Here is a 288,358-nt window from a genome sequence, read left to right as displayed (position 1 = left end):
GCAATACTCACCAGGTCAGAAAGTTTCGTCATCTTCTAAAATCATACCATTACGCACAGAGTCGGAGAAACTGTCCCCACGCTACATTGGTGCCTTTACCAGTGAACGCATCATCAATCCCTTAGCAGTGAAGCTTAAACTGCCCACCTCCATGAGAGTCCACCCGTCAGTTAAAGCCAGTTTCTTCCAGCACTCTGTGCCCTCCGTCGGACTTCCCTCCACCTACCCGGGTCATTGACGACCAACCCGCCTACACTGTACTGGCTACTAGATGTGCGCCGCCGGGGATGGGACTTTCAATACCTGATGGATTGGGAGGGTTACAGCCTGGGGGAGCGTTCCTGGGTTCCACGCTCTCACATCCTCGACCCATGATTGGTAAGGGACTTTTGACAATCCCGGAAGGTCGCCAGGAGGCTACCGTTAAGGTGGGGGGGGGGTACTGTCATGGTTAGCCACCCTGCCGTGTTGTTCCTGCAGTTTCCCTCTCCCTGTGTGTCTTGTATGTGCTCCAGCTTCCCGGGCTCCCACCTGCTGCTGATCACTGGCGCACCTCTCATCAATTATCATCAGTCTCCACAGCTCCTCATCTCCAGTGCCAGATCGTCTCTGTATACCTGTACGAGCTTACGTAAAGGCCCCTTGCTCCACACAGTCAAGTACTATAGTAGCTCTGTCTTGTAATCTCGTGTTTGGTAATACCATGGAATCATTTGCCGCAGACATCCCTCTCGCCAGTGATCACAGCCACGATTTCTGCTAACCTGTTCACCCGTCTTGTTCCTGCCCTGCCAGCTACCAATGGTCTCTCTGCTCTGCCGGCTATCCAGTGGACTGCTCTGCTAGCTAACCAGCGGTATCTCTGCACTACCAGATAGCAGCGGTTCCCCTGCTCTGCCGGTCAACCAGTGAACTTCCTGCTCTGCTAGCTAACCAGTGGACTGCCAGCTCTGGTAGCGAACCAGCGGTCTCCTGGCTTGGCCAGTTTACTAGCAGTCTCCCAGCTGGTCAGCGTCATCATGAGGCGCAGTGGACGGCTCTGTTTTCCCCCTCCATCAAGAAAAAACTATATTCTTGCACTTACTATGAATAAATACTGACTTTTCAACACACTCCTTGTGTTCTGCATTTGTGGGTTCTGACTCGTACATTACGACAAACAGGTGTTGTGAAGGTGTCACTTTGCACTCTGGTGTAATTGTGACAGCATTTCTCACTATTTTCTGAATTTTTACAAACCTAACAATCAATTGATTAATTGAGAAAACAATCATAAATCATTATAAAAATAATCATTAGTTGCAGCCCTATATAAAATGGTTGGAACAACCAATCGGTAAAAAGCTGCTTACAAGTTATTAAATGTGAATAAGCAATACAAATCTAATGATATAATTTATAATAGGGGCCATTCTTTTACTTTTGATACTTTTACTGAAGTAACTTTTTCTATGCAGGACTTTTACTTATAACGGATTAGTACTTTTACGCTAAGTAAAGGATCTAAATACTTCCTCCACAACTGATTCTCTTGATGTTTTACCTATCCTTTTCCACACTGACATGTTAACAGATAAATGACACCTTTTGTGTCACATGAAAACACTCCTCTCACTTATATGTGGACAGCTGAACCAAGTTGTGTTGTTACATTGTGTGTAACTGATTGTGAAGATTTCTGTTTTGTTGGGACATATTCAGAATGTACCAACTTGCCCCCAACATTTCTCTCCTGAATATTAATCTCGATTTTTCTTTGTACACTCACATAAATATGGTGTGGAAGTATAAATGTGAAAACATTGTAGCATAAACCCTCAATCCTATGACAGTCGACAGTGATTCAACAAATAAACGTAACAAAACAAAGTATCAATGCTTTTGAATGTTTTTAATCCTTTCAGAAGCAAACTGGGAAACAAAATTGGTTCAGCCTCACTATTAGGTTTAGTTTTGTGTTTGGGGACTTTACGGTTAAAGAGGTCAAAACTCCAGCAACACTTGTAGTATAAAGAACAGCTGTTGATCAACTCATCATGCTACCGTGTCGCTTAAAAGAATGTCCTAATATGAAAAGTGATTACTGCTGTTGTCAAAAAAGTGGCCCACTGAAGGTTGAATAATATTGAACTGGAATAAAGCCACAGAGGCTGGTGGAGGCCAGAGAAAACACAGAGAGCATTAGAGATAAGATAAAGAGAGTGAGATTTGATCAGCCTTGTATTTTCCCATTACTTTGCTGACGTTCATTTTTCACATTAACCAAACACTGTAAATCTCACAGTACATGACTGCAAGACAGTAAACAGCAGTACACAATGTTGTAACTGTGTTTGCTTAGGGTAATTGCTTTATTATTAAAGGAAATAAATTAACATAGCAATTAATGACCCATACTATTTGGCTGTCTATGTAATTTCAGATGTAAATAGTGTAAACATCCAGAGAGGGAAGAAAAGGCAGCCAAACTAAGGACTTAGATAATTATTAAAAAATGGCACAGAACTCAAAGCATTTGATTTATAAGACTCTGTTTGATTGAAGTTTGAATTAAATTAATCAACCACATATAGAATTACAGGAAGCAATGAGCATTGCATTTTTTATTCATGTATAGCATAATCTTTTGTCCTGCAATTCCAATGTGCGTTTATACATTTCTTCATTTATTTGCTTTTTCTTGTCATTTAAATTCATTTCATTCAGCCGATGTTGCACAGGTAAAATAGGTATTACTTCATTTCTATTGTCTAAAAGACAGATGTTGTTGCTAAATTCTGCCTCTAGGTTGCAGTGTTGAATTATGATTTCAAGTTCGCCTTTGAAGTCTGTTCCTTCTTTTGAACACTATTGCATTGCAGATTATTCAAGTGTTCATTTACCTGCAAAATACTCATTCTGCAAACTGATGATCCAAGCATTAATAGGTTGAATTATCAACACTCAAAACAAGTCAATTACAGTTTTGTCTCTGCAGATGGCTTCAAAGCCATAAAACACCTTCAAAGTCAGGATTGTGGCAGATACTCATTAAAGGTGATAATCTGAATGACAAGAGAACATATTGAACCGCCACTATGATGGATTTTAGTTACGTTTTTTATGTTTTTGATTTGGCCCAGAAGTTAATTTGTGTGGACTGCATCTTTAATTGACATGAATAGTGCTTTCTCACTTAAAAAGATCACAGGGAGCTGGGTTCCCCAGACACAGATTAAGTCTAATCCTTGACTCAAAAGCATCCTCAGTCGCTGTCTGTCAATGAGAGGGAAGTCAGCGTGGTTCAACAGGATAACTGGATGTGTGAAAGACTATAGATCAAGAAGCAAAAATAACTGTTTAAAGATTGTGTAATGGAACTCCTGAGCAATTTTCTTAACTCACCTTTCAAGACAAGCCTGTTTTGGTCCAGGAAACCACATGCTTTGATTTACATTGATCCTGGTCACTTGATTGATTAGCTAGTTGGACTGTTAATTCACCAATTTGATTGTTAATTGCCTTTGTTATTGGGCGATTATGTTAAGTAGTCAGCATTTTAATTCGCCGCTGAACGTGGACAAAAGCATTTAAGTTTCATTTGCTATTTACATTAACCCTAATGTTCAGGTTACAGCTCAAAAAACATACTTAATATTGTTTAATTTCCTTGATAAGATGGTATAGTCCCTCATTCATCCAGGAGTGTTCTATCGTAGAAAAGGTTTCAGTCGTAGTCATCTGGACACTGTTTTCAGAATCAAGACGTTTCGGCTCCCATCCGGAAGTCATTCTCAATTGTGAAAAAATTGGACAAATTGGACAAAAAAAATGTCCAATTTTTTCACAATTGAGAATGACTTCCGGATGGGAGCCGAAACGTCTTGATTCTGAAAACAGTGTCCAGATGACTACGACTGAAACCTTTTCTACAATTTCCTTGATACTTCCTAATTTTATGAGAATTGTTCATGGACATGATTTTGAACTGATGACATGTTTCAGAGGTCTGCTACAGAAAATAATGCATTACTCCTGTTTGGGGTCTCAGAGACTCTGGCTGTAAAACCTGGTTAAATACAATGGATTTTCATAGTGCTCTATATCTGTGTTTTTTGTTTACAGTACTTTTTATGCACTACTACCGTCAAATCCTAACTACAGGAAGTATATTTAGATTTCTGTTATGGGAGTTTTATAACAGTTGTCAGATTTTTCCATTATTATTATTTTTACACATATAGCAATGGGGTCTGTGGGACCCTAAACAAGGAAGAAGTAAAGCCAATGTCAACAAAGCACAAGGGTTAATAATCAGTTGGATCAAGAGTGGGTGAAAAGGCCCTTGGTTTTCACATCAAGATTTTCACCAACACAGCAAAATTTATCAGGTGGCTTTTGGCAAAACATGAACAGTTTTAAGAATCCAAATGACTTATTTAAGTGCATTTTCTTATCGTATTATCTTCATATTATAGTTTCAGTTGGAGCAGATTGGAGTGGAAACACTAAAGTAGTTCTTGTACAGTCTGACTGCAGTGCTGCCGAGGAGGCAAAAAGGTGAGATTGCACCTTTCCACACCCTTACCTCTCTGTCTGTTCCAAGGACAGATGGCCAGACACACATCTCAGCCCAGACAGAATTGGGAAAGATAGGAATTCAATCACACACTACGGAGCCTGCCCCCCACCCCTCCATCCCAACCCCATTTCCCAATATCTTCTCCCCCTCCACTCCTCCCCCACTCTCCCTTATACATTTTCTCTCATTCTTTTTTTTTCATCTTTTTAAGTCGCTTCATTTCAGATGCATTCATACATTTCCAATATCTTTATGTATGAGTCTGTCTCCCTCCCTCCTCCTCTTAACCTCCTCTTGTCCCTCCCTTCCCTCCTCCCCCTATTTTCTCTCTTTCTCTCTCCCTCTGCCTTTCTCTTCCTCTCATCCTCACCACTTCCGATACCTCCCTCCTTCTTTCTTCCTCCCCCCTTCCCTATCTTCCTCCCTCCTTCCCTCCCTCCATCCTATTACTGTAATCCATCACTCTTCCATCAGCCACCATGCAAACAGGCCTCCTGGTTACCATAGCAACCACCTCCGGCCTGGCAGTGCGCAGCCCCTCTCTGATTGGCTGGCAGGGCCTAGGCAGTCTCAGTCTGTCTGGGAGATGTGGTAATTGGCTGGGAACTCATACACACACATGCACACATGCACACACACACACACACACACACACACACACACACACACACACACACACACACACACACACTACATACACATAGTACAGTATTCACACATTGACATACAGTATACACATCCTTGCACATACACACAAACACACATATAAACACACTTGTGCTTACTCTGGGCCTAAATACATATACATACACATATTCTATTGGGGACTGAGTGGAAAACACACACACACACACATACACACACACTGCATCATCCTCAGAGATATGAAAGGGAGACTGGGGTCAGAGTAATGAAGCCCATAAGAAGATGGGGGCTCTAGGCTGTGTGTGCATGTGCATTCTGTACAGTATGTGTTTGTGAAAGTGCATGTTTGTGTGCACACATGTCTGAGTGTGTGTGGCACACGGGCATTTGTGTGTGGGTTTCTGTATGCACAGGATGGCGGGGGTTGGGGGTGCTGTGCAGGATTTTGGATAAGGTTGGAGCTCTGCCAAAGGATGGATGGAGGAGTTTTTTCACAGCATATTGTTAAAAATACCTATATTCCCCCAAGGAACCAAGTGTGCACTGGTTTTTGGTTTTCTGGCTTCTGGAAGGAAGCAGGTAAGGGGAAAAATGGAATTGTTGATCAGCTTGACTTCACCCTGCTGCTGTTGCTCAGCCAGGTCTGGCCAACACAGCAGCTATGATGAATGCCTCATCTCCAGGAATACATCACAAATAGAAAAACTGTACCTGCCCTGAATAGCAAAGTGTATTCTCTTCTGCAGTGTTGTTCGAAAACAATTGCGGACAATGGGGCTCTTTTGTCCCCGATTCCCAGTTTTTCAGGCCAGCTACAGAAGCAAAACAATGCTGTCCCTTAATCTTTTGTCAATTCATAGCCAATTTGTTCCGTTTTCAAACACATGAAAAGGTTAGAATATTTTTGGAGTGCGCTGCAAAAAAGACAAGAGAGGGGTTCTGGTGAATGTGTTTTAGAAACAAAGTGTATTTAAATTGGAAATGATAATTTGTTATTCAGGGTTTAATTGCTGACTTTGAACATACTGCTTTGATAGATTGCTATCTGCATAGTGAAGCCCACAAGTATAACTGCATGTGAGGGAAGAATTGTGTGGGCTAAAAAGTCCTCCCTACCTGATAAAAAAATTATTAAACTGACTAATAGTTGGCAACAACAGACAAGCAGACAACGAGCAGACAGACAGACTGAATACTGTCCAAAAACACACAAATATTCAGTGATTTATACCGCAGGAACTAGAACAAACAAATGCACACGCACAACAACACACACACTCACATACACACACACACACACACACACACAATGACAACACGAAGGTAGAGGTCATTTTTCAATCTCATCTTTTTAATGGAAAAAAAGAGTCGAGGGAAGAGAGAAAAAACTGGGTAAATTGAGAAAGTCGGATGAATTCACAGAGAATGACTGACTGCAGTGATGACAGCAATGCGGTCACAGTCCACATTTCAAAGCACTCCCAGGTTCCAGACAGAGAAAGAGAGAGAGAGCGAGGAAAGGGCGAGGAGCGGGGTTAAAAATGTCCAAGAAGAAGATTTCATCTTCCTCTCAAGGTAAAAAATACAAATTAAAAACTCATCTTTATCCAGTGTTGTTTACAACAGACAATTACGTTGAAAAAATGTAAAGATTAAAAATAAAAAGTGCACCCGCACTCACACACATACATACTTACAATTAGTTTCTTATTTTTGGGAAATGAAAAAAAAAAAGTGCAAGCAAGATCACAGAACGACAATTTACAAGAGAGGCCTGGAGTGGCCCAGTCGCAACCCTCTGACTAAGCCGCCCCAACAGCCTAAAATGGGGTTAGATGGGGGTAATGGCATCAACTTGTTTGACCCCACCACCCCATTATCACCACCACCTTGGTTTGTCCATTTGTACAAAGGGAAGGCTCAAGTTTCATTAAATAATCACACTGACACCCTTCCAAAACCCCAACCCTCCCCAGATAGTACAATCAAAATTTGTTTGACTCCACCATGCTTCTCTTACTAAGTGCCAGGAAAGCTCCCATTACAAAGGCTTTTCAGTCACCATCGACATCATCATCATCGTCCATCCACCACACAAACATTTCCAATATATTTAATCTAACGATCATCATCAATACCCATTTCATCATCAAACTATTTCCACCCAAACACTCTTCAAATCTAGATGTTAGCTCTGATTGGTTAATGGAAATTAAAAAAACATTTGATTGGATACTACTGGTTTTGTTGGCAAATATAACACTGACTTAACACTGTAGAGTGAAACAGAATTTATCCTTATCCAAGTGCCTTGTGTGAAATGTGTACACTCAAGTACACTTTTGTTGTAATATGTACTCGACACTTGCAGTGCTGTGCCATGCAAGTGGTTCCACTGAGAAGAAAATGTCTGTAGAATAATTAGAATTCACTCTTTTGGTTCGGTTTGCTTTTCTCTGACCTTCCAGTAATCATAAGTGGTTAAACACACACATTCAGAACCACACACACACACACACACACACAGAGGCATAAACGCACTTGGAGAGCAAATGCAGCCACGCTGTGCAAAATGTGAAAAGACACAGATTACAAAACTAAACAAGGAAACAAACAGGAAATCAACATAAGTTAAAGGTTATTTCTCATCATTATTTAAAAAAACAATACTGACGATATCAAAATATGAAATCAGAAACGTTTCAGGTGTCATTCATGCATCAGTGGAGTTACATTGACTTGAGGGGTAGCACAGTATTTGCACCTAATGTCTTTCTGTATAAGATGGCAAACACAATTACAGTTCAGGTACGTTCTCACAAGCCATCTGATCTTGTGAGTTTCCTTTTAGAGACATGATGCAGCATTAAAATGAGATGTTCATTCAAACCAAAACCAAATGAATTTGACCTGTTTCATACTTTGTTATGTACACAAGAATATGAAATACTGTATGAAATGGCAAATTGTTGCCCTTAATTCAATCCCATATTTACAGCTATTGTCTCCAAGCTTAAAGCTCAAGATCACTGGATGGATGCCTTCTCTATACTAACAAACATCCTCCTAAATAAGCACTTGCACTTTAGCTGTCTTGTAATGTGCCCATTAAAGTTGCCTTGAGAAGTCCAGTTATACTGGTTGAGGATAACATAATGGGCCTTTGGGTTAAAAGAAAAAAGATTTTTCTCAAGCTCACAAAAACACATGCTGGCTGGCTAGATTAATCCCATTAAGAGCCTTAACGTTTCCGCTTGGTCTTCAAGTACTGATTTATTATAGTGGCTTCTAACGTGCAGAGTAGACTGGCAGATAGCAGAATTTTTTTAACAACTTCTCTTACCAATGTTTCACTCTCACGAAACAGGTGGCCTCATGTTTTGCAGGACACAAAGGTGACAAAAACAACTTGTTTCACTTGCCAAGAAACAGAGCTGCCAAGCTAGCAAGCTAATGTAACTTGACTTCTCTTCTACTTTAGCTTTTTGGTACCCTCACCAAGCCCAAAGATAAATAATTATTTGATTAAAGCTAATGCTTCAGTATGTTTCTTGAGTGTGCACATGTTAACGAGTGTCAAACAGAAGTAGTGCACTTAGCCATATTTTGGTGATACTATGAGTGTTTAGATCTAAATATAAAGTGAAGTAGTGGATTAAGTTACACGAGTGGTTTAATGTCTTTTAAAAGCCACAGTTCAAGGTGAAACGTGTTGAGTGTTTGATCCTAAAGGGACAAATGTTGGGTGGAGTATCGCTTTAAACTATTAACAAAGATCTTAGCGTCTCTACAAAACATAAAATCAATTACCCTCAACACAGTCAATGTGTTGTGGTGATATATATCCAAGAGTTGTTCTCCTACATGTTGTGTAGTAAAATCAGAAAGTTGTGAGAGAAGAAAGGGGAAAACACAGACACTCACATAAAAAGTATCATGCTTAGGAATAAATATAATGGAGATGTCACTATGCAGTTAATGATTTAAATGGCATTAAATGTGGTGAGAAGATCGTGACTATTTCTTTCTGGGCACAGTGACTTCCTGTAGTTACTGCCAAGAAATAGTCTGGCATAACCCCTGTAAAACCATAACTTGTCTTTTTTACACTTTAATTTTTGTATCTATTTCCCAAAATGTCAAACTATGTCTTTAACACTTGTTGGCCTTGACTTAAGACTTCAGTGCCAGGACTTGAGATATGTGACTTGCAAAACAATGAGTTTGTCCCACCTCTGTCAGAATGCCTAAAGAGGAAAACGTTGACTTTCTTTACATTCACATTACCTTCGTGCTACTTAAATCCTCTCACAGATACCACCTAGCATGGAGCTAGCTACAATTACTGTAGTGCTCATATAAACTCACACAAACAGACACACAGGCACACACAGAGTTTAAAACACACCCAGATTGGCCAAAATAGTTCATATAACAAACACATTATTGCGAATTAAGTGTGCTTTCTTTTCAATTTCAATCAAAAGTCTTTAAAAACAATTCAAAATAACAACATGCAAATGAAAAAAAAATAAAAAAGGAATCATAAAAAAGAAGTTTTTAGGCCTCTGCATGGCCAGACAAAGATCTGCATTGTCCACACATCAATCCTACATTCTTAACACACAGATAATACACACCAAGCACCAGGAGTGTTTCAGTCTCACACTGGCTTCACAGTCATTGTTTCATAGAAGGGAAGGGCGGATAAAGGTCAGGTAAAGGATTTGTGAGAGATGCTAAGCCTAAATTGTCATTTTTAAATACATTGTTTGATCAGAGATAGCTGATTAGAGAAAAATCCATCTCTCCTCTCATCCGAGGATCACATCCAAACCCTAAAACCTTCAGTGTCAATCCCAAAATGCATCATTAATTTGTGGAAACCACATGCAAGGAGAGAGGACACGGTGAGGTCAAAGATGGTCTGAGTTCCTGACCTGATGCTCATTGTTTGCCAGTGAGGGGAGTTTTCAAGAGTGTGTAGATAGAGAATCAGTCTGAATTCTGTACAGTTCAATCCCCTTTGAAACTGCACAGGGCAGCGAGCCCTGCAGACAAATAGCAGAGCAGAGTTCAACGTCTCAGCTCTGCTGTACACGGTAAAGGACAGAGGGAGTAAATGAAATTTTGGTTAGGTGTATATTTCACAGTTGGCTAACACTGAAACATACTGCTCCATGGTTATCCAGGGTCTTCCATGCCCTGTCCTCGGCCTACCACCTATCCATCTTATTAATTCTCACTCACTACTTGACTGAGTTGCAGCTGAAGATCATTAGGGCTCTTCCAAGGGCCCTTAAGAGGGCTCCTGTGGAGTAGTATGCGTCTGAAGTGCCCTTGGCAGGCTGGAGTGTGTGTCTCGCTAGCAAACTTATTGCCAGCTGATGAATTCCTCTGTTGAGACAGAGCAGGAATGGGGGGTGTTCAAGTCAAGCACATCAAGGAATGTGAGTGACACAAAAAAACGGAGGTTAGCTTGCTGCTGGACAGACGTTCAAGAATGGGTGCGGCGCTGTCGGTGCCGTGTGCTCAGTCGTGTCAAAGGTCACTGGGACGGATTGTAGCGGAAGTGGCGGCGAGAGGATCAGAGGAGGAGGGGGGAAGCTGAGGCACAGAGAGGGGTGATGGAGAGGTGGTGTGGGAGAGGATGAAGGGCCGAGAGCATGAGGCGCAGCTCCACAGATTAAGTGAGGGTGATGTAGGCTGAGGCCTTCTCTTTCAGTTGTCTCAGACACAGATGACAGCTCCAGCTCCCTGTACAACACACACACACACACACACACACACACACACACACACACACACACAGAACATCACAGATCGAAAGTTCAATCACTGCTATTGTAAAGCCTTGTGGATTAATCCCTCATTTTAGACAGAGCGTTAAGTAATACTGTAAATTAAAGCTCCATGTTAAAACACCACGCTGTGCCTGTGGTTTGCAGATGTAGGGGATTTGACAACTAGTTTGGTTTGGATTTGAGCATGGGATTTGTGACATTAATTAAACATCAACTTGAGATGGATGTTAAAATGCAACTCTCAACCTTTATACTTCAATGTGTATGTAGACCCTGCTGTATTACACCTAAAGGTGTTCTGTGAGCCTGAAACACAGCACAGTATGTATAAAAAATATATGTTTACCATCGATGGGAGAGCTCAGTCAGGTCTCTTCTTAAGAGTAAACCTAAAATAACTGACTACTGCTGAATTTCAAAAATGTTTCTTGTAAATCAAAAGCGTTTCATGTGTGGGCAGAGCATGACACTGTTAGTGAGTGTTGAACACAAGTGGCACTGCTACTGTATGTTCAGCCAAGTGACACTTTTGCCATGGAAACAGATTATCTTTTCTACTACTCATTTCCATGACAACGCCATCAAACATCCTAAGGCAGCCATCTTATGTGTAGTAATCAAATGACAGTTTAATTTGAATAGATGTACCTGCTCCATTTCTGTGATGACAGCCAACAATATCAGGACCATTCCAGCCGATAGTGTATTTAGATTAAGATGTTCCCACAAAGAGATGCAGATTCATGAGGAGTCCTGAGGTTGATGGGTTCAATTCTTGTTATTTTTTCACTACCTAAAAGTCAGCACAGGTATAGCCTGATGGTTTTGACCACAGCTTTCACTCCCTTCACTGTGATTGTCTCTCCACCTACAGTACAGACAGTTACGTAACTCTGTACAAGCAACAAAACTGTTCGCAGATGAGTTTCCTTGGGCTGTGCAGTCTGACCAAATACAAGTGTGTGAAATCAGAAGTGCTTGATATGAACACTTTTGAGAACTCCAGGTATGCAGCATCCCTTGGTTAAAATGCTTGTCTACTTCTTATTGTTATACATACCTTCTGGTGGTTCAGACATGGGAGGGCTCAGACAGTACATGTGGTAGCCTCTGTCACAATCATCACAGAACAACAGCTGGTCCTGGAACAGAGGAGAATATTCACATATGTTATTATGTGGGGACAGATTTGAGCTGAGGACGCAAGAGCATTCTTTTAATGTGTACAGTACTTGAAGATATGAATTTGTACAAATATAAATCAAGAGGTTGAGGTGTGATATACATATCCCTTGGTTATTTTTAAATTGAGAATCCAATTATCTATTTGAAACACTGTTACAAATGTGGACTTTTATTTTGGGGGGCAGTAAAAAAAATGAGAATCAACAACTTCTCTTCATAGAAATAGTTCTTTATTTTCTTAAGCCAATAAACAATAATAACCTGCACTGTGACTTTATTATCAGCACTACAGTTTTGTGTGAATACAAATACCTCCTTACTCTTCAGGAATTTAAAAAAAACTGCATTTATTCCAGGTTGACATTTATGCATCTTTAAAATTCTCTCATGAGAATTTAAATCTGTTTCATCCCAGTGAGACTAACTGAGAAACAGTATAACCCAGTGGTTAGAAACCTTCCTTCAGCCAGAGGGAAACCTTCATACACTCAAGTCTGTAAGCAAGCCAGTGAAGCTCCTGGATCTCACTGTTCAAAGAATAAATTACAAAAGACTAAATTCAAGCACTAAGTTATAATTTTTTTTCCAATATTATGTACTACAGGTATGTACAGTATGTTATGTGTGTGTGTGTGTGTGTGTGTATGTGTGTGTGCAGCCACATGTGTTTAGAGTTAACATGTAGTATAAAGTGAGATCCTACGTCGTTCTCAGAGGTGCCACACAGACTGCAGGACTTGCACTCGATGCACTGCCAGCGATAAGTCCTCACCGCAGCCGTCATGTTCACTGTGAACTGCAGACAGGATGGGTGGCCTGGGTGCACACACACACACACACACACACACACACACACACACACACACACACACACACACACACACACACACACACACACACGCCCACACAACGTTTTTGACCATCGCTTCCTGTATTTTGAGGACAGTAATCCATCATCTACTATATCTATCCATCAGTTTGTTTGCTTCATACGGGTGATTTATTTATATTTGAAGGGGAATTCAAAAATGGTGTTTTACAGAACATTATGTTACTTGAGATAGCTGAGAGAATTTTTAGACAGCATTTTTCCTGTATTTACATTAAGAATGTAGAATTTAGGTAAAAATTTTAATATTTAGCAAAAGTAAAGTAACATCATCTCAGAAAGAAATCTACCATAAGCTGATTGATTTGATCTAGAGAGAGACAAAAAATGTTGGAATTTCAACAAAAGTGGTAACAAATTCCAAAACAACAATTTTGCAGGTGTAACAGGAAAATTAATTTCCACTTCAGTCCACTTCCCTGCCATTTAAAATAGAATATATTGCTCCTCTTACCCTATTATTATGGTTTCCCTGGTAGTTGCTGTTACATGATCATGATGATAGAATTATTGTTAGGTCATCCTCATTTCCTGACCTTCATTTGTCTTCTTTGTGAGTGGTTATAAAGAAGAGGACCATACCAATGTTTTGCATGCTGTAGCCCATTCACTACAAATCACGTACATCTTTTTAGTTCTGTGTTTTTATTTTTCAGATGAAGAGAAACATGTGGGGAAAATATATATATACAGTACATGCAATCAAGTAATAAATACACAAATTCTGCACCATATACACTGCAATCTCTGCATGTATACATATAACCAGAATATACAAACACATCCCATACCAAAACAAAGGGACTTATAATGGGAAAAAAATCATACAACCATATTTAAAAAATCATACTTGAAATCTACTCTGATAAAAATTACTGTTGGCCATTTACAACCAAAACACATACTAAGGGAGACCATTCTCTCACAAACTCATCTAAGATCCTTGTGGCACATGGGACACGGTTTCAAAAGAAGAAATAGACAATGGTTTATAATATCACAATTGTAAAGTAGGTTGTTGTACAACAAGCCAGGATTGAAAGGTGTGCAGCAGACAGGATTCTGACCTTGGAAACAGTAGTTTAACAAGACATGACAAGTGTGTTTCTGCACTTCTGGCATACTGCAGAGCATGTATCATCATATATATTGCATATACTTGAAGCTACATACAATCTGTTTAATATCTTAAATTGTATTTCATGTGATTTATCTAATCTATTTGATATTCTTGGAATTATACAAAACTTTACAAAATCCTGTTCCCAACTATGTTTAAAGTGTTATCATTCATGAGAAATTGATTATATTGTATATAGAATAGCATTTTCTTCTTGGGTGTTGATGCTTTCAAAATAAGGTTTAAAAAGTGGATTTAAATTCTTGCCACGCTTACAACTCTCAAGCAGCAACAGAAGTGTGTTTGAGGAATGAGAAATTCTTCTTGCACAGAAGATTTTAGTACATTTTACATTATAGCCACTGTTTCAAAGCATGTCATATTGTTTAAGAAGTTTTAATGTGTTTTCTACCTTTCAGGCAGCCAATGGAGTTCTATTCCTTTCCACACAGGTACTCAATTTTTTAGAGAATAACTTTAAAAAAGGCAGTACATCACAGTGAAGTTCATGTACTTTTTTGTTTTGCAAGTTTTGTTACTGCTGAATGGTAATGCAGCACAGACTTTTCCAATTAACCTGCACTTATAACTCCTACAAAAAAGTAGTCATGAATTTCATTTTATGTACGGTGGCCTTTAAGGACAATAAGTCACCAAAGTAACAATTGCCAATTCAAACTTTACAGATAACTCTGCTAGTGGTAAGTGTTAAATGTCACAGGTAGAGTGAGGTGATGCTACCTTGTTAGCTAACGTTAGTGAGTTAGTATTATTAATGTTACTTAACTACTTCTGTATGTATATATTTTGGTATTTGCAGTTTTATTGGAGACCCTCCAATAACCTTTAGGATTTAACTGCTGCCTGGAAGGTGCGAAAATACCACAAAAAAACATTACAGCAAATGGCTTTTAATAAGGTTAAGTATACTGTACATGATTTGTAGTAGATGGGCTAAAACAAAAAAACACTGGTATGGTCCATCCATTTTAAGCGTAACAGGAATCGAAACTTGCGTTTATTTATATAGTAAATACGAAATCTATACTCAACAAATGAAACTTTTCAAAATTGTGCATCAACAGAGGACCGCCTTCCTCCTGCCAATCATCCCCTTCAGCGGTGCCCTACCTGAGCGTCCACAGTCCGCACAGGAGATAAGGTCTTCAGGACAGCCGGTCTTCTTTGAGCCTCCGAGGCAGAAGTCGCAATAGCCGTTGGCGATCACTGAGCCATCTGGTGCTTTCTTGGCTGGAAGAAGAAAAAGAAAAGAGAAGCAGGTAAGGAAAAGTGGGACTACAGTTTGCTCCTGCTTGGGCTCTTGGAAAAGGGGTTTGAAGAACAGAGTGTAAATTCGTAAGTCAGTGTTATGAAATGTTGCCCTAGAGTGAAGGAGCTGTATCAATCTCTAGACAGTGGAGAGGGAAAGACTGTAAAAGTCAGATCAACGGAGCGACCCTCACCAAGGTGTAACATTACTGCGAAAGAGAAAACATAGTCGACAGAGTATTTTACTGACAGAGGGTGATTTGAGATAAAATGTTGAGGTGTAAAACAAAGAAGAAGAAAGGAGATCTGTAACTCAGTCCCTGTTGCCAGACCGCGCACCATCCCAGCTGGGCTCCACGCTCTGTCTATCTCTCTCTCCTTTTCCATCTGTTTGCTTTGGTAAAAACAAGCACCAGTGCAGGCCTGCGCTGGAGCCTGGGACTCACCAAACCCCGGCTCACCCAGGAAGCGGGAGGGAGGAGACAGGGAGGCACAGAGAGGAACATCCGCTGGGAGCCCCAACGGTCTGGTAAAGATTTACAGGAGTGGAGGAGGAGGAAGAAGAGGAGGAACTGAAGAAAGACGGGAGAAGTACGAGTAAGTGTGTGTGAATAGGGTGGTTGCTGGGACAGACCTGCCGTCATGCTGAGCACGGCGAGGCAAGTGCTCCACGTGAAGCTTGTTAATGATTATTAACAAGAGAGAAATTCCCCTTGACTGCTGTGTGTGTGTGTGTGTGTGTGTGTGTGTGTGTGTGTGTGTGTGTGTGTGTGTTCCACATCTACCCCACCCCTCCACCCCCCAATCCCCCATCCTTCTGTCTGTCTGTGTGACTGTTGGTCTGTCTGCCTCCTGCCTGACTTACTGCTGTTGATTGCATAATCATTTTAATGGAAGCAATCACATAACAACTGCAGACTATTTTGCATGTGCGCTTTCTTCTCTAAGATGTAATGCACTGGACAAGTCCTTCACAATGACTCACCAGTGAATATAATAGAGTGGATTACACAGGTACACACTCAAGCACATACATATAGGCACGCACAGAAAGCCATTCATACTGCAGAAAGGTGACACTGTGTGTGTGTTTACATGAGAGACAGAGAGAGGTCATTAATCCATCCATTTCAGGGTGGAGTCTTGTTTGGCCGGAAGGGGAGGGGGTGAGTAGAGGGTGAATTTGATGGAAAAGAGGGCGAGAAGGGAAGGAGGAGTGACAGAGATTGGGTTTCTACTCCACAAGGTCTGGCTTTAATCCCCCGAGAAAATAAAATAATTAAAAAAAAACCTCTCTGATCAGGATGAGAGACACACAGACAGACAGACAGAGAACATAGGAGGGGAGGGAAATGATAAGCTGTACCTGCTACTGCAGAATTTAACAGGAGTGCGCTGAGCAAAAACCATAAACAAGAGGCTGTCATCTATACTGTGAGAATGTAACTGCATAGGACTTTACTGCTGGCCTGTGCACTTTCATATTTGGTGCAATGATGAATAACAAGGTGGAGAGACTACTGTATCAGCTATAGTTGGGGATCAACCATCAATAGAAATAATAATCAAATGTACTTAAAATATACTCATTACCAGGATTTACAAGGATTTTTAGTGCTACAGATTTATTGTACTGTTTGTAAGATAAAAACTGAACTTATTAGGTTGTCTTGACCATGGCTAAAGACACACACTGTCTAGTACCTGAAATTCACAATTTAGTATTTCATCACAGATGGCCCCATCCTCATGATTCTCAATAATCTCCTTGCCAGTGATCACATTATGAGATCTTGCTGGTGTCAGCTTTTTCAAATAATGAGAGTTTCATTTTAGAAAAAAATAAATTTACCTGCACATCATCAGGCCTGTGTGCTGGCGAGGGTTAGGCAGATATGTTTTTTCCCGTTATTAAAAATCATCAGAAAGTCAGCGTGGTCTTTCATGCCATATCGCTGAAATGATGCGGTGATGTTGAATTCTGCATAAGCACGTCAGAGGAAGAGGAAGATTGTTATTGTTATGATTATTATTATAAGTAGTAGTAGTAGTAGTAGGTAAGTAAATAGGCTTTACATGTAATTGGTCAAAATAGGCCCAGCTCCTTTGAAATAGTGCTACATTTTACTTTTATCCAAATTAATGTTTATGGTCACCATCTTAGTTTAGCTTAGTCTGAATTCATCACTTATTTACTATATAGTGCACTATTTGTATTTACTGTCTGACATTTTATTTGAGTGTCCGAAGTCTGAGGGTGAAATGTGCACTATATAGTGCCCTAAAAAAATTGCAAAGTAGAGCAAAAAAAGAATGAAAAAAATAGAATGAAAAAGTAGTGTCCATAGCATGTACACTACTTTTTCATTGTATTGTGAAAATAATTTCACAGTAATGCAATACATCACATTTGTGCAGCACGGTGGCTCAGTGGTTAGCAGTGTCACCTCACAGCAAGAAGGGGTTAGGGTTAGGGTGTGGAGTTTGCATGTTCTTCAGTCCGCTGCACAGTGGCTGCCCACTGCTCTTAATACTGAGGATGGGTCAAATGCAGAAAACGAATTTCACTATGCATTGTACTGTGTATGATTGTGTATGTGATAAACTTGATTTGATTTTAGAGATGTGAAAATTCCAGTCGTGCCACTCTACACCTTTCAGTGATGACACAAAATGATGAATAATTAGTAAGTGTCCCAAATCTAAATTTGCTGCTCACTGTAAACGAGTGTCTATTATGTAGGGAGTAGTGAGTGAGTAATTTCAGACAGCCCAAGTATAGTGTTTACGATTTACACCCTCTTAGTTTAGCTTGTTAACATGCTAACATTTGCTAATTAGCACTAAAGTACAGCTGAGGCTGATGGGATGTCACCAGTTTTGCAGGTACTTGGTCACAAACCAAAAGTATTGGACAAATGAAATTTTGACCTGATGGTGGCACTAGATGAAAAGTTGCTATAAAGTTGTTATAACTGATCCTGAAGGGGACATGAATGTCTCACCAAATGTCATGACAATCCATCCAATAGTTGTTGAGATACTTCAGTCTGGACCAAACTGGTGAACTGACTGACTGACTAACATTACCACCCCTAGAGCCACATGGCTTGCATGGTAGGAGTAGAGCATTGAACTTCGGGTTGAACTGTGTAAAGAAGTCCTGCTCCATATGAAAGGGGAACAGAATACAGTAGATAAAGTATATTTACTTTTTAAAGAACAACACAGCCAGATGTTTACTGAGTCTGGCACACGTATAAAGCTGTAGAGACATATGTGGCGTGCAGGCCTGGAGCCAATGCAAATACATTTTGTTTTCTTGTACTGGTCAAATAAATTGCTTTTCTTCACTGCTTTTACTTGGGCTCACTGCTGCTGATTGGGACTCACAATTCCTGGTTGGATAAACTAGACAGGCACACATGTGGATAGCCACACACACACACACACACACACACATTCAGGCTACATTTTATCTGTGTGTGTGTGTGTGTGTGTGTGTGTGTGTATGTGTGTGTGTGTGTGTTTGTGTGTGTGTGTATGTGTGTGCATGCTTGGAGGCCCCAGAGAGTGAATCAGCAGGTCCTGTGTGTTGGGGCTGCCCGCTGGCCTGCCTGCATGGAGGAAAAAACTCCATCAATGATTAAATGCCTGCGGCCATGTTTTAGAAGCCGCCTACAACCACAGACACACCATTCCCGGCAAAGGGAGGACGGAGGGAGGGATAGAGAGAGAGAATAAAGAGGAGTGAGCTAATGAGCAAAAATAAAAGAGATATAAGCCTGATTGAAAAAAATGAGAGATTGAAGAAAGAAAGATGGCACAGGTCAGGTGGTTCTTTTCTCTTTCTCTTCCTCCTAACCCCCTCGTTACTTTTACCTCTCCTCCTGTCCCTCCTTTCCCTCTCCGTCTCCAAATCTTTACCTGCTTCAGCCACCCTCCTCCTCTTCTTTTTTTTCTCCGTATCTCCCTCCTTTACCTGACCTACCTCCCCCTCCATCACTCTCCTCTTCCAATTACCAGGAGGAGTATGAGCAGAACCGCACACTTCACAGCTTTCAAGTGTTGGAGAGAGATCCTCCTGGGAATTATCCAGCAAGAGATGAATCCTCAAATGCTCCTCAACCCCCCACCCACCCCAACACACACCCTTCCCCATCCTTCCTCCCTCTCTGCTTATAATTTCTTTCTCCTCGTCTCATTTTCTCTCCTTTCCTCCTCCATGCTGCTCCTTCGTTACCTTGCGTTGTTATTTCGCTCTCTGAACCGCCTCTTGCCCTGTTCCTTTTTCAATTGAACTCTCTTCTCATTTCTAGAAAAATAATTGTATATTCTCACATTTCTCACTTTATTTGATTTGATTTATTTTATGTATTCAGCTATTCTTAAAAAAACATGACTAAAATGCTAAGTTTTGCTGGTCAAAATGAGAACTGATTAATCATGTGTGTAAGAAAAAACAAAAGAGAAGAAAAAAGAGGGAGAGAGCAGATAATGACACGAAATTCTTACATTTAAATGATTTTGTTTTCATGTTTAACATTTTCTACACTCCTTCAGATTATATATCATCATCACAGATTAATGAAATAATGTCAGCGACGGTTTCTGCACTGCAAAAACATATGTATTTAAATTAGACTTTTCATATTGAGACCAAAGTTGCGGTGTGGTTTTCAAAAGACAAGGAAAATCTTGGACTGCTTTGGAAATGAGTGAAATGATCCCAACCCTTTGACAGAATGATTTTATTTGAAGAATAGGTTTAGTTGAAGATTATGCAACTAATGGCGACCTGGTAAGAAGAACATTTCTTAGAATATGTAATTAAGAAAAGGAACAAGACAAAAAGAACTAGCCTATGAGATACCACAGACCCAAACAAAATTAAGAAATCGTGACCTGATGTCTGTTTCCCCATCCTGGCATTGTCCCTCATTTAGCTCCTCCAGTATCTCCCTTTCTGTCTACCTCCCAATCTCTCTACCTCCTCCTCCTCCTCTCTCTCTCTCCTTCGTCTCCCTCCCAGACCCTGGAATCAATACCACAGCCCGATTCTGGCTGGTCAATAATCTCATCCTCTGGCCGGCCGCGGTGGAAGCCTTATCAACTTAGTGCTTCCATCCAAAGGGAATTACCTCTGCCACACACACACACACACACACACACACACACACACACACACACACACACACACACACACAACACAAACAAACAAATAGGCCTACCTGTTGACTTTTCTCACTTTCTCTTCCACCACACTTTTTAAATTTTCTCGTCTTTGTCCCCACTCTTTTTTCTCATTTTTCTGGCTCTGCGCCTGCTCCTTGGCTTGAGAGCATATTAAAACATATTAAACATTTGCATGACATTTGCTTGAACTGATTAAGGTGATTTAATATGCTTCTTTAAGCTTCTATTCTATTCTGTTGCATAGATAACACATAAAGGTAAGCTCAGCCATTAACAAGTTGCCGTGGCTACCATCATCATAAAAATACAAAACTTGGTTAATCAAGGTTGAGGTTTAGATGGGAATTAACAAGCGACGGTTGAGTGTGAATGTTTTTACTTTCAGAGTGTATCTGTTCTTCACAATTACCGAAGGCAACAAACACTCCAGTACTGCAGGTGTAGACGAGAGGAAGAGGTGAGGATGAGAAGGAGGTGCAAAGGTGAAGGAATAAGAGAACAAGGAGGCGGCATGGAAGGATTTCAAGAATGGATGAAGCAAATGCAGAAGGAGAGAACGAGAGAGAAAAGATGAGGAAGCACAAAGGGGAGAGAAGGAAGGGAGGCGAAAAAAGTGGCTCCCGTTGTATCGGAGCAGCGGTGTGTGAAAACACACACTCTGCACTCCTGTCGCCTTGCTGCTTAATGAGGAGAGCCTCTCAGGAGTAAGCGCACACACACACACACACACACACAAACACAATGAGAGCACACACACACAGATGAAAACACCCACAACCACACATATACAGTAGTGTGCTTATACACACACACACACACACTCACATACACTCAAAGATTTACAACCAAGCCTTTGCATAATAACTTTTGCTGTCCAGTTTCAGTCCCATCCCCCACTTGCTCTCTTTAATGTGATGAATGAGAGTCCCTGTAACCCTCGTCCAGCCACATACACGAACACACATGCACACACATAATTACAGTCACAAAAAGTGTGCATATTTCAACAAGAAACAAAAGGATAAACAAATGGACATATAAAAAGCACATACATGTACATCCACAGACACAAAAGCCCAAATGCTCAAGGAGACAGCTTCAGGTTTTTTATGCAGACAAAGAGGCAGAGATGCAGTCAGATGGAAAGCGACAGTCACAGATGAAAAGTCACTGGCTTCCAATCTCTCTCTTTCTCTCCATCTTCCTCCTCTTACTCTCTCTCCCATCCTCTTCCTCCCTCTTCCTCTTTGCACTTTCATGCGTTCTCATTATTGCTGCTGCTCTCTCTCTCTCTCTGATTCGATCTTTTCTCTGCGCTTCATTGTGCTTCATTTTTTCAGTTCCCTTTCCTTATTTGGTCTCTCTGTCTATTTTTTTCTTCCCTCTGCTTTACTCCCAAAGAGGAAATTGGAAGTCTTTCCTGCAATCCATCTGTTGTCACACTAATGCCTGCACCAGTTCCATGCTCTGTTCTTCCTCTGTTTTCCCCCATTTCTGCTCCTTTTCCATCCCTGCACCCTCCAAACCTACCCCACCCCTCACCCTTACATACACACACACAAATACTACTTTCGCTCATGTCCAGTCAGCAGGTTGCGTAACTCCCAGTGCATTGTGGGTCTGGATGCATGCATTTGTGTGTGTGTGTATGCAATGTGAGCTTGTGTGCAGAGATGACATTGCAAAGTAAAGAGGACAGAGGCAGTTTTGGTGCATAATAAAACTTGATCTATGGATGCTTTGTAATCACACTGACCTGCAGAAACAGACTCACTCACATACTCACACACAGTCCGTCAGGCTCTGCAGTCTGCAGATACGTGCACATTTAGCGAATAGACACACATGCCAATAAATCACACACGCGCACAGACACACCAACTGCTCCATAAATCATGCATGCAAAGAAATCTCACATATACACAAACACACAGTGCCTATGCCTATGTGTGTGTATACTTTGTGCACATGCACATTCTTAAAAAAAGACACTTAGCCAGTATGGGCTTGTGTCCCTGTCAATGAAGAGTTAAAATGCAAATTATTAATCCTATTTTGTTCCAGGGAGAGAGCCGGCTCGGAACGTGACTGTGAAATCCTGTTTGAATTGTACCCAACCTTGCATGGTCCACTATACTGTGTGTCAGCCGTGCACTGTCATGTGGAAATGTCAAAAATGACCAGTCGGGTTAAAACAAAACATGAGCAAAAACGGGAGAATTTAACAAAGACAAGTGAGACAAGTGGAAATCTGCGTCCCTTCTTTTGTGGCATTTTTGCACTGAAATGGGGGGGGGGTTTGAGTTTCTGTCGGTGGTGCAGTTTTCTTTGTGTGGTCAGTCATGGTGGCTATCGCTGCTTGTGCTAACTACCAATTAGCATTTTATTCCAAACAAACCAGAATTGTAAAAGGCATAATTTTTGTGCACCAGAAGATTTCCCCCAACACTGTAGTCTGACAGAGTTTTGACTAGAATGTGGAAAAGTTTTCATGAGTTAAATCAATATTGCATTATGTCAATTCACATATGGACTTTTATATTAGAGTAGAAATAATTTATGAATGTGGCATGTATGAAACTTTTGTATTGTTGATTCTTTTTTCCTCCTCTCCTCGCTGTGTTTTACAGTAACAGTTATATTCAGTCACAGAAAGAAAATCAGACAACAAGCAGACAAATAGTAATGGATAGTGGGTGAGGGTGGATTCGGTGGGGGGTTGTTGTGGAGGTGGTGGTGGTGGTTGGGGGGGGGGGCTTATCCAAACATGGCCAAGACAACTGTGGAACCACAAAACAACCAGCCAGCAAGCCACAGCACCACATGTTAAGACAGAATACCAAATGAAGCAGACTCCAATATTACCCTGCCTTCACCACTCCAACTGTCTGGGGGAATCTATATGATGAATCATGAAGAGATTTTTTTTTATATAACTATCTGCTTCTCGCTCTGCTTCTGTCTTTGTCTGTTTTCTCTCTCTCTTCCCATTCTTTATGTTATTCTTAATGAACTCCTCTGTGCCCCCTCCGCTCCTTCTCTCCGCTCCTATACTTCAACTTCTTCCGTTCCTCTTCTTTCTTTCTGTCTCCTCTCTTCCTCCCTCTTTTTCTATTCTCTCCATACCTCTCCTCCCTCCCTTTCCTACCATCACTCTCTTTCTTACTCTCTCTCTCTCTCTTTTCAATGTACATAACAGTGTACTCTTTAGGAGGGAGCCCTGGCGGTATCTATGGCAACCGGATTGCTAGGCAACAGCCGATTCTCCCTTCCTTCCCTGCGCCGTGCAGCAGCGGCAACAATCAACCAATCAAAAGCTGAGGAGGAATACGTGAAAAGTTCAGAAGACATCCAGAAAGCACTGCATGCTCTCTATTTCTACATGCGCTATCTTAACATTGAGAAATATTACATAAATGAACATTAAATCATTCTTTGCATTGAAAGACAGGAAATTCAAATTGAAAATGTGTTATTTTACAGAATAGGCCTGAAAAATACAATTAAAAAACAAACAAAAAAACATTAGAGGGTTTTTCCTCTGAATGTGAAACACAAAGCCAGTTTCCAATTGTTGTTGTGCATGTGCACACACAGACACATTTAGTAAAGTACATATGCTCATTAACATACAATTACACCATGCACACACCACTGGAGGCCATTGGAAATACATTAAAAAGATGAGTCGTTAAACTTGCAATTTGGCAAGCTTTGGCCTTATCCATACTTCAATGTCATACTACTATGACATTACATTTGAGAGCAAAGATGATGCAAAAAATCATCAGACTTCTATTAAACATTGAGAGCATTGTTTGAAAAAGGGTGACTTGAATTTAATACAAACCAAATTACAATGCATTACTCCACATTTTCCTCAGAAATTACAGTCAGAATATGCAGGTTTGGAAAGTTTTGGTGGCAAACAGCATTAGATGCAGAGTCCTAACAGCTTACAAGACCCAGTGAACTGACAAAGTAGTCCCAGTAGAGAAACACATCTGTATCTGCCCAGTGATGCTGCTATAAATGGAAATGTAATAGTTAAAGCAATAAACACAAGAGATGGAATCTTACCACAATTCAAATCATCTTTGCTGTTATGCAGAAGAGAAGAACAGATAGATGTAGAGAGAGAAAACAGAAAACTGAGGCAGTGGTGCACATGCTGAGTGACAAGAATGGGGAGTGGCCATTTTAGGTTCTCAGTGTTGCTTTATATTGATGTTGGTTGATGAAAATTCTTCTTTCACTCCTCTGTCTGCAGACAGCAGGAAGAAAAAACCCCCAACAACAACCAACAATGGTGAGCAGGAACAAAGGGACGCTGACCTTCAAAGGGCTCAATTACATGTCACACACACACATACACACTCAAAGTTGGGCATGATTGCCCATACACCGCATTCACACACACAAACAGACACACACACCACAGGAAATGTACATGTATGTGTGTGTGTTGTGTGGATTTTTAAACACACACATGCAGGCACACTCAGAGCGTCCCTGCTGCTCGACACCGTAGGACCGTCTGTCCGTCCAGATAAAGTGGCCTCTGAATCTCAGCTCTGATTTGAGAGGGGGGATTTAATGACAACTATTCTCCCCCCTCTTCCTTCTCCCTCTCCCTTCCCCTCTGTCTCTTTCTCTGTCTTTCTCTTATTTCTCTCATTCATTCACAGTTGCTGTTCCTCTCAGTTTGTGTCCTTGCAATCTATTCATCTTATTCCTGTTATTTTACTATTTTGCTCCATTTTGCCCTCTCTTTCTCATTTACCTCTCTCTCTCTCTCTCCATTCCCACAAAACCAATTTTCATGTGGACACTGCAGGGCCGACCTCTAAAGTAAACATCCCCCTTATTCATCCACTTCTCCTCAGCCTCCTTTTCCTCTTCTTCTTCTTCTTCTGCCCCCCACCCCTCCCACCATCACATCAATGCCAAAAGAGCCCCCTCCCCACCCCATATCCAACTCTCTCTTTCTCCCTCCCTCCTTCCCTCTCCACCTCCAATCTTCTTTTTGGAGGAAAATAAGTAGAAGAGTAATAAAAAAAACAAACAAACATAGTATGTGGCGCAGTCATGAATTTTAATGGCACTGCTCATATTGAGTAAATTGTATATCAGCTGGGATCCAGATATATGGGGAGGTTTAGTAGTGATCTGGTGATGATGATCGGGGGGAGTGTAGACACAAAACAAAGAAATTAATTAAAAGAAAACCTAAAGCTGGATGATGGATGAAGCAAAACAAGAGAGAAGAGAATGGAAAATGAGAGGCAGAGAGGGATGGGAGAGGAGGGTTAAGTGAGGATGCAGAGCAAAAGGAGAAGAGGAAAGTGGTGAAAGATGGACAAAGAGAAGGAGAGGGAAGGAAAATCTTATCTCCTGGTGGAATAATCTTTCATTTATCACGCTGATAGAAAAACAGGGAGAAAGAATGGAGCTGGATAAGGTTCAGAAAAGACAGTTTCATAGTTTTTGTGATAAGTTTCAGCTCACACTTGTGTTCTGGATGCAGCATACATACTATAGTGTCTAGACAGCTTTTTGAGCCAGAATATAGCATTAATTATGCATGCAGGGTTGCTCTCATTTGGGGGAGCCATATTAATATTATTACATATGTGGCAATATACCGAAGGGTGGAGGGTGGTGTAGTCTCCTCCATGACACTCAACAAATTGGGGAAAGCTATAATGGCGCACAGACATTAATTCACGCACACTCACACATTTGAACACACTCACAGAGCCTTGCAAATGCATGTGCACTTGTGCATGTGTACATACACACCAAGCCAAAAGGCTAAGCTTCCTTTTTCATTTCAGCAGAGAAGATTGCATTTTCTGAGGTGTGTGTGTGTGTGTGTGTGTGTGTGTGTTTGTGCGATTGCTGACTGTTTGGGAGGGAGTGATGGGGGATATTAAACGATTCAAATGCTGTCTCTCTTGCTCTCCTCCACTGGAGAGACCTAAGACTGCAGCATGTCCACACACACACACACACACACACACATACAAGGGCAGTCTGTTCTGTCAGACAGGCTAATTTAAAAACACACTAGCAATTAACTGAGAGGCAGCATAGTTTCAGTGTGGACATTGTTGTAGTGCAGCATACACAGATAATGTGGATATGTGTGTTTTGTGTGTTTATCTGCGTTCTATTCTGAACAAATTGCTTGTTTTGAGACTGGGGGGAACAAAGACAGTGGATGAATAGTCTGCACTCCCTTTTCAAATGTCCATAGCTATTTCTCTTGTTTTTGTTTTTTGTTTTTCTTTTTTTGGGGGGGGGGGGTTGTTTGAATAACTGTAGCCATTTTACTGACGATTAGTGACCAAAACACAATCTCCTGCAGGATAAATGCATACCATTGTCCTTAAAAGACAAACAAAACACGCAGACAAAAGACAGCACCGAACAAAGACCACACACTGATGATGAAAACTTGCCCTGGGGGTGAAAATAAATAGCCACAAAGAAACAAAGACGTTGAGCAATTTGGTTAGTGTGGATGCTGCAGGTGACAGGAGGGAAGGCTTGAGGTCTAATTCAAACTTACATTTTTTTTTCCTTGTTGTGCACTGGCATTTATTGCTTTCTTATGGTACCCGCGATACATTTAGCAGAACCTTTGTAGCCATGCACTAAGTGCAGTCTTGGGATGCCTACAACCTGCAGTACTGTTATACATACTGTACGCTACAATTCAATGCCTTTTACTGCACCAGTGATCTTTGGATAATCATGCTCTACTGTTTAGATGCTTGTACAAACCTGTATCCATCCAGGTTTTGCACTAGACCCCTTTACAGCTTCAGGAAGTCTGCCAAAACTCAATAACTCTCATACTTACTTTCTGCAGTTCATCTTATTAAATATAAGCCAAAAGTCCCACAGGGAATGATGTGGTGTGAGGTGAAATCCACACCAATATTTAGTAAATGTCCCTGTGCCCGATTTACATCAGACATTTTTTATGATGGGCATTATAACTTGTCAAACTCAGGTATAAGTAATAACATTTACAGTGGCCACATTCCATAAAATTGTTCCATGTAGTGCCAAGACATGGTTGGTATATGGTGGGTTATTGGAGCACCCAAATGGAATGGAGCCATCATTAAAGGAGGAAGGAAAACTTTGCATATTGTACTCTTCCTTCATAAGGCAAGGGCACTCTATATGCACCTTGTGGGGGCTTTAAACCTAATTGCCAGAGAATGATAGTGGATTCTGCCAAACCCCGGATTGCATTCAATAACAATGTTTTTTTTACATTCAATGCAAATTATTTTCAAATTCTTGCTTTCTACAATAGCTGCACATGGCAACTACAGTATGTTTAAGGTTAGGGAAAGATCGTGGTAACAAATAATAAAAAGACAAACAAATATTCTGTAGGTTTGTCTCCTGCATGAAAGTCAAACATGATACACCCCAATCTCTACACTGTTACTTCTGCCTTGCTTCATAAAGGACACACTACGCCCTGCATTGGAACTGAACGTTGACACTGGACATAAATTGTGAGGTGTGGAATTGGGTGAGGCCTTCAGGATGGGATAAACTGATGGGTACGCTCCCTATGACAGTGCCTACTGTTTGTCCCCATTCATATTAGGGTACAGTGTCAGGTTAATCCTTGTTGTCACTCTCTACAGAAACTCCCATCTGCAACTGTAGCTGCATAAACACATTATTGCAAAACAAAAGAATTACACAGAATTGCATTATGCCATTACGTAATAAAGTTTAAAGTTTTCTCCATTTTCTCTCACTCATTTTTAGACTTTCAGCCAGTTCACCAAAGCCAACGTCAGACTCTTGTTTAACCCAGGTCAAGAAGCCAGGACGGATGATTCATGGTGACCCATTTCGATCGACCGCAGTCACAGTTTTAACCTGCATTCCTGTGTCAGTCTGAAAATGGAATCAATAAGGACTGAAGAACTCAGCTAAACCCAGTACTCCACAGAGAGAAATCTTATCCTTCATCCACACAAGTGCGCACTTTGGATTTGGCTCAGTCAGCACTGTAACTATCTATATTGCTGCAGGAGGAACTCCAGGACGATCAACAGTTCTTGATAATATTCTGATAGGAGTGTTGGAATGACCCTGAAACTGCTAAACCTAAACTCTAGGTTTGTTCGGTGTCTGAGGACCCAGGATCAGCAGGCCCAGCCCACCAAAACACTCCACATGAAGTAAATAATGGAAGATAATGGACAGTTGGACTACAATAAGTAAGTTTAATATTCAGACAGCAGACTCACGCTTGTGGTTGTTCTTGCGCTGGAAGGGTAGTGTGTGTCGCTCCGAGTCTTCTTCCCCCTCCTCATCTGCCAGGTGTGTGTGAGTGTAATGGTAACTCAGTCCGGGGCGGTTCTTATAGCGCTTTCCACAGACTGTAACACACACACACACACACACACACACAAACACACACACACAGTGTAAAAAAGTTGTTTTCTATATGTGTAAGTTAAGAATAAAAGAGAAGGAGAAACAGGAACAAAGAAATAGTTGTAACGCTCACTGTCACAGACGTAAGGCTTGTCTCTATCTTCAATGGCTGGTGGCTCTTGTCTCTTCCTCATGCCCCCAACACCGTAAGCCTGCAGAGACCACACACACACACACGCGCACACACACGCACACACACACTTGTGAGAACTTAGACAGCCACATGCAAAATCACACGTATATAAGATACACACAAAAAGTTTGAACTTTCACACAAGTTCTGTATGCACACACATCCACACTAAAAAGAGCGTAACAGCACGCTTGTGTGTTTAAGGGTCTCCACGCGCACACACACACATGCACACACGTTTGCATTCTAATCATCTGCTCTCACTGTAAAGCTCCACTTCCAGCAGGAGGGGGCTGATGACACCTAGCAGGGGAGCAACAGCTCCAATTAGCAACCCTGGTGTCTGCGTGTGAGTGTGTGTGTGTGTGTGATGACTTTCAGAATACATTGTTAACACTTGATTATCTTCCCATAGGATTCCCAAAACGAGTGGGGGAGAAAACCTCTCTGATCTAATCAAAGTTGTAAAAAAAATTTAAAAATTAAAGGTTGTCCCAGCATGATTTAAATCTCTGGATGCGTTTGCATTTATTCTCCATGAAGCTGTTGGTTTTTCAGATGACATTTCACTACAGACTCAGGAATACTGAGAAAGCGCAAATTGATTCCGGATGTAAAAGTGAAACTTACTATATGAAATACAATAAATCACACCTATCATAACCTCAGACCAGGGATTAGAAAAAAGTGTCATTTCTGTAGATGCAATTAATACAATTTCCCCATGAATACATTGAAATGTAAGCTTTAATTTAATGCTTAATATTCATTTGACATTAGCAACACAGGACTCTTACACAACGCTCATATGGGTTGCGCAAATGCAGCAGATTCCCTTTAAGTCTTGTACACCAGAATAACTTATGGGTTCTCATTTTATAGTGTAATCTAAATCAGAACTCCTAATGCTTTGTGTCTGACAGGCAGGACACTGAAGTTTTGCACCACAGTTTAACTCTGAGCTTGATCTGTGTCATTTTTGCAGACTTTGGCTTCCCTAGTTTCACTCTTCTACACTGACAGCCAAATAATTTATTTCGCAGCTTGTTAGTTTAGTATAAAAGTTAGTTTCAGGAAAATAGAGATGATTTATGAAATGTCATTGATGTCTTACCCGTGCTTTGGTACGGTTCTTGCGCTTCGGGACATCTTCCTCCATCTCGTCCACCTCCAGTTCATGAGGGAAATCCCCGACCAGCAGCTTCTATGAATGAGATACAGAGAGCGAGAGACAGATGGACTGTCAGACTGGTTAGTTAGTTTCCTTTTTACCTTTCCTTTTCTTCTCCTTTTCTTTCCTTTCCCCTCAACCATCTCAGCCTCCACCTGCTTTTGCCCTGTTCTGCAAGGACCAATGGGTAATCATGAAATTGCAAGTCTCCCTGCTGGTTTTGAGAGAGTTCGCATAATCCCTGTGCAGGAAACAACCTTAAGAGCAGAACCATTAACACTAAAATAGCCAAATGTGTCACCATTTCATTGCAATAAACAATTCCATTTACGACTTCCTCAATTAAAGGGGTACGCCACGCAATTTAGTAATACACTTCTATAAATTAGGGGATTCACAAAAAGTACATTTTAAAAAAAGAATCAAGCAGCAAAGATATCCTGATTTTTAGTCCCTAATATGGGTCAAGCTCAAAAAACACTGGATCCTACATTTCCCATAACGCAACTTGATAGTCTCTTTTATGAGACAGTCTACCACTGTTTTCACAGGCTGTGTAGTACTCCTCTTGACGAACAAACTCCATGTGTAAAATCGGTGGACTGCTCCTTTGAGACTAGAGGCTTTTAGCTTTTTTTGTCCTTATTGAAGGAAAACACCAGCTTTATAGTTAGAAGACATTAATCTGATTGTGATTATTGCAAAAAGAATACACATAACACAATCTCTTCTCCTGAGTTATAAACAATCTGTAAGTAAAGTGTGCACAGAGTGTTGAAATAATGCCTGCCTGGGTGAGCCTCGAGTTGGGCTGGAGTCAGGGGAAGCCCTGGATTAGAGGCCCTAAACACTAGTCTAGCTCTCAAAGGGCCACTGTGAGGGCCATTCACTCAACTGCTGATTGATTAGCTGTCCATCTGAATTCTGAATTCGAGAGCAGCTGTCTCTAGCTGGTGAAATACTCCAGCCAGAAGTTTTTGCTCAGAAGTAACTGAGTGCAACATGCTGTGTAAAGGGCAAAGAGGTGGATCGACTTCCCTCAAATGTCCTTCAAATAGTTATTCACAAGGTTGGTCTGTAAAACACGTGAGCCGAATCAATGTAAAACACGAAGGCTGGCTGTAGTGCTATCCCACACAATCACAAGCACGCACACACTCGGTGTCAGGAGGGAGTTGTCAGAGCCGCGGGAGCCTGTGTCACCGCCAAAACACACACTCCGAGAGAGACAAAGGCACAGACAGACAAAGAAACACAAACACAGAGAGTAATACAGACTGATAAAAAGAGATAGACAGCCTGACATAAGAAGAAAACAACAAGGACAAGACACAGAGAAGAACAAAGTACCGAAAGGGGAGAGAGAAAATGAGAGAGGGAAGAAAAAGAAACGAGAGTCTCACCTGACACTCGCTCATTGGCTCTTCTTCCTTGGTTTCTACCTTCTTGTCCAGGGTTTCCCCGGCGAGCAGCGACTCCAGCACAGGACCGTCTGGGATACCCCCCTCTTTCTTTAGAGAAGCCTCGTAGTCTGGAGAATAACGCAATTACAATCAGAAAACAGCGGAGATCTCACAGTCATGATGACATGCTCAGTTGAGCTGACAGAGCCCTGAGGAAACCTGGCTGGTTCATGACGGCACAAGGACTTCAGCTTCTGTAGTGTACAGACGCTGAAGTGATCATCTGCGATTTGTCTCAAATATCACATGATTGTGTACTGCTTGTGGGAAGTGTTGTCTTTACAGACGTTTTCTCTTCATGTAACCGACCTGCTGCAGAATGTCAGTAAATAAGCAAATTATGCAAATTATTGTTAATAACTATGACTATAAATAAAACTTTCTTTCAATCATGATACAAACACAGAGCTCAGTGATGACACAGCGCAGTGAACAGAGTCATGAGCGCCATAAGTGTTAAAGTTATTTCAAAGCTGGAAGAAAGTGGAAGTGGTGATATTTCCTGCTAGATACATCTTGACCCTCACTAACCAGCTGTTGGTCCAGTCATTGCACAATCATGGTGTGCAAACACATGTTGCTCAGATCAGAACTTTATTTTAAATTCCGAAAGTTTTCAAAAACACCAGATATGTCAGGCTGAATTTTGGGGACATGTTTATAAAATAATATAGCTTCAGTAATAGTTGTACAAGCTGATACAGAATATACAGCATATGTAATGCTGTCAGACGATGTGGAGTAAAGATGATTTTTCAAACTTTAAGGCTACATAAGGTGAATTAAAAGGGCAAAATAGCATGTTAAGGGGTTCAAAGTTAATGGCCAGCATCAAATTACATTTGGCAATATGCAGCCGTGGATACCAATTCTGTCAATGGTAAACATTATCAAAATTGCTCCTTAATTACCGATCTTGAACTCAATCGGTACAAGCCGTGGGTCCTCCAGGATGTTTAGCCGTCGCTTCTTGCGCCAGCAGCGAGCGGGATATGTGTACAACTGACCTGGAGCATGACCTGAAACACAGAGGAATGCACAGCTCGGTTATAGGACTTCCTACTATAACACCAAACTTGTTTGTGGTATTATTTCAGGAAATAATAATGTTCCTTAGCTCTTGGTTCACTCTTCTTCTGTTAAACAACTGTTCCACAGCAGTCAAAGTTGAGCTTTTATGGAACTTTATGTGGCGTTCTCTTCTCAACTTACACACAATGTGTCAGACTTGCAACGGCAAAAACACTTGTTCCGACAAAAAACTCTTCTTCTACATTTAACTCTTTCTTCAATTTCTCAACTATGGCAAGCAACCAGGTCACTGTTGCAGAGAATATGTCCCACAAAATTATTGCCCATTTACTGTCTTACACTACCATGATTCATACATTCAGTAGTGTATGAACAAAAATGGATGATTAGATAAATAGTCTGATGTGCTAGAATATTATCATTATGTATGTCTACATCTTTTTCATTTTGTTGTACTAATTTTGTTTTACATCATTAAACTAGACTAAGAGTCTACAGCCCCAGTGGCTCTGCAAGGCTGCATCGGGCTACATGCTAACACATTTAATTGAATGCTAACATTTGCCAATTAGTACTAATTACAACGTAGAGCCAAGGATGATGGGAATGACATTAGTTTTTCGCGAATTTTCAGATATTTTATCACCAAAGTTATTACAGTTTATCCTGAGGGGGAATGTCTGAACCAAATTTCATGGAAACCCATCCAATAGTTGTCGAGATTTTTCACTCTGAACCACAAATGTCAACAAGGAGGTGGCGCTATAGGAAGAGTTCATCCTCTGGGGACTATGAACGTCTGTACAAAATGTTATCTTAATTCATATAAAAGTTGTTGAGCTATTTCAGTCTAGCTGTGGTGTACATGGTTGTCTGTTATGGTACTGTACATGTTTCCAAACCAGAAATGTGTCATTATTAATACGTTTTTAAAAAAAATATAAATTACTCTTTGTTGGTTTTGGAAACTTTTATGGCAATGTTGTTGCTGATGAATAATCAGCTATTAAACAAATACTGAAATTAGCCAAATAGAAATAAACCTTAAATCTTAAACACATACAAAATGTGAAATGTCAATTCAATTTTCAATTGAATTCAATACTATTCTATGCAAATCAAGTTATAACTAAAAACTAACTAACAAACAAACAAACAAAAGACTGGCAGACACCAGGCAAAGCCTACAAACTCAAATTGTTAATACACTCATGCACAAGTACACACACACACACACACATTCTCTCCGGAATAGTTGGTGCCAGCGGCATATCATTGCCTAGAGGGGTGTCTGATTCACTGCCAAAATACACTGATGTTACAGAGAAAGAGAAAGCGATGAGGAAACACCCTTTGGGGAAAGTAAAAAAAAAGTTGATGTATGAAAGGTAGGAGGCCTGGAAAAGAGGAGAAGGAAATGAGGAAGAGGAGAGAGGAAGGAAAGAGAGATAGACACAAGCAGAGCAGAGGAGGAAGGAAGCCACAGGACAAGTGACTGGAGGGAATAATTTGTGTAGCACAACAGCTGGCAAACACGACCCACACAAACAAACAAAGAAGAGTGCTCTGCAGTGCTCCTCATGCTTCCGCCAGCCACTTGCCACTTTATTTTGCCCAGGTATCAAACACACAAACACACACCTCACACACAGAGAGAGACACACCTGGTCCACGGTGGTTCTTCTCCATCCAGATGTAACAGTTGCTCTGGGCCACGCCGGTCTGGGAGTCCAGGAAGGGGAGACGCATGGAGCGCTCGGCGCACAGACGGGCATTGTAGCTGCGACAGTGTTCAATGGCCTCCTTATAGAACTCCTCACCAAGACTGAGAGAAAAAAAGTGGGGAGGAGGAGGGAGAATAAAAAAAGGAGGGTGGTGTGGGGGGGTCAAAGGTGAAGTACAAGGAGGGAATACAGTCCAACATTAGCAGGGAAGCAGGATGCCAAAAGCACAGCATGCTTGTGTGTGTGTGTATGTGTGTGTGTATAGTATGTGTGTGAGTCAAAACAGGAAGGGCTTCAAGTGGAATTTTATGGACAGGTGTAGGGCAAGTTTTTATATGTGTGTGTGTGTGTGTGCGTGTATGCAATCTTCAAGCTGCGCACACTTCTGAGGGTATGTTCATGTGTGTAAGTCAAAAGGGGCAGTGTATGGATAGTCATGGGCAGTTATGGTGTGTGTGTTTGAGCGTGTGTGTGTGTGTGTGTGTGTGTGTGTGTGTGTGTGTAGGCGAGCCATGGAGATGCACAGTCCTATTAACCTGGGTCACAGCAGATGAGCTGGCAACTACACTTTGTTCAAACCACACACACTCACACACATGCAGTATGTAACACATTTTTCCCTGTGAAGACATTGTACGCGCTGTATCTTCTCACCTGTACAAGTATGAGTTTGATTACCATTCAGTGTAATATTCTTCTCTTTGTTTCTCCCTCTTTCACCCCCCCCCCTCCTCCCCCTCCTCCTCTCTCTCCCATCTCTCATCCTCCCTCTTACCTGTTCTTGATGACTGCACCTCCAGATTGCCTGTAGGGAGAAGAAGAAGAAGTAGAAGAAAAAACCAATAGATGTGTGGTGAGTCACTCCTTCACTCCACCCTACTCTCTCCCTCCCTCCCTCTCCACTTCTCATTCTTTTACAGCGTCTTTCCTTCTCTCTCACTTTTTTTCTTTTTTCTGTTTTTCTGTTGCATACTTAACTTTCACATTCTGCCCATCTCTCTACAACACTTCTTTTTTTGTTAATTTTCATCTGCCTTCGCACTTCTCTCTCTTCTCTTTGTCTCTCTCCTGTTAATCACTCCTCTCTAGTGTCTTCCTGCTGAGTGCAGACATCAAGGTCACTCTGCTATACAGACGGTAGATACAGGACACACAAAACTACAGCTACACACTCACACACACACACACACACACACAGAGAGAGAGAGAGAGAGAGAGAGAGAGAGAGAGAGAGAGAGAGCTACAGTGCTAGGCCAACAGCTACCTCCCAAAAACAATGCAGTGCAGCCGCTGGTAAACATTTGTTGGATTTGTTCTGTGCAGCCGCTAAAAGGTGTTACTGATTTATTAATTAATTTTGCAGGAACGCTCAGAGTATTGGGACTTGGCATCAACATTTGGTTGCAACTGCACAATGTACAACAATTCACAATGTATAGTTTTGTAAAAAAGCACCAGAATTGATGCAGCAGAACCAGAGAAATCATCTGTTTTATTCAACACTCCTTCCTTTTCAATACCATAGACTGTATAAAAGAAGTGGACGTAGCCACCATGATGTCACCCATTGGTTTGTGGACTACCGCTATGATGCCTTTAGTTTAGCATTTTGGCTGTCGCCATCTTGTTTTTTTTGGAGCCAGAAGTGACCATATTTGGTCGAGAGGGTGGAGCTGGGGAGGACACGCATTGCTACGCCTCTATCCTGACTGACAGGTCGCCATATGGTAGTGACTTGTAGCCACGCCCTAAAGCATACCCTGCTTTATTGTCTATTTTACTCTAAATGGGACCATAATTTACAAAATGAACATCATGCTGTATTGAAGAAGATTTGAAACTAGTGATTGAGACCATAAACTCATTAGGAAAGTGTTTACTGAGGTAATAAATCAGGTTCATTTTCTCATAGATTTCTATACAATCAGACTTCTTTTTGCAAGCAGTGGAGTCCCCTGCTGGCCATTAGAAAGAATGCAGGATTAAGGCACTTCCACGTTGGCCCGGAGGCTACGTCCACTTCTTTTATACAGTCTATGGTCAAAACCTGGGGCCTACATTAACCAAAATGCAACACGACCACCAACAGTTCAGTCAGTGATTTGGGTGTGTTATGCTAGTAGCGGCTAATGTAGTCTGGAGCAGCTAGCCTCAAGCAGAGATGATGAGGGGGCTACAGAGATCTGGGACAGGCTACAGCTTTTTTACATTTGCAGGAGTACACCTGTAAACACACTTTGATGTGTTAAATAAGTAGAGTTCCCCTTTAAATAGGCTACACCTATCCCCTGATGAAGGCCACAAGCCAAAACGCATCTGACAGTGAACTTGCTAAAACTGTTCTGCTGGAGTTTTAATCCTTTAAAAACAGGCTACATCTAAAAGAATCTGGCAAACAATGACAGAAAAGTATATGGTGTGTATCAAAACAAAGTAAAAGACTTTTTTAGCAGCTTATGCATTATTTGCCAACTTTGGTAAAGATTGGATACAATCTGTTGTTTTGCAAAAATTCAAAATTGCAAACTTATGCTGATGGATTTGGCTTGATCCAAGGAATCCAGGAGGAAAATGATCACACATTAGCACTATCTGCACCAAAATCTAATCAGTGCTTCGTGGCCCAAGGCCTAAATTTCTGCCAAATTTTACTGAAATCTGTAAAATGGTTTTTGAGATATCTGCTAATTAACAGACAAAAAGCAAACAAACTTCACGGGACTAAAAGCCAAAAGCCTCTTTGGCTGAGGTACCAATCTGACAACACACTACAACACACTGTAAAGGCACAAACAGAGCAGATAATCATCTTTGTGCAGAATAAAAGCAAAATTAAGTTTGAAAAGATGTGAATTTTTGACAAGACACTCAAACAAAAAGAGGATGTACAGTTTAATGTCCTTAAACTGGATTAAAGCTGATTTTTTCTAATGAAGAAAGATGTCAAGCAGAATCAACTGTCCTGGTAGGAAATAAGGACAAACTCAGCTCTACGGAAAGGCTCGGACATGCTTTCATCAGACCCGGCAGATGCTGGTGAGGTCTGACAGCTTGTGCGTGGCATCTTCAAAACCTCCTAAACCAGTTCTGCAACCTCGCGGGCCATCGCTGGATGTGTGACATTTAAAGGATGTGATCAGGGCATCAATATGTGGGGCATGCTGTGCTCATGTCCGTTAATGTGTCGTTGGGAATGAGCAGCTTGCCTTCTGCTGAAGAGAAGCACAGCCATCGGCTGTGTGTATGACCATTAGAGTATTAGAGTATTTCATGGCCACGTTGGAGGTGCGTCACCAGAACTTTTCCTCACCTCGTTTCACTTTGCTTTAGTGCTGTGCCGGTGTTGTTTGCAATAAACAAATGACGAATACAGCAGGAGGCTTGTCCAAAAAATAGCAGGTTACATTCACACAGCTAGTCAAGTATCGCTCACCCATTATAAGGCCCTGCGGAAAAAAGTGACACCTTAATGCTTGAATTAAATCAGAGTTTGTACCAGCAGAAATCTGGTCAAAACAGAAAGGTAACCATTCCTTTAGACACGAATATACCTACTGTTTGCATATAAACAGTCATGAAGAGGGAAAATAAACACACACTGAGGGGTGCTCAAACAGTCTCATACATTCAATAAACACAGTTCCAGAAAGCCTTACATGCTGCTTTTCTAAATATTAAGAGGAACAAGGTGAATAAAATAGTTGGTCTTCAAGGCTGCACTAGTGACCAAACTGAAATACCAGAGAGAAAGAGACTGAGTGGGAAAAAAAGAAAACATTCAAAATGTAAAACAGCTCACCCCTGAGCGCCTCATCCACCTCCTCCCTCAGCACCCCCCTCACTTCAAACCAGTTCCTTTCCATCCCTCCATCACCTCCATCCCTCTCTCCTCCGCTGCCTTCAGAGGCACTGGAATAAGTCGGTCCCCCCTCAATAATAAGTTGACAGCTGTAGAAAATGGCTTCTTTCAATTTAGGTGCTCCCAATCTCATTATATTGTGATAGGAGAGCTGCATGACTGTTTGCCTGTTTGGAGGCTCGTACATGAGACGAGCTGAGGCACTCGAAGTGGATGCTGAGAGGGAGATGCACAAAGAGAAAGTTCGGAGAAGACACTTGAAGAAAGAAAGGAAGAGGGATCGAGACGGACAGAGGAGAGAAAAACAGTAAGAAGTGACATCCGCAGAGGGAGAGGCAGAAATACAGAAAGACAGGGAGTGAAGGGGTGAGGAGAGAAAGGGAGTGAAAGTAAGACAGAGAGGATGGACAAAGAGAGAAGAGAACTCTGCAGTAACAGAGCAGGATGACCTGTGAAAAGTAGTGGCTCACTGATAACACTTCATCTTTCAGCTCTCTGTTGTTTAAAAGAGGGCTGCAGACACATTTTTCTAGACCATGAGACCCCTAATTCTGCTGCAAATAGCCATCAGAGAATATCAGATTCTCATGATAAATTCGTATAATCTCTATAATCTTCAGATCTTAGATTTGATTCAAAAACCACAATGAGGGGGTGGCAACAGTGGAAAGAGTGTGATCAGTAAACAGTCCTTAAAATGCTATCTCTCATTGTGCTGGCCATTTTGCTAAGTAAAATAGTAAACCTGAATAGCAAAGAAATAAAGCTATTCTTAATTCAGCACCCTGTTGCTCCCTCAAGGACCTGCATGTGGAACACAGAGAGCGCTTTTTAAAAAAATACTCACGATAAAATAAATATAAAGAATATGAAGTTGACTTTTACACAGGTGGGTGACAGGGTGGCTTTGATATTTGAAGCTACTGCTGACTTCATCAATAGCCAACATATAGCATTAGCTAAATGCTGGTAAATTGTACACGTGCCAGCATGGCACAGACTTAAAGGTATAGTTCAACATAGTGGGAAATTCACATATTTGCTGAGAGTTAGATGAGAAGATTGATACCACTCTCGGGAATGTACGGTAAATATAAAGCTACTGCCAGGTTAGTTTAGCTAAGCACAAAGACTCAAAATGAGGTGAAACAGCTCCCGTCAGAAAAACAGAGAGCCAGACTAGCTGTTTCCCCTTGCTTCCAGTCTTTGTGCTAAGCTAAGCCAAGCTAACAGTGTCCTGGCTGTAGCTTCATATTTACCACACAGATATCAGAGTGGTATGAATCTTCTTACCTGACTCTAAGCAAGAAAGCAAATAAGGGTTTTTCCCAAAACTATTTCTTTAACATAGACAAGGAAGACAAATTCAGCTACTACATACATGTTAACACAGAGGATTTTCCTCCATGTAGAGGGGAAACGCTCACGGCTGCACCACTCTGGCCTATGGCCACTCTGGTGCTGAAAACACAGACCAGGGAGAGGCCAAACAAACTGCCCATCATCGAACCACACAGCTGATGAAGGAAAGCCAAAAGCTGATTCTGCACCAACACAGCATGAAAACCAATTTTACAGTTCCAATCATTTTCATTTTTGTAATATTTTCAACATTTATTTCTATTTCAGGTTTATTTCAGCTATATTTTACACTAATGGATGCACACAGACTCACAAGCGCAGAGAGAAACACTAGCAGCTTTAGGAATGAACTGGTGTAGTGCCAACAAACTGGAGCTGACTACCCAAAATGTCCAGGCAGTCATGACGGAAATGACAATCACACAGGCCTGCACTGTGTAAGGACACAAAAACAACACAAAGGACACCTGTACACACGCATGCATGTGCACACACAGCAACATATGCAACCAAATGCATGCACATGAACATGAAGCATTAAGGCATAGCAAAACGGACATACACTAATATACATGCACATACACAAGAACATAATAGAGAGGTACATGCATGCTCACACAATATAGACAATATTATGAATTTCTAACCACAGATATACACACACCAAATCAAGATTAGACGAAGTAACGGAATGAGAGTGCCATGTAGTGTGTGTGTGTGTGTGTGTGTGTGTGTGTGAATCCTAAGCCCCACATTGAGCTGTCTGCCTCAGCATGCACTAAGCAAACAGCAGGGAGGGAGAGGCTTCCATGAAAACACTGAAGAAACTGGTAACACTGGGAGCACACACACACACACACACAAACACATTCATGCTCCTGACAGGCAGGAGACATACAGCCTTCCTAAAAAGCACAGCCACCCCACCAGGCCCACCCAGGGTAAGCTATTGTCTGAATCTCTGGGTGATCCCTCAAGTCCCATCCAGCAAAAGCAGTCCACTTCAGCACATACTGAGTCTCAGTCCAGTGTTGCACCCACACACACACACACACACACACACACTGCCGGCAGCATTCTCTTGTTACTGTGCAATTAACCACACCAATTAGCTGGTTCCCCAACCGATAGAGAAACAGAGGGCTCCCCCTAGAGGTGAAATCACATCATTGGAAAAGCCATTGAGAAATATGAGGAAATCATAAAAATGTGTCCACAATTACAAGAAACGTCAACGCCAACAAAGGATTTCATTTTAATGGTGGTTTCCAACTGGGTGAAATGAGGTAACTAAACTGTAAGGAAATGAAGTAGTCCACATGTAAATGGCTTCATGAGGGCTGAGGGCAGATTGGATGGGAGTGATTTGCACTTTAGATTTGCTAGCAAATGCTGCCAAGACTATGGCTGTTAGCGCTGTGTGTATGGGTTAGTTTTAAGCCTGTAAAAATACTCGAGCCTACATACTCAAGTCTGTACACCTGGTCCACACACCTGTCTCATCCACCATTGTCCATCTGTGCAGTTACTCACACAGACACACACATATATACACACACACACATTGGTGTTGCCTGGCCTAAGGAGCTTTGTGTGCGTGTGTGTGTGTGTGTGTGTGTGTGTGTGTGCGCACAGTGGAGAACTAATATCAGGCGGCCTACTACTGTACTGTTCGTCCCCTCCCCCTAACCCAGCCCTTCCATGGCTGAACTCAACAGATTAAACTATGCAATATCACCCTTACCAATTCACCCCTCCTCCTCCCTCTCCCCCCATCCTCACCACACTCAATTCAATTTCTTCTCTCTCTCTCTTGCTCGGTGAAATGATTTGTCTTTTTCTCTCTTCTCCCAATCTGTGTGTACGTGCATGTGTGTGTGAAGACATTTTCATGTTCGTCTGAAGATTGCTAGGCCGTATTTATGTATATATACATATATACACATATATATGTTATATATACATATATATGCTAGAGTACTAAAATGTATGGGGTAAGGCTGCACATGCACACATGCACATGCACATACACTGATGCAGCAGCAAGAAGAGATGTTGTCTGGAAAATATAGTTCTACAATATAAGGGGGAAACCTTAAGACACACATATTGGATTACACACACACTAATGCAGTCCAGCTCCTATGTGAGTTAAGGAAAACAGGTACAGACATACCTTTGTGTTTGTGTGTGTAGTGACAGAGTCCATGTCAGTCACAAAGACAAAGAGGCCACACACTTGGTTTGACAGTGACAGACAGACAGATGGACAGACAGGAGTGTGTGTGTCTGTGTGTGTGTGCGTGTGTGTGGTAGTGTATGTGCAGGAGCGGACGTCTGCCACACTACCAGCTGGAAAACGTCAGTTTCCTCGAGTTGCTGTCACAGCACTGCATCTGCGCATGTGTGTATGTGTGTGTGTGTGTGTGTGTGTGTGTGTGTGTGTGTGTGTGTGTGGGGGGGGGTCTGCAACTGACTGCTTGCATATTTGAACATGATGAGAGATCTGACAGACAGAAAGGCAGAGTGAGGAAGGTAGACAGAGGCAGAGCCATGCAACAGATCATGTCATTTCAGTCAGAGCTTTGTGATACCTGCTATGTATGATTTTAATGAAGAGTTGCGTTTAATTTCCTGTGTGTGTCTCCCTCGTTGTCCACTGGGTGTGGTTATCTTGGAGTCACTATAAAACTGTGAATCATGGGCCTCTCTGTGTATGTATGTGTGCATGCTTCCTGATTGTGGGTTTGCATGTTTGCGTCTTTTTGTCTACATATGCATGCACACTCACATTACTGCAAACCTATTTATGCATGCTGACTATTTGTATTTGTGTGTGCGTGTATTCCAGGTCTATGTGTGTGGGTGTATATAGCCCGTAGCTAGCTGCAGTGTGTATTGAGGGCAGTACATCAGGGTAAGGCAATCTGCCTCTGAACAGCTCCTTCAGGTGAGATTTATCACCACTGCACTTGGCCTCTTATTATGGCAATGGATTCCCAACCTCTGTATCTGGGTGTGCACGTGTGAGTGCATGTGTGAGTGCGTGTGAGTGTGTGTGTTTTCTTAGACCCCCCCCCAGTCTCAATCCTTATTAAAGTGCTGCAAAGGGAAGCAGCCATTGGTTTGTGTTGACTCCACCCTCGACAACTCCTGATAGGGATCCACTGGACACGCACAGACACTGGGAATAATGTAAATGGGGAATGACAAGAGAGAAGAAACAATGCTGAGGAGAGAGGGGAAGAGAAGAGGTCTTTTCCTCTCCTCTTCTCTTTTGGGTTTAGGTTGATAAATTCTCTCCTTCTCCCACCACACCTTTTTGCATTTGGACAACCAAACAAAACTACAAATTCCAAATTTCCTGGCTGGAAGTCACGCAAGGTCCCAAAGCAGTGGAGCTGACTGACAGTCAGTTAGGTAGCACTGGAGAAATAGGTCATAGAGCTAAAAATACTTATCTATGTCTCTCTCTTTCTCTCAGTCTCTCTCTATCCTGTCTTCTAAAAAAAAGACAAAGTAAAACAGATAGAAAGTCTAAATAAGGGGATGATGAAAGGAATAACTCTAAAAAAGAAATACCCTTAAAAACATCAGACCCCAGGCTTACTCCCATACGAATAAAGAAAAAAACAAGTGCAAGAAAGAGAATGAGAGAGTGCAACTGTGTGTGTTTCCCATTGTGTGTGTGTCCATCCACACGGGTGATACCGCACAAATGAGCGAGTGAGGGAATGAAAGGGAGAGACTGAAAGAGGCAGAAAGATCTAGAAATGGATGCTCAGGCTGTGGTTTCAACTATCACGTGGGGCTGTTTGCACACAGAGCTGGTTATTACATGGAACTCATTTAGCTCGGCTCAGTCAGGCAAGGTAGAAATGATATTATATAGGCCCTGCCACAACCGCTGCCAATACCACAGCACACTATTATCTACATCTCCCCCTCTAACAAGCACAAAGAAGTAATATCGCTGAAATATACGCCACATCAACTTCCATTTTGATAATTTTGGACACCTGCGTCTTTAAAGTCAAATTCCTACTGTTAATTTAATTGCATTTTGTTCATAAAATATATACATTTTTAAGGATTTTATCATCTACTTCATAAGGAGATCAGAAATATCAGAATGAATGCAACCATTTGAGGGTAGGATCTTAATATCTTCTTTGTAGCCAACATAACACTCTGTGATGCCACAAATGGAAAGATACTATAATTTCGTATGAACAGTGGACTATAAACACTTTCTGCCAGTAGATAGTCCAAACCTACAGTAAGTCCCTCTAAAGGAACTAAGGAAGCTATCCAACAAGATTTGAAGGGATCTGACAAAATGCACAGAGAATTTCCTTCAGTACTTTTTGCTGAATATTAAAGTGGTGACATGCCTTGATTCACAACATAAAGAACCTTGGTGGAGGGCGGGGGGTTGGGGGTTGAGGGTAAGCATCTTGGAGGGCTCAGATGGTTTGAGGCCGAAAAGAAGGAAAATGGAATAGAGAGAGCGAGCGATACAGAGAGGAAATGGCTGAACAAAAGGGAGATGGCGAAACGAGTGATGGATGGAGAAAGTGATGAAGAAGGAGGCAGGGAACGTGGGAGACGGGACAGCAGGGGTGATAGGAGGACAGAGAGGAAATAAGAAGGTGGGAGATGGAGAGGGAAGCAGAGGAGAAGGAGAAAAAGAGAGAGATTAAAAAAGTCTCTAATCCAGCAGAGAGATAGACGAAGAGAGGGCTGGTAGGGAAATGCCCAGTAGATTGGAGCTAGCTGCTCTCCTCCACTGATTTGTCTTTGCACACAAATGAGCCCTCCACTGTACTTCTGCACACACACATCAACTGTCTATCACACTGCATCTGCAAGTCCCACTCACACTTGGCTGGGCGATGGGCAACAATTGTAAATGCTTCCCACAGAATTTACATACACTAAATTAATTCTAATTTATTGCTGAGATTTAACAAAGTTTAAGGACATTTAGGGAAACAACAGGAATTGTCTCCGGCGCACAGCCAGCCACCCTATTAGGGCCAACATTGAACAAAGTTTTGCTAGTTGTTTGGCCCATTTTACTGGATAGGCCTCTAATTTGTAAGCCTCTAATAGTAAGTTTGTTTGTAGACATGCTAATTACCAGGGCAAACGCAGTGTGGTAACTGGAACGCAGTTAAACCCATACTGCGTAACGATGGCATTTATACAGTTGGTGAGATGTTAAAGGCAGCGTTGATTGCTGTGGCCTTGTGTAATAAATACATTCAGCTTTATTTCTGCACGTAGAGTCAGATGCTGTAGTGAAACAGTGTGCCAGCATCCCTGCAGGATCTGAATCTGGTGTCGACTTTGTTGCTTTGTTCTATGTCTTTTTTTCCCCTCTTTTGTCTAACTTTAAGCACTTAAAATCAATGTAAGACCACCATTGTAAACTGGGCACTAGTTCATTAATCACTGGCCCTGAGCCTGTTTTTTAACCATTTAATTTCTACTCCTTGTACTCTTTCCCTATCCTATTTTCTTCCTGCTACCACAACCTTGTCTCCCTCTGTGTCCTGGTACCACATTGGTATATATATTCCATGCAAATCTGTCAATTTAATCCCCTTGACATGGTGTCAGTGAGGGCCTCTGGGAGCAATCTGTCCACACTTTGGCTCTGCTTGGATTAGCATCCCATAGTGGAGGAAGAGGAGGAGAGGGGAGGAGAGGAAGCTCTGAGCTCAAAGGTCCCACATTAGAGCCTCCATGCAGTCCACCTGTCCATTCCTGTCCCATTGTCACATAACATTACTGGATACCAGTTTATTAGAGCATAATTAAACCTTGAAATTATTCATCTTTACATCTTTATGTAACTATTACTGAGGTGTGTGCTGCATTTGGTCAAAACACTAAAATAGCATCACAGTCAATCAGGGCTGCACACAGTTGCCCAATCAGTAGCCTACCAGTCCAGCTTCCTCTTTCCTGTGAAGTGCTCTTCAAAGCAGGCACGTACAGGGCAGTCGTTCGTGGAATTGCACGAAATGTCGCCTGTGTCTGCATCTCAGAGAGGCTGACAGACAGACAGGCAGACAGTCTATATCCCATATCCCTGCTCAGGTGCAGCATCCGATGTGCGTCCCCCCTTTTGCACGCAGGTCTATGACTTTTCTTTGTTTCAAACTGCCTAAGCTGGACCTTTTGTGTGCTCAAACACTCCTCGGTCGTATGTTTATATTGGAGCTATTGTGAGGTGTGTGTGTGTGTGTGTGGGGGGGGGTACCCCGCTGACAGACGCACATCAGCCACCTTTTTGGCCGGGAGCCCAGGCGGGCAGCAGGCGTCTGCATTCCGCTGAAACCAGTCTCAGAAAAACAAAAAAGACCCCCAAAAAACCTGCACAAAGGCGATCATTACAGGAGAAACTTAACGGGAAATCCACCCGTTTAAAGACCCATTAGTGGGAATAAATGTCCGTTAAGACGCGCGTTGAGTGTAAAACGCAAGATTGCAATTTAGATTTTATTATAGGCTCTGAAAATAAAAGCAAGTCTCGGAGTTGAAGCCGTACACCAGCGTATTTACCTCAGCCTATATATTTCCGAGAGGTCCGGCAGTAAAGGTAACGCTGCAGCCTAAAACCCGAGCAGTGTGCTTCATTCTGCCTACCTGTTTACCCCCCGTCTGTCCACACAGGTACTGTAAAGCCATCTAAGCTCCCTGCCACTCCAGCCTGGCTTTGACCGTGATCTTGGCTGGCTACACTGGCAAGGGACATACCGGGTCACCCAAATCTACCCTCAGCATTCCTCCATATCCCTGCACACACGCTGCTGTTGGCTCGGGAAATGATTATATGAATTGCATCCGAGCGCACAATAATCCCCTCATGCCAAAAACCAGAAACCCCCCGTCAGCTTCAAATAGAACTTTTCTTTAGGGCTGATTCGCATCCGCTGACATTATCTCTATCTATCTCTGCTGTATGCATTCCATGTATAGACGCGTTGGTAATCATGCTGAGAAATATTTGGGAATTTAAGGGTCTTAAATTGCACTGACAGCATGCACAAATACAAAAAGCGCAAACGCTAAGGAAATATGTTGTACTTACGATTTGAGGGGGTTCTGTACCGCTGTGGCCATTTTGATATAGTATGATAGAATGCAACACTGCAGAGCCCAGTATTGTACATGTAATGTAGCAGCTATTTCAATTTCATTCATTCTCTGGGGCTGCGGCTGGAGCGAGCAGCCAATGGGAGGCGGGAGCGCTCTGTGACAGCTTTGGGGAAGTGTAGTTTTTTACGCATGTCAACATGAGACATGCCGAGGAGGAGCGCACTACAAATACCAGCGCGGATAGCGGTTCAAGTGGACCACAGTCCCGCCTCGGACTTGTAAGGGTAAAGCCATCCCCCAGTTCCGAATTTTTTTTTTTTTTTTTAAAACGTCTACAGTTATGTCAAGGTTGGGTTGCAGGGCTGTCTGTCAGTCTGAGAATGCCAGTTTCTTATGCACTGTCGCCTTGTCTGGATGGTGATGATGAGTGTGAATCTGCACTGGCTAGTCCCAAAATTGCATCACATCATAGAAGTGGCAACTTGATGGGCACGTTTCATACTGAAGGCTGAGGATGAATGAATTTCAAAGAGAAATCATTAATAATACATTTTTAATTGCATATATGTGTAAGGACAGCAAGTGCATATGGGTAGAAATGTAGTGAGGTTTAGGCAAGGTATCACCTTACCTGTGTGTGTATTATAGGGAACAACTAGTAGACCTATAGAAGAACAATAACCAGTTATATTTTCAGAAAAGCATTACTTAATTTCCCTAAAACATACCGTCAACATATAGAGGTGGTCAACTATATAGGCTATTGTCCCTCAATAATAAGTTTATTTATCTACTTGAGGGCAAATTAAGAGACGTTGTGTCTACACATGCAGTAGTGGTGGCATGTTGATAGACCCATGGTTAATCTTATATTATCTATGCTAGGTAGCCCTGCACTGAACAGCTTTAATTATTCATTAATCAGGGGCGATGGGTTGGGAGTAGGCCTATAATTGATTCTTTCAGACATTTGTCTCTCATGGTTGAGCCCGGCGTCAGAATGGGACCCTCTCCAATCTCTTCACCCCTCCATCTTTTATTCCTTCCTTTCTTAATTTCTTCTTTAATTCCTTACCATCTGCTTCCTCTCCCTGCTTGCATACTTTCTTTCTTTCGGAAGGAAGGCAGGTCGGATGGAGCTCAGCCAGGACTGTTAGAGCAGCAATGCTGGAATTTCTTTCTCCATGTCAAGTTAGCAGCAGTGGCGCCGCTCTTAAGCCATTCAGTGACATGTGATATTTATAGATCTGTGCTAACAAATATTTAATGAACATTAGCAAGCAGCTCTAACATGGCAGCACTGCTCCAATAAAACGCTCTGCCAGTTAAATGGAAACTTTGTGATTAGGTGTGTAGGCCTATTGCTGTGATTATAAATTACTTGCTGTTTTAAAATACGCATATTTTTCAGCTCTACCTAGTGGAATATGTGGACTTGAATTTTGTTTGGTTTGCATAATTTGTCTAAACTTTTAAATCTACTACAGAATACACAGAATTTATGGGTCTGTGTCATCATCTCATCTAATTTTATGCTTTCTTATCCCCTGATTTCGGAAGTTGGTTGAATGGCAGGTCCTGTGTTATTCTGCATTTTGACCACAGGGTGGTGCTGATGTACCAGACAAGACGCTGACCAAACGCGCGCGCGCGCACACACACACACACACACTCACACACACACACACACACACACACACACACTGCGTCTTACGTCACTGCCTGCGTGCCCCGTGGCTCCTCCCGCAGCGTCAGCAGTACACGCGCTGTTGTTGTGATTGACAGACGAACAGGAGTCATGTTGAACTTTCGTTTTGCTTTTCGCCGTCACAGATATGTTGTAAGTAATTAAACAACGATGTCCGAAATACTGATGAAAGAAATGGAGAGTATATCGATCAGTTCAATGACGGCAGAGAAGCGTCCAGGCGGTGTCCCGAGCTTCCTGCTGGTGGATGAACAAGAAAACCTGCAGGTAAAGTTAGCTAACGTCAACTGAGCTAGCGGCTGCTAACATTTAGCTGCTAGGCTAAGAAGAGGAGGACAACACACGCTCTATTGAAGGCCATTAACTATCTGTTGTCACTGATGCTAACAGTTACAGTGTTGATACATGAGCCGGATTAGCTTACACAACACCGAGCTAAAGTCAGCATATTCTATATAACTCAACAAAGTGTGACAGATTTCGCTCCACGATTTGTTTTGTAACAATAAATAGCTTTTACCCGTGACATCCATCATGTTTAGCCTACAGATATGTTTCCGCTAACAAGGGCCCATGATACCTCAACGAAAAAAAAGGCATAAACTACAACTGAGAGAGGCAGAGCATTAAATGGGTTTCGCATTGGGAAAATCCCTGGTGAGTCATACAGCACAGCTGACCCGCAGGGAGGCACCCTCTCATCGGGCTGTTACAATAGTACAAAGTGGCGATAATGATTATTTTCCACATAGTCTGGGATGTATGCACAACCAAGTTTGTCCTAAGAGAACAGAAGGCTCAGCTGCATAGTGTTAATGAATACAGCCTTCATTTCAAAGATTTTTATCTGAACTGAATGTAAATATCCTCATAGATAATAGAAATATATAACCCAGTTCTTTATTTTGTTGTGTATTAAGGCTCCTTGTCATCCGAGTAGGAATTGTTCACACAAATTCAATGAGGTTTTCCTTTGATTAAATGAAGTCAGCAGGTGAGCCAATGATATCATGTTAAGACAGCCCAGCAATCCATCCTCTGTCCATAAACGCCTCTCCTCTTGGTGTTCTCCCTCCTCTCCCTCCCTCCAGGTCCGCGATGAGTCTGACTTTGTGGACAGACTTGGCTGTGGGGACGTGGCAGGAGTCAAGGTCCTCTCCATCTTTGGCAACACCGGTGATGGCAAGTCACACACCCTCAACCACATCCTATTCGGTGGTGAGAGTGTGTTCTACACCTCCAAGTCCCCCAGCTCCTGTACGGTGGGAGTGTGGGCCGCGTATGACCCCACCCTCAGCTTGGTCGCCCTGGATACTGAGGGCCTGTTGGGGGCTGCAGCCAATCAGAACCAGAGAATGCGGCTGCTGCTAAAGGTAATTTTAGGGGTCGCTGGTTGGACACAAAATGGTAAATGGTTTGTCTTCACATGACACAATGTACAGTTCACTGCAATGCAGTTGCCTGTAATAAGGCTGAAAGATTGTGGCCGTGGCTAGTGAGTTTTGTACTCACACAGTTTGATAGGTAGCTAGTAATCATTTACAGGCCCCATACATTTCTTAATAGATCGGAAATTGCATTATAGCGTCTCCAGAGCCCCTGTTTTCTGCCCAGCACAGTGTTGCTCCAGGGCCATGTGATGCCGGCAGTCTTAATTAGCTTCCTCACACAATTAACAGTATTTCTGTGTACCGTGCAGTGCCGTCACATGCTGTAGTCTTTTAAGATATTGTGTGTTCAAAATAACTAAGATGTGGCATGTCTTCTTCCTTGTCCATATATATTTGGACACGGACACAATCTTTGTTATTTTAGCTGTTTACCAAAATATTTACAAATTACAGTTATATAATGAATATATGCTTAAAGTGCAGACTCCCAGCTCTAATTTGAGGGTATTCACATCCAAATTGGAGGAGGGGTTTAGGAATTACAGCTCTTTAATATGTAGCCCCCTTTTTTTCAAGGGACCAAAAGTAATTGGACAATTGACTCAAAAGCTGTGTCATGGACTGCTTAATTTCTTCATCAATTAAGCAGGTAAAAGGTCTGGAGTTGATTCTAAGTATGGCGTTTGTATTTGGAAGCTGTTTCTGTGGATCCACAACATGCAGTCAAAGGAGCTCTCAAAGTGAGTGAAACAGGCCCTCCTTAGCCTGCAAAAACAAAAAAAAAATCCATCAGAGAGATAACGGGATAGCGGGCCTAATCAACAGTTTGGTACATTCTTAGAAAAAAAGAACGCACCGGTGAGCTCGGCAACACTAAAAGGCCTAGACGTCCACGGAAGACAACAGTGGTGGATGATAGCAGGATCCTTTCCATGGAAAAGAAAAACCCTCTCACAGCATCCAGCCAAGTGAAGAACACTCTCCAGGAGGTAGGCATATCATTACCAAGTCTACCATGAAGAGAATACTTCACAAGAGCAAATACAGAGGGTTCACCACAAGCTGCAAACCAAGACTCAAGGATAGAAAGGCCAGATTAGACTTTGCCAAAAAACATGTAAAAAAAGCCAGCCAGATCTGGAACAGCATTCTTTAGACGGATGAAACTAAGAACAAACTGTACCAGAATAATGTGAAGAAAAAAGTATGAAGAAGGCTTGGAACGGCTCGTGATCTGAAGCATACCACATCATCTGTAAAACACAGTGGAGGCAGTGTGATGGTATAACTTCCATTGGCACTGGGTCACTAGTGTTTGTTGATGATGCGACAGAAGCAGCCGGATACTGATACTGTCTGCTCGGATTCAGCCAAATTGAGGAAAGTTGATCGGACGGTACAGATGGACAATGAGCCAAAACATACTGCAAATGCAACCCAGGAGTTTTTTAAGGCAAAGAAGTGGAATGCAATGGCAGAGTCAATCACCTGATCTCAACTCGATCAAGCATGCATTTCACTTGCTGAAGCTGAAAGGCCCACAAACAAACAACAACCGAAGACAGCTGCAGTAAAGGCCTGGCAAAGCATCACAAAAGAGGAAGCCCAGCATTTGGTGATGTCTGTGGGTTCCAGATTTCAGGGTTCACTGCCTGCAAAGGATTCTCGACAAAGTAATGAAAATTTATGATTATGTTAATTTGTCCAATTACATTTGAGCTCCTGAAAATAGGGGACTGTGTATACAAATGGTTGCAATTCCTAAACATTTCATACGATATTTTTGTTCACCCCCTTGAATTAAAGTTGAAAGTCTGCACTTCAATTGCATCTCGATTGTTTCATTTCAAATCCATTGTGGTGGCGTACAGAGCCAAAATTATGAAAATTGTGTCGCTGTCCAAATATTCCCGGACCTAACTGTAGATGCTACTTCTGCCTTAACTCTCCATATCTACTCCCTTCTTTTCCAGGTATTGGCAGTGTCTGATATAGTAGTCTATCGTACACGGGCAGAGCGCCTTCACAACGACATGTTCCTGTTCCTGAGCAGCGCCTCGGGGGCCTACCTGAAGCATTTCACCCCGGAGCTCAGGGCCCTCTCCAGCCGCTGTGGTCTGGACGTGCCCCTCTCTTCTCTTGGGCCGGCAGTTATCGTCTTCCAGGAGACAACGCACACTCAGTTGCTCGGCCATGGTAGGGAGGATAATATAGTAAATGGCATGCATATACTGTGTGTGATCACAAAAACACACCTCCGTTTTACAAGCATAATTCTTTGCCTTTTTACATGATGTATTTTTTATGGGTTTTAATCTCTTGTTCTGTGGTCCCTGCTGTCCAATTAAACTTTTTTTTCTACAATCTCTTTGCTTGTAGATTCTAAGGTGGGTGGCCATGCCGACACACTGCTCCAGAAGCGTTTTCACGACCTGGGCTTGGGGACAGAGGCCTTCAGCTCGGTGCAGTATGTAGGCTCCCAGACCATCACTCCTCCCACTGACTACAACAGGCTGCTGGAGGCCGTGAGGCAGCAAGTGAAGAACACTCACACACGCTCCCCCCGCCAGCCCGGGATAGTGTTTCACGCTTTGGAAGTAAGTGATGGATCGTTACCTGTGTTAAATAGACACCAAGTAGAGTTTTAGAGAAATTTTACAGAAAGTTGTGATCTTTGTTCGATGTTAGTCTTGTGGCCTTGACTCTTATCTTGTTTTGTGTCCTACGTCTCCCCCTTCCTTTTTCTGCTTGCTTAGGCCCTAAGTGAGCGTTTCTGTGGAGAACTGTCAGACGACAAGATGACCCTATACTCATTCTTCCCAGACGAATACTTCACCTGCTCCGCTGTCTGCCTCAGCTGCAAGTAAGTCATTTTAAACATTAATGAGCAGGTACTCAGTCTCTTTTTGTCTTAGGCTTTTCTCCATCTTTGAATTGGGCCTGAAATGTATAAAATAAAATAAATAATTCAGGTCATTCAGTCAGAGATAAGGCACTTCACTCTTTTATACCTGTACAAAGTTCTCATCACTTACGTTGTTTAGTGCATACTTATTTTGTTCTCAAATTCCTTTTTTCTACTTTCTAAAGATTAAAAAAAAAATCTAATATTCTTTGGAATGAAAATAATCCTTAGATTATGTCAAGCTTTATTATAGATAACTAAGAATGTCGGGGGTGGCTGTATCACACCTCTAGTTTTATTACTGGGCTGCAAATCTTTGAGTTATCCTATGCTGGATGCTTAATTAGAGATCCCTCGTTCTCCTATTCCCCACCTCACACACTACCGCTACTACTACTGTCCATTACTCTGTTTCTCAAAGAATAGTGTCATTCATTCAGCCTTCAAGACAAAGAGACAAGTATTTTCCACAGATTTGACCACTCCTCATGGTCAGATCTCGGCATTAGCAGCTTCAGAGATCTGTACATTGATCCTTTGCATCCTTTCAGCAAATTACAGATACACTTTCCATAGTTTAACAACATTTCTTCCAATATTCCTTATAAATCCAAATTATTACTTAAAGCAAAGTATCGTTATGGCTTGAATCATGTTTGGTGGGGACCTTTAATTTCCAAATGTTTGTCTAAATGTAACTCCTTTTACTCAAAATACTTGCATTAGGGAGCATCCCTCATCTTCAGAATCTTTATACAATAGTTAAAGGCTTTTATTGCCAGATGGAAACATAAACAGAAATCTTTTTGTTGTCTTTGGCTGAATCACAGAATTGGAATTTATTCTCTTAAAGCAGAAATCTGTTGTTCTTGTGGATGTTAACTGTCTCCCCAGTGGGACACATAAAACTTGATGTCTTTTCCATATTTTTGGAAAGGAGAAATGGGAGTCCCCTACTCTTTGTGTTTCTGGGAGAAATCATAACACTGGTTGTGACAGGATTCAGTCCTGGATTAATGGACTGTACAGATCGTTCAGACAAAACCTGCCCCCATCACTGAGTCTGACGTCTGTCATGTTCTGTCTCGTCTCCAGCATTCGCTGTAAAAATGGAATGAACCATCTGAAAGACAGGGTCCCCCACATGGCAGATGGACTGTGCCAGTACGCACACCAGTATAACAACAAGGTCCTTATCTGTAAGGTAAGACTGACTCCTTACACCAGCCTCGTCAGCTAGCTCAAAATGTGATGTTGCATATGTGGTTTCAGCTCACTGGAGTTTTTTTCATGCTGTATCTCGCTCCTTTGCCCCTTTGCCCCTTTTCTAATTATTCTTTACATGCTATCTTACAAAAAATAACACAAATACAATTTTTAATATATTTTTAATATTTTTACATTTTATATATATATATATATATATATATATATGTCTGTTTTATGTCTTATGTCTCTAGAGGTGCTATGAAGGAGGCAGAGAGGTGATTGTCGTGCCCAAGACGTCCGCTTCCAGTGACAACCCATGGTTTGGACTGGCCAAGTATGCCTGGTCAGGGTAAGTAAATATACATATATATATGCACACACACACCTGTTCATTGCCTTTCATCCTTGGCAATGTTGTCAAGGATGTTGTCTCCACCTCCCTCTCAGCTATGTGTTGGAGTGTGCTAGCTGTGGTGTAATCTACCGCAGCAGACAGTACTGGATGGGAAACCAGGACCCTGAGAGCAGCGTGGTGCGATCTGAGGTCAAGCATGTCTGGGAGGGGGTGAGTACTCCACCCTTCTTCTCTTCCTCCAGTTTATAGTTTCAGTACAAAATTACTGAATACTGAAATTATCGTTGCAATGATTGATGACATTATGCATTTAGCTTGCATAACTATTTCTCCTTCCTACATGACATCATTAAATGCATTATATGCTGGACATTTCATTCTAACAAAGTTTGCAACATGCATAACATTTGCCAATAAGACAACATTAAAATGGCAACATCTTGCATGAAGGTTGGTGTGCAGAGAGCCCGCAAGTGATACATTTTAACTGTTTATCACTGCTTTAGTCGGGATTCATTGAACGTTACTGTAGTGAGTCACTGACCAACCTTTTCCGATCAATCTTATTTTCTCCATCTGTCTCTCATCCCTCTCTCCCTCACTTTACTTGTATGAAACCCTGTACACCTCTCCTTCAGTTGCATTTTTTTCATCCCTCTTCTCTCAGTCGGATACCTTTCTGACCACCCACCAGAACGCTGCCCAGAGGGTGCTGGATGGGATGAACTTCATGATCCAGTCAGTGTCGGAGTACAGCACCGGCCCCACCAAAGCTGTCACTGCCTGGCTCACTGACCAGGTGGCGCCGCCATACTGGAGACCCAACACAGAGATCACTGTGAGTTTGAAGAGCTAAAACAACAAACACTGCAGAACATTTCAGATATCAAGGATTAAAGTTGTAATGCACAGGGCCACATGTGAAAATATCTCTCCTTTTTTAACACACACAAGTTTGACATTGTGGAACAAATTATTCACTCAATGCCTGCAAGAATAATGTTACCATGTCACTCCTTCCATCATTCAATCCTCCTCTCCCCCCCTGCTCCTCAGGCCTGTCATGGCTGTCAGAAGGTGTTCGAGGAGGCGGAGAGGAAGCACCACTGCCGATCATGTGGCGAGGGTTTCTGCCATCCCTGCTCCAGCCACAGGATGCCGGTGCCAGAGAGAGGCTGGGGCAGTGGCCCTGTCAGGGTGTGTAAGGCCTGCTACCGACAGGGAGGGCCAGCTGACACTAACAGCCAGGGTAAGACACTTCCAACCAATTAGTGAACTTCAACCAGGCAGTGTGTGTTCAGTTACATAAATGTCATTTTAATAAAGAAAGAAGTATTGACAGATCATTACATTACATGGATTAATAGAGAACAAGGTCAATGAACATGAGGACCATTCGGTCCTTAAGCATTTAATTTGCTAGCATCTTTTTTTCTGCTCATTTGTAATTTCAGAACTTAACTACACCTAGATTTCCTTTCATTTATTTTATTGTAAAATGAGACGGTGTAGTCCCTCATTCGTCCAGGAGTGTTCTATCGCAGAAAAGGTTTCAGTCGTAGTCATCTGGACACTGTTTTCAGAATCAATTCTCAATTGAGAATGACTTCCGGATGGGAGCCGAAACGTCTTGATTCTGAAAACAGTATACAGATGACTACGACTGAAACCTTTTCTACGTTATTGTAAAATGTGTTCAATTAATTTCCTGTATTTAAATGCTGATTTTGTGTGTGATAGCTACTCATAAATATTGTTATTGTTGCTTTTGTGTACGGTACATCTGTGTCTTCCAGTCTCACACATATGTGCACCTCTTTTCTTTAGTGTGTAAGGTGGAGCCTCGTGGTCTAATAGCTCGCAGGGTGACGGAGGTGGCCCAGTCCACACTGGACATGGTCACCACAGCTGTGGACTACCCTCTCTGTGAGTGCAGCTGCATTTTACCATTACACAGTCTGTCAGTTCACTGCAGCTGGTTGCACATTATCTCTGGGTCAAATGGCTTTTGACCAATCAGTGTTTGTTGAACACAATTCTAATTACCAATTTTAGAGTACAAAAATGTGGTTTGGCCAGCTGAAATTGTCTTTTTCAAAATGAAACAACATTTTTATTTGTTTGTCTGTTAGATAAACTTAAATAGAAGTGAACTGCAACATTGTTGAGGGGAGAAAAATCCTGCCATCTACATGTGGCTGTGCTTCTTGTTGCTTAGGATTGAACATACCATCGACAACCGTGTTGCCACAAACCCCGAATTTGTGCTGACAACAATAAATATTTGACTCTAAATTCTGGCTAATGAGGTGGACATATCACCGGGCCACTTTGACTTGATAGCTCATCTACAAGAAACGTGTGTCATAAATAAACATCTAATGATCTAGAAGCTATCCATCCATCTGAGATATGTAATGGCTTTTTGGAGATTCATACCATAAACATTAATGAAGCTTGGGATCATGTAAAGTGGTTTACACCAGCCCCAGTGTATATATTATTATTTCACAGAATGTTCTGTTCAGATATCGATATTTATGCTCTAAGAAAAACCATATACAACCTATGCCAAAAATATTGAATTAAATATTTACTGTTCCGTCCACTCCCCTCAGGTTTTGTGAAAGATGTGGCTCGGCCAGACTACTGGGTGCCAGACCAGGACATCACCCAGTGCCACCAGTGCTCCAAGACCTTCACTTCGGCAATGTCCAAGCACCACTGCAGGGCCTGCGGACAGGGTGTGTGCGGTCCCTGCTCCACGCACATCAGGCCTGTGCCCTCCCGAGGCTGGGACCACCCAGTCAGAGTGTGTGACAGCTGCCACGCCCGCACGGATAGTCTGTGAGCTTTTTCAACCAGGAGAACTTCTCAAAGTGCACTCGGTCTTCCTCAGATGATCCACAAAAACACTGTGAATCCTGGCACTGCTGCTCCAAGAGAACAAGGAGGATTGATTAAACAGCACTAAATGGCAGAAATGGAATCGCCCTTGGTTTTGTGCAAAAAGAAGCTTAAAATGGTCACCACCTGGGCACTAGGGCTGGTGTTTATCAGTGCTGACCTAGGATTAGCTTTCCATCTCATCTATCTCATCTGCCTTCCTTGAGCAACTGATTCTGCAGCAGTTATGAGGTAAAGCTCAACATAGATCACTTTTGCTACAGCCCCACTGGACCAGTCAAACTGCTATAAAACTAACTGGACTAATGGAAAGCTGGATGTGATTTTAACAGATTTTTGAAAATGAAGACATAAAACTCCTCTCAATTCTCTTTATAACAGCGGAGCTTGTCTCTTAACTGCACTCAAGTGTAGTCTTCTTTGTTCATTAATTTGTGTTTGCACAGCCATGCTGCACGCTGCCCATTCTCAATTTGAACAATGTTAGCTCAAAATTACAGGAGAAGTAATAAAAGGGATGAACTGGGAATAGTGAGGAATTTTTAAGTTTGAGGGATTTTTGCACCCCTCTATTTTAAAGAGTATCAAGTCATCTCAACAACTTGCATTGTCTCTGCAAAGCCCTCAGAAAAATAGAGATTGTGTGAGGTGATTTTTGTTTTTATCTTCCTCACCACCTTCCTCTGAACCATCTCTCTCCCTCTGGGGTAAATTATGGACAGAGTGGAAACACAAAGCAGTTCAGACTTTTGGAGGGAAAAAAGTCACTTTTTGTGTGCTCGTCTTTCTGGGCAAAGGAGATGCAAGATGGAGAAACAAGAGCTACAGCAGTGTGTGCCTTCATGGGAATCTTGATTCCCATTTCTGTAGCCCCTAACGATTCCTCCATATGCGGAATGAGATTATCTGTGCCTAATTACAGAGCATCTAACTCTTAGTTGTATCTACAATATGGTGAAATGATAGGAAAAGAATCTGTAGCACAACACATTATAGACATTCCAATGTATGGAAATACCTGTGTACTGATGTGTATTTACCTGTCTGAGGTTATTATAAAAAGTGGGCACTCTCTTGAGCCAGTGATACTTCAGAAGGTTTTCTTAATAAAATGAATATGACTGCACTAGACTGGACCACAGAGTTGTTTTGATAAATGCAAGTTAACATGATTGAAAATTACACTTTCTGTCAAAGGGAGTTTCTCTGTGTGACGTAGTGAAGGCATTAATGCCATTTTTCTCTGTTTTTCAATTTTAAAGATGTTTTCCAGTGAAATCTAGCAATTGACAATCTCTCTTTTTTTTTTCATAAATCAGGCTCGTCCAAATAAAGAAAACAAAAAAGATTTTGTGTCTCTACAAATTTCTAAATCACTTACTGCCTTTCTCTCTTTAATCTCTCCCTAATAACCATTCATGCTTTATTTGCATGAATGGGTATTAAACATTGTTGCAAAAGTAATTAGATGACAACACAAAGACTGCGGCAATAAAAAAGAAGAACATATGTGAATTAAATTGTGATTAACCTGCTAAATAATTCAAAACGATATCTGATGGTGAGGCTGAAATCTGCAGATATTCATGTTTCTGCTTTTTCACCCAGCAGGACACAGACTTGCTCTTCACAGCATAATTAATAGAATTGTGATATTTCTTTTAGCCCATGTTGGGAAATGCACTTCTCTGATATCTTTATATTTAGAGCAGGAGAGTAAACGATTTTGCTTGTCTTCTATGTGTCCTAATCAACAATACCTCCGTTTTGCTTTTCTTTAAACTGATTAATGTCAGGGAGTAATTTAGCTAATTCTATGCAGAATTCGGTAATACTGTACTATAATAAGTTGTTTTTGTTTAATCCTTTTTTCCCAGCAGTGTCCATTTCTTTTGAGTTTTGTGGCTGTGGGTGGTAAAGATGGTGTTTGTGCTCATTCTCTAGTTTTTATATATATGCTTCATATTGGTAGTGAGTTTAACAGCTCTCTTTTCCATTTGCAGTAGCAGTAAATATATTCCTTATGTTGTTGTGAAATCAGATTGAAACGTTTTATCCAAATTGTACTTGGTGGAGTAATAAATACAGCATGTTTTCTATATATCTTCTTTCTACTGGCATGAAGGCCCTATGTGCCTTTTCAGTCCACACAAATGAGCTTGTGTTCAATCCCAGAAAAGTGTAGCTGGTGCTGTGTGTGTTTTTCTACTAACAATCAAATGCTGGCTACTTTCATGAGATCTCGATCTTTCTGTTTTGAAATACAGTTACTCCCATGTCGTCTTCATTTATTGATTTTCTCCAGTCCATTAAGTAATTCTCTCTTTGTCTCCCTAAAGACATACGTGATTGGCCTCTAGCAGATTTACCCAGAGAATCACCAATAAGTCAGCTATTTACAGTGTAGCAGGTGACAGGTACATACATATGTTTCCATATAATTTCTCTCTCTCTCTTACAATCTCCAGTTCAAGGTTATCTGAAGTTCATGGTCCCTGATGTCCAGTGCTCTAATGGATCGCTGACTAATGTGCTCATTTCCTTCACAAACCAATTATGCAAGCCTAAATTGACTTTAGTGTCAGTCACAGACTATACATGGTGTCAGTGAGGAGGCAACAGACAGAGGAGCATCTGTCTGTATATAGACTGTAGAGTCAATTTTTAAAGATACAACACAGTAAAAGTTTTTAAATGATGGACGTAACAAAATAAGCATAAAACGATGCTGTTCTGAAAATATAACCTTTTATTGGTTGTTGACTCTGAGGTGATCATCAGCTGTAGATCACAGTCAGTCTCTTTTTATTTACTTCTACAGCACATAGCTCTTCCACTGCAGAACAGCCACAATTTACAGTTACCATGCTGTAAAAACTGATTTAGTGCGACACTGTAGTTGTAGAAAGAGAACACACACACTGAAGTTAAAGGTAGTTCTGGTGTTGGTGTGGACAGGCAGGGGTTTTGACTGAGGGACTGGAGCTGCTACGGATAAGTTACATTGCGTGTGTTTGCACTGTTATTACTGTGTGTGTGTGGTCCTCCAAACCGCTGTGGAAAAACCCATCATGAAGCACTAGTTTGAACAAGACACATTCAGTCAGTGATTACAAAACCACCAGGCTCTTCCGTTTTCTCTATAGGCCTCTGTACAAAGTCTGAGTGTGGCTACTGGAACAGGTGGAAACTAGCACATGATGTGATTGTTACGTGCTTACTATCTGTCACAATCCTGACCAAGGTTTTGTCATTTTATGGTTATGACAACTCTTTCAGTCTAGAATAGAGAGATGCTGCAAGTAATTTGTTTAAAGTTTTCAATAACATCATGACCACAGAGTGAGAAGATATTGGTAATGTTCATGTTCATAGCTTTTCTTGAATACAGTCAGATATTGTAATATTTATATGAATGTACTGGAGTTGTTGTGTGTTTGGAGAGCTTGTCAATTTCCATATTATATTAAGAACATTATATACATACAGTTGATTGTTGTATTCATCATTTTGTACTATTTTCCTATAGTATACTAAGTCTACCCTTTTCACATATATTACATATATTATTTCCTTTTATGCATTAATAATACTAATAATAACTTTATTTGTATAGCACCTTTCAAGCAGAGATGCAACCCAAATTTCATTGTATTAAAAACAATGTTAAGCAGAAAACGAAAATGCCTGCAAAACTATAAACCATAAAACAATAAAACCAACAGGAAGAATTATATAAATAGCAAAAGGAAGATCTGAGAGTTCTAGTTGAAACACAAAATGATTTGCTGACATATGAAGGTGCTAGGTTATGTAAGGCTTAAAAAACAAGTAAAAGGACTTGCATATTATGATAATAGTCCAGTTTGCCAGATTCTGAGCGGCTGGTTTTATTTTTGTACTAATATTGCCATTACTTAACTTTTTGTCCAGATGTCCAGTACTGCAAGAATAGATGTCCATCATGTCAGTGGTTTATATAAACAGATTAAGTTAATAGTCCTATTTCATGGAAGACATTCTGACATGTCACATTGGGAAAAGCACAGGTGTAAGTATAAAATTAACGATGGTCAAATTCCATTTAGCTGTTTCAGTTTCAGGGTCCTGGTATTGGCAGTGTTATTAGTAACACCTGTACATTTCCTATTATGATTGACTGTTAGGCCTATCAGTGTAAATATTGCTTGCTGAGTCCTGTTTAGTTTATAAGATTAGTATGGATTATGTTGCAATGTAGTTATTGAATATTTATTGAAGTTTAGACGTGATAATTGAGATTACAGCAAAAGAAGTCACTCTTAATATTAGTTATTAGTTTAATATATTGAGCTTACTGAGCCGTACTGAGCCTCTGTGTTTATCAGGACAGTGTCCTTCAGTGTGAAACAGTATTTGTCACGCAATGTTGTGCCTTGAGTCAGTTTTTTTTTTTTTTATCAAGAGCCATTTAGCAGTCTGTAAAGGTTACTGTTACTAGTGCAAGCCTTCAGACATGCGCAGTTAAACAAAGACCTTACAAGAATCTAAGAGTATTGGCTTAACAAATCTGGTGGGATCTATTTTAGTTGTAGTAGCATAAAATAGGTTGCTGGGCCCATGTTGTGATGCCCTGTTTCTACACAGGGGGGCGCTAGATGAACAGAAATTTTGTAGCTGCACCATAGTAAATTTTACATGAGACCACCCACTGTTAACTGTCCTGGGTGAGTCCCAGCAGGGGATTTTACTATAAAGCTGCCCTATTTGGAAGTCAGAAATTTGCATCTTCTCTGCCACTAAGGTATTAATGTTTTAAGAGCCTGAAACCGCTCTTCATAACCAGAGCTGATATTACAAAGATGGTGCAGAGGAATGTATAACTAATTTTGTAATCCACAGTGGCTTATCACATGAGTCACATGTGAAGCCAGCAGAGGCGATTGGGTCTTTATATGATTACATGTACATGTATTGTTGTCACAAGTCATAATGCACCATCACCATCACATACTTAGAGGAGCCTTATATGATTACATAAGCATAAACTGTTGTATTAATACAGTATAATCAGAGCCCTAAGAACTGTAGCATGATAATAAAGATGGCATTTAAAAGAAAAACAGAAATATTAGAAGATTTAATCATATTATTGACAATCTGTCATCCATGTGATGACAAACAGTGAGTGAGCAAGTGATTAAGCTTGTGACTAAGCACTCTTACTTTTCAAGACTTGTCATTTTCATCTCTTTAAGCTCATTAGGCATAACGCAGCATACAGGAAAGCCCCCTCTGTTTCTGTGGCATAGTAAATAGAAGATTTACATCACTGCTTGGATGATTTGAGAAAAGCAAACAATGGGTGAGTGAGAGCAGACTGGCTCTGGTCCTCTCTGGCACCCAACGCTGATGAGTGACAGCTGCTGGCAGGGGGTGGTAGAAGCTGACACTGTGTGTGTGTGTGTGTGTGTGTGTGTGTGTGTGTGTGTGTGTGTGTGTGAGAGAGAGAGAGTATATGGACTGCAGTTCTGGGCAAAGATGGAAGTCTCGCCTTCTTAAGCCTTAACCAACCATCTGTAATCTTAATTAAACATAGATATGTTCAACTTTAAACCTAACTATCACCATCTCAAGTGTTATACCTAAAAATGTACGTATCTGCCGAGCCAATCGCAGTGTTTCTGCCCACAACTCTGATGGGATTCCTCATTTTACAATGGGTCTACAATGTCATACGAGACAGCAATGGTGCCAAAATGTTGGTGCAGAAATCCCAGACGGGCACAGTTGTTAGGATTCTTTGTGTGTCTGTGTGCAGATGGTGTGTATGTGTGTGTGCCTTGGCCATGGCATTTGAGTTTGCTTCAAACCCTGTGGGCCGAAATCAGAATTTTGTGATGTTTGCATATTTCTACACGCACACACACACACACACACACACACACACACAGACACAGACACAGACACACACACACACAAGCACTGCTTGCAACCCTTTCATGGAACCTTGTCATGGCCTGTTTGCTCACTACACAAGCATTCAAATGGATCACTGCTTCACTTCTTTCAAGCGTCATCCTTAAAACATTTACGTTACTGCCCCTGTCATGCTGTTGGAACCAGCTGCTGCACTAATCAATAGCAAACACATAATTAATCAGTGTAATTACTTCCTCCTAGCTTCAAAACCTGCAAGGTCACATTGTCAACACTATATCCATTCTAATTAGCAGCATTAGATCAGTGTGTGTATGCGTGTGTGACACAGAGAGAGAGTATAAGTCTTGAAAGAATTTCTGATATGTCACTCAGAATGCAGGAAATATCAGCAGATCTCAGGGTAAAAGCTTATATATATATATATACAATTCAGTGTGTGTGTGTGGGGGGTTGTACCTTTGTATGATGAAGTAGCGATAAGAAGGATAAGTGTGTGTGTGTGTGTGCGTAGCATTATCCAGTGCTGATCTGACAATCTAGACATGGCCCATTACACAAACACCATTACTGAGTCTATGCTCATACTGCTATCAGACATTGCCATCACACAGACAGACGCATACACACACACTCATACTATATGGACACACACATATCACGCACTCATCCTTCCTTTCCATCTCTATTTAATTACGTACACAGTGATGCAAAGAGTTGAAAGGGGCAGCAACCTTCGTTTTGGAGACATCCACGAAAAGCAGTGAAGAGAGAGAGAGAGCACTAATTGGAAGTGAAACAACATAGCCCACAGTAATGTTTTCCATCCACACACTCAAAGATCACTGCCTGTCTTCTAGTATTAGTTGCAATGAGTCACACCACACAAAACTCACACCCACCCTCTTGTATGATTAGCTTGAAGTAATCCGTTCTGATCATAGCGCACACACTTCAAATTTGAGCCCTGGCTGCTGTATGTGCAAAAATTAAACCTTTAATACACACAAAGAGCAGGGGACATCCTCCAACACACTCACACACACACACATTTGTCCTATGCCTTGAGAGTGCATTAGGATGACATTGTATTTTCAGCTCCTGTCATTTCTTCTGGCACTATAGGAGGCAGTTTTTGCAGACTACAGCACTTTTCAGCTGTTATAAATTAGTCTTTCACTGTGTAGCTATGGCAACCAAGCATCTCATCGCCTTTGTAGACTGTTGCAACCAACTTTACTATGCAGTACAATGCACAGTGCACAGGTAGGTGGGGGCACTGTTGTATAGGGTTGAATAGAACAGCAAGGTGTTGTGGTTTCATTTAATGCGGGGGGCTTAAGCATATTTTCTGAAACAGTTCAGAACAGCAGTTCTCAAAACATTAAGACCAATCTCCATATCATTTTATACTGAGCAGCTCAACACTTCACTCAAAACATTTAACTCGTCTGTCAAAAGTGAAAAACTTCGTCAACAAGTTCATCACTGCCACCAAAATAACATGTCAAATGTCAAAGGGATTGTGCCAGTACGACAGAAGACACTAAAAATTTCTATGTCTGTTCTCACTGAGACTTACATACAGTGACCCAATACTGTAGACAAATATCCTATACAGCAAACTGAATGTCATACAACTCATGTCATACAAACACAAGTTTAAGTAAACTTTTCACAGGTTTCTCACTTTCAATGTTCACATTTCTGCTGTCCCCTCATCAAGAAGTACATTAACTGTAATGTAAACCGGGCCAATGTCCCTCTCTGATGTCTGCCTCGTCCATGTCCAGTAACTGTGGTTAAATTAATCTGTTATCAATTCTTTTTATGACAATACCAGACTACTGAAACCTATGAAACATTTATGTTTGAAGAGCCGTGACAGATTTACGTAGTGAGCATGTTGATGAACACGTCTGAGAGTTATACAGATTGTTAGAAAAGCAGTGTAATCAATCTTGATCACAGAGGCTAATACAGTGCATCTCTGGATCAATTAAAGATATTTGTATTCTGTGTAAAAGCAACAAGAAATGCACATGCTGTTGTGAGGAAATGAACTATACAATAGATTTGAGAAATGCACACAGTGTTTTGAGAATTACAATTTTACAACTGTGCCGAAGCAAACAACAAAGACAGACATGATCAAAGAGCCTACATTAACATAAAATCATCTAATTTCATTAATATTGACTTTGATTTAACTTTCATATAAGCAGCATGATGCATTACAGTAACATGTACCAAAGGCAATGTTGAAATATGTTTCCAGCATCACTAAAAAACAAATGTCTGTCCACTGGAGTTTTATAAGCTCTGCTGATCTTCCCTCTTTGACTCCTCAGCAACACACACTCACTGGCTCTGTCCGTCAGATCAGAGGACAATGGCCGGATGAGAGTTACTGCTACCACCACTCAAGAGCTCAGTGTGTGTGTGTGTGTGTGTGTGTGCGTGCGTGCGTGTGCATCCGCTCTGTTCCTCACGGCCCTTAAGAAGAAACGAGGCCTTGTCTCGTTTCATTAGTGACCTGAGCTGCAGTCACAGCACCGCTCAGCCCGGGTGACTGCAGGACAGTGATGGTTAGACAGCAGTTACATCCAGGAGCTGGGGGGGGGGGTTACTCTGAGAGGAGAGAGACAGGGTACAGACGACGAATAAAGTGTCATACAAGTACAAGGTTATGAGATGTCAGATGTTTCAATCTGTCACCACAACCATTTCTTTGTTTTTGTCTTTGGATCTAAGTATGGTAAATGGCCACAATGTAGCCCAGCTAACAATAAACAGCAATATCTTTAAAGGAATAGTTTCGGGAAATTTGCTTATTTGCTTTCTTGAGTTAGATGAGAAGCTTGATACCTCTTTCATATCTGTCTGTTAAATATGAAGCTGGAGAGAGGAGTCATTAGCTTAGTTTGCATAGCATAAAGACTGGAAGCAGGGGCAAAAAAATCTGTTTACCAGCACTTCTTAAGGTAACTAATTAACATGTTATATCTCCTTTGTTTAATCTGTACAAAAAACAGACTTTCTCCCAATAAAACCACAGCTTGTCATTTTTACACCTCAGTTTTTGTACAGATTAAACAAACAAAATATAATGTTTTGATTAGTGATTTTTAGCAGGTGCAGTTAGGCAAATTTTTACCTTTGAACAGAGCTAGGCTAGCTGTTTCCAGTCTTTATGCAACGCTAAGCTAAAATTAATGGGACTTTAACCTTTCGAAACCAGGGATGCCCAAAATAGCTCCTCCCACTTTGCAACGCTATTGCTTTCAACCATTTAGCTATATTAAAGACATTCAGGAAGCTGTTTAACCTGCTTCAATCCAAGGGATGGAAATATGCCTATGCTTCACAGTTTTTGACTTTTGACACATTTTAGAGGTTTCCCTAAATTCACTCAGCAGCTGGATGGAAACAAGGATGAAAAGTAACGAGTCAGATCAATAACAACAAACAGCAGTTGAGATCTGGGAGGCAGAAATGAAAAGAAAATTAAGGTCAGTGTAAAGGATAGATAGATTGAAAGAATGAAACAGTCATGAAAGGAATGATGAAAAGAGAAGGATGGAAAAGACAAGAGAAAAAGAAAAAACTAAAGTAGTTGTGAAAAACTAAAAAGCCACCACTTACAAAACATGAGCAGGAGTAATATTATATTACTTTATTTATCTTTTGTACAATGTAATTACAATACAAATATGTAGGTTTAAATACAAAAATTCTGTAAATAAAGATTAAAAATAAATCCCACTGGTTTGCTTTGTTACCATCACTAAACTATGGTTTTACAATCAAGTTTATGAGGTCATTTAGTTTGCTTTAACGCGGAAAACAATTAACCTACATTTATAATTTGGAGGGCGTGCAAACAAGAGTCGAGGGCTAAAATACATTTTCAAAGAAGTAAACGCATTGATTTCATGAGTGAATCAGTCACATCTTGTAGAGAGAGGAGGGGAGAGAAAGCAATTTAGATTTGTTTGGTGGGAGAGAAATATTGATTCGTCCAAAAACAAAGGACAAAACCCCGGGAGGACCCGAAAGGGTATAAATTAGGCTAGTGGCAGCCTATCAGATGGGATCGCTGCCACAGGAAGAGACTCAATAAGCTAATTAAACTGTGGGGAGTTAATGAGCAGGAAACCAAATCAGTGGTAGTCCATATCCATACAATTCATTTGCCAAGGAACATAACAGGAGCATCTCTGGTCAGATTACAGTTTATATATAACATACAAAAACCACCTGTTCGCTACACGTCACATGGAAAAGCCCTTCTATAAAGACCATTTCTTTGTAATGTTGCATCTTCTTGAATAGACCTGAACTTTTATGACAGAAACTGCAAGTTAAAACACAGAAAGCTTTGTTGACATTATTGAAGTTTTAACTATACAGGGAGTTGCACATACTTACAAACAATCTTGTTTATGAGACTGCAATTATATAATAAGCAACTTTTTTTGTAAAATATGATCAAAAGTGTTCAGTAAGGTTCTAGGAGTTGAGGAACATGATGCTGAAATTGAAGTGGCTTGACCTTGAACCAAAAAGATGTGAAAATGGCAGACAGTGGGTTGTAGGCTATGTGATGAATGTGTCTTTGTTCTCAGTATTTTCAGACACTGTCTCTCACTCTTATCTCTTTTTTTCCTCTCCCCAGACATCCTCCATCTCATTTTTTAAAGTATAACTCCATTCTCTCCTTCAGTCTCTCACATACAGGTTATCCTTCCTTCTTTCCTCTAGAAATCTATTCTTCTGCTGTTCTGTATTTTCTCTTCCTGTTAATCTTTCAATCAAATGTCCTTAATAATAATAATGAGTGCAGTACTACTGCAACTGAGGCAGCAGTACATAGAGGTGAATACACAATCATACTGTACTTGATGAGACTATACCCTGTGTTTGAACACATTAAAGGATTTATGAATGTTGGAATGTAGTGCATCACTTTTTTTAACCAGTTGCACAGTGTTGTAGAGTGTTATTTTTTTATTTCCACTGAGTTGTTAAAGTTCCTTGGGTTTGTCTGGAGAAGATGGAGTCCACAGGACTGCTGTGCTGTATTGTCCAGAGTGTCTGTGTGCTGGATATCCTGAAGTGATTTTTCATATACCAGTAACCCTTGAAGGTAGGCTTTAGCAACACAAATGGGCTACAGAGCCAAAGTGAAGCCATATTGACTCATCTGGCCTCACCAGCAGTGGAGCATATATACGTGAGAGCTAACAGGTGGAAGAAACATGCCGCTATATACACTTACTGTCTCACATGTCGCACTACACATTGCTGTACTGTCAGCCCTGCTATTTGGTTCCTGTTACATGACTCAGTTTCCCACAGTGCTTTCCGTCTACAGCTGCCCAGTCACACCTGTTACCTGTCTGCTACCTGTAGTTTCCCTCTTCTTTACGGTTCAAGAAAGATAAATAGAGGGGATGTAAAACAACACGATCCTGAAACGCTGCTTTAAAAATTTGATTTTTAAGTATATATAACTTGTTAAAATAAAAAGGAAATACAATAAATAAAATAGTTTTGGCCATAAATCTCTACTATTAGTCAGTAAGTCCTTTTGGGTTGGTAGAGTCCAGTCTTACATCATTGGCTAGTCCTTTCAGGTATCCAAACTTTTGCTGTGCTAAGATCAGCATCAGTCTGATCATCAGTCAAAAAATCGTGTCTGCACGTCTTGCAATGTAGCCATGTCTGCTAAATTCTCCACCAAAATCTCCACCAGACAAAAAAACATCTCATGGGTTTGGAATGCATTGGAGTGGAGTCCCTTTTAAAGAAAGAAACCACTGAGCTGTGCACAATGTCCTCAAGGGGGCACATACAGTACATCCAGGGATTTGCAGCAGGTAAAGTAAAGCCAGAGTGGAGAAGTGAAAGCAGGGGAGAATGGTGGGTAATGGGTGGAATCGAAGGATTCAGTCCATCAAGTCTAGTGAGCTAGAGACCTGATTCTCCAATGGCAGCCAAGCAATCTGCCAACTTCTTCCCAAGCTCTTGTGGGAATGTAAAGAAAGCAATTGAGATCATTGACTCCTATGAAAGCTTTTAGCAAGTTGCTAGGTTGCCACAGGTCAGATGCTAGGCTGACTTTAAGGACCAGCATCCTATTCTAAGCACAGATGCTGGAATTAGCGCCCAGCTTTCTCAGGCTTTAACTCCAGGGCTAGAGCTACAGCTTTGGGAGGCCAACTCTGGTTTAAAGCTCAATCTCAAAAGTCTTTTGAAGATTGTTGGAAAATGGGTTGGCTGCTGTAGCTTGTGCCTTATTCCCAGGCTGCTGAGGCGCAGGTTTGGCCTCCAGTGCCGCCCACTTGGCCTCAAAACGATCATCGTCTTGGGAATCGCTGGCTGCCGGAGCTGTTAGCTGGCTGCCCTCTGGCGGCCAGCTGCTACTGCTGCCACCATTGCCACCACTGTTGGAGGTCCCATTCTGGAGGTCCATTATGGCACTGCTGTGCGGTGGCAGGCCATTAATGGCTGTTGATAATGGCGGAGTGGATGAGAATGGCGGTGTGGAAAACCCTCCAGTGTGCCCGACTGCACCAGGTGCTCCTGGGTAAGAATGGGGCTGCCCGACTGTTCCGAGTGCCCCTACTTTAGGTCCTCCTCCGGCCGAGCCCATGGCTACACCTACACCAGATGAGCCTGTAGCAGTGCAGAAGACATTAGCCACCATTTGCGATGGTGTGATGCCAACCACAGGCACGCTGGCATTGGGATAGGTCATACTGCTGGCCAGACCTGGCATATAGGTCTGCATGGGCACGAATGCCGGTTGGACAGGCTGGCTGGTGAACATTCCCACAGGGGCTGGAGTGGCATCGAAAGCCAAGGGGAAGGGCTGCATTGAGCTTGGAAGGGAGCCTGGGTGCCCAGGGAGGGAGGGCTGGATCATGGGGGCCCCAGACATGCTCGGACCGGACATCGTGGGAATGGACATGGAAGGTAGAGACATAGGGGGGCCTGACACTGGAGGGCCTGGTATTAGAGGAACTGATGATATTGACATGGGTGGGAGTGGCATTGGGGCCTGACCTGAGAGAGCAGAGGGGCCCGAGATGAGAGGTTTAGACATGGTGCCAAGTGACATAGGGACAGTGGACACTGGGGCAGCTGATATGGCTGCCTGACTGGACATCTGTTGACTCGACATGGAGGGTGGTCCAGGGATGGTGGGGATTGTGGGGCCTGGGGGCGGGGTTTGTTGAGCCTTGACAGCCTTGGAGACCTCCTCCAACCACCTCTCAGCCTCAGAGGGTGTGCGTCTGTGTCCACTCTGCATCTGCATCGCCACGGAAACCGGAGGAGGCGAGTGGAGTGGAGGCTCTGGTTGCACCCAGGAAGACGGGGCTAGAGGGATAAAGTTAAACATTTAGAATGAGTGTAATAATTTTCTCACCACTGAGTTCAGTTCAGAGTGTGCACTATTTAAAAAAATATATATATTACTATTGATGACTGATGCAGTCTTTCTTACCCTGCATTGGTACAGGTGGTGGAGGCAGGATAGGGGGCACAGTGCAGGTTGGAGGGCCATTTGCAGACAAAGAGGGATTGCAGAAGAGCTCGTCTGATGGCTTGGTGAAGGAGGCGTTGATCTGGCAACACAGGGCATTTATACTACTGTCTCCCTCACCTGGCAACCCCATATCCATCTCTGAGAGAAAGACAATGGAGATAAGGAAGATAATGAAAAGAAGAGGTGGAATGGGAGAAGAAGAGGATTGAGCAGAGACACAAACAAACAAAAAGAGGGAGAAAAAATATTTATTCATCTGTGCAACAGACCCAATTAGCATCAAAAGCCATAGAAACTGGAGCAGATGAAGACTTTGATGCTGGCCACTATTGCCCTAAAAAGCATCAAAAACACAAGATTCTCAAGACAAACATGGCATTGTGCTAATGAGGACCTTCTAACTAAATATAAAAAGTTTCATACTTTGTCACAAGAATATTTACAAGCCAAGCACGTGAACTACTCTATCGTATGTAGCATCATACTCTATGTACATTTCAGCCTGTTATGTCATTGCCTTCTTGTGCATTGGGACGACTCAGACAGAGGTGAATTTGGCTTAGCTTCTCCATGTTTTTAAACCAACTGTAACTGATCCGACCAGGGAGGGATTAGGCAGCGTAATGTTCCTGTCTGACTTTGGTTTGGACTACAGCTTTAAACCTCTCCTGCACAGACTGTCGATATAAATAGATATAATATCTAATTCCCTGTTCCTTGTCCCCTGGTCCCTTTGTTCACAACGAAGGCCTCAGAGACAGAGGAATTCTGTTTCTTCCTCTATTGTCCCCACCCATGCTCTACATGCACAGTTATCCAAAGCACTTGACAAAGAGGAGTTTGATGACATTTTTGAGATTGTGGTAAAGTTTTATAACACACAGAGGAATTAATGTATAGATGAGTGGGATTAAAGTGAAGTAAATTAATACATGTTTACCACAGATGGGCCCATTGAGGGTCAAACCCCAAACTTTTGTGCTGTGACTCTTCTAATACATAGTATATCTCTCTCATCTGAGTGCATTGTGTGGCTACAGGCCTTGAATTATATTGCAGGGGCAGAGGGCAGTGGAGGCATGTGTAAGGTCTCCCATTAATGATTTCTCTGTTCTTTGATCTGCAAAGACCAACCCTGTGATCCTTCTCTTTCCTTCTGCTTGTCAATGTCCCACAGAGTTCAGAAGCACTAAGCACTTCACATGTGTGTCTATATGTGTATGTGTGTGTGGCTGGTTTAAGGGCTGGCAGAAGGCTTGCTGAAGGCTAACCAAGACAGCTGATTGACCACACAAATCAATACACACATTGTTCAGAGAGTCACAAGGGAGCAGGGAGGCAGTGGAATTGGCTGCTACGGCTTAGTGCATGCATCTGTGTGTGTGTGTGTGTGTGTGTGTGATAGAGAAAGGTAGAGAGAGATAGCACTGTGCATATAGGATTCAAACTGCATCAAGTTCACCACCACTGGATATATACACTAACCATCGTGGGGGAATAAGAGACGGAAATGGAAGGAGCAAATATGCGAAATGGAGTGAGAGTGGGAGTTGAATGTTGTGGTTTAGTAGAGAGGAGAGGAGGAGTCCCCCAGTCAGATCTCTCATCTCTCCTAAAGACTATAATCAGTTCTGATCCTGTGGCACCACACCGAGTGGGTGTGTCTATGTGTGTGCATTCTTGCGTGCGTGTGCGTGTGCGTGTATACATCAACCTGTGAGGGGTAAGTCAGTTATCATTAATTGTCCTTAGTAAAAAGCCAAGAGCTTATACAGGCCCAGCCATCAGCGCTGGCACTGATAGTAATAATAACACTTCACATAGCTGCTTTTATTTCTTGGCCTACATTCAACGGAAGGCAAGCAACGGGATTAAACTAAAGAATTACACCTTGTCTGCATGAAAACACAAGTATAAATGCATCTGAGATTGGCCAAAGGTTTATTCTGTAATATGATTGCTCAGACCTCTTCAGATAGGGGTCAGTGATGCCAAACTGAAACCAAATGGAAAATGTAATAATGCTCCAATCTGCAAACAACCATGACGCAAGTAGAACGCAGAGTCCCCATGTGTGCTCTCTGTTTGCGTGTAGAGGCAGTAGTAAGGTTGACTGCTTTGAAATACCAACAAGCAATTTGGGGATTTGAGTTTGCAAAATCCTTCTAAAGAAATGTTTTTTGGGCATTTGCAAGGAAGAGATCCCATCTGATTTCACTGTGAGTAATGGAGAGGCATTTTGATACCAAGTGTAAATTAAATGTGGATCAATCACCTCTGTTAATGACCTGTTAATGAAGTTAGCATTATTCATATTTTCTTTGGACCCTCCCCTTGACTAAGAAAAAACTGCAACACATTTCCCCCAATATGTCAAAATAATATAGCAGTATTGACTTGCAACAATTGTGGCAAATGGTTGGGACCCTCTGAACCTAGTAAACAGAAGTTACTAGGATCAGAAGGTCAGCAGGTCCCTTCATCAGTCTAAATTCAAAAACTTCTCAACACACCAGGGTTCTTGGCCTGGAAATCGGTCTTGCGTTGCAGTGTGGATGGCAGGTCGTTGAGGCGGAGCGATAGCTGCCTCTTGAAAGGAGAGTTCTTCTGGCTGAGGGCCGGGAATCCCCGGAACGAGCCTTGACGCACCAGCTGCTCGATAGGCGCATGGCGGCGAGGGATGGCGTGAGGCCCGCCAGGTTCTGGCCGCTCCATGGGTGACGCTGCACCCTCGGGTGGGGAGGCAGTGCCAGGTGGTAGGGCTGGGATTGCAGAGGGCTGGTCTGGAGGAGGAATTGGGTGCATAATCATTTCTGTTCAAGACCTATTACTGCCGTACATAATCTATTGATGATCTACTGTTAAGTGCCTTCTTGCTATGACCCTCTATGAGTTTGCTCAGTATGTGCTTGACTTTTTAACATTTTAAAAAGCAACTCACATTTCCAACTGTATGAGCAGTACTTGAAAGACACATCTGAGTATGTGTGCACAAATATCCTCCTACCTTTCTTCTTGTCCTGCAGCTTGTCATCTCGCTCGCTGCTGCTGCCCTGCTGGCTGCAGGAAGAGTTGGCGCGGAAGGAGCCCTCACGCACAAATGAGGTGCGACTGGCATCAAAGGAAGCTGTCACGCCGCACTCCTTCTCCCTGCGCTGCTTCCTCTCCAGACAGGCGGCAAAGGCACAGCCAACTGCATGGCTCAGTCTCTCACCCTGGTGGAGCAAAAAACAGGGAGGTCATATCTACACTTAACCTGGATTGATCCTTTTTAGACTGACGTAAAACAGAATTAGGGCTTGCGCACTTCAACAGTCTTCATTGTTGACTGTGGTTTTTTTTTATGTTTATATGACTGTTGTTCATGACAACCAAATCAAGTTCATACATTCACATTAAATACAGCTGTCGGATTAGGGTGAAAGTATCAACCTCAAATCTCTTCTGTTGTCAAACATCAATATGAGTTCATGCTCCGTGGCACTGAATGCAACTAGTTCCAGCCTGCCTTTTGCAATTAATTCCTATCTTCCCACCACCTCTCTGACATTCTCCCTGCCTTTCTTTGCCCCTTCTCTCTTTGCAGACAGCCATGACTACTTTAGCAGAGATAGTTCAGTTTAAGATGAGCAGATAGAGACATGAGGAGTGTGGTGGAAATAGAGACAGACAGAGATGGGCAAATAACTCCACAGGCTTCTGTCTAATCCCCTTTCCTAATCCCACAGGTCTGTGCTGTGCTCTCTTCCATCCACATTAATAATCCAACTCACGATCTAAGCTGATGAAACCACCATGAGGGTGAAACCACAATGTACCATGACAGCAATGGTTTTATTGCAGTTGTCTTTAAATTACAACCTCCTCATCCCAAGGTCAGTCAAATGGAAACACCAGAGGTTAGAAATCACACTAAAACTGCTGCCTGTGTATTTAATTGCCTACCACAACTGTACTTGAGACATTGGTGCTACAGAATGGGCTGATGTGTCTAAATGATATATACAGGGCAGATTGTACTGTATGTTAATGTGGGAAGCTAATGATTCTTTTCATTATTGATTCATCAGTTTATTTCTATTAACTGGTTGCTTTGTGTATAAATCGTGAAAGAAATGTGAAAATGCTCATCACAGTTTTCCAAGGAGTCTGTCTTGTTTTATCTGACCAACAGTCTAAAACCTAAAAGTATACACTTCATAATCATCCAAAAATAAATACTACAAACATATATTACATCATACATTACGAATAAGTGAGTGCAGTGCAATCAATCAATTACCTCCATTTTACATTCAATGCTTAGACTACACAGGAACACTGAGGCCTACTGAGAACCCAAACTCCGATTTCACAGTTTGACAGACTGAGGAACAAAAGAGTTCCTGTTCAGTTGAGCCTGTGGGACTCTACATGACAAGAAAATTGGTAAGGTCTAAGACGTATCCGAGCTAAGAGACTGAAATTCTTATTTGGCACTTTGAAAACAGTTGCAAAAATGTTAAGCATAAGTGAAACAACAACTTCCGGGTTCTGTTCTGTTTCTGGACATCTGTAATAATGTAAATAACTAAAAACACAGCCTTGGAGCATAGCCTTAATCTAATGTTGTTTTTTAAGTAGTCCTGTTCTTAGTAGCCTTAAACAAACACCATTACCCATAATCCCTAGACCATCGCAGGTAAACGTCACAAGTCAAGGAACATGTCTATAATAACAGCAGGACAAAGAGGACCGAACGCTGTAAAAGTTTTGTGTTGGTGAATATTATGTTTGTGGACGAAACCAAGTTTGATGACATGAGTACCTGCTCTGCCACACTGTAGATTTTCATTGGGAGTTGTAGTTTTCTGTATGCTAACCAATTATTTGTAGTTTAACTTTGTTAAATTAAAGGTTAAATAAAGGTTTCAACTTATATTAGTGCTGTAGTGGAGGCCAATTTGTCTTGTTCCTTACATTTATTTTTTTCACAAAGACAGATAAAAAAAATGCTGAATGAGAGATTGCATTGAGTTACAGAAGCTAATGGAACAGAGGCTAGCCCGAATGTGACGTCTGGACTACGACTCTCTATATAGAGAAAATCCCGAGGGTTAGATGGAAGGTTATTTGCGCCCTCACCGAGTCTTTGAGAGCCATGAAGCAGTGGCACATCCACCGTCTGGTAGTACCGTCTCGGCAGATGTAGGAGAAGGCCTTGTCATAGTTACGATCAGGAGCGCAGAATGAAACCTTCTCAATGGTCTGGTCTACAATGAGGTCCTGAGAGAGAAATAGAGAAGAGGAGACAGAGAGGTCAGCAGAGAGAATCCGATTTGACAGCTCACACAATACAATCAAGTCAATCGAATTGTTCCAGCAGGTAGATTGCATCAAATCACATCTGACATGGTTTTGTCTTTCTAACAGCAGCTTAACTGATGACAGACAGGTTTCGATACTGAGCACACCAGCTTGTAGACTGATCCAATACTTGACACACTGCTTTCAACCTCAGTAAACCCTATGAAACCCCTCAAACCTATTTACACATCCACTAATGACAGAATAGAAAGTGACTACAGACTAATAACACTGAACCCTCTTTTCATCTGAGATGTTTCCACCACTTACCCATCATTCTATAAAAGGGTTATTCAGCCTGTCTCTGTGTCTATAGTCACTATAGAGGAAACTAAAAGGGGCCCTTCTCTTTTTCTGTGTACATTAAGGGGCCCTGGGTTTACCTCTTTGACTCACCAAAAACAGAAAGAGAAGAAAAACAAGAGGCGAGAGAGAAGAAAGGGAGAGAGGGTTCACACACTCATCCATATACTTCCTTCCTCTCCTCCAGTGTTGCCGAAAACAAAGTGAGGGAAGGATGAGGAGAGAGGAAGAGGGAGGACGAGGAGGGGAAAGGAGAAGAAAAGAAGGGGAAAGAGGTGGAAGAATAACAGTCCTTTCATTGTGGGCCAATTAGTGAATGAAGCAGGATGCTGGTACTGAGGTGAAAGGCTGAGCAGAGAGCAATGAGCTTCTTCAACACTGGCACAGTAAGTTGCCCTTTGTAACTGGAAACACATAATACTGTATGTATTGGTGTGTTTTTCAGAGATTTATGATTCTGAGATGTATTTTTGATGAAAGTACAGGAAGAAAGTGTGTGTGTTTGTGGGTAAAGGTGACATCACTGAAAGGAAGAATACTGCGGAGCAGCATGTGACTCACGGTGTCTCATATATGCAGAGAAGTCTCTCTGCCTTGAGCACAAATACAGACTTTACTGTGTCTCTAATGCGCAAACACACACATATACAGTACATTCACTGACTGTGGGAAAGCATTTGAATAATGGTTGTGTGGGTGTTATTAGGCGTGCTCGCTGATTCATAGATGGAGGCTGATCTGATGATAAAAGGTGATGAAGAGGCACTGAAAGAAAGAAGGAAGGAGGAGACTTTAAAACATTGATGAGATTTCTTGAATATAACAGACGTTAAACTTGCTTGAAGTGGAAAATGTACCAATAAATGAATTGTGCTTCTGCTGTTTTCACAGAAAGGCCCACAGTGTGGGTAAAGTCTGAGCACATGTGTCCAAGCATGTGCACTTTAAAATGCACATAGTGATTGAACAACACTTATAAGTGGACTGATGAGGAGACGATGTTTTGACGGCAAAAACAATGTGGATGACAATGGAGCTCTCTGGCACAGACGAATAAGATATATCAGGCTATGGCTACACAGGAAATACTTGTTAGTAGCATCAATGGTTTTGGGATTTGTTGATAATAAGAAAAATCAGCCTTATCCTCTAATATGTTTAGATGAGATACATCACTGAAGAAAAAGTAGGAGGGAGATTAAAGTGAAGGGAGAGAGGAGAAGTGGGACTGAGGGATTGGGAGAGGTGAGGTCATGTGTGTGGCCTCTAAACATAAGAAAAAAGGAAAGTGAGAGAAAGAGGATGCTCCACTGGGCTCGCTTCTCTCCTCTGTCGCTCTTTATTCTCCTCTGCTTTCAATAGAGCCACAGCAAGCTGCACTCACTCTGTAGGAGGCCTCCCTAGCCACCAGACACTCCTCAAGTGCGTGTGTGTGTCTGTGTTTACTCCCTCCCCCACTAAGCACCTTCAGCAAGAAACCATGAGTCACATATATTAGCTCTGAAACTGCACACACACACACACACAAACACACACACAGGCCCAAACTAGCCTGCAAGCATCAAGACATGGATGCATGGATTCTTCTGCTGTCAGACTTAAGGCGGCGTAATCATACTGGGACAGAATGAGACTTTTGTTGGTGGTCTGAGGATGGAAAATGTGTCCTAACTGAATATGAGAATATAAAAGAAAGAAGATGCTGCAAAGATGGACGTGTATTAGAGAGACGACAAGCCAAGAGCATCAGAGGGCTTGAGGAGACATCTCTGTCTTCTTTTGACCTGAAAACTCAGTTTTTTTGCTACCTAGCTGTCATCAGAGGCTAAGATTGAAGACCTATATATAATACCTGTGGGGAAGGGAAGACAGAGGGGAGGATGAAACAAGGAGACGGAGGCACCACATACAAAAAAAATGTGCTTGCTTACCTTAGTTTTGTCATCCACCACCCTGAGTCCATCAGCTGAAACCCACAATACTGCCTTGACTGTCTTTTTCCCGCTCTGGAAAGACAGATAGTAGAAGTAGTAAAGTAAATAATTTATAACTTAAGAGACTAAGTTGCACAGTAAATGTATTTCAATCATTTGCACATTCACCAGATGTTCCTTCATTCTTGCAGAGGTGCAATCAACAAGCTACTAGCATGTAAAGCCACTTTTGCTACTACTCATGGTTATGTAAAGAGATCATTACATCCTTACAGCAGATGAGGTAGTGGTGGGTTACGGGCGGAGAGGCGGGAAGAGGTAAAAACTGTGCCAGCTGGCACAAAGAATTATTTCTCCAGAGGACGGCACCAGGCAGAGCTAATAACACACTCAGCATGGGCCAGGCTAAAAATACACAGGCCAAAAAAGCAACAACTCCATGTGAGTGTAGAAGCGTGTGTGTGGTTGTGCATGTGCACATAAGTCTGCATATGAGTTTGTGAGTGTGTGTGGAAACAGAAAGCCGGATCACTGCAGGAACTGGCTTTGAAACCCACAGCGAAGCGACAAGGAGCCTCAATTTTTGCATAATCCCATTGAGAGGAAGACAGAGGGAGTGAGAATAGAGGTGAAGAAACGGAGAGTGATGGAAGGTAAAGACTGAAGAAGGAGAGGAAAGCTAAATGAGGAGGTGGAGCGGGGAATCAAAAGATAACTTTGGAAGAAAGTTTTCAGTGTGAGAAACTGCAGAGAGGCGAGAATGCTGCTAAAGAAAGATGCTAATATAGATGGAAGATGGAAAGAAATAAAGTTGATCCAGCAGGGAGAATCAAAAGAAAAAAGCAAATTAAAGGAAATGGTAGTGAGAGGAGAGGGAGACAAGAGTGAATGCATGAAACTGCCTGTGATTCAGTTAACTCTGAGATTTTCTCACGAAGTGGTGCCTTTTGTTAGATAAAGTTACATTCCTACTTGGGGAAGGTTTAGGATGAGTGTACACTGAATATAGAAAATGTGCTGCTCTGCAGTTTTGTTGGCCTATTGGATATATATACACATATATACACAAACACACACACACACATATATATAAAAATGAAAAAAAAAATCGTCCTTCACCCTCTGCGGGTGGTCTCATCCTTCAAGCTCAGGTCCTCTACCAGAGGCCTGGGAGCTTGAGGGTTCTGCGCAGTATCTTTGCTGTTCCTAGTACTGCACTTTTCTGGACTGAGATGTCTGGTGTTCTTCCAGGGATCTGCTGTAGCCACTCCTCCAGTTTGGGGGTCACTGCCCTGAGTGCTCCGATGACCACGGGCACCACTGTCACCTTCACCTGCCACGCCTTCTCCATCTCTTTTCTGAGCCCTTGGTATTTCTCTAGTTTCTCATGTTCCTTTTTCTTGATGTTGCCATCACTTGGTATTGTCACGTCAACCACAACAGCTTTCCTCTGCTGTTTGTCCACCACCACGATGTCTGGTTGGTTCGCCATTACCATTCTGTCAGTCTGTATCTGGAAGTCCCATAGGATCTTGGCTCAGTCATTCTCTACCACCTTTGGAGGTGTTTCCCACTTTGACCTCTGGGTTTCCAGTCCATACTCCGTGCAGATGTTCCTGTACACTATGCCAGCCACTTGGATATGGCGCTCTATGTATGCTTTCGCTGCCAGCATCTTACACCCTGCAGTTATGTGCTGGATTGTCTCAGGGGCCTCTTTGCACAGCCTACATCTTGGGTCTTGTCTGGGTTGGTAGATCTGGGCCTCTATTGCTCTGGTGCTCAGGGCCTGCTCCTGTGCAGCCATGATGAGTGCCTCTGTGCTGTCCTTCAGTCTGGCCCGCTCTAGCCATTGGTAGGATTTCTTGATATCAGCCACTTCAGTTATGTTCTGGTGGTACATCCCATGTAGGTGTTTGTCCTCCCATGATGGTCCCTCCTCCAGCACCTTTTCCTCTGTTCCCCATTGCCTGAGATATTCACTGAGTACGTCATCTGTTGGGGCCTTATCTTTGTATCTTTGATGTACTTGTGGATCTTGGATGTTTCATCCTGGATAGTGGCTCTCACACTCACTAGTCTACGGCCGCCTTCCTTACGGCTAGCGTACAGTCTCAGGGTGCTGGATTTAGGATGGAACCCTCCATGCATGGTGAGGAGCTTTCGTGTCTTAACGTCTGTGGTCTGTATCTCTTCCTTTGGCCACGTTATTATTCCCGCAGGGTATCTGATCACTGGCAGGGCGTAGCTATTTATTGCCTGGGCCTTGTTCTTGCCATTAAGCTGACTTCTGACTTGCCTTACTCGTTGGAGTTGGAGTTATTTGGCAATTGCTGTTTTCCTTGTTACCTCTTCGAGGCTGCCATTTGCCTGTGGTATTCCAAGGTACTTGTAACCATTCTCAATGTCTGCTATTGTTCCTTCTGAGAGTGAGACCCCTTCTGTGTGGACTACCTTCCCTCTCTTTGTCACCATTCGGCTACACTTCTCAAGCCCGAATGATATCCCAATGTCAGAGCTGTAGATCCTGGTGGTGTGGATCAATGAGTCGATGTCCCGCTCGCTCTTAGCGTATAGCTTGATGTCATCCATGTAGAGGAGGTGACTGATGGTGGCCCCATTCCTGAGTCGGTATCCATAGCCAGTCTTGTTGATTATTTGGCTGAGGGGATTCAGACCTATGCAGAACAGCCTTGGTATATGCCACATTTGATGGATACTTGTGCAAGTGGCTTGCCATTGGCCTCAAGGGTGGTTTTCTACAGCCTCATCGAGTTTGCAATGAAGTCTCTTAGAGTCCTGTTGGTCCCGTGGTCCCCTCTCCCATATACTTTTCCAGTACTGGTATGGGCATCTGGTTGTACTTCTTGGGTACTTGCTTTCTCATTGCACCTCTCTCGACCTCTTGTCAGTTGGCTCACTTCTCTCTGTGCCTCCTTGATTTTGGCCTCCAGCCTTCGTTATAGCCAAGCATCTCGAGGATCACTGCTGCTGAGGCGTATATTGGTTTCAGGAGACTTTCTGATGGTACTTCACTTAGTGGTTGTAATTGGCATTCATCCTTGCCATGATCTTATCTTTCAGGTCAGTCGCTGCCTCGTTCAGCCTGATTGCACTTGGGGCTTCGTACCCAATCTCGGCTTCGTACCCATTCTCTGGTTGGGGAGCCGCCGCTGGCTCCCCTCTGACCTGTTGTCCTGGCCCCCCCTCCCCCTCCCCCTAGCATTTGTGTTGTATCTCGTCAATCTGATAGCAGTTGCCGCTTGTGGATGTTGGAACACTGAGCTACTAGTTGCTTCGCTGTAAGCCTTGATAGTGGGTTTTGAAGTAACCATTCAACCCACATCCTTTGCATGTAACCCCTCTGACTAGGGTTACAGCCTTGTTATTGCATCTTGCTATAACAGAGCCTTGTTATCGCATCTAGTATATATATATATATATAAGTGTTTGCCCCCTTCGTGATATCTTATTTTTTTGCATGTTTCTCACACTTAAATGTTTCAGATCATCAAACAAATTTAAATATTAGTCAAAGATAACTCCAGTAAACACAAAATGCAGTTTTTAAATGAAGGTTGTTATTATTAAGGGAAAACAAAATCCAAACCTACATGGCCCTGTGTGAAAAAGTGATTGCCCCCTAAACCTAATAACTGGTTGGGCCACACTTAGCAGCAACAACTGCAATCAAGCGTTTGCGATAACTTGCAATGAGTCTTTTACAGCGCTGTGGAGGAATTGTGGCCCACTCATCTTTGCAGAATTGTTGTAATTCAGCCACATTGGAGGGTTTTCGAGCATGAACTGCCTTTTTATGGTCATGCCATAGCATCTCAAAAGGATTCAGGTCAGAGCTTTGACTAGGCCACTTCAAAGTTTTCATTTTGTTCTTCTTCAGCCATGTGTTATTTTTGACTAATATTTAAATTTGTTTGATGATCTGAAACATTTAAGTGTGAGAAACATGCAAAAAAATAAGAAATCAGGAAGGGGGCAAACACTTTTTCACACCACTGTATATTATATGTATATTATATATATTATATATATATATATATATATATATATATATATATATATATACACACACACACACACACACACACACACACACACACACACACACACACACACACACAGAAGGTCAAGTTTAATTCCAGTTACATCAAAAAAGCAAAGTCGAGCTTCTTACAGATGTGAAGACTGTGAAGAAAGTGACAAAGACTCCTGTTTTCTTCACTGCAGTGTGTGTGTGGCTTTCTGACACTGGCCAGACTGTGTCACTCTGTTCACACGCTCCCTGTCCGAATCCAGCTTCCCAGGGGGGCAAACTGTGTCTGTGTGTTTATACGTGTTTATGTTAGCCCAGATCTCCTTTTCTGCTCTCTTAGGCATAGTGAGATCAGATAGATAGAAAGACTGATGAGCAGACAGACAGACAGATGTGGAATAAGACTCACCAGGGAGGGCGATGAGGGAGATGAAAATGGTAAAAAAGAGAAAATAACAAGACAGGGGAGGTAACTGCAGAGAGTATCGAACATATGTGTGTGTGTGCTCCTTTTGTCAATACTTTGGTGCATGATCTTTGCGCAACTGGGTCTGTAATGAGCTCCAGTGAAGTTTGTAGATCCTTGGGGTTAGTATTTGTAACTGCCTCTATACAACAAAATTAACCTCCAGTACTGCAGTAGAGGAGGTGTGTGTCTGCGTTTGTGTGTGGGATACTTACAACTTTTAGCTTCTTCACTGCCTCCTCGCATACATGCATCCCTCTTGACTCCTCCACCTCAACCAACCCCAGGTACTGCAGAGAAAAGAAAGCAGAAATATTACTAGCCAAAACCAAACAGATGTTGATTGTTATGGCGTTTTTTATTTCACTGTATTTTCATGTTTTGGCAATACTCTTCAGACTGAGCTGAACTCAAAACTATGTAAAAACAAAAGAATGACACAAAGTGGCATAAAAGCAAGCAAAGCCTCATTAGTCCCCTATCAGTATATCTATAAGTGACAGGAAAGTAGCTAATAAGGACCCACACTGGATTTACAGCCGCATGTTGCTACTGATAATAAGGACAGGAGAGAGAGAGGAGGACTGTAATAATTTATAGCTTCACATCCCCTTTTATTGTCTCTCCAGTGTTCTGCTCTGTGGTGTACAGAGAGCCCAAAGGGACACAATTAAAGCTCCCCGTAGCTCTGTTCAAGTCAGAAGCCAAGTGGATAGGAAAGAGGAAGACAAGTTTTCAGCGTTTTAAGGAGAGCTCTGAGTTTAGGGGAGCTTGGTTCCTGAACTAAAACACCTATTGTAAACAATAAGTGGAAAAGTGTGGCAGATTTATGAATGAGATATATATTTTTTATGATAGAAAAATTGCCTGTTTTGAGCTTGCAGGACACAAATAGACAGTTTTCTGAGCTATGTCATCCTTAGATGTAAACAAAGTAGAAAACAGAATTAATGAGCACATGAGGAGATCAACATGAGATGTCATAAACCACACGAACGACAAAAGTATCAGGTGGAAAATGTTCAATATCCCAAGAGGGAAACATCCCTTTCAGCTCAGAGTGCATGATTAGCTATTAGCATGTAGTGATCTCGTCAGAGCTCTGGATCTTAATAAGGTGATATTTGGCAGAAACTGGTGAGGAAAAAAGACCAATTTTAAGATAAGACGGCTCACACTGTTACTGCATGCTTCTGACTGTTGAATAAATACTGAAATGTTTACCAGGCTCTATGATCAATGCTTTGTTGAGGAGTTTGACGTGAGCGACTTGGTGACAGCTAATAAAAGGTGAAGACTGATGGTTTTGGATGGAAAATTCAACATGTTGTTGCAATTATAATCTTTCAGAGAAATATGGCTGTAAATAATATGTATTAACTCCTGTACTGATACAGTTTGAGTGAAGTTTTACACTGCACAATCTAGGTTATCCCTATGTTCCCAGGGTTAGGATTAGGTTCAGAGGGGGTCAAACTTCATCCCAAGGATGTAGTTTGTTGTGCATGGGCACATGTAAAAATCAATATAAAACTCCTCTAATGATAAAAAAATCTATTTAAAAGGAATATTTTTATATATTTAAAAACAATGTAATCTTTAAAAAAGGTGCCAGTGAAGCCTTAGGGGTGGGGGAATGAAACAATGATCCCAACCTCTCATCCTCAGTATATTTTCATGTGGTCTCCCCTCCAGGCTGTGACCAGGGTCAACCTTGCATAGCTTTTTTTTTTGTTAGTTTACTTGTGAGCTACTGGTCCCATGGGATGGGAAATAGGAGATGGAGGTAGGCATAGGGATTCGGGAAATTAGGGTCAGGCACAGGGGTAGGGGTGTGGTTAGGGTTAGGTACTGTGAAGGAGTATGGTTATGGTAAGGGTAGTTGATGCGGGATAGGTTAAGAAAAGCAGGGCAAAGGGGAGCAGGAAGGATAGCCCAGGGTTAGGGGTTAAAGCCCTTTAAAAGGTCTCTTTAATGTATCATATTAAGAGGATATTAAGCTGGGGAACACAGGACCCTGGTAACATACGCTCCCCTGCAGTCATCTAATATGAGTTTTTGCACTAAGGTATCTAGCATCTAGTGTCTGGTATATTTTGATGGTAAACCACAGAATTTTCATACATGCTAATGTTACACATATATTATCCAAAATAATCTTAACTAAGCACAGACTAAGCAGACAAACAGCAGGAATTTCACTACCTGCAAGAGCTAACTTGGTTTAGTCCGGGTTTGTGTTATCACTGCTATTAGCTGCTGTTTCTCACTTGAATTTCAAATGTCATGTTAGCTTGTTATAGCTGACAGACATCTATCAACATGCAGCATCTATACTACTTTCCATATCCAGTGGAAGTGAAGGTGGTGGGTGATGTGAAAAAAAATCAATCAATCAACTAACCAATGATCTACTGAGGACACATGTACTATTTGTGTCTGTGTGCTTCATTTGGTAAACTTTCCACCTGGCCATTTTTCTCCCAAACTGTCTGCTTTTCTAAAAGTCAACTTTTCTCCCAGTATTGAGCTGGTACAGTTCAGCAGCTCTCGAAGAAGCATTAATATTGTATTACTCGTGAAAACAGAGAGAAGGCAGATATGTGAGAAAGAAAAGATGAACTGGGGAACACGGAGGAAAGAAAAGCTACAATAAAGAGGCTGAGAGGTTTTTTAATGCATCCCTCGCTGTAAAGTTCCAAGCTCCACTTCACTGCCCATCGCATCGCCAACTCTGTGGAGCATTACCATCAGGACCATTTTCCATTAGCCTTGTATTTTTATTTTGCTTCTGGTTTCTCTATTCAGCCTTTATCTCTCTTCGCCTCACTTATCTAGTTCTATATCTTTCTCGCGCTCTCATTTCATATCTTACAATGTCTCTCCATCCCCTCTGTGTGCCCTCATCCCTCACTTTGTCATTTCCTGTGGTCTCCTTAATCTATAACACCACCTCGATGTCATTCCTCCCTCTCTGTCCTCTATCTCTTACTGTCATTGTCTCTCCAGCTCTTTAACAAATCACTTCGGCACTCAGCAATTGGCATAAAGTACACACTCAGCTCAGTAAATTGGACCATTAATAATGCCTCTTATTTGCTCTTATTGCATATGAGGCATTCAGCTGAGAGCTAAGAGTCTGTGCTTTAATTACCACATGGTTTCTGGAAGGATCAATTGTTCTTCAGTCCTGCTACTATAAAAATATTTATTTGACTTGAGTATATAATTAGCAAAAATACACCAACTCTGCCATATTTGTATAACACATTCCATTTTCATGACGAGATGGACATTAAAATGCTAAATAGTTTTGTGTCATACCCAGCCCATTAAAATCTCCAAAATCAAATCAGTTTTCTGAAAAATATGCTTAATCGCTCTCTTGCCGAGAGTTAGATGAAAAAAATGTATACCACTCTCATATCTGTACACTCAATACAAAGCTACAGCCAGCAAGCAGCCAATTGGCTTAGTCTAGCATAGATACTGGTAACATGGGGAAGCAGTTAGCCTGGCTCTCCAAATGTTTTACCTTTGGACAGAGCCACACTAGCTGTTTCGCCCTGTTTCCAGTCTTTATGCTAAGCTAAGCTAATCACCTCCTGGTTCCAACTCCATAGCATGCGGACGTAAGAGTGGTATCGATCTTCTCATCTCACTTTCTGCTAGAGAGCAAACAAACAAATTTAGCAAAATGTCAAACTACTCCTTTAAGTAAAGCAAAAATAAACTAAAAGATAACATACATGTAAACTAATGTTTATCCTTTACATACATCACATCTTCTACTCAGACAATTGCTACATTGCTCTTATACAACAGTTTTGTTCAGTCATACTTATATATACTTCTTCATTATCAGAATGTTATTTATTGCCTTTTTTTATACAGACAAATCTTAAAATTATAGTGTTTATTGTGGTTATGTCAGACATATGTTGTACAGGTTGAGAATGGAACAGTTCTGTAACGGCTTTGGATACTCACCCGAACAGGGAAGTTACATTTGCCCTTACGTACAGCCTCCTCGTCAGCCTGCCACTGATGCGGTCTGCTGGCCTCTGGCACATAGGTGGGCTTCTTCCTCCTCAGGCTCTGACGAAGCTTGTTCATCTCCGGGGTCACGTGCTCCCTGGTACTGTGAACACAGGAAAGGACGTTGGTTTAGTTGTGTAGCACAGCCAGGAAGGCCACAGGTTAGCGCTGCAATTTGCTCAAGAGATTTAAAAACACAGAAAAAAATCATCACAACTGACTCCCTTTAACACACACAAAAAACAAACAATATAAACAGCATTTATTTACTCTCAATTTAACGGTAAGTCTCATTAAAAGCCAATCTGTATTTTAAAGAAATGCCACTTTAGAGGTTTGTACAGAAACTATAGTCCTGTTCCACACAGGATTATGAGTGCAGTGGGATGGATTTCATTGATTTGCTCAAGCTCATTATGCAGTAATCATCTCTAACAAGGCAGTCATAAGCGTCATAAGCACTTCCTGCCATGATGCTCCATTGATTCTCCATTCAGTGGCGGGTTGTACAAATCACACAGGTAGAACGTTAACGCTAATGAACACAAAGCATATGCCGTGTTTTCATCTCTCCAAGATACATCAAGACCGCTGAGCGAATACTGATCACCGCACACACACGGACGCACGCACACACACACACACACACACACACACACACACACACACACACGTGCATGCACTCCAATCCTTCTCTAAACACACAATCTTTTCTGCGCTGCTTAATTAGACCATTCAGCCCGCTGGCCTGTTTAGCGATGCTAATTTCCCAGCAAAATGAAACATGACGCCATCAAAACATGACCTGCTTAAAAATGATAATTAGTGTTTTCATTCCTTCACAGTCACACTCCCCACCGCCACCCAATCCAAACCAGTCTTTTTTTTTTTTTTTTTTTTGCCTCTGTTCTTTACTTGTGAGCCATTTTCTGGTCTGACAAGAGACACAGCAAGTTTCAATTCCAGTAAGAAATGTTTATCTTTGTCCCTCTCTGCTTTCATTCTTACATATCTCTTGGGTTAATCTGAGTAATAATACTTGTATTATTTTCTTACCGTCTGGTTGTCCCATGAATCGGCATCCTGGCTATAACAGGGTGTGAAAGCACACAAATATTATACTGAAGACATGTAGTGTCCATATGTAAGCAGTGATCTGTGTACTGAAGGGAAGAAATCCTCTCTCTGCTCTGCTACACACAGTTCAGGGTTTACATTCAAATATATATACACACACAGACACATCACTTCTCATAATCACTGCTATGTTACTGGTAATGGGTGCCAAAGGCTGGTGTGCCGGAAGCCTGTGCAATTAGATGTTCTTGTGCATCTCACACACACACGCACACACAGACGTGTGTGTGTAACGCAGAATATTCAAATGCAACAGCTCGAGTGTCTTTACTAATTTCTGGCATGTGAGGCATGTGTCCTCTGCCAAGCGCAGGCACACACACACACACACACACACACAAAAACACACACAAGCCCCTCTGCAGCTCGATGTGCACACATGTTGAGGCTTGTGCCAGTAATTTCTAGGCAAAGCGCCAAGTGACTGGCACCTGGCTGGCACCAGCACTGCTGCAGCAGGTGTGAACGTGTGTGTGTGTGGGGGGGGGGGGTAAACGCTAGCTGGTGAGTAATACCCCACAAGGGAGGTGGAGGCGGGAGTTACTGGGGGTTAGGGTGGGGGAAAGGAGGTGCTGCTTAGGGAATACAGGAAGCCCTGTAACAGCCCTCATATGGTTTGAGAGAGCGGGAGAGGAGGAGTGAGCAAATAGGACTGGCATCTGATGCCAAGCCACAGGGGAAAGACATAGAAATGAAATGATGTTAACTAAGGGTACTGGGACAAGTATAACTGGAAGAAGTGGAGGAATGAAGAAACGAGGTGAGAAAATGTGTGCCGTAACACACACAATTATCCTGTTGATCATCCATCAGTCATCCAGTTCTAATAAAATGGAAATGTGTGGGGGTTGGGTGGTTTGAGAGCAAAGTTAAACTGGCTAAAATACCAGAAGGATGAAAGACAGACTAACAAACCAGCGATATCGCAGAATAAGACAGAAAAATCCATTTCATGCTGACAACATACTGCAGCAGCAAAAAGAGAACCTTCCCATTCCCATCAACTTTCATGTTTTCACAAGAGAAATAGCATATTTATCTGTACTGTAGGTTGACACTGAGATTAATAGAGACTAATAAAGTAAATAATCAAGATGTATACATATGTTTTAAATTAAATCTAGAATTGGAAATACTTTGGCTGGTCAAGACAGACTTATTACATTCTTTCACTGTAAGATTAAATTTACAGGATGCCTGTTTCCATTCAAAGCTGCAGACCATCACCAACACCACAGATTCACAGGTATTTATTTAGTCATTGCAAAAAGGATAAAAGATGTTCCACATCACCTCAAACAATGGGCTTTAAAGCCTGAAGATTACATTCTCTATTGCAGATAACCAACGTTAAAGAAATTGCACATATGGAGTACTGTTCTTAGTGCCTTTGTGAAAAGCATTCATTGTGATAATGTTCCTCCATAATTACTGCCATATATTAAACACTTATACTAATGAGGTCATTCACTTTGCCAGACAGACCAGTGAGCCCATTAGCAACTCGTATTTTTAACTCCAGCGGCAATGTCAAAGTGTCAAAAGATTCTAAATATGTTAGTATATGTTATGTTAGTTACTTAGATTTTGGAGAAATGCGTATTTTATGATGCTTAACGCATGAGTGCATGTCCATCTGATGTGATGGTGTAGCCATAAATGGGCTTGAATACTTTACTCATTGTAGGTATTGTATAGCTTCAATGACATGTTGGAACAAGTGGATGTAAAAGAAAAGAAGTGCAGGAAGAAATGAGGAAGAAAAAAAAGAAATGAGGTGAGAAAAGTAGTATTGTGACACATCCAATTATCCTGTTTAACATCCACTAGTCATTCTGTTTTAACAAAATGGATATTTAAGGGGATTAAGTGGTTTGACACAAAGTTTAACAAGCCACTGACAGACAGACAACATAAAGTCCATGTGTGTATCATGGCAGGAGGACACAAGAATATGACCTAAACTTGAAAACAAGTAGTCCTTCTCTTTCTGAGCAGCACAGTATGAAATTAACAGTAATCTGGTAGTAAACACTCTTTGATGGAGAGACACATTAGGGTGGAGACATTACCCAGCATGCAACATGTAAAGGCCTTGCATAGCTGTGACCTCACCCCGCACAACAAGAACCATCTGCACGAGGAAAAAAAAGACAAGAGACAGACAGAGGGGGTGGGCAGGCAGGATGGAAAAAATCTAAATAAATCTATAAATCAATGGTCTGCTCTTGTCATAAACCCACGCAAAAACCATAAGAACTTCAGTGCAGACTACACAAACAGGAGGCCTGGTGCCAAAAAACACATAGTTGTTCATCATCCACTGTTAGAGTTAGCAGCCATCTGGAATGTATTGTTGCAGAGGACCTGGCAGGAGAGGCGACTTACAATCATATGCTGTTATGTCGTAGACTTTCAAGACCCGAGTTGGCCTCCCTTCATCACTGCTTCCTTCCCCTGTCCACCCTATTCTTCTTCTTCACTGGTGTTTATACTCCAGATCTCTTCTTTGCTCCGTTCTTGTCCGAAAGATGCAACAACGGATGCAAAAACGGGCCTGAAGCAAAATGTCTGCAGCTCTGGTGATGTGAATGTGAGGAAATGGGTTTAACAGGGATGGATTTAGCGAGAAAAGTTTGCCTACGCGTACAGACTTATAAAATGCAGGGGGAAAAATTTGAACATTTTGCTCCAGCTTGTTAAGTTGGTATTTTAACTGTTAGTAGGTTGGAGCCATTGTCATTAACAATGTGTGTGTGTGTGTGTGTGTGTGTGTGTGTGTGTGTGTGTGTGTTTTTTAATATCAGTAATATCAGTGTATTAGCTTGTATTTAAAGTGTTACAAAGTTAATATTAATGTCATATTCTGTATGTGTGCGTGTGTGTCACCCCATATTCCCTCCACATAATCTATGTCGAGACTGCATGAACTCATGTGTGTCTAGCTGTGTTTTGTGCTCGCCAGATGTGAGTCTGATTGATATCTTTGGCATGCTCCCTCTCTTTCACACACACTCATGTACGCACATATACACACACACACACACACACACACAGTGTTCCTCTCTGATCCAGATGTTCTGTGTTCAACAGCGGCTCAGAGATTTTGGCAAAACAGGACACACTCCTCCCTCACACTTCTTCTCAACCAGATGCTCACAAGGAGGGAGATGGAGGAGGAGGGGTGATTTTGCCACACATACACACTTACACATAACACAAACACACACATTGAGTCATTGCCACCTCGCATTACGAAAAGCCATATGTCTGTGAAGCTCCAGAGAGACAAGGAGGGGACGGCGAGAGGTGGAGCAAGTGTCCAAGAGAGTTTGTGTGTGTGTGTGTGTGTGTGTGTGTGTGTGTGTGTGTGTGTGTGGCAGCAGAGGATTGTCTTGGCTTAGTCATCACTGAGCTGATCACTTTACATGGACACAATATGCCTCTCTCTGTTTCCTTTTCTCTGTTCAGTTGAATTCAAGTGACTTATTGGCTGTGCAGCTGAGAAGCTGGTGTGTTCTGCCGAAGCATCCAGTGTGACTCAGAGTAAATTTAAAGTCAAAGTGGAAGAAAAAGCACCAAAAGGTCATTATTACTACAGCTACATACACTGTGCAAAGTGATTGTTTCAGGCTATAGAAAACCTACATGCTGTACACAAGCCATATGCTTTATGGCTTGTTTATTTAAACCGTTTTATACAACCATCTGACAAGCATAAAGACATTCAGCAGCAAACCCAGTGAATTATTTTTCCATTTTACAGTCTTTGTTCCAGATATTGCCATTTCTTTAATATATTAAAGACATTTGTTGTTGTGTCTGTCTCAGTGACTCACACTGATGACACGTCACTAACTCTGAGGCCATGTAACTGGATTTGTGATGTCTGCTATGGTCAGATCAGAGTTCTTCTTTCTGTAACATTCACTATTTTGGGGTAACGTCAAAAAGGTAACAACAGCATTGTTTTTGGATGTCCCAAATGATACATGATGGTACCACTTTATAATAAAGCACCATTTATAAATGCTTTATCAGTAGTTAATCAATCACTTACTAAAGATTTTATCATTTCCTTCCTCATTTCCTTTAAGGTGGAGTTCATCTGGTTCAGTTGGTATCAGTACGTCATGGCTCTGTTTTGAGGGGGCTGCAGGAAGAGCATTTGTTGCTGCTTTTGGTGGATTTCCAGAATTACTGTCTGTGACTTTCACTGTTCAAAGTTAACTTCACATTTTCAGCTTCATCAACTTTGTGATAGATTATCTTACATACTCCATCTCTTTTTGCCATGTTAGACAAAAAACAAACAAACGTGCACTCAAACACACACACACATACAAAGGTTTTCCTCCATCCATTTTACACCAAGCTATAAAATGTCACCTTTAAATTTCACATCTCTGGGCGTCAATTTGGTCTATGTGAGACAATACACAGTTATCTAGTTAATAGAATTAAATCAAAAACACATTAGACACAGGCACATCATGCTGACACACACACACACACACACAGAAAACTGACCCATTTTCTGGGCCCCGCAGACTTCAACTGACACTGAGTGACCTAGGGAGAGACACTGACTCTTACTATCATCCAAAACTATCGGCCTTTCTCTTCCTCTTTCTCTCTCTCTCTCACACACACACGGAAAGTGACAGGTGGTCTGAGTTTGTGTGTGTGATTAAAAAATAAAGGAGCGTGACGTATCGGAGATAAACCAGAACACAGCGCTTGTGTTCAGACTGAAGCCTGACCCAGGACAGGATGGCCTTATTCATTGCAGTGGTTTATGAGGCTGTATAGGAGTGTGTATAAATGTGTGTATGTGTGTGAGAGAGTGACAGATAACGACAGAGAGGGCGATACGCGCTCCTGTAAGGTCAGTCTTCCTTCCTGGAAATGACAGTGTATAAGGTTTGTATTTGACAGATAGACTGTACCACAGCACAACCACTGCTACATACACAGATGTTTTTTATATAAAACACACGCACAATTCTGTGTGGAATTAAACCAACACGTTGCTTGCGGCAGTAAGGACAGATTATTGATATCAGCATTTAGCCGTGCTGTAGATTTGAGTCAGGCTTGAGACTCAAAAATAAAAACTTGTGACTTTACTACTGTGATACTTGACTTACACAAGACTTGAGACTCGCTAAAGACTTGACTTTTGATTTGAGAGCAAAAATGTTTGCAAGGCTCGTGTTTTTACCCGCTAAAAATCCCAGAGCAATAAAAACTAAATAAGACAGTGTCAAGCAGGCCTTGCTGAATATTTAATTAATAGCATTCAGAGATCTGAAGAACTTTCATCTTCACTTGATTTGGAACTGCCCCCAAAACGCTTAAAACAACTTTGGCATTCAGTATAGAGGTTGCAGTGGTTTTTAGCCTAGCTTAGCACAAGGCTTGAGGGAAATACCGGAAGCTTAGTTCTGGACAAAATTTCAATCCTCAGAAGTGCAAAGAGTTAAAATAACAAAAAAACACAACTGATTAAAATGTGGTCTGTAACTCTGCTGCTGATCATCTGACAGCCAGACAACCAAGTCAGACTGGTTACAGAACAGACGGGCGGTGAGCTGAAATTTTCCACATCAATATCACTGCTCTAAAACAACACAATCCCACAAATCATTAAATCAATACATAATTTCCACAGAAACAGAGGAAACAAATACATAAAATCAGCAATGTACAGTCTGTACTCATGCTGTCTCACCTGAGCCCATATGAAACACCCTTAGGTGCAGTAACTATAGTGGGCAAATATAAAGAAGCAAACCCTCTCTAGCAACAGCACATACAGATCAGTTGAGAGCTGTATACAGTACAGTGTGTAGGAGGCTTATGAAGCATACTTTTGTGTAAGTGAGGAGGCAAACAGCTGTATTATATCAGTAATGGTCCTTTCCTGTCGCGATTAGAAGTGCGTACAGACTTATGTACAGTGACAGCTGAAGCAGTGCCATGTGTTTAACCATCAGCCTGGCACCCACTGTGACTATTGTTTCTTTCACACACACACACACACACACACACACACACACACACACACACACACACACACACACACACACAAACGCCTAATCTTGCTCCATAAACCAGGTCCACTCTATAAAAAGGGGTCGGTGGGTTCGTAAATCTCTCTGTCATTGAAATTCAGGACCAATCCACAATTCATAGTAGGTTTTACACAGTGCTCATACAGTTCTGATCAATACTGTTCATAACAGCATATAACACAAAATAGTCCTTGAATGGTTTTCCATACTGTAAAATGCATTATTTATTAAGTCAGTTCTGTTTGCATGCAATTCAATTTCCCAGTGTGTTTCTTATACTGTGTGTAGGGTTAATATTTTGTAAATTTAACAAAGAGAAAGCAAAGGATGTCTAGAATAGAGAGATACACTCACTGTCTAACTTCATTGTCAGCAAATATTCCACGCACACAAGCGCTAAGGAACTTATTATTATTATTTAGATTTTGATGTGAGGAAATGGGACTGCAAAGTAATTTCTCGGTACATTTGACTCAGTAAGAAGGCTGCAAACGTGACAGAAATTTGTCACAACTGAAGCACGGACACTAACAACTTGGAAGTAATGCATCGGTGACTCAAGCAAACCATAATAAACATGATGTTCTATTTACAATGCATTTCTTTCCAATTACTTCTTGATCGACAAACGAGAGCTGTTTGATTGATTTGATTAAATTTGACTTTATGAATTCTTTTCCAACTGTACTCTTCCCAATTTCTAATAACAGATTGGTAATCCTTTCTTTTACTGCCAGTTGCTTTGTCCCACACACCATGTTGGCCATATTGATTGTGTCGTCGCTTCTCATCATGCCTACAAGAAACAATAAAATTTAAATGAATTAAAAGGAAGACCAGTGTGTGTGTGTGTGGTGTGTGTCACGATGTCAACATGGTTACGTACAGACCCTCTGTGACTCTGCAGTGCAATGTGGGAATTTAGTGAATTATCACAGTAACAGGTGAATGGAGCATGTGAGAGATGTTGTCATCATGATGATGATTAGATGACTGGATGAAGAGGTGACTCAACCTGCTGATCCAGGATCAGTTCTATCACATATCAGTCATTTTGTTCTGGGAAAGATTCAGGCTATGGGCATTCTACTTAAAAATGCAGGTCATGTTTGTAGCCAGCAGGGAATGATAGATACTCTAGATCAATATTGCAAATTGTCTGGGCTGCGTGTGAAATGTCTGATCACAAGCCACAAGAGTAAGTAAGAGAAAACTTTATTCTTAGTGTGTTTAAGACAAGTTTGGAGACATCAAAACTTTGTCTCTTTTTCCTGAGAATTACTTTTCACAGTTAAAGCATAATCCAGGTTTATTCCAGGTCTTATTGTCGTAGCTTTGGTTATTAGATCATTTCTATCAGTTATGATAACATTGTAATCACCAAAGTAATTGCTGAGATCTGGGAACACAACAACATCACTACATCGGGGCAAGAAATGTGAGCAGCCCGGAGGATCAGACATGTTTACAACATGCTAACAGTTAACAGTTTAGCCAGATTGTCTAAACCACTTTGTTTGGAGGTGAAACTAAAACTGTGCACACCTGAAATATCAGTAGTATTCTCTCTTTTCAAAGTATGAACTAACTTGTAACTATGACAAGTAAGTAAGTAAGTCAACCAGGAGATTTTTGTAAATTGTGATGGATGTTAAGTTTGGCTAACCTCAGGGTTTGTTTAAAACCAGTAATGATCGTCTAAACTCTTGTGTTTCTTGTCCTGTCTGACTTCTTTTTAGAAATGTTGCTGCGTTCCCTCAGCAGATTCATTCACCAAGTTAATTGTAATCACAGCAATTAGCGGTAAAACATTGCACAGCAGTTTGTAATACCGCAGGATTTTACAACTCAGCAAAGTTATCCCAGCCACAATTATTTTATCATATGTCGCAACAATCGCAAATTAAACAGTAGAAAGACATGTGTAAACAGTGTAAAGATTACAAAGTAATCCACCAGGAATGTGCACTTGTATTTGCATTTAATTGGCCACTGCAGCATTTTGCCTGATGACGTGGCATTGCATCACGGCAAAAGTTGAGTTTTTTTGCTGGAGCCCCCTGCGTTGGCAGCCCAGCTGTGTCAAGGGACTCGCTCCATTCATGTGAATGAGAGGGCTGTGTTTTTTTCATGCAGGCCTCAAGTCGGTCTGAACCAGGCCGTAGACCCACGTTTTAAGAAACAGAAACTATCTTTTAAGTTAATTCTGCATTAAATTTAAATATAAAGCAAACGGAGAGAGGTATCAAAGTTAATACTGACACCTCAGACTCAAAAAAGCTGGGCTATAAGATAACATAACCTTTAGACAAGACAGGTAAACTAAGGAAAGTATTTGGAATGAAATGAGATGTCAACACTATGAAGATGGATAGATCCAGGAAGCAGCATGGGTTTCCAGAGCCGACTCTAGTCATGGTTTGACTATAGCTAATGGCGATTTAGTGGCACTCACACATTTAAACAGACACACAATATCATGCTCAAAGACATCATTTTCCACATTTACATATAATTCATACAGTAAACACATCATGTTCTCGCTCTTCCTGCCTCACTCGTTCAAGCCACAAATCAAGTAAGGGGACTGAGGAGGGCAGTCTGGCAAATCTGGGAGTCTGAGAAAACATACTGCAATTAAAATGATCTGCTTCCCAGTCTTTTCTTCAAATAGGATTAAGCTGGGAAACTTCAAGCGATATTGTGTTAGCTTTGCAGAGAGCGAGTGTGAAGCCTAGGAGACGCATGTGTGCTGGTGTACTCATACAGATGCACACATTCACACACACACACACACACACATTCAGACATGTATATACACATGCACTGTCACCTCAACACCAAGAGTCACATGCACACACAGCTCCCACACCTATTATCCTCTTCCTCCTGGCTTATCACGGCGAATGTTTCAATTCCCACCCACCCAAATTAAGCCTGAAGAAGATTGTCTGTGTTTGTGGGGGGGGCAACTTGTTTCCTCTCTCTTTCGTTGTAAAAAGAGGTATTCTTGTCTTCAGTGTATACATCATTGCATGCATTGCATTTGTGCACAAAAGCCTGTGCATGTATGAATGTGCTCATACCTGTGTGTATGTGCTTGCGTGTGCGTGTCTGAATGGGTTCCAAGACACAAAAGAGAGGCAGATTAACATAACAATATCCAAATCCTCCTCTGCCCTTGGAACAGCAGGCAAAGCTTTGCTTTATGTGTTTGTGATTGTGTGTGTGCCTGTATATGCATTCATATGTCTATGGCATGTGCCAGCATCTATGTTAAAGCATGTTCATGTCTGCATGGAGGCCTGCATGCCAGCGTGTGTGTGAAGGCTAATCTAAACACAGTGCAGCCAGGCGTGAAGTGGAGCAGTCTAGTCAATATGCTCTAGTATCATATTGTGTTCCCACTTTGTATTCCCTCATATCATTGTAGTACAGTGCCACAGGCCAGCTTATCATCTGTACTACGTCTCAGATATGACAGCAAAGTGTGCGGCACACTTTCATCTCTAGGGTCGGAGATGAGTCTCACAAACCAGGGACATTACAGAATAACCTGAGTTTATTCTAGGCAGGAGGCAATTCACAACAACGCTTCAAAACTCCCTATTTACCACTAACTGTCCCTTCTTAACGGACATTGTTTTAAAACTTCAAAACACATGTGCAACGCTATGGACTTCACTAGAATAAATTCAACTCAAAAGCAAAACCTTTCACATGACATCAGACACAATGCGACTTCAGTCAAATGTTCCCAAGCTGCTGCTGTTGTAATTTCTCAATGTCTTGTCAACCCCACCCTCAAGCTTGAATTTTCAGATTTTACGTCAGACTCTTGGGTTAGAGAAGAATGCCAAGTGACCTGGTGTGGCTCTCAGGCCTGCATTCATAAATGCTGAATGCTCTCACAGTCTCACAAAGCAGAATTTAACCTTGGTCTGCTTCAGGTTTTTTAAGTTCTGTGTATATTAAAAACTGCTGCATTCACATTTTGCAAGCCTAGTCTTTCCTCATCTTTTTCCTCTTCTTTTCAGCCCCATTATGCCTGTTTTTCTCATGTCTCCAACCTCTTTCAAACTCTTTCTCGTCCCATTTTGAAAGCGTTAAAATAATTCTCGCTAATGTTAGCACAAACCAGCGATATACTTGCTATTCCACAAGGCCAGGTGATGAGAGAAACCAAGTAACACAATCAGTCTTCGGTCTATTTTTACCTCTTGCTTGGAAATGCAAGGAAATTCTTATTTTCACCATAATAAATCTACATTCCTTGACTTTTTCCTCTCACACACTCTCTTCCCTCATCCCCTTTTCAAACTTAACTTTCACTTTCACACCTCTCCTCTCATCTTCTCCCTCCTGTTGAGTCTCAGTCTTGCTGTTTTTCATTTGTCCTCATTTCACTCGTCACATAGGTCTCTGCCGTCTGCAGTGTTCTCACTCTTTGCCTTGTTCTCTTTATTTTTTGCAACACACATGAGAGCTGTCCTTCTCAATTATATAATCATGAGGGCAGAGAGAGAAAAGAGAGGAAGAAAAAGAGAGGAAGTGTTGAATTTGGGTGGAAATTTAAGCAAACCAGTCCCTCCCTTCAGCATGACAAGGCTTGGAAAGACAAGGTGTATGGCAGGTGTACATGCATATGAACATACTCATATCTATACGTGCACACAAAAACAGTGTAGTGTAGGCACGCTATGCAACGCTATGCAAGAAGAAAATGTTGGCCGTTTGTATCAATTTAGCAGGTTTAATCTCTTCCATATGGGCATGGGGGCTAATGCATCTGCTAAGGCTATTAGCCGCTATGAGCCCTGTGGATACAGGCTGGACTAGACTTATTATCAGTTTGGCATTGACTGAAAACACCACCATAGCCAATAACCCAACTACAACAGTAACAACAACAACAACAACAACAAACCTCAGCTATCACTATCGCAAAAACTCCAGATCTCCTCTTGACCTCTATAGAGCTCGCAAATTTCTGTCTTGTTGAAACAGGGTCAGCTTGATGGACAGAAAAAGAGGTGAGGCTGAGAAAAATAGCCCAAGGTACTGATTGCGATGGTAACAGTCGACCCAGTTTGAAACCAAAATACTCCCAGGTGCACAATCACACACAGAAATGCAGAAAAACTGATAAATGTATGCATAGATACACATAAAGTGAATATACATACGTATGTTAGATGTCACCTGCCAGTTCCTAAACAAACACACAAACACACAGATCACACCCCCTACTCTGTACATTGACTCACCTGAGTTCGATGGCCTCCCCCATCTCGTCACAAGAACTCATCTCACACAGGAACGACAGCAGATGAGAGGAAATGCAGAGATGACAAGCTGAGAGAGAGAACTACCTCAGACTAGCGGCCACAGCAATAACAACAGCACAAGAAAAAGATGAGAGGAGGAGAGGAGCGAGAGAGCATGTGATGATATTGCGCTCAGAGTGAGGGACAGAGAGGAGAGGGAGCGCAGAGCGAGAAAGAACCACACCTCTTCTTAAGGGATTAACTTGGAGAAAAGGAGCCCTGACACATTTGCAAAGACACGCATAGTGATGCACCCAAACACAATCAAACTGCCCACGACCCATCGAGGATGAGCGTCTGGTATACAGATACACACAAACAAATACTGCACACGCACGCATGTATGCTCACAGCTGCTCTAAAAATAAAGACAAATCAATGTTTGATGCTCCAAATCCTGGAACGAAGGGAGTGGGAGGATAGAAAGAGAGAGAGTAACAGAGAGAAAGAGAAAAGGGGAGGGGTGATTAAGCGAGTCATGGCTGGTGGTGACACATTTTTCTTTGCTCCATCTGCTATGGGCGCACTGGTCAAGAGTGCACTGGGGGAGAGGGCAAGAACTGGGGCTGGATCCTGGAGACAGGCGCTGGAGCTGGAACTGGGGAACAGGGCCAGGGCTGGAGGATGTGTTTAACGTGAGGACTGGAACTCTGCCTGGTAGTATGTTTCCACAGGGGCGTTACTGGACATGAGGGAGAGTGCTGCTTCCTGGTACTGGATGCTGAAAGGCAGGCCACAAAAAATACAGCAGGCAGCATTCCCAACAGATGATTGAGTAGTGCTTTTCAAACTGATGATACCTTCAGACCACACCCAAATGACCACCTGGTTGTAAGAACGTTCCATGTTTTGGGTATTCACTGTTTTCTGTTCCAAATTCAAAGCTGGAAAACATTTGCTGGCAAAGCTGGAGAAACCTACTTCATCTAAACATTTCAGTGCAATATGTTTCGGTGCAGTGTTGAGGTGAGAAATGGCCTTGCAGTTGATGAACTGTAATTAATTTTAGGAGCTACAGTTACAGTAAATCTAGTTCAAAAGTTTGTTCACATGGTTTGGGAGTTTCAAGACGTTTGTGGGTCATGCTTGAAAAAACTTTTCCCAACAATATTAATTTATAGTATATAAATAAGTAAAAGACAGGGTTGGTGCAGTGCTTTGGCGTCTCATAAGCCTTCATAACTTTAACTCAGACTGGACTTTGTGCATCATATTTCACCATCTCACCGGTAGCCAAAGCAACAGGTTCCCACCAACCCTTGCACAGGTTTTTTTTTTTATCTGAATGACCCGTAAGACTGGGTCTCAAAAAAAAAGCAAGGACTGGATGAAAATTGGAAATGAAAGTAGGGCTTTGCATGGAGCTTTAAGAAAATTCCAATCCTGAACTTGAAGAGATGGTGAGAGAGGTTGAAAGGCGTGTTGGCAGTTGGGGGTTGGGCTGAGTGGGTTTAGGAACAAATGAAGTGGGCTAAAACTGCACCTTGTTCACACCTTGCACCAAAAAGCATCTATCTAACCACATGGGTACACAGCTACATAGAAATGCACCTTAAACGCAGTGGGAATTAAAATCTGGTCACAAGTGGCCACTCATCTGCATGCATTTGAGACAACTTCTAATGTCAGGCCAGGTGTAGCATGCAACTGGATCCAGACATTTTAACCAGTGCTTCAGGCTAGAGGAGGGCTGGGAGTGGGTAGCTAGAACTGAGGCTGAGCCTGGAGATACTGTAACTCAGTGTAGTGCTCTCTTCTCACACATTCCTAACCTTCCATGATGCAAGTTCATCCACTAAGCTGTTTACCCTGCAACACCCAGAGCCAGAGATCAACAATGGATGAGTCTGAGAGGGATCAAAACGTCCTTGTTGCGCTAGCTTTGTTTACATGTCTGTCATTGACACAGCACTCTGGGTATTTGTAGCTAACTGGCTACATTCAACACCATCTCTCTTTATGCTTATTGTCAGTTGTTTCCATTTCACAGTCTGTTGACAGAGATGACTTTAAAAGTTGACAGGCCTAACATCACTATGATTGTAATGTACTTAAATGTCCCCGTGGGGAAAACCTGCCTTAGTGTTCATTGCAGCAGACTTGCCCTAATTAGAAAAGCCATATGAATAACTATGCACCACAAATACATAATCCTATGCAGCTAATACAAAGATTTAAACCGAAATCTGATCTAATCGCAAACACATGCTAGAGACAGACAACACTTTGTGGCGTTAAGTAACATGACATGCCAACAACAACAGCACTGTGTAGTTTAGGTTTGATGAAAATCTTGAGGACAGATGGGAAACTCAGGGAAACAAGAAAGAAAAGTTAAACACAAGAGGCTTAAAGGAGACTCAAAAAGATGGCATGCTATCATGTAACACACTCACCACATTATTTTTGGACAGTTAGGTGATTTTATATTGTTGAAAGGTAAACAGCAACTGTGACATTTACGAAAACAGATAAAACCCCACACAAATGTCACTGTGGTATTAATGTTGCCAGTCTATTATTTTGTAAATCAGATGTCTGGACTGGATGTTAAAGTTAAATCAAATGTTCTGCTTTGGCCTTTATTGCTACAAAAAGATACTTTTAGTAACTAGAGTAGTGTGACCATACTTGTGTTACAGCAAGAGACACCTTCTGATGTTTCAAGTTAAAGATGATACAAAGTCGGCTTATTAGCATTAGTAGTACAGGTCCATCATTTGTTCTGTACTCTATCAACCTTTAATCTTGATCATTATTTTCTTCTGCACTCCTCTAGGAGTGAGATACACAGACAGAAAGAAGAGGAGGGTGAAAAAGAAAGGAATCTAAAAATAAGTGGAGAGGAGAAGACAAAGCCACAGAAGAAGACAAAAGAGCCAGAAATTTAAACTAATCACAGGAACGTACAGTAGATACAGTTGTATCTCTATAGTGCTGTGCTGTAGCTGTATAGCTGTCCTGTGACCGTGCTTGCGTGTCTGTGTGTGTGACTATGTGCATGCAGGCATCTGCTTGTGTATGCATATTCATCTGTGTGTGTATCTGTCTACTGGGCAGACACTGACATAAGCCTATTATAGCTGCTGTGTAGTTATTAAACATGATGATCTCACCAACCAGGTGGTAGCAGACACACTTCCTGCTCACAATAAATAATCCCTCAGGCACGTGTTTCAAGTGAGCTTTTTCACCAGTTAGAGTCAAAACAGAGAAACCTAATCAGACTGTCTGTGTGTGCAGCTGCGTGCGTGTGTGTGTGTATAATATGTTAAATCTGAGACTCTGTGGTTTTACAACCACCATGCCTCAGTGACTCCATAACAGCCTGTTATTTTAACCAACATTGTCTGAATGTAAATTAGGATTCTTCTAACACACACACACACACACACACACACACACACACACACACACACACACACACAGTCACAGAAAAACACACAACCACAATTAATGATCTGTGGGGTTGCAAATAAGCAATCTTCCAATGCGCCAGTGGCCAGCAGGGCCTTGAGCACAGACTTACATACGGTAACAAGCAATAACCTACTTACTGTACCCTTGCTGGAAACTGTAATGACACTTAAATAAATGATGTGCAGTTACTGAGTAATTCAATTTGAGGAAGTTAATTAGAGTTGATTTCCCTTAAAGTCGATGTTTTTCTTATTTCAGTATATTTTAATATACTAATCAGGCAATTCTGACCTGAAATTAGGCCAGTTTGAACAACTTCAAGAGAAAATGACATGAATCCTCAAAAAGATCTGATCCAGTAAAATTAAGTATAGAAATGTGAACAAAATCAAAGTGAAGTTAATTTCCTAGCATTGTGCTTGTCTTCCCTACTAGACACCATCAGTCTTGTTGATGCTTTTAAGTTTAGGCACTCACTGATAAAACTCCAAACTGTATATTAAACCTCAGCTGTAAGACGTGTGTTCTCATCAGGCCAAACTGAGAAGATACTGGAAGTAACAGAATAAATACTAAAGTAAATAATAAACATTTACATAACTTTGTTGTGATTTTTCAAAACATAACTATCTGTTTGCATAAGGCTCAGTCTCCAGCTGTTCATGTCCATTTTTATTTTTTTCCAAATTATATAAGTATGCTTTCACTGAACTAATATGGAAATCATACAATACAATAGAAGAGAAGAAAATTATGTTCACACGATCAATAAACAAAGTTGTGTTTTCTTGTTTTCTTTCCTGTGGAGGAAATTAAAAACCAACAACGTTCTATGACATAATTTCCTTTAATATACCACATGCTTCAGGTATGTACCCAAAACCTCAATAGTAAGTATGTGTGTGTGTCTGTGTGTGTGTGTGTGTGTGTGTCCACAAAACATGTAATGACCGGTCTGTAATTCACCAGTATCAAACAGAACAATTAAGAATGGAGGATGTGTTTAGACTTTAAACTGATGCAACAACCACATTTCAAACAAAAACCCTTTGAGGCAGTGCATCAAGCTTTAAGCACAGCATTGACCTCAGAAAGTTGTTGTAGCAAACGTGTTAGCCAACAGTACACTGAGCAACATTAGCATTCATCTAGAGTTGTGTTTTTGGCCATCTGATGAATGTCCAAAGTCCAATAGTCACTCTCCTTTGAGTCTTTTTTGGTCTCTACCAACTCATGAGGGAAATATCTGGTTCGGTGCTGTACTGGTGAAGTACAATGGGTTTATCAGAGCTTTTGTGCTGTACACAACTGCCTGCTGAAGCTGGAAACAAGGTTGATGAGAGCAGTAAATCAAAACAGTAAAGTTATGGGCCTTAAAACCAAAACGTTTAGCTGAAAAACGCTGAAATGAATACTGTCCTCGTAAAGCTGAGGAGAGCTGTGGAATCTTCTATGAGTTCCACTTTTCACACTACAGGTAGTCATAAAATGTTCATTGTATTATACTGTTAATGTTATTATAAAAATATTGATGAGTGCAGCTTTAATGTAAAAAATATGAATAAATAGTGCACCTACTAAGATGTACTCAGTCAGCTTCAAACGTTGGTTAACTGAACTCTGCAAAGAAACAGGTGTGTAATCTTAAATTGGGTTATTCTACATGCTTCGTTAGGAGATTTCAGCCACTCCAGCTCATCATCATGTTATCTCACCGCCTCAGTGACTTCTGCTAAACCAACACAAGCTATCCAATCATCTGCTGATAAGAACGCCTGATACATTTTGATTAGCCAGTCAGCTCTGCCAAAGAATCCACCAAAACCCTCTTTTGCATCCAGCCACGCTCTGTAAAAACTGCACTCAGATGGACGGGCTGCCCAGTAGCGAAGTGTGACAGCCAAATCCACTGCCTTATCCTGACAGGCTGCTCATCGATTTCTGCCTCTGGTCAATACCACTCTCTTTTTCTTCTTTCGCTCTCTCCTCTCATCCGTCTCTCCATCATAATATATCTCCATTATCCCCGATTTATCTTTCTCTACAGACCAACACAAAGCCTGTAGTTAGAGACAAAGTGTCATTGACCAACTGCAAGATGATGGAGGAGTGTTAGAGTGTGTCTTCAAGGGGCTTTAGACACACACACACACACACACACACACACACACACACACACACACATAGGCTGGGTGTTTGTCAACAGATCAAGCTTGGCACTACATTACATGATCAATAGCTTTCTGTCCTCTAGTGTGTGTGTGTGTGTGTGTGTGTGTGTGTGTGTGTGTGTGTGTGTGTGTGTGTGTGTGTGTGTGTGTGTACGTTCGTATATGGGTCAGGTGTTTAGGGCCAACTAGATGGCAGCAGCTACTTTTCAAACCTCACAGTCTAACTCAACACTTCTCTCCCTCTTCCCAATCAACATGGCATCCAAACTCCGTCACGCTACGGTACACGCGCATACTCGCGAGGACCATGTGAAAACCTCGCTGCTGCATGGCAACCGGATCCCATGGCAATCAACAGTATGGGGGTTTTTTTGTGGGCTGGGAGGGAGAGAGAAGAGTGAGAGTGAGAGAGAAGAGGAGGGGGGGGGGACAGCAACTCTGGAAAAGAACAAAAATAGAAAGAGAGAGAAAGGCAGAGGAAGTAGCAGAGCAGCATGAATACGCAAACACACACACACACATACACACATTTCTTTCACTGTGCTGAGATCAGATGAGCATGAGGAGAGAGAGACAGACAGTGACAACATTGTGGGTGAAAGGAGACCTCCCTCTGCGCGGATCACAACGAGGTCTTCCTGGTGAGGAGCAGAGAGGAGGGGGAGAGTGGCATAGAGGAATAGAAAGAAATTGGGAGAGAGACAGAGAGAAGGAAAAGTCATCCTCTCAAACATTTATGGTAACACTTTAGATTACAGCCCGCAAATTACAGCACAGGGAGTACAGGGAAAACAAATTTAGGAGGGATCTAGAAATTACTTTGTAATTACAATGAAAAGGGGGCGTTTCATTTTACAGCCTGCATACCCCGTTTTTACACTGTAATAAGGGAGCTTTTTCCCACATTTTTCAATTCTTTGTCCTCATGGTATTGTACTGTCACCAAAAGGTAACAGCTGTTAGCGCAGCTGGAATTACTCATGCATGCTACTATTCTTTATTCTGTATGTAGTCCAATACATTTCAATAAAGTTTTTGTCTGGGTGACATACATACACACACATACATGCATTCAGCTGCTTTATTGTTTATGATCTGACAATACAGTATGGCAGGGCGTTACCCGGCATTTTAAAGCATACACGCAACTACTTCATAGCTGTCGAGGAACACCCTTGTTCCTGGTTTAGCCTAATGCATTGTTCCCCACTAACAATAATACTGTACACTGTAATTAATCAATAAGTCCATATCTAAAATCTTTTTACAGTGTAATGTCTGTTATTTTTTGTAAGTATATGGTAATTTTAAAATAAATTTTACCATAAAGTTGGAACCCCCTTATTCCCTAACATCCCGTCTACCTGTATTGTACCTGCATATTTGTCCCAGTATATTACCCAGTAATTATTTTACTGATACCCTACACAGCAATTACACTGTAATTTGTGGGCTGTAATCTAAAGGGTTATCTTTTTCATATACAAAGTACACACATTGATGGATAGTGTTGATAGAAAAAATTCTACTATGCCATTAATGTCTACTATCAATGGCATGGAGGATAGGCCAAAGCACAGGTCTGTGTTGCCTGTGTGACAGCGTCCCTGCAGGCTAGTAGGAGTATAACACACTGCCATGGTAACAGGCCAGCTGCCTGTGTTCATGTTGTGTATTTGTGTGTGTGTGTTATTATCCAGGTCACTTTCTGTGACCTCTCACCTCTGACCTCCTGTCAGATATGTCCAGACAGGAAGAGGGGTTTTTTATAGTCCAGCTTGCTGACACATACATGAATGTGTGAGCTGAATGCTAAACCCATGCTGTCTTACTATGAACACCATGTAAAATCACGTCTCTTCAGATTTCTAGCTTTGATTGTCAATACAAAGCATTCATGCATATTGAATGTTTGGCCATGTAAAGCAACTAGATACAAGGCCAGAACTCTAAAATCAATAAAGCTTTCAAAGCTTTTAACATCTGCCCCATCACTCTCTGTCTGACTGCCTGTCTGACTAGCTTCTGTTTGTCTTTGGTCTGTGCGTTCCTAAACAGGAAACATTTGGAAGTTGACTAAATGTTGATATAATGGTCCTTATTTAAAATACAGATCCAGTTGAAATGACATCTGTTGCTCCTAAAGGTATAATTGTTTGCTTCAGATATCCGTTTGAATCAATTTAAAGTTGTTTCATATCGTATTCTATAATCATATTTTTAAAATGTTGCTTTTTATTTTAAACTTGGCCATCTCCTACACATTGCAGACGGTCAAAAGCTTGCTCTGCATATATGCATCTATTATCTATTATGTCTGTTTATCCATCTGTCAATCTATCTATTTGCCTGTGTGACATCAACCATCTGTCTGCATCTCCTCAAATCTGCGAATCTTGCAGCATTCCCTGTGCCACAAGGAAGCAGTCATGTACTTTTATCCCCCTACATTACAACAAAATCGTCCTTATAGCAACATCTGGTGACACAGAAACTTGCTACACAAAAAACTGTTTTTATTTACAGTATAGCACAGAGACATGAGAAGAGAATTACAGTCAGTCTGTGTTATCATTGTGGCAATAAACAATGCCAGTGGCTGGCATTACAGTGCTTTGGGAGTTTTGTTTTTTGTACAGAGGCGAGAGTGGATGACCTTCACAGTGTGGTCGTCTCTTATCGATCGGCACTAAAAGTCCTAGCTGGTCACGCAGAAACACAGGCAGAGGAAATGGGTTTAGAAATTCAGGCAGACACGCACTGTGGTGGCGCTACAGCACACTGCTCATATGGGCTTCTGAAAGCCAATACACTTACAGATACCAGAACATTTGGATCGTCATGTCTGAGAGCTGATATTTTGAGTAAACATTCAGTAATAATCTACGCATGGGTGTTCATTCGTAACATTTGGAGACAATATATGGTGAAGAGAATCTAAGCTTAAAGACCCACGGTTTGGGCTGCATCTGACTGTTGAAAGCTCTGAAGTTTTAGTGGATCTTTGATAAGTATATCTTTAAGCTTAGATTCTCGTCACCAAATAATAATTATAATTACAATATAGGCAATATTGGCCTTTGTGATACAGCACATGAAAAATATCTCAGAATTATCAATCCCCAGCTTTTGCAGTGCTGTTCTGATACTCTTTTCTGTCTGGATTTACATTTCTATTTAATAAAATTAAGAAAATGCAAAAATGGCTAACTCCTACTCTCCTACTCTCTCGCTTACTTTTACTGAAGTATTCAAGGAGAGACAAAGAAGCAGAAAAGCGATAATGGGAGAGGATTTAGGAACAAATAAAGAGGAGTGAATGAATAAAGACTAGAAGGATTGATGGAAAAATGGAAGGAATTAAATACAGAAGAACTGAAGAAGAATGAAGGGAAGGAACACACAGTGGAAAAGTAAGGAAGTGAATGGATGCAGGAATTAAAGACGGGAGGAAGGAAGGAAGGAAGAAAGAAACAAGACATCCACTGGTCAACAAGTTGGGACAGTTATCTCATATTTCAGCTCCGTGAAAACATCCCACAGTGACTTCCAGAAACTCGCCCACCCTACAGTTCTGAGAACATCAGTTAACCTCCAGAAAAAGGGAAATGGAGGGGGACTGTGAAGAAGCAGGGTAAACACTGCTGAGGCGAAGACCCTCAGGCATACTGGGTCATCCAAGGCCAGAGAGAGAGATAGAGGAAAAACAAGTGGACTGGTGTTTAGGCCTGTTGCTAGAAAAAAAGACACTCAACAATAGTCACTTTGACATAAAGAAGAGAAGAGAGGATACAGAAAATTCTTGTAGTCACTTTCTCTCCCAAGATAGTAGGTTCACTTCAACCATGTCGGCCTCTTTGACACACGCTCTCTCTTTCTCTTCACACACCCCACTTTAGAGCAGAGCAAAACCCCATCAAAAGCAAGGGGAAGCCACCTCAATAGGCATCATGCCCCTAGAAAAGCGTGGCGAGACAAAAGAGAGGGATTCTTTTAGAAACCGAGAAGTGTGTGCATGTTTGAGTGTATGTGTGCAGTTCCCCCAGTCACTACAGATTACAGACACGCACCACAGATGGCCAGCGCGTCTCGTCTTTTCACCGCCACCACCACAAGAATAATGGCCAGAGGTGGCCCCTCCTCCTCCTCCTCCACTCCCTTTCTCTTTTGACAGCACGTGTGTCCGTCAAATGGAAGCGTGTGTCTGGGACAATGGCAGCCAGACAAAGAGCCCGCCTACCCCCCACCAGGATGCTGAATAGGGGGGCACGTGGGTCTTGTCATCGAGGGAACAATAGCACTGGGGGAGAGAGAGGGTGTGGCACCCCAGCACTCACTGAAACTGAGGATGGTAAGGTGCAGCCTGGGTGGCCTGAGTTCAGATTTGAACTTGTAGGGTTTAATTATTTTAATGGAGGGTAAATAACAAGCAAAGTAGCCACAAATCATTACGTAGGACATAGGATAAAGATTTTTTTTTTTAAATCACATCAAAGGAAGACTCAGCATCAGTGTTCCCTCTGAGCTGTGTGCATTCGGTGAGACCAAACATTTATCATTAATTCACCAAATTATTACTCACTTCTTCACTTTGTCACACATGAGACAATACTTTTGTGGTTTTGCGTGTTTCAGCACATTAACCACAAATTATGTACATGTTACTACTTTTATCAGAGCATGCTATACTGTATGTTTTAAGACTGACTTCAGCCCCTCCTGACTTCCAGAGACATAAAACATGTGATATCAGTAATCCATCACAAAAAGTTGTTTAGTGACAGAGCAGATGAAACACTTAAAAACTATACATGCTTTCAAGGAATTTCCAACATCCGTGATATAAGACTCTGTTGTTGTACACCACATTTTTTAGCCATGCTATTGGCCTAGCTCTAGGGAAGGCAATGTCTGGTCTGTCTGTCACATCACTTTGGTCCAGACTGAAATATTTCAACTGTCGGATGGATTGCAGGAAACTTTGTACAGACATTCATGGTCCCCAGAGGATGAATCTTACTGACTTTAGTCATCCCTTGTCTTTCCCTGTAGTGCCACTGTGAAGTTGACATTTATGGTTTTGAGTGAAATGTCTCGCCCACTGTTAGATGGATTACCATGGATAAATTTGACATATATCCATGTTCCTCTCATGATGAATTATTATAACTTTTGTGATCCTCTGACTTTTCTAGCATCATCCCTCAGGTCAATTCTCACATTTCAAGTCTTGGCAAGTTGAGTTTCAAACCGAAATATGATCAAATGAAACTAGTGGCTTCAAGGAAAATGGTCAGCTGTGACATTAAGTATTCACAATTTGTAGTTAATAAGCGCAAAACGTGCAAAACCATCAGCGCGACTCTTTGAGCAACACTCAGGAGCATGCACACTTGTTTGTAAATGCAGGGGGGGGGGGTCAGGGTGCATAGTGGCAGGGTGCATAGTGGCAGGCAGGCAGGCTGCTGACAGGCTCTTTTGAGGCAGCAGCTGGTTGGAGTGGGGGTCTCACCAGCTGTGCCTCCGCTGACCTCTCCCCACATTTCTCCACCTCCTCTTCCTCCCCAAACTCCACTTCCCTTCCCCCCATGAACCAGAATCCTCACCCAAAAGTAGGCAGAAATACACACACACACACACACACACACACACACACACACACACACACACACACACACACACACACACACACACACACACACACACACACACACACACACACACACACGCACAAGCACACGACCATCTGTCAGTAGGAGGAGAATTGTCTCTCTGATTGCTCCATAACGGTGTTGAGACACTCTTGGTAAAACACAGCACCACGCCCCAAACCAAAGCCTTGGAGATATGGAAGTATTCTTAACCAGACAAACCACAGATTCCAACAAGCCTCCTCTGACGTTTCAAACCCAGAGAAGAGGGTTTCCTGGTATAGATCACTACGGCTCAAAGCCTGTGACTCATACACGATTGTGAGGCAATGCAGAGAAACAAAATTACCTTCAGCAGTGCTGGAAAAGGGACGAAAGCAGATTGTGTATCACATCTTCAAAAGACAGTATCACATTACCACGGTTTTAATAGTTAGGAATCAATAAACATATAGAACTTTTTGATTATATGTTGTTTTATGAATATCACTGAATACAGGTCATGTTTCAGTTGATGCCTATTATTATGTCTGTAAGAAAAAATAAACCATTTCTGCCAAATGATGTGGCATGGTTACGACGATTTAGTGTAAGAATCATCATTCGTTAAGGTGATTCTCTAAAAGACATCCTGTTACTGCAACAGTGGATCTCATATTTCACAAATCAAGCTTCTTGGAAGAGAGAGGCTGACTCATGGATCTCACCACCTCCCTGTTTGCTGCCTCCTTCATTATGATCTGCATCCAGGCTGACAGCAGATCAGCGCCGATCAGCTCTGATTTATACCAAAACAAAAGTGCCTCGCCTGATGCAGCCAGCATCACTTCAGAAGTGCTTATTCAGAGCACAACTAAATCAAGTGCATCCATATAGTAATTGATTCAAGCTCTGTTCTTGTTTTTCATTCCGTCATTTGTAGCTGGCAGGGTGAATCTGCTGTGTTGGAAGAGAACAACACGAAAAAAGAGAAAGTGGAGGAGAGAAGAGAGAGAGAAGACCAAGGCCAGAACGCTGATTGCTTTGGAGAAAGAGAAACTGAAAAGTTGTGCAAAACACTGGCAAAGTCAGGAAAGTCACTTCAGAGCTTCAGTGAATCTGTCTTGAATTTTATTTCACTGTTTTAATTAGAAACAGCTTAAAAATACTGAACCCATTTTCTATTTTGTCTTGCTTGCCTCACAGGACACCTAATTGTGTTTTGTTACACACACTGACTGGTTAACGGAATAACTACATCCACATGTTTACATCCTCAACAACACAAGCAAACAATACATCTGGGTGTAAATGAAATATGATTGGTCTATGCTATGGGCAGGGCAGATGGACTCTATTAAAGGGAAGCAGTGGTTTTCTGCTCCCAAGCAGTCAATCTATAAAAGCTTCCTCTGTCCTTCAATCTATTCTGCTACTCCAATGTTATGCATGCATGTTCTTAGAGTTCCTGAAAAGGTGGCTTGAAATTTAGTATTTCTAAGTATCTAAGTATTTCTCTGTAACATTAAATAATCATAACTAAATGCCACTACATGCTAAATATCATGTTATATAAAAAACATGCTTAGTTGTTTTTTATTAAGAGTTTAACTTGAGCTAATCTGTTTCATGAGAAGTATGGGTGTGGTTTGATCAATTCTGATCAGATTAAATGGCAACAAAAGCAAACAACCCAACACCTGTCATCACATTTTGATTCAAATGTTGCTAAATCCTGATTGCTGCATAGCAATACGTGACATCGCCTTTTTCAACCAAGCCCTGCCCACCTCAAACCAATGAGAAGAGTACAGACAAAAAAATAAGTGATATAACAAGCAAGTGATATAACCAAAACTGTTCGAACTTGGCAGAAAAAATTGTGTTTATGTAGGACAACATCCTTCACAGTAAGAAGCTGATTGAGAAAATAGGTTTCCAGGGTCTTTAAAGCTCTTGGTAAATGTCTTGCAACTGTAGCTCCTGGGCATGAGTGAGTGAGTGTGTGTGTGTGTGTGTGTGTGTGTGTGTGTGTGTGTGTGTGTGTGTGTGTGTAACTGTCACATTTATCATCACTTGTACACACATGCATCCGAAACTTATGTTGTTTAGTGTCTGCAGCACAGTGCAGACATACTGTACTGGGCACTGGCTACCTGAGCGCAATAGCATTTGCCAGTGTGTGCAACTTTTTTTGCAATCTGTTTTGTGTATGAGTCCCTTTTAAAGTCAGGAGATTTCCAGGAAGAGTTCTGTTTACTGGCAAGCAAAGTCCTCTCCTCTCCTCTCCTCTCCTCTCCCCAGTCTCTTTACCCTCAAGGGTTAGCAGTGTGAATATTAGATAGAGACAGATTGTATTAGATAACACAGACCTACATAAAGCCATGCACAGATTCACACACACAGGAAGCTTTATGACTTACAAATGCACAGACGGTCTTTAGTGTGTACTTACTTACACTTCACAAGTGCTTAATGACATAAGAATGGTACCTGTATAACAATACATTTAGCTACATAAATATTAAAAAGTTATTTTATTTGGTGATTCTTCATATACGTTTAAAATCTATAATTTTGTCATCCTGTCATACTGTAATTTTACTATGTTGGTCTATTATCTACACACGACATCTATTGCTTGTCTCTCCGTCCTGGGAGAGGGATCCTTCTTCTGTTGCTCTTCCTGAGGTTTCTTCCATTTTTTCCCTGTTAAAGGTCTTTTTTGGGGGGGGGTTTCCTCATCCGAATCGAGGGTCTAATGATAGAGGATGTCGTATACTGTACAGATTGTAAAGCCCCCTGAGGCAAATTTGTGATTTGTGATATTGAGCTATATAAATAAAACTGACTTGACTTTACTTAACTGTGTGGATTAGTTAATGTCTTAATACTGTCATGTTTTAATGTGTCTTGTCTCATGATACTAACCCTTAAATATCTTAGGAAAAGTGTTAAAAACAAAACTAATGAAATGCTTAATGCTTTGCAGTATAACACTAATTGAACACTGTTGTTTCTCATCCTTGTTTTTATGACAAGGCATATTTCTGCTTCATATCTTGTAAGACACACACATACAATAGTCTACTGATACGCATGGGAAGGGAGGATCCCACACAGCACACTGGGGGGCCAAACCAAATCTCTCCTTTACTTTGTAAAGCTGGGGCCTCAGGCAAACTCTTTTTTTGTACGTTAGGCAAGGTTTAAAAACTGTAGATGGGCGCTGAGGGATTTATGTAGAAAATTGGGAGTGAAAGAAATTAGTGTAGAGCGATGCAGAGTGCAGCATAATGGGGGATAGAAATGCATATACATAATGCATATACAGGATGGTTTCTGTATATGCATCATTGGGCCTCTGAACATCTTATCTCATTCACTAAATGAGACACGGAAGCACTCACACATGCATGCACACTTGGCTTTTCATATTAGGAGTTACATTATGATACAGGTAATGTGGGGATCAAGTGATTATGGCGTTGCCAGAGAACAAGACGTGGATCAGAAATCCTCCTTCCTATCGGCAGAAATAATGTGCAGGAGTTGTTGTGGTGCAACAGGCATCACACAACTACACAGACAGCATGCATAAACAGCCCTACACTTCACAGGCAGTGGGGGTACATGCAACCGCTCAGTGGGCTGGGGATCTGTCCATCAAAACAAGTCTCCAGGGAAAGGGAGAGGATAAGAAACCAGCATGTTACATTGTTTGCCGTCCCTGTGCTAACAATAAGCCAGTCTCAAAAATCTTTCAAAATGCATTTGTGTCAAAAGGATTGGGCCTTTTGTAGCCAAATCATCATCCCACAGATTGACAATTGACATTAACTTGCCTACAGTATATCTTCCATACAGCCTGAGACATGTACCGTGGGAGTTGGCCGCCAGGATATAAACAAAATCCATGTGAGGAAAGGAGCTGTGCAGAGTGTGTAAGGGTGTGTGGATGTGTGTGTGGATGTGTGTAAGTATGAGAAGAGCAAGAGAAAAAAACTTCAAAGCTGGTCTACAGCTGAGAAGGGGGTTAAAAGGGGTTGAGATTTTCCTCTGGCTCTTAGGAATGCGGAGCAAGAGTAATAACACATTCCCTGTGTGGAGCACAGAGAGCAACATAGGACGAATAGCATGTAAACACACACACACACAGGAACAGAGAGTCTGGTGTGTCTTGATCTGTTCACTCTGCACATATCAAGCAGCCATCTGGTGAACTGGACGATCCAGGACATGACTGAGTCAGACTTTTGTCCAGCCCTGCAGCCATTTATTTTTATTCTCCTCACAACCGCTTATCGTCTCCCCCCATCCTCCTCTCCTCTTCTTGTAACCCATACCACTCTACTGTTACCCTCATACCATCCTTTGAAAACACAGAGAAAAAGGGTGATGTCGAAGGAGGGAGGGGAGGGAGGCTTAAAGAGAATGGCAAATGCACGCTCACCTCCCCTGACATATTGACAGAGAGTGAAGTGGTGATACAGGGTGAGAGATGAAGGGAGAGAGGCTCCACTAATCACACCATAGTGTTCCTATTACATCAAATAATTTCCGTGCTGGCTGGGTGTCGCTTTGGCATCTCCACAATATTCCTCTGTGATCCGAGGCGAGAGCAGACACAGCCAGTGGGAGGACAGTCTATATACTTTCTATTGATCTCCTTGTTAAGGTTTATTAAAGCCTGAGGTGCCTGGAGCCTCATCCATTAAAATATAACTAAAAAAAAAGCACTCTGGCTTTATTCTAGATTTCATCATGCTTGTAGAGTAATTTCAGAGTGTAATCAAAGCTGTGAAAGTGATATCAGAAAGGATCATGTTGTGTGTAATGATGTAAAGTAGTTTCAGCTTTGAAATATAATAGAAAATCAATGTTACTGGATGTTTTTGGTTTCCTATCCCAAAACGGCTTGGAAGTGGTTGGGAGAAGACGCTTGTACAGACAGATTAACCTTTTCTAAAGGAGGAGTGTGATCATATGAGCTTGTACAGACAGATAAAAAGCAAACATGCCGCCAATAGAGTGCTGCAGGGATGATGTATTTCTGGAGGCCAAAAAGCTAATGGGATTTTTCCATTGGATTTTAGATTACTGCAGAAACAAAGGTTTATGATACTTATACATTTTGTTCACCAAGATAATCTTCACAAATGAACACCACTTTTATGATTTTTGAAGCGTAAATGCAATCTCCAGAATTAAAAAGCTAATGTTAGGCTGTAAACAAACTTTTGCATAACTTCAACATCACCACCACTATGCTTCTAACTTGTAATTTGATTTTGCCCACTTACCTCTTCTACAAAAGCCTTTCCTCTTAGCGTGATCTGATCTAACAAGTGGTCATGGCTGTGTCAATTGTCAGTCTCACATCCTTTTTCAAAGACGACCGAAAAAGTGTAGATAGGGGCGAGAACGGTGCATGATGACGTTTCATGTCCCTGGCAACCTCTGTAGTCTCATTAAGCCACTTATTAGCAAAAACCCATTCAAAAAACCCATTGACTTCGAGACGAGGGAACCGGAAGTGCAAAAATGCTAACTAATTTCCAGGTTTTAGGACTCATTCCTGCAACGCTCTATAAGCTGGTGTTGTTTGACTTCTCTGTGGCTCCTTAAGTATCTCTCTCTCTCTCTCTCTCTCTCGCTTTTATTAAGTTAATTTATTTAGTTGATTTGGAGTGTCACACATTGCCGATGGAGAAGCAGACCAATGACTTATTTCAGTGAAACTAGGTAATAATATTAACCTCAGAACAGCAATCTAAACAGAACAGTGTAACACTCTTATCTATCCATCAAATTTACAGCTACAGCCAGCAGCTGATTAGCTTAGCTTAGCTATCACTGGCTTCTGCTTCAAACGTATAACCGCCCGTAAAATCACACACTTCATTTTTTGTACAGATATAACATGTTAATTATAGTGAACTTTAGAGGTGCTGGTTTAATTATGAAGCTACAACCAGGAGACAGTTAGCTTAGCTGAGCAAAAAGACTATAAGCAGAAAGAAACAGCTAGCATGGCTCTGTTGACAAATCTAACGGTTTTACGCAGTTTTTAACAGAACTAGACCAATATGGGATTTTTGAGACTCATGCCGATTTTAGAGTGGACACTGGATTACCAATACAGGCTACCGGTCAATATATTGAATTTCTGAGCTGGAATTAAAATAGATGTTTTCTATGTGGATTGTGCACCGATTTTGCACAAATATGCTTATACGAAAGGTACTCAGAAGGCTGCTTTCTTAAACAAATAACTGAAATATTCTTTAATAAAGTTAAGAGTTCTTTAACATGTTAAATAATTTAATATGTATATTAACCAATTCAAACCAATACAAGAATAAATTTAATTAAATAAATAGCTAAATAAACATCAGTACTGTTCCGTATTAGTCAATTGCTGAAGTAAGTTAGCAGAAAATGCCATGGAAATACTCAAGTACAAGTACCTCTAAATTGTACTAAAGTACAGTACTAAATGTACATAGTTACATTCCACCACTGCTCTCTACTAAACCACATATTCGCTAACTTACTCTATCAAGCTATGAGATTCTTGCTACAGCTTAGTTGAGATTCTGAATTATTATTTCAATGAATTGAACTCCAATTAGAAACTCTTTTTTCTTGCTTATCAAATCATGTAGAAATCTGTAGAAATATTTTGCTGTTAATGTAACGGTCACTAACATTAACTTATGGTTCGCTGCTGCCGAATCAAGAGATAAGCAGCGCCTCTGATATAAACGTTCAGGGGAAACGTTCAACGTATCCAGTGAAAGAACAAGCTTCTGACATTATTTATTTACTTTCCAGCACTGCATCTCACCAGGCAAAAACGTGAAGTAAACACTCAACAGACTCAAACCACCACCGCATCGTCGTCTGTTGAGCTGCAGAATGATGAAGAGATGCTCTGATGCTTACCTACTGACTGACAAACTATAGCTGGCTAGCTACCTCACTAACACAGCAAACAGTTGTGATAAGCATGAGTCATGTGATGTTTGTCAGGGACAGGGTTATATTAGAGTTATATTGAAAGGGGAAAATGGTGGGTTCATTGTTTATTAACTTTCCAGCAATGTTTTCCACAAACTAGTTAGCAACTTACAGTGAACACACCGCTTTGACTCCACTACGTCTGCTCAGCTGTGTACACGGCACTCTACATGTGCTGGGCAGTGCTGAGAGTATTGTAGCCATAGCCATAGTTTTATATCGGCACATATCGGATAACATATACATCGATGCCAATATATCTGTGCCAATACAGTATCGGGAGATATTATCGGACCGATAAATCGGTCGGGCTTTAGTTTTTAAACCAAAGACATGTTAATTAGTGAGCTAGAAGTGCTAAGTGGATTTTGTTAACTTCACAGAGCCAGGCTAGCTGTTTCTCCCTATCCAGTCTTTGTCTTTATGGTTGACTGAGGACACTGTTTAACTCAGGGCATACATAATATCTAAAAAAACATAACCTTATGTTTTATCTCTTCCCTTTCCTCCATCACACACCAAGTACCAATAGGCTACTTTGTGGAAGTTAACAGTCAAGAAAGAAAAATACAATTTCATTACATTCAACAAGTAAAATAAAAGCAAAACCCGGTAGTGCTTGAGTGTCATAATGTCATGTAGCATAAAATAGCTGACAGTTCCCTCTGGTTGCTCTCAGGTCATGGTATGAGGTAATAAATTGGGCTGCAATAATTTCAGACTTGTCCAAGTTAAATAGGGGAGTTTTCGCAGGAATTCTGTTCAGGATTCAAAGTCATTCCACATTTTTGGTTTTGCTTGGAAAACATTTAACCAAGGTCTGCAGTCTGTCTGTCTCCGTCTCCACCGTGCTTTCCCATCCCTTCTTCCTAATAGTGCCTAACATAATACCTGACTGACTGGCTAGCTAGCTATACAGACCGGGAAGGCCATGGCTTGAGTGGCTGGCTGATTTACAGGTGTTCTGGGTGGCTGGCTAGCTAGCCGCAGACAAACCCTGAATCCCAACTGGGCTTTCTGGGCTTACTGGGTGGACAGGCTACTCATCTTCCTACACTGCAGACAGACAAAGGCAGGTCTGTTCCTCTGGGAGCCAGCAGGCAGCGGCTGCCACTTCCCCTGACCGGGAGAGGCAGACAGAGAGAAAGGGGGGAAGTGAGATAGATGAAGAAATTGATATTTTGAGAGGAAAGGGGGAGGACTGAGAAAGATAAAGAGCAGAACAGAAAAGACAGAGGGAGCTTTTTAACAACTGAGGGCTGAGAGGAAATTGGAAAAAAAAAACAGGGAGGATTATGAAAAATTAGTGGAGAAAAGAGCACAGTGTGGAGAAAAGGTCTGCAGGTCAGGTACGGCCTAATAGCTGTATATGGTCTAATATGGTTGTGGTGTAATGACCTACAATCAATCAAAATGTTGCTTTCTATTGCCCTTTTCACAAAGTATTTGCCTCACAGCCTCTAAGCAGTCACAACAGGAACAATTCACTCTAAATGCTAACACTATCAATAATCTCCATGGTTGTTTCTTTTTTTCATCGTGACTGTGGCATTTAACTGCAGCTCGCCTGCGAAACAAGACACCTCTCCCTCCTCCATCTTCCCTCCTTTCATCTCTCCCTCTGCTCTGTCCATCTCTCCACCACCTACAATCGCTCCTCACCTCTTTCCTTTTGGCCTCCAGCCTCATCCATCTGCCCCAGCAAATAGCTGATGATCAAGTGGGATGTCCAGGATTGTGAGGCCCATGAAGGCGGAAATTTTGTGTTGTAAACATACCCGATATCTCTGGTCAAAGTTCAAAGGAAGTCACAGGTAAATAAGCTGCAGTTAGAAAACTGGCACAAGTACTTACTACTTTTAGCCAAAAATGAAATATACAGTATACTGCATGTTTTTATACTATTTGCTGTGACCTATATATATATTGCTACTACACATTTCTGAAGTGTAACTTGTGTAAGAAATGTCAAATACTTGATGTAAACATTCTTAGAAACTTCTTAAAAGAACTGACGTTAGCTTAGCTTAGCACAAAGAAGCAGGTAGCCTGGCTCTGTCAACAACTTGCCGGTTTTACACTTTGTTTTTTGTAAGGATTAAACAAACGAGATATGACGTGTCAATCAGTGAGCTTTAGAAGTGCCGGTAGGCAGTTTTATATAATGTTTGGACAGAGCCAGGCTAACTGTTTTCCCCTGCTACCAGCTAAGCTAACTGACTGCTGGCTGTAGCTTCATATTTAGTGGACAGACATGAGAATGGTATCAATCTTCTCATTGGCAAGAAAGTGAAAAATTGTTCCCAAAGTGTCCAACTATTGCTTTAAGAGAGAGAGAAACACAGGCTGTGTGGTGAAACGTTTCTCCAAGCATTGTTTTTAAGTTTCTGAAAGGTGACATTTGGGTGATGTTTTCACTCAGCAACGACACTCATCTTCCTCTCCTTCACTCCTCTACCTTTCCATCTCTCACGTCGCTGCCTGTAGTTTTCCCTCAGTCTCACTTGCTTTCTCGTAGTCCTCCTTCTATACCTCAAACTCAACAAACCTTTCTTATCAAAGTGCTGATTTTACACAAAACATTGTCATATTCTCTTGCTGGGTTGTCGCATATTCCTGTGCATCTTTGTGATGATTTCTAATGAATGTTAGCCTCTAATGTCATAATAGGGAATTACAGTAAAGTCTGTCTGTGGTACTCAGCAGTCATTAATGGCATTTCTATCTTCTGTGGCATCACTAGAATGTTCCTATAGGGATTTACAGCATGTGTCTGAGGTACTAACTACATTGTTTATGATTGGCTTCTTTTAAATCTCTTATGGCTAATCAGTTTTTTAATCTCATACACTATGGCAGGATATTACTGTTAAATTCCTGTACTAGGCTATGGTTAGTAGTTTTTGTGTTTTTTATATTCTTCCTTCCTTCTTCCTGGCATTTAATCCTTCTCACATGTATTATGAGGATTACTACGCCTTGTTTTTCATGAGTGATCATTTCCATCTCAGTCTTCTCCTCTTCACGATCATGATGCCAACAGCTGGGAGAGTGGGCCACATTTGGCACGCAGCTGGCCCCCACAGAAAGACAGGCAGAAGGATGGGACTGAGAGGAAAGAAGGAGAAAAAAGGAGAGGAGTAGTGAAGGGCGATGGTATGATAAGAAAATCTATATGAGGCATTAAAGATTATTGAGTGCTGCAGAACTAAAGCGAGGGACGGGAAGACAAGTAGAAGGGAAAAAAAGACAAGGAAACAAGGAGGAGTGAAAGAACAGACAAATTAAATTTGGTGACACCTGCGAATCTGACAAAAAAGTAGAGTAAACACAAAGACGGCGTCCCAGTGAAGAAGAGAGTGAGGAAATATTGATGGAAAGATAGCATGAAAGGAAAAGAGGCAGAAAACGGGAGTGATAGACTGATGGAGGCAGAGAGAGGGGAAGGGAGTACAGTCATGTGGAGTCAGATGCTCCTAATCAGCTGTGTTGCTGTCAGAGCTCCTCGCCATAGCAACCATGAGTCATAGCTCTGGTAAACAGAGAGAATGTTTTATAAACCTTGCTGGCACATTTACACATTTACAAGCATACTGTAGCAGACTGGTCCACACAGAAAATAACATGTGCTGCTTACAAGAGGTATTCTTTTTATTCTATTTTATTTTATATTTTTTTTACAGGTGAATTTATTACTGAGATCAGAGTAAACTTTACAAGAGGAACCTGTCGGAGTCTGTGAACCAAAAAACAAAAGATTCCTTGTTTTTTTCTCTGGCACCTGTGATGAATTTTAGCAGGGGAGTCAATTCTCCAACAGTATGTAATATCAATGTCTCCAAAACCTACCTACATTTCCTGGGACAAAAGGAAAGTGATGACTTACGTCCAGCAATAGATTTATTTGGTCAGTGTGCTCCCCTGATATGGTTTTGTTTTTTGAAGATGTCACTTCCAAATAGATTTTCTCAATTTCTTGGCTTCATCTTTGTTCTCCATCTGTCATGGTACAGCTGTACCATTCCTAGTGTTTCTGTCTGTTTGTCCCCTGTTGGTTCCCCTTCTGTGTTTGTTTGCGTGTGTGTGTGTGTGTGTGTGTGTGCATGTGCTGCGGGGCGTGGCCTCCGGTGAACTTCCAATCAGAGACTGACACACCTGCTACTCATCTGCTGCTGCTCACCTGCTCTCCATCCACCAATCAGCACCTGGCAGTATATCTACTCGGCTCTTCTCACTACTCTTTACCCAAGTGGTGTTCTGCCTCGGCCTCCGACTTACCTCTCTGAAAGAATTGCCTTCATATTATCTGCACCCCTGACTAACTCTCTGACTCCCTGTGTTCAGGTTTGTTCCTCTCGCCAGCCTCCAAGTTACTCACCGGCTTTCCAGGAAGACCTCACTTCGCATCTTCCGCTGCTCCACCTCAGCCCGCTGTCCTCGCTCCGCCTGCCTGCTCTCACCAGTCTCTTGCCAGCCCTCTGTCTTCACCCAGTCCACTGGCTCACACTGATTACTTCCACACTCCTGGTTACTCATTGTGTTTTTACAATAAACTGAAACTACTTCAACTTCCTCTGGGCTAGTCGTGCTTTTGGGTCCAGCCCCTGTGTACCACAACACCATCACAAAGACACAAACTACATGATTACATTAAGGCCACACACTGAAACACCTGACTGATGGTCATAAAGAAATTAAAGACCATGTTTTACTGTAGTGACCGAAGACCAGCTAAGAAGTGCTAAAGGGAGCGATACAAAGTGGAATTTCAGCTGATCTAAACATCACTACAAATTACTGCATTTATAAAACTGTAATAACACACTGTTGCAATAACACATCAAAAGCACTATGCTCCTTTAATCATTTTTATTACCCAATAATACTAACTTCTTGAACAGCAGCTGAACAAAGTTGTTGCTACCATATAAGTAACGATAAGGATAGTGAACTTTGGAATACAATTTTAAATGAACTGTTAGCTCAAGGTATCAATTTACTGGGCATTAAACAGAAGCTTGACCACTACAGCCCGAACAACAAAAACATTTTTTTAAAACAGAGTTTTAAAAAAATGCGACAAAGATATATCTTCTTTATAAAAGCATAACATAAACAATCATTTTTTTAAGGATCCCATAAATAAGTGGAAAAACTCCCACACACTGTCTCGTAAAGTTCTTTAACTTTTTTTCAAGTTGACACACCTGTCATATACAGGTGTGGAGAGATATTTTATCAGTTATTTGGATCCCATAAATTTGGTTACCTCCACCGTCTCCCCTGTGTCACTCCCTCACCCTGTGTAGACTTTTCGAACAGTCTGGATCTACAGTCATGTTCCTTGACCTTTGTTTTGTCAGGCCTTGCACACCAGTGCGTAAGCAGTCACATATTTACTTGCACAGTACATGCGGATAGACACATACAGCGATACGTGTGCACCAAAAAGTGCAGACATGTATCCGTTTTCTCCGGTGACTCATTCTTTTTTCAGCTGGAGGTAACTTGTGGCTGCTTTCCCAAATAAATTGAAACCCCTCTGTCTCTCTCTTTCTGTTTCAAATACACACGTGCATACAGAGCTTGATTCCTATATGTAGCAGCAGAAGACAGCGATCAACTGTCCTCCATCCTTCACTCTGTCTCTGAGTCTCTGACTGCTTTAGACAGGCATGTATAGCTGTACAACATATACTACACAGATGCATACCATCAACCCTAAAAACGGCTTTAAGTGTTGTCACCCCGCTCCTCTACCCCCACCTCACTCACTGCCACCTTTCTCTCTCCCCCTCTCCACTCTTCACATAGCACAGTGAATAGGCCCCTCTGTGCTCTGGAAGATTTAACTTGGGTTCTGTCTGTCGCTAACACTCTCTCTCCCTTGGCATCACTCTGAAATAGTGCAGCGGAGAAGCCCGCGTCATATTAAACAGGGTTTTTTCCACGCTGTGAGACCAAAGCTCAGCTGCACACACACTGTACAGGCTTCGAATTATAACAGAAGAGTGCAGTGGAAAGTCATTGTACGTGGGCTGTAAGTACTGTAAATAACACAAGATTAGAAACTAACAATGCCAGCGTTCCTCTGATGCACTACAGAGCAGACAGGCCATCTGGGCTCATTTACCTCCACATATAGATCAAATGGAGAATCCTCATTATGCATTCGTGGTTTCTTTTAATCCAGGGGAAGTTGAAAGCATGTATACACTTTTACAAGTATATCCTGCCATACCATCACACAGCTAAACGTAATCTTACTTGGTCAAGAACTGCTATAATCTTCTATCAGACAGGAGATGGGGACTCAGTGCCTTGCTCAAGGACACTTTAATAATAGTTGTGAAGGGAGGGGCAAGCCGTACTCATTAATTTACCTACCTAAATTTTCCTAGAGGATTCATACTGGCAACCTTCATGATTGTCACACTTCCTTAAAACGAACAGTTTGACATTTTGGGAAACACACTCACTCGCTTTCTTCCCAAGACTTAGATGAGAAGATCGATACCACGATGTGTGCGTGCTAAATATGAAGCTACAGCCAGAAGGTGACTGGAAACAGGGGGAAACAGCTAGCCTGGCTCTTTCCAAAGGTAACAAAACCCACCTACCACCACCTCCACAGCTCACTAACAAAAACCAAAGTGTAAGAACAACAGGTTGTGGTTTTACCGGGGCTAATGTGCCTGTTAGAAGCAATTTTCTAGTTTTTGATACTAATATTTGTTGCTTATAACGATACATCTAATGCTACTAATATACATTTTTGAAGTGTACATTTTGTAAATAATGTCAAATATTTGAATTCGTAAAGGAATAGACGGCTGGATTATCTTATGCAAATTTTACCAGTGGAGTAATGGAGGGAAGAGATTATTAATTATTTGGTTATTTTGTCATTCTGCCATGAATCTCACACTGAGACTGTGTTAAGCCTCTCTGTAGGTAGTCAACACTTTTTTGTAGTGCGTTCACACTGCAGAGGGAGGTATGGGGTTAAAAGCATTCAGTGTTGGATGTTCATGGTAGGTGCTAGGTGTAATTTGGGACAAACCATGTGAAAACAATTGACAAGCAGCAAACAAAGCAGTTGCTAAAAGCATGGAAAAGAATGTAGATCAAATCAGACCCTGAGGGAGGGATGTGGTGTTTCAGAGGCTTTTTTTTTAGCGTTTTTTGCATTGTACGTTGTTGTTGCATCTAAGCTTCAACAGCTAAAGAGGCTGAAATAGGTCATCACCAAAAAATAAATCAAGACACAAATGAGACCAAAAATGCAACCCTCGCAACTCAAAGTGACAGTTATTAGTTGCAATGAGTGCTCCAGTCGGAGTTGTGGCTGCTGAGAAAGACCCATTTCCACTTTCCTTGTTATCTGCTGGGAAAAAAGCCACTGAAGCAAAGAAATAAACTGCTGATCGCCAGGAAAACACACACACACACACACACGCATGGTCAAACACACCGAGAAAAACACAAATCGCTGCCTTCACACACGAGGGTTCACTAAACAGGAATTCAAATCCATTGCTCCAATCATTTATCAATCCAGATCAACATAATGCACAGCAAAAAAAACACATAAAATGCACACAAACAGACACATAGACTAAACAACAGGCCTATGTCTTTGCACTGTGAGCATGCTATTAGTGTATGTAGTAATGGAACCATATGAGGAAAAGGAGTGGCTGCATTTAACTAGCCTGCAGTAATCAGATAACTCCACTCAGCACATACTGAAGGCACTTAAGCATCAGACAGCAGAGTTGGAAGTGTGTGTGTGTGTGAGAGAGAGAGAGAGAGAAAGTGAAAGGGAGGATGACATGGACATAAAAATTATAATGAAAGTACATGTTCTGTGTTGCAGGTTCTGTGCAGACTGACATGATCACATCCAATGAGGAGTTTCTGCCACAAACTAAAGACAGCGGCCAGGGAACAAATGGTTTCCAGCGTCCCTGTTGGCTAATTCCCACTTTTCGCTCTCCCTTCTGTTCGGTCCATCTCTCTCTTGTTCTTTCATATTGTCGCTCTCTCTTTATCAGTTCTCCTGTAGCCTCAATCTTTCTCTCTGCCTCTCCTAATTTCTGATACACTCTCTTTCTCTCTCCCTCTCGGCTCCCTGCTCTGTCTCTAAAGCACTTCCTCTTGCCACCACTCATCTCTTTCCATCCTTCCTCTCTTCACCATCTTTTACGTACTTCAAATCTCATTATCATATTCTATTTCTTTAATTAATCCCACCACCACCCATTCTGTAGTCAATTTAAGGGTTTTAGTTGCAGGGTTTAGTTTCATTCATTAACACCCACACATACACACATATTACAAATGCACCGTACATACAAGCATAGTACCAATTGAACACTGTAAATCTTCTAAACACTATCAGCCAACGTGCAACATAAGCCTTTTTCACACACAGTTCCCAGTAAATTATATGGGATAACCTTTCAGGCACCGCTAGTGATTTTCACTATTCACACATGCAGCTTCATTAAGGAACATTTACGCCTTTTCGCACATGCCATAGCAATGCTTGAATAGATGGGGCAAGGGACAGTCCAGCAGATGGCGGTAATGCAACACTTATAGATGCCAACCGCCATAAAAGTCACCCGAAGAAGAAGATGGGAGAAGGCCAGATGTACGTGTACACGGCGACAATGGAACTGGAACTGTTCCAGACAGATGCCTATCAATTTCACCCTCTGCACAGACTCAGAGGAGCCCTTATTCTGAATCTGTCCACTTTCCAGACATTCTTGAAAAACTGAGCTTTGTTGCAAACAAAAGAACTTGTGGTGCTTGTTTATCAAATCACCCGCGAAAGCATTGGCAAGGAAGGAAACCATAAACTAGTCACAGATTCAAATACGTCATCGGCAGTTTCTTGTGATTGGTTAGCTCGCTCCACGTTAACGCGTCTTTTGTCAGACGGACGTAACCCTTTACGTGCTTGTCCCTGCGATGTTATTGCTTTCATTCACAACAAAGCCATACAGGCATTTTCCCTGAAATGTTACTAGGTCTTGAGGTGGGAAATTGGAGGTACCTTTCCTTGAATATCGTTCCCTGTTCCTGTTCACACATGACCCCATTCAGAGATAGACTGCATGTGTGAAAGGGGTTTTAGTAGTCATCTAAGAAAATAGTGCAGTTGTATACATATTCTGTGGTTTAAATTGTAACTTTTTGTGCTTGTACACTTTCTCTTTGAAGGCCCAACAATTTAAGTTTTCAAGAAGCAGCTGATTACAAACCAGAAATCCAGTCATGAACCAATAGAGGACTTCCTCTAAACTGGACAAGCCTCTGACCTGCAGTCTAATAAAGTGTCCAGAGGTTGGTGTGACTGGCTCTGAGGAAGCAATGTGGCTGCCGGCAGTAGCAGGGCCGGGGCTGGAAGTGGAGCCGCTTGTTTAGCAGACCCACCCTGACCAGCACAAAGTGGGGCAACGCCCTCCTCCACCACCAGCCAACCAATACAGCACCCTGATTGGCCAGCTGGATGACCTTTGATCCCCGTTTTTATTGTAATCTCAGCTGCGCCAACCCTCCCCCTTGTGTGTGTGTGTGTATGTGTGTGTGTGTGTGTGTGCGTGCGTGCATGCGCGCATGTGTGTGTGGACAACAAAAGACAGCCAAGTCCTAATGCAGCAATCAAAGCAGTGGAAGAGGGGAAATGGTCTAAGGGGAAATGGTGTGTGTGTGTGTGTGTGTGTGTGTGTACTGCTGTGTGGATGGGGGTGGTGCAATTATGTTCTAGTTGTGATGAGTGAGTTGCAACAGTGATTAGCTACATCAGAACCCATTTATGTCCAGCAACCCCTTGTTTTGGACTTCAAATTCTAGCACCTGTGTCTCTCTTCTAATCCCTAGACCAAACCTTGCCTTCCTCTAGCACCACCAAACATTGGCTTCTTCTAGCCCCAGCTTTAAACCAAACATTGTCTTCCTTTAACTCCCAGACCAAACGCAGCCTTTCACATGCCTCAGCTTCAGACTAAACCTAACCTTTCTCTGGGCTATCTAACCAAGCTTTGGACCAAACCTAGCCTTCCTTTAGCCCCAGTCTCCACACCAAATCTAGCCCCTCTAGCTCTAGCTTTAGCCCTAGCCATAGCCTAAAGCTAGCCTAATGTATCTCATGGTCCTGTCCAATAACCTCTAGCCCCAACTCCAGGCAGAACCTGGCCTTCCTCTAGCCCCAACTCTAAAACCTAGCCTCATGCTCCAGACCAAATCTAGCCTTAATGTAGCTCATGCTCCTGACCAATCCTCCAGCCTTTTCTCAAACCAAATTTAGTGCTTCACTAAGACCAATCCTAGGTCAAACCTAGCCCTCCAGCCTAGCTGTCTATGCAGGTGGTCTAGGGCTTGTGGGCTGAGACACCCTGCACCTACTCTCTTAATACACCCCATCTCTCTCTCTCTCAGAGGCAGTGGGTCAGATTAGACCAGCCCCTAACAGCATGACTGTCTGTCTGAGGAATGCCATGTCATGGAACAGATGGGGGTCCACAGACAATAGAGCCGCATGCATTTACTGGGCCTATATAGGAAGACATGTGCCAAGTGTGTAACTGAGTGTGTGTGTTTTAGCTGCAGTATCTAAGTCATTTGAATGCCACAATATTTTCCTCTCATGTTCTATGACTCTCCCATTGGTGTCAGGGAACAAGAAGTTTGGGAGAGATCGCAGTAAGCTGCAGCACAACAATGAATAAGGCCTGAAGAAGTTTGAGAATGATGCAACCAAATCCAAAAGACACAATTAACACACACAGCATGATGCAATGGAGAGAGACAGAGAGAATCCTGCAGACAGGTAGAAGTGTGGTGTTACATATTCAAAACTCAGGGCGCGTGTTTCAGTGGCCATGCCATCCTGGAGAAAATACCCACAAACACGCAAACCTATGAACAACACAACAATCAACTTGACTCTTTACAGCTCAATCGATATCACATGAACTCATTCCCACGCCAATAATGACGCAATAACCTAAATTCATGCCAATAAGCGGTGTCATAGGATCATAATAAGGAGCTATATTTCAAGAGTGGGCCTATAAAGTTACAGCTTGTTTTAATTATGGCATCATTGGAATAAGATAATACTTATATTGCGACTGTGCCGGTAGTTTTGTGTAAGAGCCGATCAGAGTCCTTCTAGAATATACTTGTTTCTCTCTCGTTATGGATTAGGGATGTAAACCGCTATCAAAGGCTGGAGCTGCCACATTTCATTCATTTCACACATATGGGCCCACTGGGGAGATCCATTTCCAAAAGCGTTGCAGTTGTATCCAAACATTAACCTATAATTAGGCTACATCGTAACTCACAAATCAAGGGCTCAATATGGTTTTGAGTGGATCGTGTACTTCTTGATTGCGGATTCATTCATTATAAAGACATTACCGGGTCTCCAGATAACCCTGGAAGTGTCAGTAAACAGGGATGCCAGATTGGACGGGAATCCGGTGAACTCACCCAAGAGAACGACGGATGATCGGCTCCCCGCTCCTCCTCTGTGTAAATCCAGGACACCGGACAGAAAGATATCATACACAAGAACAATGTGCAAATTGGTAATTTCACAAAATCTTCATCCGCACTGTGAAAGCGATGTATGGAGGCGATGTGGAGCCGCAAATCAACCTGGTCGCTACACGCACGCACGCACGCACACACTCTCACACACACACACACACAAAATGAAAAAGGTTTACAACAACGATTCAAGGGAGATTTCGGTGAAATTGGTGTATCTGTGGTAATCTCGGATGCTTTGGTTGTTGACTGTGCACTTGCTGGGCTGCTTCCCCCGGCTCCACCCGCTAACCCAGCCTTCCCAGTGCGCCCATTGGCACAGACGGCCGGACATGCAAATCCACTCTCCCCATTGATGTTTTCCAGAAAAGAAAAAAAAAAAAAAAAAAAGCAGGGTTCTGTTTCAGTCGCTCCACTGCGCCACCGTGCGGCATTTCAGCTACTGGGATAATGAGTGACTCCAATCATCCCTGTGGGGAGATTCTCCTTTTGCTTGTAGAGAGTTGCAGCTGCAGGCTTCAGGTCAGGTCTTCAGGCCATTACAGTGCGCAGATACAATAATAATAAGAAATACAGGTTAAACGCACTCTATTGAATAACGCCAAGCTTAGTGGTTCAGTAGACTATTAACTCATTGTCCAGCCTTAATATCACTTTACATTTAAGGTATGAATATAATGGAGTAATATATTATTATCTGAATTGTTCATATGTTATTTATTCAGTTAACTGTTCAGTTATATTCACTGCTAAATTTTATTTCTCAACATGAAGACCACAGGCATTTCCATTTAGAGATTTTGTTTCAAAACCCTGCACAGACTGAAATGTTGAATCCATGATTTTTTTTATTTTTTGTTGTTGGTCTAAAACTAGTCAATTTTAAAGCCCCCCTCCGCTCAGAAATGTGTCTTTTTGTCACTTCACTTGGATGTTTGAGCTTCACTGTGCAGAACGAGTTTGACATTAGAAGGCTGTTTTTACATTCATCTGCTGACGAGGGAATGTTTCTCTGTGCTCACTGTCAAGTATGCAACTTACACAAGTGCGATGTGGAAACTTGAAGCCTCTAGTGCACATACACTGGGAATTGACTTTTCAGTGAAGTAGGAGGTAGCTTGTGTCCAACAGTTCAACTTTTGTAATGAAAAATATTTGCATATTCATAAATTCTGGATTTTTCAATGAGAAAGAGTAGATGGGCTTCTAAAAAAAATGAACTAGTCAATTGAACTTTTTTGTGGAAAAAACGATTAGTCACAAAATATTTTATATGTCTTAAAACTGTATATATACTATATGTCTGGCGGGGATCTTTAATCATATTGAGTCTAAAAAATATACTGGAATCTGACTTATATATTATAAATATTCAGAAAATGGTTGTTTTTGAATTGTTGCATGTAAACTACTCTCAGGTTGCCAAAAAAATAAATAAATTCCCCAAAAATCCAAATGCCATGACTTCATTGTCCACAATGGTTGTTACAGCCCAGCTGATAATTATTATAGTGATACCATATGAGCTTAAAAAGTAATAAAATGAAATAAAAATGAAAAACAAGCACAACACAGTAAGGTTACTGTAACCAGTAAACATCCCCAGGGAATCCTAATAGCTGAAGACAGAAAACTAACAGTAAAGGTCTAACATATTAGAGCCAGTTCACCCTATATGACATAAACAATAAAAGCATACTGGGCAGACAGACTGCTAACTGTTACTTAATGTTCACACTGTGGTCACCGGTAGACCTTAACTGCAACATCACATTATTGCCAGTCCAGTGTTAGCCCTAATGAAGAGTCTGAGACTGGGGCCAAAAAGAGCCAATTCTCCTCCAATAAACTGAAGCCAGCTGCTGCTTACATGCAGAGAAACGCTCCAACTTTCCGTTGTGTGAAACTACAAGAGAAGAATGTGCTTTTTCTTCTCTAAGTATGTGCTGCAGTTATTAACTGTGGCTGATTCCCAAAACTCCGAAAAATAAACTGTGATTCTGATGTAGTGTATCAGAGCCGGCCTCACTGTAGGAACAGCTCGGTCCTGTAGTGATGTAATGGCTTAATTGAAGATAAAATAGACAGCATTGCCTTGAAACAGAAATAGTTCCTGGAAAAAAATAGACCCATCAATGCCACCATTAGCTCAAGTCTTACATTTTGAGCCAAAATGACTGCTTCATGATGCTTAACGGTCGATACAAGAACAGTTTAAGTGGAGAATGGTGTCAAACGTGGCCTCCAGTCAATGACATTTCCCAAAGAGGTCTAAAACTGAAAGGGAAAGATCAGAACTGAGTGAAGGACATCTTTGGCTTAGCCTCTTCTTGACACCTGCCAGTAAAGCTCAATTTGTGATACATGTAAATCTTTCACATATTTTATTTCATAAAAAAACAAAAACAATGCACAGCACACTGCCTTGTAGGTGACAGTACACATCTCTGTCATAAAGAAGTGTTCAAACACAAAAAAGGACTGACAGTATTTCCCATTATGGAGTTTTATGTCAAATATACTTTATAATGCAAGGCCATTACTCACTGGGATTACATTAGACGGTCTTCACTAAGTCCTCTGATAATCTGCTCATCTAGGTGTGCCAATCACTACATTTAGGAGAAAGCTTTATTTGCCAACTCATCATGCAGCACACAAAGTCCTTCTTACAAAAGAGAGCACTTGGCAGCATCAGCTAAGCAATGCAGGGTTTATTATGTGTCCTTTAGGACAGAAGATACCCATTCTCTTGGAAATATGGTGGACCTTGCTGTCAGAGTGAGTAGGAGTCAGAATTAATTAATTTTAGCCAGGCAAGCACAATGGAAATATACAGTACAACTTGCCTTTTGAGAAACTGCAAACAAAGCTGGCTTAAATGTACAGCATCACTGTGTAGTGTGTTTTCTGTGACAGAGAGATGTAACCTTTTTGCCAATTTGATCAAACACACACCCTAAACACTTAAAATGAATTAAATAATCCTCTCTTCAGTTATCATACAGATTTAATAAGTAATATAACCATTTGGGCTTAAGCATATTTTTGTTATGACACAATAATCAAATTCCATGTCATAGTTATTAAGTATTTATGTTTGTCTGTATATGAGCGTGAGAGCTTAGTCAAGCCTTGATGAGTCACTGAGTGACATGTTGGGGTGGGATCGCCCACATCATTATATCCTCTCACTGATGTCAGTGAACTGTAGCACTGAAAGGAGAAAGGCATAGAAACTCAAGCACATTCATGGTCCTCATTAGAGCGTGTTGCCATAGTCAGTTACATATTGGCATGGTATAAAGTCTTAGGTTAGTCTGATCCAGTGTCTCCACTTGTAGATTCAAGACTCCATCTTTTCTGTCCCTTTACTTAGCAGCCTACTCTGAAAAGGTCCTAGGCATATTTAGGCAGTAACCTTGTCCCTGAGCGTCTAAGCACTGGCCTGTGCTGCCTGCTCCACCTGCCTTCTCTGGCTGTAGGTGTTGTACACATCCAGGAACATGTCCCTGCACGATATGCGTGCATTCAGTTTGGAGCAGATGAGGAAGGAGCCGGCCATCTTGCGGTGGAGGGAGTACGTTTCCTCGGGCGGAGGCGTGAGGCGGTGGCGTAGCATGACAGGGATGAGGCTCTGGATGCGCTGGGTGGTGCTCTGGGTGCCAAAGTCAAAGGGCTCCGCAAATGCAAAGGCTTCGCCGAGGATCATCACCGCCTCCACGTGGGCATCCTCGAAGGCCTGGTAGGGAGCATGGAGGCATTACAATGGCTACCTGTGTGCATCAACTGAACTAAGATTTCAATATAGAAGCTGATAGCTGTAAAGTAGAACAGTATACTGTATGCTTACACAACACAAACAGACTTTATGCTGCATTTTTGAGTGTGTACACTCTGAGGTAGCCTGAGGAAATGTTTACTTGAGATGTTATGACCTAAAGTGCGCATTATATCTTATGTAGCCATACTGTATATACAACTCCATGGCATGGAGCCAGTGATTGGTTTGTCCGTTCTGGGCTACTGTAGAAATGTGGAAAGGGACCCGCTGCCTCTGTAGATAATAACGGCTTATTTTAAAGGTAATGAAAACACAACGATTCTTATTTTCAGGTGATTCTACACTAATAAAAACATACTTATCAATATTATATTCCATTTCTGCCAATAGCTCTTCTTAAATGTTACACACTGGACCTTTAAGACCGGCCCCTCCCTGTGCCCCAGCTAAAAGATGCTGCCTGTGAATTGTTTTACTGATAAAGTGGAGTCAATTAGAGCCTCTATTACCCAAAATGCTACTTACTTTGATGTCCTTCACCCGCTACAAGATCATTTTAACCAGTTTTATCTTGTTAATCTGTTAACATCTGGGCCCTGTTTGCTTTCTGTTTTTAACAGTTCCTTGTCTACTGGTTGTGTCCTTGATTATTTTAAAACTGCTTGTGTGAACCCACTACTAAAAAAAACCTGGGCTGGATCCCTCCCTCCCTCAAAACTATCGACCAATTTTCAAGTTACCTTTTATATCAAAAATTTTAGAAAAAATAGTGTCCGAATAATTTCTCTCTGCACTGGAAAATAACAACATTTAAGAAAAGTTTCAATCTTTCAGAAGTATCACAGCACTGAGAGTGCCCTGCTCTGATGATGACATGTGCTCAGTCCTTGTATTCCTGGACTTTAGCGTAGCCTTTGACACAGTCGACCATGGCATCCTGTTATGCAGACTGAGGCACTGGGTGGGGATATCTGGTACAGCCTTAGAATGGTTTTCATCGTACCTGTCGAATTGGAGGTTCTACGTCTCTGCGAACAACTATGTCTCTTCATTTTCCTGTTAAGTATGGTGTCCCTCAGGTGTCGGTTTTGGGACCAATTTTCTTTTCTTTATACATGCTTCCCCTTGGGCACATTATTCATAGACATGGTGTCAGTTTTCATTTTTATGCTGATGATATGCAGATGTACCTGCCCGTTATATCCACAGAACCTGGAATGCTGAGTTCACTTCACAACTGCTTCTGTGATGTCAAAAAATGTCCCTAACCCTAACAAAACAGATCCTTGTCATTGGGTCCCAGCACATGGCAAAACAAATTCTGCCATCTGCTGGTTCCCTATTGGAACACATTAAGCACACCACAAAGATTGTGCAATCGTGTTTTTATCATCTAAGACATACACCAAAAATACAATCTCTTAACTTTTAAAAGACACAGAGACCATTTTACATGCCTTCATCACATCACGCATGTATGAATGCAACAGCCTTTTTCCTTGCCTGAACCAAAAATCTATTGATCGACTCCAGACTGTACAGAACTCAGCTGCCAGGCTTTTAACCAGAACCAAGAAACGTGATGACATAACTCCTGCTTCAGCCTCTTTACACTGGCTCCAAGTAAGTTTTAGAATACATTTTAAGATTTTACTGATTACTTTTAAAGGCACTTCATGGCCTCTCTCCCTGCTATATCTCTGACCTCTTAGTACTGTACACGCCGCCATGTACTTTGAGATCCTTGGGCAGAGGTCTTTTGTCTGTTCCACACACCCGGCTGAAAACTAAAGGGGACAGAGCGTTTGCAGTCAGGACCCCGAGGCTTTGGGACAGCCTGCCCGAGGAAATCAGGTCAGCTGAGTCAGCGATCTCTTTTAAGTCCCTTCTTAAAACATAATTTTATCAGAGAGCCTTTCCTGATTATACTTCAGTTTTAATTTTCTTTTAACTGTCTTTTACTTACTACTTTTCCTTGTTTTTTATCTGTTTTCTTCTAAAACCAGTTGGTTTTATGACGTGTGTTGTATTTTGCTGCCTTTTTGAAGCACTTTATAACATGGAGTGCTCTATAAATAAAGATTATTATTATTATTATATTATTACAGAGGTAAGAAGAGACACAAATAAATGAGACAGAGGAGAATAAACCATATCAAAAATAAATGAGCACAGCAGCAGAGACTAAAATACCTTACCTTGGCCTCGAAGCCTGTCAGGAATTTCAGGTCCTTCGATTTGGAAAGAACAGTGGCTCGATCACCCACGGAAGCTGCATGCACCACCTGAACATGCAACACACACACACACACGGACAAAATTATGATATGGATTTGGTAATCATGTTTATTTAAAGAGCTCCACTTAAAGGCACCGACAGATTGAAGTAGCTGCAAGTTGGGGAATGTGTGCACATGCATGTAATTGTGATCGTTTTTCCTCGACTGTTTAGCCGAAGACTTGAGTGCTTAATTATTCATAGAAATGTTGTTGCATAAATCATGTTGTGTGGGTCACTGGTGGATATCGTATAATTTTAGATTCATCATACTTGTATGTAGTCATCTGTGAATGATTCTGGGTAGCTTCTGCACGCTCCAAAGTCCAACAGAACAACCTACAGATAAGATGAAATTGTTATGCATCTGCTGCATATGATGATTTTTTGGAACAATTAAATATTTGGTCAACATGGCATCCCTTTCTTTCATTCAATTAATTTACAACTTCACCTTGTTGGTGTCTGAGTTATAGAAGAAGTTGGCCCAGTTTGGATCTGTCTGCATGAACCTGAACTCAAACAGCTCCCTGAGACACAACTGGAGGATGTTGAAACAGATCTGGAGACGGAAGGAGAGGAGAGGTAGGTGTTTACTGCCATGCTGTTATTATCAATGTGATGTTTTCATGCTATAGCTTTTGTTATGGTCTGGTACATAAAATCTATTTCATATATCTTATTCTATTCTGTGTAGATTTCTCATGGTACTTGGTACAGTGCACTGCCACACACTCACCACGTCCAAAGATGCTGACTTACCGTAGGTCACCCTATAAACTGCATACATCTCAACTGTAAAATGCATATTTTGACACACAGTCTAATTTTCACTGATGCTGTCCTTTTCACACTGGGTAAAATGTTGAAGTCCTGCTGTATAATTTGCCAGCAAGTAACTTGTTTCTATGGGAGTTAATGAATAATGTATCAGCTCAGTTCTGCACTTGTCACATTATGGCATATGCCATGTATGTTAAAAATAAAAGTGATATACATTATGCTTCCTTTCATCAACACGGGGTGGAATACAGAATACAGCTTTAATTGGTTCCTACAATTAGAGATCCAGACTGTGATAGGCTAGATCTTTCAGCCACATAGTATCCTATGCAGCGTTCTCACCATGGCCCTTATGTAAAATCCCATGATCTTTCTTTCACTTTCCATTAATTGATAGATTCCAGCACTTTTATTACTTGAAACTGATTTATCATTGCTGGTTTGATATAGCTTTGGTGAAGAGAAAACAAAATTGAGCATCACCACCCAATACCATAACAATATTTGATACTGTCGCCTGATCAAGAACATTCTGCTATAGTTCATTCATTCATAGTATCATTTGTAAAAACTTTTGAAATACCTCAAATGGCCATATAATTAACCAAATTCCTTGACTTTCCCTGTCTCCAGTGCACCACTCACACATTTCAATGACATTGAGGAAATTCCATGACAAATGGGATCCATGTACTTGTTGAGTCAACCCATACCTGGTTCCTGGTCTCCTGATCCAGGTCTACACAGCGGTCCAGTGGGACTCCCTGTACCAGCTCCATGGCCAGCACCTTGTGGCCTGACAGCTCATCAATAACCTCAGGGACTTGGAAAAACTCATTTCCCTCCAGCAGGGACCTGGAGGCCAGACACAAATGGTCCGAAAAAAACAACAACAAAGACAACCCATTCATGAGGAGTGCTTTGTGCATTTGCAGAATATGTAGAATATATGTGAAATCAGTTAGAAAACGAACGTGCACATAGAGATAGTGAACAATGACTAAATGACTTAATATAATGTCTGTATAAGTCAACTAAATATACTACCTAGAAATGTAGCTCTAACATTGTAATTGTGACAACAATATTAATTATATTTAATAATAATATAGTCAGTAGTATTAGTAGTAGGGGTAGAGTACCCCTACAAACTACATAAATGTATAAAAAGAAATACAAAAAATAAATCTGTAGTACAAATCCTAAAAGTACAAAGCTTTGAATCATAATCAGGACCAACATATCAAAAGAAGAGACAGATTTTTCAATAAAATCAAAGGAGAGCTATATACAGTCTCTGTGCAATATATATGCAGTAGCAAATATTTAGTGAAACGTCCATCTAATAATAGAGTAACCATCCTGAAACTTCATAGCTAACCCTGGTGTGGTTTCTATTCTGTGCAATTACATGGTATGTAACGGCTCACCGGTGGGCTTCAGTGTAGGAGGCTTTATGGTTCAATACGCCACATAAAACTTACCTGAACTTCTTGGCACACTCTGCCTCCCTCTTGTAGTCACACTCCCATGCCAGCTCCCTCTGAAGAACCTCTAAGCTGCTGTCAGCAAACAGACCTGTGGAAAAATAAACAGTGCAAAACTCAGCAGGGAAAACTAAAGAAAACATACAGACTTGGTCATCTTTAAACACAACAACATGGTTTCTGCAAATGAGCGTGAAAACAATTCTCATGGTGTATGTGAGACTGAAATGGTGTACATCATCGTATACAAAATAAAACTGTGTAATCATTGGTTATGATAAATAATTTAATGTTTTTGACTGAAACGTGTAGGATTGGGCATAATAAGGAAACAAGTAACATGATGCAGACGTCCTCATTGTCACTCAGTAACAACTGTGTCACCTAGGTTTGACCTGCAACTATAGCACCACCCCATGGTCTAAGCTGTAATAGTAAAAATGCTGGAATGAAAGAGAACAGAACAAATCAATGGGAGATGCATATATAGTCACCTCCCAGTAAAATGATGGGGGGCAGTCAAATGAGGACAACAGCAGCTGTTTCAAGATAAAAATAACTGAATTTGGATTTCTTATCCTCAATATGGTGTTTTCTAGGGGTGTAACGAGATCTTGTGCCACGAGAGACATCGGCATATTCACTGCAGCTGATATGAGGCCATTTTCTGTAGTTCATGCGTGCACAATTATAAAACATTTCAAAATGCACCTGCATTGTTTTGAAACTCAGTCAAATAAAAGGCTATTTTTCAAGTCATATATTTCATCATTGAAGTTTTCTTAAAAGTAATGTTAAAATATCGTCTCGTTCTAGTGAACCCAATATCGTGTATCGTCTCGTCTCGTCTCGTGAGCTGAGTGTATCGCCACACCCCTAGTGTTATCACCAAAGCTGCAGAATCAAAGTAACTTACACAGAGGAACAATAGTTCACGCATGTGCTTAAATTCTACGTCATAAAACTACTAAATGGTAAGACTTTGAAGACATGTGTGTCACTAAGTAATGAATGTACCTGCAACAATATGACAACTGCCAGAGCCGTTTATATTTAGTAAATATATGCCTTTGACTTAAAAAAAATTGCTGTATTTTTATAATTACTATATGTATCAGGAGTCTTGAGTGGATAAAACAAACACTAAAACAAATATTGATGTAGGTGTTACCTTCTGGCAGGACCACGCTCATTTTCAGAACTGACATCAGGTTGTTTATGTCACTGTGGATGCTCTCTGCCACTCCGGGGTACTGGGAGGAATATGGGAATAACAGACGGAATCAATGCAGACAGAGAAAGACAGAGGTTGTTCAGGGAGACAGAAACAGAGTGTGTATGAATACCTGGATCTTCATGGCAATTTCTCTACCATCTTTTAACACCCCATGATGCACCTGGCCAATGGAAGCTGCAGCAAACGGTTTGTCTTCGAAGGATGATAGCTTCTCTCGCCAGCCTGGCCCCAGTTCTTCCTCGAGAGCTTTCTACACAATCAGACCCACACAAAAAAAGTTCTTACTCTAAGGCAAGCCTTAAAAACACATATTTGGTCACACATTTGGTCAAACTCTCTTTTGTGCAACCTCATCTTGTCAGAAACACACACTGCAGCACTTTCCTTTGAGGTTTTAGAAACATTTACTGCTAATCCACTAGATGACCAAGGAGGGTCAGTTCATGCTTACATGCATCTGCCAAGTAGGCATGAAGTCTGCGCTCTGCCGGACCCTTTCAAAGATCTTCTGCAGCTGGGGGTTAATGAAGGAGTTATCTGAAGAAAAAATAATGAGAAGTTGTGAGAACAAAATATTTCACTGCCTAGAGATCCTCTGCGACTGTGAGGACATCTGAACACCATTTTGCAGTGATGCGGTTGCTAAAGTGTGTACCTTGAATGCTGAGCATCTGTCCTATCTTGAGTGCAGCCCCACGGACCTTGCACAATGTGTTGACTATTCTCTCAGCATTGGCCTCTGACAGGAGAGGAGTGTCTAACAGGGCACTCCTGTCTATAAAACAGACAGCGCGTACACAGACAGGAGAAGTATTAGCAGTGATATGAAGCACAGCATATTAGAAGTACAAAAGCATAAACAAGAGCAATTTGTCTTAGCAATTATCTTATTTTATCTTAGCTAGTGCTGCATGTCAATAAGTTAACTCCAGCCCTTACTAGCCAATTGTAGAAACAGGGGCAGTGGTGCATCATTAAACACTGTTCATTTAACACATATTAAAGCCTCTCTTGAAGTTCCTGTTAACAGCTTTGATTTAATGCCTGTCCAGTGCCTGGCAGGTGCTGACACATGAGAAACTTCTCCAGGGCCGACCAGCTGTCCGTCTGTCTGCTGGATCTGCCAAGTGTGCGCTGGATCAAACGCTATTTTACAGGATGGCAGAAAACAGGAGAGGAGAAGAGAATATTTTTACCTCCTTTTTGTTTGCCTCCAAATGACTGTTTTGCAGCTTCTGCAATGGCACCAATCCCGAGTCCTACTGCGAGTCCTGCAGCAGGGAGACGGAGACACAAGTGAGTTTAAATTTAGGCCCACTTAACAGATGCTTGAGGGAAGCGCTAATTTGACACAGCTGCTGCTGCTAGTTGAAGAGTGAAATGATATTTAATGTCTGGTATCTTTTGCAAAACATTTAAGAGTTTTTAAATTCTGACATTACTACTCATTGCTGTTGAGGAAATGCTAAAGCATTCACTTTTCTTTATAAACACGGAAGGCCCTTGGACAACAGTTGTGAATAAGAATATACTGTATATATATATTACTTGTTACTTGTATTTGAAATATATATATATATATATATATATATATATATATATATATATATATATATATATATATATATATATATATATATATACACAGTGGTGTGAAAAAGTGTTTCCCCCTTCCTGATTTCTTATTTTTTTGCATGTTTGTCACACTTAAATGTTTCAGATCAAACAAATTTAAATATTAGTCAAAGATAACACAAGTAAACACAAAATGCAGTTTTTAAATGAAGGTTGTTATTATTAAGGGAAAATAAAATCCAAACCTACATGGCCCTGTGTGAAAAAGTGATTATTAGTATTATTATTATTATTATTATTATTATTATTAAATTATGTGCTATGAAGCACTGATAATGCTGGAACATTTAAAACAAAATATACCATTTTTACAGAGCAACACTGAACAGCCCAGCTTATACTACAAAAAGTATTCATACTTTTGTTACATTTATCAGCAGAGTTATGTCATTGACCTCACCTTATGATATTTTCAATGCACTGTCAGTGTTGGTATAATAAGGTTAAAATATTGTCTTGAAGATTTGTCCCCTGATGACTGACAAAGGAAGTCTGAACATTGTACACTGTATGTGTGTAATTACTGCCCTATATGCACTGTATTTCCAGCAGACTGTAAGCTTATGTGTTTCATAAGCTAAACATTTTATTGTACACAGTCTTATTTCTCCTGCTGTGCTTGGATCCATGTGACAACCTGGAGTGGAATGAGAAGAATTCTCTATTGGACAAAAGTGTATGGACAATGTATCTTGCCAAATATGATGTGCACAAAAAGGAAAAAAGTATATTGTTCTTACCCCCAAAATTAACTAGTCTGCTGATTCTTGTGGCGGGCACCTTCCTCTCTCTGGCACGGTCACTCAGCTGAGGGAAGACATACCAGATAATAAAAACAATGAATACATTCATTTGAAATCAAAGCTGTTGATGATTATTGACATGTGTGTCAACATGTGTGTATAAGACAAAACCTGGCTTAGCTTGACCTATACTTATTTTATCTGGCCTTGATAAAAAAATGTTTTAACGAATTCTATTGGCCAGTGACAACTGATTATTTCTGAATATGCAACATTTCTTTTCCATTTATGCATATTGCTTCTACCAAAGTCATCACCGTGCCCTATCTGAACAATCACTTACATGACAAGATAAAATGTTTGAATGTAAAGTCATATAATGACCATCTCGTCATCACAGCATCTGTCTCTTAGGTACAAGCCTGCTCATCAAAATAACCCATAAAGATTAGACACTAAAAAAAATAAAATTTAAAAAAAAACTGAATAATTCGCTCTGATGGACTTCACAGGTATAAACAGCTTCATAAATAACATAATCTGCAATAACACATATTGCTTCTTTTTTTTTCATTAAATCAAAGTTAGTCTGCAGATCAAGACCTTCAACCAACCTTCTGTCTGACAGGTTTGACCAAGGCCTGCTTGGCCTCCCTGGCTTTCTTGATGTCCTCTGGTGTGAGTCTGGCCACCACCGTGTCGTGGACAGACCTGGTCTGGTAGTAGTACCGGTGGAGGCTGGGGGTCGTGTGGAGGAAGCGAGCGCTCTGTCCCGGCCAGCCCGACCCTGCAGGAGCTACCCCTGGAGGAGGAGGAACTCCTATGTTAGTGAGCGGAGAGGGCAATGTTTCAGTGAATACATGACGTGAACATGAGGGAACCATTATGTGACTCTTTTGAAGTCTTATCATATTGGCCTGTGTGTCTGGTCAGTTCATGTATGAGAAAAAAACAAACAATATGTGAAGAAAAATGTGAGACTTGACTTTTTTTGTATACGACAGAACTCTAGAGTTTTCAAGCACTTGAATATTCAAAGGCAAAATACTTACAAAAAGTTAGTACTTAAAGTGGAAATAATAAGGATACATTCACATTGTATACATGCTATCAGATTTCCATTATTCACTTTCTTTTCCAAGTCTTGAAGATGTTTTTATGACAAATCTTTTCAAAAATTGCAACACTGGAAAAGGCCTGATGACATTAAAATATTTTTATATAAAAACTCTTTAGTGCCAATTACTTAGTGTATGTCAACTCCTGTACATGTTAACATGCTGGTATTGACAATACCTGTTGGCATCTCTGCTGCAGATCCAGCTTCTGTTTGGCTTTGATCCGGAGCATCAGGGGGGAACTCTGACCCCACAGCCCATTTGGCTGCTTCATCAGGGTCCATATTCTCCCAACCCTCCGCATCCGGAAACACATCCTCCTTTACTGACTGTTGTGAGTTGGACAAGTAAATTAGCCAAATAATTACTATATGTACATATAACTTGGGCTGCATTTAACTGTTGTTTTTTCATCATCAATTAATCTATCAATTATTGTTTTAAATAATTATTTTTGTGCAGATAATGTCAAAAGCCCATCACAAGTTCCCAAAGCCCAATGTGATGGATTCAAGGTCTATGCAGGAATCCTTACCGGATTGCTGCTGCCCATAAAGGTGCCCACCAGTCCGTCCACCACATCCTGAGCAACTTTGACCCCTGCTCCCATGGAGGAGTTGCAGACCATTAATCGGAGCTGTTCTCCCTGGGTGGTGACGAGGGCAGAACCCACCTTACCTGCTCCACGCAGCACCTGCAGGACTTCTGATAGCATCACTTCATATACAGAGAGGTGGAGAGAGAGGAGGGAGTCAAGTTACATGGCGTAAGATGGTAAGAGTGACAGTGTAAAGGAAAATGATAAAAGTAGGCTACATAAAGTACCAGAAACACCCACCACACTTATTAACCCAAAAAACAAATGCTTGCAAGATAATACATCTATGAATATATGTAATGTAACGTGACAGATCAATGTAAAGACTCCTGGGACAAAAATGTATTTTGTTCTTGACCCTGCTAGATGGTTTAACCTTGGATGAGATTGGCTGCCCATGTTTCAAGACATGCTAATGTGTCATAACACGTGTCGCCACAGTGACCCGCAGTCTTGTAAATACAAATTTACAACACATTTACAGAATTAAAGATAACAAAAATTATACACTCTCGGCTACGTTAGCTAGCTCATGTATCATAGTTAGTGTTAACCATGTTGTGTAACGTCAGCATCTTGTGACTGAAGCTTGAAATCACAAGCTAACGTTAGCTATTATCCACATCCAAACATCAATATCCTACTATCCAAAAGTTTATTCTTCCACATGAAAAAAATACGTTATTGAATGACACATTCTGCTGTTAACAAATTAAGTGACTCACTTTTCCTAAAGCTGCGTTATCCAGGGTTTTCTCTGTGACTGTCCTCATCCACACTGTCTGCTTGGACAGTCTATTTTGCAACGATTCAACACCCGGAAGTTCAAATTTGACTGACTTGAACGGGCACCAACCACATTCCGACTTTTCAGAAGAAGGCGGAACTCAGAGGCCATGAAAGGAGGGATTTATTCCTTTAGCAAATAGCAGTGCCGAACACTAGATGATGGACGTGTTGAGCAGGACTGTTGGTCCAATTACAGTCAACATAAGGCGGGCCTAAAATGAAACAACGTCTAATGAGAGTTAAGGGGATGTTGTCGTTTTGGAGGATGCCTACATGCACGTGCAGCAAGGTACAGTTACCAAACAAGAGAGGAGAAGTACTGTACAGATGTTTTCTAAGCGGTAATATGCAATTACACATTTCAGCGACAATTCAGCGACAATTCAGACACTATGTTCAAAATGTTTTATCTGTTGTCTACATGTTCCTTTCAGGCCACCCTCTGCTATAAGATGTAGACTTACTAAAAAATCTGCAGCATTTGTGTATGAAAGAGAAGAAAAGGAATGCAAAGAAAAATCAAGGAAACATGTTTGTCCAGTATGTATTTTAACAATGTACCAGCTGTAATGGTCTATTGAGCAAGTGTTCAGTGGAGCCCCCATTTAAAAAGCCGGCATATACTGTAGATCTACTATGCATTACATAACACTCACTAAGTTTTGATACTTTGTATAAACTAGATTTGTTTGTCTCACAATACAATTTATGATTAAATCTTAATTTCATTTATGAATAGTTTGGCGCACACTCAGTTAATTGGTGGGGCTGTCATGCCTGCAGATCCCAATCAGGAATGCTATGCAGAAGAAACAAGTAACTTGTCAAAAAAAAAAAAATGCTGTGAAAATACTGTCGCAATGATAGACTTTTTAAATTACAGAAATTACTGTTAAACAAAAAACAGTCACTGCACAATGATAATTTAAAGTTGTCAGTAATGCACACTGAACAATAGACAATAATTAATTGTCAAATCCCAGCATATTTTATATCCTCCACTTACTGGAAGAATAGTCAGTTATTTGATACCAAATTGTAAAGTGGTCATAACTAATTATTTTTTTGATTACAACTTGCTTGGAATAATTCATTTGGACAAAAGTCAGACATTTCTAGAATGCTAACAAGATATCATCATATAATCACAATATGATTCAACTGAAAATTGATAAATAATATTTAATTATTGCCCACCCCTATAGACTGATGCTGTATATTACAGAATGGAAGTCTTTTAAGGCAAAGTACCATAAATACTTTTTTTTCTGAAAACAGAACAGAGTTTTTGTCATCATATACCAGTCCTTTGCCTCATGATTATCTGTAATAGTTCAGCCATAATTTTCTTTACCACTACGCCACTGACCCCAGAACCCCATGACTATTATGAGTCTGTTTTGCAGAGGATTTGCATGATCATCTCTATCTATCAGAGTGTGATACTATAGATTAAGCACATCTGACTATGTTTTGTTTTTTTAAAGGTAGACATTGATGGCTTCTTGTGTAATGAAATACTGTTTGCATGCGGATGGACACATGTACACACAATGCAGTAGTGTCTGGCCCTCTGCTGGACTGAGAAGGTGCTGCTCGAAGCTTTTGCTTTTCTCCAGCCTATCTGAAATGCAGACATGTGCAAAACATACTGACCACTGTGACACACATAATGTATTTCTCCACCACTACCAATCTAAAGATAGGTCTAGATTTTAATGTGTACTATATATATATATATATATATATATATATATATATATATATATATATATATATATATATATATATATATATATATATATTGTATATATATATATATTGAATATATATGTAGTGTAAAGATACTAGTGAAGAACAGCTGATGCTAAAAGATTTTTGTGTTTCATTTCCAACACACAAGCACCTACAGGTCCTGGAAGATAAGATGAAACTTTAATGATCCCTGTTGGCAAACTGGGTCATTGCAGCAAATAGAAATAGCGGAACAGAATAAAAGATATTAAGAAAGATATTAAGAAATAATGAGAGGAGGACTTACATAGTGAGAGAAAAAATGAGAGTACATGATGAAATAATGACAAAATGTTTATATTATCGGGCCAAAAATATGGAAAATATGCTATGCGAAATATTGTTGATTAAATTATATGAAGACATAAATAAGTAGTTTATGAAATAGATGGAGAATGCATACTATTAGTTTATTGTGAGTGTTAATCATAGACTGTAAATGTGCCATATAAAATGGATTTTCCCACCTGTCTTTGACACAGTGACCTTTTGATTTTACAGGCCCAGTGTAGTGAGTGTGGGGGGCAGGGGGCAGTAGAGGGAGGGAGCTGTGCAGACGCCATATATGGGCACACCACCGACTCTGCATTGCTATTGGCTGTGGGCCTTATGCAGCTGCTTGTCAACAAGATGGCCTTCCTCCTCCTGCCGTTTTGACACTGATTATTTTGGTATCCCCGAGAACATACCGTAAAAGCTTGTGTCACTTCTAAATAGATAGTAGGAGAGCGACTGCTCAGAGTCCTAACAAGGTGTACAGTCAGCTAGCCTTTGTTCAGACAACTGACAGGCACACAAGCCTGAAGCCTCGGTAGCAGCCATCACTAGACAAGGTTGATAACAGAAAGTAGCTGCTGGCTAATGTCGACGTTAGCCAGCGAGTGAGCTAGCTTAGCTACGTGGACACGGATCGTCAACTCGTGTCACCTGCATTTCACCAGACAAACTGTTTAGGTTAAAACGAAATACAGCGAGGAAACACTTGTCATCGGCAGTTTGCAAGTCAAGAAGGTTGTCCGTGGAGATTAACGCTGCTAAGGTACGTTGCAGCAAATGTAACGCTGAGGGTTTTTTTTAATCTTGTTAGCTTGCTAGCAAGCGCTGTCATGTTATTATGCAGGTAAGTTGTGCTATCCAGTTAGCAAGCTCGTTAGCTAATGACGGGTCTATTTACTACGTGCAACTATCAATTAATAAATTAGATAAAGTGTTAGAGTTACCAGAAGCGTAGTTGGTTTGGGCCTAGTTAGTGTCAATTTGTATAGACTGAAATACATACTAGGTCCTACTTGACCAATAACATTTTACTACATTAAAGCTAACTGTTTGTTAGTTGGGTAACCAGCTAGTGCTTGGTCAAAGACGTTCCATCAGACTTTCAAAGGTGATTGCTACAATTAAAAGAATAATCAGATAAATGTTGTTGCTATTATTCATGATGTTTGTGACACCACACTTGTTGGTTGTCACTGGAGAAGGCATTATTTCAGCTTTTTGTTTTGTAGGGATATGAGGTTATCTAAAACGGAACCAGGAAAAGTAATAGTTGACAGTTACAGAGACCTGCAGACCTAAGTTTTCGACCAAGAAATATTAATCACAGTAAGGCCAGTATATATTGAGTGAACTTACCATAGTATTGAGTGTTTTGATATTGCACAACTTAGTTGCTGTTAGAAGATAAGTACAAATAGATAAGCCAAGATGAACAAGTCAAGAGAGAATCTGTTTTTGGGACAGTACAATATTAAAATATCACGTTGCCATTGCTATAAACTGATCAATTTTATTGGGATGGCTATGAAGTAGCCCACTTAGAGTACAGTCTGAAATTGTTAGACAATGCATGCATCCTTTCATATGTTCAAGTAGGATAGCACACTGTGCTGCCACAGTGGCTTTTGTAGTTTCAAAGCTTGCATCAAAGTCTAATTTGAGACAGTGTTAGAGCACAAATGTGCAGATGCTCTCAGTCAGACTGCCCTGTATGGGCAGTTAGCCACTCTTCCTTGGTGTCCTGACAGAGAGGCTGATCTCTGTGTAATAATGTTCCTAAGCAGACTGCTGGAGTGATGCACTCAGCTCTATTGTTCTGTTGACAGTTTGCAGCAAAGCTGGCCCGCTGGCTGCGCTTCTGTTGCATTGTCTTCACAGGCACACATGCAGAGAGGGAGATTGAGCTAAGACTTTTTGGCATGCTTGGGTATTATCATTCGTCAGCTTTTGGCCGTCTGTCTGAAATGCTGTGAAAAAGAGTGTGGTCGAACTGGAGGATAGTAAGAGAGGGCTGAGTTGGAGTGACACTGTTTTGTGTTTATCAAGCTGACTTTTTTTGCAAGGGTAGCCTCAGACCTATGAGCTATAGGTTTAAGGGAAAACAACAAAAATGTCACAAGACTTGAAAATATTGCTCCATTCGCTAATCCAACCTGCTAAATCTTAAATTAGCATTTAATGGGGATGTTGTATACTATGTGTTCTGAACTGCACACACCTAACATAGTGAAACCATTATCCTGGTGAGAGTGCATGCCAAACTGCTTTTGATTTGTATAGGGAAATGACCCAGTCCAGCAGAAGTTCAGTTTTAATGTGATGGGACAAACCTGTCAATCTCTCACTATGCAAACAGCAGGATAGTAATTTGTGAACAGATCAGTACCTTGTTAAGATTTGTGTATATGTGTTGTGTGCAGCTGTGTAGTGAGTATTGTGTGGATTTCCACATTTTGACTGCAGCAGTAATCCACAGGCATTTGACTCTTAACAGAACAGTGAGTAATCCATTTGTGTACGTAAACATTTTTTGCAATGTTAGAAAAACTTAATCAGAATCTTCCAGACAGAGAAGGAATCATGTACTCTGTATTATTGATATAATGTATGTATGTATGTTGGTGAAATATCAAAGCTGCTGTGTCTAGTCTGGTCGTCTTAACACCACTCTTCTTTCATTTCAGACACACAAGTCTGTAGTAGAACAAATTTCACTATGCGTTGTACTGTGTCTGATTGTGTATGTGACAATAAAAATACTTGATTTGATATTGTATGATTTGACCTATTAGTATACCTTCTGTTATAATAGCTTCAGTAGCACCATCACTGCACGCCGTGGTACAGTAGCTAGTGTCATCCAGGTTTGTCATGTCCAACCTGCTGCCTACTTTTAGAACTGCATACATCTGTATGTGGAAATAGTTAAGTGTTAAGTAATACATATAGAAAATAATTAATTTGTCAGACAGCTTAACGATGCAGACCCTGGCACTATAGTGTTGCCGTGGTGTTGGTGGCTGCCACTGTACTTGGACAGGATTTGAAGGATTAGGTTGATGCAGAAAGCTTAAAACCAAACCCAAGCCTTGATTTGCAGGAACTGTTGCTTATTTTGAAGAGCAGCAGAATAATTCCATACATTTCTCAATAAACATCAACCCAAAACAAATGGATTTAATTGGCATCTAAGGCCACATTGAGCCCAAAAACAGCTTTTGGAAGATGCTCTCCAGAGTGGATAGGATCATAAAATACTGGTGTGTGTGTGTGTGTAATGTGGATGAAGAAAACAAACATCCCTGAACAGAAAAGCTTGGGTGCTGCTGTGTAGCAGTAATTTTAAGAAGGCAACATTCTGTTGGCATCAAATCTCTGTGATCACATATTTTGAATACCAAAAGTTCATTCAATCACACATTAGAAGTGGTGGTGGTTTTTTTATATATATAAAAATAAATAATCTCAACAAACAAGAAATTGTTGTTCTCCTTGGTTATCTGGTGGAGTTTATGAATCACCATCATCTCATAATAGAAATTAAAACTGTGCAATGACAACAGTTAAATTGTGTGTAAGGTTATATTTAAACACAAAATAAGTGCTAATAGAGAGCAGGAAGTGACAGAATGAAGTTTTAACCTGCTGAGACCAACGGGAGTAACCTGGCTGTGAGTGTTCCTCTCCTTGCCAAATGTTGGCTGCACTGCACAATACTGTTGTTTGCCAACCAACAGAGGAGGAAGAAAAGAGTTTTAGTCATTTTTTAAAATAGTGTTTTCAGATTTATCTGTTTTAGTGTGGACATGGCATCTCTCCCAACCATCCTGCAGTCACTAGAAAGTGAGAGCTAATAATTCTGGTCTGATAACGTGGTTCATGTTCAGTCTGTGTGTGTGTGTGTCTGTGTGTGTGTTACTTTGTACAGGAGTGCTGCAGTGGGTGGACTGTCTCCCTTCTGGCCCCTCTTATAATACTATCCAATCTGTTATGAGAGATGGATTGTATGATGCAGTGAGAGGGAGGGGAAAAGAGGAGTTGATGGAAAACATGTAGAGAATAAAAGTGGTTAAAGAGAGAGAAAGGGCAATAAAAAAAGGTTCACTAGCTTCCCCCCCCCCTCACAACAGTATAATCTGCCTGCTCTTAGCTGAGTTGTTGCTGTGTGATTATAGAGGAAGCATTTGAATTGGTTCACCACACTGTGTGGGCGGTGTTTGTTTTTTTGCACCTCTCTGAGCCATTCCATTAGTCCAAATGTACAAAGCACCACCCATTCAGTGTGTCAGACAGAGAAGCACAACATTGACCTGTTTGAAAGCCTGCGGATTGAAGGAGTCCAGTGGCTAAAATGGAAAGCAGGCTACTGTGTCGTCAAACCTCAGGGAAACAAATATATCAACCTTTTGCAAAATAAGATCTTCGCTCAACTTTGTGTTGTGCAACAATATTGTTTAAAGAGCTTTGCTTTCATTATGTGAAGCACTGTGGGATTTTCAAGTGCTGCAATACTAGCTTGTATTGTCCAGTAAAACATACCCTCTGTGAACTTATATTGGCATTATTCCTAGCTATGACAGCTGGGAATGTTTAACAGTACAAGTGTTGTGTGTGTTTGTGTATATGTGTGTGTGTATACATACATACATACATATACACACGTACATACGTATGTTATACGTATGTGACATATTGCTGTCACACCGCAAGATGTACCAGGTAATCTGTAAATTTAACACTGTCAAAGAGAAGAGGACAAGTTAATTAAAGATACGTGGAGATGCTTTTTTATGAAATTCTCACTGGAGCTGACTGCATGTCTGGATCTGTAGGGGTGAAGAGTGACACTACACAGAAAGAAAGATGGGACTTAATTGTTTATTTGTAGTGTGTTGTGAAAGTAAAAGACTTGTATCAATGCACAACAAAAAGAACATATCACTGTTCAACATCTTCTTGACAAGGCCTATTTTGCTCAATATACATATAGAGTTTAAGACATTTACATCAATACTCGTAATGGTTTAGAGTGCTCACCTTTATCACGTGATCTGTTTCATCAGGATGTTGTGCTTGTCATCATATGATCTGACACTCATGTTAACAAAAGATAACAAATTGTATAGTGCGAGAGAGAACCCAATTTATATTGAAATATTTGAAGGCTGCAGTGGCTGGCCAATCCTGGTGTATGCATCTATGTGGTTATACTTGGTATTATCAGGATGGTGGATATTAGCTGGTGAGTGAGGATGTTGTAAGTATCTCATATTATTCATACCAGCACGCTATTTTAATATAGTCAGTGGTGTGTGTTTTTTGGCTTTTTGGTATAGCAGAACTATACTACTACTACTACTAATACTGATGTGCAATGGTCTTAGCCTGTTGCAAACTAAGTTGCACTGTTTAGAGTTGTTGAAGTTGAAAGATGATATGAAAAAGAAAAGTCCTGTCCAGTTTAATCATATAATACAGTTTAAACATGTATATGTATAAAGGGCAACCTTAAAGCTCAGGACTGCCAGATGAGGGGTAACTGGGTTGAAGCTGCTGATGCAGAGGAGGACTTCAGATCAGCAGTGAGCCAAACATGTTGCTCCATTGCCGCTTGTTCCTCTCCTTAAGCATGCCGGCACGTTCCTGGCAGCCCCTACAGCTGGCATAGCTGCAGAAGCAAAGCACGCTGGGTGGACTTAAGGCTTTCCTCCCTAGTCTGTAGCATAGGCTCTTTGGCAGGGAGAAAGGGGTGAGGACAGGAAGGACAGCTACAGCAGTTTCACTACTACCCCACCCCCTTGCTAAAAATAAGTCCAGCATATGCCTGCATGCTCCTCCCTGTGTTTCCTCCTATTAAGCAAATTCTCTTTGAAGCACTGAGATGCAGGAGAGGAGCAGAGGAAGAGAGAGGAGAGTCCATTTGGTGCTTTTATGTTCCATCTTTCATCCCTTTCATCTGCAGGCCGCAGACACCAAACCTGAAATGAAATCCCTTTAATTTGATTTGGAGGCTCCAAAGCGGAGGAGATGATCTTAGTACACAGTGGCAAATGTAATTGCTAATTGAGTTTGGCCAAAGTAGGAGGCAAGCCAGTTGTGATTAGTTCAGTTAGTAGTACGATGATAGTTCTGTTCTCTCCAGTCTAGTGGCTTGGCTGCTGGTTTACAATGCGAACATCCTGTCTAAATTGTACCTCGAGGCAACTATTCAATAGAGCCTCAATTGGTCATTGATTAACTGAATTGATCCCGGCACTGACCAGCATTGTTGCTCTAGAGATATGAACTCTGTTTTCAGTAACTGAGCTGTTATATTTATGTGACTGTGCCGTTTCTCTTTTCTCTCATTCCCCCCCGCCTGTACTCCCCCTTTCCTCTTATCTCTCCCTTTCCTATTGATGCAGGTTGTATGCCCAGTGTTGCTGGTGAGCTCGGTGACAGACCGTGCCCATCAGGTTGGCACTGAGACAGGGAGCCGACAATGAGAGCTCTGGCTCTGGGTGTTTGCTGGCCAGCATAGATGCCGATATGCCCCGGTGGTCCGCATCCTGATGGACAGAGACACCTTCTCCCACATTCGTCTGTGGTGCCCACGCCCCTTTGGCACCTACTCCCAGAACAAAGCAAGGAGCCCAGGCTCAGGGGGCAGCGGTGGAGGCGGTGGTGGGACAGGGTCCCCGTCCCTCTGCAAGGCTGAACCCTCTCCAGATGCCAGAAGGACTGTGGATGGAAGTGAAAATGGGGGGATGATAGTGGGGGTGCAGGAAGAGAATGGAGAAGAGGACGATGTGGGATCAGAGAACACTCCACCTGAACCTGAGCTTGTCTCCAGCTCCCTGACACAGAGCCAGCCCCCTCCTCCCTCTTCTGCCCCTCCCTTGCCACCCTCTTCCGGGTCCCAGATGGAAGATGGCCGTGTTCTGTTAGATACCTGGTATGTCATTAAGCCAGGCAACACCAAGGAGAAGATAGCTTTCTTTGTTGCACACCAGTTCAGTGGAGCAGGCCAGCCCAGACCCAGCGCCATGAAGGTAAGGAGCTGAAATAAAACGTGCAGCAGCGATTTTAGTACGATTTGGTTGTTTTTCAACTAAACAAGAATTATTTTCATTCTCCACAGGTTAAAGGTAACTGGGCAACTGACTGCAGTAAAGCCAAAAGACGAAGACGATGCTCATCCTATGATCCTCCAACTCGCTCCCAAGCCTCAGAGCCACACCTCAGCCATGACTCCTCCCTTGCGCCTCCTAGCCCTGATGAGCCACTTTTAGGAGGGGTGAATGAGACAGACCTGCTGTCGGTGGCAGAGATGGTTGCCTTGGTTGAGCAGAGGACCGCCATGGCCCTCCAGGGAATTGTGGCTGTTCATGGGAACCAGCACCACCACCACCAGCCCCCTACTACCACTCACAGTCAGGGCCTTACCCCCCACCAGCACACCCTACTCCGGGGCACAGACCCCACTCCTGTGGTGTTTGTGTCAGACAGTTCAAATGGCCAGCCCTCCAAAGAGGCTCAGGAGTCATCATCTCCCATCCAGACAGACCAGGAGCTGGAGGAGCAGCAGGAGTCATGCAGGGTAGCCCAGGCCATCGCGCACTTTGAGTCCCAGAACCTGGAGAATCGGCTCCATCTGGGCGCTGGTCCTGCAACAGACTCTTCTAATCGAGACAGAGAAAGGGAGTGTAGGAGAGGAGGGGAGTCCGGTGTTGTTACCCCTCCTCCACCCCCCAGCCACAGTCATGGTGAGGTTAGGATAGCTTTCCGAGTGTCAAATCTGGACCCGCGTTCTCAGTTGGAGCCAGCTGGCAGGTCCCGCTGTATGTTTATGAGCTGTGGTGGTGGGGGTAACCAGGCAGCAGCCAGGGCCAAAGAGAAAATCACCTGTGACCTCTACCAGCTCGTCAGCCCCTCATCTAGAGACCCCAGTAGTCTGCTGCTTGCTGCCACAGCTGCTGCCCCCAAACCAGATGGAGATCTCCATCACCCAGACAGGCAGGCTTGTGGCAGCCCAGATCCAACACAGGAGCTTTCCTCTGGGGAGAAGAAAGCTGTGGGTGTGAGTAGGGAGAGAGTGACTGGCTTCCATGTGGAGGTGGTGGTGACAGGTGCTGTAGACCAATGTGTGTTTTATGGCAAGGACAGTACAGAGAATGTGCAGGAGGAGACAGTGTGTTTTGCTATGCCTAATGGGGGAGGGGGTGTTGGAGGTGTAGCCAGCTCCACTGACCCTTCATCAGATGATCCCCCTCCTGGACAACTCTTCTTCCTTCAGCCCCCACGGGGCCCAGAGGAGGATGTAAAAGGAACGGGCACTGGCAGTGGGTCAGGAATGTGCTCTTTAGACTGTGCCAACAACAATGGCCCTGGGGCGGGGGTGGCAGTGAGCTCAGGGGAGCGGGCACCTCGACCAGATTCTCCCAGCGTTGGGGAGGACTGTTCAGACCCTTCGCTGTGTCGCCTCTACCGCCACGTGTCCCATGACTTCCTGGAGATTCGCTTTCAGATTCAGCGCCTACTTGAACCGCGCCAGTACATGCTGCTGCTGCCCGACCACATCATGGTCAACATCTTCAGCTATCTGCCGACGCGTTCACTGGCAGCCCTCAAGTGCACCTGCCACTACTTCAAGGTGTTGATCGAGACATATGGGGTGCGGGCAGTGGATTCGCGTTGGAATGAAGACCCTCTCTACAGGGATGATCCTTGCAAGCAGTGTAAGCGGCAATATGAACGAGGGGACGTTTCCCTGTGCCGTTGGCACCCCAAACCTTACCACCATGACCTGCCTTATGGACGTTCCTACTGGATGTGCTGCCGGCGTACAGACAAGGACACACCAGGCTGCCGTGTTGGGCTCCATGATAACAATTGGGTCCAGCAGCCTGTTGATGGCTCTCAGCCCATTCGCACCAAGAGGGAGGACAGGAGGGAGGAGGCCAGGTAGAGAGGAACAAGTACAACTCACACAGACCAACTCTCATCTCCTCCTGCTTACCTCCTGCTCTCTCCCTCTCATCTCTGTCCGGAGGACGAACAGGAGAAATGAGGAGTACAAGGAGGAATTGGCACTCCAGGACTGTTTTGTATTTCTTTGCTCCAGCACCCCCTTCTCGTACTTGCCCTCAGTGGAGGGAGGTTGAGAGGTAAAGAAGGAAGAGAGGTGTGTCACTCTCCTTGCCTTTTTTGTTTTGTTTTTTTCAAGCCCTCCAGAATCCCTCTGTCTCCCCACTGGGCTCCAGAGTGGCACCTTTTTAAAAGTTTGCATACCAGGGTTGGGGTCCCCTCCTGCTGCTGTCAGTCAGCTCTCTTTCTGCCTCTTACTCATCTGGATTTCTGTCTAACTCCGTACATGGTTGTTAGGTAATTCATGTGAAAACATTGCAGTGTATTTGATTGAGATTAGCATTCATAAAGTGACGCATAGAAATGTAATGCCCTAGAGCCTGCCTACTGTTCCCAATACTTGTTCTATGTTCTGTGTTGTATCACAAACTTCCATGTTAGCTGTACAATGGTGCTTCAAGGAATGAGCTGTATTGAGTCCAACAGATGTAAAAGTTTTCAGTGGTGGAATGTTCAGCGTTGCTATAGAAATGTGATTGTATAAAGCAAACTTGATTTTCTGTTGTACAAGATTGCCATTTTTACCTGTCTTATGCCATGCGTTTCTATTTCTCTGAATGTGCTGTAACGTTGTACTATGTTGATTAGTCCCCTGATAATGCTGCTGAAATCATTGCCTGTGTCACTGATGTTAATTCTGAAATAGCCATACCATTGGTTAATGACAGGCATGGGCTCACCGTACTAGCCAGCCTCACTGGCCACTGAGACCTGTTCATGTTATTGTTTCAGAGTGGACCCTAACCTTGCTGACCAACTATAAAGAGGAGCCAACGAGTACTTTCTCGTTTAAAGAGAATAATGGGAGATGGATTGAATTGATTAAGACCAGTGGGATTGAATGGGATTAAAAAGAGAAACTTGATGTCACTTTGGAAAGGCCTGATGTCACTTTGTATGGTTTAATTGATTTTTTTTAATTTTTTTTTTTGCCGTTTTGTTTTTTGTTTGGCTGTTTTATTGGGGTGTGTGTCAGAGAATGTTTACTGTTGTATTTGCTTTTATTCTTGAGGACTGTGTTCTCCCTATATCAGTCTGTCACCCTACTCAACCTGCAAAGATGTATTTTTTTAAATACTCCATCTTTGTTTTAACCCCAGCTCTCTTCTTTTCTCCCTCCCCTCCGTCCTCCGATTCGGCAGAGGGCAGTGTTTGCCAAAGCCGTCATTCATGCTTTAAAGCGGGTGAAACCAACTACCACAGACCGCAGGCACTCTCTACACCAGCTTCCAGCCTTAAAAGCCCCCTACCTCTTACCACCCTGCAGGAAATTGAGGCGTCAGATACCTCACAGATGATCAAGAGTATTGGGAGTTGCACAGGACCCTGTAAGTGGCTAGATTTCAGATGCTCGATATTCTCCATCCAGCTCTACTGGATCCACCCATAACTCTTTGCGTGGAGTGTAAGATGAACAGTGCCTGGTGACAGCTCTGACTCTTCATTCTTGGAAAAATTTCTTCCTCCCCCCGCCCCCCCGCTGTTACACTCCCCCATCCCTGCAAGCTGACAGACTGGACGTTGTGATGAATGATGTTGAAACTCTGCATAGAGGTGTGAGGATGGTTGGGTAATCATGGGAGGACTCTGTAGGTTCCAGACATGTACAATGCTAATGGGAAATATCTGCTTAAATAAAAACAGAAGTGATGATTAAAACTGGAAATCTGAATCGCTACCTGGTTTGTGTGGTGTCTGATAAGTAAATACCAGGCGTGCAACCCATGATGGCTTTAAAGTTGTTCATTTAACAGTGATTGATTAAATCATTGGTCCTTTGCAATGACAGTAACAATGCCTATCACATCTTATCAGAGCTGAACCAACAGCAGGAAACAGCTTCTTATGGGGCAGAAAAGCAAGCAATACTTTTTTTTTAAGCTATAACCACCAAATATCTTTACTTGACTAATGACAATCTTAATATATATTTTATGCCTGATTAAATGACAAAGCACAAGTGAATACAAATCAGAAACTGCATTGACCGATGAGAACTAGAAATGCACATTAGCCTACAACATTAACTGCTATGCTAAATATATTAATTAGTGTTTGATGTACATTGCTCTTTAGTTCTCTGTAGTGTGTAGGTGGGTGTTGTAAAATGACTCCATTTCACCCTTTTCATTGATTTCTTGAGCCAAAGTTTTAAAAGAAACTTTGAAAACAAATCTTAGGGCAACTTGAGGCTTTATTGAGTTTACATTTTACCTGGCTTCCACATTCTAATTTGTTCTTCTCACACCTTTTATGTCAGTGCTGGAAGCAGGTGCAGATTGATTTGTGATTGAATCAACATGTAACCGTATACAGTAATGGCATTCTAACCTGATAAAACATTTTTAGACTGCATTATAGATTGCTCTTTAAAACTGGAGAAATACAGTGAAGGATCACAGCCTGTAATGCTCTACAGAGAAGTGAGACTGTTGGTAGTATATTTGCTGCCTATTTTGAATCTTTTTTTAATTGCAAAAAAAAAACTATGATTTGCAGTGCGGTGACACATAATTGCCAACAGATGGCAACACTGTTTTATTTCTGAGTCCTTTGGAGATAAACTGTATCATCCCAACAAAGTGATTAAAACCAATCATATCAAGATACCAACTCACATTTTAACATCCACTTTCAGCTAGAATGAATAGAGCTGTTAAGCATAGTAACCCCACATAAAAACTGCTACAGCCATCATAATGAGAGCATTAGTATTCACAGTGTTCTTCCACACCGGGTCCTCGCTGATGTCAGGCAGCTTCTCTGGTGCCTCAGGCACCTTGTGGTCCTGGGAGCCGCCGCCGCCCCCCCGACAGAACTGACCAACCAGGCGACAGATACCAGACTTTTTGTCCTCTTCAGCCACTGAGAGGAAGAGGGAGGAGTTATTACTTTCTGCGAGTGTATGTTCGTTCCATTTGTCTTGCTCTTGCTGTGACTTCCTTTCTTTCTTACCTGCATCACTGTTGTTACTCTCTCTCATCCTCTCCTCAGCCTCCCTCCGGGCTCTTCTCCCTTTCTCCATTTGCTCCCAGTCCAAATCCTTCCTCTCCTGTTTGGAATGACGCAGGCTGAACACCAGACGATGGAGCTGAAAGGAACAAGAGAGCTCAATTTCATAAAACAGAAACAGACACCATTTGTAAATTTTCTCTTAAATGCAGCTTAATCCGGTTGCAGATCAGGGTTCTCAAAATGTTTTGATGTCATGTACCCTTAATAAATAAGGTTTTGTCTTAAGGAACTTAATACAACTGAAATACGACCTGTTACACGGACATATGGGGTCTTAGGTCTTGGTGAATCAGTGCATCTGTGAGTACAGTAAGTAAGAAGTCACTTACATGTTGATCCTCTATGGGCTGGGTGCAGTAGCTGACCACCAGCACCAGCACTGACGTACAGAAGAAGAGTATGATTGCAAAGTGGAGGTAATGGATCCCACACACCAAGAAAGGGCAGTTAGAAGGGAAAATACAGCTGCCAGTACCGAACCAGAACTCAGGCAACATCCGACACAGACCCATCACCAGGCCGCCTATCAGGCCCCAGAATGCACCCTGGAGGTGAAGGCAGATGCTGATATGTCACCAGGCATTTCCATCAATGGTAATATATGATTTAATATGATAATATGTTACCATGTATGCATATGTCATCTCACCGTTTCATTGACCCTCTTAACAAACACAGCCAGGAGGAAGACTGACGCGATAGGTGGAGCCAGATAGCTTGAGACTGACTGGATGTAATCAAACAGCTGACCGCTCTGAGCCGCCTGGACAACTGGGATCCAACAGATGCTGACGGCTACGATACACAGAACCCAGACTCTAGTGAGGAGAGGAAAAATAAGAAGAAGAAAGATATGTGAAGTTGGTATCCATATCAATTCACAGTATCATACATTCATACACTTTGGAATAGCCTTGGAATTAAATGATGAACTTATTTGAAGTACATATTTAATGTTTAATTGATCAAAGTTTTTTTAACAGAAGCCCCTAATATAAACTCTTCTTTTAAAGATGGGGTATTAATCACATTACAATTAGCACTTGTATCCTGTGTTTCAGCTGAGAAATTCAGTCTACTTATCTTAATGGCATTTCATTGGCCACACTTTACCTATAAAAGATTCCGGCTATGTGATGTCTAGTCTATAATAAGGGAGGAAATGGGGAACATTATAGATACTGTGATCACCAAATGGTCCAATTTCAAAATATTTAATGGCACAAAATATTAGCTATTGGCAACTTGCATGCAAAATCCCAAAGGGGTCCCTCGCAAGGCCATTTTAGTTGAGCCCTAACCCAAACCCCAGCAGCGTAATTGCCGTCATCTGTGCATGGGGTAACATCACAGCATGATGAAAAGACTTCAAGGCATATTAGGAAGCAGTCAGGGGAATAAACTACTTACAGGTTTGTTTCTTCTCTTTTGACTTCTGTGTCCTGAGATATGCTACAATCCTTTTTTTAGGACATGATTTTTTTTGTGTGCATAGCAAATAGTTTGGGGATAATGGGTGTTTTTTTGTATCATTTGATCTTCTGATGTTCACATGGATGCTTGCCTGACAAAGACCATGTAGGTCACAGCGTTGCATTGTCACATTTTTTGGAGCTTGCAAAACTCAGTGTGTGGACTACCTCTCCTTTTCAGGAGTGAAAGCAGTCCATTTACATATGGTATGTAATAGGTTAGCACAAGAGAAAGGCAGAGTTGGAGAAAGAATTTGAATGTCTAGAAGTTTACGGTAACATTTGTTTACTATAACACCGTCCATTTACCTGCCTACAATAATGAGCTCGCGCTCAGTGGCCTGTGGTCTGATGCGAGTCCAGATGTCCATGGTGAACAGAGTGCTGCTGCTGTTAAAGATGGAGGCCAAAGAGGACATGAGAGCAGCCAACATCACAGCCAGCATCAGACCTCGCAAACCTGCACAGAGAGATGGCAGGAAGGGAGGTGGGTGGAAGAAGAAGGGGACAGAGAGAAGATCAGAGGAAGTTGGCCAAAAAGGTGGAACGAGTGGCAGGTTGGGAAGGGATGAGAAATGTAAAGTAAAACTTCTCCTCCTCTACTTTTTTTTTTTTTAAAGGTCGTCATTATTGTGTGTCCTCACCATTAGGCATGACTGACACCACCAGTTTAGGATAAGCAATGTTGGAGCAGCCCACCTCAGTCCCACACACCCTCTTACACACCTCAGGGACAACACAGCCAACCTCATCTGCAGGTGGATGGAAACACACACACAAGATACAGATTTCTTTCCAATATATAAGTCAGACATTTGCTTAATAAAAGTACAACCTTGGGCTTTATACATGATAACGCTGAGTCAACACACCTCTGACAACACTTTTACCAGTATAGTATCTACTGCAAACGTATTATATTGTAGTCTAAGATGTTGTCAACCCCCTTTAAATGGGATTTGACAGGACAAGTGTAAGCCACAGACCTGGGTAGAGGACCCTGCTGATCATGCCGGGGAACACCATGAGGAACACTGGCAGCAGTTTGAGGTAGCCACACAGGATGCAGCCGGCCTTCACATGCGTCAGACTACAAGCTGCAAGGCAGCGCTGGACTATCACCTAGAGAAATACAAGACAGGATAGATTATTTTGTGTTTGCTCTCATCTTGTGAGAAATCTTTCGGGCAGGAAATCTAGTTGAAGGTTTACAGCGTTTGGGTTTAGTTTGTGAGTAAGCGCCAAAAGGTTCCATCCATTTTGCAGTGAGGAGAAGTTGGTTTGGTAATTGTGGTTGTGCTATGTAGCCTTCATTAGAGTAAACATGTTTTAATATAAACACATAGAATAACACAGGTAATCCATCAGCGGCCAATAAAATAGCATTGCAGTATATTATTTGGATCAATATTCACATAACTGCAGAATCTGAGGAAACTAAACTAAAATAATAATAAATAACTAAAATGATGTGGTTCCAATCAAATGACTCTTGGCTGCTGTTATTCTGCTGATATGTTTCTTTACTACAGTTGTGTACGGCTGTGATGAAGGCCACATGCAGAAACACGCTGATTTTTAATAAATACACAGTTTTCCTTGTATTACACATACAGCTCGAGTCCTTTGGTGGAGTCTTCCTGATCATTCCTCCTCCTTAAGGATGGGGAAAGTTTTAGAAAGTTTTAAAGCAGGCTTACTTCAGCTGGACTAAAGTAATGAATTATTGGTTAAGTTACTTAAATTTTGTGCCTTTTTAGTCTGATTTTTAATCATTGTCACTAACTTTACTTTAAAAAAACATTTTAATACCGCACTTGGACAATCTAAAGGGTGCAGGGAAAGTATCTACAAACAAAATATGTTCTTTTTTCTTCTTCAACTTTCTTGTCCGTTTGAACTAATAAGCTAGTTATTTTAATGTGATTCAGAGGTCAAATCATCAAATGACAAGGTTAGACTGAGCGGGATATTTACCTGGTCTGTACACCAGTACCAGCCTCCCACTATCGCAATCCCAAACACCACTCCAGGCCAGGGCAGGTCCCCTGTGGTTGGGTCCCTCAGCAGGCTGAAGGCGTCCTGTCTGGGGGTGTAGCATTGAGGGGAGATGTTGTAGCGCTGGGGATCCATGGAATGGAAATTACTTGGCATAGCAGAGCCGTATCGGGCCAGCAGAGCGCTGTAGCCTCCTACTTCAGCAAAAGCTAGAAGTGAAAAGGAGAAAGAGTTCTTTGTCATTTAAAAGGTCAGTTCAGACAAATTACAGAAAGGCATATGTTCTGCTGGACCCTAGTGGTGTCTTTCCATGCATAGTTTGATGCATGGAAAGACACCACTAACACTCCATTCAACTTCCTTAAATTCGGGTAGCAGCATGGTATGGGATGGATATTCCTGTTCCTACAACATTAACGTGTAAAACAAGACTGTATCATGTCTTCTGTCCCACTCAGCTCAACAGTCCAGAGCACTGTTGTCTGATAGTGTCCTTACTGAAGATACGAGTCAGCTGCTGAGTAAGCACTGTCTTCTCAACGCATCACCAATTCACAAAAGGAGGTGGCTGTTTTCCTGTTTTCTTCCTGATGTTTTTTCCTCCTCCACTGGTTTCTCGCACGCTTTTATCTAGTCTGCCTCCTTTGTCTTTGTCGGTAATCTACGCCAGGATTAGACTGATATACAGCATATTGATATTTTATGAAACAGTCAATAAGGTTGTAGGGGGCGGTTGTTGTTGTGTCAGCTGGAGGTGGAGAGTATAGTGGCTTTGCAGTGTCAGCATACTGTACACTGCTGCAGTGAAATGAATGATTACCTCCCCTAGTTAATTGCTTTCCAGTTGTGAAGCTGCTGGGGAGGGACATAGCCACAGGCCTGGAGGGACTGACCGAAGCCAAAAACATGAACTGTGTGTAGTGTGAATGAAGATATCTATTGGAAGATTAAATATGATGCTGTACAATTTGTACTTACAGAAGCCGGTGAGGATGAATGCCCCGGTAATGATGACAACGGTCTGAACTGTGTCAGTGTACATCAGAGCGGCCAGGCCACCTGGTAAAACACACACTCACGCATCTTAAATTACACACACTAACAAAACTCTTGACATTTAAAGGGGTACTTCAGTGATTTCGTATCGCACCTCCATAAAGTTAGGGGAAGCAAGAGACAGGGTTTTTTTTTTTTTAGTCCTTAATAAGGGTCAAGCTCCAAAAACACTACATTCCTACTGACACAAATCAGTTTACTTGTAACGAGGAGTACTACCATCATGACAAGTAAACTGATCCTCGTGTAAACTTGGTGGACCAGGTTCAGTACATACATACACAAACACACACACACACACACGCATACCTGTAACAGTGTACAAGGCTGTTATTAACAGAAGGGTGATGACGGCCACGTAGATGTTCCACCCTAATGCCTGCTGGATAAACACAGCTCCTGAAAACATATCCACCTGGAGAGAGATGGGGGGGGGGGTGAATGAATGAAGAAAGAAACACATGACTGTGTGTTCTCAGACATGATGACTCACTGAGATCTTGGTGAATATGTAGAGGAACAGAGAGATAACGGAGAGGTAGAGGCTGATCCTGGTCCCTCCGAACCGCTTCTTCAGGTACTGGGGCATCGTGATCACCTAACACAGCACATTTCACACAGTGAGTATCAATATAGGAAATTACAGAGGTCAGTGCATCAGTGAATAGAAGATACACTTTTTAATGCTTGATGCAGAAGAGCATGAACTACTTACCCCAGCTGTGAGGTAGACAGGTACAAACAACCAGCCGAGCAGCAGCACGATGAACAGAGCCTGACACATTCGATAAACAACACACAGTAACGTATGACATGTTAGACCATGCCATCTTCCAGTCCACTGTGAGAGACCATAACCATGCGACACTGTGGTTTTTGGCACACAAGAGTCATTTATGCATCAATTCACTATTTTAAAATGAATGGGATTTGTGCACAATCAATTTAACTGTAGAGTTGTACAAGCTGTGAGTATATAGTGCGACGTACATTCCACTCAAACCCTCCCACAGCGATGCCACTGGCTGCCCCAGTGCCTGCCAAGCCCACAAAGTGACCACTACCAATGTTGCTGGCAAACAGAGATGCACCAACCTGAATGAAGAAAAAGAAAAAAAAAAAAAACTCACTGAAAAAAACATCAAAACTAAATCCAAATAAATGAAGACTCGCAGCTCGCAGGAGTACAGTAACATCATACAGTATGAAGACTATGACCAGAAATGCACTAAACAGAGAAATGTGCGCATAGTGAAGCATATTGACCCAACACAATCTTTATTAGTTTCAAAATCGAGCCATATATTGACCCTTTTCTGAAAGGAACCACAAGATTGTGTTGCTTATTAAGATCCAAAAGGATATAACTCGTATTTGGATGAACTTTGCCTCGACAGCCTTCCTTCCATAACCAAAGTGATGAACGTTAAAATTCTCCTGTCGCCTGAAAGTTCAAGCAGGCTGATTTTACTGAAGTAGAGCCTGACTGATACTGGCATTTTTCAGACCGACACCAATTTGAGATTTGAACTTTTTTTTTTTTTTAACATAATTTTTGATATGTTTTTCCTAAATTAGTTTTTTTAAGATGTGTACTGAGCAGGACATTTTACAGTGTAAAAATAAACTTGCCGGCGCCCTCTGGTGGACAAACTATGAAACAATGTTTCTATAAGACCTCAAACATATCTTTGGCATTTCTGTACCACAAATTCTCATTCCTGGCGAACAAATATGCTGACACTAACCAGCTATATATTTATCAGTCTAGCTCTACACTGAACTCACCGGCCACCAGGTCATTGTGCGCCCTGCCAGAAAATACCCTCCAACTGTCCCACGATTGCTCCGAAACATGGCCTAAAGCACAAACAGGACAATTCTGTTATTTTCACAAACCAAACGCAATGTTACCTGCGTCTCCTTATACATACAAGTACATGACTTACATATTTTATGATGATATACATTTTTTTATTCAGTCATTATAATGTCCTGAGTTAGCCTCAGACTAACACAGGTGCACTCACCCAAATGCCAACACTGAGAACCATGATGAAGTATCCGACAATGACGGTGATGTCTGCTGGGTTGTTGATGGTCACTTTGTCTGACGAGGGATTTGCCATTGCTCCACTTATACCTCTATACACTTGACTTAGCTTCCTATACTAGGCAACCTGCCTTTGATTTATCTGCATTTGCTTCTAATAAAGCTTAGTGCCTAAAGAAATCACCTTCATCTGCAAAAACACCTAAACGTGGACTGAATGATATGAAGGAATAGCTACGAATAGCTAAGAAGAGAAAGACCGATGCATAGGCAGTAGATTTGAAGTGGTCAGTCCAAGTCAGAACTTTGGCCAGCTGTGACAATGGGCAGATTCAGCATTTTATTAATTAGAGTAATTATTAACACCAAACCATGAAAAACAGGGTTTCAGTCATGTAGTTCCACTGGATTTTCAACATTTTACATGCAGAAATGTAGACTTGTATCTGTTGTGGACCTCTTTTATGCCCAAACTGCTACTGTGTGTGTCCCCACCGTAGAAATGTTGATCAGCCAAAGCACTTCATCAACAATTCTTGCAGTTGTGAAAAAGTCACCAGTAAAAAAAAAAATAAACACGTAAGCAAATAGTCCTTTAATCATTATAGAGCACTGCTTTCATCAAAACATCCATTTGCCTTTCAGTTCACAAACTTCATTAGATCGTACAAGTGAGGGCAGCTTCCCTCCTCTGAGTGGACACACAGTACGTGGGTGTGGACGCGTGCAAAGAGCTTGTGCTGAACAGATTTACGCCTTGGCATAGAAAACATGCATGCGCGTACACGATCACTTTTCACATGTCATACAAGCTGTAAGCACACGGGGGGAAAGAAAATCGATTCATCTGACAAGGTGAAAATAATTCAGAGCATGTTATTTAAAATGAAACCGACACTGTGACGTGACTTTTTGTAGCTCACATCTCTTAAGCAACTAAAATGACTTATTTGTTGTGTGTTTGACTAGCGAACATACGCATGAAAAGTTCAAAAACCCTACCGATTAAGGATTCTTGCTTCTTATCCTTTTAATGCATTTTGATCAGATTCATGTCATATTCAACTGGCACGAGATCTTACAATATCAGATCACCTATCCCCTTTACGATTCATAAACTGAGCCAGTCACTGTCTCTGTACAAGAGTGCAGCCCCAGGACTTGGAGATAATTATGTTCTTTTAAAATCACTGACTCACCAGAAGGAGAACACAGAGCCCCTCCATCTAACCCCGACTCCTCCCTGCTGTGTCTGCTAATGCCACTGGCAAAGAGAAAGGTACAAGAGCACAAGTGATGACAGATCAATACACCACTACTGATCAAGAACCGTATTATAGGGAGTTGGGTGACGAAAATATTGATTGATTTGATGCGTTATTGCATATAGGGGACTAAAAGTATGCAATGTATTATGCATTTAAAAAGACTTCGAGATTAGAGATCACAATGTGATAATCAAGCTACTAAGTGGCAGCTGTGTCACTGAGGACTACTCGCTAGAAATAATAATAAACTGGCTGTGGTGTTAAACTTCTGCCGTTACTGTAGCTGGGGAATTGGGGAAGTTCCACTATTCTGTTCTCAAGAATGAATTTGGCTTCAGTGGTCTGTTTTACAGTTACGTTGTGTGAAAAAGCTTCTCTTCTTCTCACCAAATTCATACTTTTTAACAGGTTTAAATTCAGACTGCCATTTATTTACTGCTTCAGTAAAGTCAAAGAAATCCACTTAGCAGGTCTTGGACCCTGTACAGAGTCACACTTTGTCTTATCTCAGTAGTAAGAGTTGAAAACAAAACAACTATTTTGCAATTACAGAAGTACATCCTGTCTCCATCCTAATTTCCTGTTTTAGGCTGATAATGTATTTACAGTATCGAAACTGTATCAATGTTGTTCACCGACCTAAAGTTACGTCTGAAAACTAATATCTGGCCTGCAGTATTGAAAACTTTGATAGATGGTGAGCGCCAAGTTCTGAGTGAATTAACTCCAAAAATAATTCCCTGCTGCATTTTGTCATTTGAAACCCTTTCTGAAAATCTTTCAGTGATTTTCTCTAATCACTAAGACATTACGCCTTCAGTTTCATGAATTAGAGTGCCTCCACAATGGCAAAATTATTAACTCCAGATTCTGTGATGGTGGGAGTTCTAAACACATTTCTAATATGATCCCCGTTTATATTTCTGCTTGGTAGTTTGCAATCTGAACACAACACTGGTAGAATTCTGCCCTTTTCAGACACAGCTGGCAGTGTTTTTCATGTACACATATCTTCTGCAGAGGTATCTGGATTTGATCAATTTGAATAAATAAGAGGGGAAAACAGAAGAAAAAAAGATCAGAGAAAACATAGTGGCTTACAGCAAAACAACATGCTTACATTTCTGGGAAAACTTTCTGACCTTTCATAAAAATCTGAATTTAAGAATTGACTTTAAAACCCACAATCACTTTCAGATCTAAACACATCTGCTCATGTTCGACAGCTCTGTGTAAACTTGTAGTCCCTGTAATCCTACAGGGAGCCCGGGCACAGCAGTCGGCGCAAAAGTTACCATTTCAAAACAACAACAAAAACCTTACATTTCAATAAATTAGGTACAGTGCTAATGTGTTCAGATAATCCATAACCTCCGTGCCATACACATTCAAATGCAGTTTTGACACGACTGCTGAATCAAGTAAAGACAACTGTTCACCTGGTTGGAAGGTTTTAGGAAAGGTGTTGGCCAGAGTGGCTGTCTGGACACAAGGACACTGTGGGCCGTCTTCACAAACATTTACCTCCTGTCTAAATACTTCAGAATGCTAGCTGACAAGGACAGTTCAAGTTTTTCTTTGCATCACACTGTCATGAACATCTACCACATCCCTTTGACGATAGAGTTTCTATACTTAAAGAACACATTGTCATATACAGTATATTGATGCTGAAGATGGTGTTCTGGCTGTCATCTTTATTTTTTTGCGTATTATCCAGCCTTGTCTGCACATTTCTCCCACTGCTATGTTCCACTTCTTTGAGGCAGGACCTTTATATGAGCATTTAAGAACACCGAACATAAGCACAGTTTCTACCAAGGAAAAAGACACTATCTGGTCTATGTTTAACACATGGGCTGCCATATTTAGGACCAGTTGGAGGGATCTGACTGCCTGTCTAGTGAGACCTTGCAAGAGTTAAATCTAGAGATGACTAGTCCCAAGACATTGGGACACATTTTTTGCTTCTATTTTACCATAGTCAGTTAAAAACCAAATAACTGATGATATAAGTAAAAACTGTCTACATGCAAGTAGTTTTATGAAAAATGTGTGTTTCCTGTGATATGTTTCTACTCAAGTCAAGTTTATTGGTATAGCCCTTAAATTGCAGTTTTTAAAAGGGCTTTGCAGGCCCACATTAGACAAGAAACAAGGTTTAGGCAAATAAAATGGAACATAACATGGTCAGAAATGTGCCGGTATCCTTGTGTCTAAACTAAACGCTGCTGAGAAATTCACAGCACTGAAATGGTTTCCAAAAGCAGCCATAAAAATATTAAACCAGCAAACAGCTGAAAATAATATTATACTTCATGAAAACAATTAAACAGGCTCTTTTCTCTCTCAAAGGACTTTACTGTTCTGACAAATAATGGATTAGGTTACATTCAGGTGCATGTTGCCTGACATTTTACCAGTTTCTGGCTCCACTTGCTCTCTGCCTGGACATTTGACTATCCCTAATAAGTTTCATAAGATCTGTTTGCATCCAGTCCATTATAGGCCTGTTCTGTGGCTGCACTCAGATAGTATAAAATGGTCTCTTCCTTGGGACTTCATCTCAACACCAACATTTGATGAGGTCAAGGAAAAGCAAATTCAAACCCATCCTGAAGCTCATCTCTGTGTCACATGAACAGCTGCCTCTACTTCAGTCATATTGCTCTCTATCAAGCTAGTCAGCGGCCTTCTTGCAGTTTTCTTTGGCTAGTCTCAGTCTGCACAGGATATGTTTCTTAGGGAACTTTAAAGTGGTACACCCAAACTGGCTCACCCCTCCAGTGTCTCCAGGGAGTTTCTCACGTCTCTGGACCCAGCTGCGCCAGCCGGGCTTCCAACAGTATACACTGTCATAGAACCGGGAGCCGTTTTCCCCACCCAGCACATAAATCCTGCGTTTCCACCTGGCCACACCCCCAGCTGCAATCCGCCGCGGCAGCCCAGGAAATACCACAGGGCTTGGGGCTCGGTCACTCCCACCACCTGCACCCCCCCGCTGCTCCGCGGTGACCATCACCCCTCCCCCAGTCACCTCCCTCTCTACTCCCGACCCCCTGCCCTCTCTGAAAAACAGTACACGCCCAGTGGCGTCTAAAGTCTCCAGATTGGTGTAGTTTCCATCCAGGAACTTAGTGGTATCCCTCATGTATCCCCCAATGGCACAGACTCCTCCACGCACTGCTACTCCTCCAGCAAGGCAGGTGGCGCCAGAGTCCAGAGCCACACGTGTCCAGCAGTCTGTTAGGGTGTGATAAATAAGCACCCCCGAGTGGACCACAGCCCGGTTCTGTTCAAGAGTGGTTCCACCCAGAAGGTAAAGCCGTCCACGTAACGCTGAGCAGGCGAAGGCGCGCAGAGGGAGCGGTAACCGAGGCCCCGGAGCCCACTGAAGTGTAGTCAGCTCCAGGGTCTCACTGGAGTCCAGCAGAGCTGAGCGGTTACTACCACCCAAGGCATAGAGTGACTCTCCACAGCCTAGAAGGCCTAGCATAGCCCGGGGCTGGACCATCGAAGGCCGCTCTATCCAGCGGTCCAACACTGCATCATATTCATGCACGGCTGCAGACACAGAGCCTGTCCGCAGGATCCCACCTGCTACAAACAGCCGGTCACCTACAGCCGTACAGCCGGGACTGACCAGTGAACCCAGCGCTGCTAACTTCTCCCACTTTCCTGTCCGAGGATCAAAACAGTCCACTGTGTAGTCTCTTGTTGCTAAATTCTCATCTTCCCGAGGTGTCAGGTCCACACAGACGATCTTTTTCTCAAACATGCCCTCTCGTGGTCTCAGAGGCCCCCCAAGGCCCTCGCCAGCTGCAGCGGGCCCCAACTCCTGGCTCAGTCTTCGGCTCTCTTCCTGGGACAGCAGCCCCGGCCGCAGGTGGTGAAGAAGCGCCGGCATGTGGGCGTATCGATCCAAGGGCTGGTGCTCTGCCCAGCGGCGTGCCGCGTCGTAAACCTCCGCTTCGGAGTCCACCCCCAGACGGTCAGAGCTCAGGAGGCTGCCTAAGGTGCCGTGGTCCAGCAGGAGGAAGTCTTTCTGCCGGGCCACACGGGGGAAGTGCTGGGCTACCAGCCGCAGGGAGGCACGCAGCAGAAGCTGGTCGTGGTGAGAGCGAGCCAGAGAGTACATCCCCAAGCAGTTATCCACTGAGAGGTGCTCAAAGAGAAACCTGGAGAGATAAGAGTAGAGAAAAACGTGGAGAGGAAAACGGAGGGAAAGAGAGACAGAGGGGGAGAAGGGAAGAGAGGAAATGAGACAAGAGGGTTTGTTAATTTAAACCTAATGTCAAAGTCAAAATATCTCCGCCTGAATGGCAAAGTCTAATGAATAAAGCTGTAAACTTGATCATCTGTCACTTTTATACAGCAGATTTACCTGGAGCACAGATCTTGAAGGGGCATGACCTGAAGCCGGTTGGCGGCCACAAACAGATCCTCAGCTGTGTCCAGAGAGAGCCCCGCCTCACCGGTGTACACAAACTGGATGACAGTCTCCATGACAGACGGCGTCACTTCCTCCAGTCGGATCTCAGTGAGGCGGGACTCAACCAGAGGGCTGGTGAACATGGCCCGAAAGTACGGGCTCACGGCTGCTAAGAGAACTCTGAGGGGAGAGAAGGATAGAAGGATGGAAGATAGAAGATAGCTGGAGGACATCTCAATTCGTACCGCATGCAGAAGACATTTCTACATTTTACAGTGCTTAGTTTTTGTCTGTACTCACAAGAATAAGTTTACTGTCAAACCAATCTATCGTTCACCTCTTTGATATCAAAGGCTGCAAACAGCTTTCTACAAGAATCATGGCAACTTCATCACAAGTCACATTTGCTTTGTATTCTGTTATAATAGGTGGTGAAATTATTATTAAATTAATCTGTAATTCAATTGGAAAAAAGTAATCAGTGGTAACTTTGATCATCGATAAATGCTTTACATAATTTCTCAAGTAAAACATTAAATATTCAGTGGTTATAGTTTAAACTTTTCTCAATTTCATATAATTGTAAATTACATACTTTTTTGACTGGTGGCAAGATAGGAATAAAATATGGATTAATAAAAAGCCATCCATAAATTGAATAAATATTTGTTAGCTGCAGCCCTGGCTGAAATGCTCTTCTTGATTTCTGAACAACATGACTGTTGTTTTTTTTTTTTTTATTCTTTATCAGCTTCTTTATATGGCAGTCATACCTGTGACACATGAACTTCTTTCCCTCAACAAGTAGAGTAACATCACACAGCTGCTGAGCATCCAGGAGCTGCTTCAATCCTAAAACACAGCAGAAAGAGGGTGGAGAAACAGAGAGGAGGGCGAGGACAGGAGGAGGAGGGATGAGTAAGAATTAGAGCAGAAGGAGCAGGGTCAGAGAAATAAAAGCAGGGAGAGAAAAAGGTTGAGTCGCACCAACTCTACAAGGGATCATTTCCAAATACCCAACAACACCCTTTCTAGCCTCGTCCTCCTTCTGTCTCACCATGTGTGATGTAGTCTCCCAACGGTGTGGTGCTGTCATCAGGGAAGTCCTCCTCCTCTGAGTCGCTGTCTGACAGAGGTTCTCCTCCTCCCCCGTTCCCATCCTGCCACGGCTGGGGACGCCAGGTGACTGTGCCCCCCCGCACAGCATTCATCTGAGGTACAATATATAAACACACACTCCAAGTTAGGCCACAGAATGTATTCACATAACAGGCTTTAACCTTTATGCATGCAAGGCCTATCTGTAACAGACAGGCCTATGTATTATAGATATAGGCCTATAAAAGATATGACCCAGACAACGCTTTTCTGTGGAAAAAAAAAAGTTGCTTTCTAGACAAAGTTCATGATACAGCTTAATTTTAGTAAATTATGTTTGCTACAGATGTGTGTATATATATGAATGAATGGTGTATGCATGTTTCCATTTTACCAGAATGATAATATATAAATGACTGGCTATAATAAATGACAAGTACAAAGCAGACAGTAGCATCAGTTTACGCACCGGCAAGATGCTACATTACCTTTGCTCTTCTTCTCGTTTCCACCGTGAAGGCTGGTTGGGTCTCACTTTAAACAGGAATTGGTGAGGCACTTTGAGGCAGGCTAACTGTATCCAAGTACCCGGTTATTACCAGAGGCTTCGAGAGGCTTCCCTTGCTCCCATTTGGGTGTCTTGGTCCTCCGGGCTTAGCTGAAAGGCTCGTCCCGGCCTGTGGAGAGGACGCGTCAGGCTACTCGCTGCTCATCCAGCCCCGAGCACAACATCAGTAACGTTACTAACTCACGGACCAAACTAGCTTACAAAGGAACAATTCTCCCGCTGTACAAAAGCTTCTCGTCGTAACACATATCAGTCCACCATGGCATTATGCACACACGTCCAGCTCGGTGGTGAGACAGTGCAGAGTGTAGTTTTTAGAGGCTACAGGGCAGAAAATTAGGACTGAGTTCAGCTTCTCTCGGCCGCACTTGTCACGTCTGAACCGGATTACCGCAACGTTAAACTTCCGCCCATATGATTGGCTGACCTTTGGCTCGTGACGATTGTTTGGAGCTGAGTCGTTTTTTATCAATGGAAATCAACATTTTAATATTTTCCGCTCCCTCTTTGACAATATGTGACAGCAGTTGCGTAAAATATCAGCTATATTTTTACAAAAACATTTAACAAAACAGCACATTCGTTTTATTTTGATTCCAGTTCCGCATTTATGCTGCATTCAAGGCACATACGACCGTTTTACAGCCGCCAATAGTGCTCGCTGGTTCCATGAGCAGCTAAAAAAGAAAAGAAGAAAGGCTACGAAATATGAATAGTCATTATTATAATATATTATTATTATTATTATATTATGCTATCATTTAAGTGATACTATTCAAGCATTAATTCAAACGCATAACTTTTGAAGTGCATGTAGAATAGCTGACCAGGAGCCTACACTAGAGCTTAGTAACAATTATTCCTATACGCCTTGAATGCAACATTGACCACAAGACAAACATGGCGACCTCCATCGGCATGATGGTAAGAGTTGGAGGCGCTGCACTGACTGTGTTTAAACCGGTAGCTAGACAATGTTCAAGGCAGAGGACAAGTGTGTTCATCCCGCATCGCTTTTCGCATGGAGCCCGGAGCAGTTTGTACGAGCATGTCCGTGAAGGTTACAGTGACAAGCCCGAGCTGGACATGAGAGCAGTGTGTGAGGAGACCGACAAAGTCATAGCAAACGTAGAGAGCAGGAAGGGTGACCTGCGAGGGGACGATGTCAGGAAAATTGTAAGTGTTTCGTTAGCTGCTAATCCAATCCTGTTTGTGACATTAAAACCGTGACAACTGTATCTTCTGTCAAAAATACGTTTCGGGAGTCGACAGCTGGCTGTTTGGCTGCTTATAAACAAAAACACCGACTGTAAAGTTACATCTACAAATATGGTATTCACTATTCAACAAAGACATTCAGATGCTGTGTTGTACCAAAGCGTTTTTATAAAATAATTTGCATACCAAAGTACTGGTTGGTGAGGAATGAGCTATGGTTGGGGTCTCATGTTTAGGACATATACAATACTAGTCTTTGAATAATAATTTGTGTCTGATATGGTTTCCCCCATAAAGTCATAAAACATGGTGACTTAGGTTTGAATACTAACTATAAGCACAAGTATTTAGAATCACAACCAACTTTATTGGTCCATCGCGTTGACACACATAAAGGCATACAGCTAAACAAAGACAACAAAGCTCAAGCAAGACAAGCAAACGTTAAAGATAAGCATTGTCATGAAGTGTGGAAAAATGTAATTTGAGGGAAACATGGAGAGCACTGAAAGTTAAGAGTTTTCTGCTGGCTTTTCAATTGATCTCACTGATTGTGTGTGTTTTCACATTGTAGGTATGTGTGTGGCAGGAGCTCCAGGCAGTGCAGACAGAAATCTCTGGGCTGGAGGAGCAGAAGAAACACATCAGTGACACAGTCAAAGCAGTAGTGGTCAGTAAAGGTTATTACAGCACTGGTCACCCGTTTTCTAATATACTGTATGTTGTTTGTGTTGATGGTTTTGAATATGTAGAACTTTTAGATGCAAAATACTTCAATCTCAAAATTAACACATCCATCCAAAATCCCCTTTTTCACTTCAGGTTTGCCTAATCATTTTCTCTAATTTGACTGTTTGTGTGGTCATAAGTTGTAAGAGTATAAAGCTACATCCATAATTGTGACATAAATCATCTTTTCCTCGCAGGCCAAGAACGACAAGAAAGCCCTCGCTAATGTAAGTTCAACTTTGGCACTTTAGAATTAAAAATTTTTAATACTTTGTTATTGAACCAGTCCATCTGGGCATTGTTACTCCCCTGTCATTGCACTGGTCAGTGGTAAATCACACTGGGGACCAGTTCTGAGACCTTGCTGTTTATCACGCAGCTTCCAGAGTACACCCAGGCTCTGCAGAAGGGTCGAGAGATCCGCAACAGACTCAATCAACTTTACCCCAAAGAGACTGAGCTGGAACGGGAACACTACGGACGAGCGCTCAGACTGCCCAACACCACACACCCTGATGTGGTGAGGACAGACGCACACTTTTGTCAAGAGCATTTGGGGAGAGATTTTCTGTGAAGTGTGTCCTTTTAAAGTAAGTGTAGTTTGAAACTTCCTAAAGTTCCTCGTTTTCCTTTTTCAGCCAGTTGGAGATGAGAGCCAGGCGAGGGTGGTGGAGCTGGTTGGACAGAAACCAGGTGATGGATGTGATCTGGAGTGTCTGATCAATAATAATCAAAAGTGCTTTACCCTTGTGTGTTTTAAAAATTACAAATCTCATAATCTGCTCGCTCTCTGCTGTAGAGTTTGACTTCAAGCCCAGAGGCCATGTGGAGCTGGGGGAGGAGTTGGGTCTCATCAGGCAGAGGTGAGGATGACTCTGATTGTTGGTTTTAAGTACTTGTTCCACTTGCTGTACTGTTTGTGCACCATTCATTTGAACCTTTTGTGGATATGATTGAAAGAAAACTGAAGAAGAGACGATGTTAGTTTTTCTGTTTAGTCAGCCTGCAGGTTGAAAAGCAAAATGCCATTGTGTATGAATATGGTAATACCATAATATTTCATATTTTGACTAATATTAAGTCTACCCTCATTGCTACGACTGGGGATCATTATACTTTGCTCCTCTGTCCTCTCCTGCAGACATCTAGCTCATGTCTCAGGCCACAGATCCTACTATCTGAGGGGAGCAGGGGCCCGACTTCAGACTGCACTCCAAAACTTTGCCCTTGACACACTGCAGCGACGGGTAAGCATGTGTCTGGAAATAGATACAAATATATAGATAAATATGTAGATATAAAGTCTGCAAAATGAATGTATATTATTATTCTGCTAACAAATAGGAGTGCTAAACCTGAGTTTTCCTTTTGACTCCTGCAGGGTTTCATTCCCATGGTTGTACCTGACATGCTGAAGGGGGCAGTATTTGTGAGTAGCAGAACTCTGTTTCTAACATACCTGATTTTGCATAGGTGTTGTCACGATAATAGAATTTAATTTAATGGAAGGTACTTAATATCTAAACATGAGATTTGAATGTAAATAAATTAAATATCAAATGATTATTGAAATTTCTGTAGTTATGACATTGGTGATTTTAATGGGTGGAAACGCCCAGACAGTTTAAAGGTGCAATGTGTAAGAATTTAAGAGATTTTAAGAGTTTTTAAAAAATAAAAAATAAAAATAACTAAAATTATCAACAGAATGTGAAGAAATAACAGTTTTGACGTTATGTCAAAGACGTCTATGTATTGTGTTGCAGAGATATCTACTGAAGATAGCATGCTAACCACCTAGCCCCAGCCCGTCCTGTCTCGTAACACCACTTAGTACCTCAAGAGGCGATATAGCTCAGATGTGCGAGCAGCGAGTTGGCTACGTTACACAAGCTCTCTTAGGTTTTTTAGTCTAATAAGTAAACAAAATAAACTCACAAAATGTCAAGAAAGGAAAAATTCTTACACCAATTTTCCTTATTAATCTGAATTCAAGTTTCTCTCTTTTACCGAACTAAGACCAGCTTAATTGCCTTTTTAACTCATGTAAAACACACTTCATTCAAACGCCACAGAAACAAAATGAAACTCACCAAAACTGTCTTGGTTAGTCTTTCTACTGTTCCAACAGTCCCCAACTCTGGTTTGGTCGAAATAAATCCTTAATTCACCTCTCCTGTCCCCGCCTGAACCCGCCGTGTCTTCGTCATCCCCCCGAATGTCAGAGTCCTGGTCGGAGCAGCTGTCAATCACCTCGCTACTGTATTTCCTGTCGTCAAACTGACCTCCGTCGGTTCCGGTCCGGCCGTGTTCACTGGGAGGCTGCTGAGCCCAGTACCGTTGCCCACTCCCCCGGCTACCGCTGTGTCCCCCCCGCCCCAGGCCTGAAAACCTCCTCCCAGCGGTCCAAAGCTCCTGTGCTGGGACCGCTAAGTTAGCTGCACAGCTAACTGAGCTAACTAGCTAACAGCAGTTAGCAGCAGTTATGACCTGATATGTGGTGCTGCCCCTTACTTTTTCAGAGTATGAATTCGACAGGTGGAGAGAAGTCCCAGTTCTTACACATTGCACCTTTTAAAGACCAGAGCATCTTTAAGCCACACAATGTCCCACTCTCCCTGACCTCTCCTCTCTTCTCTTGGTCTTTCTGTTTTGTCCACCTCCAGGAGGGTTGTGGGATGCAGCCCAACGCCCATCGCTCTCAGGTCTATTCACTGGACCCGGCCTGTTTCCCAGACCTCAACCTGGCTGGGACTGGAGAGGTCGGGGTGGCAGGTGAAACTTCATTCTTCACTAATGTTGATGGGCTGTCTTAATGTGTTGCAATCGCAATGAGGTTTTTATTTCCCTGTAACTGTAAAAGACCAATAAGTTGTTTATCATTACCAGTGAAAAGTGCAGGTGCTACACACCCTTGGTACAGACACACACACACACACACACAGGTGTTTTTACTTTTTTTCCTATTTAGAGCTTTTCTGTACAGACTGAGCTTGACTGACATCTCTCTGATCCTCCTATTGGCTTTGTTGCACCTGTTTAAGTTCACAGATTTTTATCAGCAAACTTTGTATTATTGGGGTTCAGACATGCACGTAATTGAAACGGGGGACTGGGGGACATGTCCCCCCAATGTACAAAAGAGGGAAGTTTGACCCCCCCCCGAAAAAAATTGTCATCCATTGATACAGGTTCAGGCTCATACTTTTCTGTGTTTAATTACACTCGGTCGGGTGGAGGCGGCATTCATTGTGCTAAGCGTAGTGGCGTACCACAAAAGAAGACACCATACTCACGCAAAGCTTGTGCTTGAACTAATTGGTGTATCTCGCTATCAGTCAACACATCAATAGTCCTGTTTCTTACTAGCAAGATTAGCTATCATGGTTGGTTGTAATCTGCCCTAGTGTGTTGTTATGGCATTCTAAGCAACATGTGGCCATATAGTTATTTATTGGTTCTTATGCTGTTTTAAGCCCACAGTTGCTGTCAGTTTCACCAAAATCCTCACAGATTTGACTGATTAGTGAATTACTGTTCTGTAATGAGATTTCATACTTGACTCCTGCAGAATTGTAATGAATGCATTTTGTTTCTGGGTTTTTCCAGGTGAACCTAAATTCTACATTTATATAATTTGTCATAAATCTTGAATCCAACTATTCACATCAAATGTTTCTTCAATTTTCAAACAACCCTTGCTATACTGAAAATGTGCAATGCATCAATATTTGAAGCTAATAAGAGACTTTGAGACACTTAAATGGATCAGAAATGAGAAGTGAAAGCATCCATTTTACATGGGTAATTAGTTGTGTGTCTCTCTTCACCAGGCTATTTCATGGATCACGCAGTAAACTGGAAGGACCTGCCTGTCAGGTTAGACGCACCCCTCACTCCTAGTTAGTAGTGATTGTGCTTTATTGGAGTAATTAAAGCTGACATGATCTGTCATCTCCCGCTGCAGGACAGTGTGCAGCAGCACCTGCTACAGAGCAGAGACAGACACAGGCAGAGAGACATGGGGGCTCTACAGAGTACATCACTTCAACAAGGTTACAAGGACAACAGCATTATGTTAGGCACACAGGAGTTGCTTGGATCAATATGTATACAGAAAACACACTGTCCATAAGTCCACTATTTCAAATGACGTGTACATGGCATTTAAATTGCATATGTGTATTGCAACTCTTTGTTGGCTTATAACAAGTGATTGCAAATATTTTTTTAAGATTATACTGGCTCTATAATTATGCTAATGAGCTTTGTAATTAACTGTGTGTGTGCATCTGTACAGGTAGAGATGTTTGGAGTGACAGCAGGTGAGACAGGAGAAGAGAGCGCTCAGCTGCTGGAGGAGTTTGTCTCTTTGCAGAAAGAGATGTTCTCTGCACTGGAACTACACTACAGGTTGGTACATGCACACACATACATACACACACATTTAACAATTCTCTCGCACAGTCACAATTATACATCCATTCAATTTGACATAATATTTAGAATATTTGGATGAGTTATGGCTCGATTTTTAGCTCTAAGTTGTATTTGTGTGTGTTTTTGCTCAGAGTGCTGGACATGCCGACACAGGAACTGGGTCCTCCAGCACACAGGAAGTATGACATTGAAGCATGGATGCCTGGGAGGAACAGCTATGGAGAGGTCAGTCCCATTACGTCACCTTTACCTACTTACCTTATTTCGTATAAGTCTGATGCGTAGGAAAAGACTGGCTGTCAGCTGAGATATCGGCTGACTATGACTTATGTAATGATGTTCATTTGTGATAATATATGCTGTAGGGTCAGACACAAACATGCCTTCAGTCTGAAGAGTCATTAGTGACTCCCTTCCCTTCAAAACTGTTAACATCTGTAGGGATCCCAAACATGCAAGCTAGTCCTCACAGTCCCATCTCATCATTCCTCTAAACCTTTGAAGTTAAACTCTGTCAACATTTGAAGAAAGAAAAACAGACAAAAAATGTCCTTAAATTTCTCTATATAGCTTATGTTTAACAACCTTAAGGTTTTCTAGCCAAACAATTGCCGTCCTTTGTTGAAAAGTCCAATTTTTAAGTCCTGTACTTAATGAATTATCTCCTACATTAATAATAGCGAGCAGAATGAGTAGCATGCATGGCCAGAGCGGTGTTTGAGTAAAATCTAGCAATAAGGAGGTAAATGTTTGGCTACAAAATGTTGCACAAGCAGTTGAGGGAAAAAAATAGTACTGCTTTGAAACACTTGAAAGAGGGCCTATAACATTGTTTAATAAAAAAGACGATGGTAATGATGATGATGGCACTGCAGGTGCTATGAACGTTAAACAAGTCTAATGTGGGAAAAAGATGACAGATTGAATTGTTTGTTCTACCCTTTGAGCTCCACAGAGCCAGTTAGCTGTATTTTGCTGCTGATTCTGATTGCAGTTCTTCTCTCTATCTATCTATCTATCTATCTATCTATCTATCTATCTATCTATCTATCTATCTATCTATCTATCTATCTATCTATATCTATATCTATCTATATCTATATCTATATATATATCTATATATATATATATATATATAAAATATAAGATTTCCAGTGGGTCCAACTGTACAGACTACCAAAGCAGACGCCTCAACATCCTGTATGAGAGAGAGGATGGCAGCCTACAGTTCGCCCACACAGTAAGACTGCAGATGAGGCAGCACTTCAGTACATTCCTGCGGATTTAGCCTGCAGCAGTATACCACATCCATGATGTGTTTTCTTTATTTTATTTCTTTAGGTGAATGCTACAGCATGTGCCATCCCCCGAACCATCATCGCTATCCTGGAGACTCACCAGACCAAAGTAAGACACCAACATGAGGGCGCACCTCACACATGAGGGTTCCCAAAAACCTGGAATTCTTTAATGCAGGTTTTCAGTCATTGAATTGTCCTGGAAAAGGACTAAATAGATTAAAATGTCCTGTAAAACAATGATTGTCTTGAAAAGGCTGTAATGAGAAACACAATTATGAACAGGTTGTTATATGAACCATAATAGGCATCACAATTATCACGTTATTCTTTGTCTCGTGTCCCTACAATGTCTGACAACTGCGAATGTTGCTCTGTACAAGTAAGAGGTCAAATAAAAATCTTATGTTGGGCTTGTAGTTATGTATCTATGCATATACCCAGATGACAATGACTGAAAAAAAGATGAACATCATCAGACACCATAAAAGCATGTCTGCTACTAAAACAGACCCAAATTCTTGCTTTTAATGACAAAGTTTTGATGAAAATATGTAAAAATGTGAACCTTCTTTTGAAAAATAGCTGTGTAGTTTCATCCGCCCTTTTTGTCTCTTCCAACAAAATGTTAGCTTGTCCACTATGTTAAATGTGTATTTCTCTGCATGCACCTGTGTGCAGTGTGTGGTGTTGAAGTGGCTCCCCCTTGTGATTGTTGCCAGTCAAAACAGTTTTATACAAATTGTGATGCATTTCATTAGAAATGCTGAAATGATTTAAAATTAATGCTGCATTTTCCTCTATATTGCTAAACAGTTTTACATTTTCCTGAGGCAGAGAAATTGTGCAGCAAATATCATAGTCATCATCGTGACTGAAAGCGACCTCGGTCATTCTGAAACTTAATCTGTATAGTAACAGCCCAATAATTCCCAAATGTCTTCATCTGTATGAGACGTCTATCTTGGTTGTAGAATGCCCATTAGAATATTGCAAGGAGCATAAATATGTTTTATTTTTCTCTTGAACCACGCTGAAGTGCAAAACACCTCTTCTTCCTCTTTAATATTGTAAGGAAAATTCATGTCACAATGAAAAACAGTTTTTTTTTAATCATTTAACAATTTTTTTCATTTAAATATGATACAATAAATGCATACATAAAAAGGAAATACATATAACAATGTGTATTGTATTTTACTTTATTTCTTTGTTTAATTTGTTTTTATTTAGACATTTTAAATCTTCCATAAAAATGGGCCTTAATGAACTCCAAAGATCAACTAGATGTCAGATATTATAAAGAATTTTAAAAGACTCTTAATTTTGCTATGGATTTACTGCAGCCCGATTGCTGGAAAGGTTTTTTCAACATTTTTATTTCAAGACTTTAAAATACACTTGAATTAACATTAATAAAAAATTTCTTTTGTCGCTTTCTCTCTTCCGTCCTTTCGCTCTACCTCCCCAGGAGGGAACAGTGCGTGTCCCCCGAGCCCTGCAGCCTTATTTCGGTCTAGAAGTGATCGAGAAGCCAAAGTACGCTCCACTGAAATACATCGGACCCAACCAGCACAGTCGACCACCCAGGCCTGCTCCCAAGACCAGATGACACAAATACAAATGTAGTGCTGTAAAGTCAGCCATCGTCCACAAACGCCTGAGGTGGGAGCCAGTTCACATTCAACACCACCAAGTCATTGTGTTGGATGTCTGTTTACAAGTCGTTAATAATCTCCATTGTTCTTCAAATTCAATGAAATAAAGTCTGACTTTTTGAGTTGAGTTTGTTTTGAGGAGATGGAACAGACCTTAACCTTGCAGTTTAGTGTCACTGTAAATATATTTATGTCTTATTTTGTCAAATGCCATGAAAGTGTGAATGTAAGCCTGAATGTGTGCGATCAGCTCATGAGGAGGACCATAATAAAGAAATAATTATTTCTGTCTCGTGTATTGCTTAGTGGTCTGGTTTTTTTCATGTCCAGTCCTGTTATATACATTATACATACATACATTAGCACACAAACACACTGAATGACAATGTGACCTTGAGGAAGAGGCCTGTAGATGGAGCACAGCAAAAGAAAAATCCTCCCAGAGGTGACATAATGTGTTACAGTACCAGCTGTCACAGAGGATCAATAATTGATGCAAAAGTAATTAACCAGCACCTCTGGGTGGTGTTTGCAAATAAAATGAAAGCTGTTATAATAGTATTCTCACTGGGCATATTCAGTGGGATTTGAATGGAGTGGAATTAGAGAAGTTTAATGTGTTAAATTGTTCTCTGTAGCTACTTTTGTGCCCCTCAAGCCCTCCAAATGAGATTAATATACCTGAGATACACAGATTAAACGTTGCGGATCCTCACACATTTTGTTAACATACTAAGTACAGGACGACCACCTGATATATCTGGCACCTTAACAGCGTTTGGGCTTTGATCTGGTCTTAGTCACCTGACACACACACACACGGTGCTCGGCTCCACCTCGCGCGGCGGGTGTGTGAAGAAGATCCAGCCCGTTATTTCAAGGTTATCTCCTGCAGGAACCTCACTGTTCGGATCCTATGGGAATTCTGATAACCGCAGTTTTTCTTTGGGCTGCCGTCGGAGGTAAGCATTCATCGCACTCATTAAACAGCGGCAGTGTGTGTGTTATATCGGGCGGTCAGTATGAATTGACGGCACAAAATGCGAGTTACAGCTCTAAGCAGGCTAAGCCGGAGACAAGCCTCGTCTTTCACACACTGCTGCCTCAGCTGAAGCCCTTGTTTTTCTTTTTACCGGCATGAAACCAGCCTTGTGGTATAAACAGGCGAAACTAAATTCGTTATAATAATACTTTACGGAGCAAACCGAAGGTGAATGCTATATGCCAAACAAAAGCGTTGTTACATAATTTGTTTTGCGCCCACCTTTCTGTTTCTGTCTGCTGGACTGACGATGCTGTTACTGGTTGGGATTGAGATTTTACACAGAAGCATATCTGAATATTTTCTGACCCCAGACATACCTCTTGAAAACCACAAATGCGAATTAAAGCGCGCGCGCGCGCACAGGTGAGTGGAACAGCGCACATGTGCGCGTGCTGCATGGCGAGCTGCGCCAGCTGCTGTGAAAACGCGTTAATGAGTTCAAATAAGTGTAGGCTACTGTAGGGTGTGGGGATTAGAGGGGAGTGTGCCCCCCACAGAGACGTGCGTATAGAAATAGGGTAAATATTAGTTTGCAGTGGTGTTACGCACTAACACAGGCGATAACCTACATAGAGCAGACTACAAACTGTCTGCGGGTTTAACTTCAATGGAGCTGTCGCAGTGAGTGAAGGCAGTAATTGTCAAACCCCACTAACGAGGTACAGCCATATCTAGTCTACATTTGAAAAAGATACATATCATAACAATCTTACTGTACCATTAACTGCAGCTCAATGTCAATGAAATGCCAAGAGGAGGAGTAATATCATTACTGCGCATCTCTCCGCCCTATAGGTGCATATACTCCTGACTCAGAAGTGGCTCTAGTTTTTAGTCAAGGCAACATTTTGGAGCTGAATTTTTCAAATAATTTTGTCCATTAACAAACTGCAGCCCCTTGACTTGGACAGATGCTTCTGATGTCTGAATTTCTAACATGGAGTTTGGTTGACCATGCGCTCATGGGCAGCAGGACAAGCCAATAAAACCAGAGCCAGATCACAGCTTAATTATTGGACAGTATTGTGGACAGTGTGGAAAGGACACACACACACACACACCATCACATGGACATGCAGAGCATTACAGGGACAAACTGTAGGCAGCTCACGTGTCTGTAGGGGGTTCATCAGTGGCCAAGGTATCAATTAGTCCCATTGATCCTGATCTGTACTGATCTGGCTTTGTGCTGACACAGACCACAGAGTTTAGATACAACTTACAGCTTCTACATGTGTCATGAAAGTTAAGGGAGCAAATGCGCCGGAGTTTGCAGTGTTGTGTTTCAATCTGTATCACATCTACTGTGGAGGAGTTTAATAATAATAGTTTGAGGCAATATGGGGTCCAAACGTGAGGCTGGGTTACTGTAAGTTGACTTTATCGACAAAAAGTCTCAAGAAAATGTCTAGCAAGTCAACTAAAGCAACACCAAATGTGTTTAGTTGACAACAAGAAGAAATAACCTCATCAAACCAAAAGGCTTGAAGTGAATGGCTGATTGTTTTCATTATTTAGACGCTAGTAAAACCATCAGCTTTGAAATATATTGAATGTATGATCATGAATTGCATACATTTAAAATTGCTCATTCCATTTAGCCTTTTTGTTTTGTAAATAGTAATGTTTTATTTAAGTTAGATTTACTTAATTTGGTTTGATGGTGGCAGTTTGACAGAAAACAGAAAAAAATCTTTCTAAACTGACCAAAATATTATGGGCTGACATTTAGATCCGTGACTAAATTAAGGTGCAGTAATTGAACAGCATCATATCTTGTGCCTCAGCCAGTCCTTGCACCCAATACATAACAATAAAAGAAAAGGTTGTGGGCTGCAGGCTGAACATGGATTGTGATCTATACTGACACTTCGGTCCTTGTTAGATTCAATGTATCTCTGTGAGAAAAAGCACAGATGGCGCTGCTTAGTGTGCCTTTAATGACCTACTGGCAGGTGGGGATTGGTGACTGATTTAGCCCTGGTGGGTCGCTACCTGTGAGCTAAAGCCTTTGGGAATATCTGCATCCTGTGAGAGAGGGAGATGGGGTTAAGCTTCTTTGCTGTTTCGCTTTACCAAGGTAACTGTGCTTACCTTAATGAGGGAACCGCTCCACCCACAGCCATGCTGGACTAACCATTGTTAAGTAAACAAACCAGTTCATCTGTGCTGCTCTGTATAGTCTGGTGCAGTTTTTGCTGTTGCAGAAATGCTAAATATATTGATTTGTGTTCCCATTCTCCCTCACATTCCATCTCTCTCCCTCCTTGTTTTGTGCCTCAGTGGGAAGCCGGCCAGTAACCTCACCGCTTAATGATGCAAAGGTCAGAAACAAGTCCTTTTTATCTCCTCTATCATTTAGCAAAATATATATATATATATAAATAACTCAACCAGTAATTATGTGTGTTTTTTTTGTATTGTGCCTCTAGGTTGAATGTATTATTCAGGAGACTCTGAACGAAGACGGGTCTCAACATGAGTGCGGCCCACAGCTAGCAGGTGACATCTCTAATTATCTGTTCATCACTATTCAAATAATATTATGTAGTGTTTAGAGCTGAAAGAATTATTGGCTTAGTCGACCAACAGGAAATGAATCATCAGCAACTCTGATCAATTAATCTAATAACATATTTTTACGCAAAAAAGGCCAAACGTTCACAAGATTTTCTACTTTCCTCTGTTTTATATCAACGTAACTTTGGGGTTTGGAACTGTTAGTAGGACAAAGCAACACATGTGGAGGTGAACTGTGATGGGCATTTTTCACTATTTTCTGACATTTTATAGTCTAATCGTTTGATTGATTTAACTTTCAGTTTAACGTTACATATTGAACTACTGTAGTTAATCTATCACAAGATGCTTTTCTTTTTTGCCTTATTTGCTGAACTATACCGTCATTCTAATCTGTGATGGGTGTTTTGACACATTCCTCTCGTTGTGTAAAGACTTCTGAAGAAGTCTGCATCTACAGAGTTACATTTGTAGATACTCTGTTGGTAATCTGTACTTTGTTTTTGGTGTGCTATTTTTTTGACGTGTTGTGCCTCATTACATTTGCAGAGGAACTTGATGAAGTGCAAAGACATCAGGGTCTGCTCAGGGAGCTGCAGAAGCTGGCTGGTGATGGTACGCACACATTCACATTGACACACCTTGGTGTATTTGTAACACGCTATCCACTGCTGGAAAACATAACAAGTCTGCTTTAGAGAGAGACGGAATGTCTTCACTTCATGGCACTGACTATTGCAATCTGACTGTTGCAGAGAGAGAAAGGGAGCAAGATGACGAGAGGGAGCGATATGAATACAACGGGACTGATGATGAGAGCAACTTCGAACAGAGGGATGAGGAGGCGAAGGACGAGAGAGACCTGCTCAACATTACAAAAAAGACAGAGGAAAAGAAAGAAGACGAGACAGAAGGAGATGACACCAAGGATAAGATAATGGAGGAGCCACGGATCGAAGACAGAGGGAGGGACAATGAAGAGGAGAGAGCCAAGGAGCTTGAAGAGCTGCTAGCTGAAGAGATCACCAAGAAAGGGAAGGAGGAGAAGAATGATGACGAGCTCAAAGAACTGCTGAAAGAACTGAAGAAGAAACGCTACGAGGCGGTGAAAGAGAGGGAGATCCACAAAGGCCCTGGTACAGAGCAGATGGAACAGGTGGAGGAAAAGAAGGAAAAGGGGGACAAAGAGAGGGAGGGAGAAACAGAGGAGGACTTGGTGAGGCAGAGGATGGAGGAGAGGAGGAAAAATGAGGTGGAGCTGATGGTGGAGAAGGAGAAGGTGGAGAAGGAGCTAAAGGAGCTGCTCAAAGAGGAGGACAGCAAGAGCAAGCCAGAGCAGGAGAGGGAGAGGAGGGAGAAGCAGGAGGAGCTGGAAGAACTCGAGAGGAAGATGAAACGGGTGCAGGAGCAGGAGACGCAGGGCGGGAGTAAAGAGGACGGCTTGGACGACAGGACAGTGGAGGAGGAGAGCGAGAAGAAGGAGGGCGAAGAAGAAAAGGAGCGTGGTGTCAAAACAGAGAATGAAGTCAAGAAGAGGGAGGAGGCAGCGGAGGTGAAGGAGCCGCAGCAGAAGAGAGTGATGGAGAAAGCGAGTGATGAAGCCACACAGCAGTTTGAGCGGGAGAGGTACAAGGATGAGGAAGAGGAGGACGATGAGGATGAGGATGAATACGTCAGAGAGGATGAGGAGGGGCAGGAGGAGGAAGATGACGAGGAGGGTGACGCCGAAGAAGATGAAGGGGAGGTAAGTTGGTGCAAATCATATGTGACTGTTTGTCTGTGCGTGTGCTTTATAACAAAGCCTACAAATTACAGTGTAATTATTTAGTATAGATGTGGTACTAATGAAATACTTACTGTGGACACATACCAGGACAAATATGTAAGCACAGGAAAAAAAGACGAGACAAGACAATTTATTAGTGTCTCGAACATCTCCTGTCAGTCAAGCTCCCTTATTGCAGTGTAAGTTCGAGGTATACGGGCCATAAAATAAATTATTACAGTGTTGTTACAGCGTGTGCAAGCTGTAGCGTAAAGCAATCAGTTGTTAACCCTTCTTTCACGGTAAATACTATGTAAATATTGGGTGGGCGTGCTGTAATATGTAGCATCACTGACCCCGTTATATTTACGCAGTACACTCTGTAACCACAATAAATACTATCAAACAGAAAACAAAATGTGTCCATCTCAATGTTAAAACAAATGTCAAAATGTAAATACTAAGTAGAATAAACCGCATTTGTTTGCTTGAAGATCGCTGGCTCTGTACTGAAGTTGGAATCCTACGGACAAAGCTGAATGATAATAATAGTAATAATAATAATTACTCCGAAATGTACATCCACTACAGAGTTTCATTAGCCTAGGCTCACTAGCAACAACAAAGTTAGCATCCTCATACCCAGAATTCAACACTCTTAAATTGTCCACTGTTATTGTTGAAAAGATTTCTACAGCTATTATAGATTTTACCCTTTCGGTTCATATGTACCAGGTAGTTAAAAATGTACTTACAGTGTCATTTATTTCCATGTCCCTCCCTCTACCTACCAGCCGGCACCCAGTGAGTTTCATTGGTACCCCATATGTACAAAATATTTTCACTGTTATGTGCGAGCTGTAATCTAAAGCATTGCCATGTGTTCTGTATTCTTGTGTCATATATTCTCGTTTTTTTTCTCCTACAGGAGCTGCTGGAGATTGAAGCAGAGTTGCGCAAAGTCGCTGCAGAGCTGAGTGTGCTTCGCAGAGGATAAGACACACAAGCACACGCACACAGCAGACTGACAAAACCCTTTGTTGCATTCACAGTCACACATTCAGCTCACACTTTCCATTTAACAGCCTTCAAATCCCCACAGCACTCAGAGAAATGTCTTCAGATGTGAATCTGTAAATGAACATTAGTAGAAACTGTACATACGGTTGGTTCATTTCTGCTTTTAGATTGCCTGGAAAAGGCTGTCACCATTTTCTCAATGCTCATTCGAACGCGCCTGATTGTTGAGGAAAAAAAGAGACGGATTTTTCTAGAGAATCTGAAAGATCTTTGTGTCCATCTCCACTCGAGTCCCTGTCTCAGTACCTGTAAATGCTGTTTGTAAGGTAGACAGGTGATTTCACCTTAGTTGTAAACGGCCATGGATGCAAAGCATTCAGCACTTTTATTCAAATGTTAATTTTGACTGCAGATTGCCAAGCACACAAACACCATCATCTTTGAAATCTGAGTCATGAATATTGGCAAGCAGTGCTTCTTTTCTTTGAAGGTATCATCCTTGATGGTGTGTTCTTGGTGGGAAAAACAGATTCCCTACTATAAGTAATATGTGTATTTCAATATATATTTTGTGCAATAACTGATAACTATGTGTAACCTGCTGTTCTGACTGTTAACAATATGCATTACTGATATTTCTATACAGGAGTAAGTCATTATTTATGATAAAGTAGAAACAAGGGTTGTGTTTCATTTGGCTCATGCACTGTTAAAACCAGACTGTTTGTGACGAACCAGGGTGACACGAACAAAACACAGAGGAAATTGATTAGCGCTGAAATTCTGCACGCCAACACATGTGTCAGATGTTAAAGTTTGTCTTGAGCGTGGTTAGCGTGTGGCCACAGGACGTGATGTCCTTAGAGCTTACAAGGTCTAAAAGTGTCACTTCAGGTTCTCAGCCAGCTTTGCACTCTTATCTAAACAAGCCAAGGAGGAGTCGAGGGAAGAGGGAGACACTAAAGCCATTTTGTTGATAAATGCTCAGTAGTGTTACATCAGTTTTCATGGCTGTCATGTCATTTGTGTAAATATCAGATATGGTCTGTAGGCCAAGGTCATAGGAAATATGAAGCAACACCGCCCCCAAGAGGACACTGGGTAGAAATGCACACGTGCAAGATTAACAGGGTTACCATTGGAGGCCCACTTACTGCAATAACACAATATAGACTACAGCACATGTGAATGCAATAATTAGCCAAATGATTAATTATTTCATGTATTTAAATATGTAATCAAAATGCATCATATAGTACTCATATAGCAGATATAATCTCTCTTTTTCTACACAGCCAAGATTTACAATACATTTAAGTATTTGAACACTGGCAAAGTCGGTCACAAGCCGGTCACCTTGTGTAAACACGTAGTAATAACACACATGATCAGTCAACACTGATGAGCTCATTGCTGTCTATTCCAAAGATGAGACGTTTGTTCACTTGAGAATAAATGAAAAATTAATGTACTGTAGTTTTCTTTTTCTATAGAAGTGCAAAATGTTTCCACAAAATGTATCTTACAAACCAGCAAGAAAGATGTAGGAAATGTCTGTGGGGGGTGGGGTGACATAAGGGCATTGAGGACATTTTAAACAACAGGGGGAAAAATTATAACAAAAACACCATTTGTAATATTACTGGCCAATCAGAGTGCTGTATTTTGTGCCTGCTGTATCTTCTTCTATGCTACCTGTCAATCAATAAACAGAAAGTGTATTAAACCATTATGTGTCATCTCGTTGGTTTGTAAATAGAGCAGAATCACTTACAGCACAACATTATTAGTGTGATTTACAGCGATACAGTTTCAGATCGAGTCATGTTACAAATTACAAATAAATAACTGCTTAGAATTACAATTGAAGCAAAGTCTTGCTACAGTACAGTCTACAGTAAAAAAACAAAACTGTGGTTTATTTGTCCGGGGAAGCTGATGAAACAGTACAGTCCGCGATCTGTTCCTGAGGTGAGCAGGCAGCAGATGGACCACCTGTAGTCTGTGTTGACTCAGGAGAGGCAGTAGCCTGGGGGACAGCAGAGGTCTGTTTGTCCAACACTGACTCGATGTGGCTGAGCAGACAGGAGAAAAACTGGGGCACTCCCTCATAGCCTGATAGAGAGAAGGGTGTATCAGAACATCGCCATGTCTCTCTGTGTGTGTCTGTACAGCTGCAGTACCTGGGAAGATGTTGATGTCGATGACGGTGAGGGTGTGTGTTTGTATGTTGATGATGACGTCCACACCGAACAGGGCCATGCCAAGCTGAACACGGAGCTCTCTGACCAGGGCGGCCACGGCCTCGGAGCTGGGAGGTGGCAGGCATGGAATCTGCTCATCCATCTTGGAGAACAGGAGGACATTTTTAGGGTAGATTTCAGCCTAGTCAGGTGACAAATGGGTGGGGGTCTACCTGTACATTTAGACAACTATGTGAAACCATTTACAAGCCGTACGTGCGCCTTAAATGATACCACTCTTATTGCTTATTATTTGAGCAGATTTGCAGATATATAGCCCCTGGGTTAGGATATCAAAGTGAGAAAATGGGGGAGAAGTTAATATGAAATATACAATGTGGTGTCTTTGTTAAAACAGTATTGCTTCACTCCAGACTTCATCTAAAATAATTTCAGGAAATATAGGGAAGACATTTTCTCCTCCTGGAGATTATTAGTTTGATGCATACAGTAGTTCATGACATGTGTATGGTGTTATTAGTTTGTTAATGCCTGTGATCCCACTTGTAACTTACTGCTGTGAGATCGGAGCTTGACTCTGGCTTGGACACCTGATGGCTGTTGAAGAAGATGGTCTTCCTGTCTGGAGGCAGAGAGAAATCACAGTCAGAGCAGATACAGGGAAAACATCAAAGAAAAGAAAGGTAGCATAACATAGGACATAGCAAAACACAGCAGGACGTGGCATGACAGGAAAGGAAAGGAAAGGAAATGACAAGGCAGGACAGTGAAGGAAAGAACAAGGCAGAAGAGGGAAGGAAAGGGAAGTAAAGGACAAGGAAGGGAAGGAAATGACAAGACAGGAAAAGAAGGAAAGGACAAGACAGAAAAGGGAAGGAGAGGAAAGGACAAAGCAGGACAGTGAAGGAAAGGAAAGGACAAGGCAGTAAAGTAAGGCTCTTGGCAGTGAAATTGAATGGGGTGTTACCGCAGTGACAAGGCAAAAAAGGGAAGGGAATATCTTAGGTTTTTATTTTTTTTGGGTCTGGTGCAGACTGACCACAGGGACCGGAGGGGAAGTTCTTCAGTGAGGGCCTCTCTACGCTGAAGTGTCTGTCTCCTACCACAAACACCTTGTGTAAAACAGCTCCGTGGTTGATGAAGCTCTGGAGCACACAGGGAGGATGGATATCAACCAGACTCCCTGCACTGAAGATCAGAGACATCTGCAATACACCGATATTGCACAGACATTAAATGAACAGAGAGCAAATAAATAACAGTGAATGAACCAAACAAACAAGATCGCACAAGTACAATTTTCAAGCGAAGCACTCACCTCATGGGAAAGCGAGCCATGTGCCACTCTGGTTTTACAAACTGGGGTCAACAGAGAAAAAGAGGAAATGTTTGTGGGTTCTGTCATACTTCATGAGGAAGCAAAAAGGAAAGAAGGATAATTCAATTCAGCAGTGTGAGAACCATGATAACCTGAGAAACTTTTGAAGAATAACTGTAACACACCACTGACCACAAACCTAGCCCCAAATAACTTACTATCATATATAACATACTATCTGTATACTTTTTAAAGTGCAGCAGATGAGCTTTTAGGCTTCACTTACAGACACAAAGAAGCTGAAAGGCAGTTACTTTAAAGTTAATTTAAACATTCTCAACTTATGAAATTGAAAATATCAGAATGAAAGACGTAATGAACTCAACGGCTACAGATAGACAGAGAGTGAACTGACTGAGAGGAAAGCTTAGGCCCTGGGTCATCACAGCCTGTTGAATGGATGACAGGTCACTGGCACTGTGGATCTCTAGGTAAGGAGGACTGCAGATATGCCAGTCTGTTGAACCGAATATGATAGAAAAGGCAGGGGTTAATATCTTCAAGCCACAGTGAACTACAATATACGCTATGAAGCTGCAATTCACCTTGGAGCGAACTGTGCAGCTTGCTCATAATCCGATAAGAGGCAAAGCGGTCTAGTAGCTGGGTCATGGCAGGCAGGGGGTCCAGAAGAACTGTACTGGGATGAGCTGACACATAGCTCTGTAATGTAAAAGACAGACGGAGAAATCATCTCAACTCCAGCATGAATGACTGAAACACTGAATAAATGCTCATTAACAAACATAAAGCTGCATAAACAATCCATATTTCTCTAAAAAAGGTGGGCAGCTGTATTTTTCTCCCACATTACCCAGTCAGTAATCCATTCTCCCACTCTTCCAGCAGCGCCAGGTAAAAACAATCATCCCTTATGTTCTGACCGGATTATTTAGGACAGATGCAAAAAAAGTGGTTCTTTTACGACGCGACCTTACCTGGAAGTTGGCAAGGAGCTGCTGCGATTGGCTGTCATGCTCAGCCTCCACGATGACATCAGACAGCTTGTGGACAATGACATCGAAGGGTCCCAACAGTGGCTGAGTGAGGTCAATCTGACAGAGGATAAACACTAGTTATATTGTTTGTGTCCTGCCACACAGACTCTCTTTAATTCAACTGAATTATGAGTCAGAGTAGGACAATATTAAATGCAGTATAGACGCTGATTGAAGCTATTTATCTTCTCTGCAATTATCTCCTTTGTTTATTGTAATTTGACTATTTTTGCCAATATTTGTGCCTACTTCTCATGACATACACTCAAGTAAAATGTGAGGAAAGGTGAAATCATTATTGGTCTGTATAAAAAAGTATCTTGTGCTCCTGTACAGATATTCACATGCAGTGAAATGTCTGAGCAGTTACAATCAGGCAGCCTTTGTTCACAGTTTTGCTACTAGCAGATTGTAGGAGGGGGCTGCAGGTGGCTGTGACATGGATTACTAAAGTTGTGGACATCTGTAGATGTCACATGTGTGTGTCACAGTGTTTCCTAAACTACTGTCACTACATCATACTGTAATTGTAACTGCTTAACCTCTAGAATAAAATGACAACATGCTATATGGGCGTGCGTGTGTGTGTGTGTGTGTGTGTGTGTGTGTGTGTGTGTGTGTGTTTAAAAGTTATGGTATTTATACAAAGAAAATCATGCATGAAGACAGGCATCCAACCATCTTCATGTGCACACAGAGACAAAGACAAGCACATTCACACACAAACAGGGTTAACAGTAACATCCTCACTTTTGTCCACACACTTTGCATTTCTTGCTTGCTTTATTATAAATCTTTAAGGTTATATTGATTATTTGATGTATATGTGAAGAAAAACACTTACCTCCACCACTTCCACTCCATGTCCCCTGCAGGAAAAATACTGAAAGGTTTATATATTAATGGTGATGGTTACACAGGAGTCAACTGATGTCAAACAGGGTTGACAATAGGCTTCTCATGTGGCAATAACGCGTCATATGGATAGATGATTTCCATTGCTGCTGATAAATAATTGCACAACTGTGTACACTATGGTGAGGGTGTTATTACAATAGCCATTCTTACATGGTCCCTATCTGAGATAATAATATTGCATTAAAATAAAATGAAATCAATACATTCCTCATTTTGCTATGGGACCAGACAGATAATCATGAGCTCTAAATGAATTCAAAAGTCATCAACTTACGCACAGAAGTCTGCAAAAGCGTCCAGGTTCATCCTCCTGCGTTTCTTGTCGCTGAGATAGAAGCCAACCCTGCGGCCTGACATCTGTGTGTGTGGGGGCCACCAGCAAGTGACAGCAGACACAGACAGGGGGGGGGCGGGTCTGAGTCGATGCCTCCCTCTTCTACATTCAACCCTCCCCCTAAAATTTCCGCTGACATGTCTTTAAAAAATCATTTCTGTAATTTAAGAAGCGCTCCTCCAGAGTCATGATAACTTTCGTCCACGGGTGAAAATAGAGAGGGCCAGTCTAACTGGTAAAGTCACTTGACTTCCTTATTGCTGCCATCCAATAATAATGGAGCGATGCCGGCCATGGAGCTGCACCTCACTGAACAATAACTGAAAGAGAAAGTAAAACTCTCTCAGGGAAGTAACTCCATTACCCTGCTTATCTTTCAGCAGCACAGACATGCTGTTACCTATTTACTGACCGTCAAAAAGAAAAGAATTGCCGAGTATTTAGGACGATATAAAGACACATTAAGTGCTGTGAAGTTAATCTTAGGTCACGAGGAGGAATAAAATGTCCCGCGGTTCAAACGCAGGTTTCGACCGACACATCACCATATTTTCACCGGAGGGCCGCCTCTACCAAGTCGGTAAGAGAAACGTTTTCTCCGGTGTTTTAGTCCCGGAGCATGATTATTCTAGCTACTGCACAAGAGAAGTCTACTACTATTACAACTTACAGTTACTACTATTAATACAAACAATACTACAAGAATATCATTATGTAGCTAAAGTGGTTAGCTTGTCCGGTTGTGTCTGGGTGCAGTGCAGTTAGCTGCTAATAGCATCAAAATGTGCACCCAAGTTTTCTCTTTTAATTATTTTTCTAAACACTCCACCATTATAAAGTAAAATTCAACTTTGGTTATTCTTTCACGGGTTAAAGAATGATAAATAATGTTAAAGTAGCTATGTTATGTTCATTATTTGTAGTGTAAGTAGCCCAGAAATTGTTGGGCTTTGCTCCTCAAAATTATCTTCATAGTACTGATGTGTTGTTGGTGAAGGAGCAAACATGCAGTTTTCCACTGATGAACAGTTTATAAAATTCTGTACTGTTATATTACAAACTTTCTCTTCTATTTTATTTCATTCTGTCTGTATGTCACATGTGTTGTCATGCAGAGTATGCCTTCAAAGCCATCTCCCAGAGTGGGCTGACTTCTGTGGGGGTCCGGGGCACAGACAGCGTTGTGGTGGTCACACAAAAGAAAATACCTGTAAGATATCACACACACACACACACACACACACACACGCAGACATTCACTTGGACGATGAGCTGAGTTCAAGCGAAACAGTGAAGCCTCACAGGAGTTGTGACTCCAGCTTTTTGCTGAATTGACAGTGAAATATATGAACAAGATACTGCTGGAAAAACGCCAGTACTCACATTACCAAGCCAAACACTACTTTAACTTTGGCAAGCTTTTATTTCATACAGGAGGGGGACAATATCAAAGTTGTATTTTGTCCATCTCCTGTCAATTTCAATGTCTAATCATCATAATCAAGGGTGAGTGAACCTGAGTAAGTCCAAAAATGATAGTGGATTGCAAAGGCCAAGCAACATTGCTAAATAGTTGTATTCAAAACTCTGCGTGACATAAAATATAGATATAGATATATATATATAGAATTTGGGTCAAGTGTTGCCCAAGACACATGCATCTGATTTACTTCATATATATCTACAACCAATGGAATCTTTTTTTAATATAGTTTATTTTACATCGTAAGTTATTACTCAATATTTATGAAGTTAAAAAGCTTTGTTTTTGTGTTTGTTGTAAATGCAGCGTTGATATTTTCACATGCACAGTGATAGATTAATGTGTGTCGGCACAATGTAATTTTGTATGCTGGATGTGACACTCTTTACTTCTCCTGACTGCAGGACAAGCTGCTGGACTCTTCCACTGTGACCAACATGTTCAAACTAACCCCTCGCATTGGCTGTGTGATGACTGGGCACAGTGGTGCGTATTCAGCACACCCACACACACACACACACAACGCATCATTGTTAAAGTAACTGTGGGACTTTGATATAATAACCATGAACAAATGTGACCAGGGTTAAGATGACTTTTGTTTTATCTCACACCAGAAAACCTGGCCTTTTCTTTCTTTAAATAAGGGTGATAAACAACTGGTGGATGATAGTGTAATATACTGTTTATGAGGCATTAGAATCTGTTATTAGTACTGGTGACATTCTCATCTGTTTACTGTAATTACACTTATGTCTGGAAGATTGCATTAATTTAATATTGCTAAAAAGCTACACTGTCCCCCCTCTTCTGTCTTGTGCAGGTGACAGTCGTTCCCAGGTTCACCGGGCACGAGTGGAAGCTGGAGAATGGAAATATAAGTTTGGTTATGACATCACGGCAGACGTGTTGTGTCGCAGGTTGGCTGATATCTCCCAGGTCTACACACAAAACGCTGAAATGAGGCCACTAGGCTGCTGTGAGTGGGGAGCTTGATTTCTGCCTCTTGATGTTCAGTTCTTTGTCACCTCACCTTGATAGTGACTGCTCAGGACATTGTTCCCTTGTCTTTGATTTTCATTTCCATTAACTATCTTATGCCAAAGCTTGTATTCCCTTTATTATCTGTAGGGCCATTTTTAGTTAAAAAAAAAAAAACTGAACATCCCATGAAGTGTAAGAGCTTGCAAGGAATCATTAAAAAATGGCTAAACATACAGTAAATTCATATAATATAAGGGACGACTTCCTTATAATGATGTTAAGGTTTTGTTCTCACCTTCTTTCACACCCCCCCCCCTTTCCTTCCTCTTCCGAAGGTATGATCATGGTGGCTATGGACCCCCAGCATGGTCCTGTCCTGTATAAATGTGACCCGGCAGGCTACTACTGCGGCTTCAGAGCCACAGCAGTGGGGGCCAAACAAACAGAGGCCAATAGCTACCTGGAGAAGAAACTGAAGAAAAAGCCTGAACTGACCCACGACAGGACAGTACAGGTAGAGTGAAACCGGGTTAACAGAGCTGCGTAAATAAGACGGACTACTGAGCAAGACACTGGTACATTGCTAGTCCAGGGAAGAAAGAGTAGACTGGTCCTGATAAAGGTTCCTGTTGGACCTTCCTGTTACAGAAAGAGAAACATGTCCATTAACAGCTGTGTGTCCTGATGATTGTCCTTGATGAAAACTGTTTTACAGTGTGTTTTACAATAGACACACTGTACAGCGTTTTCGTGGACACTTTCTGTCTCTTCTCTGCGCCCCTCGCTACTCAAATCTTACCAAAGACGCTCTGAACCATCTCTGATCATACACATGCAAATAATTTGCATTGATGATTTTTAGTAAAAGAGTTACTCGAGTTTCTCAAGGAATCGTTTCAGCCGTAAACAAAACACTGAACCCCTATCTGCCCACTTGCTATTATATGTATTACATACTTACATTCATATTATATGCTATATATTTCTTGATATAAAAGGCTTCTGAAGACTGAAATTTAATAAATGTAACTTCTGAAATTTATTTCAGTAAAGGCACGTGCTTGGAACAAAAATTGCCTTCCCTTCCTTGAATCTGCTGCTAGATTTCTCAGTGTTACCTTGACTGAAAATAACATTTAGAGAAGCATTTATGTGTCAGCACACTCACCTAACTTTCTTTCTTTCCAGCTGGCTATATCATGCCTGTCCTCTATCCTGTCCATGGACTTCAAGGCCAGTGAGCTGGAGGTCGGCGTGGTCACCAAGGAAAAACCAAAGTTCAGGTAACTTCACTGAGACCTACAGCTGTAGGAGTTGTATGATGAATTTACACTAATGATGATGGATGTTATGACTGAAAAAAAGTGTTATCTTTTTACTTCGTAATGTATTTTTTTGTCGTCTTGATTTTATTTCTTTGATCATTTCTTTTCACTCCTTACTCTTTGTTTTATTCCTCTTTCCTCTGGTTATTATTCCCATTTTCACTTTCCTTCCCTCATCACCTCCTTTCTTCCTCCTGCAGGACGCTGTCAGACGCAGAGATAGAAGGCCACCTGGTTGCCATAGCAGAACGGGAGTAAAGGTGCCCTCACAAACTTCAGACCGTGATTCATAATCGTATTTCATTTTCACTGTGCTGTGATTTAGCCCAATTTAACAACACTGCAGCAACAGTCTGAAGACAAAGGTACACAACCTTTCACCTGTGTGTCCACGGAGGTTAATCATGCGCACCTGAAGGAGAAATTCTGTTATTAAGGAATTATATAGGTTTGATTCCCAGACATTTCCAGTGGACTTTTTTCTTTTATTCAATATGCGGACATAAGTAACACAGTGTTTAAACTCTGGCACATTAAACCATCTTTAGGGGATAACACAAGCAACACATTCCACCTCAATACTTTGCAACATATTTCCATGATTGAAATACAAAGGTTTTTGGATGCTGGTTATTTAGTATGACTCCTACCGGTTTTGTTTGGATGTGTACAGAATATTTGTCTAACAGCTTATTTAATACTGTATGTTTATAACACCAACCTTGTTGTCAGCTCCACACTTGTAAAGTTGCAATAAAAAAGTCCATCATACTCATTGTCAACCCCTTTAAAACACCTGTCATAATAAAATTGAATAGAAAAGAAGACTATGAACAATGTCCTGTTTTGCTTTGAATTAAATAGTTAAGTATTCGACATTTATCACTAAAATGGATAGATAGTTCAGGTTTATTTCCCAAATTTTGCCAAATATCCTGATTAAAAAACATTCCCCATGTTGAACAACAGATGGCATCAGTGAGGTGATAACATAACCTGAGGTTGGCCTCCTTGTCACTGACTTGTAGCAGGTCAGTTCACTGGTCTAGACAGCAGAGAAGGGACTGAATCCACAACTTATTCCAACAAATAATATTGTGGATTTGGAAATGAGTCGACAAATGACTCCGAAGTCCAGTCACTGATAGTCACACAGGGATAAATAACAAATACTCTTTTACTTTCACTATTACTCTACTTTTAGCAGCAAGGATAGTAGTAACTTATATCATACTGAAATGAATACGGCACGTCCACATTGCTGGCTCCCCATCTCTGTACTGTCAATTATCCATTCTGTCCACTGTACTGTAGGTTTTCCTGAGCTGCTTGGTATGACCACTAGATGGCAATGTTGTGCCTGCCTCCAACTTCCTCTGAGTATTCCATAACAGAATTCAGTCTTTCTGTGTGTACTTTTCTATTTGGGGAAACCTATTTTGACTCTTGTAAACTTTACACTTATTACACTTCCGAGTCTTCGGAGATTGCGTACGTGTGTGAGTCAGGCAGTCAATCCTGGCACGACGTCTTGTTATGTATGCCTCTCTGTGTGCGTGTGTGTGTGTGTGTCCGTCACTCTGAGTTTCCACCACAATGACCCATCAATCTGAGGATACGGATCACTGTCCTATTCAATTACTGAATGCTACTTGCAATCTGAATGTATAAGCATTTCTCGGCACACGCATATTCACACTTATACATGAACACATGCAATGACAGAGAACAGCAATGACAGTCTGCTTTTATTTTATTAAAGATAGAAGGTAACACAATGCAGGAAAATGCTGTGGATTTACATTTGATTACATAACCTTACTTAAAAAACTTTTCCATTCTTACTTACCTGCAAGGCATTGGGTGAGGGATTATGTGAATAAGAGTTTTATAACTTGTTATACAGCCTTTCTGTGTATTTGTGATACTGGAGGGAAATCTGGAAATTACAAGAGTTGCCCAGAATTCAGTGCCTTACTTTTGATTACTGTACACTTGAAGTATCTATGTGAGAGCCACATGATAGGGATACATGATGTAATTCTGCAGGCTTGGGGTCCCAATTCCAGACAGATAATAATTTTAAAAGGTAATGAATAATATAGTAGGGTTATTTTAAAAAAACGGACTAATCTGACTTGTCACAGTTACTCACTTCTGGGACTGAGAACAGGTATAGTTAAATAGTGGATCCTCAGTTTGTTTGCAGACATAATTAGGATTTAGGCTATGAGGCTTGTATTAGTTATTTTCAGTGAGAGCAGGAAAAAGCCCTGCTAGTCTACTTAAAGCTACTAGTGCAAGACGATCCTAAGTTACATTGATAGGCCTTTTAACTTAATTCTTCTCTGTGCGCACTTTACCTTACATGCTGGAGCATTTCATGTCTTCTTAGATAAAGAAAGTCTGTATACAAGCATACAAATCCTGGCATATGAAATCTCTTGGCCTACATTAACCCCATGCCAACAGCCATCTTGATGGGTAAAGCCATTACGTTACCATGAGTCAAATACATGTACTTTGCACTTAGTATATTTGTTTTCACATTTATTTACAGAAACAACAGTGTACTGGTAAAAGTAAACTGGCCTTCTGAATACAGTGAAAAAGAGAAGGTTGGTGTTCTAACTGGTGACTTGAAGGTGCACATGTCTCATGTTTCCCTCTTCATCCTCATGTCTGGCACTGCATGCACATGATAAGCTGGGAGAACACAAAAAAGAGAACCACTGTTAGGACCAACAGGCATCCACTTTGCATGAGTACAGAAAAATAAACATGGAAGATAGATCCAGAAATCAGAGAGCCAGAGGGTTTACTGTAATCATGCAAGCCACAGCAATCAGTACACCATGTCACCATGTTGTCACAGAGATCAAAGTGGTGGTCATGAAGTTGTATGTACTGTATGTTGTCCATACTAGCTAAATTGTTGGGGGCTTGTACATATGTAAATAGTTTCACTAGCTGGCTATTCATCCACATTCTTGACCCAACTAACTTCTTTATCTTACGGGGGTGTGTGTGAAAAGGTCAGGTGTTACTGAGGCCTTGTCTATATATATATAGTCAATTGTTTTGGCTCTTGATATTAATACATTTTTTGTCTAATATTAAAATTCTGTCAGTAAGAAAGTGATTTCAGTGATTTTCTGTTTTAACAACCCTTTTTACCCCATCTACCAACCTTAACACATTTCCTATGTTCTCATGCACTTCTTACCTTCCTCTCCTCACATCCCTTACCTCCATCTCCCCCATGGCTGTGCTTTCTCTCCTCTACCTCACCCCTCCATTCATACAACTTCTCTTTTCCCAACCCTGTCGTCCCTCCCCAAATCCTAACCTTCTACTACCTCAGCCACCTTAGCCTTCCTATTTCTGCTCCTCTACCTGCTCTTGCCTCACCTCTACCACTACCTCCACCTATTCACCTCCTCCTCACCCAAAGTACTCCGACTCCTACTCCTCCACACCACATTCTCCTTCCTCTCCGCCATCACCCCCTTCCTCCCTCCCCCTATATGAAATGTTGACCCTGTGGCTGGTGTCTCCTGGTACTGGGACTGCTTGCCAAGCTGAATGGGCCCAGTGCATCGGGTAGCCAGGCTGTATGTGTGTGAGTGTGTGTGTATGTGAGACTGTGTGTGTGTGTTGGGTCACGGCGTGGGGATTAGGTGTGTGTGAGTGATTGAGGGTGACAGCGGCCCTAGCATTAGGGGCCCTGTGGCAGATTTCGTAGTCCTGTTTTAGACACACTAAGCTGGATTTACCAGCAGCAGTGTGTCAGCAGTGATGCAGCCTGCCTGGACCTCCTACAGAACACACACACACAAATACACACACGCGCACGCACATACACGTAGACCATTGTCAACTCTGACCCTGCCTACCTACCTGCAACCAATCTGACCGTCCCATCATCCTTTTCTCTCTGTGTATTTCTTCTATTCATCCCTTACCGGTAACAGTTAAAAATATCTTCATGCCGTGAAGTTTCAAATTTAATTAAGTTTGTTTCAATCTTTTCACACTACAGTAAATATACTGAGACACAATGGGCTCTGTTATGCATGCAGAGCACTGTAGCATGCACTAAGCATCACCCCTCACCCTGACTCCAAAACAAACATTAGGGCCCGGTCAAACTAGCATCTATCATAGCGAAACTTTGCACACAACCTAGTTCATTTTAATTGGAATGACTACAACAGCTACAGCAAAGTAAATCGGAGTGCAACTTAATTTGGTGAACTTTGATGTGAATTTTCGCCGTCAAAGGGTCTTAACCATGCTCACAGAGTCGTGTCCAAAATGGTGAAAGCTATCCTTTTAGCTAATGCTGTTTAATGAAATACTTTACTGGCAAAGTAAAAAATGTACTGCAAGCTAGCTAGGTTCTGATAGTAATATGCAAAACAGTGTCTTTCTGTCTCTCTCTTAAAGGAGTGATTGACTAGACTCTGGAGGGCTAGCAATGGATACAACACATGCACACATGCAGCTAAATGTAAGGGTGAGATGTGTTCATTTTCAAATCACATTCTCTGCATCAGACTATTGTTCACCTTTGCTTCTCTACAGTAAAGTTGCATGCTGGGTATTCTGCTGTGTATGTGTGGTCACTTTGTGTGTGTTAACGCAAGGGGTATATGAGGCCACTGTGGCCCCGCGTGTCTGCACACACATGCATTGATGCTTGATTGTGTGTTTCTTTGTGAGACTTGTGCAAACCGAATGTATATGTGCACACTTTTGTCCATGTGTGAGTGTGTGTTTGTGTGTGCACCGGTGTGTGTGCCTGCTCCCAGATCTCTGTTACAGCGTGTCCATTGTGAAGGAGAGTGTTGAGCAAGATCCTGACCCACCGGCGGGTACTAATCAGACGCATTCCTTGGGATTAAACGGCCAATTAACAATAACAGAGCCATTGTAGCCCTGTCTCCTTGTGCGTCACACTTAAAAGGTTTTGTGTGTGTACGTGTCGCTGTAAGCGCGTGTGTGACTCTATTTGTGTGTGCGATTGCATGTGCATGTGTGTGTGCAAGGTGCTTATGGTCATTCAAAAAGCACTCTTTGTGATTTTCTACCAGCATGTTGCACTTGCATTGCACTGCTCGAGTTTCGAATCATCATGCACGCTATAGCTTCATAAAAAAGATTACATTTAAATTGTGTGCAATTTAAAACAAACTCATACTGTGGATAGAGTGAGAGATGGTGCATTATGGCTCCTGCATGCCAAATAGTGGCTGCAAGTCACAAGATGTGTATGTGTGTGTTTAACACAGTGTTCTCAATGATGCAAGTTAATCCTGAGTTTGTTCAGGCACCTGTGGCGAGTCCACCTGTGCTTTATATATTTACATACTAATGCAGACAATATAATGAACATTCCACTCTATTCTGTCCATTGGTGTATGCATTCGTGTGCTGCTGTGCATAGTGTGTCTATCTGTGTAGGCATAAATGTGTACATAAATGGTGTCTCCAATAACCATGTTTGTGTGTATGTGTGTGTGTGTGTGTCTGTAGGGTGGGTATATGCATCAGTGTGGCACGTGTCGGAGTGTGGCAGAGGATTAGTGAGGCTCAGGGCCTGTTGCTCCACTTCCATGATTACTACTGCTGTCTATTGCCATATGGGGTGGTGAGGGTGCAGGTGGGGGCGGGTGGTATATACACACACACACATACACCCAAACTGTCCCCCTTCCCCACCACACACATGTTCCCAGAACACATGCTCAGAGGGGGTTTACACACACACACACACACACACACACACACACACACACACACACACACACACACACACACACAGTCCTTCATAAGGCAGTGCATATGAAACCACGCATGAATGCACATATGAGCTTTGTTGAAGATTGTGTGTGTGTGTGTGTGTGTTGCACCTTGTCCACACACCTGCCTGCCTAAATGCTCAATAAGTTTTTTCTTTACGAAGTGATGCATCATCTAATGTCTGCACAATCAGCTGGATTTAAGAAAAAGTCGTTTGTCTTGAACACAAAATACATAAAATGCTTTTGAACCACACATTCTGCAATATATTGATTTATTATTTAATGAAGCACTGTCCACTTTCATATTTTAGTCTCTATTTCTCTTTTCTTTTAAATGTTTTGAATGGACTTACGACCTGATACAAATTATAAAGTTTTTTTATTAATTATAAATTATAATAACATATAATTATGTTAGGAATCATTAGGAATCATTTAACTATAAAGAAAAGTCACCTCGTAAATAACCAGTTATTGCTGCCATGTATAATTTGTTTGCCATTGAAAATGCTCATGGAGCTGCTTTTTATTACAGTAAATAATTGATGCAAGCTCTTTCATAGAGGTATTACATACAGAAACATTTGATGCTCAGTATTAGAATAAAACATGATCACATGGTTTGCTAACAGTCTGGATATGCAAATGCAACTGAAATTGCTCAGCTTATCTTATTATCTAAGTGTATGAGTATGAGGGCATGAACAGGTGTTAACTTGCTAAAACCCCAGACAGTGGTCAAGGAGGGGGCTAAATGATGACAGTGAACACACACACACACACACACACACACACACACACACAGCGTACACCCCCCAACCCCCGCTGCTGTCTGCAGTGGATTAGCGATCTGTCTACCCCCAGAAGACAGCAGGACACACACATGCACGCAGCAGGGGGTCTACTGTCTGTGAAATTGATCAAGATGCTGGCCAGACATTATTTACAGATGAACTCATGGTCAGACTTTTCTGTCACATACATCATGCATGCACCAAGAACTTTTCAGCGGCTGGTCCCATGTAGGATGAAGACACATAACCATCATAACGTAGTTCTTTTATCTGATGCTGTGAAATGTGTTCCAATTAACAGAGAAAAAAATGGGATTGTCAGCCAGAACTCGTCAAAATAAACCTGGAACTGAGTTTTCAAAGCCATCCAGTTCTCAGCTGGTTAACGCCCCAGCCTGGGCAATAACCACTGACTACAGGCTATTCTTACAACAGTCATATAACAATTATTGGGCCCCCTAGGAGCCATGTTTCCCTGTCTGAGCATAGGCCTTCAATGGATGGGACCAACCACTGTTTGTGACCAGTTGGCTGGTAATTTACTACGAACAGTCTGCAAACCTGAAGTTTGGCTTCACTCTGAGTTGATAAAAAGCTGGAAGTACAAAAAACTGGCATTGGTTTGAGTTTTTTCTCTCAGACATAAATTGTGTGAAAGCATAAATATGGGGGGAATTACTATATTTATATCTACATTTAAGAGGATTATTTAAAAAGAAAAATAGAACCATATATGAATACTCCTTAACTCCCCAAACATTGTTACAGTCATTACAACTAACTTCCATAGTCAGTATATGGTGGACAACTGGTAGAATATTATATGGAGTAATTTGTGCAAATTTTGGCAGTGGACCTAGGTCAGTATTTTTTGTGCATATAAAACATATTCAGTAGCAGAATTATAAACATACCAATATTTTAGGCTTGTAATGTTTAGTACACTATCGATGTGAAATTGCACAGCTAATGTTTAACAGTATTGAACGAAATAAATATATCTAATTAAGGTTTTATTGGTGTAGTTAGTTAGTGCTAGTAAACCATGTTGTGTTATGTCTATATATACCCCTGTAGGTTAAATACTGTATATAGTATGTACACTTGTATACTTATGTAGTTTATCATTATATAAGCGACCATAGACTGAGTTTATCTTTAGCCTAGACTGCTGACAACCCAAGTCCTGCTAAATGGACACACACACACATACACACACACACACACACACACGCATGCTCCTGCACATATATACTCTTATATATACACTAATGGCATGTAATGGCAGTCTGACAGCAGGGCCATTTAATTTAACCTGTATGCAGTATGGGACCTTCATTTGATATGGCCCATTGTGTTGCTGTAGATGGAAGAGGAGTGCAGAGACACATGGTCTGGCCTGACTCACGCAGAGTAATCCTCACATCACTTTAATGAGGAGTTAACACACACTGACCTCAATACACACGCGCGCGCACACACACACTATTTTTTTAACTATATGTGCATATATAGACAGTTGCAGGAATATGATAAATACCTATTTAAAACACAGAATCAAAGCAATCTCAATTGCAAAATGACAGTCTTATCAATAGTTCAACTAAATCTAAAACAACAAAAGAAAGACAAAATTCACAGCAAGACCCTCAGAAAACTCAGACTGGGTCTGTCCCAACGCTCCTCCCATAACCCCCACCACACCCCCTTCCCCATCTGCCTCTCTCTCTCTCTCTCTTCTTCCACTTATTTCTGCCCTGTTTTATCATCACACTCCTCTACTCTTCCTTCCTTCCACCCCCATCCATAACTTTCCACCCAGTTTCCTTAATTTTGACCTCCACCAGTCCCACAGTAAGCACCACATGCCTTCCTCCTGGTCTGTCTCTCACTCAACCTGCCTCTCCATCACACACACCACTGTGGCCCTCTCTGTCAGCGCAGCTCCTTCCCGTCCCATAATGCTCAGTTACCTTATCAATAGTGATCGATCCAGCCACAGAAGTGCCGGTCCTGCTCTCTGTCCCTGTGCAGCGAGCACTCGGTTCTCTCCATCCACCCTTCCTCTGTCAATCTGGCCACAAACCCCTCTTTCCTCCCTTTATCCCGAGGTAAGATACTTACTTTTCAGATAAAGCATATTATGATAAATCGGCTGAACTCTGTGTGTGTGTGTGTGTGTGTGTGTGCGTGTGTGTGTGTGTGTGTGTGTGTGTTTGTGTGTGTGTGTGTAACTGTCACACAGACACATACACACATACACTATAAGCACACAGTGTGCACACACAGACATACAAAAATACAGTGTGTGTATTGAACAACATGATGTCAGAGGTACTTAACAGCTGGAAAAGTGTTATATAATGCGTGTGTGTGTGTGTGTGTTTTGGGTCTTTTGGGACGTGATGGTTTTTGGTTTATGTCACGTCATTGATCATTCAATAAGGGAGACACGAGCATTAATGATTACAAGTTTTTCCTCTTTTCATATTTTCAGCATCATCATACACACAAACTGGTCAATTGATTGGAATCAAATGCGCATAACAAAAGCTGGTTTACCAGGGATGATTCTGGGAAAATTTTGTTTCATTACTCTCAATTTTCTGTAAAACAAAATAGAAAGAAACTGTAGTTTCAGTTAATAAAAGGGCCTAGGAAGCTTCATCAGAATGAGGACTGTGTTGAAGCCATGCCCGAGTCGAATTTCATTTTAATTTCAGTTTGAAATCCTTTTTCAGTTTTGATCTGTCAGAGTGGCTGTACGGTTGATTTAATAGTAAAACAGGCGGCTGTATTGCACAGATATACATGCATACATGACCCAACGGATGAGGAAGATTGTGTGAGAATGGTCCTGTTTTGCTATAATTGTCTAGAACGAATGAGTTTTCTCTCTGCCTCTTAGTTCATTGAAGGACACATGGATACACGTTTGCTAATGAAATGCGATGAGAGAAATAGTGGAGCATATGGGCCAATGTTCTCCAACAAAGTGGGATGGAAGTTAAGGTCAACAAGGGGAATAAAAGAGTTTGGAGAAAATGAAAACTAAATGAAAATACAATGGCTGTGTTTGCCTTTGGGACGTGTATGCGTGCTTGTTTCAAAATGGGATGTTTATGAAATGCTGTGTGTGTGTGTGTGTGTGTGTGTGTGTAGGAGTATAGATTAGATGTACTAAGCCTCTTATGTGCTGGTTGTCCTTAATTTGCGTCTGCTCTGGGTCCTAGTGCGTCCAAACTATTTCAACACAAACAACCCAAAACATCACATGTCATGCAACAATAAAATACATAGGCTTGATCTTAAAGAGAATCAATATACAGTACTTATCTTAGGCCATGCCTATATAATTATGCATATTCCCCATATTAACATAAACCCACAAAATTAAACTTTTCAAACTAAATTACTTGGAGGAAAAACAATGATGGAATGAATCAAACTGAATAAATTAGACAACTGATTTTGTTAATCCATTGTCCAAATTGCTGTCTGATTAAAAACCATGAATGCACACTTGCTGGTAACTTTTTTGATCATTCATTGTAGGTGATATAAACCAATTGGCAACGTAATGAACAAATCACTGTGTTTCTATGCCACCTCTATAGGAACTTACACTGTGTGACTGTTTAGTGCTTATTGTACTCGGAAGAGTGTAACTCAAGTATCACTATAGGAATTTAGAATGTAATTTACAATGATATTTCCACAATGGGCCTATCCCGAAATCTATTATTAATCACTTTCATTGTAAGGGATTGGAAAGTTACTCAAGAGCAACATTCATATCCTATTTTTTCTGATATTTTACAATCTAACAATGTAATTTTAGAGCCATGTAGAGAACCAGAAATAAATGTATCATTTTTCACTGGCATGCACAAACGCCACGGTTATAGGCCTCTTGTATTGAAGTGGATTTTCCGTTCCCATGCTATTTTACCCGATTGATTCATGGGATTGATTGATGATTAGGCTAATTACTCGATTAATTACGACTTTGTTGGCCTACCGTTATCTCACTGCATCGTGTAGGCCTATTATTGTTCTTGTATTGTTGAATAACGCGTAAAGAGGCTGCAGCAGAAAAAAAAGCCATTTATCACAGCTAAAAGTTAAAAAAAAACATGGCTAGGCCTAATTGATTTATCCGTTTTTTATGCTAGTCTTTTCACAGTCTTGCCACAAAATAGCACAAAACTATTATCATAGTGGAGTGCGTGAAAATGTGTGTTGAAATATGATGAATACATTTCTAAAGTTCAGTACGCAACAGACAAGTGTGAGGGAAGCAGGTGCGTGAAGTGTGCGCGTGCATAGCAGTGTCGCGCGCTCTGAGGCATATCTGAGGTCTCTCGCTATTCCCGCCGTTTTTTTTTCTCTTTCTGTCAGGACTCGAGACATCTTGTCGTCGGACTCCCTGCAGTTAGCTCGAGTACCTGTTCCTGTTAGTTTAGTCCAAGCTGCCTGAGCTACAAACAAACAAACAAACAACGCGTACCTGGACGTGAGCAGGTGAGGCGTCCACTGGAGACAGAAGGTATCCAAACGTCAACAACAACAACAACAGCACACACACACACACACACACACACGCCTCCTACTCAAACAGCTACACACACACTCACCTCAGCAGGTGAAGACATTTTATTCGAGATTTAGAAACGTTCAAACACGCCGGTAAAGTCTCTCTGTCGCTCTGTGTGTGTCTTTATATCTCCGCTTTGGCTTTACAGAGCTAGATAAACCCCTTATACAGTTTGGGCTGTAGCTACATGGGTGTGTGTGCGTGTGTGTGTGTGTGTGTGTGTGTGGATTTTAAACTATAAGAAATCCGATTCAATTAACAAGCGCAGAGAATCGGCTTTGGACACTGTGAAATTGTCTCTCAGCAGAGGATGGCACAGGCCAAACTATAGCCCAGAGAGAAGAGACACGACTCGGTGTCTGAAAATACGCACTGAGCCTGACAAAAAAACCCAAGGCCTCTGATAGAATATGTTGTAGAAATTAATAAAACAATAAATACATTTAACTGTCCTCAGCTCTAACGTTTGGACCAAGATATAATGCTGGAAATATGAAGGACTATAAAGCAGTAAGTCTAAGATAGAAAATATTTTATAGGCTAAAGCCTTATAGAAACTACAAATAAGACCTAATGTGTCCTCTCCTGCCTTAAATTATTTCAGTACAAATAGTTATTTAACATTTTATTTTGTTGCCTGTTTTCCGTATTATCCTCCTCTATAACTTGTTAAGTTTGATATCAAATATCTATGATTACATTATACATTTACCACAAGAATATTTATGTAAGTCTGCCATTAAATTATGTAAATCAACAGTCACACATGATATAAGGCGGAACATTATTATTAGTATTATTATTATTATTACTATTATTATTATCACTATTATTGTTATCGACAGTAGTGAATGAATGGATAAATGGGCCGGAGGGAGCATGTTGGGGATCAGAAGGGGATTTAATAGCAGAACAACGCGGTCTTTGTGCTGCTTCTAATCCGGCCTGTGCCCCCTTCTCCGCCTCTCAGTTGCTCTCCCTCTGCCTCCACACTCCGGCAGGGTCGCCCAATTATTTTAGGAGGCCAATTTCGAAAATGGCTCATAACAATAAAACCTGCAAAAGGCTCAGATTGGGGTTCTCATTCACCATAATTGTTTGAGGTAAACTTGCCAAGTGCCTTTATGAACCCGAACAAATTTCAAATTCGCCTTTACTGATGATATGTGAGCTACATATCAACAGGTGTCAGCGGCAGTGCTGCTGCAACGACAGAAAGTTGGATCATAGCCTAAACGTTTCAACACATTTAAATACAAGAGACGTACAGAATAAAACTTGAAACGCTGTAAGAAGCATATTCCTGTGTCAAATTATCGTCCTAAACACTGCATATTTAGCACTACTGGCCCAACATGAATACTTAATGACAGTAGGCCTCTATGTGTGTGCGCGCGTGCGTTTGCGTAAGCGCGCCCGAGAGAGAGAGAGAGAGAGAGAGAGAGAGAGAGGGCTCTGGGTGTCTACTTGGGTAAGAAGTTACTTCTAATTAGCCAGCCTATTCTTGCTCGCCTCACTTGTTCACTCTGCAGATCCAGATCCTCTCCTCAGGGACCAGGCACCGTCAGGGGCCCCTACACTTTTCAGCACCCATCAGTCCGCAGACGGCCGAACTGCTGTGGAACTGCTGCTTTTGGTATCTTTCACCTGGCGACGTCGGTGCGCACAGCAATTACGCACGACTTGGACGAAGAAACTGCATCATAGCAGGGGTCTTGTTTAGTTAGCCATTGTCATTTTTTAATGAGGTGTGTTCATTTATAGTCTTGGGTTGATTTTAGTTGCTGTTGTCCTTCCTATCTGGATAGAGGAACCATAAAATATACACCTTGTCCCTAAATCAACGTTTTTACGCGTAAGGTTCCAACAGGCGTAAAGACACAGCGCCGTTACTTGCGCAGTTAGAACACAGGTGCCTGGTTCGACGGAACTGAGTCAGAGCAGCATACAAAGGTAGTAAAGGAGAAGGCCAGCAAGGAAAAATCAAAAACGACAACTAAGTGACAAACAACTCAGGGTAAAAGAAAAAACAGAGAGGGAGGGAGTGACAGAAAAAAACACGAGAGAGAGAGGGAGGGAGAGAGAGAAAGAGAGAGAGAGAGACACCCCCTGGAGACTAGCTAGGAGACCCAGCCCCCGGTCTGAGAGAAGGAGAGAGAGAGTGAGGGAGTGAGGGAGTGTTTTAAAGCCAGCAGGAGGCATGATGTCCTACATTAAGCAACCCCATTACGCCGTGAACGGGTTAACGCTGTCCGGCCCGGGCATGGATCTGCTCCACTCCGCCGTTGGATACCCCAGTAAGTAATGGCCTATGACTTATGACTGTATGTTTTTTTCAATAATTTAAATCTGTCGTTTCATTGTTGTTTCAAGTGAGAAAAAGGTTATTTTGAAATGCAGATACTGACATAATTCACAGAAAATGTTGTTGTATTATTTGCGTAAAATGGCCAGTAAAAAAACGACCAGTTCACTTGTCATTTTTTAAAATGCAGCTGTAAGATTATGCTTTATGAGTATGAATAGTTGTCTCTAATTCTTCAGCCATCAGAACATGTGTTCACTTGACCTATAAGTTCAGCGGATTATAGAGTCAAAAAACAATAAAAATGTGTGTGAATGGAAACGCAGCCTGTTCTCACACAGACTTAACATCAAAACAGACTCCAATCTGCTGCTCTTATCATGTAACCTATTTACGAAAGGATGCTCATTGTATTTTATTTCGAACCATAATGTTTTTCATTAATGAACACTTCTATATTGTTCGGATGGGCTACATGGCCTGATCGGCATCTGTCATCCTTGAGAAGAGACTTGAATGAAATGATGCCGAGATTTGGCACCGATGACAGAAGGCGTGTTACAAAGCTTGGCCTCCTGTCGCAGATTAGAGTTTCAATCAACGAAAAGTCAAGACAATTTTGAAAATTCAGAATCTATGCTTTGGAGTGACTTTCGTTTCTTCACTTTGTATATTTCGATTCAAACAGTCTCTGTTATGAAAGATAGAACCATAAGACTGTAATATCATTTTATTCGAATCCATTAAAAACACCACATTTCTTCTGGTATATGACACCAGATGCCGATATAGTCCGATGAAAATCGTCGACTAAAATGTATTTAATCACCATCCGGTAATTTCCAAGACATGTTCTGTAAAATAATATCTATAAAAATCGACATTCTCGGGCAAAATGTAGAATCGGGGTGAAGCAAAGTTTTACTATTTGCGAATTGAAGAGAAATAACTCAAATCATTTACTTGATTCATAAGCAATCGTTAAAATGTCATTTTGTGGAGTTCTTTATTAAAATTACCTTAATAATGCATCAAGGGATTTTAATGGCTTATACAGACTGGAACTGGTGCTATTTCCAATCTATCGGCCTGTTGAATTGTTTCGAAATTCTCGAGGATTTTTATTTATGTGTTACATGTTTGAACCAACACAGACACGTTGTCTTTTGGTACAGAATCTTTTAAATACCAACATAATAAAAACAACTCAATAATAATATTAATAATAAAAAAAATGTGCATATGATTTTTCTCTTGTAGACACCCCGCGTAAACAGCGTCGGGAGCGCACCACCTTCACACGCGCACAGCTGGACATCCTGGAGGCCCTGTTTGCCAAAACCCGCTACCCAGACATCTTCATGAGGGAGGAGGTGGCCCTCAAGATCAACCTGCCCGAGTCCCGAGTCCAGGTAACACATTACAAAGCAGTATAAGTGTACTGTTTTAGTATTGCACGTTTTGGTATTATAAGTACTTTGATGCAAAAACAAATTACTACTACTACTATTACCACTGAAAGAAAGAAATGTCTGGCTGTGTGTGTGTGTGTGTGTGTGTGTGTGAGAGAGAGAGAGAGAGAGAGAGAGAGAGAGAAATAATAGAGATTTCCTCACAATAGCAGTTTTTACAGTTTGACTATTTATTTAAAGCTCTGGATTTGATAATGAAGTACTGATATTATAACTGACCTCTGTGATGCCCCTGCCATTCTCCAGGTCTGGTTCAAGAACCGTCGTGCCAAGTGCCGCCAGCAGCAGCAGCAGAGCACAGGCCAGTCCAAACCACGGCCTCCTAAAAAGAAGGCTTCCCCTGCTCGTGACGCCAACACTGAGGCCAGTGCCAACCCCACCAATGGACCCTACAGCCCTCCACCCCCTCCTCCAGGCACCGCCATCACTCCCAGCGCCAGCTCTGCTAGTGCCACAGTGTCCATCTGGAGCCCAGCCTCCATCTCCCCGCTGCCAGACCCCCTGTCTGCCTCCACCACCCCCTGCATGCAGCGCACCACCGCCTACCCCATGACCTACACCCAGGCCCCAGCCTACAGCCAGAGCTACGCAGGCTCCTCCTCCTACTTCACTGGCCTGGACTGTAGCTCCTACCTGTCCCCCATGCACCCGCAGCTGTCGGGCACCGGAGGCGCCCTGAGCCCCATCACAGCCTCCTCGATGGGTGGGCCCCTCAGCCAGTCCCCCGTCTCGCTGTCCTCCCAGGGCTACACAGCCACCTCGCTGGGCTTTGGAGCTGTCGACTGTCTAGACTACAAGGACCAAGCTGCCTGGAAGCTCAATTTCAATGCCACTGACTGTCTGGACTACAAAGACCAGAACTCCTGGAAGTTCCAGGTCTTGTAAATAACAAGAAGTGGGGGTTGGGGAGGGAAGGGGATAGAGGAAGAAGTGAGAAATCGAGCAAAATCTAAGTAGGGTGAATAACCTAAGATTACTTTTGGTGTGTTTTAGAAGAAGGAAGAGACCTTGGGAAATAATAATCAATTAATCATATCAGTTGAACTAACCAGCTGAAATAATGTCTTCATTTTTGCTGTTTCAGAATGTGTGGAAGTAAACTGATCTGTTGATGCTTGGTTTGGTGATTGTAAAAAAGAGATGACAGTAGTGTTTCTAAGTTAAGCATAGAAATCAGCCTTGAAATCAAAGAATGGCTGTGTACAAGGAAAACAGGATTACGAAATTTGTACAATAAAATCAAATTAGTGAGAAAGAACAACAGCTTTAATTCTCCAGCTCAGTGGATTAGAGGGTCGATATTGTTGTGATTTAAATACAGTATAACTATAATACTGATGACAAGAGAATTTAAAGTGAACATGCATAAACAAAGGAGGCCACTTCTCACACGCTGAATGCATCCTTTTGATTCATGACTCAGTAATTTTGGTTTATAGAGTCAAATGTCTAATTTGTTTGATAGAGCTGAATTCAGAAACTGTTTGACTGGCCTTGGACCACATTTGAAGTAGAGCTTATTTTTTTGTCAATTGCCGCAGCACAACAACAGTTTCAGTGTCCTACAAGTTTACTGCATAGACAGCCTTCAAATCGTTAAAGCACAAGAAGTGACGACAGCCCAAGCTCATGTTTATTTCTTCCTTTTAGACTTTGTCTTGTATTTTCTGTGGTGTATTTTTTTTTTTTACAAAGCTGCTTTTCATCAGCGAGCTGACTCAAAAAGCTTTGAGCCAAACAACTCAGCTAACCCAGTCTGACATCTTAAAGAGGTGTCTTTACAGGGTGGCCACTAATTTAATACCATGTGAAACATGGTATTAAATTAGAAGCTGATGATTCCCAGTAGCCTTGTATGATACTGACCCTCTGCAGCCTGTGTGTGATACAAGCGGAGGGGGTAGAGTTGGTCACTGAAGTGACTGCAGTACAAACCTGTTGCCTTTGAGCATGGTTGAAATCATTAGCAGAATGGCTCGTACATTGTTAGTTTAATAGGATCACTTCCAGACAATCTGGGCAACAATGGTCTCATTGTGGCTATTGGCAGCCAAGTACTTTTCCCCCCACTCCATCTCACAGTGTTTGCATGAGGTTAGCGGACTGTTGAAGCAGTTTTTGAATCTACAAATGATTTTATTGTAAACCTTTTTACTGATAAACTGCTACAGTGAGGTATTTGATGGGAGAGAAGACTGCACCAGAGAAAGGGAAGGGACTGGGCCGCCATGCAGCCCCCCCCTCCCCTTTGCACAGAGAGTTTGGTGCCTCTCTCAACTCCAACCTGTAAAGATGTGATGGGTACCACTTTATGTGTTTGATGTATCGTTTGATTTTTTTTTTTGTATTAGACTTAAACAATATTATGTTTCTTTAAAAATTTGTGAATTCGTTTAAGTAAAAATTGTGGTAATTTGTTTTGAAGTTGATATTATTATCAGTATTATTACTATCATCATTAATAGTATGTCTTCAGCTGACATGGACATTGCTAATATGCTTTTTTGTTGTTCTTTTGTAAATATTAAAACTTGAAAATGCAATCATGTCTGGTATCGGCAATGAGTTGTTACGCAGGCGCTCCACCCAACAGAATCTCTCTCTTTCTTAATTTCTAGAAAACTGCCAACTTTTTATTTTTTCTGTTTATATTTTTCTGGTTTCTGCTTCTTCTTCTTTTTTTCAAACTCAGGGGTTTATCCAATAAAAGTAGCAGTAATAGGATAAAATGCTGTTTATGCTTCTTAATCATTTACTGTACTTTTATCTTTTGCATTACTATAATCTTCTCTGCTTATTTTTCTGACATGAATTATTTTGTATATTTCATTTGTCTCCTGTGTTCGACCAGTCTCACCACTTCCATGCTAGATAGCTATGATGTTTCTGAGACATTAAACGACTTCATTAAAACTCTTGGGTCGCTGTGTTCTGTAAGTCATTGGATTTGAGTGTTTAATCACTGTATGTTGGCTGTCTGTGTCGAATCAAGGTAGGGCTATACCTGTGACATGTGTCTCTGCCGTTTGGGGCTGCAATAGGAGAAAAAGGGGAGTGTCGGACATCCAGAAAGGGGAGATTGGGAATCAGTTTCTGGGAGCGTTCCACTAATCCATACAAGAGGTTGAGTGGGTATAAGGCAGAGATGAGAGGGAGCAGGGCAGAGAGGACAGAAAACAGATTAGAACTAACAATAATACAGAGTCCCACTGCTCCCGCCAGCCCCAAACTGAAATATGAGAGACGGACAGATCGTTTTGGATTGCTGAATGTTTCTGTGTGTTGCTGCCGCCGGTAGGCCGGAGGGTCAGCACCACGGGGGTTGTGAGCAATGCACTGGATGAAAGGTTTTAGCTCATGGTGTGTTCAGGTGCTTGATATCTTGAAACAAATCTGTGGGTCTTGAATCACAATGATACACCTATGAAAAGAAAATGGGTTTTACTCATGATGAATGGTCCAACCCAACATGTAACACTCACGGCTGTCAACTGGTGCTGTTGTTTGTAGCCACGCTAGTGCCTTGGCTCTAGGGATGACCATGTTGGTCTGTTTGTCCACCACTTTGGTCCAGAATGAAATATAAAACTATTGGATGGATTGCCATGAAATTTTGTACAGATGCTCATGATCTCCAGAGGATGGATCCTGATGACTTTGGTGATCACCTGACTTTTCGTCTAGTGCCACCATGAAGTCAACTATTGTTAAGAGGATTGTTGGATGGATTGCTATGAAATTTGATACAGATATTTATGTAACCCATAACATTATTTCGGTGATCCCCTAACTTTTCATCTAGCACCATTAGCACCATCATTAGGTACAAATTATAATGTGTCCACAGCTTTGGTTTATGACTAAATACCTGCAAAACTAATGACATTCCCATCAGCCTCAGCTTTACTTTTTGTTTAGTGCTAATTAGCATTATGTTAGCATGCTAACATGCTAAACTAAGATGGTGAGCATGGTAAACATTATGTCTGTTCAGCATCAGCATGTTACAGTAGCATTGTCACTGTGAGCATGTTAGCATGCAGACATTAGCATTTAGCTCAAAGCACCGCTGTGTCTAAATACAGTATCACAGTGCTGCTAGCATGGCTGCAGACTCTTGTCCTCTCTTTCTCGTGGGAGGAGTGCAGCCTTCCTGTTCATGTGAAATCAGGACATGGATATCCTACACAAACATTTTCCAGATATTTTATCAGAACTTGAGTAGAAAATATTGTGCACATTTGAATTGATGATGAACCTGCAAGTTTAAGGGTGTAGCGCTCGCTTCCACATCCTTCACATTGCAAACTGTGAAATGCTTAATGGGAGTAATGATGAGTTGATTCTTAGTGAAATTGTCATACTCTTCGCAATTTCTAAACATTCTTTCACTGTTTGAGCCATCACATGCAAAATGTTCCATTCAATGATCAAAATCTCTCAGACATACATGTATATTACATAAATATCTATGACATGGAAACTTACCTGCCAGGTGCCAGTGTATGACTTTACATGAAAGATCAAAGGTGAATTTCCTGTTTACAGTACATGTAACACATTGCTACACAAATAAATGTACTGTATACACACAAATGTGCATATCATTTTTCTGTGTACTACAGTATTGCACAGTACTGACTTTTCCCAGTTGCGTTTTACCTACTGTTGAAATCTGAATCTAAAAAGCTCAGTGCGATACACACTAGCATTCAGCTAGACAAAACTGACATTCTTGTATAGCACGGTAAGCAGTCAGTGTCAACAAAAAGTTGAACAAAACAGAGATTTGTATATAAGAAACATTTCCAGGGTTGACTGCCATGGTGAAAAAAACATCTAAACATTACGAACAGCATGGCTCGCACAATGACAAAACAACTTGTCATTTTGGAGGCACTGGCCAATTTACTGACACAATAACTAGGTTTTGAAGCATGAATGAAATGTTTTGGGTGAGTTGTGATGTCCCGTGAAACAGTTGCACTTTGTTGCAAACAGTGGGGCGACCGTTCTTTTGCAGTGGCCGGTCCGAAACTCTGGAACTCTCTGCCCATTGACTTACGTTCCATCACTGACCTGCCTTTGTTCAAAGCCAAACTTAAAACCCACTTATTTAGAATAGCTTTTAACACTTAGTGGCCCTGTGACACTTCTCTTTATCTTAATGTTGTTATGTGCTCTGCTGACCTATTTGTACTTTTATTATTATTTGTTATTATCGTTATTATTTTTTATCTTGTTTTTTATGTTGTACAGCACTTTGGTTCAGCTTCGGTTGTTGGAAGGTGCTATAGAAATAAAGTTTGATTGATTGATTGATTGACTTTCAGTTTAGAGAATGTTAAGACTGTTTCAAAAAATGATATCAAAAAATGATAATAATAATAATAATAGTAATACTGATCCCTGTTAGACTACACCATAACCAGTATTACTTGTCATGGCTGGTTGCTGCACCTTTCTACTCAGACTGCCCAGTAACTGAGTGTTTGCCTTCTGGTGACACAGCACAACACTGGCACCGCAGCCCAAAAGCTCATTACAAAGTGCAGTAGACTACGGTCACTAAAGGGCTTGGGCTTTAGTGGGTGTTCATTTACCAACTTACATATGTAGAAAATGCTACATTGTTGCTCTGACAACCAAATTTTATACTTCAAAAGTTTTTTGGTGTCACTGATATTGTGAGCAGTCAATTCAGCGTGTAAACTGAGACTCAGATAGATAGATAGATAGATAGATAGATAGATAGATAGATAGATAGATAGATAGATAGATAGATAGATAGATAGATAGATAGATAGATAGATAGATAGATAGATAGATAGATAGATAGATAGATAGATAGATAGATAGATAGATAGATAGATAGATAGATAGACCCACTCCTGTGCTCTGCAGGCAGTGTGCTCCTGTAATCCCCCAGCAGCAGCATATGGACTCTGAAGCACGGAGACACAGACACAGATACACTCAGGACTTAGAAATATGATTCATTTCTTTCCTATCTCTAATCCCCTACAAACAAGCTGGTGGCCGCCTGCTCTGGAGGCACACTGTAATCTTGCCACAGGCTGACCAGCCTCCCCATCATCCCTCCATCCCTCCCTCCCGCCCTCCCTCCCTTCCTCCCGTCTTCCTCCCTCCAGTCTGTCATGCAGTCCATTTTCCTCTTAATCGATTCCTAATCCCAACGCTGCCAAGCATCCACACGCTGAGCACACGCCCAAACACACACACACACACACACACACACACACACACACACACACATTCACAATCATCAAACACATATATATGAATACAAACTCACACATGCAAAAAGTCATTATCAAACCCGGCTACAGATAAAAGACACAGCCACCAAACACGTTTACACAGACAATGGCACACACACACACACACACACACACACACACACACACACACACACACACACACACACAGTTCACAAATTCATAAACAATGTTTTTCTTTTGTTTGCTGAATAAAATAAAATCCTTGATGAAACAGATGAACTGAGATCATTTCGGGGTAGAGTGAGGAACATTTTGTTCTGCTGTGTGGGAACAAAACAAAGTCAGACCAGGTTAAAACAGTAGTTGAAAACACTACTGAAGAACTTAACTTACAGAACAGTGTTCCAATACTTTCTCAAGCTGTGTCTTCCCAAACATGAGTGACACATGTACATATTGGTAAATCTCAGTAACCTGCCTCACAATGTCTGTATTAACATATGATAATCATGGGCCAGCCATTCAATAAAATCATTCTGCAATTAATTAAAAACCTAAGTGCTTGTTTCAGAACAATTACTCATTTGTAGTCAATTATTAGCATCAACTGTCTTTTATTGTGCCCCAACATTGAACACAATAAAACCAGTCAAATGAAACTGTTTTGAATTTGGCTTAATAAATCTATGGCTATTCTCAAATCATCAAATTGATCATACATAAAAACAATGTAATCATTTGCATAAGTCATTAAATAAGATTTGTAATCGTGCAGTAATGCTGCTAAATCACACTGTACTGCAGTGTAAGTAGGTGTGAGTGATCTGCGGCTAGTAGTGGTAACAGGATCAGTATTACAGTATGAATGGATCAACCAGCCACTGTCAACCTCAGCATACACTTCTGCTAAGGGCTTTACTGCAGATTACAACTTAACACCTAGTTAATATCACTAATAGTAAAAGTCAGAGTTTAGAGCAACAGATTAATGATATGTTGGACTGAAACAGTTGTCTGGATTATGGTGGCATTTGGTGTTCGGTACTAGTTAGAATATCAAACACAAATGTGATCAGAGACACTGGGGGATTTTTTTCAGTCACCTGAGGCAACAGGTTGCTGATGTCTCTCTGAACACTTTTCTGATCTTTGCAACTTTGTCTTTCCTGCAAGTTTCGCTGAGCTTGCGAGGAGGCTTTTTTTTTCTTCTCAGAATTGCTCTGCTTCACTTTAAGACGGTAGATGCATCATCGGTCACAGCGAGTTGAACTCTTCTTCACCTCTGAGCTGCTTGGGGGTTGAATGCCTTGCTCGAGGGCACCTACCGTACTAACACGAGATGTTAAAGGAAGAGAGAGCAGTGTGTAACTTTCCCTGTCAAAATGATTCAAACTGGCAACAAACTTTTTTCGTGCCATTTTCTTGTTGCATGTAAGCTATCTCTTGTGTCCCACCATCACTTCACATGTTCCCTCCTTCGTGCCACCTTTCCCTATGTGCCCCCTCGTTCCCTCCACTCCGTCTCTCCTTGCAGTTTGTTATTCTTGCTGATCTAATTTAGAGAATGTCCTAAATCCTCTTAGTGTCCTGCTCCCTCAGCGCAACACTAAGTGAATTAGACAGGATTACCATCTCCCTCTTCCTCCTTCTTGTCGTCCTCTTCCTCCTCCTCTTCTTCGTCTCTGTGCTGTCACTCTCTCCTCATCATCCCACTTCCCCTTTCTCTCCACTCGCATGTCCATCTTTCTCTGGACATTTCTCTTTTCATCGGCAGGATTAAAGCCTTCTCCCTCTCCAGATGACAAATTGGTTCCAATGTTCCCCCGGTGACAGATGCTCTCGCAGGCCCAGTGCATCATGGGACATAAAGTATCGTTAATTAAACTTTGACCTCCCACAAATAAAAATAGAAAAAAACCCTGACATAACACAGATCAAGTCCACCAAACATCAGCATGTACAGCTAGAACAGGGAAAACAGTAAAGAAATAATGATACAGGGTTCCTATCTCTAACTGCTCTACTTTCTACTCTCGCAATAAACAATAATATCAAAGGTGAATGCTCCCCAGACAGTCACACAACGGGGAAACATGGCTCTGACATTGCTCTTTGACCTTGGTTGAACAGCAGACTGGAGGAATCGCAGGCCCAGTCAGGCCATCCAGTTCCAGTTTCATGCCAGTGTGATGTAGTCTAATCTGTAGTCTGGCACTTACAGGTTCACCCTGATCTCTGCCGTGCCAGTACAGGGTCAGTTTAGGATCCCTAGTGTTTACCAGGACAAAAACAGTGTAATGTAATTTAATTGTGTCAGACTATTTTTCTGTTCTTTTCTTTTCTTTACTTTGTTCTGGATCAGGATTCAAACATGCCAGAAAACTGTTAAACTGACAACTTTACAGTTTTCCATGAAACTCTGTGCACTTTGTTATAAACTTTCATTCAAAACCGATGATGCCAAGCCACCACGTGGGACCCTCTGAAAAAGTATAGAATTGAGACACAGAGAACTACGCACGAGACGAGATGAGATAGTAAAAGACACAAGTAAATGAAGACCACACAGAGACGAGGGATAGTAGAGATGTAGAGATGTGGTAGCAAGGTGCATGCTCACCTGGGGGTCAGAACCCCCACAAGGAGTCACAAGATAAATCTGAGGGGTCATGAGATGATTAACAGAATCAGAACCAGAAAAAAACACTTCACTTTCCTCGAATTTTTTCCATTTTTGTACCAAATTACTGGATAATTGACCTCTTCGGGCCTCTAAAAATTAAATAAAGAAAAAGATCACACAGGTTACAACCGGTAGACATGTGCAACCAGTGATGAGGGGTCGCAAGTACACATTACATCATTTTTAAGGGTCATAAGCCAGAAATTTGGGGACCACTGATTTAGATCATTGGTGAACCAACATTCAAGTAATTTACGGTGCATGCTTTTTATTCTAGCATTGTTTTTTTATGCTAACTCTGAATTACTACCTGGAATTATTTTCTGATTTCTAACTTCAACCCAACAGTGAAAACATTAACAAATTCCATTTTTCTCACATTTTTAGTGCGTAATTGCACTTTGAGTCTTTGTTGAAGTCAGTGATTTTATTTTGTTATGTTTGGTATGACAAATGCTGCAACTGACTGGGTCAGTTTGCAGATTCAGATTAATATACAAAATATAATCAACAAATAAATTATCATGTAATATTATGGATTAAGATAAAACTTAATTGATCCCTGGGGGAAATTCACAAGCTACCCAGCAGATAAAGTATAGAAAGTAGTTGAAATTAGCTCCACCTTTACCAGCTGCAACATTAAAGTGATATACACATTAATGCATTATAAACATAACCCAATAATATAATATACATTATTATGAAATGGGCTATTCAATAAAGATTATAGGCAATTGTATGTAATAATATTAGTATTCTACTGTAGTACTTTTCCCCTCTCAAAGGGTGATGGCAGGCAGGCTACAGTGTAGTCTGAGCTCCTGCCCTCCCCCTGCTGTTTCCTTTATCTGACTTACTGCATGGTGAATACGTCTATCATCTTCTGCAAAATAATTTTAAATGTTTTATTCTTACAGAGCTCCACTTTGTCAAACACACTTTACTGCATTTAGAGCATCAGACACGACACCAATTGACCTTTGCATTGTTCAATCCCCCTTTTAGAGTAAACCCCTGCATATCTTCATCCCCCCTCTCTGCCTCCCTGTGCTCCTCTTTCTTTGTCTCAATCTCTACCTATCTCCCATCGCTCTTTTCTTCTCCCTCTTTCTCTTCCTCTCTTCATCTGCAGTCCATCTGAACACCCCCTCCCCACTTCTCCTCCCTCACTTTCAGTAATTCCAGTGTTGCCTCTCTTGCTTGCTCGCTCGCAGAGCTCGCCCTAATCCAGCTCTGACCTCAATCCCGTGATGTAATGGATCATGTGATGTGGGGAGAAAGAGAGAGAGTGAAATAGAAAAGAGAAGAGAGGAGAGAGAAACAGGGGACGTAAAGTGGGGAAACATGGTCTAATCCCCGATGCTAGAGCCACAGACCAATCACAAACTGATGGGGGGGGGTCAGGGGGTGCCTCCATTAAGTTACAAAATATTAGTCAGACACACTGATGCACTCACACACATACCAACACACAGGCACATAGGAGCAGACACACACACCCCTTCTGAAAACAACAAGTCAACATGTTTGTTTCATCTCTGTGACTCAGTGGCTATTTACATGCCAGTTTGTCTGCGTACTGCCAACAACAAACACATCAACCAGTCTGTGTGTGATGGACAGGCAGCCTCACACTCACACAAATATGTACTGTGTGCCTATATATATATATATATATATATATATATATATATATATACAGTATACATATATATGCCTACCTTCTGTTGTAGGAAAAACACAGTTTTCTGTGCACCAAACCACGAGCATCAAGGATTAATTCTCTTTCATACCCTGCATAATTTGCAAATCTATAGAGAATCCTATAAATTTACATAAAAGGGCCCTTCTGACACAGTTGCCATATGGCTGCCACTTTAATAAAATCCACCACCCAAGTGTTTTTTTCATCAAATATGAGTTATTATGTCATAAGTATAGGTATGTAAGATAAGATAAGATAATACCTCATAATTAAGACATAGCATTTCAAAAAAGACTTAATTTAAAAAATTAGGTGGTGGATACTTGTTTAAAGTGTCATTAATGTTCATATTTTGGCTTATATAGAAGGACATTTCTTCCTTTCAATAAGAAAAAAATATGTTCACTAATATTTTAGCATTTTTTTTAAAGGGACTTGTTTTTACAGTTTTTTTTTCTTCCACCATTACAGTGTCTAAGCTGGACTCAACATTTAAAGAAATATTTGTTGTCAAGTGCCATTCTAGTAAACAGTATATTTTGTGAACAACTGGGGAGAAAACAGAAAATTTCTGCATGTTCACTATTCACTTGTGTTTTTGCTTGTACCGTGTGTGTCGTGTGTAATCCCATAACTGGTCATTAGGGGGAGATGTAGAGAAACAAGCAGAGAGAAAAGCGTATGTCCGCAGAGACTCGTGTATGTTGTCCTCTCCCTCCCCTCTTGTTTTTGGTAGCAGTGTGACTAGAGAAGCACATGTCCTGCTAGACACAGGCCGACACACACACACACACACACTCACACACACACCAGACACACACTGGTACAGCACAGCAACACAACTCAGACTCACAACTGACACTAGCTGGGAGGAATGACGAGCGGGAGGCATGTGTATATTTCTGTACTGCCATTTATTGTCTGGATAGCAGAATAGTTGACATGTCATTATAAAGGTTAGCCCAGCACACTATAAAAGATCAACAAGTTATTTTAGCACAACGGTTAGCTAGCTTGTTTGCAGAGTGCCCTATATACTATCATGTCATGACAAAAGTCTTGACCCTAGCATGTTCATACAGGGGACACACTGATAGTAAGAATTTGCTACATTGCTGACCTTATGAGCCTACTTCAGGCATATCTCCTGGAAAAGCGGCAATTAACTAAAAACCTCTTCTACTGGAGTTATGGCAAGTAGAATCACACACTGTACAAACTACTGTACATACATTTTAAACAAGTAACACTGAATCAAATGACTGCATAATGTGAAAGGGTAACTCGTTGTGCTAACCCTACACATAGCTCTAAGCATTTTGCAACTTTTAGCTTGTTGTTTTGGTTTTCCAACTGCACATAAACTGTATGTTTACATCTTACAGCTCTCATCATTACCTGTAATTTATATACACATAGAATATACTGCATATAACAAAACACCATGTACTGTAAGTGTTTCATTAATTGTTACAGTTCTTGTTAAACAGTGTGTGTGGCTCTATTGAACCCTGCTGTGTTGCTAGTTGACTACCAGTTTGTGCTAATGGCTAAACATGGTTAATCCCTGGGCGCAATTCCCGACTCCCTCACCCCCACCCTCGGGTTCCCCAGCACCCCCACTCACCATGTCTCTTTGTGCACTTGTACACTAATCTCAGTGGTGCACTCATCTAGTCTGAACCCAGTCACCCCCCTGTCCTAGCCCCTACCCTCCCACCATGACTACAACCCCCAGCACACACACAAAAACCCCATGTCTTTCCCATTTACTGCCAATCATCCCACCTGGACTCCTCACTCCACAGGGACAGGTGAGGGTGAAGCCATCCTAATCTCAGTTTACTCAGTGCTGATGTTAACTACCCAATAATTTTGCTATTTATTTATGGCAACCTAACATAGATATCACTTCATGTTTTCCTTCTACGCACATTACCTCATGATGTCCATGTTGACTTTTTGTTGGTCTTCCAGGTTTTATCTGCTGTCAACATTGCCCATTAGATTCACTCGACAGACACTTTAGTCTAAAACAATTTCACTGTAAATTCAGAAATGCAACGTTGTTTGGTAGCTCTGAAATCATCATACGCAACACTGATTTAACCTTTTGCATTCTGGAGTATGCACTGTGTTAACAGTAGGTGTCACATCAGCAAAAGGCAGCCCAGAGCCTTAAGGCCTCTGTATGCTTCAAACGAAGTGCTGTCGGATCTTCGAACAGTTCGACAGTCAGACAGAGTTTGACCTTCTCTCTCAGGCTCTCTTTTTTCAGTCTTCGCACTACTTTGGCACTTTTTGAATGCCTGCAAGGAGAGACTGTCAGAAAGTGTGTGCAGTTAAATCCTAATTTGTAAGATTTATTGCGTCTCGCTATGACGCCCAACTTTTGAGTGTGGCCATTTGGAACAAGTATAAACACTTTTGCCTTCAGATGTGTTTGGACCACACTTCATACAAACTAGTTTGTTTCAACCATACCCCGGTCTTGAGATCAACAATTGGATAATCATGACCACTTAAAGTAAATTTGGTAAAGTATTGAAAGTTTGAGTTTTCTCAAGCTCCTTTTTTATAAACTTTACATAATTACTTCTGTCACTTTTTGTGTGTACAACTGAGTGCAACACCATTAATGCCTTTGAGGAGAGACTGTCTGAAACTGTGCACCCATATCCACAAATGTGGACCATTTGGAAATGGTATACTGTAAACACCACACTTTTAGATGTTGTTGGCTAGTAAGACCTTGTACGTTTGAAGCATACTGAGGCCTTTATAATACAGTTGCCTGTACCTGGGGAATCTTTATGTACACACTAACATATAGTGGAAGATTTCCAGAAAACTTATGAAGGGCTGAACCAACACTCTGGTAATTTCAAGAGTGTCTTACATGGAATATGGTCTCTGGCTCCTGTTCTCGCATGTGGGGATATTTCTTGAATATTTACAGATTAAGGTGTGTCTGCTTTAAACTCTCTTTAACAGCCTTGTAAATCTACCTGTCTCTGTTCGTCAACATCAACTGCACTCATAAATTATTGTCTGGTTCAGTCATGAAAAGCACTCCTCCAACAACTCCTCAATCCACTGAGTTTTGTGATAACTACGACCCCCATCCATCCACCCACCTTATACTGTACATCTGTCCCTCTCTGCTCGATGTCTATAAGCCCCTCTCAACCCACCCCCTACCCTCTCTGCCCCCCACCTTCCCCCAACACACACACACACACACACACCTCTCTCTCTGTCTCTCTCTTCCTCAACATCCATCCATCTCTCTCTTCCACCCACACCCCATTGCTCCTCACCCATGCCCCACTCGCCCCCGCCTCCCCTCTACCAATCCCAGCACTGTGTTAATCTGGACGGTCAGCACTTTGAGCGGCAGACAGACAGATTGGCTTTAATCCCCTGAGTGCCACAGATGGAGCGCCACTATGCAGACTTTGGGGAAGGCGAACGCACAGTTGTGTACACACACACACACACACACACACACACACACACACACAAGGACGAAGACATACAATTAGAAAAAAATAACTATGCACACACTTTCTTTAGATGTATGAACATGTATGGTCCACTATATGCTCAGCAATTAGGGCAGCATACTGCTAATGAGTGGTGATGGTGAGAGGACATGTTGCTCCTCCACTGTAAAAGCACGGTACATGTTTTTGATGAACAAAGCTAAAATGTACACACACAAAAAAACAGGAGGGGCTCATGTTGCAATCATTAGTATAATGGCAAATAAAAAAGGAAGTTTTAAACTCCTGCTGATGATGATAACTCAGATAACAGAGGCCTGTTTTGTCATATTTTACTCATTTGGAGCTCCAACTCCGAGTTTGCAAAATGAAAACTCTGTGGAAAAGATATTTCCAGGTTATACACACTATACAAGACAGTGCAATCATCATAATTCATAATTATTGAAGCTTATTTAGAACATTAATAGCCTGACACTCCAAGTTCCACATACCATTTCTCACAGTGTTTGGGCCAAATCCTGAAAGAAACGGTTCTTTGATATGCTGCCATGTAATCCTGCAGTTAGATTAGCTAAGGGTTAGCTGTTTTTTATTTTAATCCAAAGAATGAAATTATTTCATGTATAATTTTCTGGTTAACTGTGTGAACCCAGTTTTTGCTGTAATCTGGGAAAATATATACACGTTTCTGAATACAAGTGAGTAGAAAAGAGAAGAGAAGAAAAAAGAAAAGATGAAAAAAGAGGAAAGAAGAGATTAGATTATATGAATTATCACATGATTTGCTTGTCACTGGTTTACAACATTTTCATAGCAGAACTGTAAGTAGAACTGTAAACTTCCTCAGATAATGTGTAATAAATGAAACACCTTTGTAATTAGGACAGCTAGACATACAGTATATACATCTTATCTATATATATAACTCCAGTGATTCCCAACCAGGGGTACTTGTACTGTACTTCAGCAGTTGCAAGGAGTGGAGTATATATTTGTGCTTCGGTGGAAAATAAAATGGAGGGTGTGAGGCTGATTTTATATTATAGAATATTTAGGGTTATAGTAACCAATAAACTACCAGCTACAAATGGACACTGCACAGAATACACTTCACCCATAGGAGTACCATATATGGTTCCTGGTAGAACCATTTAAAAAGGTTCCACCTGGAACCCTTTCAGAGGGTTCTACCTAGAACCATTGGTGAAAGGTTCCACCCAGACCCCCCTATCAGAGGTTCTACAGAGAACCCTTCTATGGTATAATGGTTCCACCCAGAAGAAGAACCCTTCCCCCTCTAGGGTTCTAACAAGAACCCAGCCAGGGGGTTGAACCCTTATATAATTCCAAGGGTTTCATCTAGACTGCATTTCCTCAAATAGTGACCAGGACTTTTATTTCCCTAAACTGCAGAAGGTAACCGGCCTTTGTTTGAAACAGGCTTGTATTAGAGGCAGCATTTATTTCCAATTCCCTCTGTTTGATAAGTGTAAGTAGTCATATTGTGGCAGGCAGGTAGGGCTAGGGTTCTTTGGATGGAATGGGTTCTTAATGGAACCCTTAGTTTTACAAAGAACCCTTGTTTAGGTGTTACAATTGCAGTTGTAACACCTAAACAATGTGCTGGGATTGAGACTGCATAAAACTAGTTAGCAAGCAAGCAGAGAAATGAACATAGAAAGCTGAAAGTGCTGGATAAATGGTTGAAATGTCTGGCGTCTGCCACTCCAAGTGGTAGTTGTACCAGTGCAAACCTCGTGGAAAAAATACAGATACTTCTTGTATGAAAAAAACGATTGAAATGACATTCAATTATGGACCCTTATTTAATTCTTTCCATAGAAAGATTGGATTGATTTGACTGATTCTATTTGTGGCTCATTAAAATCTTTTGAGGGGACACCAGACTGAACTGTGATTCCCAAAACACAACTGGGTGGGGACAGAACTGACCCTCACCCTGAAGAAGTGATTGCTTGACTGTGGGTTTGTGTGTGTACATGAGTGTGTCCATACCACTGTAGCTGTGGTGCCCATTCAAAACAACAGGATTAAAGGCTGGTGTTTGATTAGATGTTTGTTTGTCTATGTGTGTTTCATTGTAATGAGTATAGCCGAGGCCACAGTGACATGGGTAAATATGTGTGTGTGTGTGTGTGTGTGTGTGTGTGTATCTCATTGTAATGAATATGGCTGAGGGCATGGCTTTATCCCTTTTAATCAAGGAAGTAGAAGATGAAATTTAACACTGATGAGGGGAATGATGTCAACCCAGAAAAGGATATTAATTGTAATGTTGGAGTCTCACGTCTGTGTATATGTTTGTGTTTATGTGTGTCTGTGTATGTGTGAGTGTGTGAAAGATGGGTTCACAACACATTACCCAGAAAGAATAGATAACCGGATAAAGAAGTCACTTCTAATTAGTGTTGTATCATCAAACAAAAATGTGTAAAGAGTAGAATTCCTGTTAGACATGTAAACGAAGAAGAAAATCATATTCCATTAGCATAATAACAAAGGCAGATGTGAAAAATACATGTAAGTTTAAGGAGAAACGCGAGGCCACAGGGATGAACATTTCAAGACAACAGCTGTGATAGGACGAACTACAAAACTGCACACATTCGAATTCACTAATCTAATACAAATAAAAATACTGTCCTAATTCACTCCGAGCTAAAGCACAATTTAACATCAGCAGGACGTCCATTCCACAGTATCAAGGAGTTTTGAAGAGTTTTAAAGAGTTGCTGTTACCAACAAAAACATGATGTTTTACTGCCATCTAGTGGTGTAACTGACATCAGTGTTAGATCACTACGATCAGGGTTCACAGGACTTCGGTATGAAGGCTACAGAAGATACATTAGAGTTAGAGTATTTAATGAGTTATTGATCTAGGATTGTAGGTCATGTTATGTTATGGTAAAGTAACCTAAAGGCAATAATGTGCTTTCATTTCATTGTATTTTGACAATCTGGGAGGTTGCTGTGAATGGCGTGTGAACAGGTAAAAGTCTTTCACCAGCATTTCTTCTAAACCTCAAAATATTCAAGACTTGCTTAATAGCTCTGTCAGAATATAAAAATAATCCTCTAGCTGCTCTTTACACAGTAAACAGGATTCATTGAGTTTTTGGCACTAATATATGTATTTCCTGGGTTGATTATACCATTGCAATGAAAGTTCATTTGAATCTCAAATCATTTTACACAGAGCTACTGCTTAGTGTCAGGAAAATTTTAAGCTTTATTTTGTCATGCACTGTTTGAATTGACTGTACTTTGTATGAGGAACTATTTTCTATGTACAACGTGGGTCCAAAGGTGAACTATGATTGTTATTTACCTCGTGTTTCTCAATGCCAGGGCCACCAAAACAAACTGTTTTACAAGGACACAGGTAACAGTGTTATATGGCCTTTTAATTTTTAAAACCATCACCATATTGTAACTCTTCTCTTCACTGTAAATATTATAATAAGACATTATTTGTGTAATTATTATTATTATTTATACTACATTAAAAGCGGCATGCTAACACTGGAAGTATGTATACCACTTAGACACGGGATTGTGTGTAACATCCATTTATTACCACCTTATATGACAAATCTGGAAATTACAAACGTTTAATTGAGACATCATCCTCAACATTTCAAAAAAAAAGAAAAAAAAAGAAAATCAAATTGAGCAAAAAAATAAAAATTAAGTTAAAAGGGTGACAAGTCAACCTGAGAGACGGTATACAGACGATCAACTGAGCCGGAGAAAAAAAACGAAGCAACGGGGGGGACGTATACAGAAAACATGACCAGAATTATTTGTCATGTAACACTGATTTACAATACATTTTCACATTTTAATCAGTTATTTTGTTTTTAAAAAATCATTTTCACACTTTGAGAGATTTTGGTTTTGGAGAACATTACAAACCTAGATGAACCTTTGTTATAAAAAGGTCCTTTATTAAAAAATGAGCCACTGCTAAAAAAAGATCTCTGACACCACTTCAGCTCTAAAGCTTTGGCTTTAAATTATTAGATGAAACCAATTTGAACACCACAAAAACAGGTGAGGTTAAACTCTTCTGTCAGTTAGGAAAAGAGTGTCTACAAGAGGATCAAACTTTGGTGCCAAAACAAGTCAGTAGCTTCACATTTCAGTAGAAAAAAATCTGTTCAAATCTGTTTTTTTGTTTTTGTTCTCTGTAGGTGTTTTACTCTGATGTATCCCCCCATATCCATGTCATCCACAAATAGTTTGAAGTGAAAAAAAAAAAAAATCATGTGCATGAGACTTATTTGGAAGGAAAAAAAAAAAACTAACATGGCGGATGACAGCAATGATCAATATGGTAATCATGAATCAACTTATCCAAAGATGCTGATGGATTGTATACAATTTCCTGTGGTGATCAGAGCCAACACTCATGCAGACACATAGAGGGACAGAAAATCAAGCCTCTGCCCTTATGAGAAGAGACTAACACTGTCATCTCTGCACAATTCGGAGCGAGGCTGGCAGAGGATAGAAAGCAGGAGAAGAGGACCAGGTAAGTTCTTCTAGCACCCTGCTGCAGAAAAGAGACGAGAGTCCCCCAGCAGACAAATACCCATCCTCTCCTCCTGTCTGTCCCTCCCAAATTTGCATTGTTCTAGTCCTTGTTTTTTCCTTATTCTATCCACAAATCATCCTCTCCCCCACAGAGTCAGGTTAGAAACAGTGCAAAGTAGGAGACGTGTGCTTGAGGAGATCTCATCACCAAAGAGTCGGTACATGCACAAAAAGAGAGTACCCTAGAAGTCTGCTGCCGAGAGCACTAAGAAAAACACGACTATACACTGTATCCATAATATAATCAGTTTTCCTCTACACACTACTAACACGGGGGGGAGAGAGGGAGGGAGCAGGTTAGGGACAGACCGGTGAAGGAAGGGCAGGAAGAGGTGAAAAGGAAAAAGACCAAGAGGAGGAGAAACGTTTAAGCGCGCTCCCCACGGATACGACGTGCCAGCTGGATGTCTTTGGGCATGATGGTGACACGCTTGGCGTGGATGGCGCACAGGTTGGTGTCCTCAAACAGACCCACCAGGTATGCCTCGCTAGCCTCCTGCAGAGAAGGAAAACAGGAAATGCAACAGTTGTCAGTATAGCTAAAATGACTGGTTGATTAATTGAATGATCACTTTTGGCTTTGGTAACTTTATTATGGCCGACTGTCATTAGTTTTTACACTTTTTTTTTTTTAGACTAAATGATTAACTAATTTAGTACCAAAAATAATCAATAGACATGAAATGAATTGTGGATTTACTGTACAACACAGTGTACATCTGTGTCACTCATCTTCACTTTAAAATTTTCCAGCCTTTATTATATCATATTCATGTACAGTTGGGATTCATTAATTAACAATCATTAGCCAACTTTGAGTGCATAGTGTAGATTTGACTGAAATACAGACCTGCAGAGCTCCGATGGCTGCACTCTGGAAACGCAGATCAGTCTTGAAGTCCTGGGCGATTTCTCTCACCAGGCGCTGGAAGGGCAGCTTGCGGATCAGCAGCTCAGTGGACTTCTGATAACGACGGATCTCACGCAGAGCCACAGTACCGGGCCTTCACAATACATAAAAAAAGTTATTATGTGCTGAGGACATGGGAAGAATATCTTTTTTGTTTCAACCACATTAAAGTCAAACTACACAAAGCAGGACACCTACAGCTGGTTGAGTGAGAGTTTACAATCTAGGGTTTGAGAATTTTTTTGTACTCCTTTGCATTCTAGAAACACCTGAATGTTTTTTTTTTCTCATATAATGTTATCCCTACATGGTTTAGGATTTCCGTCTGGCCTAAAACAGAGTGAAAACACTTGTCTGGGAGCTGTTTTTGCCTGTCTCACCTGTAGCGATGGGGCTTCTTGACACCACCAGTGGAAGGGGCGCTCTTGCGAGCAGCCTTTGTGGCCAGCTGTTTACGTGGGGCTTTGCCTCCAGTGGACTTACGGGCAGTCTGCTTGGTACGGGCCATGGCTACTAAAGATCACCTGAAGAAGATGGGGAAACAAGGATAAAGAATTCAGCAGCTTTGGTTTAGTATGCACAACATGTAACATGGTCAAGAGCTCTCCTTTTAAGTCTTCTTCTGATTTCTTGTACTTTCTTTACCCTGTTTACTCAGAAAAATGCTTTTATTGCACCAATAAACAGACAGAAAGAAAACTATTGGATTCATTACAATATTTCGTTGGTTTGATACTTCAACACTTGAGGTGGTACCCACTGTGGAAGACACTTCCTGAATAGTGATTATTTACCCTCTCAACAGCACTTGTGTTTTTAAATACAGAATAGACATTTTATATTATACCGTCTTTAAAATTGGAACAGGCAACTTGAATTAAGTTAATTTTTGGGTAAATAAACATAAAAAGACATTCCCTATCACAATCAGCCTGACAAACATCAATCAAAGAAGAACGACGATACTATTGGCTGGCAGACCAATATATCTAAAACTATAACGTATGAGCCAATTAGCATGCAGAGTCTTCGAGGTAGGCGGGCTCTACAGCTGCCTTCCACTGTTGCTAGGTCCGCCTACCCCGCTCTGATGATGGCGGCGGTTTGATGCGCAAACGGGATAAAGACCCAGGGCAGAAGAGCAAAGGAGTAGCACATAAACAACTTCAATTTTACAAATAATCGCTGTTCCAGCGTATCGGGAAATGAGAGAACAACACAGAAGACATTTCAAGGAACTCATAGATACGCATAGGAGAGCTGAACGGTCCCTAACGGCTGCGTAGAACCGAGCTGAACCGGCGCATAATTTGAAACAGAATTTCCCCTCATCTGAACGGCTGCAGTAAAGACTGCATTTCACCGTCGTTTCGACAGCCGTGTTTGTTATTTTCTCACACGACAAAATTAGAGGTTTTTCACTGTTAAAGGTGCCTACAAATTAAAAAAAAAATCTACTAAAAAATACAAAGTTCATTCACAAACACAGTGACATATTTTGAGAGGCTTACCTAGGGGAAAAGTGAGTACAAGTCGTGAGAAATGTTTCGCTTGTCTCTATTTTCTTCTTCGTATCCACAATGGGAAGCAGCGTCCAGCGGGAAAATGGCCGCCGCGTCAATCATCTGCCCCACAATGCAACAGTGTTCACAACATTTGTGTGGTGACTTTTATGAGTTTGACACATACTTGTCAGCACGGAGTATTTAGTTTTATTAATATTTATCGAACAAGTCGGTGCTTTAAATTTTGACCAGTTAACGGGAAATACAGATGTGCTGCTGCTGTTTGGAGTGTTTAGTGTTTTTCTAGATTCAATATGAATGTAATTGTCCATTTGGGTCAACCCGAAAGTGTGACATTAGGCATTGAAGTTAGTCGTACTTTTAGTTGGTTTGAAAGCGCTGTAATGCATAACAATTATCTGACAACTGCTGAATGTATGTTTAGAAGTGACGTAAAAAAAAAAGCATCAGAAAACCACAGGGGAGCGATGTATGTTCAAAGCGGAGTGTTTGGTGACCATTATGTCTTGTGAATTTTTAGAGACCTAATTTTTTATTAGTAATTTTGTCTACAAAAGTTGTTTTGGATTTAATTTACAATAAAAAGGGTTTCAGGGAAAGTATGCCCCTGGATTTTATTTAAATATCAGAATCACCCCAAATACTCATTGTTACCACAGCTGCATTACGCAATTGAAACTTTTCTTTTTTGGTAAGGATACAGCATTTATCTAAAGGATGCATAAGAACAGAAATGTACTAAATGTATGCATAAGAATGTGAATTAGGGCTGAAACTATTATTCTTTTGTGAAAAATGTCCATCACAATTTCCTAAAGTCCACGGTGACTTCAAACTGCTCAAAACTCAAAGAAATTCAGTCACAGCAGACAGAAAATCCTCATAACTGAGAAATTGGGATTAGGGAATGTTTTACACATTTGCTCAACAAAGGACAATAATTATAAAAGTAGTTGCAGATTAATTTTCTGTCCATCAACTAACTGTTTCAGCTCACATCTGAACAGTATTTGAGTGTAGATATTCACTCACAACGTATTTAACCACAAGAATCTGTTTATTATGTTTGTATGTGAGTACAAATATTTTGCGTTCAAAAATGACTGAAAACATAAATCAAAGACACAGTAGAAAAAAAAATTAGGTTACCTTATCAACCTGAGAGAGGAACAAAAAGTCAAAACATTACCTGGACATAAGAACGTGGCTGAAAATCAAAATATGATCAACATAGGTCTGCTACATATATGCCGCTTGTAATCTGCCAAAAATGCAGTGTCATCATAGCACAATGACGTTTCTAATTGACAACCAGAATCAGACTTTTCTATTTTGATACATTAAACAGTAACAGTAGAAATACACCATTATTGTAAAAAAAAAAGAAAAATCACTACTTTTACAACAAATTTCTATTTTTTTTAAAGGAAAAGAAATTTGAAGACCCATTATATCAATGCATAGGTCCGTCTGTAGATGAAAATGTCTCAACCTTAATGCTATTTCCTATGCTCAATTCATATCACACTATTCTTGGCTTGCAAAAACACCTTTTTTTCATAGAGATAAGGCATTCCTTTGAGCTAGCTAGTTAGAAGTGAGGAGTGTAATTCAAAGTGATACAAAGTTTCAAACATACATGAAGATATCTCGAAGAAAACTCTGCTACTAGTAGCACCAAAGAAGACATGATCACACATTTTACGGTTATCACAATCATATGATATATATAGAACCTCAAACCAAACTACTAAGTATAGAGGCAGGAAAGGGATAGAAAGAGTGGTGAACAAATCAGAGAACATTTTAAGCGCGCTCCCCGCGGATACGACGTGCCAGCTGGATGTCTTTGGGCATGATGGTGACACGCTTGGCGTGGATGGCGCACAGGTTGGTGTCCTCAAACAGCCCCACCAGGTATGCCTCGCTGGCCTCCTGCAGATGGCAGAATCAAAACATTGGTGTTTAGTTGGAATGATGAAACACGGTATCAGGTTATTCATTTTCTACAGCGGGTGCTGCTGACCTGCAGAGCACCGATGGCTGCACTCTGGAAACGCAGATCAGTCTTGAAGTCCTGGGCGATTTCTCTCACCAGGCGCTGGAAGGGCAGCTTGCGGATCAGCAGCTCAGTGGACTTCTGATAACGACGGATCTCACGCAGAGCCACAGTACCGGGCCTGGAGAGGAGAGGCAGACATTAACGTGTGCTAAATTTGAGGTGGGAGCAGCTGAATTGACCTGCTTTTGCACAAGCTTATGTTATCCTTCTTGGATTTCAAGAACACATTACTTTTCATCTTGTGCACCTATTTTCATCTTCACCCTGCATACTGTTGGTAGGGCAACGTTAGAACTCCAGTCTTTGACTACTAGTAGGAGTCTGAGAGAGACCACAGGATTGAATATCAGCTGCACTCGTTTTGTTTTCCCACAATGTTCTCCACAGAACAGTCCAAATGTACAATATACATAGACTGCTGTGTTTTGTGACAAAGTTTGCTCATTGAGTTAACTGCATTAATAAGAGAACTAAAATATGTCCCCAAAGAGTTTCCTGCGGGCTGGAGGAAAACTACTGAATCCATCTGTGCGTTAGTTTATATCCACATATGCAACAAGGGGCATAAAACTGTCGCGTCTCTCGTGTTGTTTATCTTTCCAACACAAACAGAAGAACTATGTGAGCTCTCACCTGTAGCGATGGGGCTTCTTGACACCACCAGTGGAAGGGGCGCTCTTGCGAGCAGCCTTTGTGGCCAGCTGTTTACGTGGGGCTTTGCCTCCAGTGGACTTACGGGCAGTCTGCTTGGTACGGGCCATGGCTACTAAAGATCACCTGGGGGGACATGATAAACTTTGCTTTGGTAAAGTAACTACAGAGCATGTTTAGGCACATGTGCAACGGAAGCGCTTAAGTGTACAGGATATGAAGGATAAAAATGTACTTTTCCAGTTGTATTTTATTTAATTTTGAACTTTACATCAATAAGACAGACTGTTCAGTTAGAGTGAGTTATACAAAAATATAAATCGGCATCAGGAACCTCAGGTTTTTCAAATTATATCCCAGGCAGTTTATGCAATGGCTGTAGTAAAAACCGACAGCGAAGGCATCGAATCATAGTAGAGCTCTTTATCGTGTGAACCAATCACATTCTGTTTACAAGCCTGTGAGGCGGGATGTTGTGAACCTTTCGACCAATCACAGCAAGATGATTGCCCGACAAACCCCGCCCCTTGCGCATTGAACGTGGGTTTGTTCGATTCTTCACAGTGTGCTCCCCGGTTGCGTACAAGCCTTGATTTTTTATTCAGAATGAGCTATTTTGAAGGAAACCAGGCGACCCCGCCCACACCGGCTGCCCTGACTCCGCAAACTAGCACACCTAAAGATGATGGCTGGCTGCTGGCTAGAAGAATGTAAACGGGAAGGAAAAATCGTTGTAGCAAACGATGAGGGTGATCATAAAAACGACGGAAGAATATAAAAACCACGGCATGAAAGTGGAATATACTTTTTGAAAATGACACTAGACATGTCAGGGGATCAATTGATGAACAATATTTTGTCAGATGACCCCTCACTTTAGGCGCATTTCCGAGTCAAATTCGACCAGATCACAAATGCCTTTTAGGTCCCCGACTCCCCGAGCAGGCAGATAATAGCTCGACTGCTCTGCGTTTTCTTTTTCATCGAAAATAAACGAAAAAACACGTCCACCCGATAACTAACACAACATTAAATGATAGATTAGAGTTTTATTGAAATGGTGATACTTACCTTTGAAAACTTAGTGAAAGATTGCAGCTTAAAATGGGAATTTATTCTTGAGTCTCTAAAGCGTTGTTCTCGCAATAAAACGAAGGAAGCAAAAAAAGGAAAAAGAACATAGGAAAGCAACAGGAGACACGTTTCCCATGATGCATTTGGGACATATTACATACATGCACGAACATGATAAACACTTGCGTGACCGCACTCACGTGCAATGTCGTGCAACAAGTTTTTCTCAGTCTTGATTATTGACAGTTTTGTTAGTTTTAGGTGATTATTATTAGTGTTTTATTACATGTATTTTACCTGGAAAGGAAAAAGGCAACTAAAGCACTCTCAGTATTGGAGAGAGAATAAAAAGTGAGTGGCATTTAGTCTTTCAGACTTTTAATACTATATTCACAGTTTTCATTTGATTTATTGTGTAATGAATGTAAAAAATATATATAATTTAAAACCAACATAACAATACTCTTCATTGTTCAGTGTATCACGCAAAACTATGTTAATATACTCACTTTGATGTAAATAAAATTATTATCATAGCCTTATAAAATACGATACAATTAAAAACAAAACAAGTTAAAACTTTTATTTCCAAGGAGACATCTTTTATAGCATTTACACTGTCCGTCCTGCAGGCGGCGCCACCACCTTCACTCCAGCGCTCCAGCACAAAAGAAGAAGGAACGTGTTTCTCTTCAGTCCTCCAACATGGCGGCGGCCAGGAGGTTGAAACGCGTGGTGGCTTCACAGCCAGGTTTTCTAAATTTTAAGTCGTCTTCAGACTCTTCAGACGTGGTCAGTAGTCGGAGAAAACGTGTGAACAAGAATAAGAAAAAGAACTGGAACAAACACAGCGACATAAATGATGTAGATGCGTTTTTAGAAGACGTGAGACACCAGGAGAGGACCACAGGGTAAGTTTAGTTAGTTGTCCATGTGGGGAGGACAAAGAGTTAAGTTAACGTTAAAATAAAACTCATAAAAGTGTCTACCATAAGGTTTCCTGTGATGCAGGATTTTTTGTTGAAGTTTTGCAGGTTTATGTCCCGTTGTCTGTCGTCGCCTCCCCCACGTATCAGGGGTATTCAAAACGTTGTCTGTATCTTTTTTATAACAGCTTGGCCAGTCCTGTGTGGTTTGACATTTTGTTTTTATTATCTAAAATGTCGTTCTTCTCGATGATGGTCATGGAGACAGAATCCAGTCACAAAATCAGGGAGTTCAAGTTGCTTTGCTAAACAACAAGTCAGTCAGCTAGTGCTGAAGCTGAGGGCCAGTGTGTTATGCACCGTTTGCGTGTCTGTAAAAGACTCATCAGGCTACAGTGCTTGTGTCGATTCACTAGAATTCCCAAAATTCTGCAATCCGTGTCTAAGTCCATGAGAGTAATATAAGCAGGGCACAAAATTAGCAGCTGGTAAAATATCCAAGTAGCTGGTAGATATGCTTCACTCACCAGCCAAAAAAAAACAATGGTGACTTATTGAGTGGATGGAAAGATTTGAACATTCACTAACCGTTTGGCCGGTGGACAAAAAAGTACATTTTGCACCCTGAGTACAACTGCTGAAATGATTATTCAATTAGTTGACTAATAGAATTAATGGACAATAATTTTGATCACCGATTGACCGTTCAAACCTTTTTTATCAAGCAAAACTTAAAACCTTTTGCTGGTTGCAGATCCGGAATATGGGGATTTACCGCTTTTCTGTCTTTTGTATCATTTGTAAATTGAATATCTCGGGGTTTTGGACTATTGGCCGGACAAAACAAGCTATTTGAAGATGTCACCTTGGTCTCTTGGAACTTTATGGCTTTATTTATTTTTATTATTGCCTGACATTTTAAATGGTACATGGTTAATCAGTTACTTGGGAAAAAAAATACTCAACAGATTAATTGATCATGAAAATAATTGATAGTTGTAAACAAAACGTTGGAAAAAGCGGCTTCTTCAGCTGTAAGTCTAAAATGTGACGTGATGTGATCTTTATGTATTTCAGGGGTCTGCTGTCTGAGAAGTCAGATGACAGTTTGTTCTTTTTGGATGTTGGACAACCTAAGAAAGCTGAACAGAAGGGTAAATATGTAATTACACATATTACAATTAGTAGAAATTGAGTTGCACATATGTAAATTAAATACAAATGAGCAACTATCCAGTTTGATAGTTGTTTTCTGACATCCTTCTATAAATACATATGTATGTAAGTGTCTGCCTGATGCTGAATCTAAATAACGTGTATGTCTCTGTGAAATAGCAGAGCCTGTCGAGGAGAAGAAGAAGAGGAAAGGGAAGGCGTCACGTCCTCTGAGGATAGACCTGATCCTGCAGCATGACTCCCTCGTTCCACCACCTAAAGAGTCAGTATCCATCACGGCCCTTTTGCCGTTTACTCCTCTTCTATGGCTAGATTCAGCATCCTTAATTGTAAAGACAATGTCAGGAGAAACAGAGGCCAGTTTCCTTCTCAAATGTTATTTTCTGGGTTGGATTCAGTTCTTAAGTAGGCTACAGTATGTGTGAATCAGGCAGCTCAGTAGTTCAGTATGTGGGAACAGTGGTATGGTAAAGCGACTGGTAACTGAAGTCTCTAGTTACAAAAACAGTGGACATTATGCTTTCCATGATATATATGATGTAACATCTTTAATGACTCATTATGAATTTTGTGGTATTGTCATTTAACACAATTTATCATGTGAACCAACCCAGAGTTTTTTCTGTTTTTTAAGTCACTGTACGCTAAGTGCATATAGCTTAATAACAGCCATAACCGGATATGTCAGTCATTAATTTCTGTGCTGAATGTATTGGAGTAACAGGTAGGGTTCCCAGCTTTCTGAAATGGAAATACGTAACGTCGGCGGGGCTGGGCGGAGGGTGGTCTGTATGAGAAACCGACCTATGATGATGCAGTGTGGGATGCGAGAGGACATTAATTAGTGGTGATTTGTAAACGGTAAGAGCAGTGTTTTCTGCTTACTCACCAAACGTCATTCATGAATCCTACATTTTCATCTACTGTTGATGTACAAAGGCACTCACATAGTGAACTTGCTTATTTTAGATGTTTTATAAATCAAGAGGGTCTTAAGGGAAACTTGGCATGGATGATTGTCAACAAAACAACGCTTCTCTGTTTGGGTAGTGGAACAACATGGCAGTCAGGCTGAGGGATAACAGAGCAGGAGGGTTTCTCATACAAATCACCCTGTCTTAATATTTCTCTCCCATAGACTTGCACTGAATTGATTCACAAAAATTCAGAACAAAAGCGCGTCCCGTATCAGTTCAATACGGAACATGTCTTTTAGTTTCCGACTATGGGACAATTCTGTAATTTACAGGATGGTTGGCAACCCTAGTAACGGGGGCATAGTAAGTACACCACCACCAATCAGAGAAATGAGAATCATGAAATGTCTGTGGGCAAGGGGACTGGCCGACTGTTTTCATGGTGTTACATTGTATCTGACCTCTGACCTGACTAGAGGAAGAGGTTCCTTAAGTCTGTTAGTAAAGGATCATGTTATTTTTGGAGCAACCTCATATATGTGTCTGTTAAATCTGAGTATTTTTAAAATATATTGAAAAATCAGCCTTGTATTTGTTTTATTTAAATGTTTTGAGTGTGTCCGGTGATGATCTCATTCTTGCGCTCCCAGTATTTCTTTCATGGGAATGTGAAGACAACACACAGGAGCTCGGGAGACTGTTGTGTAAATGGTGTCCTGCGATCTGAGGATTATGCAAACATGCATCATGAAGTAGACAGTGTCAAATCAAACAGGCCGAAACATTTAGTGTGCTAGTTGCTGCTTTTGCTTTTGCAGTGTGCTGGCCTATCAGCAACCTAATGCCAAGAAACTCCGTCGCATTGCCCAGAAGGCAGAGCAGCTGGCAGCCAAAGGCGTGGTGCCACGGAGGCAGAAACAGCTGCTGAACAGACGGCCGCTCGACAGGACGGCCAAGAAGGCAGTGACAGAGGCCAACAACAACCCAGACAGAGACTACTATGACATGTGGGGACAAGAGTGTGAGTTGAGTTTGAGTGCTCTGTCTGTCTGTCTCTGTCTGTCCGTCCGTCCAGTGATGATCCCATCCTTGCGCTCCCAGTATTTCCTTCATGGGAATGTGAAGAGCAACACGGAGCTCAGACTACCGTTGTGTGAATGGTCATCTGGGATCTGAGGATACACATGTAGAAATAAATGTATAGAGTTTATGTTAAGATCCAAATGTCCAAAATAGGGATGTTGGTAATAAACAGGTTGTTAATCATTCATAAGAATTTGATAAGAACATAATAACCTAAAATGTGCATCTCTTGGACCGTGGGTCCTTCCATGTGGGAGTTAGAGGCTAAACCTAAGCTGCATTTGTCATACAGTTGGGATAAGTGTACAGTATCATGTTTGCTCCGCAGGCAAACGCGATCAGAGCTTGAGATGTGGGCACGATGCAAGTGGATGAATATTTTAAAGAGTTCTTCAGCTAAACCAAGACTCTTGTGTCTGCCAGCTGATGGTGATCAGGGGGATCCAAAAGAGAAATGTGTTACGATAGTCACACTCATCCTTTTTAAACCCAATCTTTCTGGCAGCTGTACGAACTAAAAATTGAACAACGTACAGGAATCTGAACTGATCATAGATTTGCAGCTACATTATTTTGAAAATGTGGACTTTTGCGCTAATGTTTGCCGCCAAATTCCGATCAGCTGTCTTTAGCACACGTAAATGCTCATATTTGAAACCAATTTTTCTTTTTAATGTAGACAAAGATGCAGCTGACCCCTGGTACCTTCAGCAGACGGGCAAGAAGCGTGTCAAGGTGAGAATAAATGTCGGTTATTGTGAGAGATTTAAGTGACTGGTTAAAGTAAACATCCCTCTACAGTTTGATTTCCTCTAATGAGCCGCCAGCAGGGGACTAATGTTTTATGTTATGTGTGGCGGTTTGAGTTTGATCAATGTGGCTGCATCACTGTTTTGTCAGCGTCCAGAGAAGTTAAATGAGAAGCCGTCTGTGCTTCCTGCTGTGGAGGTGATCGCTCCTGGAGGATCCTACAACCCAGACTTCTTCTCCCATCAGGTGAGTCGCGGCTCTACAACCTACAGACTTACTACTGGCTAGGCATCAGCATTTTAAATGTACAGTCATTTTAAACAGTGGACCGTTACTCGTTAACAAGTGATACTAAAGCTCGTACAACCTTCGTATGACCTTTTTTTTTTAGAGGTCTTGCGTTTGTTGTGATTTGCTGTTGGGTTTATCCAGTACAAAAGCAGTTCATTTATGTTTTGATTAAAAAGTTATTTATGTTAATTCATTTAATTTCCAAAACAATAACATGTTGTTCATTGTTTATCTTGTTGTAATGACCAGCATCGACTGACTGATCTCTCTCCTCTCCTCCCTCTCTCTGTGAACCCAGGCCTTGCTGCAGGAGGCCCATGAGGTGGAGGTCAAGAAACAAAAGGAGGCAGACAAAATAGAGAGACAGCTGGCTGTCAACAGAGAAGACACAGCAACAGAGGTACAGATGATTATTCCAGCTCGTCCATCGTCTTTGGTTTATTCTTAATGTTGTGGAAATTTGGATCTTTGATTTTATCCAACGTGTGTTCTGCAGGAGACGGTCTTCAGAGAGCAGGTGGAAGGCCTGGTAGAAGAGGAGAACGAAGAAGAAGCGGCTCCTAATGGGGAAGAGGGAGAAGAGGAGGACGTGGCAGTGGGAGCCATCTCACTGGCAGAGAAGAAAACGGAGAGACAGAGGAAGAGAGAGAGGGCAGAAAAAATTAAGGTACATACAGAATTCATACTTGACTAATTTTTAAAGACTTTCACTTCAGAAACATTCCAGTAAAGTGATTTCTACTATATAAGTAATCCTACACATTCATAGACAAGTTTGGACTGTTTCAATGTTAATGTCAGCTGTGAATACAGGTACAGGTTGAGTTTCTATTGATAGAAATCATTCCACTCCTCTAGAAAATCTCTAAGAATGTAATGAAGCGTTTTGATAAAGTGACTCTTGAAACTGAGCACTGCAAGATTTATTGATCAGGTTAATTAATTAATTACCTTTTTTTTTTTTTTAATTCATCAGATTTGATATCAGGAGCACAAGATGTTTACGACTCCTAAAGCTGAAAGTTGGAACTTGAAGAGAAGGACTTTAACGGAGATCTGAAACAATTAGTTGTTTAATTGATTAGTCGATCGAAAGAAAAGAAACAATTTTGATAATTAATATTTTCCGTTTTTCTTTCAGTCATTAAAGCAAAAATGCTCAACATTTACTGGTTCTAGCTTCTTGGATGTGACATGTTTTTTTACTTTTGTCATATGTGACAGTAAATTAAATATCTGGGATGTAGGTTGGATAGAACAAGACATTTGAAGACACACCTTGGGCTCTGGAAACTCATGATGGCCATATTTGTTTTTTTAACATTTCATAGATAAAGAAAATCAGCAGATTAATGAAAATAATCGCTGGTTACAGCCCTACTTTAAGGCACTTTTAAACTTTTCAGAGACAAGTTTGGAATTGCCGAGCTTGTTTTGTATGTGATTCTTAAAGAGCAAAATGTTTGATAACCTCTTGTAGCAAAGAACACGGTGCTTTTCATTTTTAGATGGATCGCCAAACTAGTAAACGAAAGTGTCAGTTGTAATGGCGAGTGCCGTAGTGCCGTTGCTCCACTGGCCATCTAACAGTCCTCTCTTTCTTCCTCTTTCCATCCCAGGAGCAGCGGCGGCTGGCCAGCAGACGGCAGATTGGCCAGCATCAGCAGCTCTTCCAGCTTCGCTCCATAAAGGCCTCCATCAAACAGCAGGACCAGAAAACCAAGGCCAAACAGAAACAACGCAAGGCCAACCAGGAGGCCCAGAAAGCTCAACCCAGACGCCTCGGCAAACTCAAGTACACGCCTAGCACTCCCCTCCCACCTGCTTCCACATGTTAAAGGGCTACTTCGGTGATTTGCACACTGATAAATTTGGGGGACTCACAATAGACAGGTCTAAGAAATGGTCAAAACGTATAGGGCAGAGGCCGAGCTATGCTCGAGCTTCAAAAACACTGGATTCTATGTTTCCCGTAATGCAACACAATAGCGTCTCTTTGTTAATGTCCACTTCTTTCAAACTCCACACCGTCAGTTTGTAAGGCAGGCTTTCTTTTGTCTGAAGCCCAATCCGAGATAAGCCTGATGAGATTCCTCAGACTTTGTAAAGCTCCCTTTAGAGCCAAGTAAAATATTATTCACATGTACTAGTAATATACTACTACTACTACTCACAGGCTGAGTGGTATTTTTCTTGTGACGAGTAAACTGATCTTTGTGTGTAAAACTGGTGGAGTGCCCTTTTAACGCTGTAAAACCCATGTGACATGCATGTTTTTATTCCCAGGGTTATCTTTATCCGCTGGGGTTACAAAACCCAGCTTCTATGGGGCTGTTGCTCTGTCATTAGCTTAGCTGCAGTTTAAGGTTTAGTACAGGTTTAAACCTATGTTGTGTGGAATAAAAAATCTCATGGTCTCTTAAGCCCATTGCTGTGTCCTGTAGAGACCACTTAAATGCCACTAGAGGTCATCATACCTGAGGTTTAACTTCAACCTCCTGCAGGTGTGATTTAAGAGAAGACGGTCTACATTACTCTGGTCTTTAGTGTGTCAGAATATGTTGTTTTATAAGAGCAGCAGCAAGTGTGAGTACAATATTATATGCATCCAAAATGCGTATACCACAAAGGGCTTTAAAAGTAACTAGAATCTTGAACTGAACTCAACAGGGAGCCAGTGTATTCCAGCAAGAATCAAGGCAAGAGGAGGTGAAGGCACGGACAGTGATCTAGGATGTAATATAAACACAAATATTTAAGTCTGTTGATTTCTGCTGCTGGGAATATGAGACAGAATTTGGGATAAAAACTCATCTCACCATAGTTTGATTAAATGGTAATGTTATTTTTAAATTTATATTTTTTAAATATTTGTGCGAGTCAATGTCAGTGGGTCCACATGTCAATTTGTGATGATTTGACATTTAGCCTTAATGCGAAAAGCAGAAGTTTTAGACTGACGGAGGCCAGACAGTTAAACAAACCAGGTCCAGTTTAGCACGCAGCTGCGTTTTTAAACCCCTGTAGGTTCTGGTTTAGTTGGACTCGTTATAGACCGTCAGATGCTAAGTGACAGAGTAACATCCCCCATAAGTTCTCGTAGTATGTTCAGTGGCAACAATGTTATTTTTAATGAGGCAAAGAATGATGAGACCGTATACAAGTTGTACAGATTGCAGATCAGTTTTCTGTTGGCAGTAGTCAACTTCTTTGTTGGCTCTCCAGTGCCATTTCAGCATCACAAATGATGTTTTCCCTAGTACCAGTTTTTCTCTCAGCATCCTTTATTTAGCAAAATGAATTTGACTAATTGGAGTAACCCCAAATGTTTCTAGTGATTTACTTAAGAAATGTGTCGACGTGGACATACATGCTTATTGCCACTAAGCCCTTACATTTTCACTGTCCTTTTGTCACCTTAAGTTATGGAGACAAATGTGTAATGTATTCATGTTTATCCTTACCTGTGGTTACTTCAGCAGGGGGCAGTATGTGGATGGACCTATTTTATGTTGTAAACCTTTCGGTCCTTATTTGCAGGTTTCAGGCTCAGGACCTGGAGGTTCAGTTGAGTGACGAGCTGGCCGGCTCCCTGCGACGACTCAAGGTACTTCACCAACTGTTACAATGTTTGCTTGCTCATCCACTTTGACCTTTGCCAGTGAGGACACAGAGTCTTTATCTGTAATGAGTTTTGGTTCATTTAGTTGGTGTATTATCTTCAGCACTCAGCATTGTCTTATTCTAAGCTTTATCCTATTCTCTAATACTGCGACGACCCACTTTTCCCCACAGGGATCATTACAGTTTCATAGGATCTAATTGCCGGTGGCAAATTCCCGGCTCTTCTCTCTTATCTCCTGCCATTATGTCTCTGAATAATACTTTAAATCAGCCTTTATGGTGTGAATGGGATTTTAAAATTTGGGTGGGAATTGCGCATTGAGTCAAAGCAGAGCGACATTTGTCTCATGAATTTGTCTCACCTCGTGTAATGCTGTGACTCTGCAGCCAGAGGGCAGCGTCCTCAAGGACCGCTTCAAGAGTCTGCAGAAGAGGAACCTGATTGAACCAAGAGAAAGAGCCAAGTAAGGACTTCTGCCTCACTCTTATGTAACATCTCATCAAAGGCTCACAGTGATGTACACATTCATGAGGTGTATATTGATTTTAAAATGTGCGTTTCTGCCTCTCTGCTACCACCCTTCCCCCGTCTCTTAGGTTCAAGAGGAGACACAAGCTGAAGTATGTGGAGAAGAGGGCTTTTAGAGAGATCACTTAGTGCCGAGCCACAGACCACAGGAGCTGAACACCAGAGGCTGGGCAGCATTTAAAGCCACAAACGCACCATAACGTAGCTGTGTATATACAACTTAATGACTGTTGAGGGCTGTTGTTTGACCCTTTGAGAAGATTACAAGTGCATATGTCAAATCAGTGAAAAGTGTTGGGTTTCAGTGTGGTTTATTTCCTGTACTGCTGTGTGTTTGTGTGTCTTGCAAGTTTGATATCACTTTTCACACTTCTATTCAGATAATGTTGTTTCAGTGTGTGTTATGTAATATGACTCCTATCAGGATGAGGTTTCCTGGGTCTGCTGAGGTCAAGTGTCAGTGTGTCACTACTCTGCTCGTACATGAGTGAAGACTTGCAGCCTTGGTTAATGGGGTCGGTCACATGAAGTGTTACTATCTACTGCGGAGATATTGGTCAGGTTTGTGTCCGCTATTGGTGAGCCTGATATTTCTCAAGATTACTGCAATTTCAAATGTGTAGACTTTGTAATATATCCTAAATTTCTTGGTGAAACTTTTAAGGGTTTGCATCAATATCACACCAGTAAGTAATGTTTCATAAGATGTTCAGTGTTGTCAAGAAATTTCATCAGTATTCCTCAAGGGAAGAACTACAGGAGTTGCAACCTTCATTCAGGTTTTCTCTTATCTATTGAGTTTCTGTGTATCTGCTTTAGATGCCATGACACCCAGGTTAACATACAGCAAAAAGTATTAGACAGTGATTTTAAAAAGTTAAGAGAAAAGGCAACTGAAATGAAAAATACATGCATTTTTTTAATCCCCATAATTAGATTACCTGATTAAATGGAGTTACATTGAAGTAGATTAATGATTTTTTTATTTTTTTTTATTTTAATCTTACATGAAAAAACCTCCAGACAGATGGGCTTGAGGAAGTTGGCATGTGATAATTGATTCCAACCCGCTGGCTTAAAACCATAATTGCCTTCAGTGTCCTGCTGGTGTGAACAAGGACGTGCACGCACACATGCACACACATTCCCTCCCATGGGGCCTGGAGCTACGCCAAAGCTTCTTATCCGTTAATCAGTGTGAAAATGTAATCTTTTACCTTCAGAGTAGGCAGAAGCCCCCCACCCACCTAGTTGTCTGAATCAGTTGCTCTCCCTCCCCCCCTTGCAAGACAAAGTGAGTAGTGGACCCTGGACCACCTCCCATTTTAGCGGCTTATCAACGTTTTCATGCCAACTACCTGCTGATGAATTAACCCGCAGACTCACAAAGCCTCAGTTTGTACCCAAGGAAGCCCATCCATTACTTTTCTACTTAAAGGATTTAGCTCAGAATACACTATAGTACACGACTGTCTATGCTGTAGGTGAGGCTGATGGCAGTGTCATTAGTTTCCAGATTAATTAGTTAAAATTTTGACTTGATGATGGCGCCAAATGAAAAGTCAGGGGGACAGTAAATGTTTGTACCAAGTTTCATGACAATCCATAAGAGTTGCAAAGTTTTACCCAAAACCACAAATGTCAACCTCATGGTGGCGCTAGAGTAAATGGCAGGGGACCACCAAAGTCAGTAGGGGTTATCCTCTTGGGACAATTACTGTAGAAAATTTAATGGCAATGCATCCAACAGTTGAGAAATTTCAGTCTGTACTAAACTGGTGCCATGATGCTAGTGTGGCTAAAAATGTTAGTTCTGTAAGAACATTCAGGAATAATACAGAAATAATCGCCTTACAAGGATATTAGGAGGTTAGAGAAATATCTTATTGTTTTCTTGTGCGCTCATGCCAGATGGAGGCAGATTGCAGCTGTGTTTATTTTTCCTTTTGCCTTACTTTGGTCATGTGTGAGACACAGTGCTGCCAGATTGTCTTGGCATGGAGTGGGACAGATTACGTGTGCGCGCGCACACAGTCACTCATTACACCCTTAAGCATAGATTATTTACTCCTGCCTGGGGAGCGACAGGAAGCCGCAAACACTCAGCTGCACTGCATTGGGGGGGGGGTATGAGTGAATAGGAGTCATGTGATCCCAGGCTCATTTGCTGCAAAGTGACGGCAGCCCAGTGTCCCCCGGCCTGTCTCACCTCTTCACTGTGTCGGGCTCACAGATACTCTAGTGGAGTACAGGTAGAGGCACGTGGACACACTGAGGTTTGTGCTGCAAGCTGCAGTGCATGTGTAAAGTAGTCACAGGCTTTACTTTTCCACATTATGTCATAGCCTTATTCCAAAAATGGATTAAATTCATTAGTTTCCTCAAATCTACAAACAATACTTCATAATGACAACATGAAGTTTAAAGTTTTTGCTAATTTATTAATAAAAAAAATATGAACAAAGTACATAAGTATTCACAACCTCTGCTCAATACTTTGAAGCACCTTGGCACCAATTCCAGCCTTAAGTCTTTTGGAGTATGATGCTACGAGCTTGGCACACCTATTTGTGGGCAGTTTCTCCCATTCTTCTTTGCAGGACTTCAATCTCCATCAGGTTGGATGGGGAGTGTTGGTGCACAGTCATTTTCAGATCTCTCCAGAGATGTTCAAATCGGGTTCAAGTCTGGGCCACTCAAGGACGGTCACAGAGTTGTCCCGTAGCCACTCCTTTGTTATCTTGGCTGTGTGCTTAGGGTCGTTGTCCTGTTGGAAGATGAACCGTCGCCCCACTCTGAAGTCCAGAGCGCTCTGAAGCAGGTTCTCATCAAGGATGTCTCTGTACATTGCTGCATTCATCCTTCCCTCTATCCTGACTAGTCTCCCAGTTCCTGCCGCTGAAAAAACATCCCGACAAGAATTGTTTCTCATAGTCTGAGAGTCCTTCAGGTGCCTTTTGGCAAACTCCAGGTGGGCTGTCATGTGCCTTTTACTGAGGAGTGGCTTCCGTCTGGCCCCTCTACCATACAGGCCTGATAGGTGGAGTGTTGCAGAGATGGTTGTTCTTCTGGAAGGTTCTCCTCTCTCCAAAGAGAGAGCTGGAGCTCTGTCAGAGTGACCATCGGGTTCTTGGTCACCTCCCTGACTAAGGCCCTTCTCCCCCCGATCGCTTAGTTTGGCCGGGTGGCCAGCTCTAGGAAGAGTCCTGGTGGTTCCAAACTTCTTCCATTTACGGATGATGGAGGCCACTGTGCTCATTGGGACCTTCAATGCTGCAGAAATGTTTCTGTACCCTTCCCCAGATCTGTGCCTCGATACAATCCTGTCTCGGAGGTCTTCAGAAAAGTCCTTGGACTTCATGGCTTGGTTTGTGCTCCGACATGCACTGTTAACTGTGGGACCTTATATAGACAGGTGTGTGCCTTTCCAAATCGTGTCTAATCAACTGAATTTACCACAGGTCGACTCCAATAAAGTTGTAGAAACATCTCAAGGATGATCAGTGGAAACAAGATGCACCTGAGCTCAATTTTGAGTGTCATGGCAAAGGCTGCGAATACTTATGTACATGTGATTTTGTGATTTTTTTTTTTTTAATTTTTAATACATTCAAACATGAAAATAGTGCTGAAATGATTATTAAACACTTAATTTATATAAATTTTAGATACTTGTGAGCAGGGAAAAAACAGTGAACAGCTGAGTGGGGAAAAACATTCATGTGGGCCTCCTGCTTGTAATTCCACTGCTGGCATTTACATACAAATATAATCCAGTATTAACACTATTACAATCGATTCGGCTAATTTCATAGGAGCTATACACTGTTTGTATCTAGTTTCACTTGGTAACGAACTGCTACAAATACACATCACAACAAAAGTAGTTAATTTATCTGGTGTGACTACAAGCATTGCACTAGGGATAACTACCTTGGAATTCAGAATAAGGGGTGATTCTCCTGTTCTTCCCCATCTGTCGACATTGCGTAAATGTAACATTAGTCCAATATTAGCTCTCTTTGCTAGCCTTTTGGTCTCCACCAACTCCTGAGGGAAATACCTGACTGGATGCTAACTTTGTCTGCGTGCCACTTAGTGCTAAGCAGGTAGTGTACAGTCAGTTTTTCTCTGAAAACAGCTGCCTGCTGTGGCCGAAAACGACACCGTGAGAGTGAACCAGAGGAACTGCAGAGTCAGGTGATAATTTTCCATTCATAATATAAAGAAATATTGATTATACCTGCTTCAAGTCAGCTATCATGCTAAATGTTAAACGTTTGTTGGTTCCAGCTCCGTCAATGTGAGTATTTGCTGATTTCCTGTTTTTAATATCACTGTAAGCTAAATATCGTAGGGGTTTAGACAAAACACATTAACGGAAGACTGACAATGGGGTCAATGGGTTTTTGGCCTAAAACAGTCAAATGAAAGAATTTGGACTTAATCATACTTTCACCATGAATAATTTGTCTGTAATTGTAGATTGTATATACCTCCCTATGTTGTTTGAAACCCCCACATTCCTAAAAAAAATCCTGAAGAATGACCTCAGCGTCCTCGGTGGTAGCTGTACGGCCCTGCCCAACATGGGCTCTGAGGGGCATTTTTCACTATTGTCTGACATTTTATACACTTTTAATTCATTAAATAATCAAAACATAATAGATTAATTGATAATGAAAATAATCTTTCCCTCAGTGATGTGATGTAATTTAGTGTAATGGTCATCATTTTCTTTAAAAGAAAAGGTCTTTCATGACTACTGTGTGTGTGTGAGTGAGAGAGAGAGAGAGAGAGAGAGAGAGAGAGAGAGAGCGAGTAAGAGAGCGCATCCTTCAAGCAAATGACTCTAACTCTTGATGTCAGTCGCTAATTCCATTTCCATCTTACACACACATAAACACACACTCATTCTCTGCATAGCCTCTGCATGGCACTGCCTCTCATGTCTCTGTCTGGTTGTGTGTGTGTGTGTGTGTGTATAAACACCAAGATCATCCTTGTTACAGTAGGTATCAGTGTACACAGAAGATGATAAAAACAGATGGAAGACAAAATCATGAGCAATGTATGCTGTGAGAAGAGTGGAAAAGGGTTTGTGTGGTGGTGTTGGTGGTGGAGCAGTAAGAGATGAAGAGGAGGAGGAGGGGGATAAACAGTGAGTGAGAGGGAGCGAGAGGGGGGAGGAGCAGAGAGATGATTCCTCTCTCTAATACTCTAGACACAAGCTGGGTCTGGCTGCCTACTGGCTCAGAGAGAGAGACGGAGGCAGGTGGAGGGTGCAAGCAGGGAGAGCGAGAGAAACCAAGTGGGAAGGAAAAAAACAAGATGAAGGGAAGAGAAGAAAGGAGAGCTGCCTCTCGAAAACCACGTTGAGAGAAATGCAGAGAGAGAGAGAGAGAGAGAGGCAGTGAGGTCGAGGCGAAACCAGCGACTTTCGCACGGTTTCGAGCAGAGGGAAGGAGACGGAGCAGGAGGACGGTGATGCTTCAGTCCAGCGCTGCCTGAACCAGAGAAGGAGAGGAGCAACAGAGAGGAGGAGAAGGAGTCCATCGAAAATTAGCTGGAAGACAAGACAGAGAGAGAGGAGACAGAGGGAGGGAAAGAGAAGGAAATGAAGAGGATGGAGGAGCGGAGAACGAGCAGAGACACAGATCCCTGGCTACTCAGGCTCACATGAGTGTATGGACCTGAGCCCGCCCAGAGTTAGTACAAGATGCTGTCAAAGAACCAGTGTGTGAGGGCGGAGTGATGGATGTCTGTTTGCACAAACCACGGCTGATACTTGAAACTCAGTAGAAGTAGATGAGCACTGGTGTCTGTGTGTGCTGGACCAGGTGTGTGTGTATATGTGTGTGTGTCAGTGTTAGAACATATGACAGACCAGCTGTTTAGGAAGTAAACAGGGTCAGGTGCACCCAGAGGAGCGAAACAAGGAGGGAAGTAGGAAGACACGGAAAGAGACAGAGTGGGTGTGTGTGCAGCCGGCACATAGACAAGCTTCAGTCCAACCATCTCAGGTGCAGTTAAGGGTGTGTGTGTGTTTTCGGACAGCACCTAAAAAAGAAGAAAGGGAGATGACATCAGCAACAACAAGGTGCCACTGAGCTTCTTCAAGGTTGTTTTTCACTCCTCTTTTACACCGGACAAGCCACCTGAAGCCACCCCCTACCTCATCTCAACCCAACAAGTGGACTTGAAGACTCAGAAAAAGAGACTTTAACACCAGCACTGGTGCCCTACTGACTGGGAAGCCCCCACCTGATTTCCTGTGACCAGTGGATGCTCCTAAACCCAACCATGGGAGAATGGACCATCCTAGAGCGCCTCCTGGAGGCCGCCGTGCAGCAGCACTCTACTATGATCGGAAGGTGAGTTCTTGTCAGAGTGAGGTGTGGGATTGTGGTCTTCAGAATGATGCTTTGACGTGGGGAAGTTTGGGAGTTCTTGCTCACTTCTATCACGTGTGCATGTGTCTTTACCAGCGCGTGGTTCTACTGTATATCTGTGCATATATACGGTATTTAAAATGCAAGTATACCAATGCATATGTAACGTGCATGCAGAATATGAATCCTTCCCTGCTTTCAGTCAGTGATTCCTGGTCCAGTGTGGCTGAAGGCAGGGAGAGGCTTTAGCTTCTTTAATCCCTCGGAGTGACATGATGGGAGGGTTAGGCAACGAGGATGGACACACGGAGGCTTTGGATATCAGAGGATCCAGAGCAGTGTGAAGACATCTCACCTTAAAAGTCCACAATGCCTTCATTCAGTTTTCCACTATACCTCTCTGTGCTGATGTCTTCATTCTCCATATGTTTTCCTCCCGCTTTAATGTCAAGTCTGCTTCAGAAGCCATCACGTTACACAAGCGTGCCTCATTTGAGGGTTCCCACAATTTCCTCCCCCCTCCCTTCCTGCTTATTTTTCTCTTTCTTTCTCTGTCAAATATGAAGTCATGTCACAACCTAAAAAAACTAGCCCAAGGTCACGGCAGTTATGATTAATGCATCATTCTACATGCCGAGATGTCTTGTATTTTAGTTTGAATAACTCATTCTTGTCAGCCGCAGAATGAGCAATTATTGATGAGCGTTTTAGCCACAGAGGCACATCATGGTAAGGACATATTCCTGAGTTAGGGGTTTTCTTGGGACATCTTTGAAAACCACAGGTTCAGCATGGCTTCATTAGAGACTGTCTGAATTAGCAGTTTAAACCAATCCCCTGAAGCTACTGACTCACTCTGGCTAGTGGTACTCTTGAATTATTGAGTGAATAAATGTCAGCCAGTTTATGAAGTAAATGATGTGGAGAAATATTCTTTTTTGGCAGAAGATGAGTCGTCCTCTGCTGACAAAGCTCTGAGTGTGAATTTTGGCGTGTCGAGTTATGAAACTTAAGTGATTTCAAGTCTTGTTCTGAGAGCAGTCTGTCGGTTGAGTGGTTAGTTAGAGTTGTTTCCTTTGGTGTTATGATGAATGATTGGTCAGCATTTGCTTCCCATTCATGAGACACTGGAAGCGGCAGTGTCGCTCATCAACTGGACTAGTCATCCTGGCTGCGGGGTCTCAGCGAGAGCGAGAAAGAGAAGACACAGAAGAGAGGGTCGTTAAGGAGGAAAAGCAGCAAAGAAAAAGGAAATCCACTGAGGCAATCAACGGAAAAAAAGCTAGAGTTTGGTTGCAAAGTAGAGAAGAGACGAGCAGAACCGACAGTCAGAGTGCGAGATGTGAGAGACAGGAAGCAGATGACGGAGAACGAGTAAAAAGACGAAGGCAGCAAGGAGCAGTTATTCACAGACAAGCGAGCAGACACATGGCCTCAGTCTGCGGGGCGTTGGTAGGAAGCCAAGAGGACTGTCTCGTCACGAGATGGTGCTGCATGTCACGACCTAAGCAGGGCAACCAGGACACCTGGCAGCAAAAAGCCTCAGATCATCTTTACGCAGATTATATCTGTTGTCCAGACAGTTGACATGTTCAGATGACGGGAGGAGCCGGCCAAAACCTTTTCAAAATATCCAAATTTACATGCAGGTTTTCCAGCAGTCCAGTACAGTTTCACTTGCATTTGTTTAGCCCCATACATTTGGTTTCCATTTCCAGAAGCACTTACTATACAGCAATACCTCAGATTTTATAATGCACACCATTGAATTACAGGTTTTGAAATGTTTCCAAAGGTCTGTAAGCTATAGAATTGTATACGGTATCTTTTTGAAAAAAAAAAAAAACTGAGGTTGTGCATTTGTTTAAGAATATTTATGTGTATAGGAAGTTCAGAGATCAGAATTACATCAACAGTATCTCTTCAGCTAATAGGAAGCTATTCAGTGGTTTGCTCAAGGATACTTCAGCAGGGTGGATACTCGCTGTCGAGTGGCTTAGGTTGACATGCTGAAGGATGTAGCGATTGCATTAGCAGCTGAATGACACTGAAAGTTAATACAACAATGGCAAATTCACAAATTTTCAAATACATGACTCAGTTAATTCAGAGTTCAGAAAAATTCTAGGTTAAATTTTAATTGTATTTTTAGGGATGGCAATGTCGGTCGCTTGGTCCACCACTTTGGTCCAGACTGAAATATCTTAACAACTGTTACTTGGATTGCCATGAAATTTGGTACAAACATTCATGATCCCCAGAGGATGAATCATGCTGACTTTGGTGTTCCCCTGACTTTTCCTCTAGTGTCGCCATGAGGTTGACATTTGTGGTTTTAAGGGAAATGTCTCAACAACTATTGGATGGATTGTCATGAAATTTGAAGCAGACATTCATGTCCCCCTTAGGATGAATTATAATAACTTTGGTGATCCCTTAACTTAACATCTGATTTGTTCAATACTTTGGTTTGGGACCAAATACCTGAACAAATCATGACTGTAAGCCTCAGCTATTTTGTGGTTAGTGCTAATTAGCAAATATTAACATGTAAACAAGTTAAACTGCAATAGTGAACATGGTAAACATCAGCATGTTAGAATTGTCATTGTGAGCATGCTAGCTTGCTGACATTAGCATTCAGCTCAAACCACTGGTGTGCCTACAGCCAACAGAGCTGCTAGCACAGCTGTAGACTCTTAGTCCTGTTGTCTTATTGAAGTCAATGCACAAAAATCATATAGCAATCATTAAAAATGTGTTGCAAGTGGACCTCTTTTGGCATTCAATCTCCTTTCCACAGCTGTAAACTGATTTCACTGACATATTGACTGACTGTCCAGTTGGCCAACTGCGTATAGGCTATCCTTTCCTCATGAAAGGCTTACTAACTACTTACTAAGATAATTATTTTTGTGGTTTCCATGGTAACACACATCTCAAGGTATGCACTGATCTGTTTAATGGAAATCTAAAGGGGTATTGCTGCTTGTTTCATCCACTAACAGAAGGACATACATATGACATTTCATCAACTTGTCTAGTTTGAATAATGGATAAACAGAGGGAGGATGTCATTCATGGTATTTATTTATCTCTTAAATTTAGTTAATCAGAAGCACTCCTAATCACTTCACTTAGTGCTATTACTGATAATATGAAGAGTCAGTCAATCATTTTTAGCTTTAGTTTCTGTGTGTCAGCCTGTACGTTCCCACAGTAAAGTGCCTTCCCTGCATCTGGCTTTTCTACAGCTCAAAGCCATCTAATCTGGGACATCAGTGCTGACATGAATTTTTATAAATGCACACTAATACTCCCTCAGTCCTAAAACCTATTGGTCCCTCCGCTGCGATTTCATGTGTCTCATTGGTCAGCGCAGGTGCCGTCCTTCCGGAGAAAGCGTTGGGCGGGTTGCCGTCCCTGAGGCGATGCCTGCGTGTGTTCTCATGGGCCCACTATGACAACAGACTGCAGGCCTGAGTCGATTCGTCATACATGAGTCACACACACATTAGGGGGAATATAACACTTGTTTGTGTAAGATTACAAACAGCTCTAGAGATTCCCTTCTACGGTCAGGGTTTGTATGTGTGTGTGTATGTGTGTGCATAAATACTTAGACTGTGTGTAAAACGTGAGCTTCTGTGTACATATCACATGTGCGTGGACGGGTTTCAGTCCTGTCTGTGAGTGTGTGTTTGTGTATTCACCTGCTACCTGTGATTAATTCCTGCCATTACGGGCAGAGGGGCAGGTGTAAATCGACTTCCCCAGGACCATCTGATGGACTGTGGGACCCCAGCACCTGTTGGTACACACAGCCTCTGAGGAGAAACCGTGATGAAGCACTGTCTACCTAACTACTGTCAACACATCGCTGCTGTCTCTGTGGTCCCGCTCCCATAGGCCACAGTCCCATTTGTGAGCTGCCATTGGTCAGAGTGGGACTTCCTCCCACCATCCTAATATTGATCTCCAATAATGGAATAGGAAGTGGGGTTTGATAGAAGACAGGGCAGTTAATAAACAGTTTAGGCATGTCCATTTGCAATACAAACTGACTCCTGATTTGCAGCGACTGGAATGTTAAGTGAGTGATTAAAGCTGTAAGCACCTCATTGACTTTTTTTGTCCGTGTAAATAAACAATGATAGCAATTAGCAGACCAACTATTTATTCTTAAAATACGTTTATCGACAAGAGAACCATGGTTAAACACCTCGAACAGATAAAAGTTAAGGTGACTCTTCACAATCAGTGTTACTACTTACAAAGTAGTACTGAATGAGAGCCATAAACTGGATAACTCTCACTCCTTAAATTTTGTATTGGCCCGGATATAAAATGACTGATTATAAGATCGAAAACTGGCATTTGGAAAATTTGAAGATTGAATACACTTTCAGACTTGTCCTGTTGGGAAAGTTACCCCACAATACTATTTGTTCAAGGATAAGATAGTACTCATCCTTAAAGCCTTTTTTCTTCTAAAAGTGAAACATGAAATAATTCCATTAAAGCAGAAAATAAATCCCACATTTGTGTTGCTTTTCTATCACTCACACACTCTCCTGTCAGGCTCTTGGAGCGGTCAGAAATGTCTTTTTGAACTCCTCATCATGACATTCTGGGACACCGGTGATGTTTGGCTGCTTGACAGATCATTTTGTTCCCTGTCTGTTACTGCAGTAAAGACGTCGAGAGGCGATTTCGACTCTTTTTTTTTTTACTCGTCGGGAATTTATTAACAGACTTGCGGAAACTTGTTAGCTTAGCAACATTAAGGCTACAAACAACCCATAATGAAACGCTGTAGGAGACTCTATTCAAAAAGAATACTGAATATAATACGTCCCTTTCTTTTCCACCGTATTTTCCAAAAAATGTATTATCTGATTTTTGGGCCAATCTGGAACTATAAAGGCCTCAGTACGCTTCAGTTGAACCAGGCTAAAGGTTGAACAATGTTTTGTCCGACCACATCTAAAAGCAGCAAGTGTTTGTACCTGTTCCGAGTGGCCACATTTGAAATTGGGGCGTAAAGCCAATTTCTCTCCAATTATTCCAAATCTTTTGTATGAATTTTTAGTCTCTCCCCTCTGAATTGTACAAAGGAGGATAACAGAGCACACTTTCGAACATTCTCTCCTCAAAAACATTTGTGGTGTTGCACTCCGTCGTATACACGAAATGGGATGGAAGTCAAGCTCCGTATTTTCACAGCTGTTCACACCTGGCCAGTCGCTGCATAAAGTGCCCATGATTGTTGGATGAAGAAGTAGAAGAGGTGGTTGACAGTTTGCTTGTATCTCAGCATGCCTCTGCACATGTGCACTTTACAGGAGGTGATCAAGAGTGTGTGTGTGTGGGTGTGTTCCTGTAGAAGCTCTACACCTCATTCTTGAAATAGGCCAGCTAGCTCAGCATGGCTCCTCAGCATGGCTCCCCTGAGTCAAATGAGCCATCAGCTTATCAATCTAGGAAAGCATGTGTGTGTATGCCACGTGCACTCTTTCAGCACAGTACAATTCCTACACCAAGCCAAATCCAATATTTATTAGTGAGCAGTGTTTACATGCGACTCAGCGTGCTTGTGTTTGTTGACAGGTTACAGCTCTGTCGTCACGTGACCTATAGATCATCATACTTTTACTTAACAAATCCCTGTGGAGCGCTCACAACCTCCACGGAGGTGATAGATGATTTTGTTTGTACAGGATGAGGTTTATCTAGCAAATGCTTACAGAAGGCCGAGCGATGCCTCCGACATCTATTGACTCCGTCCCTCCCTGTCTCTGCTTTCACACTTCCTCCACCCATATGTAATGACCCCCGGGATGCTGTCTGCTGTAAAATCAGCGCATTCTACGTGCTGCCATAAGAAACTGGTTATCAAAATGACCTCACATGTGCCATAGGGAGATTATGAATCCCTGGTGGGAGGTAGATAAATGTAATTCCTGCTGCATCTCAGACTTTTACAACAAATGTACAGCATCCACCTGCTGATAAAACCTATGAACAGCATCTGGCAAAATAAACATAATGCCAAAGATAAGTTTGTTTTTGAAGATGCTCCTGAAGTGTGCATTAGCGTTCATGTCAGTACTGATGGGATTGATCTGCTCTAGCTGTGCTACTAGAGATAGAAACATCCTGGAAATGAGCCCCAGGAGCAGGAGAGAGCTGCTCTGTAGCTGCTCACAGCCTTTCATGACTGGAGTGCTACAACTAGCCTCCATAGGGACTGCTGGAGATGCAGAGTTGTAGCTGTGGGAGAAAGAGGGAGCAACTGCACATAATTATGCAGCTTGTGTTCTCATTTCTTTTGCTTACACCTCATACCCCCCCAATCCACTCTCTGGTTCTTAGCTGCTCATTCTCCCTCTCTTGCTCCTCACAGTCCACATATGCTAAGATCAGGGTTGACATGGTGTCTACATACTGATGGATTAATCGATTAAGTTCCTATTGCAAGTGTGTGAGTGAGTGTTCATCAGACATTATGTTAGAAGATAAACCTGCATTTCATCCTGAAGCAGTGTGTTAGCGCCAATTTTACATAAATTTTAACATCTATGTAGTGCATAGTAAGGTGTATCATGGTACACACTGGCAGGTGAAGAAACTCAAGTGAGACTTAACCAGAATACATTAAAATGGTGGTGGTCATAGAGAAGAGAGAGAGAGAGAGAGAGAGAGGGATGATGGATGGATAAAGACAGAGAGATTAGAGCAGGAGAAGGGGTCAGAGTTGAGACAGATTTCACCTTGCAGGGCCTCAGGGAAAAACTGTCTCTTGTCAGGGTGACTCAGTAAGGCTTATAGGTTTAGCGTTAGCACCTCGCTGGAGGACAGAGCAGGTCAGTGTTAGAATGATACTGGAGGGTTAGTTTAACCCGGACATCACCTCACACACACAAACACAGGAGACCAACCCTGCAAAAATACCTACCTGAACCAGTCATTTAGTCATATGTTCATTTATGAAATACGTTTTAATTTTAAAACATTAATATAGGATTGGAACATTAACTGAGAAACCTTGGAATGTCTGCTATAAAAAATGAAATTATGATTGAAATGACTGTGAGCCTTCATTTTACTCAAGTGGTACTATTCTATTAGTGCTTGTTAGTCCATAGCTTTTTAAACTGACAACTGTTGTTAACCTTCCAGGCAGCCTTTAGCTTTAGTTATTTTGGGTATAGCGTAGTGAAAATCAACTTGCACTATGCTTGAACCTTTTTTGGATCACAGTGATGAATTGTCAATCCATCATTCTGATCATTCTGTTGGCTTTACTTTTCAGTAAAAGAGATGCTTTTGTGAAGTGGAAGTTGAGTTTGAAAACAGGATCCAGTTTGAAAACTCTTCCCTGCTGGTGCATTTAAGGACCCGTGGTCAGATCTGACATCCAAGGATTGAAAATCGCCTGCCAAGATCTACAGTATGTTGTCAGAAAATCCATACTTGAACACACCAACATGAAAAGCAGTCGCTGTTCTCATCTGCATTACCACAGTGATGTGATTATAACAGTGATGTGATGAATTATTTATCTCAGGCAAGTTTTACATCTCAGCGAGATGATTTTCATACCTTGTTGACAAGAGCAGTATGTAAAGTAGGCAAACTAGTCGGAGTAAATATGCTGGTTGTTGGGTGTTACGTCATACCAGTGCATATATGGAGATGTTAATGAAGTATTAGTTATAAAAAAAATATTAGATGCCAGCTTTATTAGAAAGTTGTTAGTCCTCATAAGGCCTAATAAGGCAGGTGATTTAATATCAAGCAGTGTAACCATGAATTCTTAATGGGGTAGTGTAGTCACTCTGTCCTATTACAGTTTCTCTTTGGATAAATCTTCTTTGATCAATACCAACATGACACGGACAGTAAAATACCCAACTTCACTCTTGGTTTTCATATTAGACATTTTGACTTTACCCCCCATTACTGTTACAGTCACAACTGTCATTCTAAAGCAATGGCAGGTATGAACTAAAATTACTCTGAGGCAAGGGGACCTAAAGGGTACCCATAAACAATAATAGTAAATATAAGGCTTTCCGTTATAAACTTTAAGCCTGGAGCCCAAACTTTGGAATGATCCTCCCAGTGCCACAGAAGACCTTATACAACTGTTTTCAACATCAGGTGTAAAATAGGTCGAGTGCCCCTTTAAGTTAATGTAAACCAAAATGTAATTTGTACCTTAACTAAACTTACAGTAGTGTTTATATACATCTTTGAATCATCTTAACATTAAGCAGATATGTTAACAAAACACTGTGGTTTAATGGAACTGCCAATTGGCTTGCTACTCCCTCACTATGAGGGGAGTCCAGCTACCGCTCAACAAAATCCCGACTATTTGCGGTCCTGGCTCCACAATGTTGGAACAAGTTCCCCATTGACATCAGGACAGCAGAAACTCTACACATCTTCTGTCGCAGACTGAAAACTCATCTGTTCAGACTGCACCTTGGGCCATAAAATATATAAAAAACTCACTTATTGTTTCTAAATGTAGCACTTCAAGGAGTTTTTTTTTTCATGAAGTTGATGTACTTGCATGATTCTTGCAATTTTGCAATTATTGTAAGTCACTTTGGATAAAAGCATCAGCTAAATAAATGTAATGTTAAAGAAATGTCAGCTCAGCTGAACTGGCTGTGCTCACTGGTATAAAATACGTAGCTGAATCTCTTATGCAGTCAGATACAACAACACTACATAAAATATGAGGGATACAATTAAAACAAATAGCCTAACTTTGATCTTTGTTTGGTACAAAGTAAGGCTGCTGCTTTTGAAGCTTTCTCAGTTGGGTCTATTTGTGTAAGCTCGTGGCTGTGAGGTTATTGTCTTATTTATAAAATCTGCTTTTATTACACATGACTAACAGCGTTTCTGTGTAGGATCATAAAGCTGACATTCTCGTTTTGTTTAATTGATCATTATGTTCGTGTGCTGATGTTCTGATAAATTTGCTTCTCTACACATCTCCATGCATCTCCCTCTTTTCTACTCTGCCTCCTCGCTTTGTCTCACCCTATCTCGCTTTTTGAAGATCAAAAGGACGCTGTTCTGCCATTGATTTACTCTCGCCACCTGCCCCAACTCCCATCACTGGCTGCATCTTCACACTTTACTGGGGTCTCTAATGAACAAGCTGAGAGAGTAAGAGTCACTTAGACTGCATTACATGCATCTCTTTGAGCATGTTTTTTGCGTGTGTGTTGTGAGGCAGTATCAGCTTCTGCACAGTGTGATTGACTCAACATGAATAAAACAACACCTAACACCTTGCTAAAACACATCTCTGCCAGGACCAACATACTATAAGGAGACATCTGATTCACTGCCCACTCACACACACGTACACTCACACTCATAACCAACAAGTCATCCAAATATACAGACATGTGCGTAAGCAAACTTGCAGCGTGCTCAGTATATTTACTCATTACTCAGGGGCGGCAACATACACATAGACACGCTTTTTCACACATACTGCCAAAACTGCCACAGTCCTCGTCTTTGCATATGAGCAACCAGATAGAGTGTGACAATGCATTCACACCTCACCACACACACACACACACACACACGCACTCCACACACATGATCCCATTCACAGATTCTTCAGTTAAGCAGTGAAGTCAAGCTGCAGGGAGTGCGTTTGACTCTCAGCAATATGCTACATTCACTCTGCGCTCTTAGCCAAGCTCTTGGCTTCAAACTTTAAGTGGCAAATACTACGTAGGAAGTCAGGGTTTCATTGACTTGATACAATGTATGGAATTCAAACAAGCTAGTTAAGTGTAGGGAATTATAATTTAAAAGAAAACCTATATATATATATATATATATATATATTTGCAGTAGTCAATTTGTGATAGAACTCTTAAAGTCAGGATAAAGCATACACATGCTGAATTTGTCAGACAGTGAAATGTTTGGTCTGCGCAAAACATGAACTCAAATTGGTTTAACAAACAATCGCACCACAAGGTCAACTGAGTAGCTGTTCTGGAGCTTTTGATCATATCATATATTTCCTCAACAAATGGAGTTGACCAGTTGTCACTGAAATGTAGATGTTCAAAAAATTTTTATGCACTTTAAGGACTTCTCTTCCATGATGGCTTAAAAGTTGAGATACAAAGTTGTAGATGTTAGCACAGTTACTGAGTAGACCTTGTGGTGAGATTGTTGCCAAATGCTGTTTCCAAGATCAAGAATGGAATTTCAATCTCAACTTTTAAGCCAACAAGTGAAACTATGTAACTTTTGAAAGAAGAAATAAAAAAATCCTTCCTCTTAAAAAGTGTAATCTATAAGCAATAAAACTCTCCCTTGCTCCATTCAGCACACTCAGGGATTTTGCTGAGACAGCTTTACTTGGTCTGGTATGACCATTAGCTTATGATTAGCTAATGTTAGCTGACATTTCTCTACTTGTCCTACTGTTACACTGTTTTGAAGCATTTACCATTATTCTATAATGGCCACAGTCGAATTCAATGAAAGTTACATAGGCTTACTTTAAGGTGCTCAGAAAAAAATGGAAATTTGAACATTTACAGTAAAATTTCATGACAGCTGGGCAACTCATCTGCTCAGGAAGATCGTGTGACATGGTCAAAAGCCCCAGAACAGCTACTCTGTGTCATGAGACTGACTTTAAAATAGCTACAGCAGGTCAGATCAGGAGTGGTAGCTGGTGTACTCTTAAATTCATGGGTTGGGACACTTTTTGCAACTTCAGTGTACATACAAATCACATTTCATCATACATGTATCTAATCAGATCAGTAAAAACACATTAAATGTAAATGCACCTCAGAAGACCACCACTGAAGATCCAATCATCCACCACAGACACAACTAGAATATTCTACTAATCCCAAAGCAGAACACCTTTTCAATAGTTGCATGATTATGCAACAAAAACAAAGAAGGCAGAAATGAATGAAAATGAGATGTACTGCCAGTTTTAAAAGTTGTAAACATAAAAGCAAGACATGAAGATTTCATTGTGTAAATTTAATCCAACTAAATCATATATAAATCATACTGATACCCACTCTCAGTGGTGGAAGAAGTACTCTGATCTTACTAAAGTAAAAGTAGCAATACAACAGTGTAAAAATACTCTGTTACAAGTAAAAGTCCTGCATTCATAATCTTACTTAGGTAAAAGTACATAAGTATAAGCATCAAAATATATATAATCTATTTATTATTATATAATAATATAATAAAGTATATAAATTATAATATAAAAGTACTCGTTATGCAGAATGGCCCATTTCAGAATAATACATAATATTATAATATATATATATTATAATATATAATATCAATGGATTACAGTTAGTGATGCTTTAATGTGTAAGACCATATAAGCCATGTAAGCATCACTAATGTTGCAGCTGGTAAAGGTGGGGCTAATTTCAACTACTTTATATACTGCTGGGTAGCTTAATCCATAGTAATATATCATAATTTATTAGTTGATTTTTATTTTGTATTAATAATCAGAATCTGCAAAGTAACTAGAACTAATGTTGTCAAATAAATGTAGTGGAGTAGAGTACGAGTACCTTAGAGTTGTACTTATGTACAGTACTGGAGTAGATGTACTTAATTACATTCTACCACTGCCCATTCTGGAAATGAGACGTGTTAATGCAAAATGTAAACCGTGTCTTTTTCAGTCATTCGTATTTCTTAGTGATTGCCATTGGAACCACTATGGTAGATCAGAATATAAAAATAGGTATGAGAGTATTTTTTGTCGATTGAGTGCGTTTGGGATGTTCCCTACACGGCCATGTGCTGTCTGCTTGTGTGTCATGGAGGCTCCCTGCATGTGCCAGAGCCGCTGATTTGAGTTGGGGCTTGGCACAGGAGAGCCGCGGTGGGTGGAGAGTTGGCATGGACGAGACAGCCCTAACTCGGGATTGTCCAAAACCCACCGTTTTAATCCGGATTACGCCCATCATTTCCCTCTCACACTCTCCCTCGCTTTCTGTATTTCCCTCCACTGACCCCCCTTCCTCCTTTCCCACCCACGCATTTGCTCTCTTCCTCTCTCCTGCTGCTCTATCGCCTGCTCATGCCTCACCCCTCCATCACAACCCTTACAACCTACCCAAAAGCTAATGCTCCACACGGTTGGTCTGTTGCCATGGTGACCACTCATGTCACTTCTTTTCATTCCTGCCATTCATCTGTTCTGAATGATTGCTCACAGTAGATTTTAGAAAGTCTATTTTTAATGTCTGAGCTCCTATTTTAGTCTTACTTGATCACCTAATCTGTTGCCAAGGTAACTGTCATGGTTATTATTGTCATGGAGACCGTTGTGTACAGTGCAGATGTACCAGCGCACTGAGAGGAAAATGGAATACCCATAACCTCTCTCGTGATCAATCTGTTCGTTATTAGTGTTTAAAAACTGCATATAAAAAAATATCCTTTTATGGTCATTAGTCAGACTGATGGGGAAAAATGTAATGGTCATACATCATCTCATTTGACTGATTAGTAAAACTACACAAAATACACAACTGAACGTTTGCATGTGTGTGTTCATGTGCACATGCGTGTGTGAGATACTGTGTTAAATTTGAATTATTGTCTGCCTCTGTAGGACTAGGATCTTCATCAGTTTATCTCCAGAGCCAGCTAGTCAGTTCACATTCATCAACACAAATACCTTTCTGTGTGTGTGTGTGTGTGTGTGTGTGTGTGTGTGTGTGTGTGTGGGGGTTTGTGTGTGAGAGAGAGAGGGACAGAGGCATGGGTAGATAAGTGAACAGTATTAGAATATGCTATTATTAGATTTCCATTTCAGCAGCTTACAGACCCAGGATTACACACAGAGACTATTCCATAATAAATACTGTCACCAACCACCTTATCATTGCAGCAGAAATATACAGTACTTACTCTATAATACAGTGCACAGAGAAGATGAATAGATGGCTGTATATCTGTACTTGTGTGTACTTATATTCAGTATTGTAACACAACATTATCTTTGTAAGGAAAATAATAAAATAATAATGCTAAAAGATCATTTCCCTTTCTTCCCAGTCCTGCATTTAAAATCCTACTTAAGTCACAGAGGTATTATCAGTTATCAGTTTACGTAAAGTACTAGTTTGTTCAGAAAATTGGCCCCTGTGACTGACATATTATTACATTATTACATTATTAGATTATTAATACTGTTGCATCAATGCACAAGTTTGATATTACTGTTATAGTTGGTCGATGTGGAGCTAATTTAACTGCTTTATATACAGTTGAAGTTGAGTCCATTGTTTCCCAACCTCGGTGTCAGGCCCCTTCCAAAGGGTCACGAGATAACTCTATGGGGTCTGCAAACAACTAATAGACATCTGAAGCAAGGAACGCAAACTAGACATTTATCTAAGCTTATCATATGTTTTTAATGCAAAATTTTCATCTGAAAAGTATCCTGTGAGCAAAGTTGTCAAAAAAATGTAGTGGAGTAGAAAGTACAGAATTTCCCTGTGAAATTATGGAGTAGAATTATTAAGTAGCATAAAATGGAAATACTCAAGTAAAGTGCAAGTACCTCAAAATTGAACAGTACTGGAGTAAAATGACTTACACCACTGCATATACTGTACATGTGAAAAATGTGTTCTCCTGGGATTATTTGTTTTATGGTGCTTTTTTATATACTGCTCATTGAATACATTGGTACATACTGTCACTGATTTACCTGAACTGAACCAAACTAATCCTGAGAGCCTCTGAAGCCACCTGCTAGGAGATCAAAGGCTCCCAGGCTAAACAATGGTAAAACTATTTTTACTGGTTGGTATGATAAAAATTCATCTTCATCTTCTCCTGAGAGGATGGAACTAACACCCGGCAATGTCAAACACAATCGGCTTTGTGACGCCCTGCAACAGCTGGAAGATTAAAATGCATGTGTGCACACGTGCATAGAGAGGTGTCCTTAGAGAATTCATTCTCTGTTTCTGTGTATGCAATAAAAGCACACACTGTGTATGGTCATAAAATTTGAGTGTGATAGTGAGTGTCGATGTGTTTGTGTGTGTGTGTGTGTGTGTGTGTGTGTGTGTGTGTGTGTGTGTGTGTGTGTGTGTGTGTGTGTGTGTGTGTGTCAGTGCATGTATTTGTGTGTATCTTTAGTGGGTGGCCAGTAGGAGAGAGTGCAGCCCCCTCACTCCTTCTGCCACCGGAACATCCCTTCTGGGTGTGTGTGTATGTGTGTGTGTGTGTGTGTGCCTCTGCCTCTCTCTCTGAGGGCTCCCGTGTGAGGTTGGATACAGCTTGGTGCCAGGTGACCCGCTGTGAACTATGGGCTATTGATAAACCTTGGCAAAGGAATACACAGACTAAGAGAGAGAGAGTGTGACAAGTGTCTGTCCATATTTGATGTGACAGGATTAGATTTGTCAGAGCTGCTGGTAGGTTGTATTTGACATACAAGAAAGACATAAAGTCAAAACATTAAGAGGGAAAAAAGAAATAAGGAGAAGAGAGGCAGGATAAAGGTTGGAGTAAACACAGAGATGGATTGACTGGGGAGGGGCTTTCCCAAATCACTGCTAACACTGATGGCAAAACATTGCTGCACATTGTGTGGTGCCTCATACTGCCAAGTCATTGTTGGTATTTGGGTATTTTATAAGAATTTAACATACTTAAATGACAAAAAGGTCCATTTGTCAGTGCTATCCAAAATGGCCCATATGAGCGTTTTCTAATCTGGCCCCTGTGTCGGCTGAATGACATTGTTTGTCACTATATACTGATGTATGAAGGTACTGCTTGTGACAAAAACGAGTTAAGGTTTAGTTAGGTTTAGCTAACTAAATCTACACCACAACTAAAGGTTTTGTTGCCTAAGGTTAGAGACAGAAGACAAGTCATGTGTAAAACCACCCACCTGAATCTCCTCCCTAAAGCTGGAATTATGCTGCTCTGAAGAAACCTCTCTGCAAACCTACAAAGAGAAGGGTGTTATGGGTAACCGTAGCCGATGCATCCACCTCTCAAATCTCAACTATGCGTTGTGCGGACCTGCGCGTCAAGCAAGTTGATTCAACTGTCTGGATCAGGGACAGGAAAACAAATGCAAACTTATTACATAGAAAGAAAAGAAACACACACATGAATGTATCTGAGCGACCCCTGTGCACGTTCGCCTATCTGCAGCCCTGAGAAGCAGAATTCCAGTTAAAGAGGTTTTGCAGAGTAACAGTGTAACATGCTGCTTCTGCCTTTGCGCAACCACAAGCTTGGAAAATGTAAACATAGGTTGTATATACATCATGATTTAATTTTTATTTTATTTATTATGTTCTACTCATAACTGTAAACAACTAGCTAGCTAACTAGCTAGGTGTTTACAGTTATGAGGATGTGATTTGATACTAGTATAACCAAAGTCAGGAGCTAAAAGATTATAGGCTACTTCAAGTAATATTACTCACCTGGAAGACCAACAGTCTCTGTCAATTTCCTCTTTCCCTCTAGTGATGGGTCAAATAATTAAAGTCAGTTTGAGAGAGAGATATTTTTGCCCGAAAGTAACTGCCCATCCTGCTTAATTGCATAACATTAGAATTTGCTGCAACTTTTTACATAGCACGTCTTCCTCACATTGCCATCACAATCTCATCGTGCTGTGCTCACAGGGTTAGATGTGCTGACCTCTGAAAAGAGGTCATGAAATTCATGAAATTGCATTTGGTGTGTAACCACAGTGAGATGCTAGCCTGGTCCCAGACCTCTGACTTGAAGTGAAATGGCAATTCAGTCTGATTATCGGGCTGAGCAAGCGGCATACAAATCAGAGGTTGTGAAACACAAGATGGGAGGCTGAATGGTGAATATTTCAGAGACAGGAACTGAGGGGTAAAATAAAGAGAGATACAGGTTATACTTAGGTTATAGTAGAAACAAAGCTGCAGCAGGTATGGAAGCGTAGAACGGGGGAAGGGAGCGGTGCAGAGAAAAGGCAGAGCTAAACAGTGAGGGAACAGGTATTGATGGAGGATAAAGGTGAGGCTCTGAAAAAAAGATTAGCAGGTCAGCCATAACATTGGACTTAAAACCACAGTCCAGAGCAGCTAACAGACTCCTAATCCTGCAGAGACAGAGCCAAGAGCTGCTCTTTTCACGATTCCATTCCATAAACTGAAAACCCCCCACAAATTTTAGCAATTTTGTTAGAACCAGAAATTCAATTTTGCAACTCTGTATCCATATTTTAAAATGGTTTCTGTTATCCATTTAGATCACCATCTTTTCTTCTTGATGGCTTCTGAACAACAGTAGAGGCTGAGTTTCTTTACTCTAAAAGGGTGCCAATAATATTCTCGTTTCCCTCACTGAATTATCTTCTAAGCAGCTTCTACACAGTAGCATGATTTGGTTTGCCTTACTGGCATAATTTGTTTTTTCAGTGAACTCTTCTTCAGGCTTTTGTGTAAAATAAACTAGCATCAAGCTCTTTGAGGCACCTAAGCCACGCTCTAACTGGTGCAACAAATCTGCTCCCCTCCTCAGCAGAAACATGCTGTTCTTTAGTTGACTTAGCTTCTCATCAGCACACGTCGCTCTCTCTTCATCTCCCTTCGTTTTCTGCCCCTTGCCTGTTGCCGTGGTAACTAGCAGAGAGAAGTTGAGTGGAGGGGAGATTGAAGGGTGAGAGGGAGGGAGGAGAGATGGGAGGAAAAGGACAAGGGGGGGCTGTATCAGGTTTCTGTCTAAAGGAACCACGGCCGCTCTTCCTCAACCCTTCTCTAATTCTTCCCTCTTCTTTTTATCTCCCCCGCCACATCTTCCAATCTCTCAAAAACCTTACACTCCTTATCGATCCCAGTTATTTCCAGTCCTTTGCCTTGTCTTCCTCATTATCCTCTCACATTTTTGCTTTCTTCTCCTGGTTTATTTTCTTCTTCTGTTATCTCCTTCGTCCACATCTCAATGAAGACTGTGTACTTTTCAGTGGACACGATACTCCAAAGTGCCTCATAAGTGCGTGCATTTTTCATATGCTTTGCCTCACTAACCCCCTAAAATTCAACTCCTGCTCTACCTACTGAGCTACACACAACTCTAACCTCACCTCTACTTCTATATTTATGCAGCTCATCCTCTCCAGTTGCCATGTAAACAGTGTTGAAGGTTTCATTAAAAGAGACTCAAATTAAACCTAAAGGGAGCTGCACTGTGAATGGCATTTCAATTTCTTTGGAAGTTGAATAAGGCATTTTGTGTGCATGTGTGTGCATGCATATTGAGGGGGCAGATGGAAGTAGATTTCTCCCATCAGATGCAGAAACTATGATTATTTTTCCCATTACTGTACACATTTTATTTTTGACAATTAACTGTACGTCCGTCATGAGAGTTCAAGATCTCCACGTCTGATAACGAGGAGGCGAAAAAGAGAAAGACGGCGGGTTGGGGACACACATTTGCTGGAGGAGAAGAGACGTTTTGGAGTTGTATTGGCATAATATTTTTGCATAATCACCACCGCCTGTTTGGTAACACAGGCAACATATTACTCAAAGGGAACAACAAACACTGTCTGCCAGGAACAGAGGCTGTGTGTGTGTTGAGATATGTGCTAATATGTCTGCCATGTTTGAAGCATATGTCTACAACATAGGGCTGAATTGATGATTATCTTCATTATTGGTTAATTTAATTTGTTTTTTAATCGATGAAACGTTTAATACAGTCATAAATAAAATAGTAAAAGAGTCCCATCAAAAATCTGAGAGCCCAAGTAGACGTTTTCAAATTGCTTGTTTTGTCTAACCAACAGTCCAAAACCCCAAAGTATTCAATTAACAATGAATGAATGAACAATGAATCACACATTTGAGAAGCTGCAACCAGCATTTTTTTTTTTGGGGGCATTTTTGCTTGACTTTGATGCAAAGTAGTGTTAATAATTCTGCACAACGAAGTGAATGTGCAGCTTTTCCACAGTATGAGTGTGCAGAGCCAATTAGAGAGTGCATTCGATGAGTTTTGGTACAGTATTTTCTGTTTTAGTGGGAAAATGCCTCCTCTAACTGATCACAGAGAAAGGAGGCTCTTCATAGAAAACTACAAACATAATCTAGAGATTATTCTTGACGGGGGGGGGAATCACAGAGAGAGATAAAGGTCACAGCAGGAGCCCTGGGAGTGATAATGAAAGAAAGAAAAAAGAAAGAATGATGCTCTCAAGAGGAGAGAAAAAACAGGTGGGGGTTGCTGTATGGCGTACGCTAATCTAAACCTATTCGATGGCATTAACAAAAAAAAAAAAACTAATGCAAGAATCCTCCCTTGGCCAAGCCACAGATTACAGCAGTGGGTTTGCGTGTGGAAGCTATTATATAATTCATTCTCTATGATGAGATTTTCCTCCATTGCTGGTTTTCCTTACTATCCCCCTCTATCTCTCGCACTCCCAGCACTGGCAGGTTTCTCTTTTAATTTAAGGAGAAGATGTCCGAGCCACACTGGGTTTTTTGGTGACTTTATAATCTTTTTATCCGTCTGGAACTAATTAATCTTGAACAGCAATTTGACATCTTCTGGCAGCACTCAGTTCGTTTTGAACAGTCTCTACTCACTGTCTGGATGGTGTTTTGTTGCATGGATATGTGTGCCACATGTGCACATTTAATGCAATACTCTCTCACTCTTGTATTGTGAATTCTCTGCTCACTAAGCTTCTTAATGGAGTCACTACAAGGGTAAAAGCATTTCATTTTTTTAGCATTATTTTTTTCTCTCTCCCTGCTTCTCTCCCCCTCCACATGCCAGATGATCACAGGTAGGCAGATTGGCAATAAGTCTTTTTATTTTTCATTTTGGAGGTCATCGCTGATGACCTGTCATTTTGATGAGAGGTACATGTGAACCGCACGCCGTCAGACTCTGGAAAGGATTAACTCTGCCCTTCGACTCCACATCTGCGCCACACAACACTGGTAATGCCACTGTGCGATTGGTAGATTTCCCGTCAGACAGCCAAATGCCATCTAATGATTATCTGCCAACATCTAAGGTGCAGTGGCACGGGCCTCCCCCTGGATCTAGTGTCCAGCCACAATAGCGTCCAGATAAACAGATTTTCTAATTGAGTTTGATTTGATAAATCTATTCTGATTGTACACAAATAGTACTCGTTCTATGAAATACAGTGGACTGGCTTGAGGTAAATTCAAGTGACAGCTACTGTCTCTTGTTGATTTTATCTAATAAATCCAGACTTATCTTGAAGGAGAGTTGCAGTTGAAATGGGTGAGGTTGTGGTGGGATTTTAAATGGAAAGCTGTCTACTGCTGTCAGTGAAAGGGGATGAGAAATGTCCCTGTGTAAATCAGTCTTGCAAGAAGCATGAGGGACTGAGACTAAAACTGATGTTGGGAGTTTTTAGATTGCTAAATCATATTTTACTATCAAACTCTGTGTTGTCCATTACAATCTTTATCCAGCCATTTACATAATAAAAAAACACAATCAAACTATGAAATAAGCCAATGCTGCAATGTACAATGCTTTACAATGATTTCTTTGCAAAAGGGAACATAACTCGATAACAGATACGTGAGTGTGAATGTGTATGTGTGTGCCCTCAAGATTCAGTGATGTATCTGCCCTTATGTGGCAATGTTGCCAGCAACTACATTCCCTGTCAGACATGGAATCTGTGACAATGTTGGACTTATCTTTTAAAGTAATGGCATTCTGTCTTTTACACATACTGCATTTAATACAAAGGTTCACTGTTCAAACATGACTGGACAATTATCATTACAGCTGCAATGCTCTAGTGAAGATGGCGGCGTGTGTACATCGCAAGGCTCAGTGTCTCTCCAGTTTTTGCATTTATGCAGTGTTTTCCTGCCATCTGTATATAATGTCTATTGTATCACTTGTAAATATTTTCATTATACTGCTCTACACTTTATATCCTGCACTTGCTTATTGCACTTCTGGTTAGACCTAAACTGCATTTCATTGCGTTGTACTTGTGCATGTGTAATGACAATAAAGTTGAATCTAATCTAATCTAATATTTGGCATCTGGCACATGAGATTACGAAATGTAGTAAATTATGTATAATGAACAAGGTGTTTTGTTTACTGCATTAGGGTAGTAATGTGGCTGGTGCAGCTTGCAGAAATCTCACTTTAGAGTCAATCTACCCCTTTGAAATGTTTTCTGTGCTCAAGGGGCAGCATTTAAAGTGTCACCTCCTAGTCTCTTGTGTTTTGTTTTCACTTCATACAGAACAACGTCATACACGCAAAAATTGCATACTGGCAATGTCACTGCCTTTATTCACACTTGAGCCGTGTAAAGTCTGAAAGATGCTTACAGTATGTTTGTTGTGAAGCTTTGTCTCTTTAAATTTGAATGCTCTGTTTTATGCACAGGAATTAATTGCTCTTCCTTCAGCATGCTGTACTTCCCATCAGCAATGTCTCCATAGCCATTTTTATATGTCACCATCTATTGACTTGTATGCACAAAAAATCCATAAATCCATGATAAATGTAATGAGGTCAGGTTTTGATGGGCTCTGTAATGGTGTGTACTCTGGCTTCATATGAAGTAATGACAGCGCTTTGTCATACTGTTTTTTATGGGATTATCATTATCATAAATGGTGGTGAATAGTGAGAGTTGATCTTACAATATGCAGAACTCGGTTTGAACTCCATCATATCTGTGGGACTAACCTACAAGTCAGCAATCAATCAACAGATTAACAGCAACGTCCAGGCCTGTCTGCAGTCTGCAGCCTTGTTCCAGAGTTTGTTTAGTCACAGATTACAGTGTGAGACAACCAACAGCACTTGCACAGACTACAAAAAGCCTGCTATCTAAAGTGCTTGCTTGGTCTTAGATCTGAAAAATAAATGAGGGATGAATAAAGTAAGAAAAGAACAAAGAGAGAGATGTCTGCAAAAAAGGAAACAGAACAGGGAGGAGGAATAGAAACCTGTAGTCCATCAGCTGTGTGTGTCTAACATCATGAAGCACAGAGACACACTAAGTGTACAGATGTGCCAGGTCAGCACATCTAAGCATATGCTTAGATAGACACACATTAACATGCACACACGCACGCACACAGAGTGAATTGAAGTGAACCCCATTTCATCAACAATAATCTCTGTCTCACCACACCAACACAGAAATAGCACCTAATCTGCAAAGAAGGTTCACCTCAGTCTCACCTGTTGCTAGGGCAGTGAAAGCAGAGACAGTACCTGTATTGTTTATAACAAAGTCAACAACGGAGAGATTACTCTGTATGATTGCGCGTGTGTTTGGATGTGTGTAGAAACTAATCACAGGTCCAATTTAAGTGAGTCTAATCTGAGGTTGCCATGGTAACTGACCCTAATGATGCAGAAGACACCAAAATTAGACAAGATGTGTCATCTCATGTCTTTTTTACCTGTAAACACCCTCACAAAACACACACACACACACACACACACACAAACAACGTCTTGAACCACAGATAACAAACAGGCTGTGAGTTATTAACACTGACGACACATCAAGGCTCCACTCATAACTGTTCTTCTCCTGGAGTGTTTACTTTGGCTGTTAAATGAGATTTAGAGAACTATTCTTCTCTGGTTCTTATCAGGTGGAAGAGTGACTTAACAGAGAAACAATGTCCTTGTCCATCATTAGTACAGATTTTTTCTCTTTTCTCTGCCTCTGTGCCTTCTCTCTCACTTCTCTTTTCTGATTATGGAGTTTAAAGTCCTTCCTGAAGCTCCCGGCTCTGATTTCAATTTCAATTTCAAATCACTCCTCTCAACCTTGATTCTGACTTTTTTTAAATTCATACTTTGTATCCTTTATCAGATTTCTCCTGTATTTACTTCTTAATTCTCCTGCCCTTTTATGTACAGTTTTTAAGGCAAGTGTTGATGTGCAATTCCCTTTAACTTCTTTGTTACTCTTGCCTACAGTCCAGTTCCTCCATACAGTATTTTACCTTTCTCTTTTGTCATTTGTTTGAAAGGTTATATGCATCTCATGAAAATAGTTGATGGATGGATATACGTTTTACTATGATATATTTGTAATGTTGCAGATACTTATTATTAAGGACCGCTCATATCTGTGGTAAGTGGTACAGTGATATTCATCTGTACGTCTATGTGAAACATGCGAACAGCTAACTTGCTAGCAAGTCAGAAACATGCTAACACTAGTCAGTCAAAACAGCTCTCTGAGCTGCTCTCTATTTTCTCTGTACTGTAATTTTTACTCCCTGGTGGCATTTTGCTCTCAGAATTGTATATAATTTCATTAAATTAACAGTGATTGAAGAGGGGGAAATGCTCCCCGAGCCAGCTAGCTCGCTAACTGTCAGTTGACTAGCGTTAGCTGTCAGTTAGCAAGTTAGCTTGGTTGCTAATATGACACATGGAAGTATTTGTACCATTGACCTCTATCTCATAAATGTCTGCAAACTATTGTTCTGTCCATTGTAGTAAGCTACAAAAGCTTCCTCCATTTTGGACTCTCTGGCTCTCCATTCCCCGACTTTAGGCTTTATCATCCTTTTTGGGCTCTATTATCTCTGCTATTCATCTTTTCTGCTTTCTCGCACTGTCCTCTTATACTCAGCACATCTGTAGAACCTCTGCTGGGAAGAATATCTCAGGACATCTCATCTTTCCTGACACAGTAAATCACTGTGCGTCTCTGACTATTAACCCCAGTTATCTCTCTCTTTCTCCTCTAGGATCCTGCTAACAGTAGTGGTGATCTTCCGTATCCTGATCGTGGCAATTGTGGGGGAGACAGTGTACGAGGACGAGCAGACCATGTTCATCTGTAACACTCTGCAGCCGGGCTGCAACCAGGCCTGCTACGACAAGGCCTTCCCCATTTCCCACATCCGCTACTGGGTCTTCCAGATCATACTGGTGTGCACGCCCAGCCTCTGCTTCATCACCTACTCCGTCCACCAGTCGGCCAAGCAGAAAGACCGGCGCTACTCCTTTCTCTACCCCATAATGGAGAGGGACTACGGGGGAAGGGAAGGGGCACGAAAGCTCCGCAACATTAATGGAATTCTAGTTCAACATGGCGGTGATGGCGGAGGAGGGAAGGAAGAACCCGACTGCCTGGAGGTGAAGGAGATTCCCAACGCCCCGCGGGGCCTCACCCATGGGAAGAGCTCCAAGGTTCGCCGGCAAGAAGGGATCTCCCGCTTTTACATCATTCAGGTGGTGTTCAGAAACGCACTGGAGATTGGCTTCTTGGCGGGCCAATACTTCCTTTACGGCTTTAGTGTGCCTGGGATTTTCGAGTGTGACCGCTACCCATGTCTAAAGGAGGTGGAGTGCTACGTGTCCCGCCCCACGGAAAAAACGGTTTTCCTGGTGTTCATGTTTGCAGTGAGCGGCATCTGCGTAGTGCTCAACCTGGCCGAGCTCAACCATCTGGGCTGGCGCAAGATCAAGGCCGCCATCAGGGGCGTCCAGGCCCGCAGGAAGTCTATCTGTGAGATCAGGAAGAAGGACATGGCTCATCTGTCCCAGCCGCCCAACCTGGGACGCACACAGTCCAGCGAATCAGCCTACGTCTGATGATGAAGAGAAGAAAAAGAGGAGTGGAATGAATGTGCAAGAGAGAGAATTAATTAATTATCATTTTAATTTAATGAAGATGGTGTGGAGGTCAAACAAGATGACCCCTCCTCTGTGATGATGGAATGAAACAGAATGTAAAAAAGACCAAACCTCAAGCTCTATGACTTTGAGAGTCAAGAGTAGAGAGAAGACAATTTAAAAGCATAGAGAGAGGATAAAAGAGGACAAAAAGTTATGTTCTGCAAATGAACATGATGAACACATTTTAGTCTCATGGGGGGATATTCCAACTGCCATTTTATATACTTTTGTCTTTTTTTTTACCTAATTACCTTCTCCCCTACCCCTCATTTCTTTTAAAGTGAGGAATTAAATCCTCAAGGAGCCGGAGAGGGAAGGACTAGAGATGAGAAGAAGAGGGGAAGGGAGAGGAGAACAGATGAGAGGCTGTTTTGTATTCTTTGGGGATATTGCAAGATGACGGCGGTGTTTGATGCATCCCATGGTGCTTTTCTTCTGGACTGTGTCAGCTTCAATGAAGAAGGGAGGACAGGATACGGGATGGGACAGGGAGGATGAGCAGCAAAGTCATTAAAACAGGAACGGAAGAACTGTCATAGCCATGACGAACTCTAGAGAACGAAGTTGAGTTTTTGAGAGAAAGTAGGTGGGAGACATCAAACTATGGGAAAACATATGATGTACCCGAGTAGGAGACTCAAGGTAGACCGAAGCCAAGAGAGAAAGAGCTGCCTCTGATCAGTGTCAGCCTCGCCTCTGTTGGAACATCGTCACAAGACAAAACCAAGAGAAAAAGACTGATGCTGTTTATGTTTTGTCTCTTGGCAAAAGATGATTTTAACACAAACACAGCGAGTACCATAAACGCTTTTTTTCCTTCCTCTCCCCTATCTCTCGCTCTCTCGGCTCCGCGGTTGGCAGCTATATAGACCCCAGGGGCTTCGGATGACAGTAATGACTCTCGCTACTCTCCTGCATAAACTTTGGAGAGGAACTAATGAACAAATGGACAAACACCATGTAAATGTCAGTCTCTCCTAGAGCACAAACTAAACTTCCCTCCTTCCAGCATTCCAGTGTGCTGAGAGACAGAAAGAGAGGAGAAGAGAGAAAGGGAATGGGAGCTTGTAGAGGAGGGGAACAGATCACTTTATTACAACTTTAAACAAATTTTATAAAATATATCACCATGAGTTATGATTTTTTTTTTTGAGAAAGCGATGGTGCCATCCTTGAGATATTTAATTATTGTTGAAAAGTTACATAGAGTATATCACGGTAATATTATTTATCCATTTAGAATATATCCAAATAGTTTTATTTAACTTTGCGGACGGGTTGGTTGGGACATCATGTTGTTGTTGTATAAACTGTCTGTCTTTTTTTCATTTTCGTTTAGTTTAAAGCATTTCTCACTGATGGAACTGATTAATGGCATGTATGGGGTGGGAAGGGACAAGTTTGTGAGGTTTGTTTTGAAAAGCACTGAGGCTGTGCAGCTGATTTTTTATTTGCTACTGTTTAGGAAATCTTCATTGCAATGGTATCTTAACTGCATTCAAAATGTAGAACAATGCAGTTAAACATAACATCTTTCTGTGTTTTCTACAGAGAGCCCTGGTTTTCTCCAAAATTAGCTGCACAGCTTCATGCAATTAAGGCCTCTGAGCCATTTGAAAAAGGCATGTTTACATGACACAATGTTTCTTGAATGATTAATCATGAGTAGTAACTCTCTAGGGACAGTTGTGTTTTTGAATCTCAGTGGTTTTCATTTTGCATTTCGTTCCTGACTGGATTTCAACATGCATGCCTTGTAAGAGAAAAGAATGACATGAAAAAAAAAGATAAAGACGACAGAGAGCGTTGCACCTTGATTAATGCAGCCGAGTGGGAGAGTGGCAGACTGAAGGAACTCATGTTGGGATTAAGGCTGTGTCTTTGAACACACTCACACATACACAAGTGCATAATTTAAAACAGGGAGCTATCACACTGCAGGCCTGTGAAACCAGACCTAGGGACAGTTCAGTGGACTAGATGTGGTATACTTTAAAAGAGAATTTAATTATTTAACTGACATGAACACACACACAGAAACACATTGGACCAGCATGGTGTCACCCTCCTATGTGGAGGAGGCTTGGGTGACTGGGACAAGCAGACATAAGCACAAAGCAGTTCATGCCAAACTCAAATTTTGTCTGTTTAAATCACTTCATGTTCACTGATCCTGTTGCAGAGACCAAGACATTGGAGTGTTTAAGTACAGTGACATTGTTGGTTATCAGCTAACTGAGGAAAAATCCACAAATGCATCTTAAACCCAGTCTCAACATCCTGTAGCAGGTCAGTGGTCTGTGCTTTAGCCATGGCATTTAGGTGTGCTGATTAAGAATCTTACCTACCACGGCAAACTGAATGGCCTTATGTAGCTCAACACTGCAGTTGCTTAGCACTGCCACATTTGGGGGTTTGATTCTTACAGGGGCCACCCATGCACTAAATCTGCTCTCACACAGCGTTTGTATGACACTTTGCATGAACACATTAGCCACATGGCAGACATGTTATACTAAATTGCAGCTACAGTATATATTTTTTGTTCCCTATTAAACTTTTACCACTAGATTGCAGCGCTAATTGTTGAAAATGTGAAGAAAATCTCTTTGTAAAAAGCTCTGTAATTTAATTTTTTGTTGTATCTACTTTCCTTCAACTTGCCTTATCTGCTTGTACTTTGATTGGTGATGTCCCACAATGCCTTTGAACAACTCCTAGGTCATTATGCTGAGGGTAATTAAAAGGAAAATGTGTTGCGTCAGCACCATATAAAACCCCAGATGTGATCCCCAGGTAGAGAAAGAATATTACTTTACATTTTCTTAACCAAAAACAAAGCAAAATGAAATACACCCAATTGCAATTACACTGTCCTCATTTTAGGAGCAGCTTTTTAGTTTTTTTAAGGAGAAAAATATTTGTCATCAAATACCATTGTAGCTGCTCTGGAAATACCTTGACATGACACGACAGTAACTCTTACTGGTCATTATCCCCAGATTTAGACTCCTCTCTCCATGAGGCTCAGTGGGATCGGTGCAGTCTACTGTATGCAGAAGGACAAATACAGTGAGAGGGCACGCCAGAATGCCTAATAATAGAGGTTGAGTTATGGCTTCCCTCAGTTACTGAGACTGCTTCTAGTGAAGGCTTAAACGCTGACCTTAAGCTTAAAGGCCAAGCCAATGTCCTGTACTATACGCAGCTCCTGCTGGACAGTCACTGTGTAGTACAGCCCTGATCTAATCTCCGCAGAGCACAGGTCAATGCTTGTGTGAGGCCTATTTTTAGTGAACAGTAGATGCAAACATGCTGAACATACATTACGTTCATTCTAGGAAAAACAAGCAAATCTGAATGTGAGAACAGCAGCTTGAGTTCAATTGTTATGGATTCTGTTGTTATGTCTGGTTTCCTTCAGGTCAGAAACACATAGACGTAGAGGACGTACAGGGCCATAAATGTGTCCTGGTTTTCTTCGGTTTACATTTATCCAGTAGTTATTAGTGACTCACGACTCCTACAATTATACAGTCAGTGGGTACACCACCAAGTAAAGGCAGGCCCCAGTTCTTCCAACAGTCCACTACTCTCCACAGTCTTCTTTTCTATTTGTCAATGTGAAATGAATTATGCAACTTCTTTTTTCTCATTTGCTTATCTTTTTGACTTGTGGATTCATTTTGTTGTCTGTTGCTCTTTTCGTGCAGTGACATATCAAAAAAAGAAAGATGTTTTTTTCTATGTAAAGGAACAAAAGTTGTTTTTTTTCAATGTGTAAAATCAAGGGTAGAATGTTGAAATATAAGACTAGCAGAAAAAATACATTATATTTCCTCCCTTGCCAAAGTGATATGCAAAATTTCAGTAATTTTTTAACTGCATGTGTAATGGCTAGAATAAGCATGAGTCTATGTTTTCTTCAACAAAATCTTTAAAGAAAGACTTTTTTTAGTCCAAACTATGGAGCAAAGCTATTATGTCTTGATGCCAAGTGTGTGTATATTAATAATCCAGTTCTTCAGACGTTACAGAGCCAGGCAAGACAATACCAACTCAGTGATGTTAAAACTTCCTATTACAGTTTATCAGTCTCAGTTTCAACTCCCAAAATATTCTGAAAACCACTGCATACAGTAAATCTTCTACTTACTAAGAAATTTGCACATGATATATACCTTTATAATCTGTTGTAGAAGATGTTTTGATTTAAAAGCCAATCAGTCAAATGATCTACTGTAAACACAGGGTACACAGGAATATAAGCATACAGGCTAAAGACTGGCACTATGAGATGTCAGACGCCAGAACATTCCAGGGTTTAGTCCCCAGCACAACATGTAATTAACCTGCAATTTACAGCCTCTTTATGTGTTAAATATGGTTAAATCCTCAGTGAAACTCCTTATGGACAACTTACTGGGGTACAGTACATGAAAGCAGACTCAGGAAAGGAAACCATGCTGATCTTTTACACCAATCTTTTCTAGTAAAAATGCTATTTCTACGTTAACTCACAAGAACGCTTTTATAGAAATGGTATTACAACATGTCATCTTACCTTGTACTGTAAAGCCCACCCTAGAAAATTGTCTTCAAGCCTGATTATTTACCTGTTGGTGCTATTGAGGTTGGACTCTTTACCAAAAACATTAATTCAGATACATTCCCTTGTCTTTAGCACAATACTGCCCCACATACCACAGGTCATAGCGATGCAGGTCTCCTTAAAAATCAAGCTGTTACTCTTGACTGTTACTAACAAACGGGCATGTCCACAAAAGCCTACAGCAGGTAATGATATCATTTTCATGAAACTCTCCACTATCTTTGTACTGCAGAACAGTAGCAAACACATTTTATTCCTCAGGACTGCAGCATATAATTGAGCTGTTTCATTCATTAACTACATTACTCTTTATAATGCTGCCAAAAGGACCTTAGATTAATTTAGTAACCACATTATGTAGCCAATCAGAAGATCTGATCGGTGGCCCTTGAGCAAGTCCCCTCTATACATTCAAGGGCTTCTTACTTATTACAAACTGAAAAGCCATAAATTTAAAAACGAAAGAGATTTCAAACTTGACTTGGCACATTACTTCTTAGAAAGAGTACAATGTGCACTCATGGGCCAGGATTAACCACATTCATATGTATTCAATTAGGTGATCATTATTGCATTTAAATTGAAAATTAGACATCTTTTTTCAAATGAAAAGGTTTATACTTTTTAATTGAATGAAAAAAATGTATGTTATAAAGCTCCTTTTATCCAGATGTTCAGCTTCAATTTTCATTTCATTCTGAAATAAAATGCTCCCTCTTCCCCCCACAGCCCTGTCTGGTACTGGTGCTGCTGTCCTGCGGGCTGGATTATAACCATTTCAGGGTTCAGAGAAGGACCTCTCAGCCTCTCACTAATCTGTCATGATATCAATCGTGATTACTTCATCTAATTACACTGAGTGGCAGATCTAGGCAGAGGGGAATTTAAACCACCATCCAGATTTTACCAAATAGCCCCCATGTATGTCTCTCTCACCACCACTGCAACCACCTACTGGCAGCGAGGTTGTGGATGTGAGATTATGACCCGATTGTTGATTTAGAGAGTTTTAATTGGAAACAGGGGCATCATGAACAAGTGGGGCAGAGGAAGAGCATACCTGTGGTTCACCTCTCACCTTTCCACTTCTGCTCCAAGACCATCCCCTCATGGTCAGACACCAGGTCACCTTTATGTCAAGACGTGTGTCTGTAAAGTGTGTGAGAAGCTGATGTTACAGTGAGAGGGATGAAACCTGAACGGTGACGTGTCAGGGGAGTGGGGGAGCAATGTCAAGTTTAGCCAATATTTGGCATCTATAGTGGTAATCAATATTTAAGGGATCAGAAAGGGAAAACAGTTAAATATCGTAGACCCTAGAAACTTGTCATTCTTGAGCATAGCTTCTACTGTGACATCTGTATGGATATAAAAGCATGGACTAAAAACAGGAACGATGAAACAAACACTCAAACACACTCTGTGTAGCTGACGGACCTTCGTTGAAGGTTCACTGTATATTTCTGACTGGTGTACTGTATGTAAAGACTGAATAAAACCTTGAATGTTACATCAAGCCTGAACTGGCCTCGTGCCTGCTGATTTATGACCTGTAAGCGCGTGTTCATGCAATATGTGTGCGTGTGTTGGTTCCTGTACAATGTGATGTGTGTGTATAGAAAACGTGAGCGGGTGGATTTTTGGGCATGTGGGAGTGATGGGATTTAGGAACTAAAAAAGCATTCTGTGGTGTGATGGAAACCGAACAAAGGTGGCTGCAATTCATATTGTTACAGGTCTATATATAGTCGCCTGAAAACAATATTTGCAGAACGCTGCGTGCAGCCCAGCTGGTTGGCATAATGACATTTCTGAACTCAATAGGTGACACTGAAACCTTTCAGCAGGATTAAAACCTTTAGACCATGGCACTGATGAGAGGAGAGGAAATGTGTGTGTGTGTGTGTGTGTGTGTGTGTGTGAAAGAGAGTGCACAGTCATATTTTCTCTTAAACCCTCTCATTGAATAAACAGTTTATGTGCATGCAGTGTGTGTGTGCTAACAAAATACTTTATATGCATGTATGCATCATATTATCAAACCTCTGTGTGTTTTGGTGTGTGCATGTTGTGTGTATGTGTGTGTGCCCACGTGCATGTGTGTGTCCAACCCCCACCCACCTTCCTCAGCAAGGTCACATGGTGGCAGCGCTGGACTGGGATTGAAGGCTTGTTGCCACGGTGATAAGCCAGCCGGTAATATCTCTAAGCACAGCCAGGATTAATCTGCCGACAGATGGCTCGCTGCTCAGCGTCACTTCCTGAAACACACATACACATACACACACACAGGATTCATATTTACCATCATCATCCTCCTCATCATCATTGCCCTCTTATCCTTTAACATTTCCAGCACCTTCACTTTTCATGACATGCAACCACACACACACACACACACACACACACACAAAGAAGGACAAAGGAATAATTTCTCCTCACAAAATCATTATCGAAGCCATCGATCACCCTGGCTGCATCATCTATAGCATTATCATTACTGCAGCAGCCTTCATCATCACCATCATTACTCATCATCCTTACCTACCAAAAACCGCCTTTGTCCCATAGGGATCGATACACCAGGCAGCGGTTAAATCACCCTGTGTGCCTCTGCATGCAGCCTCCTCATTCATCAACACAGCCTCATGATAATAGAAGCAGGACCTTAGTTCATGGTTCAGGGGGTCTGCACCTCATCCACACAAAGACTTCTTGATTTACTTTCTTGAGAATTTCTATAAGCTTAGAGCAGCGTGAATGCTAAAATCTCACCATGTGTGGATAATCACTGTGAACTCTTAACCTGTATAGGATTGTAGTCAGATCTACAGTACTGTTGCATAAGTATATTTTTTTATTATGTCTTAACAAGCTTCTGTTGAGGGTTAACAAGTTAATTCATGAAGCAGTTGCTGCTGTTGTTGCTTGACAATAATTATGTAATGAAATATTTGTCTTCACTATCAGTGTTCCTTTCCATCAGTGACTGAGTTGTGTGTGAATGAAAATGTTGTCAGTTGAGCATAAACTGTCATGACAACTGAGCAAACTCCACCCGCTGATGAAAACCATGAGATGCGGTTGAATGCTAGTAATTAGTGTAGACCTTGGAGCAAAATGTTTTGTCATTTGTCAGTTGTTCTTTATTATTAAAGATCAACTCCAGACTTTTTAAACACGTATAAAAATACAACGTTCGATTACCTAGTAAAAAGATTTTTAAAGGTACATGTACGTCTTCTTCCTCATTGAAAAATCAAAAATCCATGAATATACTGTATGGTTCATTTAAAAAGTTGAACTGCTGGACACAAGATGTATCCAGCTTCACTGTAAAGTCCATTTCAAGTGTATGTGCACTGAAGTTTTCACATCACACCAAACTAGCTGTGATGTCACAAATTAAGCTGTTGCGAACACACGTTAAGCTGAGATTTAAGGTGAGCACAAAGAAACTTTCCCCTTTCCCAGTTGAATGTGAAAACAACCTTCTAATGTCAAACTCTGCACAGAGAAGCTCAAACATCCATGTGAAAAAACTATAAGCGAACCACGATTTAAAGTGGAGGGGGACTTTAAGTAGGTGATTTACTCAGCAGTTATAACTGGTTTGTGTGTTTGTCTGAAACTATCTGTGGCTGTTTCTTAATTGGTTCCACATATCACTTAATTACTGTAGAGCGCATTGAACGCAGCTATATTTGTGTTTGATTATGTGGTCAGCGTTTTGTACCTGTTAGAACTCATCACAAAAGCATTTGTAACAACAACATTTTTGACTAAAATGAATTTGTGGATGAGGTAATCTATGCACACCAGCCAATTCTGAGCTCAAACCAGTGTCTCGACAGACAGAACAATGAGAGGGGATCAGAATCAGAATCAGCTTTATTGCCAAGTAGATTTACACATACAATGAAGTTGTTTTGGTATTTTGGTGCAAAGCAATAAACAGAAATATAAAGAAAGATAAAGCAAGCACTGCAGGTCAAGAATCATAAATATAAAATATATAACTATAACCACATCTTTTACATTTTTACTCAGCAAACTGACAAGATCTTAAACCACTTGGCTATGCAGATACACACCACGAGATTTTTTACTCAGCCACTGCCCCTCAAAATGCTGCTGTACATGATGCGACAGGGCTGTGGGCAAAGTAAAGAGGCAAGGAAGTCATTAGCATAATCATGAACCCAATTTTGACACTGATAAAAACTGCACAAGAAAAGAGGAGGAAGAGGAGATGATGAGAATCAAGGAGTAAATAAAAACTGAGTAGAGCAAAGAGGAGGATTGGTGGAGTTGGTTCGATGCTGAGCAGAAAGGAAGCAAAGACGGGGAGAAAGAGGGTGGAAGCCGAGAAGCCATATTGTTAATGGTAGAAACACAGGGGGAAATGAGGTTAGAGAAGAGGGCTTGAGGAAGAAAGAAACAGGAATGGTCTCGAGCAATGTTTAGCAGGGAAAGGGGATAGAGGACATGCAAAGACCAAGGATAAAGCCTGGAGGCAAGAGAAACGAGGCAGAGGAGAAGACCAGTGCAAGGACGGAAGGAAGGAAAAGGAGAGAGAAGATGATGGAAATTTAGAAGACAAGAGAAATTAAAAAGTAAGAAAGACAATGAGGATGCAAAAAAACATGTGTGCTGAGGAAAATGAGGTATGAGTGTGAAAAAGGGGGTGACAGAGAGAGAAATTGAGAGGTTTAAGAGGGCTGCTGCAGCCGTAGAGCTGGAGTAAGAGAACATGGGAACATGCTGGCTGTTCTGCCTGGCTGCATCTGCTCTGTCTTCAGGGAGAGCAGCTGAGGAGGAGGAGAGGAAGAGGGTGAAGAAAAGAGGGAGGAGGAGGAAGGGGGTTGCTTTAGGTTTTAATACAGAGCAGATATGGAAAGAGAAAGAGGTTAGGGAGGGAGAGGGAGAAATTCAAGGGGTTGAAGGGGAGAGAAACAGGGAGCAAGAGGCGAAGAAATGCTTCATTGACGATGATGAACTGGCTGTCAAGTTGTTAAAACAAAAGTGGCCTTTTGAGAGTTAAGAGTGAGAGCAGAGAGAGACAAATGGACAAAGACTAGGGGGGAAAGGAGCACTATGATAGTGGAACTAAAATGGAAAGAAAGATAGAAAAACAAGGCTAAGTGGAAAAAGTAAAAAGAAAATAAAGAGTGAAATGGGAGCAGAGATGCAGGAGGCACTTAAACAAAGACTGAATAGTAAGACATCGAAAAGACAAAGTAAGAAGGACAGTAAGTCACAAGAAGACAAAGACAAAGACAAAGAAAAAATAAGGAGAAGAGATGAAATCGTGTCAGAGTGATTGTGAGACGGCAAGGCAGTAGCTCTGGGCAGGGTGAGAGGAAGTGATGCGTACGCTAAGAGGAAGGAGCAGATCGCGGCAGCACGCGCCAATCAAACACCAGTCCTCCCAGGCGCCCTCCTTGACCGCCAGCACAAAAACACAGGCATTACCAGCACGTGCACACACACACACACATGTTTGTTTCACTATCTCTGTGGGGGACAGTCATTGACATGATGCTTTCCCTAGCACCTTACCCTAACCTTAACCATCACAACTAAATGCCTAACCTTAACCCTTACCCTAACCATAAACTTAACCTAATTGTAACCAGTACCCTAAAACTAAGTCCTAACCCTCAAAAAGCAGTCTCTCCCCATGGGGACCTCAATTTTTGTGGGCAGTGTGCATTCAGTGTGCAGGTGTGCATTCATGTTTAAGTCCCGACAGGAATATAAGAACATGAAACACACACATACACACACAAGCACAAAATAGAGGATTGGCAGGAGCATCGTGGAACCTCACATGAAGGGTTCATACTCTCTCTCAAACACACACACACACACACACACACACACAAACAGGTCAGTTGGCAGGCCCTCAGTGGCATGACACGGTGTCCAGGCGATGTCTGACTAGCTCCTCAAGCCCCACTGAGCCACAGTCCCTGTCACTTCATACTCACACACGCAATTTATACAACATATAGCTATTACGTGAGATCACACACATCACATACTAAGGGTGAAACTGACATAAACCTCACACGTCACACAGCTAATAGTAAACAGTACCATATACATACAGTATTACTGTTGGAAATGTTACAGTATCTCTTCTTATAAATATTTTGTGTTGTTAAAGGAAGAAAAGCCTTCTGAAGTAACACTTCTGATAGGAAGAGTTTGGAAGAGTTTTTGAAAGGTGCTTTATAAATAAAGATCATTACTAGTTACTCACCAACAGTGATTCATGATGTTAGCTGAGGCTTCAAAGTCTGTGAACTGGGCATCTCTCAGCTAGCTAGTGGTTTGCTGTACAAAAAAGAACAGCAGCAAACACAGCTGAGCTAACATATTTTTTTGTTGTCAATGTTAACATTGAATTAAATGACTTTGTGGTGTGTTGGGGCGATACTAAGAACCAATAACCGCTTTAGCTCTATCATTAGTTGCACTCTTAAAACAAAACCACTTTGGACGGCTACTGCCAACAAATGAGCTCAAATAAGCTAAACAGTCTATGAGAAGATAGCCTGTTAGCAACCACGGCAAAGTTAGCATGCAAAAGCAGACATTTATTCTCAGGAGTTGACAAACTAAACCAGTATTAGCTTAGTACTCAAGTAAATATTGTACTTACATTCAACAGGTGACCAAAAAGCGGACTCCCCACGTTGTTGTTGCCACATGTGTAGGAATGCAGGTGTTTGCTAACACATTAGCCATAACAACTTGATAGGCTAAATACTCATGCCTCATCTTGTATTTGTACTAAGCTACGATATATCAGACTAAACATTAATTAATAGTCCGAAAAGTAAACTAACATGGATGCCTCAGCTTAACTCCATTATTTAGGATAATTAAATCCTAATTTAATGCTAATTTGATGAATACTAACTATTTTTCACCCTTACACGAGCAATTGTCTGC

At 41.4% G+C, this 288,358-nt stretch overlaps 16 protein-coding genes and 3 long non-coding RNA genes across 29 annotated transcripts; 9 read left to right on the top strand and 10 right to left on the bottom strand.

The window, feature by feature from the left end:
• Positions 1-6,536: 6,536 nt before the first annotated feature.
• Positions 6,537-47,218, bottom strand: dpf1 (D4, zinc and double PHD fingers family 1). The gene is given in 13 exon segments (XM_044201325.1): positions 6,537-10,963; positions 12,071-12,152; positions 12,899-13,011; positions 15,336-15,455; positions 28,961-29,092; positions 29,224-29,302; positions 30,398-30,487; positions 31,858-31,985; positions 32,829-32,936; positions 34,614-34,774; positions 35,449-35,478; positions 46,997-47,187; positions 47,189-47,218. Coding segments are annotated over 13 exon segments (1,320 nt in total). The 5' UTR covers positions 47,204-47,218; the 3' UTR covers positions 6,537-10,892.
• Positions 47,219-48,734: 1,516 nt separating this feature from the next.
• On the top strand, positions 48,735-60,967 carry si:ch211-11n16.2 (zinc finger FYVE domain-containing protein 1). The gene is made up of 12 exons (XM_044201324.1): positions 48,735-48,979; positions 49,804-50,085; positions 52,077-52,299; positions 52,483-52,700; positions 52,860-52,966; positions 54,104-54,212; positions 54,469-54,566; positions 54,665-54,782; positions 55,240-55,410; positions 55,629-55,821; positions 56,400-56,498; positions 57,191-60,967. The coding sequence occupies exons 1-12, from the start codon at positions 48,863-48,865 to the stop codon at positions 57,421-57,423; spliced, it is 1,968 nt and encodes a 655-aa protein (XP_044057259.1). The 5' UTR covers positions 48,735-48,862; the 3' UTR covers positions 57,424-60,967.
• Positions 60,968-67,059: 6,092 nt separating this feature from the next.
• Positions 67,060-129,790, bottom strand: numbl (NUMB like endocytic adaptor protein). Of its 5 annotated transcripts, none has more exons than XM_044201322.1 (9): positions 129,391-129,790; positions 87,047-87,197; positions 83,272-83,346; positions 78,534-78,608; positions 76,078-76,218; positions 73,961-74,168; positions 73,467-73,736; positions 70,912-71,091; positions 67,060-70,784 (listed from the first exon to the last, which is right to left on the bottom strand). In XM_044201322.1, exons 2-9 carry the CDS (start codon positions 87,170-87,172, stop codon positions 69,631-69,633), a joined length of 2,229 nt encoding a protein of 742 aa, XP_044057257.1. In that variant the 5' UTR covers positions 87,173-87,197; positions 129,391-129,790; the 3' UTR covers positions 67,060-69,630. The 5 variants fall into 5 exon arrangements, with proteins under 5 accessions (XP_044057257.1, XP_044057254.1, XP_044057258.1 ...); XM_044201319.1 differs by lacking the exon at positions 129,391-129,790 and adding an exon at positions 122,258-122,539; XM_044201323.1 differs by lacking the exon at positions 129,391-129,790 and adding an exon at positions 121,766-122,244.
• A 2,027-nt stretch (positions 129,791-131,817) lies between these two features.
• On the bottom strand, positions 131,818-143,991 carry coq8b (coenzyme Q8B). Of its 2 annotated transcripts, none has more exons than XM_044201316.1 (16): positions 143,839-143,991; positions 143,051-143,232; positions 142,694-142,844; positions 142,012-142,217; positions 141,395-141,461; positions 140,216-140,290; positions 139,675-139,794; positions 139,471-139,556; positions 139,129-139,269; positions 138,954-139,035; positions 137,780-137,873; positions 137,009-137,150; positions 135,967-136,074; positions 135,786-135,851; positions 135,433-135,519; positions 131,818-133,192 (listed from the first exon to the last, which is right to left on the bottom strand). In XM_044201316.1, coding segments are annotated over exons 1-16 (1,914 nt in total). In that variant the 5' UTR covers positions 143,840-143,991; the 3' UTR covers positions 131,818-132,886. The 2 variants fall into 2 exon arrangements, with proteins under 2 accessions (XP_044057251.1, XP_044057252.1); XM_044201317.1 differs by having other exon boundaries at positions 142,012-142,199.
• LOC122878507 lies at positions 135,987-137,056 on the top strand. Its single transcript, XR_006378501.1, has 3 exons — positions 135,987-136,097; positions 136,210-136,275; positions 136,929-137,056. It is a non-coding gene; the product is annotated as an uncharacterized LOC122878507 (long non-coding RNA).
• A 2,284-nt stretch (positions 143,992-146,275) lies between the features above and the next one.
• Positions 146,276-156,770, top strand: fbxo46 (F-box protein 46). The gene is made up of 3 exons (XM_044201312.1): positions 146,276-146,735; positions 152,377-153,003; positions 153,093-156,770. The coding sequence occupies exons 2-3, from the start codon at positions 152,524-152,526 to the stop codon at positions 154,917-154,919; spliced, it is 2,307 nt and encodes a 768-aa protein (XP_044057247.1). The 5' UTR covers positions 146,276-146,735; positions 152,377-152,523; the 3' UTR covers positions 154,920-156,770.
• Positions 156,771-157,272: 502 nt separating this feature from the next.
• slc5a2 (solute carrier family 5 member 2) lies at positions 157,273-165,946 on the bottom strand. Of its 2 annotated transcripts, XM_044201313.1 has the most exons (16): positions 165,892-165,946; positions 164,670-165,006; positions 164,428-164,499; positions 163,630-163,734; positions 163,355-163,414; positions 163,133-163,237; positions 162,949-163,054; positions 162,562-162,642; positions 161,563-161,792; positions 160,572-160,707; positions 160,230-160,337; positions 159,895-160,045; positions 158,763-158,931; positions 158,443-158,658; positions 158,054-158,189; positions 157,273-157,963 (listed from the first exon to the last, which is right to left on the bottom strand). In XM_044201313.1, exons 2-16 carry the CDS (start codon positions 164,766-164,768, stop codon positions 157,755-157,757), a joined length of 1,983 nt encoding a protein of 660 aa, XP_044057248.1. In that variant the 5' UTR covers positions 164,769-165,006; positions 165,892-165,946; the 3' UTR covers positions 157,273-157,754. The 2 variants fall into 2 exon arrangements, with proteins under 2 accessions (XP_044057248.1, XP_044057249.1); XM_044201314.1 differs by lacking the exon at positions 160,230-160,337.
• On the bottom strand, positions 165,273-172,493 carry si:dkey-260j18.2 (uncharacterized protein LOC325231 homolog). The gene is made up of 5 exons (XM_044201315.1): positions 171,979-172,493; positions 171,450-171,603; positions 171,166-171,244; positions 170,345-170,572; positions 165,273-170,138 (listed from the first exon to the last, which is right to left on the bottom strand). Exons 2-5 carry the CDS (start codon positions 171,601-171,603, stop codon positions 168,641-168,643), a joined length of 1,959 nt encoding a protein of 652 aa, XP_044057250.1. The 5' UTR covers positions 171,979-172,493; the 3' UTR covers positions 165,273-168,640.
• A 431-nt stretch (positions 172,494-172,924) lies between these two features.
• On the top strand, positions 172,925-181,699 carry sars2 (seryl-tRNA synthetase 2, mitochondrial). Its single transcript, XM_044201305.1, has 16 exons — positions 172,925-173,234; positions 173,851-173,946; positions 174,203-174,232; positions 174,385-174,525; positions 174,644-174,698; positions 174,805-174,868; positions 175,147-175,252; positions 175,387-175,434; positions 176,672-176,780; positions 177,839-177,884; positions 177,973-178,060; positions 178,306-178,418; positions 178,577-178,670; positions 179,593-179,685; positions 179,787-179,852; positions 181,215-181,699. The coding sequence occupies exons 1-16, from the start codon at positions 172,959-172,961 to the stop codon at positions 181,353-181,355; spliced, it is 1,566 nt and encodes a 521-aa protein (XP_044057240.1). The 5' UTR covers positions 172,925-172,958; the 3' UTR covers positions 181,356-181,699.
• Positions 181,700-182,207: 508 nt separating this feature from the next.
• Positions 182,208-189,480, top strand: LOC122878497 (vicilin-like seed storage protein At2g18540). Its single transcript, XM_044201306.1, has 6 exons — positions 182,208-182,363; positions 184,730-184,770; positions 184,879-184,948; positions 185,516-185,581; positions 185,722-186,710; positions 187,660-189,480. The coding sequence occupies exons 1-6, from the start codon at positions 182,318-182,320 to the stop codon at positions 187,726-187,728; spliced, it is 1,281 nt and encodes a 426-aa protein (XP_044057241.1). The 5' UTR covers positions 182,208-182,317; the 3' UTR covers positions 187,729-189,480.
• On the bottom strand, positions 188,960-193,658 carry LOC122878498 (inositol-tetrakisphosphate 1-kinase-like). 2 transcript variants are annotated; one of them, XM_044201308.1, is made up of 10 exons: positions 193,524-193,658; positions 193,176-193,200; positions 192,272-192,388; positions 191,879-191,996; positions 191,689-191,790; positions 191,274-191,314; positions 190,995-191,160; positions 190,510-190,577; positions 189,935-190,097; positions 188,960-189,866 (listed from the first exon to the last, which is right to left on the bottom strand). In XM_044201308.1, the coding sequence occupies exons 1-10, from the start codon at positions 193,604-193,606 to the stop codon at positions 189,670-189,672; spliced, it is 1,080 nt and encodes a 359-aa protein (XP_044057243.1). In that variant the 5' UTR covers positions 193,607-193,658; the 3' UTR covers positions 188,960-189,669. The 2 variants fall into 2 exon arrangements, with proteins under 2 accessions (XP_044057243.1, XP_044057242.1); XM_044201307.1 differs by having other exon boundaries at positions 188,960-190,097.
• Positions 193,659-193,733: 75 nt separating this feature from the next.
• Positions 193,734-198,200, top strand: psma6l (proteasome 20S subunit alpha 6, like). Its single transcript, XM_044201310.1, has 7 exons — positions 193,734-194,163; positions 194,699-194,793; positions 195,471-195,552; positions 195,890-196,045; positions 196,386-196,564; positions 197,239-197,333; positions 197,576-198,200. The coding sequence occupies exons 1-7, from the start codon at positions 194,088-194,090 to the stop codon at positions 197,631-197,633; spliced, it is 741 nt and encodes a 246-aa protein (XP_044057245.1). The 5' UTR covers positions 193,734-194,087; the 3' UTR covers positions 197,634-198,200.
• A 910-nt stretch (positions 198,201-199,110) lies between these two features.
• LOC122878502 lies at positions 199,111-207,382 on the bottom strand. Its single transcript, XR_006378500.1, has 2 exons — positions 205,950-207,382; positions 199,111-200,081 (listed from the first exon to the last, which is right to left on the bottom strand). It is a non-coding gene; the product is annotated as an uncharacterized LOC122878502 (long non-coding RNA).
• Positions 207,383-209,975: 2,593 nt separating this feature from the next.
• Positions 209,976-215,266, top strand: otx5 (orthodenticle homolog 5). The gene is made up of 3 exons (XM_044201309.1): positions 209,976-210,870; positions 212,139-212,290; positions 212,597-215,266. Exons 1-3 carry the CDS (start codon positions 210,774-210,776, stop codon positions 213,233-213,235), a joined length of 888 nt encoding a protein of 295 aa, XP_044057244.1. The 5' UTR covers positions 209,976-210,773; the 3' UTR covers positions 213,236-215,266.
• Positions 215,267-230,069: 14,803 nt separating this feature from the next.
• Positions 230,070-233,687, bottom strand: LOC122878495 (histone H3.3A). The gene is made up of 4 exons (XM_044201304.1): positions 233,534-233,687; positions 232,403-232,546; positions 231,963-232,116; positions 230,070-231,608 (listed from the first exon to the last, which is right to left on the bottom strand). The coding sequence occupies exons 2-4, from the start codon at positions 232,528-232,530 to the stop codon at positions 231,480-231,482; spliced, it is 411 nt and encodes a 136-aa protein (XP_044057239.1). The 5' UTR covers positions 232,531-232,546; positions 233,534-233,687; the 3' UTR covers positions 230,070-231,479.
• Positions 233,688-234,586: 899 nt separating this feature from the next.
• On the bottom strand, positions 234,587-237,476 carry h3f3b.1 (H3 histone, family 3B.1). Of its 2 annotated transcripts, XR_006378499.1 has the most exons (5): positions 237,333-237,476; positions 236,244-236,387; positions 235,575-235,728; positions 235,188-235,483; positions 234,587-234,706 (listed from the first exon to the last, which is right to left on the bottom strand). XR_006378499.1 is itself a non-coding variant. In XM_044201303.1 (4 exons), the coding sequence occupies exons 2-4, from the start codon at positions 236,369-236,371 to the stop codon at positions 235,355-235,357; spliced, it is 411 nt and encodes a 136-aa protein (XP_044057238.1). In that variant the 5' UTR covers positions 236,372-236,387; positions 237,333-237,476; the 3' UTR covers positions 234,587-235,354. The 2 variants fall into 2 exon arrangements, 1 of the variants encoding a protein (XP_044057238.1); XM_044201303.1 differs by having other exon boundaries at positions 234,587-235,483.
• Positions 237,477-237,545: 69 nt separating this feature from the next.
• Positions 237,546-246,922, top strand: nop53 (NOP53 ribosome biogenesis factor). Of its 3 annotated transcripts, none has more exons than XM_044201302.1 (13): positions 237,546-237,686; positions 237,968-238,246; positions 239,339-239,415; positions 239,600-239,699; positions 241,173-241,375; positions 242,117-242,172; positions 242,338-242,433; positions 242,777-242,878; positions 242,975-243,145; positions 244,098-244,273; positions 246,019-246,085; positions 246,490-246,566; positions 246,700-246,922. In XM_044201302.1, exons 1-13 carry the CDS (start codon positions 237,622-237,624, stop codon positions 246,758-246,760), a joined length of 1,530 nt encoding a protein of 509 aa, XP_044057237.1. In that variant the 5' UTR covers positions 237,546-237,621; the 3' UTR covers positions 246,761-246,922. The 3 variants fall into 3 exon arrangements, with proteins under 3 accessions (XP_044057237.1, XP_044057233.1, XP_044057236.1); XM_044201298.1 differs by having other exon boundaries at positions 237,547-237,686; positions 239,594-239,699; XM_044201301.1 differs by having other exon boundaries at positions 237,549-237,686; positions 239,597-239,699.
• A 3,235-nt stretch (positions 246,923-250,157) lies between these two features.
• Positions 250,158-282,918, top strand: LOC122878492 (gap junction delta-2 protein). The gene is made up of 2 exons (XM_044201297.1): positions 250,158-253,005; positions 275,850-282,918. Exons 1-2 carry the CDS (start codon positions 252,917-252,919, stop codon positions 276,697-276,699), a joined length of 939 nt encoding a protein of 312 aa, XP_044057232.1. The 5' UTR covers positions 250,158-252,916; the 3' UTR covers positions 276,700-282,918.
• Positions 282,919-283,539: 621 nt separating this feature from the next.
• LOC122878491 lies at positions 283,540-288,135 on the bottom strand. Its single transcript, XR_006378498.1, has 3 exons — positions 288,066-288,135; positions 287,664-287,737; positions 283,540-283,656 (listed from the first exon to the last, which is right to left on the bottom strand). It is a non-coding gene; the product is annotated as an uncharacterized LOC122878491 (long non-coding RNA).
• Positions 288,136-288,358: the final 223 nt, after the last annotated feature.

The sequence above is a fragment of the Siniperca chuatsi genome, linkage group LG7 (assembly GCF_020085105.1).
Source record: "Siniperca chuatsi isolate FFG_IHB_CAS linkage group LG7, ASM2008510v1, whole genome shotgun sequence".
In the NCBI taxonomy this organism is placed as follows: domain Eukaryota; kingdom Metazoa; phylum Chordata; class Actinopteri; order Centrarchiformes; family Sinipercidae; genus Siniperca; species Siniperca chuatsi.
This window is presented reverse-complemented; position numbering and strand designations above follow the sequence as displayed.

Bases quoted from the DNA above. Each gene is read 5' to 3' on its own strand.
- LOC122878498 (XM_044201307.1), bottom strand. From the start codon at position 193,606: ATGTCAGGCCGCAGGGTTGGCTTCTATCTCAGCGACAAGAAACGCAGG. The intron at 192,389-193,175 runs GTAAGTGTTTTT...ATCCTCTGTCAG, and splicing joins ATGGAGTGGAAGTGGTGGAG to ATTGACCTCACTCAGCCACT. The intron at 190,578-190,994 runs GTCAGTCTGCAC...CTCTGCCTCCAG, and splicing joins CTTCCCCTCCGGTCCCTGTG to ACAGGAAGACCATCTTCTTC.
- slc5a2 (XM_044201313.1), bottom strand. From the start codon at position 164,768: ATGGCAAATCCCTCGTCAGACAAAGTGACCATCAACAACCCAGCAGAC. The intron at 163,055-163,132 runs GTGAGTCATCAT...ATCTCTCTCCAG, and splicing joins ACATATTCACCAAGATCTCA to GTGGATATGTTTTCAGGAGC. The intron at 161,793-162,561 runs GTAAGTACAAAT...TTTCACTTCTAG, and splicing joins ATTCATCCTCACCGGCTTCT to CTTTTGCTGAAGTAGGAGGC.
- coq8b (XM_044201316.1), bottom strand. The intron at 142,218-142,693 runs GTATTGTCAATA...TCACTAACATAG, and splicing joins TGCAGCAGAGATGCCAACAG to GAGTTCCTCCTCCTCCAGGG. The intron at 139,557-139,674 runs GTACACACTTTA...TTTTTTCTTCAG, and splicing joins ACAGATGCTCAGCATTCAAG to ATAACTCCTTCATTAACCCC.
- si:dkey-260j18.2 (XM_044201315.1), bottom strand. From the start codon at position 171,603: ATGAATGCTGTGCGGGGGGGCACAGTCACCTGGCGTCCCCAGCCGTGG. The intron at 171,245-171,449 runs GTGAGACAGAAG...GCTGTGTTTTAG, and splicing joins GGGAGACTACATCACACATG to GATTGAAGCAGCTCCTGGAT. The intron at 170,573-171,165 runs GTATGACTGCCA...CTCTCCCCTCAG, and splicing joins AAGAAGTTCATGTGTCACAG to AGTTCTCTTAGCAGCCGTGA.
- LOC122878495 (XM_044201304.1), bottom strand. From the start codon at position 232,530: ATGGCCCGTACCAAGCAGACTGCCCGTAAGTCCACTGGAGGCAAAGCC. The intron at 232,117-232,402 runs GTGAGACAGGCA...TGTATTGTGAAG, and splicing joins AAGAAGCCCCATCGCTACAG to GCCCGGTACTGTGGCTCTGC. The intron at 231,609-231,962 runs GTCTGTATTTCA...CCTTCTCTGCAG, and splicing joins CAGCCATCGGAGCTCTGCAG to GAGGCTAGCGAGGCATACCT.
- psma6l (XM_044201310.1), top strand. From the start codon at position 194,088: ATGTCCCGCGGTTCAAACGCAGGTTTCGACCGACACATCACCATATTT. The intron at 194,794-195,470 runs GTAAGATATCAC...TCCTGACTGCAG, and splicing joins TCACACAAAAGAAAATACCT to GACAAGCTGCTGGACTCTTC. The intron at 196,565-197,238 runs GTAGAGTGAAAC...CTTTCTTTCCAG, and splicing joins CCCACGACAGGACAGTACAG to CTGGCTATATCATGCCTGTC.
- nop53 (XM_044201298.1), top strand. From the start codon at position 237,622: ATGTATTTTACCTGGAAAGGAAAAAGGCAACTAAAGCACTCTCAGTAT. The intron at 242,173-242,337 runs GTGAGAATAAAT...CTGTTTTGTCAG, and splicing joins CGGGCAAGAAGCGTGTCAAG to CGTCCAGAGAAGTTAAATGA. The intron at 246,567-246,699 runs GTAAGGACTTCT...CCCGTCTCTTAG, and splicing joins GAACCAAGAGAAAGAGCCAA to GTTCAAGAGGAGACACAAGC.
- LOC122878492 (XM_044201297.1), top strand. From the start codon at position 252,917: ATGCTCCTAAACCCAACCATGGGAGAATGGACCATCCTAGAGCGCCTC. The intron at 253,006-275,849 runs GTGAGTTCTTGT...TTTCTCCTCTAG, and splicing joins CACTCTACTATGATCGGAAG to GATCCTGCTAACAGTAGTGG.
- LOC122878497 (XM_044201306.1), top strand. From the start codon at position 182,318: ATGGGAATTCTGATAACCGCAGTTTTTCTTTGGGCTGCCGTCGGAG. The intron at 184,949-185,515 runs GTGACATCTCTA...TTACATTTGCAG, and splicing joins GTGCGGCCCACAGCTAGCAG to AGGAACTTGATGAAGTGCAA. The intron at 186,711-187,659 runs GTAAGTTGGTGC...TTTCTCCTACAG, and splicing joins CCGAAGAAGATGAAGGGGAG to GAGCTGCTGGAGATTGAAGC.
- sars2 (XM_044201305.1), top strand. From the start codon at position 172,959: ATGGCGACCTCCATCGGCATGATGGTAAGAGTTGGAGGCGCTGCACTG. The intron at 178,061-178,305 runs GTTACAAGGACA...GCATCTGTACAG, and splicing joins GAGTACATCACTTCAACAAG to GTAGAGATGTTTGGAGTGAC. The intron at 178,671-179,592 runs GTCAGTCCCATT...ATAAAATATAAG, and splicing joins GGAGGAACAGCTATGGAGAG to ATTTCCAGTGGGTCCAACTG.
- si:ch211-11n16.2 (XM_044201324.1), top strand. From the start codon at position 48,863: ATGTCCGAAATACTGATGAAAGAAATGGAGAGTATATCGATCAGTTCA. The intron at 54,567-54,664 runs GTAAGTAAATAT...CCTCCCTCTCAG, and splicing joins GCCAAGTATGCCTGGTCAGG to CTATGTGTTGGAGTGTGCTA. The intron at 55,822-56,399 runs GTAAGACACTTC...TCTTTTCTTTAG, and splicing joins AGCTGACACTAACAGCCAGG to TGTGTAAGGTGGAGCCTCGT.
- otx5 (XM_044201309.1), top strand. From the start codon at position 210,774: ATGATGTCCTACATTAAGCAACCCCATTACGCCGTGAACGGGTTAACG. The intron at 210,871-212,138 runs GTAAGTAATGGC...TTTCTCTTGTAG, and splicing joins CTCCGCCGTTGGATACCCCA to ACACCCCGCGTAAACAGCGT. The intron at 212,291-212,596 runs GTAACACATTAC...GCCATTCTCCAG, and splicing joins TGCCCGAGTCCCGAGTCCAG to GTCTGGTTCAAGAACCGTCG.
- h3f3b.1 (XM_044201303.1), bottom strand. From the start codon at position 236,371: ATGGCCCGTACCAAGCAGACTGCCCGTAAGTCCACTGGAGGCAAAGCC. The intron at 235,729-236,243 runs GTGAGAGCTCAC...TCTCCTCTCCAG, and splicing joins AAGAAGCCCCATCGCTACAG to GCCCGGTACTGTGGCTCTGC. The intron at 235,484-235,574 runs GTCAGCAGCACC...TGCCATCTGCAG, and splicing joins CAGCCATCGGTGCTCTGCAG to GAGGCCAGCGAGGCATACCT.
- fbxo46 (XM_044201312.1), top strand. From the start codon at position 152,524: ATGGACAGAGACACCTTCTCCCACATTCGTCTGTGGTGCCCACGCCCC. The intron at 153,004-153,092 runs GTAAGGAGCTGA...CATTCTCCACAG, and splicing joins CCAGACCCAGCGCCATGAAG to GTTAAAGGTAACTGGGCAAC.
- numbl (XM_044201319.1), bottom strand. From the start codon at position 122,502: ATGGTGTTGTGGTACACAGGGGCTGGACCCAAAAGCACGACTAGCCCA. The intron at 87,198-122,257 runs GTGAGTAACTTG...CTGTGTTCACAG, and splicing joins GAGGTCTTCCTGGAAAGCCG to TACCAGGGAGCACGTGACCC. The intron at 70,785-70,911 runs GTAAGAAAGACT...TTATCCCTCTAG, and splicing joins ACCACCTGTACCAATGCAGG to CCCCGTCTTCCTGGGTGCAA.